Below are 288358 nucleotides of genomic sequence, written 5' to 3' on the forward strand. Positions count from 1 at the left end.
TTCTTTTTTAATGAATAATATTTTTTCCAAAATTACATGTAAAAAACAAATTTTAACATTCATTTTTTAAAAACTTTGAATTCTGGGGCAGAGCCAAGATGGCGGAGTAGAGAGACACACATCCGCTACCTCCGAACCCACTGCCTATAAAATACCTGTAAAAAAAAAAGAACCACCGGCAAATTCTGGAGCAACAGAAGCCACAGAACGGAGCAGACAAGCTTTCTGCTCCAGAGAGCCTGAAAGCCTCTCCCAAAAGGTCCCTCGTGCCCCGGACCTGGAGCAGAGCCCAACCCTGCCTCAGCGGCGCAGCGCCAAAAGGAGCAGATCTGAGCAGGCTTCAGGGACGGAATCTCCAGAAGCCGCGCGGGTCCCTCCACCCACAGGTGACAAGGGTCAGTGAGAGGGTCTCTTTGGCGGGTCGAGAGGGGAGTGGGGTGCCCCCATAACTCAGCAGGAGCAGAGGCGGGAGCAGACCAGGGCTCCCCAAGCAGGCAGGAGCCTGGATCCATTGTTGAAGGTCTCTGCATAAATCCCCTGAGGGAACTGAGCCGTGAGGAGGCCCTGCCCTGACCTGAGCACCTAAACTTAATCTCACACTGAACAGCAGCCCTGCCCCCGCCCAAAGCCCTGAGGCTGGGAAGCAGCATTTGATTCTCAGACCCCAAGTGCTGGCTGGGCTGATCTGGAGGTGAGGTGGGGGTGGAAAGAAAACTGAGAAGTCAAGTCACTGGCTGGGAAAATGGCCAGAAAAGGGAAAAAAAATAAGACTATAGAAGGTTACTTTCTTGGTGAACAGGCATTTCCTCCCTTCCTTTCTGATGAGGAAGAACAATGCTTACCATCAGGGAAAAACGCAGAAGTCAAGGCTTCTGTATCCCAGCCCACTCAATGGGCTCAGGCCATGGAAGAGCTCAAAAAGGATTTTGAAAATCGTTAGAGAGGTGAAGGAAAAACTGGGAAGAGAATTGAGTGACATGCAAGCAAAGCATGAAAAACAAGTAAACACCCTGCTAAAGGAGACCCAAAAAAATGCTGAAGAAAATAACACCTTGAAAAACAGGCTAACTCAATTGGCAAAAGAGGTTCAAAAAGCCAATGAGGAGAAGAATGCTTTCAAAAGCAGAATTAGCCAAATGGAAAAGGAGATTCAAAAGCTCACTGAAGAAAATAGTTCTTTCAAAATTAGAATGGAACAGATGGAGGCTAATGACTTTATGAGAAACCAAGAAATCACAAAACAAAACCAAAAGAATGAAAAAATGGAAGATCATGTGAAATATCTCATTGGAAAAACAACTGACCTGGAAAATAGATCCAGGAGAGACAATTTAAAAATTATGGGCCTACCTGAAAGCCATGATCAAAAAGAGAGCCTAGACATCATCCTTCATGAAATTATCAAGGAAAACTGCCCTGAGATTCTAGAACCAGAGGGCAAAATAAGTATTCAAGGAATCCACAGATCACCGCCTGAAAGAGATCCAAAAAGAGAAACTCCTAGGAACATTGTGGCCAAATTCCAGAGTTCCCAGGTCAAGGAGAAAATATTGCAAGCAGCTAGAAAGAAACAATTCAAGTACTGTGGAAATACAATCAGGATAACACAAGATCTAGCAGCTTCTACATTAAGGGATCGAAGGGCATGGAATAGGATATTCCAGAAGTCAAAGGAACCAGGACTAAAACCAAGAATCACCTACTCAGCAAAACTGAGTATAATACTTCAAGGGAAAAATTGGTCTTTCAATGAAATAGAGGACTTTCAAGCATTCTTGATGAAAAGACCAGAGCTGAAAAGAAAATTTGACTTTCAAACACAAGAATGAAGAGAAGCATGAAAAAGTAAATAGCAAAGAGAAGTCATAAGGGACTTTACTAAAGTTGAACTGTTTACATTCCTACATGGAAAGACAATATTTGTAACCCTTGAAACTATTCAGTATCTGGGTACTGGGTGGGATTACATACACACACATGCACACGCACACACACACACACATAGAGACAGAGTGCACAGAGTGAATTGAAGAGGATGGGATCATATCTTTAAAAAATGAAATCAAGCAGTGAGAGAGAAATATATTGGGAGGAGAAAGGGAGAAATGGAATGGGACAAATTATCTCTCATAAAAGAGGCAAGCAGAAGACTTATTAGTGGAGGGATAAAGAGGGGAGGTGAGAGAAAAACATGAAATTTACTCTCATCACATTCCACTAAAGGAAGGAATAAAATGCACACTCATTTTGGTATGAAAACCTATCTTACAATACAGGAAAGTGGGGGATAAGGGGATAAGCAGGGTGGGGGGAATGATGGAAGGGAGAGCATGGGGAGGAGGGAGCAATTTGAGGTCAACTCTCATGGGGAGGGACAGGATCAAAAGAGAGAACAGAAGTAATGGGGGACAGGATAGGATGGAGGGAAATATAATTAGTTCTTATACAACACTACTATTATGGAAGTCATTTGCAAAACTACACAGATTTGGCCTATATTGAATTGCTTGCCTTCCAAAGGGAAGGGGTGGGGAGGGAGGGAGGTAAAGAAGGTGGAACTCAAAGTTTTAGAAACAACTGTCGAGTACTGTTCTTGCCACTAGGAAATAAGAAATACAGGTAAAGGGGTATGGGATGGACACAAGGGCAGAGAGGGATGATAGAAGAGAGGGAAGATTGGCAGACAGGGGCAATTAGAACGCTCGGTGTTTTGGGATGGGGGGATGGGACAAAAGGGGAGAAAATTTGGAACCCAAAATTTTGTGAGAATGAATGTTAAAAGTTGAATAAAGAAAAAAATAAATAAAAAAACTTTGAATTCTAAATTCTCTTCCTTCCTTCCTCTCCTTTCCCCTCCCTGAGATGGTAAGCAGCTTGATATATGTTATACATGTGCAATCATGCAAAACATTTCCATATTAGTCATTTTATGAAAGAAAATATAGACCAAAAAAGAAAAAACCATGAAAAAATAAAGTAAAAAGTAGTATGCTTTGATTTGTATTCAAACTCTATAATTTCTTTCTCTGAAGGTGGATATTATTTTTCATCACAGATTCTTCACAATTGTACTGGACCATTGTATTCCTGAGAAGGGCCAAATCATTCACAGTTGATCATTGTATAATATTGCTGTTACTGTATATATTCTTTTCCTGGTTTCTGAAATCATCATGCTTGTCATTTCTTAAAGCACAATACTATTCCACTACAATCATATACCACAACTTGTTCAGCTATTCCCCAACTAATAGGCATTCCTTCAATTTCCAGTTCTTTGACACCACAAAAAGAACTGCTATAAATATTTTTGTATAGATAGGTCTTCCCCCTTTAATAAATCTCTTTGGAATACAGATCTAGGTTGTTTTTAACTTTCAGTTTTATTAATCTCTTCTTTGATTTTCAAGATTTCTAATTTGGTATTTAATTCAAATTTTTAATTTGTTCTTTTTCTTTCTTTCTTTTTTTTTTTTTTTGCATTCCAGATTTATGGATCTACTCTTTCTCTTTTTATTGATATAAGCATTTAGAGATATACTTTTCTCATAAGTACTGCTTTGGCTACATCCCATAAATTTTGGTATGTTGTTTTACCATTATCATTATTTTTTTATGAGATTATTGATTCTTTTCTATGATTTGTTCTATAGTCCATTCATTCTTCAGGACTATATTACTTAGTTTCCAATTAGTTTTAAATCTATGTTTCAGATGCTGTTTACTGAATGCAAGATTTATTGCATTATCATCTGGGAAAGGTGCATTTAATATTCTACTTTTCTGCATTTGTTTGTGAGGTTTGTGTTTCCTAAAATGAGGTCAATTTTTGTGATGGTGTCATATACGAATGAGAAAAAAATATATTCTTTTCTATTACTATTCAATATTCTCTAGAAATCTATTATATCTAACTTTTCTAAAACTCTGTTCTTCTTCTTAACTTCTTTCTTGTTTATTTTATGGTTAGATTAATTTAGGTCTGAGAGGAGTAAATTGAAGTCGCCCATTAGTATAGTTTTACTCTCTATTTTCTCTTGTAACTAATATAACTTTTCCTTAAAGAATTTGGATGCTATTACATCTGGTGAATATATGTTCAGTACTCACATTACTCCATTTTCTATGTTACCTTTTTAGTAAAATATAGTTTCTTTGAACATCTCTTTTAATTAGGTCTATTTTTGCTCATGCTTGGTCTAAGATCATGATTGCTACCCCTGCCTTTTTTTCCTTACTTCAGCTGAAGCATAATAGATTCTTCTTCATTTCCTTATTTTAATACTGTATATGTGTTTTTCAGTTTCAAGTGTGTCTCATAACCAACATGTTGTTATATTCTGGCTTCTAATCCATTCTGCTATCTGCTTCCATTTTATGGTAAGTTAATTCTATTTACATTCACAGTTATGATTGTTAATTTTGTATATCCCTTCATCCCACTCTTTTCTATTTATCCTTCTCTTTTTAAAAACCTTTACCTTATCAAAAATTCATTTACCTTTTGATCATTGTCTTCCTTAATCTACTTTCTCTCTTACTGCTTATTCTCTCTTCCCCTCCTCCCCTGCTGCCCTTTCTCTTTGTCTCTTCCCCTCCAACTTCCCTGAAAAGAAAGATGAATTTCTGTACCCAATTGTGTGTGTGTGTGTGTATTTGTTCCCTCTTTGAACAAATTCAGATGAGAGTGAAATTCAAGTGATAACTTCTCCCTCCTCCAATTTTTTTCCTGCACTATAATAGCTCTTGCTTGAGCACCTCTTCTATGTGAGATAATTGCCCCATTCTTCCTTTTCTTTTATCCTTCTCCCAGTTCATTCCTTTTTCTCAGTCTTCTTCTACTCTTTTTTGAAAAATCATCCTAATGTAACAAACTTACATTCATGCTTTCTCTGTATTTAGACTCCTTGTAACTGTACTGATTTTAAAGTTCTTAGGAGTTATATGTATCATCTTCCCACATAGGAGTGTAAACAGTTTAACCTTATTAAATTCCTCATGATTTTTCTTTATACTTCTCTTGAGTCTTCTACTTGCATGTCCAATTTTCTATTCAGCTCTGATCTTTTCATCAGGAATACTTGAAAGTCCTCTATTCCATTAAACATTCATTTTTTTCTTCTGAAGGATTATACTCAGTTTTGTTGGATTGGTTATTCTTAGCTGTAATCTTAGCTCTTTTGCCTTAGAGAATAACATATTTCAAGTCCTCCACTTCTTTATAGTGGTAGATGGTAAATATTATGTGATCTTGACAGTGGCTATAAAAGGTTTTAATTGTTTTTTTTGTGGGGATGTTGGTACTATTTTCTCCTTGACCTGGGTGCTCTGGAATTCCTAGGAGCTTTCATCTTGGGCTCTCTTTCAGAAAGTTATCAATAATTTTTTTTCAATTTCAGTTTGTCTTCTGGTTCTATGATATCTGGGAAGTTTTCCTTTATTATTTCTTGAAAAACATTGTCTAGGGTCTTTTTTTATTATTATGGGTTTCAGGTAGTCCAATAGTTCTTAAATTATCTCCCTTTGATGTATTTTCCAGATCAGTTGTTTTTCTGATGAGATATTTCACATTTTATTCAATTTTTTTCAGACTTTTGACTTTATTTTATTGTTTCTTGATGTATTGTGGAGTCATTAACTTCCACTTGACTAATTCACATTTTTAAAAAGTTATTTTCTTGGGCAGAGCCAAGATGGCAGAGTAAAAAGATGCACATACACTAGCTCTTACCCCACAGTCCATAAAATACCTGTAAAGAATTATTCTCAACAAATTCTAAAGCAGCAGAAGCCACAGAACAATGGAGTGGAGGAGATTTCTAGCCCAGAGTGACCTGAAAGACTGACAGGAAAGGTCTGTCACACTGGATGTGGAGCAGAGCCCAGCCGAGCCTTGGCCATGCAGCATAGAGCAGAACCGAGCAGGCTTCAGGGACAGAATCTCCAGTGGCAGCACAGATCCCTCAACCCATAGGCTCTAAAGGTCAGTGAGAGAGTTTTTTCAGCTGCCTGAGAAGGGAGCAGGGTGTCATCATAACTCAGGCCTCCTCAGGTGGCAGCAGTAGAGGCAGCTGCAGACAGGAGGCTCCCAAAGCAGGCAGTAGCCTACATCCATTATTGAAGGTCTCATTGTAAAGTCCCTGAGGGAACTGAGCCCTGTGTGGCAGCCCTGCCCTCACCTGAGCATCTCATCTTAATCTCACGCTGAACAGCAGCCCGGCCCCTCCTTAAAGCTCTTGAGGCTTTGGAGCAGCTCATCTGAATCTCAGCCCCCAGTGCTGGCTTATTGGAACTGGAGGAGAGGTGGTTGTGGAGAGGAAACTCAGAAATCAAGTAACTGGCTGGGAAAATGCCCAAAAAAGGGGAAAAAAATAAGGTTACTTTCTTGGGGAACAGATGTCTCCCCCCATTCTTTTGGATGAGGAGGAATAAGGCATACTGTCAGAGGAAGTCAAGGCCTTTGCCTCCAGGGCCTCCAAACGAAACTTAAACTGGGCTCAGTCAATAGAAGAGCTTGAAAAACGAGTTAGCAGCTTACTAAAGGAGAACCAAAAAAATGCTGAGGAAAATAACAGCTTTACAAAGAGGCTAACTCAATTGGAAAAAGAGGTCCAAAAAGCCAATGAGGAGAAGGAGGCTTTAAAAAACAGAATTAGCCAAATGGAGGAGAAGGTTCAAAAGCTCACTGAACAAAATAATTCATTGAAAGAGAGAATTGAGTTCAGGGAAATGAATGACTATGAGATAAATCAAGCAGTTAGTAAACAAAACCAAAAGTTTGAAAAAATAGAAGCTAATGTGAAACATCTCATTGGAAAAACAACTGACCTGAAAAATAAATCCAGGAGACACAATTTAAAAATTATGGGACTACCTGAAAGCCATGATCAAAAAAAGAGCCTAGACATCATCTTCCATGAAATTATCAAGGAAAACTGCCCTGATATTCTAGAACCAGAGGGCAAATTAAATATTGAAAAAATCCACCAAGCACCTCCTGAAAGAGACTCAAAAGAGAAACTCCTAGGAATATTGTGACCAAATTTCAAAGTTCTCAGATCAGGGAGAAAATACTGCAAGCAGCTAGAAAGAAACCATTTGAGTATTGTGGAAATACAATCAGGATAACACAGGATCTGGCAGCTTCAACATTAAGGGAAGGCTTAGAATGGGATATTCCAGAGGTCAAAGGAACTGGGATTGAAACCAAGAATCACCTACCCAGCAAATCTCAGTATAATACGTCAAGGGAATAAATGGTCATTGACTGATATAGAGGACTTTCAATCATTCATAATGAGGAAAAGACCAGATCTGTATAGAAAATTTGACTTTACAATACAAGAATCAAGAGAAGCATGAAAAGGTAAACAGGAAAGAAAACTCATAAAAGACTTTCTAAAGCTGAACTGTTTACATTACTACATGGAAAGAAAATATTTATAACTCTTGAATCTTTTCTTAGGATTTGGGTAGATGGAGAGATTGTACATACATACACACATATACATATATATGGACAGACAGTACAGGGTGAGTTGAAACAGAAGAGATGATATCCACACAAAAAATAAAATAAAATAAAAATTAAGGGATAAGGAAGGAAAATACTGAGAGGAAAAGGGGAGAATTGGAACAGGGCAGACTATAACTCATAACAGAGATAAGAAAAATCTTGTTCAATGGAGGAGAAAAGGGAGAAGGGGAGGGGGGGAAATGAAGCTACTCTCTCCATATATGGCTGAAGAAGGGAATAACATGCTCACTAAATTTGATATGAAAACCTGTCTTACACTACAGGAAAGTAGGGGAGGAGGCGACAAGTGGGGTGAGGTGAATGATAGAAGGGAGGGCAAATGGGGGAAGGGAGCTACTAGAAATTAACACTTTCAAGAAGGGACAAGGTCAAGTGAGGGGGAAAAATAAGGAGGGACAGAGTAGGACAGAGGGCAATATAATTAGTATTACACAACATGATTATTATGGAAGTCTTTTGCAAAATGACACATATTTAGTCTGTATTGAATTGCTTGCCTTCTCAGTGGGGTTGGGGAGATGGGAGAGGAGAGAAGTTGGAATTCAAAGTATTAGCAATGAATGTTGAGAATTTTTATTGCATATAATCAGGAAATAAGAAATACAGGGAATGGGGTATAGAAATTTATCTTACCCTACAAGAAAAGAGAGAAGATGGGGATAAGGGAAGGGCGGGGTATAATAGAAGGGAGGGTACATTGAGGGAAGGAGTAATCAGAATGCAAAGTATTAGGAAGCAGGGGGAGGGAAGTGATGGGGAGAAAAATTGGACATGTTACAAAGTGAGGTAAAAGCAACTAGTGTTAAAACAATTGACTGAATTAATTATTGAGAATAAATCAATGATATCTTTAGTTTGGGGGAAAGAATTTTAGTCTAAATTTCCTAGAGGAAGGTAACCTCGGGTAAAATTTGGCATTGATGGAAAAGTTAAGGTTTTAATGGTAAATTTGATTTTATGATTGCTATTTAATCAGGAACTACAGCATGTATAGAAAGGCATGAAAGCCACTTAAGACTTGCCTCAAAAGATGTTCCTTAGCCAAAGTGAAATTATAATCATATTTGAAACCTGGTTATTGGAACTTGCCATTTTTAGATGTTATGGGACTATTAAGTGACTGTTCTTCTGAGTCTAACTCCAGATATGGATAGCAAGAAAGGCAGTCTGAGCCTCCAATCCATGATGTCAGTAAGCCTGTGAGATGCTGGTATGAACTGAAATAGGTGATCTCATGGGAAGGGTGGAAGAGCGGCTGTTCAGTCTGGGCTGAGGTAAAATTCTCCTGACTCAATTTCCCCACTGACACCTGGCAGACTTTAAGCCTGACTGAATGCAAGTTGACAGTCTATTCCTGCCTGAAATTGACATGAAGTTGGGGAGATATTGTTTCCCTGCAATGTCCCTACTCTTAGTGGCAATTTCCTATAGTCAAAAGGTTTGTAAGCTTATTACCAGATCTATTCAATTATAGATTATTGGTAGGGGAACATCAGAGGTTGTCTAAAATTAAGCTATTAGGCATAGGACTTTAGACAAACAACAACAAGTTAAGGTCCTTTAATTCTTAGTAATACTGTGGAGACAATTAGGTCAAGAGCTTGTGAAGCTAGCAAACATAAATATTATTTGTGTCTCGGTTAATATTTTTTAAAAAATTATTTTGTGGTCCATATTATAAATGCTTTAAAAAGAAGTATCACCTGACCAAAAGTTTGAACTGTTTCATCTATTATAAACTATGTTAAAAATGAAAAATAAAAATTTAATTAAAAAAAGTTATTTTCTTCAGTAAAATTTTGTACCTTTTTGGGAAGTAGCTAGGTGGTGCAGTGGATAGAGCACCAGTGCAGGCGTCAAGAGGACCTGAGTTCAAATCTCACCTCAGACACTGGACACGCACTAGCTGTGTGACCTTGGGCAAGTCACTTAACCCCAATTGCCTCATCCTGGGTCATCTCCAGTCATCCTGATGAATATCTGGTCACTGGATTCAGATGGCTCTGTAGGAGAAGTGAGGCTGGTGACCTTGTACAGCCCTGCCTCACTCAAAACAAAGTCAAGTGCAAGTCATATCATTATTTCTCTGATGGCATGGTCTTCTTCAGCAATGAAGGATGAACACATACACCTTTTTTAAAAATCATGCTAGTAATTGTCTTTTTATGATCTTACATTGCTCTCATTTCTTTCCCCAAATTTTCCTCTACTTCTCTTATTTTATTTTAAATTTTTTTTTGCCTTTTTAAAAAAAACAAGCAAACATCTCTTTAGTTCTTCTAGGAATTCCTGTTGTGTTTTCATCTAACCTGCATTTTTCTTTAAGGCTTTGTTTATAGATATTTTCAAGTCATTGTTTTCTAAGTGTGTATCTTGAGCTTCTCTATCAGGTTCTTTTTATGTTTTATGGTCAGGTTGTTTTGTTGTTGTTGTTTGCTCATTTTTTTTCAGTTTATTTCTTGACTTTGGACTTTATGTTGGAGTTGGTCTCTGCTTATCTCTATCCTGAGCCTTTGTGGCTAGATATGGGGGCCAGTAGATTTTCAGTGTTTCAAATGTGATGTGGACCTTGGAGAATTCTGGTCCCTATCTTCCTGGGTCTGTGCTCTGGTCATTACCCAGGTAGGGTCTCTTTTCCCTCAGGACCACAGAACACTACTGTTCTTCTTTAGCCTGGAACCATGACCCAGAATTGAGTAATGATCAAAAGAGTTGCTGCCCACCATTACTTCTCGTGCTTTCCATCATGAGTCTTTTGGAATTGTTTTAGGCCATTGCATTGTGGAGAAGAGTTAAGTCTATCAGAGTTAGGTATCGCAAAATGTTGCTGTTACTGTGTACATTGTTCTCCTGGTTCTGCTCATTTCACTTGGCGGTAGTTCAGGTTTTTCTGAAATCCATTTGATTGTCATGTCTTATAGCACAATAGTATTCCATTATATTCATATGCCTCTTTTTCAGCCATTCCCCAATTTATGGGTATCCCTTAATTTCCAATTCTTTGCTACCATAAAAAGAGTGACTATAAATATTTTTGTACCAATAGGACCTTTCTCCCTTTTTATGATCTCTTTGGGATACAGACTTAGTAGTGGTATTGCTGGATCAAAGTCTGATTGCCCTTTGAACATAATTCCAAATTGTTTTCCAGAACGGTTGGATCCGTTCATAACTCCACCATTAATGTCCCAATTTTTCCATGTCTTCTGCAACATTTATCATTTTCCTTTTCTGTCAAATTAGCCAATCTGATAGATGTTAGATGATACCTCAGAGTTGTTGTAATTTGTATTTCTCTAATCAATAATGATTTGGAACTTTTTTTCATATGACTATAGATATTTTTGATTTCTTCATCTGAAAACTGCCTGTTAATATTTTTTGACTATTTGTCAACTGCTTTCATTTCTTATCCTGGCCCTCTTCAAAACTCTCCTTTGTTTATTCTCCCACTGTCCTTAATTCACTCTCCTTTTTATCATCCCCCTCCTCATGTCTCTTATTCTCTTCCTCTCTTATTTCCCTATTGCTTAAAATAGATTTCTATACCCAACTGAGTGTGTATATTTATTCTTCTCTTTTTGAACCAATTCTGATGAGAGCATTGTCTGTCCCCACCATTTCCTCCTCCACTATAAAAGCTTTTCCTCGTGTACTTCTTTTATGTGAAATAATTTCACCCATTTTACTTCTCTCTTCCCTTTTTCCCTCATGCATTCTTCTTTCTCACCCCTTCATTTTTTGAAGGTCATCCCAACATAATCAACTCACATTCATGCCCTCTTTCTATGTAGACTCCTTCTGATGTTGTTTAGAGGTGAAGGGAACCCAAAATACTGAGATTCAGGGTGGAGTTGTCAGGAAAGAATTTGAAGACTCAAGCTACCTTCCAGTCAAGAGGTAAAAAGTTTACTGTAACACCATATAGTGGGCAGAGCTCTTTTAGAGAACTCACAACCTAAGAGGAGTGACACCAAAGGTTATATAGGAACCACTCAGTGAGTGGTGTGCCAAGTGTGCTAATTAAGTGATAATGTACAGTTTCTGTACATTGGGCACAAGTGTCATTCACTACTGGCATGAAATCATTAGCTTCTACTTGCCCAATTCTAATTTTTAAGGAATTATCTTCTTCATTGAGCTTTTATATCTCTTTTTCCATTTGGTCAATTCTTTTTTTTAAGGACTTCTTTTCTTCAATGAATTTTTTGTCCTTCTTTTACTACCAGACAAATTCTTTTTTAAGGTGCTATTTCTTCAGTATTTTTGTGCCTCTTTTATTAAGGCAATGTCCCAAGTTTCAGGCTTTTTCATGCTGCTCTTTTCAGAAGTAGTTCTGGATGTCTGCTAGTCTTTGGTTTTTCTAAGATGGTGTGATCTGAAGAGAGGTCCAATCATTGCTCTCCCCATCTGTGCTCTTATCTTTACTTAGAGGTGCTCTGTTCCTCTGCAGCTGCAAGTGCTAACACTCCTCTTGGCCCTGAAACAACAGGGTCCCTGTTTCCTTGAGATTGACTACAAGTACCCCTCTCCATCTTGGAACTGAGTCCCAGAACTGCTTATGGGCAATAGAGTTGCCAATGAATACCTGCTGCACCTGCTGCACCCAGTGCCAGGAAAGATCCCTCATAATCCTTTATGACCAGTTATCTGACCCCCTTGGGTCTGAGAGCTCCTGAAGCTGGGCTAGTGCCACCATTATCACAGCACCTCCAAGGTCTAATGATACTGCTTCTATTGTGTTCCAGGCCTGCTCCCACCCTAGGGTCACAGATTTCTCATGTTGACCTCCTAAATTGTCTTTGGCTAGGGAAATGTTTCACTCTGATCTCTTGGTGGCTCCATCAGCTCCAAAATTGCATTTGATGAGTTATTTAGAAGTTGTTTGGAGGGGAATGTTGCAAGCATTCATCTGGGTTGCTGTTTGTTCCCTCTGTGTTTTCTTTTGCAACATGGCAGTCATGCAAAAAAAAAATTGTACTAGACATTAGGAATAAAAATCCAAGCAAAAAATAAAGATAATCTCTGACCTCAAGAAGCTTATATTCCAATGAAGGTGCACAGCATATAGAAGGAAGCTGAGAAAGGTATGGAGAGAAAAAATATGCCGATGAAAGAGCATTGTGGAGAAAAAAGTGCGGAAAGTCAACAACTGAGCCAGGAGAGGAATGATGGAGTAAACAGGGAGCTGAAACAGTGCAGGACTTCCAAATGCAATCCAAATTAGACATAGTGAAGGAAAAGCTGAGGCAATTCCACTCAATTCAATGAACATGTATTAAGTGCCTACTATGTGCCAAACACTGTGCTAAATGCTGGGGATGCATACAAGAAAAAGAATGACAATCTCTGCTTCCGAAGAGCTTACCCAAAAGGGAGGGAGGGAAGATACCACTGGGTACTGGTGTTTGTTCCAAGCAGATAGAATGCAGAGTAAGCTAGAAAGTTCTTTAATCACAAGGGAAAGAACTACAATGGTAAAGTTTGAAACCTATAGCAGCACAGAAACAGGAGTATAGGACAAGACCCTCTGATGGAGACCAGATCGGAATGAGACTGAACAATACTAATTGTTGCTATTGAACCCCAGGAAGTGGTGAGACTGGGATGGAGAAAAATGAAAACCTCTGTTTTCTTCATCTGTTTTCAGTCTATCTCTGTGAGTTCCAAACATTCAATTCCTTCTGTCATCTCTTCCCCCATCCACCAGCTTTGTTGAAGATTAGTGGTAAAGCTACTTCTTTACAGTTTTGTTATAGAACTGTTCTTTTAGAGTTATTCACTGTGTAATTTGTAAAGGTGTAAAACATACTCTGGTGCTTTAGTGTCACCACTAAAAGTCAATCATTTGGGTCCAAGATCATAGCATTATGTCTGATACATACTAGGCACTTAATAAATTCTTATTGACTTTATTTGACTTATAAAACAGGCTAGTTGATGAGAACGAATTTCCCAAAAGTGGATTCAGAGTGGAGTGAGAATTCTTTCTCTTATCTCTGGATCAATATTGAACTAGGGCCAGTGACCAGGCATCACAAATCTGGCAAGTTCAGGGTAGTTGGTGGGGGGATGGAGGATGGGTAGTAAGGTAGTCTAAAAGTTTTTAATGAGTAACCTCTGGTGGGCTGAGGGGCTAATTTAGCTTTGGGGGAAAACCAGCACATGTGCAATAAATATGAAGAAACTAAGAGGACGGCAGCTTAAGAGTAGTGCCACCTTGTGGCCAAATACATTCACTACATTTTCTAGCTGGTTGGTTAACCAATTAACAGACTGTTTTTCTAAAGGTGGAAGAAACCAGTGCAATTGTCAAGTATGGGCAATATTTCTATTCTAGTAGCATCAAGTATACAACCAGTCCATTCCACTGTCACAAGAGCAAGGCTTGTATATGGGAGTGTGCTGGTTGGATGAACAAATTGTGAGATATGATTCTGATGGAGTACTATTGTACTTTGAGAAATGACAAGCCGGCTGGTTTCAGAAAAACCTGGGAAGACTCACATGAACTGATCCAAAGTGAAATGGGCAGAACCAAGGGAACATTGTACATGGCAACAGCTATCAACTGTTCTTAGCTATTCTTAGCAATATAATGATTCAAGACAATTCCAAAGGACTTGTGAAAAAGGCTATCTACCTCCAGACAAACAACTGATGGAGTCTGAATGCAGACTGAAGCATACTTTTTAAAAAATAATTTAATTTATTTTGAGTTTACAACATTCAGTTCCACAAACTTTTGAGTTCCAAATTTTCTCTCCCTTCCTCCCCTCCCCCTCATTCCTCTCCCCAAGATGGTGTGCAATCTGATATAGGCTCTACATATACATTAACGTTAAACATATTTTCACATTAGTCATGTTGCGAAGAAGAATTAGAAACAATGGGATGAACTACAAGATAGAAGAAAGAAAACAAAAAAGAGAGCAAATAATATGAAGCATATTTTTTAAACTTTATTATTTGTATATTTGGTATGTGTTTTCTTTTGGAACATGGTTAATATGGAAATTTTTTGCATGACTTCACATGTATAATCCATACTAAATTGCTTGCCTTAAAAAGGAAGAGAAAGGGGAGGGGAGGAGAGAGAAAAATTGAAACTCAAAGCTTAAAAAAAAAGAATGTTAAAAATGTTTAACATGTTTATATGAATTGAGGAAAAAATTAAATGTGAAAATAGATTTCATGTCAGTTCTTATTAGCTTTAGTTCTAATAATAATAATATTATAATTAATTAGTTTTAGAGGATCAGTCAGTCAAATAGCCTTTATCAACTTTTTTGCTGGGTACTGTACACTAAGCACTGGGTATACAAAGAAAAGCAAAAAACAGTACTGCTCATAAGGAGCTCACAGTTTGATGAGGAAGGCAACAAGTGAAACAATTATGTTCAAACCAGATATATACAGCATAAATATACGATAATCGCAGAGGGAAGGCTTTAAGATTAACGAAAGACTTCTTGCAGAAGGAGGCTTGAGACTTGAAGGAAGCTGGGAAAGTCAAGAAAGTAGAGGAAAGGAGGAGAGACTTCTAGACATGTGGAACAACCAGTGGAAAAGCTTGATGTGGGGAGATGTCTTGTGTGAAGAAAATTGAGAAAGCCAGTATCATAAGATTATAGAGTACATGAGAGAGAAGGGCATAAGGTATAAGAAGTCTGGAAAAGTAGGAAAAATTCAGGATATTAAGGGTTTCAAAAGCCAAGCAGAGGATTTTCTATTTGATCCTGGAGGTAATAAGGAGCCATGGGAGTTTATTGAATGGAACTGTGTGTAATTTGGTCAGACCTGAACTTTGGAAGATCAGTTTCACAGCTGAGAGGAAGATGGATTGGAACGGAAAGAAACTTTAGGCAAAGAAATCAATCAGCTCGCTATTGCAAGTCCAGGCGTAAGGTGATGCACCAGAGGGGTTTCAGTGCCAAAGAAAAGAAGGGGGCACATACAGGAGATGTTAGAAAGTATAAATGACAGGACTTGATGACTGGCCAGATGGGGGAAGAGGTATAAGATAGAATGAGGAGTCGTGGATAAGACCTAAGCTGTGAGCCTCAGTGACTAAAATGACAGTACTCTCAAAAGTAATACGGAAGTTCAGAAGAGAAGGCTGGGCATGGGGTTAGATAAAGAATTCATTTTTGGACATGTCCAGTTTAAGATTTTAAGTTTAAGAGTCTGCAGGACTATTCCATTTGAGATGTCTAAGATGCATTTGAAGATTGGGAGAGGGATTAGGGCTGGACAAGTAGATCTGAAAGTCATCTTCATAGTGATGATAATGGAAATCATGGAAGCTGATGAGATCACCAAATAGTATGGAGAGAGAAGATTGCACAAGGAAGAGCCTTAGGGGACCCTTAGGGGTCATGACCTAGACTCAGAAGTTCCCAACTTATTTGGCCTACAGCCCCCTTTTCTTTTATGACTTCTCTTTGCTGTTTACCTTTTCATGCTTCTCTTCATTCTTGTGTTTGAAAGTCAAATTTTCTTTTCAGCTCTGGTCTTTTCAACAAGAATGCTTGAAAGTCCTCTATTTCATTGAAAGACCATTTCTTCCCCTGAAGTATTATACTCAGTTTTGCTGAGTAGGTGATTCTTGGTTTTAGTCCTAGTTCCTTTGACTTCTGGAATATCCTATTCCATGCCCTTCGATCCCTTAATGTAGAAGCTGCTAGATCTTGTGTTATCCTGATTGTATTTCCACAATACTTGAATTGTTTCTTTCTAGCTGCTTGCAATATTTTCTCCTTGACCAGAATTCTGGAATTTGTCCACAATGTTCTTAGGAGTTTCTCTTTTTGGATCTCTTTCAGGCGGTGATCTGTGGATTCCTTGAATACTTATTTTGCCCTCTGGTTCTAGAATCTCAGGGCAGTTTTCCTTGATAATTTCATGAAGGATGATGTCTAGGCTCTTTTTTTATCATGGCCTTCAGGTAGTCCCATAATTTTTAAATTGTCTCTCCTGGATCTATTTTCCAGGTCAGTTGTTTTTCCAATGAGATATTTCACATTATCTTCCATTTTTTCATTCTTTTGGTTTTGTTTTGTGATTTCTTGGTTTCTCATAAAGTCATTAGCCTCCATCTGTTCCATTCTAATTTTGAAAGAACTATTTCCTTCAGTGAGCTTTTGAACCTCCTTTTCCATTTGGCTAATTCTGCTTTTGAAAGCATTCTTCTCCTCATTGGCTTTTTGAACCTCTTTTGTCAATTGAGTTAGCCTATTTTTCAAGGTGTTATTTTCTTCAGCATTTTTTTGGGTCTCCTTTGGCAAGGTGTTGACCTGCTTTTCATGCTTTTCTTGCATCTCTCTCATTTCTCTTCCCAGTTTTTCCTCCACCTCTCTAACTTGATTTTCAAAATCCTTTTTGAGCTCTTCCATGGCCTGAGCCCATGGAATATTTCTTTTGGATGTTTGGGATACAGAAGCTTTGATTTCTATGTCTTTCCCTGATGGTAAGCATTGTTCTTCCTCATCAGAAAGGAAGGGAGGAGATATCTGTTCACCAAGAATGTAACCTTCTATGGTCTTATTTTTTTTCCCTTTTCTGGGCATTTTCCCAGCCAGTCACTTGACTTCTGAGTGTCCTCTCCACACCCACCTTGCCTCCAGATCTGCCCAGCCAGTGCTTGGGGTCTGAGATTCAAATGCTGCTTCCCAGCCTCAGGGCTTTGGGTTGGGGCAGGGCTGCTATTCAGTGTGGGATTAAGTTCAGCTGCTCAGGTGGGGGCAAGGCCACCTCACGGGGCTCAGTTCCCTCAGGGGGTTTATGTGGAGGCCTTCAACAATGGATCTGAGCTCCTGCCTGCCTTGGGAGCCCTTGTCCTCTGCTGCCTCTGCTGCTGCCTCCCAAGGGGGCCTGAGCTATGGGGGACACCCTGCTCAGTGAGCTGGAAAGACCCCCTTCACCGACCTTTGGCACCTGTGAATAGAGGGACCTGGGTGGCCACTGGAGATGCCATCCCTGAAACCTGCTCAGATCTACTCCTCTTGGTGCCCCGCGGCCAAGGCAGGGCTGGGCTCTGCTCCGGGTATGGTGTGCGAGGGACCCTTTGTGTCAGTTCTCCAGGTCTCTCTGGAACAGAAACCTCCTCTGCTCCATTGTTCTGTGGCTTCTGCTGCTCCTAAATCTGTTGGGAGTTCTTCTTTACAGGTATTTTATGGGCTGTGGGTTCAGAGCTAGCATATGTGTTATCTTTCTACTCCGCCATCTTGGCTCCTCTCCCTACAGTCCCCTTTTAAAAAAAAAATTAGTCAGTTCCCCCTAGGAAATCTACTTTTTCTAACCCAACTTTTTTTTTTTTTTTTGATTTTCATCATTTCAAACTACTAATGGATTGTTCCAGCTCGCTACAGGGGGAGATATCACCCATTTTGGGAACCTAGGAGATAGATGAGTAGGCAGATAGGAAAAAAGGAAATTAAGAGAGAGTAGTGTCATGAAAATCTAGAGAAAAGAGTATCAAGGAGAAGAGGGTGATGGATGGTGTCAAAGACTGTAGAAATGTCAAGAAAAATGAAGTTTGAGAAAAAAAACACATTATTTGGCAATTAAGAGATCATTTGGAAGTTTGGAGAAAGCTCCAGTTTCTATGGAATGATCAGGTTAGAAGTCAAATTTACAGAGTTAAGAAATGGGAGAAAAGTGGAGGCACTATTGCAGATGGCCTCCTCAAGGAGTTTTAGCCACAGAACAAAGGAGAGACATAGGCAGATAGTTAGCAGGGATGAAGGAATCAAGTGAGGGGTGTTTTTGAGGAAGGGGGAGATATAGACATGTTTCTGGCCATAGGGAAATAATCAGTAGATAGGAAACATCTGAAGATTAGTGAGAAGGTAGGGATGATAGAAAAGGGGGGATGGAATGGAATCCCTTGTGCGTGTAGAGGTATTTGCCCTGACAAGTAGAAAAGACACTTTTTATGTGAAATGGGTGAAGGAGACAGCTGAGTGATGTGAGATGACTGTAAAAGGAACGAACTCAGAGAGTGGCTTCAATTTTTTCAGTGAAATGTGAGGCAAAGTTCTCAGTTAAGATGTTGGGGGTAGCAGGAGTTGTCAGAGGCTGGAAAAGGGATGAAAAGTTTTGGGAAAGCTGCAATGGTGAATGGCATAGTGAATCAATTAGGGAGATATAATAGGATGACCTTGCCCTAGTACAGTTGAAATCATGTTAAATAAATTTGCAGTTGACCTAGTCAGTAGAGTTTCATAATTTTTTTCAGCTTAGTTCAACAACTCATAAGTAGGAGACTAAGCAACACAAAGTGGGAGTAAGTCAAGGCTGGTGCTTAGCAGGGCAAGATCTTTGGTAAGCTCAAGGGGCAAGGGACCCAAGAGAAGAAGATAGGACAGAGTTGAACTGATTGATTCACTAAGGGGTAAAAAGGAAGAAGGGAAAACAAGACTGTCAGGGAGGAATGATGGCCTGGGAAAGAACTGAGGGGTAGAGAAGAACTGGTTGTAAGGCAGAAACTAAGCTGGAATAACAACAGACTACAATCAGATAAAGGGATTTCAGAGTTCATGAACGTGAATGTAGAACACTTTTGGATGATGATCAGATAAAAGTCATCACCATTTCTGTGTGCTGCTGAGGTGGGGCAGAGTAAGTCTTGGGAAATAAGGAAGCTGATGAACTGGGAGGTTAGAGTGTTTAAAGTAGTATTAATGAGACAGTCATTGAATGGGTGTTGCCTCAGTCAAAATGAAACCTTAGCTTAAAAAAGTCAAGTTCTCCCAGTGCATCCAGGGCCATCTCCAGTTGTTCTACTCTATATCCTGCCACTGGACCCAGATGGCTCCAGCGTGGAAAGTGAGACTGGTAACTTTGCCTAGCCCTACCTCACTTAAATCCAATTCACTAGCATGTTATGGCATCACCTCTCAGATGGCATGGTCCTCTTCGAGAATGAAGTACAAACAACAACAGTAACAATATATATGTTGAAGTCCCCTATGATGGGGTACAAGCCCTGGAAACCTCCCTTGAACTTTCCCACATGGTCAAGTCTCTGACCTGAGGCATCAACTGGCCCATCATTGTGGCATCACCCTAGACAAATAGGCACTCCTTAATTCCATCTAGACCCCTTCCAAGTGACCCAGATTCCCTGAGTTCACCTGGGGCACCCAGATCTTCCCAGTTCTTTTCTTTTGCTTTCCAGTCACCCCAGACTACTTGGCCACTTCTAGATCATATCCAGATCTTCTCTGCTCTGTATTAATGTCCATCATGCCTCCATTAAAATGCTCAGATTCCTTAGGAATCTGGCCAAGACTCAAATTCAGTCTGGCCCACTTGTCAATACAATTGTCACAGTACTGAGGATTCTTAAAATCTTGCCAACCCCAGCTGGTGTTTCAATAAATCTTGTCTTTGGCTGAAAGAAGGCTTGGGTCAAATTCATTTGAGGCAAGAATTTTGTCACTTGCCCTTGGATTTCAAGGTTCCTTAACACCCTTAGACCCCAATACCCTACTATGAGGGCAGGAGTTAGGGAAAAAGAAAAGACTGTAAGCCAGGTGCTAAATTCATTGAAAAAGGAAGGAATGTGCACTAGATACATGTAGACAATAGTTAGCAGAATCTTGATTTGATTAGGTGATATATCCTGATTGATTTAACCTTGAAGGAGGAGAGATTAGTGAGAGATGATGTTATAGAGAGAGAGCCTGGAAGTATCAATGGGGAGCAAGGAGTAATTCAACTCCATCACTGTAATCAGTGAATCAGGGGTGTATGTGAAAATATCAACAGCACTAAAAAGGTTAGCCAGAGAAGTTGTATCAATGAGTAGCCTCAATTCAGGGAATACAAGAAGATGAAGGGAGAGAGAAAAGTTTAAAATGAAAGCTAGTTGATTACCTATGCATTCGAGAGAATACAATGGAGAGGTTGGATAGCTTTAGGTGGAAAGTTGAGGGGAGGAATGGGAATAAAGGAGCTGACAGTGCAGTGTGGAGAATAGGATTTGAATGATGGTAACTGGGGCTTCAGAATCACTGGGATGGCGTGGGTATGACAGTGAAAATATGTTAATCATTAAGGAATGAGTTCATGTAGGTGAAAGAAATGATTACTAATAATTAATGACTTGGGGAGATTCAGTTCCCCCTTTTTCTATCCTCATTTCAAGACCTCTCTCTGACTCCACCCAACCTTACAAGGAATCTCTAGTCTTAAGTGAATTCCATTCAATCAGGCTTAGGTAGGGACAGGCCCTTTTGTCTAAATTGGTTGGAGACAGACCCTTTTTTCTAAATTGCCCAAAGCTGGGAGTGGTCTGTTGTCCTTGTTTGTCCTGTGTTTTTAAAGAGGACCATGACATCAGGAAGGGGATGCCATTACATGTAAGTGAATTGGATTTAAGTGAGGGAGGGCTGTGCAAAGTCACCAGTCTCAATTTCTCCTCTCCAGCCTTCTGGGTCTAGTGACAAGATATAGATCAGGACAACTGGAGATGGCCCCCAGGTACAAAGATAGTCTCTACACAAGGGTGACATAATACTCCTCTTAGCCCATTATTGTAATATTCATTCTCTCATTAATTGTTAACTAATCAGGATTGATTCCCACTCTGGGGAACACCTATTCTTTGAAGGGTATATAAACTGTGAGTCCTGTCCCCTACTCCCACCCCAGTCATGATTGTCTTTGGTCTAAGAGAGATGGCCAAATGAACATCCTTTTATTAAAATGCTGGCATTGCATTATTGGTGGAGTTGTGAATTTATCCAGTCGTTCTGGAGAGCAAAATTGTTCATACCCTTTGATCCAGCAGTACCACTGCTAGGTCTGTGTCCCAAAGACAGCATAAGAAATGGAAAAGAATCCACATGTACAAAAATATGTATAGTAGCTCTTTTTGTGGTGGCAAAGAATTGGAAATTGAGGAGATGCCCATCAATTAGGGAATGACTGAACAAGTTATGGTATATGAATGTAATGGAATACTATTATGCTGTATGAAATGATGAGCAGGTGGATTTCCAAAAAAAAAAAAAAACTTGGAAAGAATTGCATGAGCTGCTTCTGAGAGAGGGGAGCAGAACCAGTAGAACACTGTACACAGTGACACTGTACAATGTTCAGCTATGATTGACTTAGCTCTTCTCAGCAACACAATGATCCAAGATAATTCCAAAAGACTCATGGTTGGAAATGATATTCACATCCAGAAAAAGAACTATGGAATCTGAATGCAAACTATTATTTTCACTTTTTCGGTTTTTTGTGGCTTTTCCCTTTTGTTCTGTTTCTTCTTTCACAACATGACTCATGTGGAAACATGTTTCCATGACTGCACATGTATAACCTATATTAGATTGCTTGCTGTCTCAGGGAGGGGAGAGAGAAAGGAGGGAGAAAAAACTGGAACTCAAAATCTTATAAAAATGGATGTTGACAACTATCTTTACATATAATTGGAAAAAATAAAATACTATTTACAAAAATAAGATTTATTAAAGTAAAGCTTTAGCTGATAAAAAAAAATACTGGTGCTATTAACAAAATAATTAAATTACCCAGAAATTATGTCTCTTGAATCTTTTTAAATGCCACATGGGTTATCATTGTTCACAGGGGTTTAGGCCTAGGTGAAGTTGATGGAGGGCATCAGGCAACTAGTTATGTATAGCTGAAAATTGGAATGAGGGGAGTAGGAGCATGGAGTATATCTGGGCAGGGGCAAACCAAGCCCTGTGAAGCTACAGGTGACCAGAATGGATGCCTAAGCTCAATGAAATGTGACCCCTAGAGGGTAATCTTATGATCCAATGCCCTAAAAGACCTCCAGATAAACCTAAGAATAGTGTGTGTATAGCTCACATTTCTATACTTGCTACCTACCATTTTCTGGTGATAATCAAGCAGAAGCATACTGTTGGTAAGTCATTGAGGGTGCCCAAGATGCTTCTGTATTAATTCCCTGGCTATAAAATAAATGGAGCATGCCTAGCAATTGACAGATATATTACAGCTAAGGTATAGTAAACCATTATAGTTATATTATATTATATTATATGATAAGGTATAGTAAACTATTAAGTGCTGCAAATGTCAGATATTATTGTTATTATTATTTCTTTCAGGGGGTGCCTGACATGAGTGGTGTTTCCTGATGATGTCATAGCTACTAGGTCTGGGTATCTTCTAGACCAGAGGAGGGAACCCTATAGCCTCAAGGCCACATGTGGCCCTCTAGGTCCTCAAGTGTGGCCCTTTGACTGAATCAAACTTCACAGAACAAATGTCCTTTTATGGAATTCAGTCAAAGGGCCACACTTGAGGACCTACATGTAGCCACAAGACCACAAGTTCCCTACCCCTGTTGTAGACAAGTATGTCAAAGTGGAGTCTTCTTGAAGTGACTTGCCCAAAAGGCACCCATGATACAAGTGATAAGGAAGGATCTCAATAAAAAGTGTCTTGGAACAAAAACTGTTGGAAAACTGGAAAAGACTGGCATAAGTTAAGTTGTAGACCAACATCTTATATCATGAATCATAATGTATCCATTAGACATAATCATCATAATAAGTAATTGTCATAAACCCATCATCATAATCCAATAGTCATAAGGAATACATTGTGGGAAGGGAGTGTTTGTCTTATTTGTATCCTTAGCATTTAGCACCATAGTAGGCACTTAGTAAGTGTTTATTGACTATTGACTAATAAGTTCCAAATTATAAAAGGTCATATCATTTGAAAATAAGAGGACAATGAGAGACCTCTCAGAACTATGTTGAGGGAAAAAATTCTGAATAAAATAAGGGATAAAGGTGATCATAGAAGACACAAATATTTTGATTACATGAAATTGAAAAACTTTTGTACAACCCAACAAAGCTGTTAGAGCTAAAAAATAGTTAGGGAGAAAATCTCTGCTGCAAATATCTCTGAAAAAGGTTTGACAGACAAAATATGTAGAGAATTGATACTACTAATAGGTTATCCCAAAAACTTTAGTTTAATTTTAAGTTAGAAAAGCTAATTTTGCACCAGCAAAGCTTAGAACTGCAAGACCCCTTCCCAAGACGGCATGCAATCTGATGTAGGCCCTACACATACATTCACATTAAACATATTTTCATACTAGTCATGTTGTGAAGAATTATAACCAAAGGAATGAACCATGCAAAAGAAGAAACAAAACAAAAAGAGAGAGCAAATAGTATGCTTTGATCTGCATTCAGACTCTAATTCTTTCTCTGGATATGGATAACATTTTCCATCATGAGCCTTTTGGAGTTGTCTTAGAACCTTGCATTTCTGAGAAGAGCCAAGTCGATCAAAGTTAATCATCTTACGATGTGTCTGGAAATGTTACAATGTTCTCCTGGTTCTGCTCCCCTCATTCAGCATCAGTTCATATAAGTCTTTCCAGGTTTTTCTGAAATCAGCCTGCTCATCATTTCTTACAGCACAAGAGTATTCCATTACATTCCTATACCACAACTTGTTCAATCATTCCCCAATTGATGGGCATCCCCTCAATTTCCAGTTCTTTGCCACCACAAAAAGAGCTGCTATAAATATTTTTGTACATCTGGGTTCTTTTCCCATTTGTATAATCTCTTTGGGTTACAGCCCTAAAAGTGGTATTGCAGAGTCAAAGGGTATGCACATATTTTTTTAATATATAATTTATTTATTTTCAGTTCTTAACATATACTTCCACAAGAATTTGAATTCAAAATTTTTTCCCCATCTCTCCCCAAGTCCCACCCCAGGACAGCATGCACCCCCTCCACCCCTTCCTCCAGTCTGTCCTCCCTTCTATTACCCACCCCTCTTCAATTCCCCTTCCCCTCTATTTTCTGTAGGACAAAATAGATTTCTGCATTCCACTGCCTGTATATCTTAATTTTCAGTTGCATGCTAAAACAATTTTTAACATTCATTCTTAAAGCTTTGAGTTCCATATTCTCTCCCTCCCTCTCCACCCACCCTCATTGAGAAAACAAGCAATTCAATATAAGTCATACATGTGTAACAATGCAAAGCACTTCCATAGTAGTTATGTCGTAAAAGACTAACCACATTTCCCTCTGTCCTATCCTGCCCTCCATTTATTCCATTCTCTCTCTTGAGGTGTCCTCCTACAATAGTGTTTGTTTCTGATTATCCCTTTCCCCAATTTGCTGTCCCTTCTATTATTTTCCCTCTCCTATTCCCTTCCCCCTTGCCTTCCTGCAGGGTAAAATAGATTTCCATATCCAATAGAGTGTGTGCTATTCCCTCCTTAAGTCAAATCCCCCATGAGAGTAAGGTTCCATTATTTTCTTTTATCTCCCCCCCTTCCCCTTCATTGTAAAATCTCTCTCTTTCTTTTATGTGAAATGATTTGCTATATTCTACCTTTTCCTTTCTCTTACTCCTAGTACCTTCCATTCCACAGTCAATTTTATTTGTTTTATTAGGTATTTTCCTTTCATATTCAGACAGAGTCTGTGTATATATACATAGACACATACACCCTTGTACACATACATACCTACACATATATAATTTAAACATACATATGTACCCCTATTTACCTACATATATATATATATATTCCCTCTAACTACCCTAATATTGAAAAAGGTTTCATGAGTTTTAAATAATATCTTTCCATGTAGGAATGTAAACAGTTCAACTTTAATGAGATCTTTAAGGCTTCTCCTTCCTGTTTACCTTTTCATGTTTCTCTTGATTCTTGTATCTGAAAGTCAAAATTTTATTCAACTCGGGCCTTTTCAACAAGAATGCTTGGAAGTCCTCTATTTCATTGAAATTCCATTTTTTCCCTGACGTATCATACTCAGTTTTGCTGGGTAGGTGATTCTTGGTTTTAATCCTATCGTATTTGACCTCTGGAATATCATATTCCAAGTCCTTCAGTCCCTTAGTGTAGAAACTGCTAAATCCTGTGTTATCCTGATTGTATTTTCACAATACTTGAATTGTTTCTTTCTAGCTGCTTGCCATATTTTCTCTTTGACCTGGGAACTCTGGAATTTGGTTACAATATTCCTAGGAGTTTTCCTTTGGGAATCCCTTTCAGGAGGTGATTGGTGGATTTTTTCCATTTCTATTTTGCCCTCTGGTTCTAGAATATTAGGGCAGTTTTCCTTGGTAATTTCTTGGAAGATGAAATCTAGGCTCTTTTTTAAATCATAGTTTTCAGGTAGACCTATAATTTTAAAATTATCTCTCCTGGATCTATTTTCCAGGTCAGTTGTTTTTTCCAATGAGATATTTCACATTGTCTTCAATTTTTTCCATCTTTTGGTTTTGTTTTATAATTTCTTGGTTTCTCATAAAGTCTTTGGCTTCTATCTGCTCTATTCTGATTTTTAAAGAAGTGTTTTCTTCAGTGAGCTTTTGAAAGTCCTTTTCCATTTGGTCAATTCTACTTTTTAAAGCAGTCTTCTCCTCATTGGCTTTTTAGACCTCTTTTGCCATTTGAGTTAGTCTGTTTTTAAAGGTGTTATCTTCTTCAGCATTTTTTTGGATCTCCTTTAGCAAGCTGTTGACTTGCTTTTCATGATTTCCTTGCATCGCTCTCATTTCTCTTCTCAATTTTTCCTCCACCTCTCTTGCTTGATTTTCAAAATCCTTTTTGAGCTCTTCCATGGTCTGAGATCAATTCATATTTTTTTTGGAGGTCCTGGATGTAGAAGTCTTGACTTTGATGTCTTCCTCTGATGGTATGCTTTGCTCTTCCTCATCTGAAAGGATGGAAGAAAATACCTTTTCACCAAGAAAGTAACCTTCTATAGTCTTATTTTTTCCCCTTTTTTGGGTATTTTCCCAGCCAGTTACTTGACTTTTGAGTCCTTTGTCAAGTATACTCTAGGGACCTGTAAGTTCTCAGTTCCTCCAAGGTGGCACAATCAAGGGAGAGGAGTTTACTCCTCTCTTGGCCTATGCTCTTATCTGTGATCAACCACAAACACTCTTTTATGCCCAGAATCTGAGAGTAGAGTTCCCTCTCCATCGTCACCACCAGCTCTACCACGCTAGCACTCCTCCTCACCACAGAACCTCCACTCAGGGCTGAGATCCAGATCAGCTGCTCAGTTCCTCCAGGGTCTTTAGGTCAAGGGCTCCAAAAGTGGATGCTGCTGTTGCAGTGGTGGCTGCTGCCCTGGGACCAGAGCTAGGGCCAGACTGCGTTCCCCTCTCACCTAGGTGAAAGAGCTTTCTTACTGACCTTTGAAGCTGTTTTTGGCATTTGTGGGTTGAGAAATCTGGGAACCACAGCTGCTACCCATGATTCCATGCCCTGAAGCTTGCTCCAGTCCTGTCCATGCTGCCTGACCCAGACTGGGCTGCACTTCGCTCTGAGGCCTGTGAGATAGACCTTTCCTGTTGGCCTTTCAGACTGTCTTGGGCTGGAAATTTCTTTCAATCTGTTGTTTTGTGGCTTATGCTGCTCTAGAATTTGTTTAGAGTCATTTTTACAGGTATATTATGGGCTATGTGGGAAGAGCTAGAGGAGGTCCCTCTACTACTGAGTATGCGCATTTTTATAGCCCTTTGGGCATAGTTCTAAATTAGTAGGGTGTTTTTGGTATAACCAAGAACTTGAAACAAAGTGAGTGTTCATTAATTAGAGAACTGATGAATAAATTATTGTATAAGGGTATAATGGAATATTATTTCACTGTAAGAAATTAAGAATATGAAGAAATTATAAAAACTGGGGAAAAAGTGAATAAACTGAAGGAGACCGAAATGAGCAAAGCCAGAAGAACAATTTATACTATGACCACAATACAACAAAGAAAAAATTGAAAGACTTCAGAACTCTGATCAACATTGTGACCAATCATAAGTAAATAAGTAAATGAAGAATCATGTTTCTTACTTTGCAGAAGAGAAGTGATAAAGATACAGAATGAGACACAGGTCTTCAGTCAAGGCCAATGTGTTTGTTTTATATGACTAGACATATTTATTTTAAGGGAGGACTTTTCATTGGGGCAGGTGAATTCAATCTGTCTGTCAAATAACATTTATTATGACTTTAGCATATGCCAAGCCTCTGTAGATAGAAAAAAAGCAGAAACAGTCCCTACCCTCAAGGAATATCTATTCTTTTGGTCTGACAACTTGTAAATACTTCAGTACATTCAAGGTTGATACAGAGGAGATGGAATACAACCTGAGTGGGAAAGGTATTGGTAGCTGAAGGGGTCCAGAAAAGTTTCCTCCAGAAGGTGGGATTTGAGTTGAATCTTGAAGGAAGCCAGTGAAACTATGTGGTGGAAGTAAAAAGAGAGGGTGTTTTAGGCACAGCAGACACCAGAGTTCCCTCTGGAGAATTGAGAATGGAGTGTTGTGGTTGAGCAACAGCAGGTAGACCAGTATGTAGTTGGAATGTGGACTGTGTGGTGAGAGAATGAAGCATAAGACTAGAAAAGTAGAAGGAAGGGGCACGTTATAAAGAGCTTTAAATGTCAACAGAAGGCTTTATATTTGATCCCTTTATAAAGAGTCATTGGATTTTGAGTACAGGAGTAAGATAGGCAGACTTGTCTTTAGGAAAATCCCTAATCAGGCAGTTGAGATAGGGAAACCAATTAGAAAGCTATTGCAATTGTCTAGGTGAGAAATGATGAGAATGTGAAACAGGGTGGTAACCATATGAACAGAGAAGTGACATATAGGTAGAAATGATCAAATTTGGCAATAATTGAATATGGAGGGGGGGACCTGACTTTCAAGCCTGGGTGCCTGGGAAGATGAAAGTGTCTTTACCAGTAATGTAGAAATTAGGAAGAAGAGGCTTTGGAGGGGGAAGACACATTTTCTTTTGACATGTGGAGTTTTAGATGCATACAAGATATACCATTTGAAATGCCCAAAAGACATTTGGTGTCATGGTTTTGTAGCTCAGGAGAGATTAGAACTCAATACATACACCTAAGAGTCATCTTCATAGAGATGATAATTGAACTAATGAGAGCTGTTGAGCTCACCAAGAGATAATATAGAGGGAAAAAAATAGGAGGGTCCAAAACAGATTCTTGGGGGGGTACCCACTAATCATGGTTGCAAAAATAGCAAAAGAGACTAAGAAGGAATGGTTAAACAGATAGGAAGACAGCAAATCAGGTCAGGTTAATAAGCACTTAAGTGCCTACCATGCCCCCTGTATCAAACAGTAGGAATACAAAGAAAGGCAAAAACATTTTTTCCCTCAAGGAATTCACATTCTAATGGGGGAAACGTCACTCAAACAACTACGTACATATGAGATATGTAGTATACAAGGCCAATGGGAGGAAATCTTAGAGGAAAGGGGCTAGCAGGGGTGGGGCCTGAGAAAGAGCTGTTACAGTAGATTGGATTTAAGGTGAGTATTCAGGGAAACCAGAAGGCAAAGAGGAGGAGAAAGAGCACTCCAGGAGTGGGGACAGTTGGTGAAAAGGAATGGAGTTCAGGGATGGAGGTCCATGTGCAAAGAACATCCAAAAAGTCAGTTTGTTTGATTGGAGAGTGGAGAGGAACACAATGCAAGAAGACTGGAAAGATAAAATGGAAAAGGTTGAAAATGGCTTTAAAAGCCAAATGGAAAATTTTCTGTTTGATTCTGGAGATAATAGGGAGCCACTAGAGTTTTTTGAGTTGGGAGGTGACATGGTCAAAAATCACTTTGAAGACCTGGAATGGATCCATACTTGAGGCAGGAAGGAGGCTGTTCTAATATTCCAGGCTTGAGGTAATGAGGGCCTGCGTGACGCTGATGGCAATATCAGAAGAAAGAAGCTGAAAGGGTAAAAATGAATCAGATTTGGCAACAGATTAGCTATGAGGTGGTGTAAGAAGTAAAGAATTGCACCTGGGCTTCAACCAAATGATTAGTCATCTGGGTGACTGGAAAGAGGGTGGCACTCTTTACAGTAAAAGGCAATTTAGGAAGAGGGAAGGATTTTGGGTAAAAGATAATGAGTTCTGTTTTTGATACGCTGAACTTAAATTATCTATATGACATACAGCTTCAAGGATAGTTGGTGGTATGAGATTGGAGGTCAGGAGGAACTTCAGTAATAGACTAATAGATCTGAGAATCATCATAGAGTTTATACTTGAAACCATGGCAGCTGACAAAATCACCAAGTAAAATAGTATTGAGGTAAATGAAAAGTGAGCCAAAGAGCCTTGGGGACCCCCACAATTAGTGGGCATAGAACAGATCCATAGGAGATACTCATGTTTGGTGGGCATGACCTGGATGAAAGTCTAGCAAAGGTAAATGAGAAAGATTGATGAAATATGTAGGAGAACCAGGAAAAGTCAGTTTCATAAAAACCTAGAGAGTCTAGCATATTTAGGGGGAGAAGGTGGTTAGTAGTGCCAAATGTTGCAGAGAGGTCAAGAAGGGTGAGAACTGAGAAAAGGTCATCAGATTTAGCAATTAAGAGCTCTTCATAACTTTGGAAAAAGCAATTTTAATTGAATGATGAGACTGAGAGTCAGATTGCCAAGTTTAAAAGAAATGGAGAAATGTTGGCTACCTTCTCAACTTGCTTAATAGAGAATAAATGAATGAATGAAACAGTATTTATTAAGCAAAGCACTCTAAATTCTGGGAATACAAGTAAAAAACGAACAGTTTCAACTCTCAAGAAGATCTATTCTACATTTTAATGAGGAAGACAACATGTATAGGAGGTTTCAACTACAAGTGAGATGGAAAGATTCTGTGGACCTCATGCAGCACCTTTGTCATAACAATAAGTTCATTTTAAACCTAGGGTCCATGAGGTTCCCTCTTCTGCACTTTAGAAATTTTATTTTAGAAGAAAAATTATGAGTTTAATCATAACCTTTCCAATCCTGTTAGGCTACCTTGCTAACATTTAGGCAAAAGTTGGGCTCTTTGCCTAACTCTACATTTATACTTGTCTCCAGTTATCCCTAGCCTCTTCGTGGTTGAGGTAAAAATCAGGTTACTGGAAACTTTCGCATAATGCAAAAGGAGAAGCTGCCATGAGCAGAGCTGGCAGTCTCCATCATGTCCCTATTCCCAGAGTCTTTTCTTCCTTCAACAACCTGAAGTGGGGTTGGCATCATTCACCTTCTCTCTCAAAGCTGGAGGCCAGAAGCACCTGAAGTGCCTGAAAATTGTAAAGACTGAAAAAAAGACTGCCCTTACCAACTCCTCGGCTGTAGGGGCATTGATATCCACCAAGAAGGAAAGTCCCATACCAATGGGTTTGGGGACTTGGGTTCCAATAATAATTATTATAATAGCTCAACTTTCTGTAGCACTTTAAGATTTGCATAACCCTTTAGTTGCATATATGCATAGCCTCATTTGGTAGATATACAGTGGTGGGTTTTCCAGCTTGGATTTTCCACTTCTAGGTGCCAGTAGAGCTCATGGCCCTCCTCTATATCTCTTTTCTCCATCAAAGCTCAATTCTACTTTTTCTTTCTCCTTTGCTAGTTCTCCCTGTGTGGTGCACTCCACCTCCACTCCTTTTTTTTTTGATTCAGCTCGGTACAACCCCTTCCTATTTGCTTCTAGACCTAGGATTCTCTATCTGGTGCAGAGATAATTATGTTCTTTTAAACAAATTCTTTTAGGTTATAACCAAGTCTTTCTATCAATGGCTTTGTATGTGGGGGAAAGAGCGAACCCCCCTTACTCAAATTGACTGCTCAGAGGCGTCTCAAGGTAAAAACAGAAAATCTCCTTTATTCAGTTCTCACAAGAAAATGGGCGGTCCCTTCACCAGTAAAGCTGGAGTAGGGAGGCACCTTACAGAAGCAGAATGCTAATTTATATAGACCCTGATGCAGAAAATCTCCGTCCCACCACTGACCATTATTCTCATTAGCTGAGAAGCAAGGTCTTACATTCTAGGCGGGAAATCTAACCAATTCCTTTTGAAACCTGGTTCAAATTTTCCACTCCCCCCCCCCATACAGCCTGTGAAAATACACATCATTATATGCAAATTAGGCATTGAAAATACATGCAAATGAAGCATTGATGACTCATGCAAATTGGGCATTGAGAACTTATGCAATTCAGGTGGACCTGTGTGAGGACTGCAGACTGCGTGCGCATATGCAAATTAGGTATTGAGGAGTTAGTGAGTCATATCCAATCATTGATCCTAAAGCAATACATATCCTTATATGGAAATCACCCGACTCTGGAGGAATGGAAACCTGGGCCTAAGGTCTCTTCCACTCCAGAGAGAAGACTCCATATTTCTTCACTAAAACTGTTCCCATTCAGCTTTGATTAATTGAAGATAGTAATAGGTCTGGTTGGTAGTTTGTCCTTTGTACAGGAAGAGGACCAATGACGTCATAAGGGTGGTGTTTTGATTAGCTTGAGAATTAGGCAGAGCTGTAAAAAGTCTTCTGCTTCACTCTCTTCTTCAGAGTTATTGCAGTCCAGTGGCAAGGTAAAGCTCAAAATAACTGGAGATAGCCCAGGATGCAGCAGTCAGTGGAAAGACTAGGGTCTTTCTAAATTAAGGTCTTTCCCAAGTCAGTTTCTCTGAGGCCACGCCCATTGAATGACTATAGTCTAGGTAATAGTTGAGACAAAAGACAGCTCAATTTGCTGTAGGAAAGATAGCATTCTGGGAGGGGAAGACTGGGAGGAGAAAACAATTGCTATTTACACTCCTCAAATCTAAACAATAAGCCACCCTAGGCTTGGTTTGGGGCTATTATTGTTCATTCAGTGAAAGTCATGATGATTTGGGTGTAAAGGTGTAGTCAAGTAGCTCCACTTAAAACACAATGGGTTTTTTAAAAGTCTGTCTTTTCCAAGCTATCTATCGAAATCAAAAATGAAAACTGGGCACAACAAAAAATAAATTGTTCCAGCTTCTTGAAAAAAATAGATGAAGAAAGGAAGAAGGAAAGGAAGTCTTGTTCACACTCTAATTGACTAATTCAGTGAAATCTTGGTGGTCCAATCTTACACTTGTTTTAAATGGGGATATATCTTCTTTAATGTCATTTCCATTGATAAAATCATATTCCTCTTTGATGTTGAACTATTTGACAATGCCAAGGATTTTAATGGTAAGAATGACCTTTTCTGATTCTTCAATAGCTGTGGCTAAAAACAGCATGTGAAAAAGCCTGGGAGCAAGCATACAACCTTGTTTTGCTCCACTGGGGACTAGGAAAGTGAAAGAGCATCTTGCATTATTCCGAACCTGGGCAAGCATGTTGTCATGAAATTGATGTACAATACTGATGAACTTCTCCAGGCAACCAAATTTTGACATAATTTCCCATAAGCCCTCAAGACTGATAGTATCAAAGGCTTTGGTTAGATCTACAAATGTTGTGTAGAAATCTCTATTTGACTCCTGCCATTTCTCCTGGAGTTGTTGGGCAGCAAACACCATATGGACCATTCCCCAGTCCTTTCTGAAGCCACACTGGCTCTCAGATAGATGACCATCTTCCAGGCAAAGGATCAGCAATGACTAAGAGAGACAACCCCAGTGATTGTCACAGGACTATTTATTACCTTTTCCCTTTTAGAGATGGACAATGAAGTCATATTTGAATTCCTGGGGGATAGCCTCCTCTTTCTGTATAACCTGGGAAGTTTCAGTCAGCTTTTGTATGAGCAATGGAGCCCCCCCCCCCACCTTGTAAATCTCAGCTGGAATAGAATCAGCACCAGGTCCTTTGCCACATGAAAGGAGCGTAATGGCATTCAAAACCTCTTCTTCAGTTGGATGTTCATCTGGAGAGGGATTAACTTCAACCTGAGGTCAATAGTCAATGGCTTCAGCATTGATTGATGACAGTCTGTTTAGAACACTATGGACATGTTCAGCCCATCTCTCTGGGAGGATCATTTATACCATATAACAGACATTGAGGTCCTTTCTTGAACTAAACTGCCAAGCATTCAAACTCTTCTGCAGAGAGAACAACTCTGATGGGCTGGCCATGTTGTTAGAATGCCAAACTTATGCTTGCCAAAAAGACTATTTTATGGAGAATTCACACAGGGCAAGTACTCACCTGGTGGTCAGAAAAAGAGATACAAGGACACTCTCAAGGTCTCTCTTAAGAATTTTGGAATAGATTGTATGACATGGGAGACCCAGGACTGCTCAGCATAGAAGGGGCTGTGCTCTATGAGTACAGCAGAATTGAAGTCACTGAAAAGAAATTCTAGATGTGTGAGTTTAGAGAATCCACCCCACATGTTCACGTGGACTATTTGTGCTTGACCTGTGCAAACAGGCTAAGTGCAATATAAGCACTTAGCTTATATTGGTCTGATCAGCCACAGTCAGACACACACCTTGACTCTAACACAGTGATATCATTTTGGTCCTCTTTGATAACAAAGGACAATAACTAATCAACTATGGCTACAGAGGAGTCCCAGACTATAGCACCTGTATAAACAGAAACCTAGTTGCATCTCCACAAGGGAGATAAAGGATGTTAGGTAGCAGAAATGGTAGGATCAAGTGATGGGTTGGTTTTTTGTTTTGTTTTTAAGAATGGGAGAGATAAGGGCATATTTGTAGGCAGCTAGGAAGGAGACAGTAAATAGGGTGAGATTGAAGATAAGAGAAAGAAGGAGGGGATGATAGTGGGGCCATCTGTTCAAGATGGAAGGGACTGGAATCAAGGTTGTCCATAGAGAAGTTTGCCTAGTCAAGTTTGGCTACCTCTTTACCTGAGACCACAGTTAGGGAGGAGATTGTGGAGGAAGATGTCTTTATGAGGACATCTTCTGAGAACGAGAGAAGAAAAAGGGGTTTCTGGAAGAACTTTGTAGGAACTTGGAACAAAGACATGAGAGGATTAGAAAGATTGCTTTAATGCAGCGAGGTCCCAGTTTAGAACCCTGGTTTTGCATTTTGCTCACTAGATGAAAACACCAATTCCTTGAAGAAGAAATAAGAATGTCTTGGAGAGATCTGTAAAAAAAAAAATAGCCACCAGGATTTCAATTGGGTGGTAAAAATTGACTGAATGAAGCACAATGGAGAAGAGGTTCCTGACTGATAGTGGTCTGTAAATAGCAATGGGGAAAAGGAGCATTCTTACTCCCCTGCCTCAGCTACAGTGTGTGTGTGGAGGGGAGTTGGGAGGGAGGAGGTGGTGAATTCTCCTGGTGGCTAGAAGGGACTTATTACCAGGATAGTAAAGGGAGCATTCCTCTAGACCCACAGAAAATGACTCAATTCATTTACACTGAATTTTTTAGAAATTTACATTTCCATAAAATGTGAATATTGACTCCATTTAAGGGAGAAGGAGTTTGCTCTGAGTTTAGAGGACTTCAAATGTTCATACATGTAGCAAATGTCAGAGCTAGGATGTGGCACTGACACTTTGGGAAAAAAACTTCAACTCAACTGGTCATAAAATCAGATGAGGGACCTGGATTTGGAAGGGTTTCAGAAAGAAAGTTGGGGCGCTTGTAGGCAAATATTCTATTACGGTTTTTGTTTGTTTGCTTTTTTGCTACACATTTCTTGTATAGGACTCCTTTATTCAGACAACTACCTGGGGCAAGATCTCATCACTTCATGCCTGTATGGACTTTTGCAATAGGTTTTTTTGTTTTGTTTTGTTTTATTTCCTTGCCTTAAGTTTGTCCATTGCAGTCCATTCCCTATTCAGCTGTCAAAGTGATCTTCCTAAAGCTCTGATCTGACTATCTTTCTCCCCCCCACCCTTTATAAACTTCAAAGTCTCCCTATTACCTCCAGGATCAAATATACAATCCTCTGTTTGGTTTTTAAAGTCTTTCATAACCTAGTCTGTCTACTTTGCCAGTGTTTTTATATTTTATTTTTTTCCATGTGCTCAATGATCTAGTGACACTAGCCACACAAGGCACTTCTTCTTACCTCCATGTCTTTTACCCCTGGGCTTCACTCGGAATGCTCTCTTTCTTCACTTCCACCTTCTGGCTTCCTTTGGGATTCAGCTTATATTCCACATTCTGTTAGAGAGGACTTTCCCTGTCCCTTTCTCCAGTTGGAGTGCTTTTTGTCTGCAATTACTTTTTATCTCTCTGTAGATATTTTACGTGTATGTAGTTGTTTGCAAGTCATTCCTTCAGAGTAGAGACCATGTTTCTGTGTTTTTGTCTTTCTTGGTTTTTCCAGCATTTAGCACAACGCCTGGCACATACTAAGCAACTGATAAATGCTCACTGATTGATTCATTAGCATTTACTGAGTGCTTTGCTCACTACAACCTGTCATCATCTTCCAGTGGGACTGTTTTGATATGGAAGATCCAAACCAAAGGAATAAAAAGAATCAAATATTTGCTGACTACCACTCCTATCCCCTATTCTCACTAGACATAGACTAGCTATCCTATGAATTCTCTGGAATCACCTGGCTTCATTAAAAAAAAAAGAGAAACAAAGCAGGGATAGATTGTATGGGGGTGGTGACAATGGATGATAGAGAGAAGGTAGAACTACTCAATCCTTACTTTTTCCCAAAGAGAAGTGGTGGATAGGAAAATAAAACCTAAGATATACAAGAACATGGTGAGACAGCATCATGGATGCCATGGATGAGTTCAAGTCACTAGAGCTCACTGTACTGAAGGACTGATAGTAGGATTTCTGAGCCACTGTCAATGGTCTTTGAAAAACAACAGTGAATAAGACAAGTGCTAAAGGACTGGAGGAAGGCAAGTGTTCAACATGCAAATTATAGGCTGGTGAGCTTTACTTTAATTCCTGACAGAATGCTAGAATGTATTGTTAAAGAGATGGTTGGTGAACATTTCGAAGGGGAAGTGGTTTGTCAAGAACAGGTCATACTAGACAAACTTCATTTCCTTTTTTTGACAGGATACTCAACTGGTAGATCAGGGAATGCTGTAGTCATAATTAGATTTCAGGAAACATCTGACAAAAAACTCTCATGCTATGTTTGTGGAAGACAAAGAGATATAGTCTAGAGAATGGTATCTTTGGGAGGATTCAGGGTAAGTTGAGTGACCAGTTACAAAGCATAGGCATTAATGGGTTGACAACTACTGGGAGGGAGGTAGCTCTCTAATGATACACTCCAGGGATCTGTTCTTGGCTCCATACTGTTTAAAAGTTTTATCAAGCACAAAAGAACTGCTGGAATGCTCCTCAAATATGTAGACAACCCAAAGCTGGACAGTTTTGCTACCAGGTCAGGCGAGAATGTTAAGCTCCACAAAGGTTTTGGTAGCTTAGAATGATGGGCAGAATTTTAAAAAAGGACAAAATTTAATAGATAAATGTCAAGTCCCATGCTTGGGTTCAAAGAGTCAATTGCTCAAGTACAAGGTGGAAATCTGTCACTATTTACATGAAAAAAAAAAGATCAGGGAGTTTTTGTGCACTGTGAACTCAATGGGACAAAACGTGGCAGCCAAAAAAGCTAAAGCTGCCTTAAGAGGTGGTGGGCAGGGATACGCATTTTACGTGGTTTGGGGCCATTTTCAGCGGGACACCCGTCCGGAGGGTGGAGGTCCGATGCTCCGGAGCCTGGAGATCAGGTCCCCTAAGAGTAGGAAGGCTGGGCGGGTCTTCGCTCTCCGGGGCTCCCTCCAGGGCAGGCACGCCGGGTGTTAGTCCGGTTCCGGACTTCTCCCTCCCAGCCCGAAGGCGCATGAGGAGTGGCGGGTCCTGGAGCCAGGTGTCACCTGGGCTTAAGGGACAGACTCGCTCCGCCCTTCTGATGACTCGGTGCTCTCGGGCTGGAGGACCACTCGTGGCGGCTGCCATGACCGATTCTGCAAAGTGTCAAGCCGGCCCTTCTGGCCCAGACGTCGTATCTTCCCTTGCGGGCTGTGGGGGTGTATTTTAAGCCCCCACATTTTGCACTCCACCCTCCAAACATCGGGCTCTGGCCCCAGACCGGGGGCTGGGGGAGGGCGGACCCCTGCGGGGTCAGGGTCGCTCCCAAGGGTCTGCGGGCCGCAGGGCTGGGAAGGCAGCAGGCGGTCCCGCCCCCAGAGATAGACTCCACGCCCAGCCAGGTGACCCAGCCACCTCTCGCCCCGAGGCCCGGGACTTCCTGGGCCGCGCCGGCGCCGTCGCCCCCGCCCCCGCCCCCGCCCCCTCCCTCGCGGCAGCCCCTCCTAGGTTCGCTCCGCTCCGTCGTCGCCCCCGCGTGCTAAGGGGCGGGGGGAGCCCGGGTGCCGGGCCGACGCAGTGCGCATGCTCGGAGCGCGGCGCCCCCGACTCCTCGCTCGGCTGGGCTCGGGCATTTCCGCCTCTTTGTTTTAAACTCCGGACGGATTTTTTTTCCTCCTTTTCGGGGGGACCCGGAGGGAGCGGCGCCCCCTCCCCCTCCCCCCCTCCCCGCGCGGCCCCCGCGCGCGGCCCCGCGGATCGGCTACTCGCAGGTCAGTCAGTGCGCCGGCCCCTCGGGCCCTCCAGCCGCGGCCCCCTCGGGCCCCCACCGCCCCCGGCCCGACTCCCTCCTCGGGGCCACGCTCCCTCAGACCCCGGGCTCGGCCGGCCGCCCCTGCCGGGCCTCCTCCGCCTGGGCAGGCGGGGGGCCCGGTGCCGCGGGACCCGGGCGGGGAGGGCCCCCCTGCGCCCGGCCCCCCAGCCCCGGCGGGCCCCGCTCCCGGGCCTGGCCCTCGTCCCTTTAAATCCTCCGTCGGCGGGCCTCGCCGGCCTGGCCGGGCCTGCTCGGCCTCCGCCTCCCCCACCGCCGCGGCCCCCGCGAGGCCCCCGGGGCCGCCCCGGCCGGCGAGGCCCTGGGGGCCCGAGGGGCCGGCCTGACCCGGCCCTGCCCGCGCGGCTCAACTTTGTTGGGGCTGCAGCTGCGGCTTCCCAAGGGCGCCCTGGGGTGGGAGTGCGTGCGTGTGTGTGTATGTGGGGGGCACCCCCGCCCCCGCCACTCGGCCGGCGTCTTGTCTTTTCCGTGGCACTGAACCCTACCGAGGCGTAGCGGCAGCCCCGGCCCTGGGGCGGGGGAGGGGCTGGGGGGGTGAAGGACCCGGTAGGTTAGGGAGCCCTTCGGCCCCTTTCCCCCAGGTAGGGGAATGGTCACAGTGCCCAGACCCGAGGGGGTGGGGTGCCGTAGATTCATTTTGGAGTCAAAATTAGCCCGATGGGGGAAAGATGGAGCTCTCCAGGGTATGGGGGTGGATGGGGGGGGCTTTCTTTCTCCTGCCCCCCCCAGGGTGGGGGCCGGGGTGCTTGTTTTTTCCTTGAACCCCTCTCTGCCCCCCAAAATCAGAATTTAGCCAGACCTTTACTCTTTTGTTGAGGATGCTTAGGGATCAGGTCGTGAAATCCTGGGGGGCGGGGGATGACCCTTATTGGGGGTAATCTTGGTCTTTCATTTGTGGAAAAATTAAGCCCCCTAAGGCTGATGGTGTCTGTCCCTTGGCTTACCGATGCGGCTCTCAGGTGTTGGAAGACTGGGTTAAACAGGTGACAGAATGACTGATGGTGAGGACCCCCAACTGAGAGAAAAGTTGGGGGTTGCTGCTTGGAGCCAGAAAGATCTGTCTGCCAAAAAGTCTACACATTTTCTTGTGGAAAAATAATTATTTCAGATTTCTTCAGTTATCTTTTCACAGGAACAGAACTCATCTGAACCATGTGCCCTGTGGGTATTTAAATCGTTTAGGAAAATTGATTCTTGTAGCTTGACTTCATAAGATCTAGAACTTTTTGGACGTGTTTATTTATGTTTCAGCATCTTTTTAAATTTTATCTTTGTTTCATGTTTGTTCAATTGCAATCTGTTAAAAATGACCCAGGGTTAGGGAAATAGGTCTTCTAATGGGATTTTTGACAGTGATTCCACCGTTTAATTAAATTAACCATCCTGCCTCCGTTTTTTTTCTTTCCCCTTCTGATTTAAGTGTCAGGGGATTAGGGTTAAGAGTATACTTTAAAAATTTCCAGCTAGTACAATACCTTTTATCCAGTTTATTTTTGAATTGACATTCATGTGTCAGCACCTATTAAATTTGCCTACAGAATCCCTTTTGTTCTTTTACTGGAAGGTTTGACACACTGCTTTTGATGGTAAAACCTTTCCCCCCAGTTTGAAGTTAGCATAGGATCATAGACATGATTTTAAATGTGGAAAGGATCCTTGATATCACCTAGCCTAGCCCCCTCATTTTATAGTTGAGGCATCTGAGACCCAGGGAATGAAGTGGCTTGCTACTAAAAGTCAGCTGGTACGATATCCAGCTCTGGTGGTCTTGACCCGTTCTTTATTTGAGGTGCCACACTGCCTCTAATAACGTATGGCTTTATTTTGTAATCTTTAATGTGTTAGTTTTAGTAAATGTACAGTAAAATGTAAATTGATTAGGTAATTAATTAGCATCCTGTCAGTTTGGTACTCTGTACATGACATTGTCACTTTTTAAGTTTTGAAACTAGTTGTCACTTTTCCCCTGTTCCCTATGAAGAGAAAAGGATCAGAACTATATAATTTATTACCATCTGATGATTTTGTTTTGGTCATGTTAAACTAAAATCTAATTCCAATTCAGCCAGAGATCTCTTCGGATTTAGTTTGATCAGGTTGCAAACTCTGGCAGGTCCTGTTAGTATCCCACAGGCACCTCAAACATAACATGTTGGAAAAAAACCAAGCTCGTTATTTTTCTTCTTAAAACTGTTTCTCCTTCTGACTTCATTGTTTCTGTTTGAGGCACATCCTTTCACCTACTTTCCCACATTGCCAACCTTGGTCTTGTCTTTGACTCTTCTTTCTTCCTCACTTTTCTTAATCCAATCATTTCTCAAGTCCAGTGGATTCTGCCTTTGGAACCTCATTGGCTGCCCTTCCCTCTTCTGCTTATGTAATCACACTGCTGCAGTAGCCTTTTTGCTAGTCTTCTGGCTCTACTCTCCTGGCTTGACCCTTCTTCCCCCAACCCCAAAATCATTTTCACCCACTCCTCTGCTTAGAAATCTTCAGTTACTTAGTATTGCCCACCTAGTACAGTCTGGGCTCCTTCCTCTATGTGGCTGTGAAAGCCATCTAAAATCTAGTGCTTAACTTTATTTCATATTTTATTTATCCACCAACTTTTAATTTCAAGCCAAATTAGACAACTCTGTACTCTTATGACTCTTTGCCTGTGCTCAGTGTTTTCTGTTTCTTCAGTGTTATTCCTTTTCACCTCTAGACTTCCTGACAGTCAATTAAAGCCTAAGTCAAACGTTATCTCTTCTAGGAAGCCTTTCCTCATTTGTATTTATATTTCTAACACCTAGCATAGTTCTAGGAATATAGTGGGTGCTTAATAAATGCTTGTCGATTAATTATCCATGTGAAGATCAATACCAAGGAAATCATGGCTTAAATCATTATTATCCATGGTCCAAAGACTGGCTTCGTAAAGTTGGGAAAGGCTGCTTACCAGCAGACTGGACATCAGCACTTAGAAAGGCAAGTGTACTGAAGTGTGTGGGGGGGTGGGGTGGCTGAAATCTGTTGGTAGAAGATTGTTTGAAGTCTTGAAATGTAATATTAATGATCTTTACAAACATGTTTGCCTCTAAAATATATGAGAGGAAAGTTGCCTGGCATTTGAGATATTCTCTAAAAGAACTTTGAAGACTCAGGATTAGACCTATGATTTCATTAGTATAGGGAACTCCTAGACTTTTTACCAGTGCAGGCTGATACTTTTCTGCAATTTATAATCTTAAGAGAGTTGCCTAAAACACCCAAGAGCTGTCCATAATGACTTGTTCAGGGTTATGCAGCCATTATCTGTTAGAGGTGGGACTTGAATCCAAGGTTTCCTGGCTTCTGGGTTGACTTGCTACGGCCCTGCTACCATACTACCTATCAGAGCTTACACAGAATTTAAATGAGGATTCTTTAGACTTTGAAGAAATGTGTTATACATAAAAAAAAAGTAAGTCTTTGCTTGAGTGATTTTGTGACTTCATGACATGCAGTGTTGCCTTCCCTATTGAGTTGCCCCATATGCATGAGGAATCATAGTGACTGATTAGTCTGATCCTACCCTGTATAGGCTCCTTCCAGTTTTGATTTGAGGGAGAAATTGCCATAGATTTTAGGTTTTCCCCTCTTCCTGCTGGAACTCTTCTGTCTGACAACTGCAGCCATACTTTTGGAATTTTTGGGGACACTTGATTTCCAGGGGGAGAGTATGTATACTAGATGCTGTGTTTCCCTGTGGTTATCATACATGCAGGCTTTTGTATAGTGTTCAGAAGGCCATCTTAACATAACTTTGTAACTCTGACAATAACTCTCATGCAGTCTTAATGGTCTGGGGAGGCAATTCCCTTGTGTTTCAGGATTGTGATAAAGAGACTCCTAATGTTCTCCAAAGGGACACGCATTTCCTTTTGGTCTCATTTTCCTTAAAGAACTGACCAAAACCCCTACTCCATTTTAGGTACTTGAGTTGGGATTCTCTGACCTGGTTGACTGTCAATTTTAACTTAGGGAACCTTTGTTGTTTCCCACCTAATTTCAAGAATTGAAATTTACTCAGTCATTTTCTTTAATTTGGGTTCTCTTATAAAACTTGTGTTTCTTAAATATGAGTAGTGTTATAACTGGCATGGTTCGTATTTTATTTGAATCCCTACATTTTTTATTGTTATTTAATTAACTGAACATTAGAACTGAGTTTAAGGTTAAAATTTAAATATTCTTTTAGTACTGAAATATTTGGAAACTATAGGTTAATCTATATTTTAAAACCTAGTAGTCGTAAAAGGCAAACTTTTTGATGAGCATTTTTGTTTCTTGAGGTTGAATAATAAGAAAGACAAAGCAATGACTAAACATGTAGTTTACAACAAGTAGTTGATGGTGTTTTGATAAATTCTGGCTAAACTGGAGATTAAGACCTTATAGATCCTTGGGTGATGTACATTCATTTCAGGTTTGTCCATTATTTCGCTAGTGATGCATTTAAAGATGTTTTAAGAACACTAACTGTTTTGGGAAGGATATGCTGATACAGAATTTTTATTTGTAAACACCCTGAAAACTCTTCTGTACAAATACGCAAAAAAAAAAAAAAAAGATAATTGAAAACTGTCTGTAGTTCCTTTCATGAACTTTTAGGTTTGTATCCTAGGCATTAAAAGGTATAGAATCAAAAAACGGTTAGTTCAGAGAAGTTGTAAAATATAGATGTGTGTGTTTGTGTGTATCTTTATGTATGTGAGATACACACACATACACATGCATACACACATACACTATCTCCACAGTTAACTCTTGATTTTTCTTTTTGGGGGATGTGGAGAGGAAGAGGAACAGTGTTAAACTTGTAACCATTTTACAACTTTTTCTTTTCTGAGTCAGGGAAGACCAATGAAACTCCCTAGTCAGTCTTGATACTCATAGCAGAACTGGTAAAGGGGTTTACTGTGGTAGGAGGAAGTTAATGCCCTCAATCACAATTATGTTTTTGCTCCTTAGTAGACATTCTGACTATTTGTTTATTCAACTTTCTGTGAATTTAAGTTGCTACTTAATAAATAGCTCCCTCTACCGTAGATATTCAGCAGTTATATATTTATTAGCTTCATGTTTATGTTGCATGTGTACCTTGTGCCTCCCATTGGAATGTCAACTTATGGTGAATAGGGATTATTTCATCCTTGGTACTTATTTCATACTTGGTTCTAGCTAGGTGGCACAGTGAATAGAGCAAGGGCCCAGAATCAGAAAGACCTGAGTTCAAATGCAGCCTTAGACACTTACTAGCTGTGTGCCTGGGCAAGTCACTTACTTAATCTTTCTGCCTCAATTCCTCATCTGTAAAATGAGCTGGAGAAGGAAATGATAAATCATTCCAGTATCTTTGCCAGGAAAAAAAAAAACCAAATGGGGTCATGGAGAGTGGGCTACAACTGAAACAACTGAACAGTGATGGCACAATACCTTGAATATAGTGGGCCTTAATAAACACTAATTCATTGGCTTTGGGCTAATTATTTTTCCCCATCTGTAAAATGTGGAAAATCATACCTCTTCTGTCTGTGTTGTAGGATCCATATGAAGATACATTGAAAGAACTTGAGTGAAGTACTTTGCTTTATACAAATATACCATAAGCTAGTAAGCAAGCCAGTCAAAAATATTTATTCAGTGCCTGCTGTGTACCAAGCACTGTGCTAAGTGCTGGAGATTCAAAGAAAGTAAAACGAAGTCTTTGCCCTCAAGGAGTTCACAGTCTAATGGGGAGGGGGAGGACAACATGCAAGCAACTATATATAAATAAATTCTATATAGGATAACTTGGAGATCATTTCAGAGGGACAGCACATTAAGGAGTACTGGGAAAGGTTTCTTGTGGAATTGTAGCTGAAACTTGAGGAAGGTCAGGAAGCAGGGGTTCGGGCAAAAATCTCAGGTATGGGTGGAAAAGCCAGTGAAAATGTACTGTCAGGAAATAAAGTGTCTTCTTTGGGGAATATCAAGGTAGACAGAGACACTAGATGAAAGTATATGGTATAAGATTACTAGAAAAGTAGGAACAGGTCAGATTATGAATTTCCTGTTTGATCCCATAAATAAAAATGAGCCACCAAAGTTTATTGAGTAGGGAGGTCAACTTAGTATAGTCACTTCTGTGGAAGACTGACTAGAATGGGGAGAGACTTAAGGAAGGGAGACTAACCAGCAGGCTATTATAATAGTCTAGGCATGAGGTGATTAGGGTCTGCACCAGAGTAGTGGTAGTGGGAGAGGGGAGAGGAGGACATAGAGACAAATATTGACAAGATAGAATCAACAAGATTTGGCAATTGATTATATGTGGGGGGTAAGTGTGAGTGAGGTAATGAGGATGACAGATTCTGAGCCTGAATGACTGGATGGATAATGGTACCCTTGACAGTAATAGAAAAGTTAAGAAGGAGAGGGTGTGGGGGGATGGTAATGAGTTGTTTAAAATATCTATCAGACATCCATTTGGAGATGTCCAGAAGACAGTTGGAGCTGGGAGACTGAAGGTCAGGAAAGAGATCTAAGAATCATCTGTATAAAGATGATAATTAAATTGATGGGAGCTGATGAGGTCACCAAATGAAATTGTACAGAAGAAGATGAGAAGAGCCCAGCACAGAGTCTTGTGGAAAATCCATATTTAATGAATATGGCCTGGATGAAGAGCTAGCAAAGGAGCCTGAGAAGGAATGGTCAGACCAGTAGGAGAACCAGAAGAGAATAGTGTCATGAAAACCCAGAGAGAAGAGAGAATTAAGAGGAGGATGGACAGTATCAAAGATTGCAGAGGTCAAGAAGGGTGAAAAGAGGTTAGATTTAGATTAGATTTGACAAGTAAGAGCTTATTAATAACTTTGGAGAGAGCAGTTTCAGCCTGATTATGAAGCCTGCAAAGGAAGTAGAGGAATCCATTTTAAATAGCCTTTTCAAGGAAGGGATGAACTGATCAAGTGAGGGCTTTTTGAAGATGGTGAAAACAGGCATGTTTCATAGGCATCAGGGAAACAGCCAGCAGACAAGGAGAGACTGAAAATAAGTGAGAGTGTGATTGATAGAGAGGGCATTCTGCTGAGAAGATGGGATGGAATGGGATCATGTAGATCCTATTATGTAGAGGGCTTTGCCTGAGCATGGAGGAGGGCTACCTCTTCATCTGAGACAGAGGTGAAGGAGGAGATATTGGGAGAAGGCATCTGAGTGATATGAGGTGATTTGAGGAGGGAGCTCTGGGAGAATGGCTTAGTTTTTTCAGTGAGATACGAGTCAACGCTCTCATCTAAGATTGTAGAAGGAGGGGAGCTATTGGAAAAGCCACTGTGGTGAATGGGACGAGTCTTAGAATAGTGAGATTATAGTGGCTTAGGTCAACATGGTTTCAGTGATTTTTCTTCAGCTTATTCTGTAAGCATGAGAATAAGATCAAAGACAGATGGTGGTGGAAATAACTCAAGACTAGGCTTGATATGAGGCAGGATTTACAATAGAACAAAGGGGCAAAGGACTTAATAAGACTATAGTGTAGAGTTAAAATGGTTCACCAAGGGATCAGGATGGGAAAGAGAAGAGAGTTTAGCTAGTGAAGGGTGATGGCCTGGGAAAAAACTGAGTGATGGAGGTATTGGGGATCATAGTGAGATAGAAGCACAGGGTTGGGAGTGTAAGGCAGAGGGAGAGTTGGATTGAGAAAAGATTATGACTAAGTTTTAAAAGGTAAAAGTGATGCTAAGTAGTGAGGTAGATTTCTCTTTTTAGATTTACAGAATCATATTAAGCCATCATGGCTTGTGGTTTGCTTCATTCAAGTTATGGTCTATTTGAAAACCTGATTGCAGTTTTCCTATGGTGACAAAATTGATCTCTAAATTTTCTTTCGGTTTTTATTGTTAATCTTAGCTACTGTCTTAAGACTTCTCATAGAGTTTTGCTTTTAATCTAGTTATAAAGAAATAGCTATTCTTAGTACATTATAACAATGAAACTAACATACTGGACAATGTACCAGTACTTCATATATTTTAAGAAATATCTTTTGAGGAGGTAGAGCAAAAATGGGAGAGTTCTAGAAAGGAGTAAAGCCAAACTCCTTTCCATAAAACTCTAAACAGATCTAGGAAACACAACAGACTGATTCCTAATGGCAAAACTGAGAAAAAAATCACAATAAGTCATTTGTCAAGTGTAGCTTGGCATAAGAAGACAAACAGAGAAGTCTTTGGGCCTGGTGGATGGCTTAGACCAGGAGCAGAAGGAGCACTCCAGGGTTTTGGGAAGGTTGTTAAACTAGGTCAAGAGAACATCTCAGACCCACACTGAGAAACTACCAGATCCATACTGGTGCATCACGATGGGGATAGGTACCAAGTGGCAGCTTTGTTGCCTACCACCTAGTTCTAGGTCACAGATTCAGGATAAACTGAAAAAGTGTTTTTGGTTTGTTTTTTTTTGGTATCCCTTGCATAGTACCAGGCACATATCAGATATACACAATATGCTGAACTGTATATTGACTGACTGAATCACGAATAAGTCAGATGAAGTCCTCTCTTGGTGTAGTTTTTATTTGTCAGTTTGAATGGCTATGAACCTTTGTAGGCATTGTAGGGGGTGGGGAGGGTTTAAAACAATCATTTTTGTTGTGGTGTAGATAGGTGACTGAATAGAGTGCTGGGTCCAGAGCAGAAGACTGGAGTTCAAATCCAGCTTCAGACATTTACTAGCCATGTGACCCAGAGCAGGTCCTTTAACCCTTGTTTGCCTTAGTTTCCTTATCTATAATATGAGCTAGAGAAAGAAATGACAAATCACTCTATTATCTTTGCCAAGAAAACCCCAAATGGGATCCCAAAGAGTTGGAAGCAACTGAAATGACTGAACAACACATTGAGAAGGAGACCTGCACACTGTACCAAAAAGGAGGAAGTTTGGAAGGAAGCAGCAGTGGTGTGGCTCAGACCTCAGGAACAGAGCTGGGTCTCAGTTCTAGGACCTAGTCCAGCCTGAAGAGGAATAACTAGGGTAGGAATCCCAGACCAAAGTCAGTTCTGTCACTTTGAACCAATAGAGTTTTTTAGCTGACTGATGGAGGATGAGTCCAGCAATAGCGTACTGTTGCTCAGTTCCAAACCCAGAACTTAGACTTAGATGGATAGCAGATCCTTTGCTTTAGATTAGACCACTTTGGGAGCACTGAAAACTTGTCCTTGAGACTCTGGAATAACATAGCATTTGGTACTCCAGGAAAGCAGCAATGTAACCAATCTAGACCTCTGCTCCTGAAGTCCTACAGAGCCATGCCCTAATATCAAGGCTAAAGTTAAGAAGTAATCTGGAAAAATGAGCAAACAAAACAAATCCTACCAAAAGGAGCAGGGAAGCCCAAGATACAAAATCGCAAGAAGAGAATGGCTACAAAAACATTTATGAGCAGAGCCTCAGGGAAAAACATAACTTGGGCAAAAACTCAGCTAGAATGCCTAGAAGAGATGAAGCAAGAGTAAAAAAAAAAAAAGGTATAAGTGGAATGAGAATTATTGAGGAAAAACTGGAAAAGAAATGAGAACTGTGGAAGAAAAAATTAGAAAAGAAATTAACAGCTTGTCGCAAGGGGTACAAAACCTTGCTGAAAGTATGAATGGACCAAATGGAAGACAGTGACTCTGAGACAACAAGAAATATTGAAATGAAGTCAAAAGACTGAAAATTAAAAGAAAATGTAAGATACCTCATAATCAAAACAACTGACCTGAAAAACAGATCAAGGAGAAGAAAATTAAGGAATCATTGGACTATGTGAATGCCACCATCAGATAAAGCCTAGATTTTCTGTTTCAAGAAAATTTGAAAGAAAATTGCCCAAATTTCTCAGATCCAGGGTGCAAGTGGAAATAGAAAAAATCTACCTCCTAACAGAAACCTCAAAATGGAAACTCCCAGGACATCATAGCCAAGATCCAGAACTTTCAGTTCAAAGAAAAGACACTGAAAGCAGCTAGAAAGAAAGAATTCAAGAACTGAGGAGCCACAGTCCAGAATCACATGATTTAGCAGCTACTTGGAGTTGTCTCCAAGGAGACAACTTGGAATACAGTATTCCACAAGGCAAAGGATATAGGTTTATATCTGTGAATAACTTACCCAGAAAAACTGTATGTTGGGGCACGTAGAGGGAGGAGTGGGAAAGAAAGGAAGGTTAGAGAAAATTTTAATCTGGGTGTTCAGGCTGACAAATGGGGATGTAGGGGATGGAAGGGAAACATTGGACACTTCAACCTCACTCTCATCTGAACTGGTCAAAAGAAGGAAGAATAGGCAGACAGTTCAATACAGAAATACATTTTATTCATTGGGGAAAAGGGAAAAAGGGAGAAGGGAAAAGTAGAGGGAGGCTTGGGTAAGGGAGGGATTAGTTCTGAGCAAAATAAATGTGGATGCACAAAAGTATTTGTAAGCTCTAATTGAGGTGGCAAAGAATGGGAGTCTTAGGGGATACCTATCAACTGAGGAATGAATGAACAGGTTGTAGAATAGATGTGATAGAATACTATTGTGCTTACGAAATGATGGAGATGTTTGAAGAGAAAACTGGGAAGAATTGTATGAACTGATGCAAAGTGAACAGAACCAGAACAGTTTATACATTGACAGCAATATGGTTAAGGCCAACAACTTTGAAAGAATTAGGAACTCTCATTAGCATAATGACCAACTGTGAATCTGTAGGACTAATGGTGAAACATGCCCACTTCCTCCTGATAGAGTTGTGAAGTGCTCAAGTATTTTCTAGGACATGGCCAATGTGGGGATTTGTTTTGATTAACTATACATGTTTGTAATGGGTTTTGTTTTTCTTTTGTTCACAGAGAAAGGGAGTCATAAGGATGGTTTTTGTTCATTGAAACAAATACAACCAAAAAAAAAAGGAAATATTTCTTGAACTTAAACTATTACAGTTCCCCTTTATAGGATATTTCACTTTTGGTTTCCATGCCTTGGTGCAGATTGTCTCGCCCTCACTAGAATGCTCTTTTTCCTCATCACTGCCCTTTAAGAGGTGTTTCTTGATTCCCCAGTTATTAGTGCTCTCCTCTCCCCCGCAACAAACACAATATGTATTAATTTTGCACATATTTATCTGTGAATATGTTTTCTCCTTCAAGTAGAATGTATGTTCCTTGATTATAAGGACCTCCTCCCTTCCCCCATTCCCTTCCCCCTTTTGTAGTTGTGTCTCCAGCGATTGCCTTGGTTTCTGGAGCATGTAGTTATTGTTTATTAAATTTGGGAATACTGGATGCCAGGGAGTGATGCTTCAGTTCAATTCAGCAAACATTTATTAAGTATCTACTGTGTGCGCTGGCCATATAGAGATGAAAACAAAAGTCTCTGCCCCCATAAAGTTTACCTTCTCCTGGGGGTGAAAAATGCTACCTCTGCACAGGTAGGTTAAAAAGTGGGACAAGCCTTGTAGCTTAGGCCATGAGGGATGCTTCATGGAAGAGACGGAATCTGAGCAGAGCCATGAAGAAAGACAGGTTCTAAGAGGCATTGAAGAGAGGAAAGCAACAATTCCAGAGATGAAGTAGTAAAGTCCAAGAACAGCTAATGACTCTGGATAGAACATAGAGTTCATGAAGGTGGGTAATGTGAACTATGCCCAGAAGGATAGGTGAGAGCCAGATTGTGGAAAGCCTTAAAGGCCAGGGTGTGTAGTATTTTATCCTGAAGGCAGTGGAGTACCACTGAAGGCTTTTGAGCTAGGAAGTAAGATGGTCAGACCTATACTTTAGGATTATCTTGGCTGCTCTAGTTGGGATGCGTTGGAGAGTGGAGACGGTAGAATTAGATAGACTAATTAGGAGGCTATTCTAATAGGGCCAGAGGTGATAAGGATCTGAATTGTGTGAATGGCAGCTATGTGAAATGAAAGGTACAAATAGGAGTGATGTTAAAATTTCCTTGATCCTACCCCTTTCTTTCTTTCATCTTTTCCTTTAGGCCTCATATTTTTTCCATTTACTTCTAGAGAATCTCCAGTGTAGAAGCTTCCTTTTCTTCTCTAGTTAGTTCAATCAGTCTACAACCGTTAATTAGCTGATGACTTAAACCTGGATTTTCCTGGTGCTAAGATGGGATTTTCTGTTCCCAGTGCAGTTTGTGTGGTATTTTTGACCTTTTCTATGTCAACTGATGAGTTGGTTTACGTGTTGAATTGATCATTTATGAAACGGGAGCAGGCATACCCTTTTCTTTAGGTTGTCACTGGGAAAGCCCACAATGGCAGTGGGGAGCTGAAATGGGGCTGCAGTCATACTATATAATAAGGCACAGAGGGTATAGGTGAAAGGAGTACAGAGGCAGAGAGAATGAATGATATAGAGATGTAGATAAGTGGGGAGGAGGAGAGGGAGGGGGAGTGGCAGAGGATAACCATGGATTAGAGTTGGGAGAGCATGGACCCTTTGGAAATAGAAGAATACTTGGAGCCAGGAGTTTGAATTCTCATTTTTATAGGATTTTTCATAAATGTGCCACCTTAGGGTTAGTTTATTAATTTATCCAAATCATTTCAGAGTTATCAGTAAAACTTTAAAATTAACAAGTCCACATCATCTCAAAATTATCAACACCCTATACATATCACAGGACCCAAAAGCCTTAACAGCAGTGCCTGGATACCTTCTACAAGTTCAGCACATACTGTCAGGATGTAAATTTTGGTTAACATATAATACAATTATAAATTATGTTTCTTTGATCTTTGGGATGGTTTGCTTGTGACTTGTGTTTTCCCCTTTGCAATCTTATTTCCTGCTATTGCCTGCTTATACTGGTTACTTAAAAACTTACATACTATACTATAGAAGGGAGGGGGATGGTCAAGGGGTCTAGAACAAGATACACTTTCAACACATGTATCTGAAAAACCTCCAACTTGAAGTCCCTGAGTTCACCTCATTTGTTCCCTAAAATCTCTATATTTTTACTTATTTTTCTCCTTTGCTTCTAACTCGGAGAAAGAGATGACCTTCTTTTATTGTCTTCTGCTTCTTGCTTGATCATGCTGCATTAATCATCTTGGTCTCGTTCTGCATCTCTCCCATGTACTTCCACCATGGCGTTGCGCTATTCTCATTACTCTCTCTGTTGCATTTGCTACTCAATCACCTTCATCCTTCATTATGTTCTTTACTTCTTTGGCTCCCATGATGATGTATTCTTTTCATTTTTCTCCTATGGCTCTGCTCCCCTGTTGCCTTTGATAGAATCTCTTTGCTTCCTCCTCCCGCCAAACGTTATTATTCTGCAAAATTCCCTCCTCCCTGACTGGTCGTTATGAGGCGAATGTTACAGAGTGCTGTATAAATATGAGCTATTATTCAGTTCTTGGTCCTCTTCTAGTCTCTATATTTTACCCTTTACTGAGTATATTGGTCAGCTATTGCTTTTGCCTTTCTCTATCCTGCAGTACTTACCATAGAGTTTGGCAAGTAGTAAACATAAATGCTTGTTAACTAACTCCCAAGACTTCATGTCTCCTCTTTATATGAACATCTTCTAAAGAACACCTAGTTTCACATCCCACCTCTGACTCTTAAGATCATAGGATCATAAATGAAGAGCTGGTAAAGGGGACCTTAACAGGCTGTCTAGATAAGAAACTCTTTCCAAAGTCGTTAAAGGATTTGGCTAGGAAACATCAAGAGCAGAATGTGAGGTTCTCCTAAGTCCAATCCATTATACTGATGTAATCTCAGACAGTCACTTAAACTCCCAGAGTCTCACCTTTCTCATCTCTAAAATTGTGTTGTACTAGATGACATCTGAGGTCCCATCTACAACTGTGAATTTGTCATATACATCCTGGACTCCAGCCCTGTTAGTTCTGCTGGACATTCCCACCTCTCTGTGCTGCCCAAACTTTGAACCCAGCATGTCAGTGCCATTGCTGTTCTTCAGCTTTAAGATCTTAAAGTCATCACCGTTTATTCAGTTGAATTTCTTTTCTTCCACATCATACAATTCAACAAATGAATATTGAGTCGTTGAACCTAGAGTATTCTTTTTTTAATTTAATTTTATTATTATTTTTTTAATGTTTTACAATCACTGCCATAAAATTAAGATTTTATCCCCCCTACACCTACCTCCCACTACCCCCCTCCCTCCCCACGACAGCATACAATTCTGTATAGGTTCTACATATACTTTCCTATTGAGTGCATTTTCACTATAGTCATGCTATGTAGTCGAACTAAAATAAATGGAAGAAATCGTATAACAAATCAAAACATGATACACAAAAACACATACACACACAAACATGATCTGCTACATTCTTCAAATGACTTCCATATTTCTTTCTCTGAGTGTGGAAGGCGTTTTGCCTTAGAAAACCACCATTGGAATTTTTTTTTAAAATACATTCTTGCATTATTATGAGATTCCAAGTCTGCCAGAAAAAACTAACACACTGTGGTTGTTGCTATGCACAAAGTTCTCCTGGTTCTGCTCCTTTCACTCAGCATCAGATCATATAAGTCCTTCCAGGCCTCTCTGAAGTCTTCTTGTTCATCATTTCTTAGGGCACAATAGTACTCCATTCATATACCATAATTTATTCAGCCATTCCTCAATTGATGGGCATCCCCTTGACTTCCAGTTTTTGGCAACTACAAAGAGTGCTGCTATAAATATTTTTGTACATGTGGGACCCTTTCCCATTTTTATGATCTCTTGGGGATACAGTCCTAGTAGTGATATTGCTGGGTCTAGAGTATTCTTCTAATGAAAATTGTCTCTGAATCTGACTTTTCCTTTCCATTTCCACTGCCACTGCCTAGTTCAGCTTTTCATCTTTTACTAAATAAAGACTGTGGTTTTCATCCTGGTACCAGACCCTCTAAGACTAATCCCAAACTATCCTTCTCAGCCCTGCCTCCTATTATTTGTACATACTCAGTGTTCTTACTAAATTGATTCCCTGTTAAAGATACTTGCCCTTTCTTGCCTTTTCTTCTTTGGTGATATTGTTCCCTCTGCCTATATTGACTTCTCTTATGCTTTTCTAGTATTGACTATTTCTGTTTTTTATTATCTTTGCCTGTTTGTTGGGTGCAATATGGAAACCTCAGGGTTGCATTAATTGTCATTTCTCTTACTAGTGATTTAGAACAATCATGTTTCACATTTTGTTAATCCTGCTTTTCTTCTGAAAATTGTTCAAACCCTTTGACCACTTAATTGGTATTAAATGATTTTTGTTATGTCTCCTACATATAAGACAATTCCCTAAATATCTTGCTTCCATTTTCTATTAGAGATAATAGCATTATGTATGCCTGGAAGCAGCTGTCTCTCAAATTCCTGATCTCCATCCTAGTTACTTAGTTTTTAATGACTATTCTTTCTTGATTCCCCTTCATTTCCTTGAAGTATATGGCTTGATTTTCTGCTAAGGAGAGAGAGGATACAATGAGGAAGGGAGATTGTGGGTAGCTTGAGAAAAGAAAGTTTGCAACAGATGTTGAGGAAGAGAGACATGGTTAATCTTGGAAAGGTGAGTAAATGGATTGCCATGCAGTAGTGAGGACCTAGTTGTTGAATTGAAATTCCTAATGGGTCTACACGTATTTTGTTAAGGCTAATATTCTCTGCTAAGCAAATTACAGAGGGATTTTGTGCAGTCAGGTTATTTTTTTTTGGTCCTTATTCAAAAAAGTTAAGCAATTATTACCCAACTATGTATGTTTTATCTTCAAGGTTTTGTCACTTCACCAGCGTGAGTATTCTCCCCACTTATGTAGTGTGAATCTTCTTCATAACTTTGTAAATGGTTTTGAGAATGATGACTGAAAAAAATCATCACCATGTTCACTCCATTTATCATCAGTCTGATAATGAGCTTCCTTGAACTTCTCAGAAAAGAGATACCTGTCTGTTATAATACTTAAATAAATCCTTTCTAGGACCTACTTGGGTTTTCAGTCCACTAGTATAGCCTTCAAGAATAAAAAGCACCATAATACAGTAAGGTATGACCTTAGTGGGGGTGTGTGTGTGTGCATATATACACATATGAGACATATACATATATGATGTATGCATGCCTCCCATAGTTTTTAAACAGTGTGAACTTGTTCACGTTTAGTGGTCTGCCTGAAAACATCTGTAGCAACACTCCAATGAAAGCAATGACTAGGGCAGTGCAGCTTTAAATCAGTTGTTGAGACAAAGTTGCAGTTCACTTTTGATGCAAGGTGAGGCTTTGTTGTATCAACTCATCCTCCCTTTTAGGATTTTCTTGGCTATACTAGAATGTTCTGCCATTTCTTTCTCCACCTCATTTTATAGAATAAGAGACTGAGGCAAAACAAGGTTAAGTTTCTTGCCCAGGGTCCCACAGCTGGTAAGTGTCTGAACCTGGATTTGAACTCTGATCTTTCCAAGTTCAGTATTCTATTCACTGTCACCTAGCTGTCCAAAGTGAGGTCAGGAAAACCAGCCTGTCAAGCTTCAGAATTACAAGAAATGGGCACTATTTCAATTTCCCCCTTATATTCTTATCTGGATTTTTATAGTGGAATTAGTCTATGTCCAGTTTCTTCCATTCCTCTTTCAGTCCCTTTTGACTGTAAAAATAATCTTGCTAATGTGCAGGTCTGACCATGCCGCTTATCTTCAGTGACACCCCCACACCACCATGACCACCACCTTTAAAGCAGAATTATTATTCTGTAGGTGCAGGAAACTTTCCATAGGACTCTTTCTTATACATGCCAGGGATTCATAACTTTTATTGGTGTCATGGACCCCTTTGGGAATCTGGTAAAACTTAATGCTTCTAATGTATATTGCTTATACTCATGATCAAAGGAAATGCTAAAATTTAGTTAGTGAAAAATAAAGATGTCATTTTTTCCCACAATCCAGTTTCATAGAAATCTATCTATGGACCTCTGACCTGTCCAGATCTACATCTGCTCTGTAAATGATAGTTGTAGACAGTTGTTTTCCTCTGTGTGGGCCAAGTGACATGCCCAGGATCATATAGCCAGTTTGTTTTAGATCCAGGGACGCTGACCTCTGGCTGTAAGACAGTAAGACACTCCATCTCTTGGCTCTGGGCATTTTCACCTGTTATCAGATGTGCCAGGGATACTCTCCCTCCTTGTCTCTGCCTTCTGATTTCCTTCAAGTTCCACCTAAAATTCCATCTTCTGCGGGAAGCCTTTCCCGATCCCCCTTAATCTTGGTGCTTTCTCACTACTGATGATTTCATTTTTAGCTTGTTGTGTATAGTTGTTTATGTGTTGTCTTCCTCATGAGTTCACCGAGGGCAGGATCTGGTTTTTGTCTTTCTTTGTGTCTTTGAAGAGTACTAGTTACATAGTGAGGGCTTAATAAATGCTCACCATTTCATTGACTAAGATAGGGCTTTCTGATTCAGGGCCCTTGTTGGTTCTGTATCCACTATATTGGTGGTCAGCAGACTGCAGCTGAGGACCAGATCTGGCCAGCAGCCTGTTTTGGTATGAGTGGCAAGTTAAGAATGGCTTTTACATTTTTTTAATACAAAAAAACCTTTTATTTAAAAATGTGAAAACTGCTACTCCAGGGGTGGAGCCAAGAGTGAAAGCAGGGATTCACATGAACTCTTCCATAAATGCCTTCAGATACCTCTAAAAAGTGAATCTGAACAAATTTTAGAGTGGCAGAAACCACTAGAAGACAGTGGCAGATTTCCAGCCCAAGACAGCCTGAAAGGTCGATGGGAATGATCTGTTATACTGAGTTGGGGGAATACAGAGTGTGGGCTCCAGCAGCACAGACTTGGCCATAGTGGTGGGAATGGTCCCAGGTGGTCCAAGGCACCATCTGTGTTCCCCAAACCTCTCAGCACAGGAAGGGAGTCAGGCAGAGCTGAGTGAGGGAAGCATGGGGCCACAACAGTAACAGAGGCTGCTCCTGGGGCTGAATATCTAAAAGTCACCTACTTGAACTTCAGGAGCCAAGATGGCAGAGTAAACTGTAAGTGCTCTCACTCTCCCTTATTGACCTTGAAAAACCCAGAGAATGTTTTCCCAGGAAAAATCCAGGAATAGTGGGGCCAGCAGAAGGGTATAGCAGTCTTTCAGCTCAGGAGGCTAGTGAGATTCAAGGGAAGGGTCCCTCTTGCTGTGGCTGAAGGGGACCAGTGCAGGACTGGAGGCATCTCAGCAAGCCCCATCTCAGGGGACCAGCAGGAGATCCTGAGCCCCAGGCGGGTAGAACGCATAAGTACCAGGACCCCAGGCATGCCATAATACAGCCAAGGGAATTGGGCAGACAGTAGTGCATACAGGGGTCCACCAGCTGCTAAGCCTGCCTGTGCTCTAGCTCAGCCCTAGGGGAGGAGGAGACCTCCAGTGGTCCACCATCCACCATACCTCACACAATGAGCTTCATTATAACCCCAGGGAAACTCAGACTTCACCTGGCCTTGGTCTTGGCACATACCAACCAGCTCAGCACCAGGTAAGCTGCAGCTTTATATAGCTTCTAGCTAAAAGATCCAAAGGCCACAGCACAAAAAGCCATTAACCAGGCCCCTAGCTTCCAGTACAAGAAATGTGGGACAGAGTTCCCTGTGCCCCAGAAGCCAAGATCTATTCCACATTGCCTGGAAAAAGGCAATCACCATGAGCAAGAACCAAATTAGAAAAACAAAGACCTTAGAATTTTATTATGGGGACAGGGATGATCAAAATATGAATTCAGAATATGACAGGATTGACACTATACCCACATTTGAAGCCTCAGAAGGGAATATGAACTGGTCTCAAGTCCAAAAAGCATTCTTGGAAGAGCTCAAGAAGGATTTTAAAAGTCAAATTAGAGAGGTAGAAGAAATACTGACCAGTAGTTTAAAAAATAAAATTGACAATGAATAAAGAATTCACTATAAAGAGGACCGCTCCTTAAAAGGTAAAATTGGCCAAATGGAAAAGGAGGTACAAAAGCTAACTGAAGAAAACAATTTGTTAAAAATTTATAACTGAGCAAATTGAAGCTAATGACTCTGAGGCATTAAGAATCAGTCAGACAAAATCTAAAGAAGAAAACATAGAATATCTCATTGGAAGAATAACCAACCTGGAAATTAGATCCGGGAGAGGAAAAATCTAAGAATTATTGGTCTATCCAGAAAGCTATGAAGAAAAAAATACAAAAACCATTCGTAAGTTAGACAGCAAAAAAATAGGCAGCAGAAGGACTTGGCCTGCTGGTCATAGTTTTCTGACCCTTGCATTATACTTAATTGCTTATTATATTTGCTTATAATATGATCAGAGTAGATTTGAATTAATGTTAATTGATTTATATCTCGATTTGGTTCATAATTTAAATCACTAGTTAGTAAGCTTTGATTTAATAATTTCTATTACATTAAACAATAAAATAAAGTGAATTTCTGCTGTCAGATTTAGCTTTAATAGTGTTTTTGTAATTTATAACTAGTTTTAGGTTTGATCTCTATTAATGAACCACCTGGGAATGATACTGCATTATACTTTTTGGGTAGAGCTACTGACCCTTAAAAAATGGAGAGAAAACTGTGTAAGTAAAAAGCAACTTATTTTAATTAGGTTTTTTCTCTTTTTAGAGAAGATAGTCACATACAAGGTTAAAACTCACTTGCTTTAAAAAATAAGTACTGGGAATAGAAAACAATTTAATAAATGCAACAAGTTAAAAAAATACACCTTAGACATTAAAGGGAACTAAGGTGAAAGAAGAAAGGGTACAGTAAGGATATTCAGGCGGTGAGAGAAGGAAAGAAATCCAGAGGGACATTAAAGGAGAAAGAGTCTCAGTAAATCCCATGACCCCTCATTTCTTTCTCAAGCCATCACCCCATGCTCTAGCTGCTCTTTTTTCTATTGCCCATCTTGGCCCCTTGATGAACCATTTCAGTTTTTCATGCTCTCTCTTTTCTTGAGTTCCTTGCCACATTATTGTTTCATAGAACTTTTCCTGCTGAGTCTCAGCCCTGCGTCACTCTAAGCATTCCCTTCTGTGTCTGCTCTAAATTTATGTTACTCAGCTAGGCTCTTACTGCTGCAAGGCAATATTTTTATATCTCTAATTAATTCACTATTCCACTTGTCACACAGGTTCTTTCAAAACTTTTCATTCCTTCTCAAACGTCTCATGTTTCCTCCTCCCCTCATTCTCTCAGTTTGCTATTTATTTTATTGAAAAAACCCAAGGCCATTTGACCAAGAGTTCCCTGTTCTCCCTTCCTCCTCATTTCATACCACCTTTGCTTCTGCTCCTATCTCCTCCTTCACTTCTGTTTCACAGGTGGGACCTTTTTGACAAGACAAACCTTTTCATGTGTGATATCATTTCATTTTGTCTTCTCCACCAGCTGTTCTCTTTCTTGCTTATCTTCAGTCTTTCCTGGTGTACTGATTGCTTCCCTACTGACAATAAACATGCTTATGTCTCAACATTCATCAAAAAACCCTAACTTGATCCATCCATTCCTAGTAACCATCATCCTCTACCTCTCCTCTCTTTTGTGGCTAAACTTAAGAAGGTTCTCTCCATTCCTTTCTTTTCAATCTTCTTAACTCATTGCAGTCTGGCTTCCCACCACATCATTCAACCCAACTTGTTGTCTCCAGCATTACTAACAATTTCATTGCCAAGTCTATGGCCTTTTTTTAGTCCTCATCCTTCTTGACCTTTCTTGGCCTTAGACACCCTGGCTCAGTCTTCTTGATACACTCTGGGTTTTCATGACTCTGCTGTGTCTTGATTTACCTCCTACTTACCCAATCAGTCCTTCTCTGTTTTCTTTGCCGAATCTTCATCCAGGTCACACCTGCTAATCATAGGCATTCATCAGAGCTCTCTCCTTGGCCTTTTTTTCTCTCTCTCTATATTGTTTGACTTGGTGATCTCATCACAGACATTCATTTATCATCTTTATACAGATGAATCTCAAATCTGCTTTTCTAGTCGTAACTTCTTTGCTGACTTCAGTCTCACATCTCCAGCCACCAGGACATCTCAAACTGGATGTCTTGTAGGCATCTTAGACTCAACATGTCCAAAACTGAATTCAGTATCTTTTCCCTCAACCCTTTTCATGTTATTGAGGGTATCTCAAAACCTAGGTGTCATCCTTGATTCCACACTCTTTTACCTCTCACAACCAATCTGGTATGAAGGACTATTGATTTTACCATCCTAACATCATAGACTCTCCTCTCATTGACCTTTCTCACCCTTCTCTTCTGACACTGTCCTGGTACAGGCCCTTATCACCTCATACTTGGATTATTGCAGTAACCTGCTGGCTGATATGTCTGCCAAAAGTCTCTCCCTGCTCCAGACCATCCTTTACTCAGCTGACAAGGTAATCTTCCTAAAGCACACTCTGAACATATCACTCCTTCTACTCAGCAAACTCCAGTGACTCCCTATTACCACCACCTGGATCAAATTGAAATCCTCTGTTTGGTCTTTAAAGCCTTTATTACCCATCTTTTCCCTCCTCCTTCCCCTTTTTAGTCTTCTAAGTTCACCCCACCCCTTTTTTTCATTCCATTGACATTGTCCTCCTTGCTGTTCTTTGAACAAGAAGCTCCACCATTTTCACGGACTCCTCCATGCTTGGAATGCTTTCTCTTCTCATCTATGCCTGTTGACTTTGCTGGCTTTCTTCAAAGCCCTGCTAAAATCCTACCTTCTTATAGGAAGCCTTTTTATACCCCTCCCCCCTCAATTCTAGTACGTCTCCTCTGTTGTTTATCTCCAATTTATGCTGTCTCTTCCCTGGGCTTCATGAGTTCAAATAGGATCTCAGAGACTGTGTGATCTTGTTAGCCTCAGTTTCCTTATCTCTAAAATGAGCTTAAGAAGGAAATGGCAAACTACTCCACTATCTTTACCAAGAAAGCCCCAAATGGGGTCACACAGAGTTGGATATGACTAAAATTCCCATTATACTGAGAGTTTCTTGAGAACTGGGACTTTGCTTTATCTTTCTTTGTATCCTCAGAGCTTAGCACAGTCCCTGTCACTGTAGGCCTTAATAAATGTTTATTGACTGTAAATAGTGGTCTCTAGTTGAATTTTTCTAGTTCTTAATGTATATTCAGGTAGGTAGACTTCCAGGTATTTTATCCATTCTGGACTTAATTTAGATGGAATTTCTCTTTCTAGCTCTTCCTGCTGCATTTTATTGATTTTACACAGGGTGAACCAAATGTTTTAGTGCAGTTTTAAGCTGTTAAGTGTTAAGGACTTTTTAAAAAAAGGTGTTTAGTTATGACATTTTAGCTATTAAAGCTTTAAAAAACTGCAGTAAGACTTTTGGGACACCTTGTGTAGAACATTATGTAGAAATGCTCATAATTTGCGTTTGCTGAGTTATTGTTTCAGTTAACTTTTAATTGATTCAGTAGGTAAAGTACTCTATCATCATCTCCAAAAATTTTTGCTTTTTTTTACCTAATGCTTATTCCCTTTTCTTTTTGTCTTATTGCTGTAGTCAACTTTTCTAGTATTATGTCCAATGGAAATTGTGACAGTCTTCACTTGTTTCCCATTTGATTTTATTGGAAAGGATTCTAGTTTATTACATATTTTTTGTTGTTCAGTTGTTTCATCCATGTCCAACTCTTCATATACCCATTTGGGTTTTCTTGGCAGAGATTCTGGAGTGGTGGTTTGCTATGTCCTTCTTCATCTCATTTTAGAGATGAGGAAACAAGCAAACAGGGTTAAGTGACTTATTCAGGATCACACAGCTAGTAAGTGTCAGAGGCCAGATCTGAACTCAGGAAGTTGAGTTTTCCTGACTCCAGACCCAGTACTCTATTCATTGTATACCTAGCTGCCACATTATTACATGTGTGTCCCTATCTTAAATAGTTTTAAACTGCACTAAGACTTTTGGAACACCCTATGTAATGGTAACTTTTGGTTTTAGATATGTGTGTACTCTTTACGATTTAAAGGAAAAGACCCTTTATTCCTGTGCTTTCCAGTGCTTCTAACATAACTGGATGTTGTATTTTGTCAAAAACTTTTTTCTCTTATCGATTGATCATAGAATTTTTGTTTATTTTGTTATTAATATTACCAACCCTGCATTCCAGGTAGAAATTCAAACTATTATCATTTTTGTGATGTTGTTTTAGACTCTTTGGTAATATTTCATTTAAAATTTTTACATCAGTGTTCATTATGGATATTAGTTTAGAACAGCAATTCTCAACGTTTTGGTCTTAAGAGCCCTTTACACCCTTAAAGATTATTAGAGACTGTTTTATACTCTTAAACATTATTGAGAACCTAGCTTTTGTTTATATGGGTTCTATCTATTGATATTTGCCATATTAAAAATTCAAACTGATAAATTTGTGAATATTCAATTTATTTAAAAATAGCACTAAAATCCACTACATGTTAACAAATGATATTTTTAATGAAAAATAGTTATTTCCAAAAATGAACAAAAATCCTATGATCAATGGACTCATTCTCAAAGGTCTAAAGCTATATATATATATATTCTCAACAAATACAAATAATCAAGTAGAATTTGCAAACTCCAAATAAAACCTCAAAATCCAAATTTTTCCACTTTTATTTTTAAAAAATAATGTAATAACTTAAAATCAGCATTTATGAAGAGCCTACTATGTGTACCAGCACTGATAAGCTCCCTATCTGTACCCAACATAAATTTATAATTTTTATTTTCTTCCACTGAAGTCTTCTCCAGTACCTGATTATCCAGGATTTTGGGAAGACTTTTGCCTTATATTGGACCACCTGCATATCAAGAGATGATCAGCCTATGCAAGTTGAGGAGAGGCTTATCGCCAAGTTAGTTGCAGAGTAACAAATTTTTTTTTTTTACACATTGATTTTTAATTAAGGAATAGTTAGTTCCAGAGAGGTTTCCCATCCATTTCAGTCCTCAGCCTTGGAACATCCAGGGCAAAATGCCAAAATATACTGTAAGACAACTCAAGACTCAGCTTCTGGATATCTGAGGCAGCAAAGAACCTTCTCTGAAGAAGACTCTAAATCCCAGTATGCTTAAGGGAAAGTGCTTTTGTAGGGGGCATTGCTTCTAGGGGTTCAGGACTCTAAGACATCTCTTTTCAATCATCGTAGGACCTGGTGGGTGGGTACCCCTTTATCTACTGTTTCTCTTTCTACCACTTACAAAACACTAAGGTCTGGCACTCCTCATTCCTATGCTTACCAAGTCAGTGTCTGCTAAGGCAAAAATCCTCTCCTTTGGCACATAGAGAAGTCCACAGGTAGGAATGAGGGATGCTCCTACTGCTCTCCTTGGCACAGTTTGAGGAACATAAGAAGATCAGCAGTGGAGAAGGTGAGGAGGGATTCAGTATTGCTTGAGCAGAGCCAGGCTTTCTATACCCCAAGAAGACGGAATTATAAAGGGAAGAGAGCGAGGATTTCAGGCAGTGCAATGGGAACAGGAGCTAATCAGATACTAAATTTGTGGAATATATATATAGGAGGTAGACAGCATTTTTCATGATAGGTTCTTCAGAATTGTCCTGGATCAGAGTAGCTGTCTTTCATAGTCAGTTGTCGTTACAGTATTGCTGTTACTGGGTACGTACAATGTTCTCCTGGTTCTTCTCCCAGAGCATAGGTCTGACCACGTCACTCCCCCTGCTCGATAAATTCTGTTGGCTCCAAAATCAAATAGAAATGCCTTTGTTTGGCATTTAAACTATTTCTCAATCTAGCTCCTTCATACTTCTTGAAACTTCTTACACTTGAATCTCCCCTTGCACACACTCTTAGGATCTAGCCACACTGACCATCTTGCTGGACTTCATACTTGTTCTTCCATCTCCCATCACATGCCCTTGCACTGACTTGTTGCTTATATCTGGAATGCTCCCATCCCATCCTCTAATTCTTAGAACACCTGACTTACTGGTGATTAGTACTGAAGTACAGTGTCCTCCAGGAGACCTTTCCTGGTCCTTCTAGATCAGAGGTGGGGAACTTGCAGTCTTGAGGCCACATGTAGCCCTCTAGGGAATCCAAACAGCCACACTTGGGGACCTAGAGGGCTACATGTGGCCTCGAGGCCGCAGGTTCCCTCGCCCCTGCTCTAGATGCTAGTCCACCCCGTCTAAGATTGCTTACTGTCATCTCCTTGTATGTTTTACTTTTTGCGTTCTAATTAAGCTGTGTTGTCTCCCCCATTAGAACGTAAGCTCCTGGAGCCCTGGACCTGTTTTTGCTTGTATCCTCAGCACTTAGCTGAATGCCTGGCACATATGTAATTAATAAATGGTTGTTGATTGATCTGATTGACAAAATTTAGTGCTGGAACGGACCTTAAAAGTCATCTAATTTAATTCCCCCATTCTGTAAGTGAGGAAACTGAGGCCCAAAGAGGTTGCCTGATTTGTCCAATGTTGGCCATACAGTAGATGTCAGAAGTGGGAACTCAGGTCATAAGGATTATAGCAGAGCTAGAAGGGGCCAGAGTGGCTATTTATCCTCATTTTACAGATGAAGAAATTGGGGCTTAAGGAGGTTGAGACTTGCCAGTTGTTTGAATTGAGATTTAATTGGAAATAGAGAGGTCAAATAACCTGACCTGAACTGGCAGAGGAAGGATTGGAACCCAGGTTTTCCTGACACTACCGTTACAAAGAAATTGTGGAATTTGAGAACTGAAAGGGAACTCAGCAGCCAAACCACACAAATGGAATGGTATATATAGCCTCTGTTTGAAGTCCTCTTACCTGGGGTAAAACTCCACTTCTCAAGGCAGGCTATTTTGTTTGTAAATACTTTGAATTGTTGAGAATTATTTCTTCATCAAATTTAACTTTGCCTCCTTGCAATTTCCACCCACTGATCCTCTGGGGTGTGGCCCTCTGAGGTCAAACAAATTAATCTCCACATAACAACCTTTCAGTATATTTGGAGACAGCTATCATGTCCTTTGAATCTTTTTTTCCAGGATAAACATGCCTAGTTCCTTTGTCAGTTCTCCTGTTATGTCAAGAGCCTTCATCATTCTAGTTGGCTTTCTTTTGACACTCTGGCTTTAACTGTGGTGTCCAGAACTGAACACAAATGTTCCATATGAGGTCTCTTGAGGGCAGAATATAGTGGAGCTATCACCTTTCTATTCCTAAAGCTCTTAAGGCAGCCCAAGGATGAATTAGCTTTTTTGTCTGCCTCGTCATACTGCTGAATCATTAATCGTACAGTTCTAAACATCTCAGATCTTTTTTTAGAAATGCTGTCTACTCATGCTTCTTCTACATTATACTTAGGCAAGACTTCACATTTATCCCTACTGAATTTTATCTTATTAGATTCAACTGAATGCTCCAGTCTTTGAAGATCCTTTTGGTTCCCAACTGTCATCCACTGTATAACCTATCCCTCCAAGGTTTGTGTCATAGGCACAATTGAAGAGTATATTGTTTATGCTTTTATCTAAGTCACAACGCACTTCCACTCAGGTCCGCTGACTCCAGTGTCAGTGATGTTTTCCCTGTACCATGTTGCCTCTGAAGATAGGATAGGATTTTTAGCACTCCATCACCACTTGGCTATGCACAGCAGTAAATAATAGCAGCCATAGAAATAGGTGAGATTGTCCAGGGAAAAATGGAGAGAAAAAAGGAGAGGGCCGAGAAACAGTTTAAATTCAGGGGATATCTAGACTTAGAGATGGGCCCTTTCCCCTTATTATCCTCCTTTACTTCTCTGTAGTTTCCAGCTCTGTCAGTCACTCCCTATTCTTGGACATTGTCTCCTTTCTTGTCTTCTTAGATGCTATTGACTTCATGTTAAAAGGCAGTTGCCAGATTACAGGATTTGGAATCATAGGTCCTGGATTTAGATTCTTGCTTTTTGTGTGACTTCAGGTAAGTTACAGTCTCTGGGCCTGTTTCCTCATCTGTAAAGTGAGAGAGTTAGAAGTGGGGCTAGTTCCCTTCAGTTCTGAAATCTGTGACCTGATAATACTTTTATCTCTCTCATCCCTTATTTCTAAGACTTCTTTTTTTGTACCATGAATGTTCCACAGATTCAGTCTTGAGTTGGTCTACTCTTGGTGATTTCATTTGTTTTCATGTATCTAAATATTAGCATGTATGCAGATGGCTCCCAGATCTATATCTGGCCCTAGTTTCTCCTCAGCATCAAAAGACTGATGAATATCCCCACTTAACTGTTCCACTGGCATTTCAAAGAGGCCAAAGCACAACTATCCAACTTTTGACCTAAATCTCTTCCAAACTTTACTTGTTTGAGAGCATCTCCACTTTCTAAGTCACTCTGATTCATAAACTTAGCATCATTCCATATCCAAGTAGTTAAAAAGTCTTGTTCAGTCTATCTCCACCTTTTTTCATACTTAATCCCCAGTCTCATTCAGTTCCTACTCATTTCTTGCCTAGATTATTACTTTATTCAGTACCTAGCAATTTAATAAATGTTAGTATTGCGTTTACTTGAATGTCACTTTCTTATTCAAAAGCCTTCAGTGGCTCCCTATAGTCCAAAATATTGTACACTCAACCTGGCATTTAAGGATCTTCAAAATTGACCTCCAGCCTATCTTTTTCTAGCCTTATTTCAAGTTACATTCCTTCATAGCCACTATATTCTGGCAGATTGAACTCCTAGCTATTCTCCTAACTCAACAAATCTTCTCTTTCTGCATTTACACAAGTCAGACTTCATCCCTAAAATTTCTTCCTCATTCTGCTTGTAGGAGAACGCTTCCTCATTCTGCTTATACCTTATCTCAGATATACTCAGTGAATCCTCCCTTCCTTGATCCCCTCTTCCCCTTTCCCTACTTCTTAGGCTCTTTTCATCTCAAATTATGTTGCATTTATCTCTGTATATGTTATATGTTATACTTCCTTTTAGAATGTAAGCTCCTTGAGAAGAGAAAAAGTTTCTTGGCTTTTTTCCAGTGCTTAACGCAGTGCCTTGGACTTATCCAATTTTTAATAAATATTTATAAAATTGACCTAAATGGAATCGTGGTGGAGGTGATCAAGAAAGTATGAGGTAGAGGGAAGTGGTAAGCATGAGGTGAGGTTTGTACTCTAAATCCTATGAACCCTGTAAGTGGGAGGAGAGTTAGGAAGAGGATGTCGCAGTTAGTCAATAAGTGTTTACTTAGCAACTTCCATACAAAGAAAGGCTAAAGAAATCCCTGCCTATGTGGAGTTCACAATCCAATGAGGAAGTCATCAGGTAAACAAATAATCTACAAAGAAGTTATGCACAGGATAAATAGGAGAAAATTAATGGAGAAAAGGCTTGGTTCTTTTCGAGTGTTCTTGAAAAGGACCAAAGTGACATCACTATGTTGGAGAGAATGCACTAGAATTAAGATAGATTGGGAAAGTCTTCCTTGTAGAAGATGGGATATTAGTTGGGACTTGAAGGAAGACAGGACAGAGGATTGCTGCCATGAAGGACAGTTGGAGAAAATGCCAGGAGGCAAGAGATGAGTGGCTTGTTTGTGGAACAGAAAGGAATCCAGTATCACTAGATTGAAGAGTATGTTGGGGGCATAAGATATAAGAAGACTAGAAAGGTGGGTTGTAACAGACTTTAAATGCCAAACAGAGGATTTTGTATTTGATCTGGAGGCAATAGGAAACCACTGGAGTTTACTAATTAAGGGTGATATGATCAGACCTATGTTTTAGGAAAATCACTCTGGTGGCAAAATGGAGGATAGCCTGGAGTCAGGCAGACTTACCAGCAGGCTACTGCAGTAGTACAGGATGAGAACTTGACCCAGGGTGGTAGCAGTGTCAGAAGAGAGAAAGGGGGATGACAAGAGTAAAACTTGACCAAACGTTGTTAGCTTGGATCATGGGAATTAAGGGAGCAGGAAATCTGGGCTTAAGCTAAAGGGGCACCTTTATTATGTGGGAATCTTTACTGCCAGGCAGCATGGCATTATAGATAAGTATGCTGGACTGGGGAGTCTGGACAGCCTAGGTTTCAGTATAAATTGGGATACATTTATTTTGGTGGAATTGTGAACTGATCCAACCATTTTGGAGAGCAATCTGGAATTATGGCCAAAGTGTTATTAAAGTACCTATGCCCTTTTGCCCCAGCAATACCACTAATAGTTCTATTTCTGAAGATAAATGGGGGAAAAGGAAAAGAACCTCTATGTTCTAAAATGTTTATGGCATTTCTCTTTGTGGTGGTGAAGAATTAAAAATTGCACGGATGCCCATTAATTGGAGAATGGCTGAACAAGTGATATATGATTGTGACGGAACTCTATAAGAAATGGTGAACTCAATGATTTTAGAAAAATATGGAAAAACTTGCATGAAATAATGAAGAGTGAAATGAGCAGAATCAAGAGAACATTGTATACAGTAACAGCAGTATTGTTTTAAGAAATACTTTGAACAGATAAGTTATTTTGACTATTATAAATACCCAGATTAACTATAAAGGATAGGAAGAAAGGTGCTATCTGCACTCAGAGAAAGAACTGATAAATAGAAGTGTGTATGGAATAATTTTACATATCTATTTATCTATTTGTGTCTAATGGTAGTCATCTCTACACCCACACCCACCCCACCTCCCCCCTTTGCACACTTATCACAAGAAGTCATAGTCTGTTTCTTTTTCTTATTTTGAAGGCTCTGGGAGCTCTCCTTCATCTTTCCAGGGAGAGGAAGAGAAGACCTCCACCTCTTGACTCTGGGTACTTTCTGTGGCTGTCCCTTGTGCCTGGAATGCTCTCCCTCAGTTCCAACTGCCGACTTCCCTGGCTTCCTTTAAGTCCCAACTAAAATCCCATCTTCCACAGAAAGCCTTTCCCAGCTCCTCTTAATTTTAGTGCCTTCCCTCTCTTACATACTTCCTATTTATCCTGTCTATAGCTTGATTGTATATATTTGTTTGCTTATTGTCTTCCCCCATTAGATTGTGAGTGACTTGAAGACAAAAATCTTCTTTTTCCTCTTTTGTATCCCTGAAGCTTAGCACAGTATCCAACACCATAGAAGGTGCCTGCCTGCCTAGGCGAGCCTGAAAGTGGATATCAGATTCATGACTATCTCATGCAGATGATTCCTGCACCTCTGAAGGGTGTACCTTCCTGGAGGGGAAGATGATGACTAGCCGGACAATATGGTCCTTGAGTGAGTTTCTGCCTGATCAGGTTAGATTTAGGTGAATCTGTTCAACATTTCCCGAAGTCCTCTTCACCTTCCAGGAGAGTTATCATAGGGCTAATGGGCTTTCTGTGAGTCTTTGGAGTGTTTTCTGTATCTGTTTATAGGCTACTGGGAGTCCTTTGTTATGGATTACTGTTGTTGTGTTTTAAATATTCATCAGTGTGTGCATGAATGTTTTTTGGATTTTAAGCATTTTTTTGTGTGTTGGAGGGAAAATAGCTATTCTATATTATATCTATTTGTGTACTGAGTAATTTTTCAAGAAGAGACCTCGTTGATTCCTTTAGGTAGATGATAGTGAGCCCTGTTTCAGATCTATTTTAAGGGATTCTTCTTGGGACTCCATTGGGAAAAAGATTCTCTTCTGGGGTGTGGGTGACATAGACAACATCGTTCTTGAGTTTAAGAAGTCTCAAGGAAGGGACAATTCCAGTGATGATGATGGGAAGAGTTGTAGTTAAATTTTTAAATGGCTTAGTTTCTACATCCTTGCCTTGCCCTGGTGTAGTATCCATCCTTTAATCTGCCTGGTTTTACTCCCCTGGACTTCCTTGGGATGAACAACAGACCGGGGCTCTAAGTTTGAATATTGCTGCAAGATATGAAGGTAGAAGGGGATAAATGAAATATCCTGGAACCTGAAGTCAGCAGACTGAAGTAGAAGTCTGGACTCTATTTTTAATAGTTGGCAGCTCGGTGGCACAATGGATGGAACACTGGGCCTGGAGTCAGGACTTCAAATCTGGCCTCATACATTTACTAGCTGTGTGACTCTGGGCAAGTCACTCAATCTGTCTACCTCAGTTTCCTCAACTATAAAATGGGAATAATAGTAGTTCCTACCTCCTAGGGTTGTTGTGAGGATCAAATGAGGTAATGTCTATAAAGTGTTCCGCATTGTGTCTGACACACTATTTTTAGCTATTATTGTTGTGAGATCTTGAGGAAATCTGCTATCTGCATCCAGAGAAAGAATTGGGGGGTAGGGAGAAGGAAGAAAAAAAAGAAATTCACATGAGAATTTTGTTGTATATTTATTTGGAAGAAATAGCAAGCTGTATGTAGTAGATATGCAGTTTCGTATGCAATAATCTTTTTTTGTTGTACTGTGTTATAGAAATGCTTGTTTTATTCCATAAATTAAAACAAAATTTAAAAAATGACTGCCCTTGAGTTTATTAACTGTGAGATCATAATCAAGTCCTTCTGAACCACATTTTCCTCCTTTGTAAATGGTGGGAAGTGACACCTACCTCATCAGTAAGCACTTACATTATTTACATAAGACTCTCTAATAGGCACTGGAGAATCAAAGGCAAAAGAAAAACATTCCCTTTCCTCAAAAAGCTTCTGAATTCTATTTGGTAGAAGAAAAGATACATGTACAGATAAGTAAAAGTAAATTCAAAGTAATTTGATAGGAAAAAGAACACTAACTTTTGGGTGATGGAACTGAGGAAGGATTGGGGAAAGTGTCCCTGAAGGAGGTACCACCTGAACTGAACCTTGAAGAGACTAGGGGTTCCCAAATGTAGGAGGAAGAACCTTCCAGGAAGTAAAGAACATGCCAATGTTCAATGCTGTAAGAGAGAATATTGTGAAATTAGCTAGGAAAGGTTGGTTGGAACCAGATTGTTAAAGGCTTTAAATGTCAAATAGAAAAATGTAATTTTCCTACAGAGCCAATAGGAAGCCCCTGAAGCTTCTTGAGTAGGGGGAGGATATGTTTGTTTGTTTTTAACGTTTTATTATACTTTGTTTTATTTCATTTTATTTATTTATTTGGAGGGAGGAGAGAAAAGCTATGATATTTCATTGTTTTAGGAAATTTCCAGTGTGGAGATTCCCTCTAGTGCACAGAGAGGGTACTTATCCATTGTTACAGAGCTCATGTGTCAGAATTTGAACCTAGATCTTCCTGACTGCAAATATGTCTTCTCATAAATTCATCAGAGCCCACCCAATATGTCAGAAGCCTTCCTCAAATTCTTCTGACATATATAGGAACAGGAGTTATAAGCAGAGAGAGATGGAAAGGCACAGAGTGGAATGAACCTGAAGCTAAAGAAAGATCCTGTGGAGTACTGGTATTTGCAATATGAGGAAAAAGAAAGATCCCAAGTAATTTCAATGCTTTCAGTGGATCCCCTGTGGTATATTTGTTTGAGATCATGGGAAAAGATCCCACACAATAAGTGGCATAGATCAGTAGGTCAGCAAACATTTCTCACAAGCTTAACTATGTGAGAGGCACTGTGCAAAAACATGGACTCTGTCCCCAAGGATTCTAGTGGAAAAGAACATGCAAGCAACTATGCATATTTGATATATACAGTGTAAATTAGGAGATAATCTCAGAGAGTGAACACTAGCAGTGGAAGAAGCTGGGAAAGACCCCTTTCAGAAGGGAGGATTTGATTTGAGTATGAAAGGGAGCCAAGGGAAGGAGGGAGGGAGAAGGAAATGTTCCAGGCATGGGGGACAGTTAGTGAAAAGGCATAGAATCCAGAGATGGAGTATCTTCTTTAAGGAACAAAAAGAAGGCAAAAATATATAAGGAATTGATTCAAATTTATAAGAAAAAGCACCATTCCCTAGCTAATAAATGGCTGAGGAAGTTTTTATGTGTATTCTAGTTCCAGAATATCAGGACAGTTTTCCTTGATGATTTCATGAAAGATGATGTCTAGGCTCCTTTTTTGATCATGGCTTTCAGGTAGTCCCATAATTTTTAAATTGTCCTGGATCTCTTTTCCAGGTCAGTTGTTTTGCCAGTGAGGTATTTCAGTCTTCCATTTTGTTCATTCTTTTGGTTTTGTTTTGTAATTTCTTGGTTTCTCATAAAGTCACTAGCATCCATATGGTCCATTCTAATTTTGAAAGAACTATTTTCTTCAGTGAGCTTTTGAACCTCCTTTTCCATGTGGCCAATTCTGCTTTTTAAAGCATTCTTCTCGTCATTGACTTTTTGGATCTCTTTTGTCATTTGAGTTAGTCTGTTTTTAAAGATGTTATTTTCTTCAGCATTATTTTGGGGGGGGTCTCCTTTAGCAAGTTGTTGACTCGCTTTTCGTGATTTTCTTGCATCGCTTTCATTTCTTTTCCTAATTTTTCCTCCACCTCTCTTGCTTGATTTTCAAAATCCTTTTTGAGCTCTTCTATGACCTGAGATCATTGCATATTTATTTTGGAGGTTTTGGATGCAGAAGCCTTGACTTTTATGTCTTCCTCTGATGGTATGCATTGTTCTTTCTCATCTGAAAGGATGGAAGAAAATACCTTTTCACCAAGAAAGTAACCTTCTTTAGTCTTATTTTTTTCCCCTTTTTGAGGCATTTTCCCAGCCAGTTACTTGACTTTTGAGTCCTTTGTTAAGAGGAGTGTATACTCTAGGGATCGGTAAGTTCTCAGTTCCTCCATGGTGGCACAGTCAAGGGAGAGGAATTTACTCTTCTCCTGGCCTGCACCGTGGTCTGGAAGCAACCACAAACTTTTCTGCCCAGGATCTACAAGTAGAATTCCCTCTTCAGAGCCTCTACCAGCTCCACCAGGCCAACACTCCTCCTCACCCCAGGGCTGCCACTCAGGGCTGAGATCCAGATCAGTGACTCAGTTCCCCCAGAGTCTTTAGGCCGAGGGCTCCAAAAATGGTTGCTGCTGCTGCTTGGAGCTGCCTGGGGCCGGGGCTATGTCAGGGCCCTGCTCCCTTCTCACCTAGGTGAAAGAGCTTTCTTACTGACCTTTGATGCTGTCCTTGTCATTTGTGGGATGAGAGATCTGAGAACAGAAGCTGCTACCTGGGATTCTTCTCCCTGAAGCCTGTTCCAGTCCTGTCTCTGCTGTGCCACTCTGAGCTTGGTGCGATAGACCTTTCCTGTCGGCCTTCCAGGCTGTCTTGGACTAGAAATCTCTTTTACTCTGTCGTTTTGTGGCTTCTGCTGCTCTAGAATTTGTTTAGAGTGATTTTTTACAGGTATTATATGGGTTGTGGGGGGAGAGCTTAAACAGGTCTGTCCTTCTACTCCGCCATCTTGGCTCCACCTCAGATACAGGTAATTTCAAAGAGACATGGAAAGACTTTTATGAAATGATGAAGTAAGTGAAGTGAGCAGAAGCAGGAGAACGACTTACACTAGTACTATTAATAATATCTGACATTTACATAGTTCCTACTATATGTTCTAGGCACTGTGCTAAGCACTTTACAAATATTATCTTATTTGATATATAACATCAACATTATAAAAATAATTTTGAAGACTTTTATAAACAAGAATAACAAGAAGAACTAGGAGAACAGTTTATATGATAACAATACTGTAAAGACAATTTTGAAAGCTCTAAAAACTCTGACCTACGTAGAGGGAGCATTCATGTTTCCAGAGGACCAGTGATGAAAGATGCTATCCACCTCCTCACAAAGAGGTGAAATATTTAAGAATGTAGAATCTCTCTCTCACTGTTTCACACACATACACACTCTCTCACTTACACATACACAGTCAGTGGGGGAGCTTGTTCTGCTTGACTGCATATTTGTTAAAAGACATTTATCTTTTTCTTCCCTATTTTTTAATGACACGGGAAGGAGTGAAAATGGATTTCTGTTAAATAATACTGGAGAGATAGAGGGTGCTAGATGTGGAATATTTTATATACTTTCAGATGAAGCCACTTTATTGTTAATTTTACTTAATTGCTTTACTTTGTTACAAAAAGACCTTATTAAGTGGGGGTAATCTGTAAATGTTTCTAATGTTAAAAAAAGTACATTAATTCAAAAAACAATTAACCTGCAAGACATGCCAAGAAGAGATAGCATGCTTTTTCAGATTTGCAGGGATCATAAACCTAAGAATAGGTAATATATTGGATCACGGTTTCATGGACCAAAAACATCTCAATAGACTTAAAACACTGGGTCAAAGTAAAATTTTGTTGAAGTCTTTTTTAAGTTGGAATGAAAACGAAACTATCACTAAAATAAAGTCAAACTCTTAAATAACTAAAAAAAAACATTTTATCTGGAGAACAGATAATGACAGCAGTGCCCCTCAGGACAGAGAGGTGGAAGAATAACAGAATATAGTATGAGGCACATTTTTTCATACTTTTGCTTAGTTAATAAACACTTAGGTATAAGAAAGTTAACTTTTAGTTGTAGGATGGCAGAAGTGACTGGACAAATAATGAGGAAAAGAAGTGAATATTTTAATGGACCCCAAATTTAGTGAGTCGTTGTTGTGATATACCATCCACTGGCCAATGACCATTGATGGACAGATAAGCCCCAAGAACCCTGGGAACCACAGTTCCTTCTAGACCAATGGCATTTCCTCCAGTTTCAACCTTTTAGCCACTATTGAGGAGAGCAACCTTTGTGGGGAAGGAACCCATCATCCCTATGAATACCAGCTAATAACCACCTGCTACTAAAAGGCAGGTAAACCCAAGAGCTTTGAGAATAGCAGCACCACCCAAACCACCAGTGCTGCTTAAGACTTGGTCTCTTTAGTCCAATGAAACCATTGTCCTTTAGAGATGTGACTTCACAACTTCCTCTGCAGATACTATGGTTCTTGTCTACTTAGCACCCACAGATACTGAAGACCCAGAAAATGCAAGTTCTTGACACCAAAGTCCTTGGCACTGTCATACGTTCAACATCAGAAATGGAGAGGATTTTATTAATTATTAATTAATTAAATTTAATTTTAGAAAATTAAATTAAAGAAGATTCATTACCATCTGTTTTATTGTGGCCCCCCTCAAGACCCACGGAGTTCATTCCATCTGAGTTCATGCTAAAATCTCCTGCATGTGTTATTTTGCTATATATGTGAGCTTCTTGAATGCAGAAACTGTCATGGTTTTCTTTTTGTGTTTCTAGTACTTAATAAAATTCTTTCCACAGAGTAAGCATGCCTTGCACATAGTAGCCACTGAATGTTGGTCGAATCGAATTGAATTGACTTCCTGTGGGTATTCCTTCTAGTGGTAGAGATTCAAACTTGGCAATTCTGAAAGTGATCTAGATGAGAGAGAATTCAGAGATGTGAGCAGATTTTTTTTTGATACCTAGTGGTGTCAAACTCAAGTAGAACATCACAGTTTAACAAATAAATACAATTTATCATTAAAACAATTAACAAGCACCACAACATTGGCATCTGTGGTGTATTTTTACTTACTTTGCTAAACATTTCTCAATTACATTGTAATCTGGTTAGACAATACTCTGGCCATGAGTTTGACCTCTCTGGCTTAGGCTGTAAACATTTTTCCTCTACTTGGCCTTTCATGAATGCTTAGGCCAAACTCGAGCAATTATGGATTATTATTTAGGAGTCTCTTCCTATGTTCTGAGACTAGATGGAGAAAACACAGTGCTATCTACAAATAGGGCAGCAACTCTCTACTGGGACTTCCACTTCATTTGACTATATGGACCATCCTCTATGGCAAATACTTCTGGTAGTGTACATCTCCCAGTTTAAGGTCTCAAGATTGTATCTTTGGAAGAATTTGAGGTGATTTTGACAAATGCACAGAAGATACCTTGAGAGCCAGCCTTTAAAAGGTGCACCACCAAATCAGATACTTAAAAAAAAATAACCACCAATAAACACTTGTATCTTATATTCTTGATGGCTTTCTGACACTGTGCAGCCATAAATAGATGAACTCCTGTATAATATTGTTTGTAAAAATCTTCCTTCATTGAGATCTTTAACCTTCATGAAGGATGTCTTCAGATTTTGTAGAGATGGGAAAGTAGACATGATTTACTAGTCGTTGATAGTTTTTCATTTGCTTCTTGTATAATAAGGTCTATGATTTTTTCCCCCCAAGCATTGGATGTTTTCCATTAGTGTGCTTAAATTTGTTTCCCTTTCAGCATGTACCTCATCTATGTATATTTGGTGCAGTATAAGAATTGGTTCTTCTGAGCTTTGTTTCTTTAGGGATATTTCTGGTACTTTAGAACACTTAGGAGAAAGTAAGAGTACAAATTCCCAGTCTTCAGGTTTGAGATCTGTTATGTGGAAAAGGAACCAGACTTGTTCTGCTTGTCCTCAGTGGGCAGAATTAGGAGTAATGGAATTAGGCTTGAGGTAAAGATGGTGTTATCCCAAAGTAAAGTGGGTAGACTTCTTTGGTTGATAGTTTATCCATTCTCCCTCACAATGGGCCTTTATACAAATTTATGATCATTTCTTGTAGACATGTGGTAGAGAGGGTATAGTTCTTCAGGCATAGATTGGGCTAGATGACCTCTTATAACCCTTCTAATTTTGAGATTCTTGGCCTTGGAGTATGGTAGATTCAAGCAGAAATGTTTGTTGACTGATTTATAGATGTGTGAAATCAAATATATGTGACAATTGCTATCCTGTTTTAACATGGAAAATTATTCATAACTTGAAATCACATACAAGGATTTGAGAACATTTTTGTAGTTTGTGATTTACTGTCATTTATGTTATACTATCATTTCTAATCTTAAATTAATCTCTTTCAGCTTCTGAAGCTGCACAAGATTATCACGGCTGAGTGAAGTGGTACATTGTCATCAGTATTTTTACAAGTAAAATGAAGATTAGTTTTTAAAGTAAGTTTATTTTCCTTTTTTGAAACATTAAACTTCTGCAGAGTAGAAGTATGTGATGTAGTATGTCCTTGGCAAAGAACCTAGAATCTAGTTCAACACATTTGTAGTAATGGAAGTATTGCTACCAACCATGCAGTCTTTCCCTAAACCGTGCTACAGTCAGAAGGAGGTAAGTGTCTAATCAGGCAACATGCTTTTTATTGAACACTTTCTGTGTGACAGGCCTTCATGCAGTGGGGAAACAAAGGCACAACCAGTGAGACAGGACTTTAATTCATATGAGGGAGACAACATGTGCACGTTTCAGCGTAGAGAAAGTAATGACCCAATGAATACAAAGTAGTTGAGGGTGGGGAGGGAAAGAAGACCAAGAAAGAAGGAAGTGGCAGTTGAGCTGAGTCTTGAAGGGAAACCAGGAATTCCAAGAGGTAGAAGGGAACCATGGGGTACAGTCAGAGCAAAAGCATGGAGATGGAAAGGTCATGTGTGTAGTTCAGTGAATAGACATGTATGACTGGACTGAAGAGTTTGGAAAAGAGAATCAAATGTAAAAAAAATAGTGGGCCAGGCAATGAAGAGATTTAAAGTGGTAAACAGTTTCTGTTTGGTCCATGAGATAATATGGAGTTGTTGAATAGGGAATCTTAAGAAATCCCTTTGGTGGCTACATGGAGGATGGATTGGAGTGGGGAGAGACTTGAGGCAGGGACAGTACTCCAGGCAAAAGATAATGAGGGCTTGAACTGGCTGGTGGTTGTGTGAGTGGGGTAAGTGTATGAATTTTAGAGATGGAAAGAACATGATTCCATACTTGATTGGATATAGAGTGAATGGGAATGAAGAGGGAAGATGAAAGTGAGGTTGGAGCCTTGGTTGGAAGGGTGCTGTGGTTTTTGGCACTCATAGAGAAGTTTGGAAGGAGGGTGGGTTTAGGGAGACAAGAGTTCTTTTGGGAACATGTTGATCTTGAGATGACTGTGGAACATAGTTTGAATTGTGGTTAGTCATGAGTTCAGAAGAGAAACAAGGACTGAATTTGGGAGTTATCAACAAAGCTGGTGATTGAATCCATGAGTGCTTAAGAGATCTCTAGAGAGCGTAAAGAGAAAGAGGATGGGGCCATGGACTGAACCTTGGAGTAGAATCACAGTTAATGTGCATAACATGGATGACAAATCGGTAAAGGAGGCGGAGAAGAAATGGTTAGGCAGAGGGGAGAACCAGGAGAGAGTAGAGGACAGAGCTGAACTGGTTCACTTAAGTAGTCAAGATTGGGAAGGGAAGAAGTTCACTGTGGAAAGGGGGATGACCTGGAAAAATAATGACAAGTGGAAAGATAGGATCACTGAGGACAAAGAATAAGTTTGGGAATAGAGAAGCTCAAGGAGAAATAGAGGGATGGAAGATCCGTAATTATACAAACAACTTTCAGATTTCTTGATCAGGGAAGTGGAACACCTGTGGATGATGGCAAGTTGAAAGCTTCTTTATGAAGCTGAGGCAGAGTGGAAGTTAAGCAGATTGAGGAGCTGCAAAATTAGGATATTTGAGGGAACATATAATGGAGAAGTTGAGGTTCCCCTGTAGGAGTTGGGATGGAGATGAAAACTCCATCAGCCAAGTACTGAATTTGTTGAGAAAATAAGAAAAGTGTACCTGAGTCAGTAAATAGAATCTGTAAGACACCTTCCCCATCTGAAACAGTAATTCAAAGGATGTGAGCAAAAGTCCCACCAGTACTAGCCTCATCCAAGAGGTACCTCATCTCACAGAAGAGCTTTAAAGTGAGGGGAAGTTTCTTAAATCTAGACTGGGAGTTTCAGACAGCACAGTGGAAGGAGTAGGCAGATATTAAATGAGCACAATATGGCAACATTGACATTGGCGGGATTGAGAGGGTGGACAACGGGGCTGTAGAGTGTAAACTTTGTCTTCAGAAATCTGGGATTTAATATCACAAGAGTTAGAGGAAGAGGTGAAAGCGAGTGCTAGACAGTTTGCCACCTGGTATTGAGGCCTGAGAGTGGCATGTGTCCCTACTAGTGGGAAGGAAAAGTGGCAGACTGGTAATGTATGACTAACAATATTTAGTCACTCATCAAAACATTTTCTCAACTCCTGTTGTGTGGAAACATCTTGAATGATAATACACTGGCCTCTGGGAACAGATTTTAAAAAAACAAATATAGTATCTGATCTCAGATTTTATTCTCCAGCTTAGGTATTGATTGAATGACTGCTATTTTCCAGTACTATGATAGGCCCTGAGGAGGATATCATAAAGAAAAAAGACATTTCTGTCATCAAGAAGATGTCACCATGGCCTATTGGCCCACCCAAATCTTTTATTCTTTGGAGATTGTGGTGTTCCATGATTCCCAGCCATGTAGCATCACTTCTTTGGATTTGATTTTAAAAAAATAGACATACACACACTTTAAAAAAAAACTGTAACAAATAATCCTAGTCAAATAAATATGATTCCCACATTGGTTGTGTCTTACAATGTGTATGTTATTCTGCATTTTGAGTCCAGTATGTATCGGGAGGTGGGTAGCATGTTTCGCCATTAGTTCCCTAGACGAGTATTTGGTTATTACATGTTGTCATTTTGTAAATAGTTCTCCTAGTTCTGCTCAGTTCAGATAAGTTTTCTCAGATTCCATCTGTCCTTTTTGTCATTTCTTTCAGTGCAATAATATTCCCTTACATTTATATGCCATGATCTCTTCAGCCATTCCTCAGTTGATGGCTACCCACTTCATGTTTACCTCCTTGCTAGAACAAAAAGTGGTGCTCTAAGTAATTTTGTCCATGTGAATTCTTTCCCTCGTCCGTCTCTTTGGGGTATATGCTTAATCATGCTTATTCTTGAATAAAGTACTCGTGATATGCAGGCATGACACTTCTTAGTAATAAACATGGCTTGGGCCTCTTTCAGGCTCCATCCTATTTTCCCACCTTTTTTTTTTTTTTTTTTTTTTGCTATTCTCAATTCCTGCCTTTGCATTGAAGTCACTGAATATTAAGGTATGTGTTAGTTTACAGATGCTTATTGAGTTATTTATAGAAGTTTTCTATTTCTTCGTTCTCTAAAGCCAGTGTTACTGCAGAAGCTACAGTTATCTTCAAGGATGTTTGTTGGGTTATGCACATACAAAATGGTGAGTGACCAAATGGCCTCTGAAAAGATGGTTGTTAAAACTTACTCAAGCAGCTTGTTTATTTGTCTCGCTGAAGAGAACCTGTGAGCCTTCTTTCTATTTATTGAGCTGCACCTTATTCTTCCTGTTTCACTTCTAGCAAGATTATCATGTAATAAGACTCCGCTTCATATACTCTGCCGTCCTTTATACAGTCTCCTTTCTTTACACAAGTTCCATGGATTACTCAGTCCCAGCTCACTTTTGCTTCCTAGAATCCCTAGTTTCCTTCAGAGTTCATTTTAAACATCACATGCTAAATGAACCTTTCTTCACATACACACACACACAGCCTCCATTAGTGCCTTAAATCTAAAATTACCTTCTTTTTATTCTGTATATAGTTTGAATATCTGTATTGTATATGTTTAAGGTCAATGAGGGCAGTATCTGTTTGATTTTTGTCTCCAGCACTGTGCTTTAGTAAGTAACTGTTGATTGAGTGGCCAGACATCTCACATTTAGTGTGAAAAGTTAGATTAAGTTCATCAGTAATATAGCTCTGTGCTCCATTTTGTGCTTTCTTGTTTGTTTTATGCTTTTTGTGACCAAAAAAGTGGTTAATCTAGTGGTCAACTTGCTGATGAGTATCTTTTTGCTCATGTGTATTGGTCCTAAAATAGAAGCATAGTCTTTATTCTGGTCTATTTAAATTAAAACCTTTGCTGGTAGAGCTTTGGAGAATCCAGGGTTAACTTCCACACTGTGAAGAGACATTGGCATTTTTTTGTTTGGAAAAGACTACACTAATAGAATTGTGGAATTAGAAACTACTGTCTAGAACAGTCTTAACCTGGACTCCATGGACTTGGTTTTAAAAAGCATTTGAATAATTATTTCAGTATAACTGGTTTCCTTTATATTCCTATTTGTTTTGTTTTATGCAGTTAAAAACAGTATTTTGACAAAGGAGGTTGGCTTCACTAGATTGCCTAAGGGGTCTGTAACATAAAAGAGGTTAAGGATCTGTAATCTAGACCAATTCCATAACTGATAAATGAATCTTCTCTGAAACATCCCTGACAAGTTGTCATCTCTCCTGTATGTGAACAGTGTTGAGGAATTCTCTGAGGAAGCCCAGTTTATATAAACAGCATTATAGGAAAAAACAATTTTGAATGACTTGAGAATTTTAATGAACACATTGATCAGCTATGTTTCCACAGGCCATGTGATGAAACATGTTGCCCATCTCCTGACAGAGAGGTGATGGATTCAGGATGCAGAAAAAAAAAAAACAGGTTTTTCATCTTTCTTTGTCTTTGGGAAGGAGGAAGAAGGCTGTACCAAACGAGGGCCTTTCGGACATTTCAAAACAGTGCATGGAGGGGACAGAGGAAAGTTCAGATTAAAATGCAGATGGGCACTACATGCTTAGCTATTAAAACAGAGGCACCTGGGTCAGAGTCCAAGGTTATTGTATGAGGAACATGATGGTAATGGCCCTGATGTAGACTAGGCAGCATGATGTGACAGTGGCCAGGCAGCAAGATGTCAAGAGCCTTGAGGATTGAGAAAAGGCCATTTGTTTTGGCAATTGAGATCACTGGTAACTTTGACAAGCAATTATGAAGTTTGGAAACCAGACTGCAGAGGATTTAGAAAATAGGAAAGAGGATTAGAGGTAGGTGCACTAAGTGAAGACTACTTTTCCACATGCTTAGCAGAAAAGGGGACCATAAAAGATGAGAGCAGGAATTGTGGAATGAAGTTTTTCTTTTTTTATTTGTTTGTTTTTAAGATGAAGGAGACCTGGTCAAGTTTGGGGCAACAAGGGCGAACTAGTAGGTTGTGAGAGATAGATAAGAGATGAGAGTGTAAGGATGTTAGTGGGGCCATCTGCTAGAAAAAACTGACTGGAGAAATGGAATCAAGGGTCCATATGGAGGTGCTGCTCTGGTTAAGGACAAGGGCCACCTCTTTATTCATCTAAACTAGATTAAAAGAAGAGTTAATTGGGAAAGATAATTGAGTGATATGACATAGTGACAAGGAACTCACTAGGAATGGCCTTAATTTTTACCAAGAAGTATAAGGTGAGCTGCTTAGCCAGGTTTAAGGATACCATTATGGGAGGCTTGAGGAAGGATGCAAATGTTTGAAATAGCTGTAGTCTATCTAAATTGATGAGAGAGAAATAAAGTGAGAGACCAGATGAGATCAGATAACAAAAATTGATAGTTGACCCTGTTGACACAGTTTTATGATTTACTCTGGCACCATTCAGCTGCACTTGAATAGGCCCAAAGGAGGTATATTGGTGGGAATTACCTAGGGTTGTGTTGGTAGTAGGTGATAGGATAAGGGGGAGAAGGATTTGAGAGGAGAGGATAGTGTAGGGATGTAGTTTACCAAGGAGTAGAGATATAGGGAGGGGAGGAGAGACTAACCAGTTTTTTCTGACCCTCTTCAGATTTCTTTGCCTCCTTTTTTAAATGTAGTGGCATGAACTGGACACCGAACTCTATTAAATATCTTTGAAACAGAGTGTAACATTGTATCGTTATCACTGTACTTGTCCATCAAAATTGTTTTTAATGTCTCAGTATCAAGTTGGCTTTTTTCAACATTGCTGACTCATACTCAGATTATGGTTGACTATGACCTTTCAGACTGATTTTAAAAAATACGCACGTGCACACACACACACACACACATACATAGAGTCTATCTTGGTCTTGGCAGTACTTTGTGGTGAGAAGAGCCTAGGATTTGTAGTCAGAAGACATGGAATAAATTCCTGGCTCTGCCAGTTAGTAGTTGTAAAGGCTGGATAAATCATTTATCTCCTTGGATCTTTGATTTCCTTATCTGTAAAGTGGGAAAAATAATACTTACACTACCAGACTCAAATGATGTAAATTAAATTACTTCCTAACTAAAATGTACGTGTGAGTTGTTACCTTATGTCTATTTTAAAGACTTTCTGTCTCTAAGTGGCACTTTTATGTGTTTAATTTCATGATGATTTGATCCTGTGAGTGTTGGGTTTTGGTAGGGTAATTTTATTCTTTTATTGGCAGTGTTAATAATAACCTAATTCAGTATAATTTGAAGTTCATTGAGTCTGGTCTCAGTTGCTTTTTTCAGCTCTTAAATTTAGATATTAGGTAGAGTGGTTCTCAGGCCTGATGCTTTGCTTTCCGTATTTGTTGTTTATCATTTCAGCCATGTCCCGCTCTTTGTGACCCCATTTGGGGTTTTCTTGGCAGAGTGGTTTGCTATTTCCTCCTCCAATTCATTTTACAGATGAGGAAACTGAGGCAAATAGGATTAAGTAACTTGCCCAGAGTCACACAGCTAGTAAGTGTCTGAGGCCAGGTTTGAATTCAAGTCTTGATTGTAGGCCCAGCACTCTATCTACTGCACCACCTAGTTGCCTATTTACTTTCTCCTGGGTCCTGCGAGTTAAGAAAGCCATTTTGCCTTCTGGAACTCTATTCTCTTGGTAGTCTGTTGTCTTCTTCTTTCAGGATCATAGTTTTTAAACTTGTGGAGACTGTCCAAACAGATAGAGTTAACAACTTTGAAGTCACGATTTCATCTGTTGCTTCTCACTTGTTTTTAAATTAAAGTCTCACATAATTTGTTCTTCACATAGCCAGCTTGATCATACCTTATGGCTTTTTACTTATTTGAGCACTTGAAGGATTTTTGTTTTTTTTTTAACTGTGGGCACTCTCTCTCGATGACATGGATCACCGTCTTCACTGTCTCTCTATAACTTAGGTAAATGAACTTTGAGAATTACTGTGGCTAAAAAATTAATTACCTTATAGCTCTCTGGTGTAGTCTCTTAGTAGAGCTGCTGGGAACACAGGAGCCCTGCCTTCCTGGCGAGGACTTTTGTGTAGGTGTGCCCTTTGAGGAGCTTGCAGAAAGATTTATTGTTTGTGTTTAGTTTGTTCCTAGGTATTGATGTTAAGCTTTTGCCTTTACTTATGTTCTTCCCACCTTTTGTTATTCAGTAGGTCTTACCTTCTTCAATGACATATTAATTTCTTAACTACTTTGGTATGTGCTTCTGGTCTTGCTAATGTGAGCATAATCAGATTTTTATGAAACATATTCTTTATTTCATAATATCTAGAATAGGTGAGAGCTGGCTCTCAAGTAGGCAAAGAATGTATGTTGAGTAGGATTTAGAGTTAGAGAATCTGGATTCAAATTTCTGTTCTGTCACTGGACATTTTTGATCATCTGTAAAATGAACAATTTGAAGTAGACCAGTGGTTCTCAAAAGTGTGACTCAAGACTTTTGGAGGTCCTTGAGGCCTTTATAGGGGATCCACTAGGTCAAAACTACTTTTTGTAAGAATAAGACATCTGGTAAGACATATAGTAAATATCAATAAATATAACCCACATAAATAGAAACTTTTTGGGGGCAGTGGTCCTCAGTTTTTAAGAGTCTCAGGGGTCCTGAGACAAAAAAATTTGAGGACTGCTAAACTAGATGATTCCTAGGGTCCCTTATAGCCCTAAATCTATATCCCAGTTATGGTTCAACTTGATTTAATCTTTCTATTTTATTCTTTTTAATAATTTTGTTATTTCATGTATTCATCTTTAATGGTCTGGCTTAATTACCACATCTATTGTCTCACTTATCTTTTCGTTTTGGAGTTTGGGGTTTGGTCAAATTGTGACCACTAATTTGTTAATTTTTAATCTCTTATATACAGACAGAGATTGTTCCTGAGACTAGAATTATGTTCTTTAACTCATTTGCTTCCTGCTCTTGCCTTTAAGACTTTTCTTTATTTTTGAATTAATGTCTTGAGCTTGTGAAAATTTATCTTCCTAAAGATCATTTTCCTTATTGCAAGGACATAGATTTAGAGCTAGAAAAGTCTTTAGAGATCATGTAGTCCAACTGCTTCATTTTACAGATAAGGAAACTGAGGCCCAGAGAAGTTAAGTAGCATCTGGCAGATAGGTGGTTGCAGTAGAGAGCTGGGCCTGAAATTAAGAATACCAGAGTTCAGATCTGGCCTTCATCACTTACAGTGTGACCCTGAGCGAGTTCCTTAGCTTCTGCCTGTGTGTAAAATGGGGAGAACAGCAGGACCTTTTTATGTGAGGGTAAAGTGCTATATTAATGCTATTATAATTTTGGATATCATTATCATCACCATTGCTCTCATTCCTTTGATTGCACAGGTAACAAGTGACAGGTAGGATTTGAATCCAACTCCCAGGTCTATTCTCTTTTCTATCTACCAGTCTTGTTAACTTTTTTCCTTCTTGCATTCTTAGGATCTTAAATTTTGATTGTTTCTGCCTAGGCTTTCATTAGCTTTTAGTTCTTCAAATAAATCTTCCTTTTTAGAAGAGCATCTGTCAGACTGATTGTTCTATTTTCTGCTTAGAATTTTTTCCCAGGGCAGTACAAACTTGTCTGTTAATCTGAGTACAGAATTGCTTTTCTGGCATATACTTAGTGCATTTAAGTCCCCCAGTATGACTATATATTTTTTCTTTTTCTTTTCTGTCCCTTTGCGAGTTTCAAGTAAAATGAACATGTCCATCTACAGCACAGAAGAAAAAAAAGATTGCACATGAAACTGTGAATCTCTGTTTTCTAAGTTTATAATAAATTTAACATGTCACTTTCAAAACTGTCCTATTTATAGTACTATATCTTAATATAAAGCATTAAGTCAACCAGGGAAGGCCTTTTTCCTGAAACAAATATACATCTTTTCAAAAATACTATTTTTCCACTGATGGTGTATGGCTTCAAGTCATGTTATAATACAGTCTTCAAAGAGTTGAAGTTAAGGATCACAGAAAGGTGTGGTGAGTGTAAGATGACTGTAACAAATTATGCATGAGGAATTAATTATGTGGAAGTTATGGAAAAGGAGTTGTGAAAGAATGTTTGCAAGACCAGCTAGGAGCTGGTTCACAACCAGAGTTGAGGAATCACTGATGACCAGTCTCTTTCCTCCAGTGGTATCCATGTTGTGGCAAACATGCTGGGTGGACCTCTGAGGTGAATTGTATTAATGAGGATGTCATGGGGAAGAGTTATTCGTGATGGGTAGACATGAATGAGTTGTATTTGTATCACTGGAAGAAATACACATTGATGAAATCTCAGATCTCATGCTGTTTTGTGTAACAGGTAGTTGAGACCATTTGACTTTTCCATTTTCTTACTCAGTGAAAATTCTGAAACTAAATTTTCAGTTATATTTTGCTTATTTGTATTTGTTATATCCAGGGCTTAACACAGTTTTGGGCACTTAGGAAGCACTTAATAAATGCTTTGTCCCCACCTTTCCTACTCCTTTTTCCATACTTAACTCCAAGACCTGCTTTTTATTTTTTTAAATATATTCATTTTATTTATTTATTTTTAATGTTCTACAATCACTACCATAAAACTTAGATTTTTTTTTTCCCGTTTACCTACCCCCCACCATTCCCCTCCCTCCCCAAGTTGGCATGCAATTCTATATAGGATCTACACATATGTTCCTATTGAATACATTTTCATTAGAGTCATGCTGTGTAGAACTAAAATAAATGGGAGAAATCATATAACAAACCAAAACATAACACACACACACACACACACACACACACACACACACACACACAATGAACTGCTACATTCTGCGATTGAATTCCATTGTTCTTTCTCTGAATGTGGAAGGCATTTTGCCTTAGAAGACCGTTGGGAATTTTTTTTTTTTTTAATGTCCTTGCATTGCTATGAAGATCCAAGTCTATCAGAAAAAACTTTCGCACACTGTGGTCGTTGCTGTGCACAAAGTTCTCCTGGTTCTGCTCCTTTCACTCAACATCAGATCATATAAGTCCTTCCAGGCCTCTCTGAAGTCTTCTTGTTCATCATTTCTTATAGCACAGTAGTATTCCATTAGACTCATATACCATAATTTATTCAGCCATTCCCCAATTGATGGACATCACCTTGATTTCCAGTTTTGGACTACCACAAAGAGTGCTGCTGTAAATATTTTTGTACATGTGGGACCCTTTCCCATTTTTATGATCTCTTGGGAATACAGTCCTAGAAGCGATATGTCTGGGTCAGAGAGTATGCACATTTTTGTAGCCCTTTGGGCATAGTTCCAAACTGCTCTCCAGAATAGCTGGATCAACTCACAGCTCCACCAACAGTGAATTAGTGTTCCAACTCTCCCACATCCTCTCCAGCATTTATCATTTTCCTGTTCTGTCATGTTTGCCAATCTAATTGGTGTGATGTGGTACCTCAGAGTTGTTTTGATTTGCATCTCTCTAATCAATAGTGATTTAGAGCATTTTTTCATATGATTATAGATATCTTTAATTTCTTCCTCTGAAAATTGCCTGTTCATATTTGACCATTTATCAATTGGGGAATGACTTGTATTGTTGTACATTTGACTCAGTTCTCTGTATATTCCAAGACCTGCTTTTTAGCCACTCTTGTACACTGCTTCAGTTGGTGAAATTTTGGAAGGAATATCTGAAACTGGTTACTGTAAGTGTGCCGATAAATTAGATGAGGGAGAAGAAAAGAGTTGTAACTTGACCAAAGTCCTTGTTTCTGGGGTAATGTAAGTAGCAGAGTTAAAAATGAATATAAACTTACTTTCACTAATAGACCCTAGTAAAACTTTTTGACTGAAGTCATTCTGAGAGTCTTGGCCTTACTACCTAAGTCTACTTTTACTTTTGGTGACATCTTCCTCATTTGAAATTTCGTTCTTTGCTGGTAGGAAATTGTCCAAAGTCAGTATTTGGGGGCCCTGCAATCAGTATCTTTCAAATGTTACACTTTTCTGAGGAAACTCATTGGCCCTAGTTTGAGAAAAACATTTTAAACTTAAAATTTTGCTTTATGTGACAACATACTTCAGTCACAACCGAAAATCAGTACAAAAAGATAATTTTGAAAATTCTAAAACAACTTTCATAGCAGACCTGTGTTAAGTGTTATATATGATGCCAGTATCTGCCTGTTAGTAATGAGCAAGTCAGCTTTTGATTACCCCCTCTAGTGAATGGAAGGAAAGAAGGGAGGAAGTAATTCCAAATGATAAATACTTATAAATTATAAAGACAGTGTGGCATAATGCATAAAACCCTGGCCTCAGAAGCAGGAGACCTTGGTTTGAATCCTGCTTCATATACTTTCTAGTAGGGACTAAAGCCAAGTTACTTGCAATGAAAGCCTCAGTTTTAATGGCTTTATAATAGGGATGAAAAAACGTATACTGCTTTCCTCAGAGAATGGTTGAAAGGAAAATGCTTTTCACCCTTTAAAAAGACATGCAAATTTGAGTTATTTTAAAATTTCTTCTCTATTTGATTTTGCAATGCTTTGTGCCCACATTTAAGCGAGTGAGTGTGAGTGTGTGTGTGTATTTTCTTTAAGTTCAGAGAATTTACTTGAAAGAGATATATGGAACCTTGTGATGAAATCCTGATTCAGGAGGATCTAGAAAATTTTATTCATTCTTAGCTCATGTCACTGTGTTCACCTACTCAGCTCATTTTTAACACTACCTTAAGCAGTATGGTATGGTATATGGCATATCCACTATACTATGGTAGATAGAGAACTATCTTAGAAGCAAGGAAGACCCGATTTAAATCCCTTCCCTTGACATAATGCCGGCGGTGTAACTCTAGGCAGATCACTTAATCAACTTCTCTAAATGGCAGAGAATGTACCTACTGCATTGATTGTTCCCTATATCATTGAAATTAGATTCATTCCTTATCCATAAATGAAAGAAAATAGGCACTTGTGATTTCAAAGGTTTGACCAACCATACAAAGATATTAAATATTTCAATGCTCTAATTTATCAGTAGTGAGGAGGGAGGTTGGAAAAGAGGGTTAGAATATTCCTTGCTTCCCATTGCAGTTTCCAGACTTTTGCTCTACAGCCAGCACTGAGAAATCTGTCCTCCTTTGAAGTTTATTCAATCCATGTTTATCTCCCAGTCAAGATTCTGGTTTCTGTTGTCTACCAACCTCTAGGGGTACTCTTCTTCTTCAAAGAATTCAGTACCTGGCTTTTGGGACAGCTAGGTGATGAAGTGGATAGAGCACCAGTGCAGGAGTCAGGAGGACCTGAGTTCAAATCTCACCTCAGACATTGGACATTAACCAGCTGTGTGACCTTGGGCAAGTCATTTAACCGCAATTGCCTCATCCTGGGTCACCTCCAGTCATCCTGATGAGTATTTGGTCACTGGATTCAGGTGGCTCTGGAGGAGAAGTGAGGCTGGTGATCTGCACAGCCCTCCCTCATTCAGAACAGTCATGTGCAGGTCACGTCATCATTACTCCAATGGCATAGTCTTCTTCGGCAACGAAGGACGAACACACCTGTCTTTCAGGCTTTCTTTTCTCCTCAACTACTACTGCCCTAACATATGGGACCTAACCTCTCAATCATTATTTTCCACAACCTAGTCCACTCTACCTCAGCTGCACAAATGCATCTTTGATTTTGCCATCGCTGACAAGTATTTTACATCCATGTTCATGAACCCTGAAATTTCTTTATTGATCATAACCTATTATCACGTCTCTTTGCCTTAGAACCCAAACCCTGTTTTTCATCCTCACTGTGACCTTCATTTACTCTGCCCCTCATTTCTTTCCTAGGCCATCCTCCCTGCGCTGCCTACACTTTCTTTCCTTCCCATTTTGATACCTTGATAAAATCTCTATACTGTTTATCTCTTACACTGCCCTCAGCCTTGCATTATTCCCACTATCTTTTGCCTTTGCTTCTGTTCACATTCTGCTTGAACAAACATGGAGAAAATTATGAAACTCTTCCCATATAAATTTATGTAATGTTAAAAAAATTGTATCCACTTTCGATAAATTTATGTAACATAATATCAACTGGGGCCTCTCTGGGCAAGGCAGTCCTTTTAGTCTCTAAGTCCCTAAGAATTAGAATCCCTAATTTCACATACTCTCCCATTCCTCAGTGTGCCTTCTCCATACCTTTTCATCTCACCTTAAGCCAATGAGTTTTTTTTTCCTTCATCTTCTTAGCAGAGAAGCTTATCTCATTTCACTGGAAAATCTGAGGCCATTTGCCTCTGAAGGCAAAAAAGAAGACAGAACTCTTGTCTTCTCATTTCACATCATTCAGATGCATTCTACCACTTTCTCTTTCACCTCATCTCACAAGCTATTACCCTTCTTGCCAAGACTAACCTTTCTATATCTATAAGTGGTCCCATTCCATCTCCTCTTTTCCAGCAGGTTGCCCGTTATCATCTCTGCTCTCACTAATCTTCAATTTTCCCTATTCGTTGGCTGCTTCCTTGCTGCCTGCAAACATACGTTTCTTCCATCCTCAAAAAAAAAAAAATCACTTGATCTCTTCATTCATGTTGGCTCCCATTCAGCTATCATGATAATCAAATCGAACAGCGTAACATGTAATCTTATTTCTGCAACTGCCTTTTAGACACCTTGAATTGGATGTCCTGTAGACATTTTAAAGATGTCAAAAACTGAACTCAACCCCCGCCCCCCAAACCCTCCTCTTTTCCTAAAATTCCTATTACTGTCAAGTATACCATCCCCCCAGTCACTCAGGCTCCCAACCTAGGTGTCATCTCACCACCCATATCTAGTGGTTGCCAAGTGCTGTAGTTTCTGCCGTCTGAAAATTTCTTGTACCCCCTTCCCTTGTGACACCTCTAACACTTTGATGCAAATTCTCATTACTTCATGCCTCAACTATTGTAATAGCTTGCTGGTCTCCCTGTTTCAATCTCTCCCTGCTCTAATCCATTACCCTCTCATCTGTCAAACTGATTTTCCAAAATCACCTCTGCCCATGTCACCACCACTACTCCCTCAACCCCTCCCTATTCAAGCAGCTCCAGTGGCTCTCCATCCCCTCTGGAATCAAATATAAAATCCTCTGATTGGCTGTTTACAACCTGGCCCCTTCCTTCCTTTCCAGTGTTCCCTGCCATGTATTTTCAGATCCATTGGCACTAATTTTCTCGGTGTTCCTCTCACACTATGCTCCATCTTCTGACTCTAGGGTATTTTTCTTTGTTCCCACCCCCATCTTCATCATCTCTATCTCCTAGCATTCCTGACTTCTTTCCAGTCTCAGCTCAGGTTCTACTCATAAGAAGCCTTTTCCACTCCTTATTTGGTAGCTCTTTTTCTTTGAATTTATCTACAACTTAATCTGGATTTATCTTGTTTCTATGTAGTTGTTGGCACAATGTTTTTCCTGTTAGATTTGAGCTCCCTGAGAGTGGGTCTGCTTTTTGGCCCTTCTTTGAGTAATCTCTCTATGCCTGGCAAGTAAGAGGAGCTTAATGAATGCTTGTTGAATGACCAAACAAGATCCTGAGATTTTAGAGATAATTCAGTGTCAGTATTTAGGTAAATGACAGAAATTATGAAGGGAAGCTGATCTTTCTATTTAAATTCAATACAGTATGCATTTATTACTTGCCTATTGCATACCAGGCATGGGGCTTTTGTGTCAGTCCCTGTCCTCTAGGAACTTTAGTATCCCAAGAGACTACATGTATGTATTTTAGCAGATTGTGATAGTGATAAGGAAAAGTTTTTCACTTGTATGAAAAATGTGTTGGACTTAGGTTATGTGATTTTTCCCTCTCACTCCCCTTCTGCATATTTTTCCCCTTCAAACACATAGATGTTATGGGATGGACAACTCTATTGATAAATCCATTGGTAGTCACATCCTGAATCTCAAAAGAACTTGAGGAGAGGTTTCCCAGCACAATGAGTAAATCCCCATGTGGTGTATTTGTGAGAAAGTAGCAAGCAGAACCACAGAGGATAGGCAATATGTGTTTGATGTAACTTGCATTGTTGAAAAAAAATAACCATATTGATGACACCACAGAACAGTGAAGAGTATTATATTATTGAACTGGAGAAGTGCATTTCTTTGTTGTAAGTGGTTCATTATGCAAACAAAAGAACCTGATTTTTTTTCTTTTAATAAAGGATTGTTTTTAGCCCTGTTCAGGCTCTACATTGGCTATTTTGTCTGGGTTTTTAAAAAATAAAAATATGACACCTTTAAATCAGATTTAAATTTCATTTGTTGCTGGAAGCACATAAAATAATCACTTTCATTCTTCTTCCCTAATGGCTTTTACATTAAATTTTGGGGTATTTTAATCATAATTTTATCATAACAGTTGCCATGTATTCTCCTAAAAGTGCTATATAGTATGTGAAGTCTAAAACATATTTTTGTATTGTGCTTCTCTACAGGTTTCCAAAATGTAGCATGAGATTCCAGTCTGTCTGCTAGGTAAATATAGATAATTAAATAAACTTTGAACATTTCAAGGTTTATTCTTTTAATTGAATGCATATGAATGGATTAAACATACTTTTGGGGGAGGAGGTAAGACAAAGGAAGGGCCTACCTCTGATTAAAGTGTAATTAGAGAAAATATGTACTTCTGGTTCTATGTATTTAAGGACTTGAACTGTGATCATATATTCCCCAGTTTTAGATTAAAGGAAAGTCATGTTGCTTGTCCTTTGGATTCTACTCTAAATAAATATTTACCAAACTGTGCTCTCCGAGGTGTGGATAAAAGTTCTGCAGGGAAAAAGCATCAAGTGAAAATACTGTTTCCCCCTCAATATTAAATGTGGCATCATGCATGTACCAAAAATGCCAGGTGTTTTTGCATGAAAATAGGTCTAATTTCCTGTTTTATTTCAAAAATTTCTTTTTCTCTTGGGATATTTCATGACTTCTGTTGGTTGGGACCCTCTTCCCTAGCATTCACAGTATATCCTTTGTTCAAGTTCGTTTAAGGCATGTTACTGCAGCTTGGTTTTTTCTGAATATTGGCAATAGAGTACACTAATCCTAGAGAGCTAAAGTAATGGTTGTGATAAATGCTTTTGTACTGTAGGAAGTTAAAACTTTAGAATCGTGGTGATAATATGTAAAGCTTAAATGATCAGAGATCAAATAATGGGTAAATGTTTTTGTTAGAAAATGGAAAATAAACAAGGGACAGAGGAGAGGAGCAAGGGTGAAGAGCCAGAGTACAAACTGAGACAGACTACCCGGGATAACCGAGTAAAGCCAGTAGCATAAAAACCCACGAGAAGACAAACTGAAGACAAAGAAAACATCTAGAAGAGGTAAAAAACAAACCACACGCACGCACGCACGTATACTCTCAGGATGATGGGGAAAACACGAAAGCAGAAATGTTCCTCTTGTTCCTCCTGTTGGGGGTCAGGGGGTGGTTGTTCTATGCTTTGGAGGGAGGTGAGAAGGGTCACACAATATTTTCATGGTTTTTTGCTTTTCTTCCTTCCTATTAGTTTTGCACTCCTTTTCCACTCTCCCTCTCTCCTCTTTTTCTTTCTCATTTTCTTCTGAGTGTGTGACATAGTGAGAATTAGGCAGCTAGATGGTACCATAGTACACAGTGCTAGATTAGGAAGGCCTGAGTTCAAATCTAGCCTCAGACATTTCATAGCTATTGTAGCCCGGGGCTAGTCACTGAACCTCTATCTACTTTAGCTCTTATTTTCAGCATTTGTGAAATGGGGATAACAACAGTCCCTACCTCCCAGAGTTGTGAGTTTAAAATGAGGTGATATTTGTAAATTACTTTGCAAACTTTTTTTTTTACTTTACAAACTTGGAAGCAGTTTGTTTAACTCAGGTGCCACCCTTTTTATGAATATTTCTTGATCTTCCCGACTGAAAATAACCTCAAATTTCTTACAAATGTACAACTCGTCACATTCTACCTTCTCTTATATTTATTTGTGTATTTGTTTTATCCCATTATTGAAATGTAATGCCCTGCATCTAGGAATTGTGTTTCATTTTATTGGGGGGGAGACAGTGTTGTAGTGGAAGAAGTATTTTACTTGGGAAACAAATCCCAGAATGAGCATGTGATCTTAGTTAAGTCTGTCCACCTCATTAAGACTCAGTTTTCCAGTTTGTAAAAATGGACACATTCAAACTTGCACTACCTGATTTTCAGAGTTCATAAACTGTAAAGTGCTTTATACATCATCGTTGTTCTCATCTTTTATGGCATTAACTGAAGTGGTTCTGGGACAGGCAAATCATCACTCTATGATTTTTAGTATTTAACATTCTTCAAACTATTGCATAAGTAGATAACTCAACTGAATTTTGTAATCGAATAAAAATATTGGGATTCAGGGTTGTTTTCTATAAGCTCATCAAAGACATCTTTGGCACAATTGCAATAGTTGACATAATGTATGTACCTTGTTCTTATTCCTTCTGCTGGAGAAAAGTTTATGAACATTTGGTATAATAACATTTGTTAAAAACATTGTTCATAAATTTTAATGAATCAGTATTATATCAAGGAAACTGTAGACAATAGTTCGGTCACAATGGTCTAATTTCAGTACAGTTTACTTGCTGAATCATCAAGAATGTTTTGAGGTTTCTTTTTTATGAATATTTTAGTACTGTTACTTTCTGAAAGATAGTGAACTTCTGATGCTTTCTCCTAGCTGTTGGGTCATTTCTTGCTGACCATTCTATAGGTGTTGGTGAACTTCTGATGCTTTCTCCTAGCTGTTGGGTCATTTCTTGCTGACCATTCTGTAGGTGTTAAATTTTTGCAGCCTGTGGTGATACTGGTAGTTTCTGCTGTTTCTTTGTATAATCTGTAGTTTAGTTCTTTAAGCTTAAGCCATTCATAAATTCTTGTGGTCATGACTTGATCCTCAGTGACCGTTATAAACCCTTTGGTTTTATATGCAAATCCACATGACAGTAATTTGTTGGCTGCTTTTTGCCAACATAGTGTTGGTTGAGTTCATATGGATATCACTTTCTCTGAGTTTCACATGTTCAATAAATCCAGTAGTGTGTATCTGTTAGTATTCTTATTGTTTCATTGAAAAGTGATTATCTCCCTATTATTATTTTTATAAGAAGTTTTTCTCTTAGTTTTAAAGTGTTTATCCTGTGCTGTGGTAATGCCTACTAATTTTCCTCCTCTTTTTTTGGTTAGTTAGCATTAATCTTTTCATAGCTTCTTTAGGGTGATAGGACACATTTCATTAATATTTCATGACCTTTATTTGACTGCTTTCCAAATCTGTTATGGACCAGTTTATAGTTCCAAAATTGATATGTCAAGACTAGTATTACATAGATAAATAAGTTATGTTAAATATGATCTTCCCACACTTTAATTTCAGGGTGCCAATAGGTCTTAACATACACAGGCAGAGCTTTCTACTTGATAGCTTTATGATGGATATGCCTTGACTGGAAGAGCCCAAGGTTGTAAGTTTGCCTTTGTCGGTTGTTACAATTTGATCTGGATTCGAGCTTACGCCTTCAGTATTGCCTCATTCTTTTTCAACAATATTGAGGTTATTCTCTCAAACTCAGTCTTCTCCCTCATCCTCCTCTTATAGGTCCTCAACTCACAACTCTCACCACCTCCCCACTATTACTCTTTTACTGTGTGACCAGCCCTTCTTTGTGTTGCCTCGTTTCCAGCCCATCCTATCTTTCACACTGATTTCTTCTGACTGTCACCCTCTATCTCAATCTACTGGTTGCTTCCCTGCTGCTTACATGGATACTCATTTGTTTATAAAAAACAAAATCTTCAAAGGATACTATCAATAGATGTGCCTCAATAGATAATCCATCCGTAGATGCTAATATTCTCTCTGCTTGTTATTCTTTAGCTCTCCTCCCTTACCAAATTCCTTGAAAAGCCATCCACACTTGATACTTGCTCTACTTCACTCTGTCCTAAACCTTCTGCGTTCTCACTTTAGATTTTATCATTCAGTTAAAATTCTTTTCTCACCAAAGTTACCAGTGTGGTCTTAATTAGCCTCTTCTCTATCCTCATCCTTCTCGACAGTTCTGCAGCAGTTGACACCATTGTTCAACGCCTTCTGGTCGCTCTTTCACTTCTGGGTTTTCATAATACTGTTTTGTCACCTGTTTCTCTTTCTCCTTTCTGACTGCTTCATTTCAGTCTGCTTTGCTGATCATTATTACTATCACTCCCACTAACTGGGTATATGTACCCTAAAGCTCTGTCCTGGATCATCTCCCTTTTATCCCCTCCTCATCTGTATTTACTGAGTAAGAAGTACAGAAATACAGAAACACCAGGGGCATGTTTCCCCCCTCTGCCACTTCATTCTCTGGGGATAGTGGGCTCATAATTGAAGCAATCCCTACAAAACATTTCCTTCAACTAGCTCACTTCCTAGTGCAACTTTCCTAGTGCACTGGTTGAACTACTCAGTTCATTCGCTGCTATGTTGGGTCAAGCAGGTCACTCCTTTGGGATACACTGGCCCACTCTGCTATGGATTCCACTTCCTGGAACCCTGGTGGCTCTTTTGATATTTCAAAGCTCAGAAGGCCATGATTCAGGAAAGAATAGACAGTGAGGATTGCAGCAACAGCAGCACAGCTTTGCCATCACAGCTGGGCTGCGCAGATAAAAGCCTCTCTCCCCACACAGAAGTGGATACATTTTATTTTCCTTACATTGAGTCAGTAGAAGACTGCCCTCTTTTTCTTTCTTTACGATCTCATTTTATGATCTAATCAATACCCATAGAGTCAATGATCATTTCTCCACAGATGATACCCAGATGTCTCTCTTCAGCCTTAATCTCTTTTGAATGACAGTTCCACATCACCATCTGCCTATTGGACGTTCTGTCTTGGACATGTATGACAGACATCTTAACTCAGCATGTTCAAAACTGAATTTGTTTCTTTCTCTCCAACATTAGCCTTCTTCCTAACTTTCCTGTTACTGTTAGGGCACCACCATCCTTCCAGCCACACAAATTCACATCCTCAGCTTCTTCCTTTCACTTGGGCAGCTGTTGGTACAGTAGATAAGGCTGCTCTTGGAGTCAGGAAGAACTGAGTTCAAATCCTACTTCAGATTCTTACTAGTTGTGTGACCCTGTCTCTGCCTCAGTTTCCTCAACTCTGAAATGGGGACAGTAGCACTTATGTTATATATCCTATATAATATATATTATATTACATTATATATTATAAAATATATGTGATATATGTGTATATATAATATATGTATATAATATACAATATACATTATATAATACATTATTATATAATATTAAATATATAATCTATATATATCCTCACAATAGTGAGAGGATTGAATGAGTATTGGTAAAGCGCTTAGTTACAGTGTGCCTGGCACACAGTAGGCACTCACATAAACACTTACTGCTTTCCCATCATTCTTGTTCACTGCACATTTCTCCTCTTTGGCAAAATGCTGTCTCTCCTTTCCCCGCATTTCTCCTGGACATCCCCTTTCCCTCACTCACATGACTGATTTCTTTTTCAGACCCTTATCACCTCTCATCTGGACTTTTTCATACCTTTTCTGACCCATCTCCATATTTCAGGTTTCTCCTCTACTCAGTTGCCAAGGTGATTTTTCTTTTTTTTCTTTGTAATTTTATGTATTTTTTATTTTAAGCTTTTGTTTTTCAGTTTTCAATATTCACTTCCATAAGTTTTTAATTTTCTCTGTCCCCAAGACTGCATGCAATCTGATATAGGCTCTACATATATATTCCTATTAAACATATTTTCACATTAATCATGTTGTATAGAAGAATTAGAATGAATGGGAGGAACCATGAGAAAGAACAAAGCAAAACAAAACAAAAGTTTTTTTGTTCTGCATTCAGACTCTATAGTTCTTTCTCTGGATGTGGATGGCATTTTCCATCATGAGTCCTTTGGAATTGTTTTGCATCCTTGCATTGCTGAGAAGAGCTAAGTCTTATCAAAATCAGTCATCACACACTGTGGCTGTTAACTGTTTATAGCATGTTCTCCTGGTTCTGCTCCCTTCACTCAGCATCAGTTCATATAAGTCTTTCCAGGTTTTTCTGAAGTCAGGCTTTTCTTCATCATTTCTCATAGCACAATAGTATTATTGCATTCCACTCATAATACCACAACTTGTTCAGCCATTTCCCAGTTGATAGGCATCCCCTCAATTTCCAGTTCTTGGCCACCCCAAAAAAGCTGCTATAAATACTTTTGTATGATCTCTTTGGGATACAGCCCTAGAAGTGATATTGCTGGGTCAAAGGGTATGCACATTTTTGTAGCCCTTTGGGCGTAGTTCCAAATTGCTCTCCAGAATGGTTGGATCAACTCACAGCTCCACCAACAATGAATTTAGTGTTCCAATTTTCCCACATCTTCTCCAACATTTATTATCTTCCTGTTTTGTCATGTTATCCTATCTGGTAGGTGTGATGTGGTACTTCAGAGTTGTTTTGATTTGCATCTCTCTTATCAATAGTGATTTAGAGCATTTTTTCATATGACTTTAGATAGCTTTAATCCTCTGAAAACTGCCTGTTCATATCACCAAGGTGATTTTTCAAAGGTGTAAGTCTGACCATGCTGTCACCCTGTTCGGTGAGCTGTAGTGGCTCCCTCTTACCTTTCAGGGCAAATATAAAGTCCTCTTGTATTTAAAACCCTTCCCAACCTGAATCCCACTTACCTTCCCAGCCTTATTACTCATTTTTCTCCTTCATACATTCTACAGTCCATTCAAACTTATCCTTATCTTGCCATTTCTTTGTTTTTTTACTGGCTGTCCACCATGCCTGGAATTCACTCCCTCCTTATTTCTGCCTTTTAGAATTGTTGTATTTTGGGGGTTTTCTTCTCCAAAACTCAGTTCAGATGCCACCTTCTGCATGGAGTCTTTTCTTTCCAGGTTTTTCTGAGAGCATCCTGCTCATCATTTTTTATAGTATAATCATAATCACATACCATAACTTGTTCAGTCAATCCCCAATTGATGGGCATCCCCTTAACTTCTAATTCTTTACCCCCAGAAAAGAGCTGCTATAAATGTTTTTGTACATATAGATCCTTTTCCTTTTTTTTTTTTTAAATCTCTTTTGGGACACAGTAGTAGTATTGCTAGGTCAAAGGGTACACATGGTTTCATGGACTCTTTCCTTAGCACTACTCTTCCCCCAGCTGCCTTTGATTTTCCTCCCTAAGCTACCTTGCATTTATTTGTATATTTTCTGTATATCCAATGGAGACCACAGAGGAGGAGGATAGATAGTATCATGGAAAAAAAACGAACATGAACTTGGACAGACTTTGAAAGGTAGTGGCCTGGTGTGCTGTGGTACATGGGGTCACAAAGAGTCAGACACAGCTGAACATGCATTCATACATGCATATTTTTATATTTATGGCACAGAAAGCCCAGATGACATTTTGATATCATCAAAAAAAGATTCCACAAGATGCAGAAGCCATTTAATGTATTTTTCAATATAATTTGATGTCATCTTTGTACATCAAGTGATGAATAAAATGTTTTAGAACTTGGAAGTTTAACTTGGAAGTCGTACCCTGTTCTGCCGAGAAGGGATGATAATGTATTTAAGACTAGGCAAAACCAAGGAACTTAACCTACCTTCCTGAAAGATTCCATATTTTCCAACATTTGTTTCCGACATTGTCTTGTTGGCACCGAAAACCAAAAGGCAGATGTTGACTGTTTGGAGGACTACATTATATCAGTGCTCTGTGCTGCAACTGAACACAGCTAGAAGGCCATGGGACTGGATTCTAGTGAGTGGGGCACTCAAGCTGAGAGAAAAACCTGAGGGAAAGGGCCCAGTATCCTACTAGGCCTTGGTCTATCCGCCATCAAGCAATAGAGAAATGTGAGGGAGAAAAGACTGAAATTCCTGAAGATCTCAGGTGGATGAAAACTCAGGTAAAAACCTTGAAGAGAAGTAGATAAACCAGTAGGGAAGGTGTTAATAATAGAAGGGGAGATGGCTGGATCCTCCAGATCCATTAAATAAGACCAGATATCTGTGAATAAATCTTGTAAAACAAAGGAAAAAGAATCAACACCTGATGAGGGAGACAACCTTATAAATTTCCAAACGAGCATGAAAACAGAGTAGGATGTTCCTGAATGGTTTAAAATAGAAATTAGAATTGTGAAAGCACATCACTGTTGACTGACATTCTCCTACTTTTGCTGTTGTGTCCCCTCCCAAACCCCATCCTCAGGGACATGTCTATTGGGGGTTGGGCTTTGAGAGGGGTTATTATTTAGCAGCAGCAGTAGTAGTATCAGCACCTAGGTTAGTTATTTTACTATATTAGAGATTTACCAATTATTTGTTTTGGAATTGAACATAACTAAAGAATGTTTTGTATTGGTTTATAATAAGAAAGAGTGACAGATCTGTAAGAATAGTGCTAGAATGACTAAAACCCAGAATGATTTGAGTCTGAAGAAAAATGCTATGGATAACAAGAGGCCTTTTCAGCTTCTGATTAGAGCAACTAAAAATGAAAAAGAGAAAGACTTATTATTAAAGTGATGGGATAAAGTTAATAGATGAACAAAAGAAAGCCAAATGATTCAAGACAGAAAAAAGCATTGGTCTGGGAGTCAGGAGGCAGTGAATTCAATTCAAGAAGTCCTTAATGAATGTCTGTACTATAGAAGGCACAAGACCAGAAATATAGGGAGTGAAACAGATAGATTTGGTAGAAGAGATAAAGAAGAGACAAATACATGGAATACAAAGTAGAGTCTGCAAGTGCATAAGAAAGTTATAAACGAAGTACTGTGAAAGGTTGGAGGAAGAATATATTTTTAAAAAGGAATGGGGATCAAAATATAAATAAACATAGCCACTGGAGACATCAGTAGCTGAAGAACATGACCAGTACAGATCCGGGGACAAGAGCAGAAAGGCTTAATGGTGGCAGACAGTGGAAGGAGAACACTGGACTAGTAGTCTGGAGACCTGGGTTTCAGTCTTCTCGCTGCCATTAGCTATCTGTGTGACCTCTGTGGGCCTTAGTTTTCTCATTGGAGAGGGAGTTTCCTGGAAGCCTGGAGACCAGATTATGATGTTAGAATGGTACAGTCACAAACCTGAACTAAGTTGTTGGTGACTGTATAAGTAGACAGAAAGAAATAAATCATGTAAGACACTATGGAGGTTGAATTAACAACACTTGGTACCTGATTAATGGTCAGAGATGACCTGGAGGTTTTAAACTTGAAAAACTGAGAAGATCGTGGAAATCATCAATAAAAGTGTGGAAGTTAGGAGGAGAGGATGGGTTTAGGGGAGGGGGAGCGATCAGGAGTTTGAAGTGTTAGCAACTGCAGGACATCTAGTTGATGGTGAAGGTTTGGGATTGGAGTTCAAGAGAGAGACTCTACCTAGATTTATACACTGATAATCTTGTGGGTAGAAGTGATCGTTGAATACCGCAGATTTTTTTCCTCCCTTTCTGAGTACTCTTGGAGTGCTTTGCATCCTTTCTTTGCCTCATACTCATCTGTTGTGTTTTGTTTCCTTCATCTCTCCCCTTTTCTTCTTCGATGTATACAAAATAAACTCCTTTGGAACAGGGACTGTTTTGATTTTAAATTGAATTTATCCTAGATCCTATATTATGGGAAACTTCACTTCTGTAAAACAACACTTTATTGACAAACTAGAATTTGTTTAGAGGATTTCAAACATGAGAATGGATAGTTTGGAAGCCAGGTGTGGAATTTAATTCTGAGGAACCAGGAGATGAAGAGCTGAGATGTAAGAGCTATCCTAAAATATTTGAAAGGTGTTATGTGGAAGATTTGTGTATGTGTACAGAAGAGTTTTCTAAAAATTCAATATCGGAACCTTAGATAATCATCTATCTATAGTTTTAGAAGGGATTCCTGCTTTGGGTTGGAGGTTTGGATAGTCCTACCTGAAATCTAAGATTCCTTCCTAGTTCTCAGATTCCATGATTCGATCAACAGAATTTTTTGAGCAGATACTCAGAATTTTCTAAAGTCTGTGGATCAAAAGGCACATGGGCTATTATTGAGAGGAATTAAGTTATGATAGATAGTATTTACAATAGGTCGTGGTGTGGCATTCAACACTAAATGATTATCTGTCCAGAAAATGCATTTAAAAGGAGAAGAGTCAAATTGTTATTGATTATTATCAGCAGCAATTTCCAGTTCTGTGGTAGTGACTAATACATTTTCTCTAGTGTTCAAGTGTCAGCTTCTGCATAACATAGATAGATACAGTTTTAGTGCTCTACGTTTAGTAAGCCTTCAGCCATCCTTTTGTCCCTTCTATGCAGACAGGGTTATAGTGCCATCTTCTGGCTACATCTTTTGGCTGGCTTTTGAAAGGTGCTTAGCCTTCCAGGTGTCTTGTTACAGTATATTCCTAAATCCTAGAATAATTGCCCTTCTTTCTCTGGAGACAGGTTAAGTTTCTTTTTTCTTCACAGTCCCCACATGTCAGAGATGCATCTCCAGTTCTGAAATAGGTGAGACATTCTCTAAGTCCCAACACCAAAATGTCTTTATACTTGTCTGAATTCACTAGCTATTTTTTCATTCCCCGTTTTCCATTCCACTTTTGGGTACTTATGTTTTTTAAACACAATTTTCCATTAAGCTCTTTGAGTCTCCCTTATTCCTTACGTCTTTTTTTGCATGTTAAGTTAGAATCCACTTCAGAATCATAGAATTTAAAAAAAAAACTGGTCATCTAGTCCCACTGATACCTCATTCTCTATACTTCTGAAAAAAAAAAAGGTCATTCAGCCTTTGTTTGAAGACTTTCATTGACAGAGTTTTCTCTGCCTCGTGAGTATTATACTTTTGGACAGCTCATAATTATTAGTAAGCTTTTCCTTAAATTCAGCTGAAATTGATCTCATTATAACTTCTCCAGTGTTCTTATTTGTGCCCTCAGGAAGCAAGCAAAGGAATCTTAATTGTTCTAACATACATTACTGGAAGCCATGTCACTCTCTCCTCTAACTCTGTTCTTTTCCATATGAAACATTCCTAGTTCCTTTATCCAGTTTTTATAGGATATGGTTTAAATGTTCTTCTTCATTCTAGTCTCTGTCCAACTTTTCAGTGTCTTTCTCAAAATGTAGAATTGAATGTAGCATTCCAGATGTGTCCAGGTCAGAACGGAGCGCATGTGGTGGCTGTAATCTCTCTCATTCTGGATGCTAGGTATCCTTTAATGCAACTTTCTTCACAGAAGTACTGTTTCACTGCTTCCATCGTGGTGTGAACATGACCTTCGATCTATGGGTGTATGAGAGGAACGTAGGCCTTTCCAAGTAGGAAAGCACCTGAGTATAAACCTTGTGATGGATTGTCTGTTGTCCAAACACCAGCTAGAGAAGCTTATCACCAGATGGTTGCTCCCTGAATGATAAACTTTCTAAGAAGCCACTGCACGTCGCTTAGATGAAAGAAATAACCCTGTAAATGACATTGCTGATCCTTGAGGTATTCAGGTGAGATCTGGTTAGCTTGGGGGCTGCCACATGAAACCATTGATTTCTATTGAACTGATAGTTTACTAAAATTCTCAGGCCCTTTTCATATTAACTACAGTCTGATCAGATAATTTCTCCTTCTGTATTGATAAACAGTTGATATTTTGAACCCAGGAACAGGACTTACCCATATTAAATTTCATCTTTTCTGACTCAGCCCATCATTCCACCTTGTTGAGCTGTTTTGGGATTCTGATTCTGTGATCCAACACGTGTCCTATTTCTCCAGCTTGTTATTGTCCACAGGTATGATAAGTATTCCACCTTTGCCTCCATGTAAATCTTTAAAATAGATGTTGAACCAATCAGAGAACACTATGACCCTCCACTAAAGATAGCCCTCCAGTTTGACATTGCTGTATTGACCATTCCTCTTTGGGTCTAGTTGTACAAAATGAACCATCATTCAGTGTATTCCATCTTACCTGGAGTGATAGTGTGTGAAATTCTTGCCCAAAATCATAATGAAATTCTAGAGTTATCTTCAGCTTTCCTCTGAACTTACCAGTGTGCTAACCCTGTCAGATAAGGAAATGAGATTATCCTGATATTACCTCTTTTTGATGAACCTAGCACAGTGCCTGGCACGGAGTAGGTACTCAGTGGATACTTCTTGACTGACTGATCACCACTTCACTTTCTAAATGCTAATAAACTAACCCTTTCATAGTATATTCTTGAATTTTTCACAAATCAAACTCAAGCTTATTGACCGATCATCTGAAAAAGGACATCTTTAATTCAGTTTTACGTTCATCATATCTGCAGGTTCTTGTAGGACTGGAATGTAGTTCATCTGACCTCGTGCTTGGTGGTGGTATTGTTTGTATTTAAACCGTCTCTTTAGTATATCTCTTATGAACTCTTTTGGTTTTGTTCTTCCCAGGTCAAAATTCCTTCTTCTTGGTACAGGGGAGGAGAAAAGGCAGAATCGGAGTTGACTCATTCTGCCTCTTTAGACACCCTTCATCATCCTCCCCCAAACAAGAGTGTCTTTTCTGATCTTTTGTCTCTCAAACGTAGCCACGAAACAGGAGGCCCTTTTTGGTTGTCCTTAACGTTGTTGGATGCTTTATCTTTTTCTGAGTTTGGGATTCCTGATATTCTTACTGGACATTCTTCATCCTTAGTTACCTTTTCTTACTTCCATCTTCCATGGGTATCTTTTAAAAATCTTTTAAAAAGTTGGTTTAGGACTTGCCTCTGTAACTGCATTAGTCCCTTTCAGATACTTTCCTTTTTATCTCCTTTTCAGGATCATTTTTAGACTACGATTAGCTTTTAGATTGCCTATAAGCTTGAATTATAATACTTTAAATGATACCCTTGTCCAGTGATAGAGTGGACATTCTTACTGAAACAAAATGATAGTTCATTGGTACTCTGAAAGGCATTGACAAAGTAGATTTTATCATACACTTAAAAGTAACAAGAAACATTATTTCATGGGATATTTGGTCATTATCATTATATATTGTAGTGTTGACAATAGAGACTGGATGGAGATCATGTGTTTTTATTAGTACAGGAGATTCTCAGGTGAGGAAACTCCCTATTGCAAGTTGGCACTTTCTCCACAATTTCATAGTTTTGCTTAGAGAACTTAGTCACTCAGCCACAGTTTGTCAGATGCATGCTTCAAGCCAGGCCTTCCTGGGTTTGAGTCCTGCTCAGATCTCTACTTGTTAAACATGTTATCTCATTCACATAATATTTTCGAAAAGATCATGTTGAAAATAATTGTAGCTTACGTACTGAGATTTGTTGTTGAAGATGTAAAATTACAGAAATTCTGAAAAGAACTTGATAATACTTTTCCAAATTAAATCAATATGAACTTTGACACTTTAAGATAGGAAAAGTGAGGGTGGAGAAAAATATGTGGGGAAAAGCATGCCTCATGAAGAAGAAATGAGAAAGGCCAAAGATGTGTAGATTACATAGAAGTCTTATGTAGTCTTAAACATCACGGATGTTTTACCTGTAGTCTACAGACTTTCATGGGGGTCTATGGATTGGTTTCAGGGAGACCATGAATCTGAATGGGGAAAAAAATTACAGTTTCATTTTCACAGACCTCTTTTAAAAAAAATTATAAATAGTATTTTATTTTTTCTAATCATATAAAGATAGTTTTCTTTAGTCGAATGTGATGAGAGTAAACTTCATGTTTTTCTCTCACCTCCCCTCTTTTTCCCTCCACTAAAAAGTCTTTTGCTTGCCTCTTTTATGAGAGATAATTTGCCCCATTCCATTTCTCCCTTTCTCCTCCCAATATATTTTTCTCTCACCACTTAATTTCATTTTTTTAAGATATGATCCCATCCTATTCAATTCACTCTGTGCTGTGTGTGTGTGTAATCCCACCCACTACCCAGATACTGAAAAGTTTCAAGAGTTACAAATATTGTTTTTCCATGTAGGAATGTAAACAGTTCAACTTTAGTAAGTCCCTTATGACTTCTCTTTGCTGTTTGCCTTTTCATGCTTCTCTTCATTCTTGTGTTTGAAAGTCAAATTTTCTTTTCAGCTCTGGTCTTTTTATCAAGAATGCTTGAAAGTCCTCTATTTCATTGAAAGACCATTTTTTCCCCTGAAGTATTATACTCAGTTTTGCTGGGTAGGTGATTCTTGGTTTTAGTCCTAGTTCCTTTGACTTCTGGAATATCCTATTCCATGCCCTTCGATCCCTTAATGTAGAAGCTGCTAGATCTTGTGTTATCTTGATTGTATTCCCACAGTACTTGAATTGTTTCTTTCTAGCTGCTTGCAATATTTTCTCCTTGACCAGGGAACTCTGGAATTTGGCTACAATGTTCCTAGGAGTTTCTTTTTTTGGGTCTCTTACAGGTGGTGATCTGTGGATTCCTTGAATACTTATTTTGCCCTCTGGTTCTAGAATCTCAGGGCAGTTTTCCTTGATAATTTCATGAAGGATGATGTCTAGGCTCTTTTTTTGATCATGGCTTTCAGGTAGGCCCATAATTTTTAAATTGTCTCTCCTGAATCTATTTTCCAGGTCAGTTGTTTTTCCAATGAGATATTTCACATGATCTTCCATTTTTTCATTCTTTTGGTTTTGTTTTGTGATTTCTTGGTTTCTCATAAAGTCATTAGCCTCCATCTGTTCCGTTCTAATTTTGAAAGAACTATTTTCTTCAGTGAGCTTTTGAACCTCCTTTTCCATTTAGCTAATTCTGCTTTTGAAAGCTCCTCATTGGCTTTTGGAACCTCTTTTGCCAGTTGAGTTAGCCTATTTTTCAAGGTGTTATTTTCTTCAGCATTTTTTGGGGTCTTCTTTAGCAAGGTGTTGACCTGCTTTTTATGCTTTTCTTGCATCTCTCTCATTTCTCTTTCCAGTTTTTCCTCCACCTCTCTAACTTGATTTTCAAAATCCTTTTTGAGCTCTTCTGTGGCCTGAGCCCATTGGGTGTGCTGGGATACAGAAGCCTTGACCTCTGTGTCTTTTCCTGATGGTAAGCATTGTTCTTCCTCATCAGAAAGGAAGGGAGGAAATGCCTGTTCACCAAGAAAGTAACCTTCTATGGTCTTATTTTTTTTTCCCTTTTCTGGCTATTTTCCCAGCCAGTGACTTGACTTCTCAGTTTTCTTTCCACCCCCACCTCACCTCCAGATCCGCCAGCCAGCACTTGGGGTCTGAGATTCAAATGCTGCTTCCCAGCCTCAGGGCTTTGGGTGGGGGCAGGGCTGCTATTCAGTGTGAGATTAAGTTCAGCTGCTCAGGTGGGGGCAGGGCCACCTCATGGGGCTCAGTTCCCTCAGGGGATTTATGCAGAGACCTTCAGCAATGAATCTGGGCTCCTGCCTTCTTGGGGAGCCCCGGTCTGCTGCCGCCTCCGCTGCTGCCTCCCAAGGGGGCCTGAGTTATGGAGACACCCTGCTCTCCTCTTGGCAAGCTGAGAAGACCCTCTCACCAACCTTTGGGGCCCGTGGGTGGAGGGACCTGCGCGGCCTCTGGAGTTTCTGTCCCTGAAGCCTGCTCGGATCTGCTCCTCTTGGTGCCGCGCAGCCAAGGCAGGGCTGGGCTGGACTCCAGATCCAGGGCACGACGGACCTTTTGCGAGAGGTTTTCAGGGCTCTCTGGAAAAGAAATCTGCTCCATTGTTCTGTGGCTTCTGGTGCTCCAGAATTTGTTGGGAGTTCTTCTTTACAGATATTTTATGGGCTGTGGGTTCGGAGCTAGCGTATGCGTGTCTTTCTACTCCGCCATCTTGGCTCCTCTTCTTCATTTCTTGTAGAACAATAGTTTCCTTTACATTAATACACTGCAGCTTGTTCGTCTCTTCCACAGTTGATGGGCATCCTCTCAATTTCTAGTTCTTTGTTGATAGAAAAGAGCTCTATAAATGTTTTTGTATATGTGAGTCCTTTCCATCTTTTATGGTCTCTTTGGGATATAGACCTGGTAGTATTTTCACTAACCTCTAACCAAAAGTTAGCATTTACTTTGATTACGAATGCATGCAACAAGAGGTCCATAGTCTTCACCAAGACTACCAGGTTCCAAAATAGCTTAAGAACACTTACATTTTACAATAACACTGCTTTCACCAAAAAAAAAAAAAAAATTGGTAGACGCTGTACGTGATACAAATAATATTATAAAAAAATGGAGTAGACTCATTATAGGAGAAAAGAAAAAAAATTGCTGTTGATGTGGGAGTTATCCCTTAAGCAGTTTTCTCTACAGTCAGACCATCTATTTGTCATCGCTAAGATCAGAATTAATAAAAATAAAAAGAATAATCATTAAAGACATGGCATATAATCAAAATAACTCAATCCTGAGCTAAGTAATACACAGTCAGAAACAGGTAATGAACAATAACCATGACATTGATACCAATTACAACTTTCAGGGAAGTTTAATCGGTATAATTTCCAATAACCCAAAAAACATCCCAGACAAAGAGAGATAGCTGCCAAAAACCACAAGGAAGAAATTTGCTGCCAAAGTATAATTTATGAGAACCTTAGAGAGGAAGTGGCCATGCTGTATATCTGTTAAAAACAAAGACAGAGAAGCTACAATCTGACACGCACTGGATTTTAGTGGAGAAAACTTGAAAGAAAGTGAAGCAACCATAGAGGGATCCTATAGCCTGAAATTCTATAGGCTCCCAGGTTTAGAATTTAAACTTGTTTGTAAAATCTTATGAAGAAGGATGATGGACAGTTATGAGTAGTATCATCTCACAAAGTAGTGGAGAGGAAAACTATGTTAAAGACAGCTTGGCAAGACATTCTCTCCATGCACAATAAGGACAGAAATGTAAGGGCAACAAGCATGAAAAATGCAAAAGTTTTATAAAAATTTTTATAGTGAACCTTTTCCTATAAAAGCTAGTGGAACCCACTGTACTTGGAATCTTTAACATCACAGTTCCAGATGTTCTTAGAGGAACGGTAGAAATGGTGTTAAGAAGGAGCAAAGCAGCTGGAAGAACTAAATGGAAATAGAGGAGATCTGTACTGGGAACAGCATAGTTGTGAGGGCATCGAGAGGTCAGCATACAAAGCATTTGAAGCAAAGGAAGGTTCCAAAGGTGTTGGAAAATGTCAATACCAGAAGTAGCAACTGAGAGAGCATTGATAGCCACTTACTGTGTGTCTACTTTCTCTATCTACAGTCTTTAAAAATTATCTATACACAAATTGAGAGAACAAAGCTTTTTTAAGTGATAGTCAACAGTAGACCATGTTGTTCATTTATTTCAGTCGTGTGTGTCCCCATTTGGCGTTTTCTTTGCCACAATACTGGAGTGGTTTGCCTTGTCTTCTCCAGCTCATTTTACAGATGAGGAAACTTAGTCAGACAGGGTTAAGTGACTTGCCCAGGGTCACACAGCTAGTTTCTCAGGCTAGATTTGAACTCAGGAAATTGCCAGAGCTCCTTTAATGACTCTCAGCTTCCCATGCAAGCAAGGACCATCTTCATACCAACATTCCCCTGTTGTTGCTATTACAACAAAGCTTGGAATACTACGGTCTTTGAAAAATAAAGAATGATTATCACGCAGATGGTGATGGAAATGTAGTTAGGCAGGTGTGGGCAGGCTGTAGCATAGAACAAGAAACTCTGAAGAAGAGGAGTACAACATGTCATTGAGCATGGACTGGGTAAAGAGGACAGGGGAGGACAGTCACATTGCTCACTGGTACCCGGCGATGCCAGGAGAAATCAAGAAAGCTTCCGGCTGGTTGCCTTTGCTCCCTTCACTGCCCTTGAGACCATTGACGTGAGTCAGGCAGGACAGCCTTCTGTGTGGTCCTCTGCATCATTCACGGGGAATTGGAGATTAACGAGACCCTCGGTCCATTTAAGGGCGTGAACACTGGGGAGATGCATTGGGTTTGTTTCTGTGATTTCATCCCCCAGTACACCCTGTCCCCTCCTCAGACTGTCTCGGGCTGTAGGACTTTAGGCCACAGAGTGTTCTCTCTTGTCTTTTGGTTTCTTTGAAACACTCTGTCCTAAAATCTAGTATTTGTGTCAGGTTATTGCTAATGTTTTTCTTCTTCTTTTATACAAACACTAATTTCTTTGTTGCAGTATCCTTCCCCAATTTTTGCCTCATGGAAATGAACGTCTTCTTATATAAATGTTGGCAGCTAGGTAGTGCAGTGGATAGAGTGCAGGTGACTGAGCCTATGTACAAATTGAACATGTGAAACAACCGAATGAGAAAAGAAGCCTAAACTTAGAACTGAATGAAATGAACATCCTTCAAAAGAGTTTTCTTGATGGCAAGGACAGTCAGCTTAATGCCAACCGCCCTCTTGTGGTCAGAAATTATTACTGTTGTAAGAATTGAAATCTTTTTAGTGTTTCAGGATGAGGAATCTTTGGGACAGCCTCTAGAATTTCTATGCTAGGCATGATCTTAGGAAATTTAGACTATCTTCCTGTTTAAACAAACCTAGAAAACTGTGGATTTATTTTATGAAGACTTTTAAAAGATTCACAGTTTTCCTCAATGAGCTATTCTAGTATTTAACAGTGATGTTATGGAACTTCTCCATAAGTCCATTAAGCTGTTGATTTCTATTCCCTTTGACAGTAGTTAAACTTCTGCAGTAATGTATTTTTGTCCCACTTAAATGGCATGAAGTCCAAAATTGAAATTGAGGTTGTTGTGTACTTTCAGACATGATAGTTTGAAAGGGAGCTCACTTCTCAGCCCCACTTCTTATCCAGATTGTGTATAACATCGTTGGCAAGTAGTTCACCTGCTTGAAAACCTCCCATGACAGGGACCTTGTCCTCACATAAGGCAGCTTGTACTACTTTTAGATAGCTCTAATTGTTGGGGCATTTTTTTCTCTATATTGAGCCGTTACCTATTTCCATAGGCCTCATTCTTCTGTCTTAGAGCCAAGTGGAAGAAGCCTGATTCAGATAGGGATGACATGTTGTCAGTGTTGGAGAACAGTTCACGAGGCTGGAGTTCAGGAGGGAAGTCATAACTGGAGATGAACATTGGGAAGTATCTGTAAAGAGGTGGAGTTGAAGCCTTCAAAAACTCTCCAGGTCCCTTGACTCCCAGGCTATGCTCGGCTTTGCCACTATATCACATTTTTATAGGGAAAAAATATTCTCTTAGTGCAAAGTTTTTAGACGTTATATAAGATGAATTTAGGGAAGAAAAGTCAGAAACTCTGCTTTAAAAACTGGCTCCATGGAAAGAACAGTGAATTTGATGTAAGAAGCTCGCTGAGAAGACTTGATTCTCTCTCATAGTGTGAGCATGGCTTAAAATAAAAACAACTTACTTTTTCTGAGCCTTGGGTTTTTTGTTACATTTTTTACAAAGTGGTGCAGTGGAGAGAGATTTGGCCTCAAAACATGGGCTCAGTTAGTTGTGTGACCCTGAGCAAGTCATACTCAGTGCCCTAAACTAGTGGTGTCAAACTCAAAATAGAAATGGTTACTCCATAAATTAACATTATCTGTCTTCTATTTTTGTTTATTTTGTTAAATATTTCCCAGTTTCATTGTGGTCTGGTTTGACCCTGGTGGGGAATTTTGCTGGCTTTGACACCTGCTCTAGGCAACTCACTCAGACTAAGTAGTGGAGAAGCTTCCAAGCTGCGTTTTTAGTAGAGAAGATTTATTCATCGGGTAACTCTCCGTAGTAGTCACAAGACATCTTCCTGTACCTATCACTAATCGAGGGAGAATAATAATATTGTACTACTTGCTCTTTAGGGTTCTTGTGAGGATAATTCTGCTGCAGATCCTCCTTACCTCCTGTCTGGATAATTACAGCAGCCTACTGGTTGGCCTCCCTGCTTCAGATCTCTTTTCCTCTCCAGACCATCTTTTCTAATCAGCTTCCTAAGTGATATTATTAAAGCATACATCTGATCATGTCTCCCCCCATTCAGTAAATTCTTGTGACTCCCCATTGCTCCTAGGCCCTATGTTTTTAAAGGCCATTACAACCTGACCCCTTCTTTCATTTCCAGTCTTCTTATACTTTATTCCCTGCCCAAGTACTCCATGGTCTTGTGTCACTGACTTCCTTGTCCAAGATATTCCATCCCCTGAGTTATCTGTACCTTTTCACTGGCTGTCATCCAGGCCTAGAATACCCTTTCTCCTGCCCTCTTCCTCTTGGCTTTCATTAAGAGTCAGCTCAGATCCCACCTTCTGTAAGAGACCTTCCTTTGAGATTACTTCTGACTTACCCTGGATATCCTTTATCTCTACATCATCGTTTGCACATTGTCTCCCTCATAATGAGGGCAGAGACCACAATTTTTGCCTTTCTTTCTATCTCCAGCTCTTACATAGTATTTGGCACAGAGTAAACACTTAAAAGTTTGGTGATGATGATGGTGGTAGTGAGGATGATAGTGGTAGCATTTTTCTTACACTTCCAGGCAGCTCGGTACAAAATGAACTAATTTGAGTCATGCAGTTCTAAAAATGGAGAACTTGTAGGAAGCCTGAGTCAGAAATGATTTTAGAATGGGCGGTACTCAGCAGGATATGAAGAATTTACAGTATAACGGCCTTCTGAAACTGGATGGCCATTGTCTCTCCATGGATCTATCTGCTGGGATAAAATTTTGCTAGTTTTGTTCTTTCTGAAGGCAGGGTTTCCTAGTGTCACATGAAATAGTTGAAAGAGCATTGGATTTGGAGCCTGAGTTTCTTTCCTAACATTGTCATTTACTCTCTGGGTGACCTTGGACAATGCATTTCATTTCCCCTGCACCTCATTTTCTTAATCTCTAAAAATTAGGGGGTTGGACTAGGTGATAGCTAAGGACTCTTCCTGCTGTAAAGTTCTGTGACCCCTCCGACTGCCTGGATATATATTAAGTTTATCCTCAGTATCCAGTGATTTAATTTTTGATTAACACTGAAAGATGGTGCTTTACCCCAAGGTACTATTGGAATGTTGTATTGCAGGGGACCTCATACATAGAACACTTGATAAATTATTTGTTGCATTGAATTGTCTTTTACTTAGATCTCATTAGTCATACAATGTATTCATACTTAAGAGATTATCTCAAATGCCTTGGCATTTTATAGAATGGGAATGGATCCCCTCCTAGCACTCCCTTTCCATCCTTCTGCCTCTTCTCTCTGGCATTCTTCTCTCCCTCTCCTCTCTGGCGTTCTTCTCTCCCTCCCCTCTCTTGTCTCATATTCTTCTCCCTGCTTTGTGTTTCTTTCTTCTCTAGTTTTTTGGGGTTTTGGTTTTTGTTTTTGTGGAGGTGGCATGTCTTACTGAAGATCACACAGGTATCAAGGAACTGAACCAAAATTTAAACCTTCCTTCATAGTCTAATACTAATTAGAAAAATAATTGCAAAAATAACTTCTGTGTTTTCAAATTTAATCCCCACCTATGTTATAATATAAGCCTTTCTATTTCTGATCTTAAATTTCTAGAAAAGTAGCAAATCTTTTAGTTGAAAAACAATCAAGAGGACGATTCTGGGAAGATGGTGGAGTAGGCCAGAAAATTCCAAGCTCTTCAGATTTCCACCACAAACAAGACAAAATAGTGCCTCAGGTTGAATGTAGAGTGGCAAAAATAGACACGAGTTGGGGCAGAACAGTAGTCCTCCTGGGAGGACAGGAGGACATCTAAAGAAAGATCCTAGGACAAAGGTTTGGCCCAGCTAGCTCTCCTGAAATGGCCAATGGTGAGTCCTGGGGACAGCTGGTTTGGGAGGTAGCTTCCACCTCAGCCACAGGAATTTTCACATCCTGGACAGTGTGGGGAGTCAGGCATCTGAGTGGGAGAAGATTCAGGGAGCCTTTGCTGACAAGAGATACCCAGTCTAGTTGTGCTGCTGAGACACGATCTTGGGAGAGAAGGAACCAGTACACACCCAGTGAGTGCAGAAGCCTGTGACAGGGACACTGCTGCTTCTGGCTGAGGCTACTTACAGGAGGTCATTACCACTGGAGAGTTCTCAGGAAGCAAGACCATTTCCAGCATAGAGTGCCAGAGGGTCCTAGCTGTGGCTTAGAGGGGGAAAGGAGTGCAAAGGTTGGGCCCATGACAAAGCTGACACAATAACAGTAAGAAGGACCTGAGGCCAGAGGCACCATCCCCACACCCTAAGATTGGAGGTGATTATAATAACAAGCTGCTAAAAATTAAAAAAAAAAAAATAAATGAGCAGCCAAAGGAGAAAGACCCCAACGATAGACAGTTACTATGGGAATTGAGAAGACTGGGGTCCATCTTCAGAGGATAATGAAACAAAAAAAGCCTCTCCTACACCAAAGAATAACATCAGATTGTCACCTGCCCAAAAAGAGCTCAGATACTTCAAAAATCAAAGAAGAGAGATTGAGGGAAAAAAAATTTTTTTTTTTAAAGTAAGAACAAGAAGAATATGAAAGAAAGTTAACCAATTAGAAAATGAGATCCAGGATCTTAAGGAAGAAAATGATTCCTTGAAAAATTAGAATTGGACAAGGGGAAGCCAGTAAAATTATAAGAAGCCAAGAAATAACAAAATAAAATATAGAGAATGAAAAAAATAGAAGAGAATATGAAACATGAGAAAAAAACTACTGATCTGGAGAACAGATCAAGAAGAGAAAACATAAGAATGATCTGAGTACCTGAAAGCTATGATCAGAAAAGAATCTTGATGTGTTAATACAAGAAATAAAATTGTCCTTAAGTGTTAGGACAAGAGGGGAAAGTAGAAATAGAAAAAAATCCACCAATCACCACCTGAAAAGGATCCTATAAGGAAAACCTACAGGATTATCACAGCCAAATTCCAAATCCTGTAGGTTAAGGAGAAAATGTTATGAGTAACAAGAAAAAAATTTCAAATATGGCAGTGCCACAATTAGAATTATACAAGACCCAGCAGTAGCTACACTAAAAGACTGCAGGTCTTGGAACACTATGTATCAAAGAGCAAAATAACTAGGATTATTGCCAAAAATACCCAGCAAAGTTAAGTATAATCCTGAATGGAAAAAAAAGAGGACATTCAGTGAATTGACAGACTTTCAGGAATTTATTGCAAAAAGACTAGAACTTAATGGAAAATTAATAGATTCAAGAGAAATATAAGGTAAACATCAAAGACAAATTACAAGGGACTCAATAAGGACACATTGTTTACTTTTTACATGGAAATGTAAACCGTATGTCTAAAATTGTCATTAATAATTGGGTAGTACTAAAGAAAGATTGGGATAAAGCTGAGTATGATGTGATTTTATTTTTTTTTTACTTTTTATTATTATTTTATTTGTTTTCAGTGTTCTACAATCCGTTCCATATAACTTAGATTTTTTCTTCCCTCCTCCCGCCCCAGGTCAGCATACAATTTTATGTAGGTTCTGCACATATATTCCTATTAAATACATTTTCACCTTAGTCATGTTGCATAGAAGAGTTAAAATGAATGGGAGAAATCATAAAACAGACCAAAACATAATATAAAAGAAAATGGTCTGCTACATTCTGTGATCGAATTCCATAGTTCTTTCTCTGGATGTGGAAAGCATTTTGCCTTAAGAGACCACTGGGAATTTTTTAAGTCCTTGCATTGTAATGAAGTTCTAAGTCTACCAGAAAAAATCCTCTTATACTGTGGTTATTGCTGTGTATAAAGTTCTCCTGGTTCTCCTTTTCACTCAGCATCAGTTCATATAAGTCTTTCCAGGCCTCTCTAAAATCTTCCTGTTCATCATTTCTAACAGCACAATGGTATTCCATTACATTCATATACCACAATTTATTCAGTCATTCCCCAATTGATGGGCATTCCCTTGATTTCCAGTTTTTGGCTACCACAAAGAGAGCTGCTATAAACATTTTTGTACATGTGGAACCCTTTCCCATTTTTATAATCTCTTGGGGATGCAATCCTAGAAGCAATATTGCTGGGTCAAAGGGTATGCACATTTTTGTAGCCCTTTGGGCATGGTTCCAAATGGTTCTCCAGAATGGTTGGATGAGCTCACAGCTCCAGTGAATGAATTAGTGTTCCAACTCTCCCACATCCTCTCTAACATTTATCATTTTCCTGTTCTGTCATGTTTGCCAATCTAATCAGTGTGATGTAGTCCCTCAGAGTTGTTTGATTTGCATCTCTCTAATCAAAAGTGATTTAGAGCATTTTTTCATATGATTATAGATATCTTTAATTTCTTCTTCTGAAAATTGCCTGTTCATATCCTTTGACCATTTATCAATTGGGGAATGACTTGTATTGTTGTACATTTGACTCAGTTCTCTGTATATTCTTGAAATGAGGCCTTTATCCCCGAGATTAACTGTAAAAATTCTTTCCCAATTTACTACATCCCTCTGAATTTTAGTTGCATTGGGTTTGGTTGTACAAAAACTTTTATTGTATCAAAATTATCCATCTTGTATTTCATAATGCTTTCTATCTCTTTAGTCAAAAAATTCTTCCCTTCTCCATAAATCTGATAAATGCGCTATTCCTTGCTCCTCCAATTTGTCCATGGTATCAGTCTTTACACCTAGATCATGTACCAATTTGAACTTTATTCTTGTGTACAGTGTCAGGCATGAGTCTATGCCTAATTTCTGCCACACTGTTATCCATTTTTCCCAGCAATTTTTGCTGAACAGTGAGTTCTTATTCCAGAAGCAGGGGTCCTTGGGTTTATCAAACAGGAGGTTGCTATATTCCTTGCCTACTGTGTCTTGAGTGCCAAATCTATTCCACTTGTCTACCTGTCTGTTTCTTAGCCAGTACCAAGTGGTTTTGATAATTGTTGCTTTGTAATACAATTTGAGATCTGGTAGTTCTAGACCACCTTCCCTAGCATTTCTTTTCATTAGTCCCTTTGATATTCTGGACCTCTTGTTCTTCCAGATGAATTTTTATATTATTTTATCCAGCTCTAGAAAATAATTACCTGATAGTTTAATTGGTATGGCTCTGATGTGATTTTAAAAAGCAAAATTATTTAGGAAAAGGTAGAAAGAGTATCTCATCCAGATGACGTGTAAGAGGAGGAACCAGTACAGAGGAATTAGATGGGGAGAAGGGCAGGGAGTTGTGGAACCCTGCTCTTGTGGTTATTGGGTTCAAGATGGAGCAATGCATATGTATCTAGAAGGGTATAAAAGTCTTCTCAATTCAGAAAGAAATTAAGAGGGTGAAAGATAGGGTGAAGGCAGAGGTTACAGGAGGGATTCTTGGGAGCAGTAGGGTTAAGAAATAAGGCAAGGTAGTGAGTAAAAGTAAACTAGAGGAGTGAGAAGGGATAGAAATAGGATGAGAATAGTGAAGAAAATAGGAAGGAAGAAAATACACAAGTAATTATAGTTTACAATATGAATGGGATGAATTTGCCTATAAAAGGAAAACTGATACCAGATTAAATTTTTGAATTTAACACAATGTTGCTTTCAGGAAATGCTATAAATATGAGAGATACACACAAACATGAAATAAAGGGCAGGAGTAGAATTTATTATGTGAAAAAGCAGGGATAGTAATGATCTTAGACAAAGTTAAAGCTAAAATCGCATTAATCAGAAAAGAAAAATATTAACTACACTAAGCATCAGCCATATTAATCAATAATTTTAGACTATAAAAAATAATTAGATGGTATAAAAAAAAAAAAAGTGCATACCTGCCAAAACAGATCCAGGAACTCTATGACTATAAATACAAAATACCTTTTATACAAAGTTAGATCAAAATAATTGAAGTAGTATTTATTGTGCATGGGTAGGTAAAGCTCATATAAGTTTTAAAATGACAGTTTTACCTAACTAATCTATTTATGTAATGCCACCCCAATTAAATTACTAAAAAATTATCTTATTGAGAGAGTCAGAAACTTCAAGGAAACCAGGGAGAAAAGATGTGAAAGAACTAGATTCAGTAGTATCAGGCCTTAAACCATATTATGAGAGCAGTGTTGAAGTATAAAATTAATAATTTTGATTATTTTATATTAAAATTTTCCTATATAAGTAAAACCTATGTAGCCAAAAATAGAAAGAATGTAAAAAAACTGGGGGGAAAACTTTCCTAGACAGTCTCTAAGACAGAATGTGATTGGGTCGGAATCTTGTAGTGTAGGAAATGATGAGTTAAATTTAAAAAATATGGAAAGACTTGGACTCGAGAAGGAACATGCTATCCACCCTCAGAAACAGATAACAGGTAGAAATAAACATATTGTTTTATGTACGTGTTTGAGTGTATATGTGCATGTAAGTCTGTGAATATCTGCTAATATCTGCATACATACCTATGTGCATATACATATACATCTCTGCATTTAATTGTAGCCTCATGGAGGGTAGGAAGAGGGAAAAACAAAAGGAAAAGTGCACAGCAGAGGACAGGAAGCAAAGAAAAGATGGGCAGCTTTGAAAATAATGTGCAGTATTCATTATATAGGTTTTCTTGAAATGGGAGTTTATTGTTTTATATTGACTTATATGATTTGTAAATCCCAAAGCATTGGACAGAGATGGGCAATTGCCTAGTCTAGCCCGATCAAGCCTAATATCACACAGAGAGCAAGTAATCAAGCTGAGATTTCAGCCTTCCCTTTTCAGCATGACTGGGGCAGACCCTTCTGTTGTGCTTATAAACAGATTTTCTGTACATCCTCAAACTTCTCTTCTTGTAGCCTCCTTAAATTAAATTGGTTTATTTTCCTCTGTGACATTGTATCCTTAAAGCCTTCCTCAAAGAGCCTGTTCTTTTCTTCACTTTCCTCATTCAAGTCAAGAGAAGGGGCTGGTAGACCTTCTGAGTCAAGAGCAGCCCTGTAACTCCAGGCAGCAAAGGGCAAAGGGCAGAGGGCAGGCCCTGGGCGAAGTGCAGTGCTGCCAGAGCAAGCATGTTGCCCAGTGTAGCCAGACTTAGCTTCAGTTTTCTCATCTCTGAAATCGGGATAAGAAGGAATGATTCCCCTGCCTACTTAGGTTGAGTCTTCATCTCTGATTCTGTATGCAGAATTGCAGTTGTGTGTGTGTGTGTGTGTGTGTGTGTGTGTGTGTGTGTGTGTGTAAGTAATTTGAGGAAACATGGTTCTTGTGACTAAAAGTTTCACGTGGAGACTGAGAGGGAGTTAACTTCTTCAGGCTGTCATACATGGACCTTCTACTAGTTATGCTTAGGATTAGCTACTTTTGAGGTTTCTTTCAGCTCTAAGATTCTATAATTATTATACCACACTGAGGTGTCATCTTCCAGCACTCCTCTGTCTTTATCAAATAATTTAGCATGTAGTTCAGTCAGTCGTTTCCACCCTGGCCCCTTTCTTCTTTCCCCCAATTTACCATTCAGGTTGGTGACTACCACGTTACAGGGGATAATTTTCTGTGGAGGAGAGAGGAAAGGGGGTTTATTTGGAGATGGAAGCAATGTAAAAACAAAATATTATTTTTTGAGAAAGAAAAAAAATGAAGGGCAAATGACCAGGAAGACTTGTAGATGATTGTGATGGCTCTGGGCTTGTTTGATTCAAGGGAACTCTAAAGGAAAAGTTTTTAAGTGATCATAGATGGGCATTATGAAAGGAAGGAGAGGGAGCACATAGAGGAGGCCTATTTTTCCTCCTGGACCAGTGTTTGAATTTGCAAGAGGGCCACATATCTTCCAACTAAGGGGAAAAATTAATTTCTTTATTGTATGTCAGCTTTATCTTTATTAAATGCAGTTGGTTACAAGAAGACCAGGGAAGAGGATGTCACTGGTTAAGCAGCTGGCTCAGCTTCAAAGCCATCTTCACTCCTAGAGAAATCGTTCTGTGCATACATTTTTCTGATGAGCTGCAGTCATTTTTGTATATTAAAGAAAGCACACAAGCAGATTCCTAGCATACCATTTAAATTATTCAATAGCTATAAGTTAAAATTAAGCAAAATTTAGATTAGTGACTCCAAATTATAGACAGTGTTTTTCAAAATATTGTGATAACATGAATCTTTTCCAAGGTTTGTGGAAAAACACAAATCTTTTCCTAAATTAATGGGATAAAAAGCCAATATTTTTCCATATAAGACAATTGTAATCAATAAAAAGAACAAATCAGCATTCCTTTCTCAGTGTGCCTCAGATGAGATACCTGCCTCTTTCAGTCCTGCTAAAAGAGGTTTGTTCATTCTGTCTGTACCTGACTAAAGTCTGTCTCTGGTTCTTGGTGGCAGAGGACTCTTCTAGCATACCAATGTAATAGTGTTGAAATGAGATCAAGTAAAGAATCATTTGAGTCATGTTTATTAAACTGATTCACATACACAAAAGGTGGACTTTTAATAATGCTCACTATTTTTTCAGATCTTAATTAATGTTTTTTTTTCTTTTCCTTCTTACAGACACCAAAGATGTTGACCAGAAAGATTAAGCTTTGGGACATAAATGCCCATATCACATGCCGTCTGTGCAATGGATACCTAATTGATGCTACCACTGTAACGGAGTGTTTGCATACCTGTATGTATAGAAGTTATTTTAGAATGTTAAAAATTTTTAAAACTCAAGCGATACAGGTCCCTAATTTCTAGCAGAAGATCTTTCTCCTCTGGAGATAATGGAGCCAAGAATGAAAACAAAAAATACCATTTTAATTCCAAAGTGTACAAGAGCCCAAGGAAAGAGGACCAAAGTTGGTTTTACAGAATTTTAGTAGTAGTAATTTGTAGTAGAAGCAGAAAATGGGAAAATAAAAAATAATTGAAGCAGTATATTTAAGAAAGTTGAATTATGTAATGACAAGGTTTTTCTTTATAATCATTATAGAAATTTAGAAATTTGAAAAATTTAGTTGCTTGTATATAAAATGCAAACCCTATAATGCATTAAATTTCTTAAAAATTAGTTAATCTGTGGTGTGTAAATAATTTCCAAGTAAATTACTTAAAGAAAAAAGCTAGCCACAGGCATTTGGACCATTTAGTTATCTTAGTACAGAAGGTATATTCAGAGCTGATGCATGGGAGATAACAGATAGATCTAATTCTTATAGAACTGGTTAATAGACATAGTCCTTTATTATAAAACACATTAAGGAAGAATCCTATATCTAATTTTAAAAATTGATAAATTTGATATATTAGAGAAATATATGTAGAGTATTTTTGAATTGATATACCCACCATCAGTTTTGATGGCTCTAGAGTAAAAATTAAGGGCTTGTTGACCCAAGTGTTGTGACAAGTGACCAGTGGGCTAAAGGATTTTTGTTCAGGAGAAAAGTTCCAAAGAAGACTCGGCGAGGTTTCCTTCAATGATAGTCAAAGTGAAAACTGTGGTACTACTAGAAGGACCCAGGGATGTGCTGTTAAGTGTTTAATAGCTGGCTCTCTGGGATGTTAAAAAAAACAAAGATACAGCACACATTGCATTATTAACATTTTCCCCATCACTTTTTAAATGTAGACGGTAAATCAAGTCCTGGTTGGTAGAATTTGCCAGTTTCCAGTGTTTCAATGTATAAATGCTCCCACTGAGAATTAACACTTGTTGCCAGCTCCAGCACATGCCTGTTAGGAACACTAAAACATGTTCTCTACCTTAGAAAGGCAAAATTACAGAACTTGATCTGTTACTTTCCTGGAGGTGTTTGTGTCATGTGAACAAGAGGAATTAATAGTCCCAGGTAGATCCAAGGTCAGCAGATTTGCTTTGGATGACGATGATAGCACTGCACATATTGGTGTGGTACTTTAGCGTTCCTCACAACAACCCTATCAAACAAGCAGTGTCGTAGATTACACTTTATAGATTAAACTGAACCCTGGTTTCCTCAGTGTCTTGAAGGAAATGACTTGCCTAATATTGAACAGTCAATAATGTGTCTTTGACTCCAAGTCCAGTGCTCCTCCCACTATATCATGCTACCCCAAAATTCAGGAGCTGGATAAATTTATTAATATATTAAAAAGTGTTTTTTAAATGTAAAAAAAAACCAAAAACCTACTAACTACTTAAAAAAAAATTTACAGACTGAGAGATTAGGAGGAGAAATTCAGGATTACTTTATTTGTGATCTAAATGAACTCACAGAAGACTGGGGATTTTCTCTCATTGAGGTAGATTTTCTGCTTTCCTAAACATGCATGAGGAGTAATAGGTATGTGTTAAGGCAAGAAGGAAGAATCCTGTGCTGGGGACTTTAGCCCTCCTCCTTTACATTCCTGAGCAAGCAGATGAGAAGGACTTGGGAAGAAGGGTGTAAAGACCCCTTATTAAGTACAAAAATATGGTGCTAGAAGGCTAGGACAACTAGAAATTGTTTGAAGTTAGTGATTACTGGGGCAAGGGCCTTGAGTTGAAGACGTGTAAGGTACAGTATAGTGATGGGCTTCAGCAAGCCATGACATCATGGGGAAACACAGTATCATAAGATTTAGAGATGGAAAGGACCTTCAAACTTTGACTCTAAATTGAATGCTATTTGTCACTATAATAATTTGCTACTTCCTCTTTTTTGGCACATTAACTGGTGACAGGAGAGGGAGGTAGAAGCTGATCTGGGTTCCCCTCTCCCCCCAACATACTTTTCTTGCATTAGATTGAATCCAGAGTCAATATGACACCTTTTTTGCTTAATAAGAATTCTGATATGTGCTATGTAATACATAAAGCCATGTATTTGCATTTACATCTGTTTTACTATTGAAAATATTAGACACTGATAAAATTTCTAAATGTTACATAGTAATTGATCCTGAGATTGATAAACTCTGATTCAGACTTTTTGAAAAGACTGACAAGATGAGAGGCCAAATGAAGAAACCATGAAAAATGTAGGGGAAGAGGCCACCTGATGTGAGCCCTAGACTCCAACTTGTGATCCCCCAGTTCTAATCCTGACTCATCTGCATGTCAGTTCACTTCTCTGGCACTCAGAATGTTCATCTGGATGAGAATGGAGGTGAACCAGATGACTTCAAAGTTCTGCTTTAACTGTGATGTCAGTGGTAGGAGAAGTAGGCATATAGTGCCATTGGACTTGTTTTTATAAGTGGTCTACAGGGGGAAATTGAGGGACTTTTTAAGTTTGCAAATGGCACAGAGCCTAGTGAAATGTCACATGGGTTCATGCAAAACTGGCTAAACTTCATACCTTAGATTAGAGTTGTTGTTCATCTTCCCACACCACTCCCAGTGCAGCCTGAAGCAGTTTGAAAAGGGACTGGGAAATATTTAACAAACTAAATAACGCAATGAAGCATAGATAATGTTAGCATATGGTTTTCTAAGTCAGTATGTGCCCGGAGGAGCCTGTATCCAGGGTTTACTGGCTTCTGCTTCTATTTGATTTTGACACCATCACTTTGTACCAGCTCCCTGAATTATTCCTCCCACCCCAATTATCTTGATCATCACTGTGGGTCAAAAACTAACTAGAAATCATGTGCCCTGCCTTCTCTAGGATTACAGAAAAATAAAAAACTTAGGGTATGGAAAAGATAGGAGACAGGAAATTCTGTTAGACAGCATCTAAGGCCATTACAACTTTTGTTATGTAGGGACAATGCTGGAGAGCCTTGAACTTGCAAACTGCTACTAAGCTGACCTTTTGCCTTGGCTTTTCTGAATAGCAGCTGTATCATGTGACTCAGCTGCTTATATCTCTTTTATTGGCCTCTCTTAACTTGAGTGTGTAGTAAAGAACTACATGTCATGTTTTTTAATCAGCAGGAATTGATGTCAAGGTGACCCTGACAATTTCTCATGAACAGAAAACAGGATATCAATACACTTTAATGTCATGTTCAAATAATTAGTATTATGTTACTGTATGCATGATAATGCTTAATAAACCCATTTGTTTAAATGATTTAAAATTTTAGTTTGTACTGCAATTGAATTTATTTTTTGCATTATCTTAACTGAAAGATAGATGTCACTGTTTAACTTTAGAATGTGGTTCTATAATCTTTAGCATTGTAAGTGTGGTGTATGTACTAAGAATTGTTAATATGCCAGTGGGTGATAAATCTGAGGATTCTGGGGAACATTGATTTTTAAAATATGATGAAAGCCTACCTCCTGCCCCTTCCCTGCAGAGAGTGAAAATGGAAAAAGCAAATTAGAAATGTTTTCGTGCTAATTATGATAGGGAAAATGAAAACTCATTCAGATATACCTTTTGATTAGTTATATTTTTAGATGCTGGGAGGTAGCTTGTTCAAAATTATTTCAGTTGACTTATATTCAGCTTTAACCAGTCCAGAATATTCTGATGCCTGATTCTTGAAGGTGAAGCCAGTTTCATACACACCCTAACCAGAGCTACTCGGTCTGGCTATACAAGACCACCAAGGACCAGCTGAGATACAGGATACCCAGCAGCCCCTGCACCCACTCAGCTCAAGTGTTCAAGGGTTGCAATCTTTATCAGTTGAGGAAGTACCCACAACAACGAAAGAATCGTTTCAGTCTTATGTTAGTTCAAACCTAAAGTTATGACCTTTTAGTCTCAATTTAAGTGAAGATGCTTTTTAAAAACAATCGTACAATGAAAATGTTCAGATTCTGAAACCAGTTCCATGACCTCACAGCCCTTGACAGTCCTCCCCCACCTCTGAATCAGTTTGCCCCTCTCTTCCATTTTTCACCTTTTATCCCCAAAACACAAAGAGCAGGCAAAGTAGAATGAGTAAAGTAGAATTGAATGAAGGGGGCAGGAGGAGGGCTTTGTGATTGCTGTTGACCCAGACTTTTGGCCACTGTCAGCTTAGGGGTGATAGAAGGTCAAATCATTTCCTGACTGACTGAAGCCAGGAACAAGGTGTGCATGTGAAAATTTGAAGAAGGAACTTTTCAAATCTTTAGAAATACACGATAACTCATTTTTAGGCACTTAAAATATTCATAATAGTTTATATGAGCACTTTCTAATTTGGAAATTTAGCTTTTCTAACTTTAAATATACTTTTGAAAACAGTCTGTAGAAGTTGCCTGGTAAAGTACTTGGAAGAAAATAACACTTGTCCTACGTGTAGAATTGTTATTCATCAGAGTCATCCGCTGCAATACATTGGGTAAGTATGCGTTATAAGAGAGGAAGAAGTTATGAAAGTAACAGTGCATGAAAATAACTTGCATATTGGCATGGTAAAATTATTCATCATGTTGCTTTGGTTTTTTTAATTTAAATTTTATATATGTACATATATATATATATATATATATATATATATATATATATCCTTTGTGCTTGGTTATGCTAATTAATGGCATTTTATCTTGGTGTGGATTAAAATTCCTCATGTATATACCAAGTGCCCCTTTTCTGTTATTCTACTTTTAGGGCATGCCACTGTGGATTGTGATGACTCTTGGTATAAAGAACTACACAGTTTCTTCCTTTAAAAGGAAATAATCTCTGTTCACACTCCACAAATATTTGTCCAATATAAATTGGAAGGTTGAATTTCCAAGGGTGATTTAAAATTTCATATTTTAAAAAAAAATTTTAATTTTCAGAAATTAAATTTGACTAAATTTTTATCTTTTTTTGGTTCATAATAATTTTTTTATTTGCACAATATTTAAAACTTAATGTAAAAGGTGCAGTAGGTTCTGACCTTCTAAAAGGACTTTGCTAAGAAAAGAGTTCCTTAGCTCTACTGGCCAGAAAGTTGTTCAGACAACTAGACTCTTGTCTGCAGTTAAGCATGGCTTGTTTTCTTATACTCCAGGAAGTGGACAATTCTTAAAAACCTGTCTTGTATTCCTGGTTCTCCCTTCATATGCGGAATGACCAAGACAGTGTCTCACATCTACATTGAGTCAGTCAGTCAACATTAACCTGTCGAGCATAGAATAGTTCATGTGGTACTAGGACAAGACACGAGACTCCTGCCTTCAATTTCACAACCATTTACTAAGTTCAAGGCCCCAGGGATGCAAAAACCTTCAAGTAAATTATATTCTTCTATGGGATACAGCATTGAGCCAGATAAGAGAGCACTAATAAATGGGAATCTGGGAAGATTGCAGAGGAGATGGTAGCCCCTGAGCTAGACCTTAAGGAAGAGATTCTCTTTGGAGCTCAGAGTGGGCCTGAGGTGGAATTTGTGTAAGTGCCTGAAGGGAGAAGACGGGATGGGGAATTTGAGGTGTAATCCATTTTGGATGAGAATATCTTAAGGAGGAAGAGTTAAGAAATAAAGCTAGAAGGTAGGTAGGAAGCAGATGGACCAGACACTTGACTCTCAGGCTGAATTTGGATTTTGTCCTAGAGGAACAGGGAGCCACTAAAGCTGTTTTGAACGATGGAGCTTAAGCTGCAGTGGTGAATCCTGGCTGTGAAGGGCTGTGCAGCTTGACGGGGAAGGAAGCTGAGTCTCTCCATGGAGACAAGGAGGGGTGGGGGAAGAGGGGACCGAGCCTGCTCAGACACAAATGAAGTCCTTGATGAAAGGTGTTCTCAGTGTCTAGAGCGGCACTTGTGGAACTAGCTGCTCTTTAGTTATTTGAAGCCCATCCACATTGACATCTCTGCAACCGTTCCTGAGTTTACTTCGTTCATTTGCCCAGCCATTAATTACCTGGAGCTGCTGATACTTCTGTCCCAATACAGTCTGCACTCAGTGACCTGGATTGCCCAACTTCACTACAAGTCCCAAGTGAATCTACTATATGACTTAGATTATTGACTTTTAAGCTTCCCAACTGGAAGACTGCAATAATAATAGTAATGTCATTGGTGGTAACAGAAAAGGAAAAGAAAATTTGCTTTGTTTTTGACTTGTTAAGTTTTAAGTGGCTGTGAGTTCTTCAAATGGAGATTTTTAGTAAAAGATAAAGAATTGGAAAGAAGATAATGTGTCCAAACTAAAGATGATAGTAGATTTGTAAATTTATAATTCTCCATACAGATTCAGTAAAATATATTTTGCAATCTAAATGTTCTCTCTTTAGATACAATAGCTTCTTGGAAACTAACTGCATCTTAGAATGAAGTGTTATAAGAGAAGATCTTGACTATGTTTACCCTCGTAACCCTACACATATATTTGGCCAGTGCTTATATAAGGGCTGAGAAATGAAATATTTCTCAAGTCTTAAGAAATCATTAAATGAGTAGGACAGTACAGGGTGAGGCAATGAAAAGTCAGGCTTGCCTATATTTAAAGGGGACAGAAGTTTGTATGGACTATAATTCTGTCAGAGAATTAAACTTTGCCTTAATTAAGGCAACAGAAATGAACTGCCACTTTTCCAAGTTCTGTTCTATGACTAGGATTGAGTAGTGATGTTGTACAGTGGCTTTAAGATAAATCTCTTATTTGAGAAAGAGACTACTATGAACTCTACTCATAATGGTCCTTCAACACTTTTTCTTTAGCCTAAACATCCACTTCTTTGTGTGGCATCCTGGTTACCCTGCTCTTAACACCTTTTACCTTATCAGTGTTTTTCCTAAGATGTTGCTACCAGGACTAAATACAGTACTTCCAGTATAGTCCGACTGGGACAGAGTGACATGGATGTCATTTTCCTCATTCGGGATATTATGCCTTGCTTAATGCTATCTGAGAAGTGTTAGCTGCTCCGGTTGTTGTGTTATACTGTTGAGCTTTCCATTAACCTCCCTCTTCCCCCCATCTTTGTCAAACAAACTGTTATCTAGCCATCTCCTTCCCATTATTTGCTTGTGAAGTTAGTTCTTCCCACCCAAGAGAGCAGAAATAGGGATTACGGCAACAGCATATGGACTTTGGCAGAGCCCACAGATTTGGAAGATCTTTGAGTGTGAACCCAGCAGTTGCTTATTTATTTGGCATTAGAGGGCTGGGCCATCAGTCATCCTAATGAATATCTGGTCACTGGATCCAGATGGCTCAGGAGAAAGTGAGGCTGGCAACCTTGCACAGCTCTTTCTCACTCCAAACAAAGTCAAGTGCAAGTCATGTCATCATTTCTCTGATGTCATCATCTTCTTCGAAAACAAAGGACGAACACAACAACAACAACTTGTGAGACGTTAGAGGACTAATGTAGTTTGCAAAGGTTCATCTTTAAAATATTGGTGGCAGATTTTTTTTGACCACATCAACTCAGAGAAGACAATCTATTTAGTAGCAGAGGAGTTATAAAGTTACATTATTGGAGAGATTATGCACACTGATCCATTCACAAATCTTTGGATGAATTAAGCTTTAAAGAAGAGTTTTTAAGTAGAACCCAGCGGGGCAGAAACTATATAACATAATCTTAGGAAGTCAGCAGAAATTTTTCTGTTTCTTTAAAAAGATTGGGGATTACTCCAAGGAAAATCACTGTTGATTCAGATTGTTAGATCCCATTAACCATCAGAGATTTGTATCCCTGTACTATACAGTTTAATAAGCTTGTTCATAGCAAGATGCGGAGATGAAAGATAAGACTTCATCAGTTCTTTTGTCTTTGCATGTTTTCATACATAAACTTAAACCTTTACCTCTCTGAAAGTACAAATTGTGAGAGAAAAAAGTCAACTAAATGCAGACTTTTATTTAAGTTAAATCTTCTCTTCTTTATTCAACTAAAAGTTGACCCCATGCTACTCTTCTTGTGGCTTTTCCTATACCCATTGGAGTACGGCTAAGACTTTTGGTTCCAATGACAGCTGTTATTTTTTAAATAATTATCAGGTTTTCCATTTGGGCATTTTCTGAAGGTTTTTTTTTGCAGTACTGGCAAGGAGAGTAGGATTACATTATTGGTCAGTACTTTATGTGTGCCTGAATATTAATAGCAGTAGCTTATTGATAAGTGTTTTAAATAGCTTTTTGACATATAACAGGACTTGAATTCATGTTGCTCAAATCACAATGTTTTACTTCGTCTCATTAAAATTACTATATTTCGCAAAATTGTCTAGTAAGAAGTTCTTTGGCAACTGGCTCTTATATAGCACTTGAAGCTAGATGATGCAGTGGACAGAGCACCAAGCCTGGAGTCAGAAAGACTTGAATTCAAATGTGGCCTCAGATACTCATGATCAGTATGACCCTGGACAAGTCACTTAACATCTTTTGTTTGCCTCAGTTTTCTTAACTGCAAAATGGAAATAATAATAGTACTTACCTCATGGAATTGTCATGAGGATAAAATTAGATGTTAATTGTAAAGCACTTAGCACACTGCCTGACACACAGTAGGCTCTATATAAAAATGCTTGTTTCCTTTCCCTTCTTCTCCCTTTCCTCATGACAATCACATTTGAAAGTTATACCTGAAATTTCACAGATCATAATGGTACCCCTCCATTGCTTTTTGTTGTTTTTAAAATGAATTTTTGTTGATACTGTGCAGTTTTTTTTCAACATCACTAAAATTTCACCCAATATTTCTCCTGCCCTCCCAGAGAACCATTTGGTATAACAAAGAATATTTGTAAAGGAAAAAAAGTAAAAGAAAAAGAGAAAAAACATCAGCAAAACTTACCAATACTTCAAAAAAGTGCGGGCATGTGTTCATTGTCCTTTGCCGAAGAGTGGCCCCCTTCGTTACTGAAATTAGTTAAATGCTAATTACTATCTTTCGCCATAGATAAGTGATGGTCATTGGAATAGTAGTCATCTGATGACCATCAGAAAACATTGAGGGCCTCGTGATGCCTTGTTGCTGCTATTACAAAACTATGTCAACTCAGGGCATGCATACTGGAGCTTACACTTTAATATCAGAAATTGTGGTAGGACTTTCTAACTCTGGGTCTGTGGTATTATTATTCTGTATACATATTTTAAGACAATTCTGTTTTTCACTTTCAGAACCCAGGAGAATTTAGAAATACAGATGATTAAAATGCTCTTTCGTATTTTTATACTTTTCTTCAACTTAATAAAATTTTCATGTATATATGATCCCTAACTTAGAATATGTTCATTTAATAAAAGTGTATTCTAAAAAAATTATAATTTTTAAAAACATAGATGTTTATGGCTTTTAGCTTTTTAAAAATGAGAAACATAATGCATACTTCCAAACTTTTGTGATTTTGCTCAGTGCAAGATAGAAAAGGAAATTTAGAAGGAATATTTCAAGTGGCATAATTTCAGATGTTTTTAAATTGTAATTTTGTTTTTGCTTTTTTTGCCAGTCATGACAGGACAATGCAAGATATTGTTTACAAATTGGTACCAGGCCTCCAAGAAGGTAAGTCTTAATATGTCAAAATTTAGTTACAAAATGTATGTATCACTGATAGCAGGAATGCCATAGAATTTCTTTTCTCACCTATTTTTCCTCTTGCAGTACTACAGTTTTGTGTGTCCCTCAGATCTCTGATATTAAATGAATTTTTTTTATCCTATGATCATTTGATATTTGACTGGAACTTGCCATTTTTCCACCATGATCTGTCTTGTATTCATAATCTCTTTTCCATTTCTACAGAAAGACCTTATCTATGATCATTTGTGTGTGCCAAAAGTGTTCCTCTTTTTTGGGTTTCCTTTGGTCAATCTGACTTCCACCTATCCTATAGTATCCTGGCATTGTAATGCACTTACCCTAGTAAATCGGCCTAGTTCTCTCAGTTCAACCAACAAGCATTCCTTAGGTGCTTACTGTCTGCAAGGTGTGATGGAAGGTGAAGTAAGAAAAAGAGTCCCTGTCCTCAGGAAGCTCATAGTTTATTAGGAAGGCAGAACATGTAAATAGACACGTGTACAAGGGGTGCGTGCTGCGTGTGTGTGTGTGTGTGTGTGTGTGTGTGTATGTAAATAGATTTTCTTGATGCCTTTTGTATATCATAGTCATTTGTAGAAGAGCACTTTCTCTGGTAAATAAGCCCTTCCTCCTAACAAAGGAAAATAGTTAAGGATAAACAGGTCTGAGATAATCTGTGTAACATTAGGACCCTGAGGTCACCAACCTCTCAACCAAGGGAAGGAGTATGTTTCCTTATCTGTTCCTAGGGATTTTTATTATAATAAATAGGTTTTAGCTCCCTCTAAGAATTCTTTTCATTTATATCAATGTAGCTGTTTTGTATGTTCTTTTGGTCTGCTTATTCTACTCTGTGTTTGTTTATGCCAGTCTATCCATATTTCTTTTAATTTCTCATATTCCATCACATCCATTTATGGTTTTTTCAGACCTCCCCTGGTCAGCTGGCACCCACTTTTATCCAGTTCTTGACTCCCACAGAAAATGCTGTTATGTACATAACAGCTTGAGAAAGGAGAGAATACTAACAGGGATGGAGGTAGAGATCAAGGACATCTTCCTGTTGGAAGAAACAGTTCAGCTGAATCTTGAAGGAAGCTAGAAATTTTAGGAGGCAGAGGTGAGGAAGGAATATGTTCTAGACTTGAGGAACAATTTGTATAAAGGCATGGAGATGGGTGGCAGGATGCCAAGTTTGAAGAATATTAAGTAAGCCAGTATGGCTGGAATTATAGGGTTCGTGGAGAAGATTAATAGAAAATAAGCCTAGAAAGAAAGGCTGCAGCCAGATTCTAAAGAGCTTTAAATGCCAGATAATAGTAGTTTGTCCTTTATCTACAGGCAAAAGGAAGTCATGAAGCTTCTTTAGTAGATTAATGATGTGGTTAGACATAGTCACATTTTATTAAAAAAATTATTTTAGCAGGTAGCTGGAAGCTATGTGGTATAGCTGTGGAGCAGTAAACTCCTTAAGAGCATACATATAGCATGTCTTACCTAAGGCCTAGCACAGTGCTCTGCATAGTGTAGATACTTAAGAAATGCATGCCTTTCCAACGACACCACAATCTATTGAGAATAGAAATATGGTCCATAGAGTCTTATGTTACAGATTGGTCTGATCATGTCACTATCCCACTCAGTAAACGTCAGTGACTTCCTGCTGCCTCCAGAAGCAAACACAGAATGTTCTGCTGGGTGTTCAGACCCCCTCCTAACCTAGCCCTCTCCTGCCTTTTTAGTCTTCTTACTTTATTCCTTCACACGTGCTCTTCAGTCCGTTGACACTGGCTTCTTAGATGTTCCACGAACAAAACACTCCATCTCTCGGCCCTGTGCATTTCCTCTGGCTGTTCTTCATGCCTGGAACGCTCTCCCTCCTTTACTTTGACTACTGACCTCCTGGCCTTCCTTTAAGTCCCAGTTAAAATACTGCTTTCTGCAAGAAGCCTTCCCTAATCATTCTTAATTTCAGTGCTTTCCCTCTTTCAGTTACTTCCTATTTATCCTGTACATAACTTACTTTATATACATTTACTTCCATGTTGTCTCCTCCTCTTCTGCTTCTTTTTATATCCCCGGTTCTTAGCATGGTGCCTGGCACATAATAGGTGTTTAATGAGTATTAATCAAATTGAAGATAGGACAAGAAAGATAAGGACTAAGAAAAAAAGTCATTAGATTTGGCTAGAAGGAGGTCATTAGTGACTTTTGTAAGATTACTTTCAGCAGATAGGGACAGAATCCAGTTTGCAAGGGTTAAGTACTAAGAAACTGGAAGTATTAGGAGAAGGCTATTTTTTCAGGAGATTTTTCGGTGAAACTTACACATACCAGGTTTGAGGACACTATAATGGGACTGGGGCACTTTAGCAGTTTCCTACGTGGATAGTAAGAAGTTATTAAAAAGGGAAAGACTGAATGAGAATGAGAACTTGCAGAAAAACAATATGAATGAATGATGCAGCAAGTTTCTGAATTTCTGGAGAAGGTAGGCTGATGGGAGTAAAATTTAGCCTTGGCAAAACTCAAGGAATAGAGGCAGTCTGATGTAGTGGATAGAATTCTGGACCTGGAGTTAGAAATATCTAGGTTCAGATTCTAATTTTTGTATTTACTAGTTGTGTGAACCTCAGCACTTCACACTACTCCCTAAGCACTTAGTTAGCTACTAAGTCATGACCAGCTTATGATCTGCAGGCATGTAGTGGAAGGAGTTCCCACATCAGAACTTCCCAGTACTGACAAAAATCACCACTGCCTCTCATTTAGGAGAGAGATAGAGACAGAGAAAGAGAGAAGATATCTAGAGGCTGACCGTTTGGAAGGGAAATTGTTGTTTTGTTTTTTTTTTTATTTTGTAATGTTTAACAATCACTGCCATACAATTGTGATTTTATCCCCCCCACCTACCCCCCACTCCCCCCCTCCCTCCCCACGACTGCATACAATTCTGTATAGATTCTACATATACTTTCCTATTGAGTATATTTTCACTATAGTCATGCTATGTAGTCAGACTAAGATAAATGAAAGAAATCGTATAACAAATCAGAACATGATACACAAACACATACACATACACAAACATGATCTGCTACAATATGTGAGTGACTTCCATATTTCTCTCTCTGAGTGTGGCAGGCATTTTGCCTTGAGATCCTCCATTGGGATTTTTTTTTTTTTTTTGGTAAGAAGTTCTTGTGTTATTACAAAAATCTAAGTCTACCAGAAAAAACTCTCACACACTGTGGGTGTTGCTGTGCATAAAGTTCTCCTGGTTCTGCTCCTTTCACTCAGCATCAGGTCATATAAGTCCTTCCAGGCCTCTCTGAAGTCTTCTTGTTCATCATTTCTTATGGCACAATAGTACTCCATTACATTCATATACCATAATTTATTCAGCCATTCCCCAATTGATGGACATCCCCTTGACTTCCAGTTTTTGGTAACTACATAGAGTGCTGCTATAAATATTTTTGTACATGTGGGACCCTTTCCCATTTTTATGATCTCTTGGGGATATAGTCCTAGTAGCGATATTGCTGGGTCAAAGGGTATGCACATTTTTGTAGCCCTTTGGGCATAGTTCCAAATTGCTCTCCAGAATGGTTGGATGTGCTCGCAGCTCCACCAACAATGAATTAGTGTTCCAACTTTCCCACATCCTCTCCAGCATTTATCATTTTCTTGTTCTGTCATGTTTGCCAATCTTATAGGTGTGATGTGGTACCTCAGAGTTGTTTTGATTTGCATCTCTCTAACCAATAGTGATTTAGAGCATTTTTTCATATGATTATAGATAGCCTTAACCTCTTCCTCTGAAAATTGCCTGTTCATATCCTTTGACCATTTATCAATTGGGGAATGACTTGTATGATTATACATTTGGATCAGTTCTCTATATATTCTAGAAATGAGGCCTTTATCCCCGAGCTTAGCTGTAAAAATTCTTTCCCAATTTACTACATCCCTCCGGATTTTGGTTGCATTGGGTTTGGTTGTGCAAAAACTTCTCAGTTTAATGTAATCAAAGTTATCCATTTTGCATTTCATAATGCATTCTATCTCTCCTTTAGTAAAGAATTCTTCTGGAAGGGAAATTGTTAAGGAACCTTACCTCAGTTGGCCTTACTTTTCTCAGGGGAGTAGAAAACAGTCATTTGTATTTAAAGGGAGAGAAGCTGTGGAGTTGGAAGACTAATCAGGGGAAAAGGTTTGGATACTCTTGGAGATTGGGGGGAAGTGAGATAGGGAAGCATAATTATTGCATAAAATGATTGCTAAGTAGCAGTGAAGATTTTTGTGAGCCCTGCTATTTTATGAAAACAAGGAGGTTATGGAAATTTTTTTATTCCTATATTCCTTTGATGGGTTCTGCATACTTAAATCTGGATCCTATCCCAGAATGTAAGTTCATTCTAAACTCATACTCTAGATTTCAACACCTTGCTTTGGCTACCTTCTCCCTTTCCCTCTGTGGCTGCCTTCTTCATTCATCCCTGTGGTCCTCTTCTCCCATTGGTGAGCTCTTCCCAGAACCTTTTTTTTTTTTTTTTTGTGGAAGGTGCCCCCCCACCCCATCCCTCATTCTCTGTCCTTCACCACCTTCTTGCAGTACCTCCTTCCTACCCCACCCCAGTTTCTTTTTATATATTGTCTTCTCCTGAGGTTAAGGGGAACCTGGGGCTATTGTGTTCGTCCTTCATTTTTGAAGAAGACCATGACATCAGAGAGATGATGACATGACTTGCACTTGACTTTCTTTTGAGGGAGGGAGGGCTGTGCAAGGTTGCCAGCCTCACTTTCTCCCCCTGAGCCATTTGGGTCCAGTGACCAGATATTCATCAGGATGACTGGAGGTGGCACTTGGGATTATAATGTCTGGGTATAAGAGCCTTCACATTATCTATTCTTTTGGCAATCCAGACCTTTTGGCAATCCAGACGTACACATTTCATAGCCTCTCTCCTCTCAAGTTGGAAAGTCTCCCTCACTAGCATAGGAGAGACTTCTTAGATGGGTGAATCGTATTCAGAGGAGAAAGAAAAGATATTTTAAAACAGATATTTAGAATTTGGGGAGAGAAGTGATCACCTTGGGCTTGACTGACTCAAACACTTGGTACTAATGGCCTGATACAAAAGTATTTTCACTCCCCCAACTTTTGTCTGCTGCCCTTTAGAACAGCTATGAAGTTTTTACCCTAATCATTTCGAATCAAAGAAGTGTTTTTTGCCTCATCTTTGAAAGCTTTATACAGGATGTGGTAGTCATCAACAAAAGTACTCACGTTTTTGATGTCTACGTCATTCATTTGTGTCTTTTAGGTCATCTTCAGTGTGATCCAAAGTATAAATTTCCTTATTTATATTGCACAGCTTCAGTACTTTTTTGTGGTCCTTTCTCAGTTTAGTGAAATCAGAATATTGGATGATGTGTATGTTCCAATAGGCCATTCATTACATTTTAAAATGCTTCATGGGGCACATGAATACTAATACTTCATTAGGCTTGAATTGTGTTTAAATGGAAACTGCTTTAGAGGAGGTATTGTTTCTTTCTTTGTTTTTGGCCACCTCCCATTTCTTACTTCCGTCTCTCCTCCTACCTTCTTGGCTCTGCTAACTACCAGTCCTGTACCCCAGAATACAAATGTAAGAAAATTCAACCAGATTCACAACATTTCTGTTAAATAGATTGACTACTTTATGAACTAGGATTTGCAAAGATATCTATTTCACAGCATCTTTCATTTTATCAAATTCCTTTGAGCCAGATCAGCGAAGCTTTGAACCATCTGCTAGGACAGGAAAATAATTCTGCTTGGTAGAATGCATTTTTAAATTAGTGTTCATTATATAGATTTTACCTGTGTTATTCAAGCAGTTAAGGCTAGTGACAAAAGACTCAATTCTTATACCTATTGAAGCAGACTTAGTACTAGTACACTTTGTGTCCCTGCACAGGACTGTTCATCTGAAGCTAACACTCTTACAATGGTAGCAGGCACCATTTTGGAAGTTTCCTCAGGAATAGACAAAGTGTTTTATTGCTGTTCAGACAACATTTCCATGAACTACGTGTTATTCGTAGGGCACAGATTTAGCAGCTCCACAGTTGTGGTCAGTTGTGAGGCCAAAAAGACAGGGTGGGACACAGGAGGAAGAGGCAGTGAGAGAGTAAAGATCTTAAGGGCTAGGCAGAAGTGGAGTTTTAAGGGTTACCTAAAAGAAGTCACTGTGCAACAAGAATTGACCAGGGTATAATCTGAACCCATGCAAACCACAGCAGAGAATGTAAATGGACATGGGTTCTAACAAAACCAGAGAGCCATCAGTTACAGAGGTGGTGATTCCAGGGTCAGGAGCTAAACTTCTCAAGGAAAGTAAGTTGTTTTGAAATCGTCTTCTGGGTACTGTCTCCATTTAACAGTTAGTCTTACATTGGGCCTGGCCTTGGCATTGCTTCCCAATAGGGCTTCCAGGTCTCCTAAGGCCTTGACTTAGGAGGTAGAGAAAGGGACCTTATGGAGGGAGGGAGGGAGGGAGGTGTGTGACACTATGAATTCTTACCCCCAAAGACCAGGACTGATGGTTTATGGCTATTAAATTATAACTGACATCCATTCGTCTTTCTCGCTGGTGGAGAAGGGAGATTAGGTAGTTAGTTTCACCATGATTTCTCCATATATATTTTAAGATATTGCCATCTTTTGTTTTATGTCACTTATCTTATTTCCTTCTTCAGCTCGTCTGGATGCTGTCTTTAATTTCTTAATGGTACAGCCTTTAATTTTCAAGTTTCATTCACTTGGAGCTTGTTGCAATTTTAAAAAAACAACAAAAAATAGTTCAGAAAAATAGATCAACTTATCAGCCAAATCTGTCTGATGTTGTATGTAGTTATCCACATCTGTAGTCCTCTGCAAAGAAGGGAAATGCATTCTTCTATCTTTACTTTGTAGACAAATTTGGTCAATATAATTTCACAGGATTCAGTTTTTATCTGCTGTTAAAATTTTCTCTCTTTACATTGATGTTTATTGTACATTGTGGATATTTTTTCTGGTTCTGCTGACTTCCCTTTGTAGCAGTTCTTAGGAGTTTCCATACTTCTGTATTTATCATATTCGTTATTTCTTATAGCATAGTAATATTCTGTTATTCATGTACCACTATTTTTTTTTCACTTGACCCCATTGAGTAGGCATCTACTTTGTCTCCAGTCCTTTGCAATTACAAGGTGTTGCTATAAATATGTGATGTGCGTTTCTTTTTATCATTGCGGATATATGACTAGCAGAGGCATCTCTGGAGTCAAAGAGTATGGATATTTTAATCAGTTTCTTTGCATTGTTCCAGATTTCTTTCCAGAATGTTTTTCAGAATGGCCAATTCATAACTCCAGTAATAGTATGTTAGTGTGCCTGTCTTTCCACAACTTTCTAATATTACCTATCAGTCTTGTGTTATCTTTGCCAATTTGATGGGGATGAGGTAAATCTGCAAAACTGTTTTGATTGCGTATTTCTTTAATGATTTGGAGCATTCTTCAATGTGCTTGTTAATCGTTTGCAATTCTTCTTTGGAGAACTGTTTGTTCATATCCTTATACCATATATCAGTGACTTTTGTTGTTATAGCTCTGTCTTATTTTCCTGTATATCTTAGATATCAGAGTATTGTCAAAAATATTTGATAATGAAGATTTTTTTCCCCTGGTTGAATGCTTCCCTTTTCATCTTAGTTCTGTTAATTTTGTTCATACAGAATCTTTTCAATTTCATATAATCAAAGTGATCTGTTTTCTTTTGTGATGTAGACTGTATCCCTTGTTTGGTTAAGAATTCTCCACAAGCAATTTGGAACTATGCCCAAAGGGCTATAAAAATGTGCATGCCCTTTGACTCAACAATATCACTTCTAGGGCTGTATCCCAAAGAGATCATAAAAATGGGAAAAGGACCCATGTGTACAAAAATATTTATAGCAGTTCTTTTTGTTGTGGCCAAAACTGGAAAGCAGGGGAATGGCTGAACAAGCTGTGGTATGTAAATGTAATGGAATACTATTGAGCTATAAGAAATGATGAACAGGTGGACTTTAGAAAAACCTGGAAAGACTTATATGAAGTGATACTAAGTGAAATGAACAGAACCAGAAGAACATCGTACACAGTAACAGCCACAGTGTGCAAGGACTGTTTCTGATAGACTTAGCCTTTCATAGCAATGGACCTAAAACATTTCCAAAGAACTCTTATTGCAAAATGCCATCCACATCCAGAGAAAGAACTATAGAATCAGAATGCAGAATTAAGCAGACTGTTTTCTCTTTTGTTATGTTTTGTTTTGTTTTTTATCATGGTTCCTCCCACTCATTTTAATTCTTCTATGCAACATGTCTAATGTGAAAATGTGTTTAATAAGAATGTATGCCATCTGGGGGAGGGAGAGGGAGAAAATTTAAAACATATGGAAGTGATTGTTGAAAACTGAAAACAAATAAATTAATAAAAATAAAGAAAAATTTCTGTTCCACAGCCACCATTTCTGTGAAAGGTTCTTTAATTTCTTAATGGTATGACCTTTAATTTTCAAGGCTCATTCACTTGGAGCTTATTGTAATAATTTTATTTTTATTTGGGGAGGCTTGCAGGTTATTTATTTGCCTAATCAGCCATTGTTTTTCTTTAGCACCCTCTATTTGGGTTTAAAAGTCTTAGAATTTTAAAATTGAACCCATTTCTAAATGAGTCATTTATTATATGGGTCAGTTGACAGCTCTTTTTATTATTTGGTTTCTGAGCTTTACTTTGGCAGACAGACACCTATTCGATGAGCGTTAGGAAACACTTTGGGGCATATCTTTTTTGTTTTTCAGTAAATTTTTATACATTTTAAACTTTAATATAGTAATACCAAAAAAAAGTAATTTTTCCATGTTCACAGCATAACACATAAAGAAGATTCTCTATAAAACCATGAATTTCCATTTCACACTGTTTGCTTTTTATTTTGAAAATTATGTAATAAATACTATACCTAATTTTCAAAACTGCCCTGCTTTTCTGTGTGTCTATCTAAATTTTCTTTTGTTTTCTGCTGTACTCTTTTTTTTCTTCTCTTCCTCCCCACCCTACCCTAGACAAAGCTACCATTAGACACAAATATGTGTATAACCATACTGTACCTACTTCTGCTCATTAGTTCTTTGGGTGTGGATAGCATCTTCCCTCATAACTGATTTGAGTATTTATAATACTCATGACTTATTCATTCAGAGTTGTTCTTAGAACAATATTGCTGTTACCATATAGGATGTTTTCTCGGTTCTGCTCATTTTACTTTTCATTATCTCATGCAAGTCTTCCCGTGATTTTCTAAAATCAACCAGTTCATCATTTCTTATAGCGCAGCAGTATTCTATCAGAGTCCTATGCCACAGCTTGTTTAGCCATTCCCCAACTGATGCATCTCTTGAGCAGACCTGCAACCGGGTCCTATTCTTCCCTCTCCACCCCCTTTTTTTTTTTAAAGTTCTCACTACTAGATTCAGCATCTAGATGAATGTTTCAATTTGACTTCCCATTATCAAAAGGATTTGTACAAGTCTACTTTCTACCAGTATACCACCAGTACACCAGCTGGTGTGCCATACACGTCCGTAAAGAGTTATTAACTAGCTACTTATTTTTGCTAACTCTTATTTTTTCCTGACGGTGTATTTAGTGTTTATGTACATACATATATGTGTATGTGTATTCTTTTTCACTGTTAACGAATGTTAAAGACCCATGTTACAGTAATAGTTTGTGAAAAAGGTTAGAAAGACCAAATAATCCCTGATTAGTTGGCAAATTACTACGTACAAAGTAGGTGCTTAGTAATCCTGGTTGAATGGGGTAGCACAGAAGGAAGTTGTTAATAGGCATATTTAACAAACAGCTGCTTACCACTTGTATCTCCAATGAACACTATTTGAACACTTTCAATTATCTGAACTGCTGGTCATGCTATATAGAAAGGGCAAGAGGTAGCATTTGTGGACATTAGATTGGAAGCATTTAATTTCAGAACTGGAAGATAGATGGATCACCAGGCCATTCCCCTCATTTTACAGATGAGAAAATAGAGGCCAAGAGAGGGGAAAGGGTTTGTAGTAGTTGCACAATGACTTGGATAGCTGCACATAATTTTATTTTTATCTAAGGAGCTTACAGGTTATTCATTTGCATAATCATCCATTGGTTCAGTACCTCCTGTTTGCATTTAACAAACCCAAAGCCACTCAGGAGTGACTGAATCAAGGCAGGAACTCTTGACTCCTGACTCTTTCCATTACATCTCTATCTGTAGAGCAGTTTACTGTCTAAATGATGGATTTTCTTCAGCTGTGAGTTCTGTTTTGGTATGAGATCTTACTGTTGATGGGGCAGAGTTTTAATATGATAAAACCATTCTATTGGCCTTGTTAAAATAAAAGATAAATATTGTTTTTAATAGCGGAAATGAGGAAACAGAGGGAATTCTATCACAAATTAGGCATGGAAGTGCCAGGAGACATCAAAGGGGAGACTTGCTCTGCAAAGCAGCACTTAGACTCACATCGGAATGGTAAGTCGTCTTTCTAACCAGTTCTTGTAGTGATCAACAACACTAAGAATCTCTTTAAACTGTTAAAATTTAGAAGCTTTACTTGGCACTCAGATTCTACATTTAGTAGTCTGTATTCTAACATAACTCATATTGTTTTGAACATTTATGGGCACCCATGAATCTTGGTATGGATAATGACATGTGAAGATAATACACAGATAAGGAGAGTGAAGAAACATTTTCTCACGAAGGCCAGGAAAATGTAGAGGTTGTGGATAAGAAGATTGTTTACCCTAGAACACATTTTCCACGTAGAAAATGAGAGGGAAACTATTATAACATCTGGGGAAACTATTATAACATCTGGCATTTTATCAGAGCATGGATCACAAGAAGAGGAAATACATAAAATTGGGTGAAAAAGGGGCAGTACGGAAGAGTGTTCCAGAACAGGGATTCTCAGAGAAGATTAATGAGGCTTGTCTTCTTTATCTGTTGTACCTGAAGTTCCTGTACCCTTTGTGCCTGAAGCAACATAAATCAACAGTCCCAGTCTGGCTGGGAATAAAATATCTGAGCTAGATCAGGTGATTTTACCCATCAGCATTCACATTTCACTAATCTCATTGACTTCTGAATTCCAGCTTGAGTCATTAAAGCCCCTTGGACTTTCTTGCTCCCTGAGCTGATTTGACTTCCTGGTTTCAGATATCTGTTGTACTTGAACTCTATGTTCCATGTCACTCCCCCCACATACTTTTTGCCATAGTCATCATCTCTAGGTGCATTGGTTATTAACCCACTTGCCTCTCTCCTACAACCTATCTACACACGCGCGCGCGCACACACACACACACACATACACACACACCACACCACACCACACCACACCACACCACACCACACCCTCACACTCTCTCAGTTGGACAGGCCTTTGGAGGTCACCTGGTCAGACCCAAACCCAAATAAAAATAACTATACCCAACAAGTAGAAATCTAGCCCTTGCTTGAAGACCACAAGTGCTCCACCTCCCAAGGTAACCCAATCCACTTTGAGATTTTACTTAATTATTAAGAATCTTTTTCTTGCTTCAAGACTAAAATTTACCTCTTTGCAAATTCTACTCATTTTTCATAGTTCTGCATTCTGAGAACAAAACTAGTCTAATCCTCCCGTGTGATAGCACAATTATCTCTTCTTTCACTCCGAGTTGTACTTTCTGTAGGCCAAACATCCTCAGTTTTTATAGCTTGTGGGAGACCAACTTGAGACCTTTAAACATCCTGATGACTCTCTTCTGGATACTCTAAGCTTATAAATGCCCTCCCTAAAATATGATGCTCAAAATTGTACACACAACACTCTAAATAAGAACTTACTGTCACCTCCCTGGTCGTAGAAACCCCTGGTCCCTGGGTCCTCTCTCAAAATTCTTATTATTAAGTATTACTCTGGGGTTTATTTACAGGAACAAGAGAAAAGACACAGTCATGAGACATACGTGAAAAAACGTGTCCTGTTTCAGATAAAGTTCTCTGAGTCTAGGCACAGCTCTTCCTTCAGCTCTGTGGCCCCAAATGAGAAGGGTTGCTTCTCTTTAGAACAAAATTCCCAATAAAAAGATTTGCCCAGCTGGGCTCTTTGAATCAAGTTCATGGGTTCGTTTTCATAGCCCCAGTTCAGTCTTGGCCAGTTAGGATACCAAAAGCTCTGAGAGACTTGTGGTGTTTCACTTTGTCATTTTCAGTAGTTAATTAATATCTCCCTACTCCTCCAAAAGAAAAGTCAGGTCAATACACCTCAAAACTATAGATGATCAAGTAATTCTGTGATGCCATCATTGTGGGTACAGGTAACAGGCGTTTTTACCACTTCATCCTGTACTGTTCTTATACCTCTTTTCCCATAAATCCTCTGTAAAGGATTCACTCCATATCCAGAGTCCTTCCTGATGTTCAAGAATGGCAGTATAGACATAGTTCAGTTCTTTCAGTTGTGTATATTGACTTGCTGATCATAGATAATGATTTCACATTAAGAATACTAACTGTGAAATTAACCTATGACTCAGGTGTTCTCAGCACTCTATGCCCTTCCCTTTTTTGCCATTGCCTTCCTTGCAGAAGTTGAAGGGACCACACACAACAAAAGGCTCGCTTTTATTTTTACCCATTTCATGGACTGCTTTGGCCATCAGAATCATTGCTGGATATGTCACCTTCTGGTACTTAGCAAGACAGAAGCGTTCAGTGTCTTTCCTGCTTGGTAGAATTTTCAGGAGATGGTTCCTGTTGGCACAGCAGCCTTCGAGAACCAAAAGTCCCTTCCATATATCAGGAGACCTTGGAGTAGGACTTTTTAACAGAGGTTCACCTCAAAAAAGTTAGGCATTCAGCCTAATGGACAAAATATGCTAATTCCTTTTTAAAAAAAGTTTTATTGACATTTTTTTTATTTCACAAAAATTTCTCCCTGTAGCCCTACCTTTCCCCCTCCAAGAGAGCCATCCCATATGACAAATAATTTTTGTTTGCTTTTTATATAAAAAGATAAAGAAGATGAAAAAAATCAACAAAAGTGTTTAAGAATTTTCTGGACAACAGAGTGAAGCATGTAAGAATATGAGGATAAAGGGAAAGGGTTAGACTTCCAGAGATGAGAAATATCCTCTGTGATTTCGCTATGGTAAGAAGGGGGAGAACTCTTTAGCCTCCACCATCACGTCAGCATAGAAAGATGACATCTGGGCCACTTAAGGAAATCTGCCCTTCTTCCATAATCTGTGTGGGGTCACAACCCACAATTTAAGAAGCACTGAAAAGGTCATGAGTAGAAAAAGTTTAAGAAGCCCTGGTCTAAAATTTAATTTGACTTGGCTTTCAGTGAGGGATTATTATCACATGTATTCTCCCCAGTTAGTATAGTATTAAATGCATTAATACTCTTCACTGACACATGAAATGAGTTCAATTACTTAATATCTTTTTTATTAGTATAGCATTTTTTTTTCCCCTTTTCTTAACCTTTCTGCTAAATGTAAGCTTGTGGAACATTTTGTTCTTAAAGTTAATAGAACTTTGGGGATTTTTTGTTTGTTTGTTTGTTTTTTGCAGTAAAGATTCTATTTTTTAAAATCAACAGTAGTAAAAGTTTCCTAGCAACTGTTAGATAATATGGGAATACATATGGATTTTTCCTTTAGGACTTAGGATAAAAAAAAAATCAATAATTTCCTCTTAAACATTAACATCATGTTAGATTCTCTAAGAGCTGACAATATTGAAAACAAGGTAGATATCAGTGTACCTTGTGATAATTTATCAGATATTATAGGGTGATACACCTATTCAGGCGACTTCTTATCTGATATTAGTAACTGGGGCCTGGTAAATGATCTAGCTTTAAAGAAGACCATGTTCTTTTAGAATCCATTGCACCTAGTTCTCTGCCTCTGCCTCTGCCTTTGCATGCATTCTATATTCAAAAACTGTGCTTACTGTTTTATTTAGACATTAGTGTTTTGATATCACTTTGACTTGAGTGTTGAGCAGGACATTTTGAATGTCATCAGTAAAATATTTGACTTTGTATTACAAGGTGAAACAAAAGCCGATGACAATTCCAATAAAGAAACGTCAGAAGAAAAGCAAGAAGAGGACAATGACTACCACAGAAGCGATGAACAGGTAGCTTATCTTTCCATCACTCTCCGTGTCTTCAAGCGCCCTTATGCTGGTGTTTACGTTTCTGGGCATGTGACATTTAGCGCATTTTAAAAGTTCATCAGCACATTGGAAGCCTGTGGCTTTGCCCTGATGTGATTTGTAAAGTCCTCTGCACATGGACTTCACAAAATCAGCTTCTCCTGTCACCAGACACCTAGACGCAGGTAGATTTTAAAGAGAAATGGCTGCTCAACGAACATCCTGAGAATTTTAGGATTTCTCTAACACGATGTGCCAAGTTTAGGTGTTCTTATAGAACTTACTCTATAGTAAAGGAATAAGTAGATACAGATAGCTATAATATTGAGTATTATGTGATTATCACATTAGGTTGCTATGTTAGGTCAGAAGAGGATTACCTCCTTGAGGGATTAGAAAAGGCTTCCTGGAAGAGAGGATATTTACGTTAACCTCTAAACAATGAGTGGAAAGAGATAAGGAAGGGCATTCTAGCTGTGCACAACAGGAGAGCAAAAGCACAGGAGTGAGTTGGTGGGTCCATATGGTTTAGATCAGATTCTTAACCTTGTTTGTCTTCTAGACCCCTTTGGCAGTCTGTTGAAACCTACAGACTCCCTTCTCAGAACAACATTTTTAAATGAATGAAATAAAATACATAGGGTAACAAGAGAAGCCACTGTATTTAAATGAAGTTTTTGAAGCATTTAAAAATTCATAGTCCCCCAGGTCAAGAATCCTTGGTCTAGAGTATTAGGAGCTAAGACTGGAAAGGTGGGTTATAGAGGACCTAGAGTGCCTGGAAACAACTGAAGCTTTTTGAACAGAGGATCAGTATAACTGCACAATTTAAAAAACAAGATTATCCATATAGCAGTTTAAAGGATGATTTGGAGGGAGAGGAGGCCATGCACATAGTGGGCACTTAGCAAACACTTGTTGGATCAAACTCAGGAAAACATGTTGGAAAGTTGTTGCCATTTTCTGGGTGGGTAGTAAATGGGAATCTGTAGCAGGGCAGCTGGAGTGGGAATAGAAGAGAAGGACTTTAATGCCAAAGAGGCAGCGATGTGCTAGAGCTAATTCTTAAATTTTCAGTATGAGTATTTACACTTTGGAAATGGACAAATGCTACAAATTAGGATTTGATTTAACGTTCTGTTGATTGTCTGGATCTAAGAAGGTGATGGAAAAAATTTTAGTAATACAGATTAAACTCAAAGGTGTGTCATGCATACAGTTTTGGTTATTTTTTTTTTTTTGAGAGCTGCTTATTAAACATTTACCAGCACACCTCTGAGGATATATTACAGAAATTCAATGAACAGGACCCTGGAATTAATGGGATATGAGAGGGAAATTCGGAAAGATAACCCCAGAATTACAGATATAGGAAACTGGATGGTCAAGACATTAGAAGGAGGTATAGGTTTAAAGAGAAAGAAAATAAATTCATTTTGGTATATGCAGAGTTCCAGTAGCCAATAGAACATTTAGGGAACCATAGATGCTTTGAGATGTAAATCTAATTTCTGAAGAGAATGGGATGGGAGATATACATGAGTTATCTGACTAGAGGTCACAGTTAAAAATAAGATTGCCAAGGGAGAAAGTATAGTGACAAACAAGAAGAGCACTGAAGGCAGACCCTTGAGGAATTACATCAAGGAGCCATGAAGCAAATGAGGAGTGGATGAAGGATACCAAGAGGAGAGATTAGAAAGACAGAGAGTCTCTGAAGCGGAGGGAGGAGCGAAGCCCCCAAACACTGACTGATCAGCAGTGTTACAGCTACAGAGACAGCCATGAGGATTGTGATTAAAGAAAGGCCTTTGGATTTGGTATTGAGACCTCATTGCTGACCTTTTAGGATTGTGGAAATGAGAGCATGAGGGCAGACATTTGGAAAGATAGAGTGTAGTAAGAGAGGAAAGGAATTAGATGTAAATGTGTTTTTCATGGAGTCCAGCATTAAGGAAAGGCCAGTTCAGTAGCTGAGAGGATCAAGGAAGACTTGGCTAGGTTTGGAGGGGCCTGAGCATGTTCTTGCTGTCAGGTGTAGAGGACATGTTATCAGGAGAGGAAGGGAATCAGTGGTGTAGTTGGAGTCTTAGGAATACTTTCTATGTCATGCTGCTTTTTTGAAGGATGGAGTAAGGAAATTGGGAATCAATGTTGATATATCATGTTGATCCTAAACATAATCTTGCCCTATAATAATCCTTTCCCCAGGAAAGCTTCGGTTCTAAACCAGTCTGAGATATTACTAATGGGGTGATCTTGGGGAAGTCATTTCATTCCTCTGAGCTTCAGGTTCCTCATCTGTACAATGGAGATAATAATAGCACCTACCTCACAGGGCTCTGTTGTGAGGGTGCAGTGAGGTAATACATGTAAAATGCTTTGCAAACCTTGAAGTCCTGCATAAATGGGAGCTCTGCCTTCTAGCGTTCTGTTTCCCAGTTTATTCTGTGGGCCCTGTTGTTTTGTACAATATGAAAAGGATTTTGTGAGAAAATTTGATATTAGTGGTACTTTTTCCTCAAATGTTAAATATGAAATACTCATTTGATTTTTTTTTGTTACAGAAATAGAATTTGTTTTTCTCCAAGAGTTCCTTAATTTTTCGTTTATCCTGGAGGTATTCCTTAATACAAATCCCCCTGTATTTATGGACTCCATCAATATATTTTATTTCAAGCCCTAAAATGTTCAATGACCAAATAAGGGAAATGCTGCTTTGGGAAATAGGGGAATAATTTGTGTGATTATGAGTATAATCAGAGTATATAGAAATCCATATATTTCCAAACATGCTGATGGCACATGCATACAGAAAAATAATGGTTTCTTTTGTGAAATAAACATAGCCCTTTGGATTAATGATTAGCTTAAAGACAGCTAAAGTCATATCAGTCTTTGTTAAGGAAAAAAATTTATAAAATATTTATGTGAGAGTTTATTTTCAGGACCAAAAGCATTTGTGTCTTTTTATCTGATCATCACATTACCTAGTGATACAAAGAGAAATAAAGATCCAAATCATGAAAGATTGTGATTTTGGGTGAGTCATAAAGCACATTATGTCACTCCAAATCTGAGTCTCTCTAAAGCATAATGCCCAACTTTCTCTATGATTATGAATCTTAGATCCATCTTCTTGAATAGCTTCTTCACCTTCTTCTTGAGTCTGATTTCAGTACTTTGATGGATCCAGTCCACATGTTGAGAGCCTTCCTGACATTTTGTGATAGTGCATGGGCTGCCTCTATATCATTTATCTCTTGTTCTTACTGTGTAACCAACCCATCTTGTTTTCCCTGGTGACTTCTTTTTCCCTGCTTCCCTTACATAATTCCTCATTGGGAATGTGTTGAAGCCTGTTCATCCCAGCAGTGTGCCCCTCTCCATTGGTCTGTGGGTATCCCTCAACTTCAGTTTTTGAAGACTGTAGTATTCCATAACTTGTGGCCATGTACTATCACTGAAAAGAAATTTGTGGTTAACAAGATGGACCTTTAGTCACCTTCCTTTTGTGAGAGAGTTGGGGTACTGTGGTTATGGAATGTTACGTATGTTGTTAGACACAATATGTCAGTGGTTTTGCTGGTTGTTACAAAGGAAGGCCGTCTAAGTGGGGATGAGGGGAGGTGGGTATATTGGGAAATGAATGTAGTGTAAAAACAAAACCTTCAATAAATTAAAAAAAAGATTGATTTTTATTTCAGAGAGAAGCTTGTGGTCATTACAAGAACTGTGTAGTTTCCCAAAGACTACTCTTTTCCTCTTATTCATTCTCTGGACCCCGCACATTCTCAATGCCTGTATTAGAAGTATTCCTCAGATAGGCCAAATCAATGGGTTGTCCTTTCAACTGCATGTAAAATCTAGACAGTAAACATCCTTCATCTGTTTCATTTATCCTATGTACATAATGAGGCCAAATTCTCTCGAATGATTATGGATCTAATTGAAGAGACTGTGCAGTATCTCTGGGCTTGATGCAATCAGCAGGATGTCATTTGGAAGACCTGAATCATCGATAGGGAGCCCTGCTTTCCTTTGTACTGTGCACAACACATCGTTTATGATGGGGGCAAAGCACCTTTGATGAACTGAACGTGTTTCCCCATTTTGTGCTATACTTGATATGAATGACTCGATGTCATGAGTGAAGTTGTATCTTATTAACTGTTTTCAAGGAATATTTTATAATTCTGGGCACCTTTTTGAAGTAAAGCCCTTAATTTCAGGCAGTACTTGATTAAATCATACTGCTTTAAAAAAAAGTCAACAGACGATAAACACAGTGAGATCTTTTATTGCTTTTGACATTCAGTTAAGTGTTAGATTGTAAGGACACATTCTACTATAGAATGTAATTAGCAGAATCTTACCTGTTTCCTCATTTTGTCATCAAGGTGACCTCAATGCTTATGTTATTTTCATAAAAAATTGGTAGGAATGGAAAAGAAGGCACATAGGTCAGTAGATGTTACTATTTTCTCATTCACCCTTTTCACATAACAATAAGATCTGAAATTTTTGTCAAGCTTTTGTTCTCTCCTTTTTGAGATCTTGAAATTGGTACCTTAGCACCCTCAGAAGTGTGGCCCTCCCAGCTTTGACCTCTGTGTGTGCCTGATAATCCAGCTGCTCTTTCTTTATTTTCTTTTTTAATATTACTACATTTTTATATAGTAACGCATCTAAATATTGTGGCTTTTCTGTCACTTTGTAGTGAAAATAATTTGTTTTAAAAAAGCTTTATCTATTTTTCATCTACTTTTTTAGCTTCTTTTCAGTTTTATCCTTAAATGGTCAAGATGACTATATTTAGTTGGGTTTCTTACTGAACTTTTTCTCTATAACTGTGTTTGCCACTCCACTGATTCTTGGTGTTTTATGAGGCAATGCTTTTCATAAGTTCATGTCTCTGTGCCAATTTATTGACATTAATTAAAATTTTTGTAGGGAATGGTAACTGTCTAGGTCAGTGTCTGTTTTTCATCCAGTTCCCATTTTCAGGCATCAGTAATTTGTTTAAATGAGTTATGAGTTGTCTCAGTGAAATGGCCTGATTCTATACAGGCAAATGATTTCAAAATAACTCACATCAGTAACTAATATTAAAATACCTTTGCTTCATGTGTTTTTTTGAGTCATGTTTGACAGTAAATAGCATGGCAGTATCAATAACAGTGAAATACCAAAAGCAAGGTCGCTAGTGTGTTAGTGATAATTTCTCCAGCACACCTTTACTGGGCAGAAAATAGACTGATATAAACTGATCTGAAATGAAAACTGTAAGTTAGGAAGTAAAACAAGCTCTAAGTCCCATGGATGCACAGTTGTGAATGGTACAGCATACCTACACTTTCAGGAAAATCTGCAGTAGAGGGACCAGTGCAGTTTAACACTCAGAAATGGACTTGTTCCTTGTAAAAAGTACAAATTCAGCAGCCCTTGGTACCGAGATTTGATGCTGTTTGTAGCTTTAACCACTGCTTCAGGGCATTCACATGCAAACAGCAGAGGTGATTACCTCACAAAACACTTCATCCTGCTCCCTCCCTGAATACCACCAGCACAATATAAATCTACACAATGTAGAGTTCAGACTGAATTTTTCTGCCATTGTCACTGCAGCTCTCCTTGCAGATCTCCCCATTCCTGCTCTTGCCCATGACTGAAAGCACAGGGTTTTATTTGAAAAGAGAGCTAAGAACAGTGGAATAATTGATGATTCCAAAAAGGTAACAGAGTGAGAATTAGAAGGGATCCTTACAGATCATTTATCAGGTGACCAACTTAGAGAGTCTCATTTTACAAATAATGAAATGAATCCACGGGGATTCAGTAGAACCAGAAGCCAATGAAAATATCACCCTATTTCGACTTGTTTGTTTTTGCCTCCCCATATTTATGCCCTCTGATGAAACCTAACTAAACCAGGGCTGCTTCACTCAGTCTGGCATCTCTGTCTGGCAAACAACGATCAGAGCAAATTCCAAGTTGGTATTTCTACATAGTAATAAGCCAGAAAATTGAAGATCTCTTAAATTTTCAGAAATGAATTCCTAAATCCCAGAGCTCATTCTTTTTAATGTGTAGTACTAAACTTCATTTCATGGAAGATATAACTCAATTTTTAAAAATATCTTAGAGTTGTTTAAAAATTTAAAAATCTGATGCTAAAGTGGTGGGGGAAAAAAGACTTCTACATTTTGAAATCAGTTCCTGAAGAGCCCATCAGTTTGTGAAAGGATTGTTATTACCCTTTCCAACTATAGAGGTATATGACAGAGGTCAGAGCAGCTTAAGGACACTATTCACGAAAGAGATTACATAGCCATAACTTGAACCTTCTAGTGTTGCATACCCCAGTGGTGCTAGAATGGATTCATCGATGATTATGGAAGGGAAATGGAGTACAGTGGGAAAAGCATCAGATTCAGAATTATAGGTCCAGGATTCACCTCCCAGCTCAACCACGAACTTGTAGGAGGTTATTTTTCTTAATTGTAAACCAGAGGGTCAGACTCTGGGCTCCCTTTCAGTTCTAAGTCTGTGATCCTAGGATCCTGTCCCATCCAGTAGCACTAGAGGAACCTGATAGAAAGTCTCTAGATAGTACAAGTAGGTAAACCTTGTCAGACTCCATTAAAAGTTAAGCCACAAAGTTGGTGGCTTAACTCCTCCATGCCTGCCTGAATGGAGAAGCTCTGCTGCCAGTATGTCCAGACTGTCAGCCTCCATTTTGGAAAATATATGTATTTTTAAAATCTTACAAGATTAATTCATGTTATGCATGAGGAGAGGGCAATTATATACAACATAGGCTTGAATACAGCATAATGCAACTGTATCACAGAATTTTCTGCACAAGTCAACATTAGAATGTTTTTAGTTTTGTCCCATTCAAGTAACATTTAGTGATCTTTTAGCAAAGTATGAAAGGCTAGCAATTATTTGATATATCCTTCAGTTCCTTATTAAAATTCAAAGCAGTCTCCAACTCACCTATACATTTTCTTTGGGTATACCTTCCGTCCCATTCTAATAGAAGGAATTCTTTTAGAATGAGAAGAAATAAAAATACCTCCTAATTGTGGTGCCTCTTTACCGCTGCTCCTCAGATTTCATCCTGACTCTTATTATTATACGTAGAGATTAGATTCTGACCTCCTCTTACCTATAAAATCCCATCAGGTGTTAATTTATCAGTATCACATCTCACGTAATTTATTCATTCAGCTCTCATTAGGGCACTGCTTTTTCAAGTCTATACAAGATATGGGGGAGACAAAATGGACTTGTTTTTTTTCTGACATCCTGAAGAGCTTTCTTTCCTTCTGAAGGGAAGAGGGTGGGGATAATCACATTAATGTATCCTTTCGTATTTTTTTTAACAGCTCTAGAAGCCATTCTTCTCTCACCTGTTGATTGGTTCCCTCTTGTTGCCCTGTGCCGGGAAATTATTTCTTTCATCCTGACACAGTTGATTAATTCTGATTCCTGAGTCATTTGTCTTATTTTTTGCCCCTTTGTTGATTAACGTTGTTGTTCTAAGAGAGTATAAAGAAAGAGTATAGGTTTGTTGAATATAATTTAATTTAGCACTGTATAGAGGAAATTAAAGCAACCTTTAATTTAAGTCTGAGGAATGCCATAATTATTTGTGCCAGTGAAGGGACATATTGAAACACATAAAAAATTTTTTGTAGTTCATCACCCCAGAGTATTTGTCTATGACACACTCAGAAAGTTTCCTGGGTGCTGCTGTAGCTGGCCAACATGCATACTAGATAATACATTTAGAATCTAAATTCTATGATTATTTTCATTTTTCAATGTTTTTACTGAAATTCAAAGTACAAACTTGGACTGAGACAACAGGAAACAGATTTAACTTGTATTTTCCCGTGGCTCTTTATTTTCTTTGATTCCTTTGGTGTAGTGATAGTGACCCAGAGAAGAGTTGTGCTTTAGTATGAAATGGTAAAATACAGGCCAACAGGAAAGTGTTGGATTTTGTTTTTCTGGTTGACAGCGAGATCTCAAGTGCACTAAATGAATAGACATAAAATCGCCACAGATGGAGTTACTTTGCTTCAGTAATAAGGTAAAGGGAAGCTGTAGTGTTGATGGATATCAGAGTTCTTTGGTGTAATTCATTTGTAGATAGCTCAGAAAGCATTTCCAGGAAGAGCCCAGTGGAATTCCTTTTAATGAGCTCTGCCAACATGTGTGCACTTTCTCTTGAAGGTAAGCATCTGCCTGGAATGCAATAGCAGCAAATTACGTGGATTGAAACGAAAATGGATCCGCTGCTCAGCACAGGCAACAGTCTTGCATCTAAAGAAGTTCATTGCCAAAAAACTTAATCTTTCATCTTTCAATGAGGTAAAATGGGAAATTAAGTAAATGACAACACTTGTAAATGCCGATACGTTTTAGAAACCGCTTTTTCTTATTTTGCTACGTTTCAATTAGAAAATTTTAAAACAATGTAAAATAGTTTTGCATACACCTTGTCATTATAACAGGGCATATACACTCTGGCATCATCACTGCCCCCAACATTGTAATTATTGGCATGGGACTGGCTTCAGTAGATGCGTGCAAGGACTTTTCAGTAGGAAGCATCTCCAAATAAGGCAACAAATAAGAAGGAAATACTAATTCTTAGAACTGCATGTTTCTAAGGAAGCTCAATCTTAAATCCACTGAAGGAGGATTTGAATATATTTTATAACTAAATATTATAGAGCAATTGGCTTCAAACTATTCCTCCCTTCCCTCTTCTCCAATTCTTTAAACTCTTACGACATAGATAGCATAACTTACTCTGGACAAGAGCTACTCGGGACAAAGGGGATAGAGCAGGGAGAAAGGGCAAGGAGGTACTTGGGTGTTGTGGGGAGGTGTTTAATATAGATCCTTGCAAGGTTCAACAAAACTGAATTGGGCTTGGAACCCACCAGCCCCCTTTCTCAGTGAACTACGCAGTGAGTAACAAATAAAACTGTACTAAATACTTATATCCTAAAGCACTGATGTTATTTTATCTCAGGAGCTATGACTACAGGGCAGTGACCACTATGGCGATAGGTCTGGGAAGCACGTGCTATCCATATTGAATGGGTGTGGAAAACCTTGGGTGTTTAGCCTAGAAACAATCAGACTAAAGGTAGAAGTGTGGAGGGAAAGTATAATCACTAACCTAAGACATTGGAAAAGCTACTTACTATGTGGAAGGATTAGACTGGTCACAGGAGGGTTGAAGTAAGGTCATTGGGTGATTACAGGAAGCATATTTTAGTTCACTTTTCAGAAGACCATTCTAACAACTGCAGCTAGAGGGAGCTTCCTGAACAAGTAGTAAATTCTGCATCATTGGAAGAGTGTGAGGAATGCAGTAAGAGATGCCAGTTGGACTACGTGACCTTTAAGGTCCCTTCCAGTTCTAGAAGCCTGTCAGTCTAGAACTGAAATAACTTACTCATTTGGAAGGTAATGCTGAGGCTCTCTGCTCAGTATCACAATGCATAAACTGAGATGCTGAGATTTTTCCACCCCAAATCTCAGAGATAATTGGCATCTCTTCATTCTATCATTAAATGATAATTCATGCCTCTTTAAAAAGAATCAAATGCTTACATACATGTTAAAAATTCAGTTCTTCTGCTCTTATGTGCATCATCAAAAATCATGATTAATTAGCTTTTTCAAAAGTATTTGGGGAGATTCCCAAGGGAACTTTGCAGTCAATACCCCAAATTTCTCAGTTTGCTATTTCCTACCTAGGTAAAAAAATTAGTAAATTTTTTATTCTTTACTATTTGCTTAACCTACCTCACAGGGTTGTTGTGAGGAAAGCACTTTGCAGACCTTAAAGTGTCATATAAATATGAGTTACTATTAATATTGTTATTTGCTTAACATAGAGTGTTACAGCATAGTGTAGTGAAAAGAATATTCATTGAACATTAGGAAACCTAGATTCTAGTCCTAGTTCTTCCAGTAACTTACTAAAGTGACTTTGGATAGATCAATTCCTTTTTCAAGGTCTGTGTTTTCATTTACAAGATGAGGTATTTGGACCAGATAAACTATCCAACATCCCTTTCAACCCTAAATATCCATGACTGTGACTGATTTTATCAGAGGAATGGTTAATTGCAAGTCTGTTCCAAAAGTTTATTTGGTTTATATGCAAAGCCTTCTTTGTATGCAAAGGCCATGTCTGAAAGGAAGTCAAAAGTATGTTGAGTTGATGAAAAGAAAGCAGAGACCAAAGGAATGTAAGGGAGAGTGGTGAGCCAAGCTCGAATATGGTGCCCTCCCAGAAAGCATGTCCTGTAAGAGAGGAAGCTATCAGCGATGTTGAATATCCACCACATACTGAACACTCCATGAGGCATAGGGAGAAGACAGTATGGGAAAAACGGAAAACAAAGTCTTTACTGTGAAAGAGATTTGGGTCTACTTACACCAGTTTAAATGTATTCTTTATATCTTTCTGCCTTTTTCTTCCCCTCTAAGTAATACAAAGAGACATTTATGTGTAGCTCAGTTTTCCCTTACATCTGTAAGGTAGCCACATCTGGTGCTTTTGAGGGGAGATTGCAAGAGAAATTCATGAAATGTTTTATCATTCCCATATATATTACTAGTGAGCCCTCTTGAGTTTTAAGGAAATCATGGGGATAGACATCCTCTTCACTATAAAGGAATGACTAAATCTTCTCTGTGGTGCCCCATGGAGTGCATCAAGAGAGCTGGCCTGTCAGGATGACTGGAGGTCAAGTCCTGCCTCAGATGTAGACTTCCTCTGTGACTCTCAGTGCCCCCCACCCATGTTCCCAGCTCCAGTGAACAGTAGTCACTGGCCTGCATTGGGAGAGAGTTTTCCTCCCTGGAGTGCCTTCTGCACCTAAGTCACAAGTCTAAACTGTGGGTGGCCAGATTGTCTGAACCTGTGTCTGGGCATCAGGGCATAGGCCACACTTGCTTTAATCGACCCTTTAAAAAGAAGGTTACAGTCATCCTGGTAACAGTGACCTCAAGTCATAATGTCTTACAAATTATATTATATGATGGAGAAGCCTCAGTACCTCAGTCATTTGAAGACTGTTCTTTAGAGTCCACTAAGAGAAAGAATTTTAGTCATTGATAGTTTTAGTCTAACCTAATTACAACAGGTAGTAATGTGTGTTCGTTGACTGGTGTGTTTTGTCATTTACTCCACCCTAAATTAAAGTATTTCTTCCTCTTCTATTAGCTGGATATATTATGCAATGAAGAAATTCTTGGCAAGGACCACACACTCAAGTTTGTAGTTGTTACTAGATGGAGATTTAAGGTATGACCCAGTTGTTTTGTAACAAGGTGTTTTATAGTCTCTTCTATGAATAATAGTCATGTGTGTTTATGTAGTCCATTCCTCTCAGGGGTTAAGACTTTCTGCAAGTATTAGAATGATGATTTGAACACATATAAAGGGTTCCTTTAGAATAGGAGATTTCACAGCAACATTTTAGGTGTTTTTCAGAAAGCATTGTCTGTCAGAATACTGCTGAACCCCTGCAGTTTGCTTGAGCCCCCCACATTAGTGTTGTTAGATTGTGGGGACTTGATAGAGCGTTAATCAGGAGGCTAATTGCAAGGCTAAATTTATAACAGATCCCACCATTAGCCCCTTCCCATTCCTTTCATACTGGTTGGCAGAATAAACATCAGGAATATTCAGAGAAAGGACAAATTGAGGGAATTACTTGTAGAAGCATGGGATTCACACTGTGAAGGAATGAAGGCTTTTGTAACATGGTGCCTTATCACTTTTGAAAACAGAATTTTCCAAGAAGGGAACTGACAGATTCAGATAATTTCTATCTTTGTAGTATTGCAAGTTGTAACTGGCAAGGGTTGGTTACCCCAAAAGAAAAGTACCTGTAGGGTGTGTTATCCCATGAACATCAAAGGTCAAGATTACTTTGTTCATTACAGAGATTTAGAACCAAGGAAAGGGGTCCCTGTGTGCTGTGGTCCAGAAGTATTCTGGGGGTGCTACTATGACCACTGTGGCAAGGTCTGCAGAGGGGACAGTTAGGAAATAGCCACAGAGCACATTGGTGGTCAGACTATTATAGCTACTTTCCCTGGGGCTATTTGTTTTCAGGATTCTTAGACCCACAGCAAAACATTTCCCAGTAAATATTCCTGATGGAGTAGCCAGGCCTTCTGTGCCTCTGTCTACCTCTCTAGGAGCTAAGAGCATTTGATGGGCACCAGTAGAACCCTTTTCCTTTTTCTTTGTCCATTCCTCACCTTTTACATGAGAACCCCACCCAACTGTTCCAAGATTCAAGCCAGGAGACAAGTTTGCATCTCATTGACACACCGCTCACCTATACTAAAAAGAGTTTCTCACAGAAGATTAAGTACAGAGAGAGGCACACAGATGTCACACAAACACACACACACATAGCCATTCACTTCTCTCCTTCCAACATTTCCTTTCTCTTACCTCCCTTAGACAACTAATGTCACTGTTTCCTAGAATAAATTTTATCACTACAGTCTCCTTGAGGAATCGGGGGAAAGTATAGGAAGCTGCCAGGAGGGGCATGGGAGGGGAGGGGCCAAGAAGGAGCTCCTGAGGTAGGTGGTGTCAGGAAGCCTAACACTGGGCAGAGGGAAGGATGGGCTCCATTGCTTCAAGCAGAGATGATAGCTCAGGTGATAGAATAAGCTTAGGAAGAAGAGACTCTGAACAGTTGAGTGAAGAATGCAGCGTCTGCAGCAGCAGTGGATGGGCCAGGGTTAGAATCCTGGCCTTGCCACTTACCTCCCCTGTGACCGTGGGCAAGGTGTTCCACCTTGAGCCTTAGCTTCTTTATTTGTAAAATGGGGATGTTAGACTAAATGGCCTTTCAGGGCACTTCCTCCTGCCAGACTGGGATCCTCTGGTTATCGCAGCTTGGATCTCCAGGGGTTTGATTATGAAGGCACAAAGGAGGTGATCTCTTCTCATCCCAGACTTCTGGGCTTCATCACTACAGAGCATCAAAAATGTCCATGTTTGATTAGCGCCAGATTTGATTCTGTATAGTAAAAGCATTTTTAAACAGAACCCTTTAGTTTGTTCTTTCATTATATATCAAAAAATATTTTTATTTTGTGTTTTTGTTCTGTTATCTTCTCCATTAATAACCTAGCTATTTGGGGGGGTTTGTTTTTACAGAAAGCACCTCTACTGCTACATTACAGACCCAAAATGGACTTGCTGTAAGAGAACTTTAGTGTCCTTTGGGACAGAGTTTTTTGCAGAGACTATCACCAGGCACCTTCTCAGTGCATCACTTAACTCACATCACATGACCCAGTAGAATTGTTCTGGAGGACCAGTGATCTCACAGCACACCATACTTCAGAATCTTTCTTCTGGGTGACGTGGGAACCAGATTTCTGAAAGAGAATATTTATACCTTTTTGTACGAAAAAAGAATTCACAACTCAACAAGACACTACCAGCACTAAGTTTACAGATTATGGAAACACTTCACAGTTTCATGTAGCTGAATAGCATTCGTCTCTTTGCTGCGATTTCACAAGACAGATTAATAAATGTACTAGTGATATAAATGTCACTTTCCTGACACCAAACTACTTTTGCTTGCTTTCCATGTCTTGAAAAGTGGAATTAATTTCAGTATATTTTATGAATTTGATTTCATTGTTTGCCTCAATATTTGGCTTTCATCCAGTCCTTCCAAAGCCACTGCAGATCCCTTTTGGTGGTGATTGACTGTATTTATGTTGCCTTTAACTTCCTGAAGACTTAGAAGATTTTTATTAAAATTTTATTTAATAGCATATCAATAGGGAATTCCATTAATTTTATAAATTAATCATGGCATTAAAGTTTCCATATTAAATAAAAGGAAGATCATAGTTCCCCCAGTTTGCCTCTATATTTTACTATATAGCATAAAATATCAGATCACTTAACGAATACTCACAAGTGCTTACTGTGTTACTTGAACTTATTTTAAGGTAGACGCGTCATACCGAGTTAGAGCTTGCAGAAATCCGTTCTTCTTTGGGAGGTAACTTTTGTTTTAAAAATATATCACTAGTCATGAAGACAGTGCAATAGAAAATTTTTTCATTCTTAGAGCTGTTATATATTGTTTTTGGTTGTTTTAACAGCGGCTTACAGAACAATTCTAGTTTTCTTTTAATCTTTTTTATGAAAAAATTATATAACGTGTTGATACCATAATTTGTTCACTTGTCCTTCCCCTTCATTTCACATGTTTTAGCAATCTGGAAATATAATGGCATTCTGTTTGTTATTTAGGGGCCTGATTTAATTGATAGTGTTTTGAGTAGTAACTACCAAATTGAGTAGTTGAAAGCTTCATTGAGGTCTTGGCTTAAACTAGTAGCTATTAAGTTGGGGGAACAAAAGGCCCTTCTAAAGGCTGTACCCAGCTACACAAAGGTAAAGTAGAGAAATGAGGCAATTTCTGTCCATTTTAGACCAAACAAGGCCAAAATTTTTACCTGATTTATCCACATAATTGCCTTGGTTCTTAGCTTTGCCTTGTATGTATGTGTACCCAGCCTGCATTCTTTATGGCAAATGTTAATCTAGAATGATTTCTGCAAGCTACACATTATGACTGCTGACTGGTATAGAAAGAGGTTAAAAAGGACTCAGAATGAATTCTAGTCATTCTTGACCAATAGAAGTTGCTTTTTACTTGATAAGCTGAAAATGCCAGTTAGTATATGGTTTTGTTAAACCCTTTCTTCTCCAAAATGTGGGTATCTCTGGCTTTTTGCAGAATAGTATCCCCTATTTGCCAACACACAAACATTTATTACAATAATGATTTGGAGTCTTGACTAAGTAAGAGTGAGAATGGAGTCATTTACTGAAGTAATCCAAGTCACCACGTGAGCCCCCACAAGTCTGGTGCACTTTTGGATACGTCCCTCCCTCTTTGCTTCCCACTTTTGTTGTGTTGTGAGCTGGAGAAATCCAAGTTTAAAACATAGCATTAATGCCATCATCCGCAGAGAACCTGTAGATCTTGTGTAGTCCACTCTTCTCCCTCACCGGTAACAGAGACTGAGGTGGGATTGAGGAAGAGCCTATGATTCTAGGATGTTTGGTAAGGTGCTGGCCTTTAGGAAACTGGATCTTTCTCTGCATGTCTTTTTTTGATGGCTGAGTTCATGAATTCATTTTTGAAGGTATAATTGGGCTCTTTTATACACCTCCTTTATTTTTTTCTTCCCATTTCACATTTCATATGCATGAAATGGAAGGAATTAATAAGTTAATGCAACTTCATTCTTAGCTACAAAAGAGCAAATTAAATTAATTCAGTCCATCCAACCATAACTTAGGCAATTAAAACCTGAACACAAAACTATTAATTCAGACTATTTAAAATCAACTTCTTTTATAAACTAGTTAAGTTCACTTCCAGTACAGTTTGAAGTATTGACTTATCCAAGCTCATAGCCTGATACCCCATCCAAATCAGATTTACCACATGAGGGTTTAAGGATTAGATATATGTATATATAATAAATGTTACCTGTCTACCTCAGAATACATAATCTGCTGAAGCATTCTGCAAGATCAGAAATTACTGCAGTGCAATTTTAAGTAAAACATTTAAAACTTGGGTAGTTTCCTGTGTGATGAAACTGAGAAAGGATTAATAGTATCAACATGCAAATTCAGATTTAAAGTAATTCACAGTCAGTTGTAACTTGGCCTCATAACAATCTGCATTATACGTATTTGTAAGTTTGTAGCTATCTTTAAAATCACTTGAATTTGCTATGGTGCTATGTCAATATGTTTAAATATAGGTAATCTATGTATAGATATGTAGGTAATATATGGAAGCCAGTATTAACATCTCTAACTGGTTATTGATTATTAATTATTGTGTTTAACTCTGCTTTTGTAAGTGTGTTAACCCGATAAAACCTCAGTGGCAAAAGTACCTATTTTTCTAAAATTACATCATGTCAAAATCTCTTCACAACAGGACTATTTTCCCTGGGGAGTTTTCTGCTCCATTTGGCTTAGCTTATTGTAACTTTCTCTGGTAGGAGGGGCTGCACTTAAGTAAATATCACCGGCAGAGGGAAGCCTCAAAGTCAGATTCTGCTCCCTTTCCTTCTGTAGAGCTTCAACAAACATTTCATTCAAGGAGGAATTGGTTAATGTGCATTCTTTCCCCCAAAATGAAAGCCAGGCTCACTTTGTGTTTGTATAATCAATCATTCAGATTTGTTCAATACTTTCATGCAGGTGGAGTTACTGTGAAGTAGTTTTCACCACTATTTAGCTGGTCAAACAGTTGCAGCTCAATTATCTTGTTGAATTATCTTCAGCAGCAGTGAGACGGATTCCCCAGGCATTAGTCTCACTAGATAGAGTTTTCATTGAAAATAGAGAATTCAGATAGAATATATAATATTGAATTTAAGATTTGGGGGGTTTAAAAAAAAGAAGAAAACTTAACTTTATAAAATTATTTATTCTATTTTAAGCCTTCTATCATAATTTACCATCCAAATATTTTGTTTTCCATTGTCCAGCTTTATTTACGGGCATATAAAATGAAATTGTGAGATGTTTTACAAGCTTCTTTTTATCTTGAGTAGCTTTTGATTTGTATGTTTTTGTTTATATGGATGAAGAGCATGACTTCTGCTTTTGTGCAATAGGTTCAAATGTGCATTTATTAGACCTATGTTGAAATGGCAATGTAGCATCTACTCACTGCTGAACTGAAAGGTAATTAATTGTAGGTGGGATTTTAAAGTGTGTACATCCAGCTACTTGGGGTTTTTTCCCACATTTTCTTTTTCTAATTGTAAGAATGACAATTTGAGATTAAAATAGTGTGTGTGTGTGTGTGTGTGTGTGTGTGTGTGTACGTGTGTGTGCACATGCACGTGTGAAAGAACTACTTGTCAGCAATATTTAAAAATAAATGATTGGGCAAGAAACCTTAATGTGAAGTGTGGACGCATTCTGCAAGACTGGCCACCTGACCTTGCTTTGTGCCATTGTTATATCTGATATCTTTGTGTACCATCTAACCTGGAAATATTTGTCTTATTGGTTGTGCCATCATGTACTCAATGCTACAACCTCTGGGGATATGGGACCATGTAAAATATCAGACTGTAGGATGATGGTGCTATTTTTTCCAGTAGGCAATGAGCCTTTGAAAGCTTACCTGGCTCTTGTCTTTGTAACAACATAATTAGTCTTTGGAGATTCATTGGACTTTTTCTAATGGAAGATAAATATAATTGTATTTTACAATAATTTGAAATTTACCATTGAACTAAATGCTGTATAGGAGCAAGCCAACCAGTTTATACATCAACATCTATGAGTATTTGATAAATTTATACTTAAAAGTATTTTAAAAGAAACTTAATGCAGACAGCTCAACTGTATATTTTACAGAAAAAGAAATCCACATTTCTGTATTTCCTCAGGTAACTACATAGTTCCACCACCTCATAGGTGTGACCTTAACATAACTAATGTGTTTCTTTGCTTTGATTTAAAGGAAATTGGGAGTCAGGATTTATAAATCTTCATTCAAACTATGCTTAGGTCTTAATATTTAATTTATTTATTAAACATGAAGTTTAAAGAGAGACCACTAAACTAATTGGACATCATATTGGCTTGGAATTTTAGTTCGTTTTGGTAAATTCTCATCTCTGAAAAGATTAAGGTTAAAAAAAGTTGTGTGGAATTACATTTTGTTTGTGTTATCATTACATTTAATTCCTTCATATACAAGCTTATGTTTGAAAAATGGGCTAAAGTTTGAATTTAGATTAAAATATATGTAAAGCATTGGTGTAAATGAGTATCCCAGTAACTTTTAATTGGGCATAAGAAAAGCAGTTTCTCAGATGAGACAGATTTAGAAGTAGAGGTCAATAGACATTGCAACCACTAAGCCTTTAACATCATCATGTGGCAAAAGAAAGACCTGAAGTGATCGCAGTCTAGAGAAACGAGACCACAGATATTTTTGACTGTTTCATTTGAAAGTTTACATTTTTTATGCTTTGTGTTGCTGTGTAATTTTTGTACTCTTGGTGGCTAGTTTTTTGTCTAAAAATCTTTTTGAAATATTGCTTAATGTTTTGATTTTATGATAGTGAAGCTTGTATTCAGTGTTTTGCCAATTAATATTATATGCTTGTAATAAAAGCAAAAAAAAGCTCACTAAATTTCTGTCAGGCTGGAAGTTTATTATCCAAAATTTGTATAAGAGTATTACAAAAAATAATTTGCTAGTATAACACATTGGTAATATGGAAACCCTTCCTAGAGACTTGTTATTTAGTTCAGCCAGTATTTAATAATTAATCTTCCACACCTCAGTGATCACACACCTCAGCCCTCTTGTCAGCCTGAGTACCTTTGCTGCTCACTCTTACTGCTGACATTTGTAAAATGTCATATTACATCTGAAACATCGTTTAACTTAGCCAAATGTTTGTGCCAAATGCTTGGCAGGAAACTGCACATAAAGCAACAAATGTTATTCATCTGTTACATGGAAAGAAAAATAGAATGTGGATGCTTTGGTCTTCAGTTTATGTAAACCACTGAAAATATTCTCAAAAACAGTGGAAGCATTTCTGATTGTTCTTGTCGATGATTAGAATGATTAGAATGGAATACTCTGTCACCTGCCCTGAACAAAAGAGAAAAACAATACTCGGACCAGATCCTTAATTTCAAAGGTTAATAATGATTAGTATAACAATTTTGTTTGCTTTGGCAGAAAATTTAGTTAGTGGGAAGAGAGAATGTAATGGCTAATTACGCCTTCTGAAAAGGTTAGGGCTATTACCCAGGGTTAAAAGTAAACTTAGCCTCAAACAGTTGGCTTCAAATGTGGCCATCATTTGGCTGACTTGGTAAGTTCTTTGACAGTTCTTAAGGTTATCAAGATTTATGTCTGGAATTCTGTGTAAAAGACTTGGGTGCCCCAGGGTATCTTAGTAAACTACAAAGCAGATGTTACGTTCATTGGGTGTGTTTCTTTGCAGAACCTGCATACAGCAATGTAAATTTTCAAAATTATCTCACTTTTGCTGCTTTTCTTCATATTGGGAGATTCAAGAACTTATTTTCTGCTGCTGAGTTGCTGTTGTAAAATAAAATGGTCACCGCTGTGGTCTTAAGCCTTTAGACATTCTGTTTCCCTTCTTCAACACATATACCTACATAACATCTACTAAACATTAGTGCTGATTATGTGCGAAGAGTGAATGGGTCTGGTGTTGGACATTGGCCTTTAATTACTCAAGTAGATAATGGTGGAAACAAAGAGATGGCCCTAAAAAGATTTTTTTTTCATTTTGTTGTAAAGAGCGGAAAAAGATACAACTTCCATACTTAGCCTCCTTCTACAATAGTGCATTCTATCTCTCATATTTTTGTCTTGCAGCCATTAAATTATTATTCTTCCCTGTAGACCAGTGTGTGTTTGTAGGAAGTTTTTGTTGATCTAGCGTAATTCTGTGTGGGTATAAGATATCTAGTTGTCCATGTGAACTAGAACCTTATAAAAGTACATGCCCACAAAATGCAACGCCTACCTATGGTAAAAGCCTAGTAGAGCAGCCTAGTATTGGTACCTCTTCTGAACCTGTACATACCAACACTGCGAGGGCTTCATCTCTCTGTCTTGGTCTGTCCCTATCTCTCTGACTCTCTCACTCCATACTCTGCAGCTAAGATCCATCATGACTTTCGTTACATCTTATACAAGGTGATTTATTTTTTCCTGCTGATTCTTCAGGGAAATTATTTTAGTATCCTAAGACTCTCAAGGAGAACATCTGTCAGCAGTTCATTGTACTCTTGGACTGTTTACGTGGGGCTGAGAATAGACACATCAGTGTAGAAATTGGCCAATCTAATGGATAGATATGACCTATACCCTCCCCACACAGTACACAAACCCCACATTATGCACGTCATGTACTGAAGTGCAACTATGCCATATACATCACATCATAAATCCTCCTGCCTATGACCTACAAGCCATTTCCTCAGCAAAAAATAAAATAAATGTACCTTTAATAATACATATTTGTTGGCAGTTTTTTCCCATGTCTATATGGCACAAAATCTGCTCAGGTTTATAGTAGAAATGATATATACCTCATTTCAGAAAGGGAAAAAGTCATCACCCTCAGCAATTGTGATTGTGACCTTCGAAATACCCCAATGAGAAAAACAAAATTATGTTTTATTATGAGTTTCATGTTTTGTATTGCTTTGTGTATAATATATAATGTAGCAATTTAATTGTTTCAGGCTTTAATTTGGACGTAAAATAAATTCTTTGATCATTGCATTTTATTTCTATGATTTTTATGATGGTTATAAGTGGGAAAAGTCTGAATTTGATTTTGGTGTCAAACCATAGAATCCTATTAAAAATTTGTGAATGAATAGTAGTTTCTTTAGGAAGAACTGGTTTTCTTTGTAAGTCTTTAATAAGACAGAAAAGAGTTCACCTAATATTAGGAGAGACCTGCAGACTTTGGAAAACTTGGATAGATTTTAATGGGAAGAGATCTTTTAAGAGATCTTGGGTAGCACAAAATTCTAATAACTGAATTCAACTATTATTAAGCATCTTCTCTGTGTGAAGCCCTATGCGGAGCACAGGGATTTGATTTAATTCCAAAGGCATTTATTAGGTGCTAGGCACTGGAGGATAGAAAGACTTATTATCTTTCATCAAGGTAGAACTGTATAGCTGTGGAGAATTTGATTATCTGGGAATGGACACAAAGGTGAATGAAAAAGCCTCTTGCTCCAAAGGCCTTACCATCTAGTGAGGGAGGTGACTGAGCCACCAAGTGGGCTAGAATTATGATGTAAATCAAAGTGTAAGATATGCCAAGGAGAGAAGCAAGGGAATTCTTTTCTATTTTTGTTTTGTGTTTTTTTTTTTTTTTTTTTAAGAGGAAAAGATCCATTCTTGTTGGGAAGATGACTGTCATGAGGTCTGAGGAGCTCTAAAGAGTGCAGGTGGAGATGGGGTAGGAGCTGAGGAGGGCGAAAACAGACACTGAGGGAGAGACAAACCTAGGGAATAAGGAAAAAAGGAATGAATACTACAGGTACCTCTAGTGTGGATTGTTTGTTGGAAAGGGTAATTATGCAGAGCTTGGAATGGCTTTTATCAGGTAGGCAGCTGGGGAAAGTGTCTTCAGAAGAAAGATTATTTTGGCAGTATTTTAAATGTCCCTTTTGTGTCTACCATTGTACCAATAAACAGATGGAAAGTCTGGCAGGGATACAGAAATAATTGCACATAATAGGTGCTTAGTAAATGTTTCTTTGAATTTAACTAAATCGTAATAACTCACATTACTACGTAGCACATTGCAGTTTTCAGAGTGCATTTAATTTTCTTCTGAATATTCCAGTGAGGTAGGTGAAGAAACCAATTGGTAATGATTTAATATTACTTGGCAAGTTTAATTTTGTTAAAATTTTCCTTCATTATAAAGGTGTTATTTTCTCATAACTTTTATAACTTTATCCAGATAGTTTATGATTTATAGCCAAGAGAAGTGGTATTGATGTGGCTCTAACTATTTTAATAACTATTTGGATCTTAATATTTAACCTAACTATAAACCTTAAGAGCCACAGCCATTCAACATGCATTAAGCACCTGCTGTGTGCTAGGCTACTAAAAATAAAGCCATTTCTGTTCTCAAAAAAACTTACAGTCTGCCAGGGGAGAAACATGCATATAGAGGTGTGTTTTGAAAAAGTATATAATAATCAATATGGAAGGGGTATACAAGTTGGAGAGGAATAAGGGAAGGCTTTGTGGAAAAGGCAGTGCTTGAACTGCATCTTGAAGGAAGTAGATTTCAGTGAGGCCAAGGTAAGGAGGGAGTGCATTCCAGACATGGGGGAAACTCACTTAAAGAGAGATGGGAGTTGGAGAGCCTTGTAGGAGAAACAGATACAGGAGTTTACATTTGATCCTAGTGACAATATAGAGCCACTAGAATTTATTGAGTAGGAGGAGTGTGAGGTGGTAAGCCAGGCATTTAAGGAAAATCACCTTACAGATGTTTAGTGGACCAATGCACGTCTAGGCAAGAGATAATTAGGGCCTAAACTAAGGTGGTGGTTATGTGAGTAGAAAAGATGCAAGAAATTGTATAAGAATAGAAGCAGCAAGATTTGGCAATCAGTTGGCTATGTGCAGGAAGGGAGAAGCAAGAGTTTTAAAGAGGAGCTTAGAAACCTATGAGACTGGCATAATGGTGGTACCCTCTACAGAAGTAGGGAAATTTGAGAGCGGGAGAGGATATCGGGAAACATGAGTTCTATCTTGGACGTGTTTGGGATGTCACCAGGGCATCTAGTTTGAAATATCTAGTAGGCAATTAGTGATTCAGGATGGAAGTCCATGAGGGACACTGGGGCTAGTTATATAGTTCTGTGTTATCTGCATAAACCCATGGGAGCTGATGGATGTCATCAAGAGTGTAGAGAGAGATGGCCCAGGACCAGAGGCATAATATGGATATCATTTGAGTATCTCTTCCAGCATCATCTGGTGTCTTCACGCTTGAGATTCTGAAATCTGTCAGAGCAGTTTCAAAATTGAGTGAATCTTCTAGTTTAGTAATCTTCTAGTGGTTTCTTTCATCTCAGTTTAGGATAGTTGGTCATCTTGGCATTCATTGTTGTTTTGGAAGTATGGTGGCTGATGGAAACATTTTTATATATGCTGAAGCCTAAAGGAGACAGTGTGATATAGCTGAGTTCTAGACCATTAGCTTGTAGTAAACAAGTTAGATTACATTTGGGGACCTCAGGTTCTTTATATGTCAAGTGAGGTTTCAACTACATCGTTTCAAGTTCCCTTCTTGCTCAAAAAAATTCTATAATTCTGTGTAGCACCTAATATTTGGATACAGATTTTCTTGATTTTTTTTCAATGCATTCACTTACTACATATTCTATTCAAGGCAGTATTCTAGACTGAGGAGACTGTAATAGTCTGTGCCCTCAGAGATCTTACGTTCTAACATAAGCACTTTTCTCAGAACCTAGAATAAAACACAGTCTAGACTCTGTGAAAATTGTTGGGTTCCGGAGCCAAGCTGAGTTCACAGCTGAGCTGACTGCATGAAGATCTCAGAGGGGTGGGCCAGAAAAGTCAGGATCCAGACAGTCTGGGAATTCATACCAGGGTAACACAAAACCAGATCCAGAGCAGGGAGGTCTCAGTACAGGGGTCAAATGACCACGCAAGAGATGGAATTGCTTTTTGCCAGTGGCCTGTGCCCTTGTCAAAGCCTTGCTCTAATGTTTTTGCACAGAACACCCAAGAGATGGAGGACAGTGAGGGGCACAGCGATGGGCCAGCAAATAGGTGGAACTTGCCTCTGCTATGTCCAGTGCTTCACATTGTGCCTGACTCATAGTAGACACTTAATGGTTAACTCCATTTGACTCACCCCTGGCATGATTTCTTCAGTCTGGACCTGGATTTGTAAAATCACTGATTATTAACTCTCCAGGCTCACCTTATGAGAGTTTCCAAGTTCTTCAACAGCCTTCCATGAAAAAAAAAATCTGTCTTTTCATAATCATAAGAAATTCAAAGGTTTGCAAAGTATATTACATACATGATCTCACTGGATCCTCACAGCAGCTCTATAGGAAGGTAATATAGGTACTGTCAGTATTTACAGATGAGGAGACATGTTGGGGGGGTGCAGCACTAGCAAACAAGGAAGATCAGAGTTGGCTTCTGGTAGGGGTGAGCAAACTAGGGATTCTGCAAAGCGGTGCTGAAGAAGGAGTCCATTCTGGGCAGAGGGCACAGCTTGTACAAAGACGAGGAGAGAAGAGCTCCAGTGTCATAGATGAAGAATATCAAATAGGAGAACTTGGCTAGACCATGGATTGCATGAACTTCCCAGGACAAGAGCTATAGAATTGCCTCGCTCAATCCTTTAGCTTGTGAGCATCTCAGATTTGGTAAGGCTAACTCTTCAGAATCATTGGGCAGCCGGTTGTTTTGTAAGCTTTAGGGTGTACAATGTGCTTTCCACCATTTGTAAACAGCAGGTCAACCAGATGACCAGGTAGGTCATCCTACACGGCTCTGCTGAGGACCCCAGATAACACAGATGACTCCTGGCACTTAGAACAGTGATTTATCTTAACAACATAGGCAAAAAGAAATACATTGTGTAGTTCCAGAATTGGTCTCACAGGGAGGAAAGCTTTCTTCGTTGTCACTCCTCATTCTTGATTTTCCAAATATCTCCTCCATAGAGTGCTCATTCTGAATGCTTCCTACAGCTGTTTTCCTTCAACAAATTCAAGAAATAGTTAGCATTTGGAAATGAGGGCTTCTTTGGAAAGAACTTCAGTTTACTTTCAAAAATTGTACTCTAGGCATATTTGCATGTGTTTTCATTTGTTTTTCCTGGCCTACAGCTAGGGCTTCCAAGGACATCTGACAAATATATTGGGGTCACAGGCTACCCCTGCTGTGACACAGGCCTTTATCCCATGACTTCTAACTGCTAGAGGCCTAAGAGGGTACGGAAGCATTCAAAAAAGATGCATTTACCATTGAAATAATAACAAGGCATTATCACCTCTCCTCCCCCGCCCCACCCTTGCTCAGTCCTTTGATGTATTTATTCTGTGCCCAAGATTTAAGATAGATTATGGTTCATCTTGCTGCATAAGACCTTTTATCCTAGGACACACAAAAAGATGGCCAAGCATACGCAGGAAGCCACTGTATACAACTTAGCTGTCTCATTTGGGAAGTAACCCCCCAAAAATGATTGGAATTAAGATTGGGTTGTTTAGGTGCCCAAACAACTTTCCATAAACATAAACAGACTTCCGGGAACTGCAGGATTCTGTCAAAAGGAATATAAAACAAGCTCCCTGGGGACAGGTGCCCTGTCCTATTTTTCTTTGTATCCCCAGCATCTGCAAAGTGCATTTTCACTTGCTTAGCACTTAATAAATGCATATTAATTTAACTGATAAGGTCTTACCAACTCTCCTTTTCTGTCAACCCATTTAGTTCTGCAATCATAAAACGAGGCCTTGTTGGGGAGCACTAGCTCGGTGGCTGAACTTTTCTTGCTTTTATGAGTGGGGAAGGCCAATGCAGCAGCTGCTTACTCCGGCCTCTCCAAACAGCTCCCATGCCTTCCTCACTGGGACAGCAGCATAGATTTTGCATGCATTTCACGGTTATCTCAGCTGATGCTGCAGAGAAGGGGATGGATTAAGCTGTTTTCTCTAGGAGCGTATTGCCCTTCATTTTAATACTCAGAATCAAAGGCTCTGAGCAGCAAATCACCTATACAGGAATTGGTTTGGATATAACCTAAGCCAAGGAAAAGAACTCAGTTATCAAGTTATCATGGCACATTCTAGTTCCATGTGGCCTGGGCTTATTAGAATACACTGGGTTTATCATCTATCTTCCAGTCAGACCCTCAGATGCTGCCCTCATCTGTGAGGAATTAGGAAGAGGTGGGATCAGAGTAGAAATGGAAAACCAGTAACTTGTTTGGTACAGCGTGTCCTCATGCTGCTGAGCTGCCCTGGTCTTTCCCTGGCCCCTTGCCCTTCCTCTTGCCCTCGATGAGGGGAAGATGCTTTGAACATATGTCTGTTCCACCCGCAGGGTGCTCCTGCCTTGACCTTGCTGCTGAATTTGGGATTGGCCACCATGAACTCTGAGGATGCTGAAACCCAAAGAGCTCCTGCTATCACAGTGCTGACAGGCCACAAGGAACAGAGCGGAATCAAGCACCAGGGACGGGCACAAGCTAAGGCCAACACCAAGAGCCAAAAGCATTCTCATCCAGTGATGGAGCAGAAGTTGGGAACCCAGGCATGGGCAGGATCCCAGACTGTGTAGGGAACAGGGCCAGCAACTTGTTATGGCGGGAACTCACTGTCCACCACCTCCTCAAGGACTCTTGCTACTTGTGGGCCCAAGAGTATTGTATCTCAGGCAGAAACCCAGGAATTGGGTGGCCTGCCAGACAACTTTGGTCCATGGCCACCAACCCATGAGTTAATGAACAAACCTTAGGCCTAGTCCAATGTTCTCCATCCTCTCACCAGTACACACAGGCCAAGGGGCCTGCAAAGAGACCCTGCTCTCCAGGGCATGCAGAAGACACAACACTCCTCCCCTGGACCAGAGCCAGGATACATGAGACAGGGAATGAGGGCCCAGACCACCAGACACTAGGGGTGGGCTTCCTCTGACAACCAAATCCCATAAATACTTCTCTGCTGTCACAGAGGCCCAATTCAGTTCCATCCAACAGACTTATTAGATGCCTGCTGTGTCCAATGCACTATAGTAGCTCCTGGGGATAGAGATGCAGAAAACCAAGACAGACCCTGTTGTTGAGGAGATTCTCATCCCCGGGCCTCTAAGCTCTGATGAAACAAACCTTCACCATGAGAAGGGGCTAGAGTTAGACCAGCACTGGGCTGTCTTGCTGACTCTTCTGGGCAGTCACCTTTCAGCATCCCTACTAGGTTAGATGGAGTTACTGTAAACAGCCCTCCTGTGGTACATACATACACACACACAGACACACACACACACACACACCCTCCCCCCTAAAACCCATTCTCCAGCCTTTCCCCAACTCTGTCATGCCTTCTAGGGGAAGCAGCCATGCTATTTGACCTTCAAACCCTGTCTGCACACAGTAGGGCAAAAAGGAGGAGATTGACCCCCAACCCCTACATACAAAGTGATACAGAGAAAGACCCATATAAAAAGAGTTCTTGGAACTCTCTAGACCCAAGGGAACCCCCTTACTGACTGCTTTTTTTAAGCTTCCTTTAAGACAGCAGTAGAGCAGGGTGGAGATGCATAGTTTAGATAAATTAGATGGAACAACCAGGGTCAGATGAGATAGACCAGTCTCCTTTCACATCCTCCCTGGTCTCCCCATCCAGTACTGGAATTCTCAATTCTATCTCAATGCCTCTGAGGTTGAAGCTTGGCCCACTGGGGCTTTTGGATAATTCACTTCAATTCTTAGTGAAGATCCACCCCCTTTTCCCCTTAGGATGGGGGACTGCCTTCGTTCTCCATTGATAGCTCTCACCAGCCCTTCTTACCCCAGAGGAGAGGGCAGTTTTGCCTAAGGCACTGCCTGGTTGGAGAATAAGGACAAGGGGACAGTTGCCCTCAGGGTATACAAAGTTCAGTAACTTGTATTCTCAAATGTTATGCATTCATGGTGGGTATTGTGTATGTTGGTTGGGACTCTCCCTCTACCACTTCCCCCCATGCATTCCCTCTGCTAGTGGGCCTTGAGAATGAGTTGCCTGCCAGACAACCTTAGCCCAAGGCCACTGACCCATGAGTTGATGAATTAAACCTAGACTAAGTTCAAATTCCTCCATCCCACCAAAGGTGATGCTTGTCATTATAACAGCCTCTTCTGACCAGCCCCACAACACCAACTCTGCCTCTTCAGCTAGGAAACTCTTCATGGCCACAAGGCACAGAGAAGATATTATGGGCTAATGGTCTTCTTGGGTTCAAGTACCAGTTCTAATATTGGCCATGTGACCATTGGTAAGTCACTTAACACCTCCAGGTCTTGGTTTCTACATCTGTAAAATGGGAAGGGCAATAATTACATGTCCTCCTTGCCTCCCATCCCTTCAGGGTGATCTTGGGGAACGTGCTTTGTAAGCCATAAAGCACAAGGCAAATATATGCTCTTGGGGTTTGCAGGCAGTAACAGCTTGACAGAAGTGGAATGGTGATGGTTGGGGTTTTGTAGACTCCTTGGATGGTGAAGGCAGAGATGAGCAGCAAGTGCCTGTCACTACCTATGTGGCCTTAGGCCGCTTAACTTTCTGGGCCTCAGTCTCCTCATTTGTAAGATGAGAGGGCTGTATTCAGTGGCTTCTGAGGGCCCTCCCACCAGGCAGAGTAAATGCTCTGGGTCACATTGTCCTTTAGCTGTGACATGGTTAGAACTTTCCTGATAACATTGAACAGTTCCTAAATTCCATTTTAGATTCTCATTCACAGCGAGCCACGGTTGAGTTAAAGGTACCAATGAGTCTGATGAGGATGTCATTCTTAGACCAGTGGCTTGCGGAGGGACCCTGAGGCCTGAGGAGAAAGCAGCAGAGGCTGCACACCAGTGATGTACACTGATATGGGCTTAGTATACACACACACACACACACACACACACACACACACTGATACACACACATTGATATGGGCTTAGTACACACACACACACACACACACATGCCCAGGGCACACCTATCACTGAAGTCTAAACGGGGGAGTCCAGGTTTACAGTGATGATACAGGATGGATGGAAGCCCAATGTACCAACAACACTGGGGCCTGGGTCACATAGCAGGGATATTTGACAGTGACATACAGATACAGAGACCCAGCGTCTAGACACCAGCAATGTACACAGAATGCCAGGGGGTCCATGATCTTACTTAAAAAAAACAGCCAAACCAATCTGTTCCATCTCACTCATTTTACAGATGAAAAAACTGAGGCCCAGAGAAACAAGATGAATTGCCTGGGGTCCCTCAGCGGGTTAGAGACAGAGCTGGGGCGGGAGCCTAGTTATCCTAAATCCCAAGTCCAGGGCTCTCTCCCCTGTGCCAAGATATTTGATTCAATGAGATCAAATGACAAAGTGGATGACCATTGTCCAGACTGTGGGTGTGATGACGCTTAGGGATGGTCACTTAATTGCCAGTCCCAGGAGCTCCTTGGCCCTACCATTGAGGGGCAGTCACTTCTTGGACCTCACCTCAGTTTCCTCTTTTGTGGAATAAGGTTAATCCCTGACTTTCCTGTCTTTCAGGATTTGAGGCAGCCAGCTCTGTCTGAGCAGTGTTTGCCATTGTGCCAAGAACACTCCTCAGCAAACATTTGCAGGATGTTTTTGGAACTGGGCTAATCCATAGCTTAAGCACATCTGAGCAGATGCCAGGCTTCATTTACCTGGGGAGATTTTTCTTCAAAAAATAAACATTTTATCCTCTGTGTTTCTAATTAATGAGACATGGATTCCCAACCCTCAGCCTCCTTCAGAGACAGGTTATGGAGAAGGGATTTATCAGTGCCAACAAGTACTTCTTTGCTGAGTTCTGACCCAACATTTACCCCAGGATCATCCTGTGCACTGCTACCTCCCCCGAACATACAGGGTCCATGCTTCATTATTCTTTTTCAGGAGATCATGCATTTCTCTTCTGTCTCCTCATGGTTCCCTAATACCAAATATACACAAACAAGGGTAACTTATAGATGGAAAAATGGGAAGAAACCCAGACTGTTCCCCCCACCAGGGAACTCATGGTCTGAGGAGGAGACAATTACATGACAGGACAGGAAAACCTGTGGTGATGGTCTGCAAGAAACAGGACTGGAATATGGTCCAGTGCCACCTTAGTTACTGACTTTTCATCATTAGAGCTTCATTCCTTTGGCTTTAATATTGCCCATTGCCACCTCCTTCCTTAAAATGTGACCCCATCCCACCCCCTTGTGGAAAACAGGCCGAGTTCTCTATAATAATACAGGAGGAATGAGTTTAGGAGAGGATTTCCTTTAATGCAGGAAGGGACTCAGAACTAAGGAAGGGTTGGTGAATTGAGAGAGAGAGATTGGAAAAGTACCAGAAAGAGGCTGTTGAGAGATAAAGGTGGGGAGGGCTAGAAATAAGTACTCAGGGCCAAGTCTGATGGACATATCCTTGGGCAGACCTGGGTGTTTAAACAACATGAGTTTAGAATCATTCCCTACAGGAGGAGTCACACCTGGTAGAACTGAACACAAATAATCCTAATCTCTTCCAATTATCAAATCTGAATTTGAGACCTAACAGAGGCTCCCCGGGAGCACTTTGAAGGATTTCTTTTCCTACCTCATTGATATTCCAACTATGCATCCATCTCTGTGTCCCACAAAATGTCAGCATTAACCCCAGGTCACAGTGGACTCAGTGTAAACAGGTTCGAGCGGTAGCTCGGACACCTTCAAAAGGTCAAGTTAATGTCATGTTTATGACTGTGAATGCCTGTGAACATTTTACCTTTTGATATTTTTTTTTTTTACATTATGATCCTTTAAAAGTTACTTCTAAGTACAGAAATTCATCTGACAGATCTAGGGATTTTAGTAAGCTCTAAATTCCACAATGTGATGGGAGCCAAGAAAAGAAATGAATGAATGAAATGAATGAGCGAATGAATGAATCAAAAAGCATTTAATAAGCATTCACTATGTTCTAGGTGCTGTGTTAAGTGTTGGGGAAACATTTATTAAATCAAGATAGCACCTGCCCTCAGGGAGTTTCCATTTTAACAGGGGAAGACAATACAAATAGAGTAAGTATTTTAGTCTGGAAAGTTACAGGGGTGGCGTGTGGAACAATTAGGCAGTCAGCAAACGGGCCCTTTACTGAAGCGATGCCAAGTCTTGATACTACAGTTCCTGAGCAAGACAGATGTGCACCTATGTCAGGATGGATGCAGTGGAACCAGACCTGTGATCTCATTGGCATAGGGAACGCCTCCACCAAATACAGGTCGGCCCCTTCTCTGTGACTTCAGAATCGTCTGAGGCCATGGAGAGATTATTTAAATAGCTAGCGTGTGTGACAAGAGGGGCTAGAAAGCCAGGTTCTGGACTCTATGGCCAGCTTTTTCTATGCATTATCCTACGCAGCCTCTCATATGTAAGTATATAAAGGATAAATACAAGACAAATACAGGATAGTTGAGGGAGGGAGGGCTCTGGGAAGGCTTCATGTACAACATCATTCAATAAATGGAGTGAGAGGGGAGGAAGGGGTGTGTTCCAGACGCTGGGAGACTTTATAGTAGTAAGGACGTCAGTTTGGCTAGATCCAGAAGTGAACAATGGGAAGTCTACATTATGTAATTACAACGTTGATGGCCACAAAAGGTTTCCAAATTCTGAGATTCAAGAATTCCATGATTCTAAAGACACGCGTGTCCTCTGGGCCATGTCCTGAGTGACTCGAGTCTTCCTTGAACTCATCATTTTGATCTATCACTCATCCACTTATCGACACTTGAACAGTACCTTTCATGGCCAGGAAATTAGTAACACGCTCCACTCTAATTCCACTCCCTTAACTCCCAACATGGCCTGTAAGCCAGATGCCCAGGCAGGGTCAGATTTTACCTAGGCGATGCTGCACAGGCCCCCTGTCCTTGCCTGGTGACCAGCACTTTCTTTTCCTGGGAACCAGGGCGGCAGCAGGGGTGGGAGGTGTTTGTAAAGGTCACTTGTGCATCTCTGTGCCAAGTGCTTGTGGGAGGGAGGCAGGGGAAGATGGAGGGTGGACAGGAATCGATCCTAGCTGAGTCACAGGGAATTCTCAGCAATGTGCTAAGTGTATTTCTCAGCTCCTGGGGAAGCAATTCTGGGGCAGGTTTGTCTCCAAGTGATGGATCAGCATGGACAGAATGTGAATCATCAGACCTTTCAGTTCCTGTTAGAATTCTTGGAGATTTAGTTATTTTAATGATTAAAACAACATTTTTAACCACCCCTTCTATTGAAATGCACTTAGTACAGGAATTAGGGTGGAAACCACAACTGCTCCCACAGTGGACAAAGAAAGAGCTCAATATTCAGTCATCCATGTGGGCCTTCCAGCTATCTGTCCCCCCAGGGAGAGACAGATGATGGATATGAGAAAGGTCTGATCAGTCCGAGGTTATTGTTCGAACTCTAGCCCTCTTATTTCTTGAGTTAGTGAAGGGGAGTATTCCTAGAGTTAAGACCCAAGAAGCAGTGGACTGTAGCGGATAGACAGCCAGTTTTTTAGTCTGGAAGACCTAGGTTTAAGTTTTTCACTGACACATACCCTGGACAAGTCACAGCCACTCTAGGCTTCAAGCAAACTCTAAGTTACGGAGCAGATGCTGACTTTCATTGTTATTCAGTCATGTCTGACTCTTCGTGACCCCATGGACCATAGCACTTCAGTGTTGTCCAGGGGGTTTTCTTGGCAAAGCTACTGCAGGGGTTTGCCATTGTCTTCTCCAGTGGATTAAGGCAAACAGGGTTGAATGATTTGCCCAGCGTCACATAGTCTGAGGCTGGATTTGAACTCAGGTCTTTCTGTCTCCAGGCTCAGTGCTCTTTCCACTGAGCCACCCTTCATTGTTAGGACAGGGTGGTGGGGGCGGGGGAAGGGGAGGAGGTTATTGTAACATCAAATTCCCTATACCAATCAAGTCATGGTTCTGGTCTTAAAATTTTTTTTCCCCAAATCCAGATAATTATGCCTCACAATCACTTCCTCCTCTATCCCAGAGATAAGGAGACCAAGTAGGGATGGGAGGGAGGAGACAGAGGTATAACTGGTTACCAGGACGTGTGTCTGACAACCATGGGACTGAATTATGGAATTCAGACACACCCTCTACCTCTTGGGCACTCAACTTCCTAGTTTGAACTAATGAATGCACCTATAGAAAGCCACAGTATGAGTCTAAAACCATGCTGGTTTGATTCAATATGCAATTAAAATGTTCAGAACAGAGAAACAAATAACTCCTTTAAGAAAAGTCTCCAGGAGGAAGAACTTGTAGCTAGTTCCTTTCCCCCTAAATACACCCTTCCTTCCAACTTCCATATTTCTGCTGATGGTACCACCATTTTTTCTGTTATCCAGGCTCAAAATTAGGGGACCCTCTTAGATTCTAAACTCTAATCCATCATCCTGCCTAACACCCGATCAGTTGCCAAATCCCACTGACTCTTTCCATAACGTTTCTCCCCTATGTTCCCTAGTTCCCATTCGTGTGGCCTCCACAACCCTAGCTCAGGCTACATCTTCAGAACCTCCACCCTCTATCCTCACGTCATCAGTAAGGTAAGGACCAACAACACTCACGACTTGAAAGAGAAGCCAATAGGACATGGTCCTCTCATTTAAAGGGGCCTTAGTTACTGCCATTACCAGCTTCAGAAATTCCCCTCTTTATCTGCCCTTTCTTTTTATGTGATCATGACTCTAAGTGTCCTTGAGGACCCAATCACCAAGTGATTACTGGTCCAGACATTCCACTTTTCCCTGTTCATCTGTCCCCACTCCCAGATTGCCTGTGTTTGTAGAGACAATATTGTTGGATCAAGATGCCCTAACCCATCTCCTAACTTCTCCCTCTGTGATCACAGGACTTAACAGAGTGGGGTCCCTGGATTAATAACTCCTACATTCTCATCTCCTACTCTTCTGAACTCTGTGATTAAATATCCTTCTGCTGAAGTCAAAAAGCCCAGAGCTCTCATCTCCATCTACCTTGACTCCATGTCCTTCCATGTTCTCTGGAACTCCACAACAAAGGCTCCTTCATCTAGATGTCCTCCTCTTATATTCTTTCCATCTTCTTGTGCTCAGGGAAACCTGGTTATACCGCATCCCTGACTGCCTTCCCTCCCCAATATACACCACACACACACACACACACACACACACACACACACACACACACACACACACACACACACACACACGGTTATCTTAACATCAAATTCCCTATTCCAATCAAGTCATGGTTCTGATCTAAAATTTTTTTTTCCCAAATGCAGATAATTCCAGAAGGAATCCTAGATTTAGAGCTGGTAGGGACCTCAGAAGTCATTACATCCAATGCATTCATTTTACAGATAATGAAACTGAGGTCCAAAGGGGTTAGGTGGCTTGTCCACGGTCACAAAATAACCCTGTAGTAGAGCCAAGACTTGGACCCAGGTCCTCTGGCCCCCAATCCATTGCTCTTTCCACTGCGTCATACTGGAATCATTCTTCCTCACTTCCCACTGCCAGTTCCAGACTCTCTTGGCCACCCATCATATAGCATAAATTTAGAGCCAGTCCACTAAGCATTTATTAAGCACCTACTATGTGCCAGGCACTGTGCCCAAGTACTAGGAAGGGAGCTCATAGACCCTCTAGAGCTAGAAGGAAAGTTATAGGAACTCCTACAAAGGTGAAGTAACCTGTCCATGGTTACAAGGTAGTAAAATAATTGCAACCTCTCCTCTTTTGAAACCCACTTCATCTGTCTACACTACCAAGGTCCACATTCTTGCTGCTATAACCTACCAGCTTTCAATCCACTCTCTATCCTTTCTCAAGGAAGTCAAGACCTAACACAATTTTCCTCTCCACTCTCTGTCCTTCCTCTCATATTTGGGGATTCAGTATAGACATTGGTGTCCCATCAAATGCTCTGGCCTTCCAACCTCCTCAGCCTCTCTGATCTACACCTTTACTCCACCTCCACCAGAGGGGTCACCCTTCAAACTGACCATCACCCAAAACTGTGTCACCTCCATGATTTTGAACTCTGAAATTCCCCTCTCTGAACATAAATTCCCATATTCAATCTCTCCCTCTGTTTCACTCCTAATTTATTATTCACCTTCTGTTCTTTATTTTCACATCAATCTCCTGGCTTTCACTCCCTCTTTGTCTTCCTAATGCAACCCCTCTGCTCAGGTTTCTCTTTTTTCCCTTTATAATCTTGACTTCAGAATTAACCAGTTCAAATATGTGCCATTTTCTGCCTTTGAATCTCTTGTCCTCTACCATTTCACCATTTATGTCTTGCCAATACTTAATAATTGATCGCCTCTGTCATTCACCTTCTGCATTGCCACAATCATGCTACTGGACTGCACTGGAGCGAATTGCTCAACTGTGCTGAGTGGATCTGTTACAAATTCGGTTAGCCAATGTCAACAGCACTCTTGTGACTACAAGACAATCTTAATTCGTCCTTGATGGAATTTCTGTCCTCCCTTTGTGCTTTCTTCTTTCATCCTCAATTTCCCCCTCCTATGGAGACACAACAGGGATTGGCAGAGGGTAAGGTGGGAGGGAGTGTTTGTTTTTTGTTTTATTTTCTCGGAAGTTATTGAAACTTTCCTCAAGATTTAGTTGACTCAGGGACCTAAGGCTCTGGCCTTTATTGTAGTTTCCTGGTCACCCAACTACAAAAACAACCAGGACAAGGGAGATTGGATCTGTTCATTCAGGCTTCAGCCTACAGCTGCATGACCAACAGTGATGTGGGAAAGCGGCTGTAACCCGAGCAAACATCATTTCTCCCCCATGAGTGTCCCTTCTCTTTCTCTGAATGACCTTGCCCTGCTGTGGCTAAGTTCACCTCCTTTTGTTAACTGTGTGATGGATCACAAGCGTCTCATTTGATTACAGTCTCAGCCCTGAACCACCAGATAGACCCGATCAACTCTGACCTATCACACCCCTCTAAGTCCCTATCTCAGCAGATGACCTTGCCTCCTATTTACTGAGAAAATTAAGGTCATCTGTTGCAAGTTTTCTCTCCTCTACTCCACACCTCAAAGTCCTTCTGCATCTTTACCAAGGTGTTTCTGCTTTATTCTCAGTTCTGAGGAAGAGGTCGACCTTCATCTTAGCAAGCCAACCCTTCATCCTCACCCGTCTCCTGCAGCAGCTTATGTCATCAAACATCAATATTTCATTATCTGATGGTTCTTTCCCCATTGTACACAAACAAACCTGATCTCCTTCATCCTTACAGCCATTAGTTGATGTTGCCACCCCTTTAAGCTACCGTCCCATACCTCCCATATCTTTCACTGCCAAACTCCTAGAAAAGGTTATCTATCTATCCTTACTACTCCCAATCTCACCTATTTACTTCATAAATCCTTGCAGCCTGGTTGCTGACCCCATCAATCTACACAAACTCCTTCTGTTTTTGGACATTTTCTATTCTCTTTTTCTGGATACTTTTCTTCTTCCACACTTTCATAATTCTGCTTTCTCCTGTTTCTCCTTCTACCCATCTGTTCTTTATTTCATCATTACCCATATCCTACCTCAAAAGCACAGGTGTCTTCAAGTTCTGTTTGGGGCCTGTTTTTCTCTGAACTCCATTCCTTAGTGATCTTCTTGGCTCATATAGGTTCAATTATCTATACTCAAATGACCCAAATTTTCATATCTTTATCTTTAGCCCAAATTTCTTTTCTTAGCCTCTACTTTTACATTGCCAACTAACTGCTGGATGTCTTTAGCTGTATATCCCATTGAAATCTCAAGTTTAACACATCCAAAGCAGAATTCATCATGTTCTCCCCCAAACTGGTACAAACTTTTCACCTCTCATTTGAGTTATAGCAAGAACCTCCTAATAAGTCTCCCTGCTTCTACTCCTTCCTGTCTCCAATCTGTCCTCCAGATAGCTGCCAAAATAATCTACCAAAGGCATGGATCTGACCACATCACTTCCCTGCTCATAAACCTTCAATGTCTCATCTCTAAGATAAACTATAAGCTCTTTTCTCTGTTAAGGAAATCTGGATCCAGCCTACTTTCCCAGACTTATTTCATATTGTTTCCTTTCATGTACCTTACATTCTAGCCAGACTGTAATGCTAAATGTTCCCTAAAAGTTCATTTCCATATCTAACCAGAAGCTGTCCTCCCTGGCCAGGATGTATGCCTTCCTCATCTTCACGTTTCAGAATCCTCATCCTTCCAAGAGCGAGTCAGGGGCTGCTTTCTTCTCGGAGCTTTCCCTAATCTCCACAATTGTTAGTTATTTCTCTTTCTTCTCAAATTACTTTGTATTTATTCATCTGTGTATGTGTTGTATCTCCCAGTAGAATGTGAGCTCCTTGAGAGCAGGGATGGGTTTATTTTTTATCTTTTTTCCCCCATGCCTAGCACAGTGCCTTGCTTATTTTAGGTGCTTAAATAAACATTTGTTGGGTTGAATTGTTGAATTGCCTCTTGCCTATTATAAAATCCTTCTAACTAGATTGTGCGGGTGATTCAGTGGTTAGAGCACTGGGCTTGGAATGAGGAAGACCCATCTTCCTGAGTTCAAATCCTGCTTCACACTCACTAGCTGTGCGACACTGGACAAGTCACTTAACCCTATTTGCCTTGGTTCCTCATCTGTAAAATGAGCTGGAGAAGGAAGTGGCAAATCACACCAGTATCTTTGCCAAGAAAAGCCCAAATGGGGTCACAGAGAGTCAGACAACATTAACAACAACTTCACTATATTCCGTCCAAACCAGATCTTGTCCTACCCTTTCCCACCTCTGCATAGGATAGGTCATTCCTCCTGCTGGAATGTGCTTTCTTCTCATTTCTGCCTGCAGAGATCATCTCTTCTTTCAAGATTCAGCTTTTCTATAAAGCCCCAGCTGAAAGCACTCCCTCCCTCAAAGTTTTCTAGAGCATTTTATCTGAATTAGGAAGTTTGACCCAGTGGGAGACATGAACAAGCTCATGGGGGAAAATATTCTCCACTTTACTAAATAGTAGCCATGTTTAATAAACTAGGGAGGGAGTCAGAACTAACTGATTAAGGAGAGGTGCTATAATTCTACTAATTAATAAGGAAATATCAAAACCTACACCATGATTACCTAAGAACCTGGAAAAAGAGTGAATACAGGAAATGAGCCTGTAGCAGATGAAAGTGATCACCCCACCTAGACTGTATGTGAGGCTAGTCAATTCCTCAATTCCCTACCATGTTTGTGTCAAACTTATTTGTATCCATGTTATATCCCCCTGTAGACTATAAGCTTCATGAGGCTCTTATCCAATAGTTTCTGCCTCCACAGTCTCTCATCTTCCCCCATCTCCCTGCTCACACAACCACCCCCCTACTTCAGTACCTTTTTCACACACTATTAAAAACATCTCTGAATGGATTTCCCTGCTTCAAGATTCCCCTCTCCATTCAGTCTTTCTCACTGCTAATGAAGTGGTTTTCCCAAATCACTCTACTGCTGAATAATCTCCAGTGACTCCATATTACCTCCAGGATCAACTACAAATTCCTCTGTGTGGCATTAAAATCCTTCCACAACCTATCTGACTAGCCTTATTACCCTCCTTCATTCACCCTCTGGTCCAACTTTCCAGCCTTGTTAGAAATTACTCCCTTCATGTTCCCTACTTTCAAATCAAATTGATTTTGTGTCTCACAGAGAGATATTATTCTGAAAAATTCTCACACTATTCTGAAAAAACAAATTTAAGCTATGCTAGAAAAAGCACTAAACTTTCACAGCCTTTAACTCATCAGCATCACTAACTGAGCACATACCCAAATGAGGTCAGAGATGGAGAGAAAGGTCCCTTACATACCAAAATAGTAACAGCAGTGCCTTTTTGTGTGTGGTAGCAGAACACTGGAAACAAAGTTGGCATCATTGATTGGGGAATGGCTGAATAAATTATGGTATGTGGATGTATCAGACTTCTTATTATACAATAAGAAACAACAAATACAAGGGAACCTGGGAAGGGTTTGTTTCAGCTGATGAAGAACAAAAAAAAGGTAGAACCAAGAAAGCAAAATGTACAATGACCCTGATAATATAAAGGAAAACAACATCCAAAGAATTCAGGTCGATATGATAACCAGTCTTGACTCCAGAGGACTAAGGATGAAACATGTCTTTCTCATCTTAGGAGAGAGGTGGTGGACTATGGGTGTGGAATGTGGTTAATGTGCTAGTTTGTCTTTACTTATCCCTATATCTTTATAACAAAGAGAGGGTTTTCTTGGACAGCCAGGTTTACTGGGACACAATAGCATTTAAAAAAAAAAACTATCACTAAAGCATTTGTTTAAAAAAATGTTTTATAAACCCCAGAAAAAAAAGAAAGAGTGACTTGATTATAGGTCAGAGAACTACAAAAGGAGGATGGAAAACTCCCAAAGTGCTCTTCAACTGATTCACGTGTGAGTGATGCCAGAGAGGAAAAAGAGGGAAAGAAAGAAACTACAGAGAGCTTCGTGGCTGGGAAGAGCTCTCCGCGGAGCCCCAAAAGGACTCTGCACAAGGTAAGTACAATTCAGTTCACTTCAGCAATCATTTAAGTGCTCTCAAAGGGTTAGCTTTCTACTGGACAGATACAGCATGAAAGCTGATCAAATTAAAGCAATGCCATTTGAGGAGGGATAGAATACTAAAGATAGAATACTTCATTAAGGTTGAAGGAGTGCACTCCCAGGAAAGGGGAAAGCCTGGACAATGTCAGGAATAACCAATAAGACAGTTTGGCTGGAATGGAGAATGCTAGCATCGCGATTCCATTCAACAAACCTGGGACATGCTAGATCCTTTCCTGAGCCCTAGAGATCAGAGATAAAAATTCAATAGTCTCTACCCTCCACAAGCTTCCATTTTCCTGGGGATACCACACATGCACAGACTGGTACAGTTTCAATTCCCACCCAAGCATTTTCTGTGTTCTCTCAGAATAGGAAACCATCGAAGATTTTTGAATGGGGGAGGGTGACAATTTCAAATCTGTCTTTTAGGAATATCAGTTTGGCAAACATGTGGAGACTGGATTGGTGAGGGGGGGAGAGAATTGGAGTCAGGGACTCTGATTGGGAGGCTAGTACCATAGTCCAGTGAGAGGTGATGAGGGTCTAAGTACTAAGCATAGAACATTTGTGGGTGCATGAAAGAAAGGGATGGGCCAGATGGTGGGAAGGTTACAGGCAGACTGCGTGTTCATATTTCTGTAGAAAATGTGGCAGGTTCTTTTCTTTCTGACCCATACTGGTGTAGCACTTTGAGGAGCTCTGGCTGTGGTTCTGAGGGGGAGCTATGTAATGTGAGTGGAAGGGCCGGTAGGAAATACAAGTCCATGACCAGACTTTGAGGAAAAACCATAGAGACAGGGGAAGACACGTACTAATGAATGCTACTATGAATTAAGTAACTCTTTCAAATGAACTAATCATATTCTGCGCTATTAACCCCAACAGACAAAATATACATTTGAAAAATAGGGACACCTGTATGTGTGTGTGTGTGTGTGTGTGTGTGTGTGTGTGTGTGTGAGTGTGAAACACACTATTATTCAGTCTGCCAAAGGGATACGTGTCTTTTTAATGGATTAATCTATGAATCACAGACCCCTTGTAATAACTCTGCTACCCTCTTCCCCTACCCCCGCCCCCTCCCTCTAACCCATCTATGACTCACAGAACGGAAACCACAGGTCAGAAGTACCAGGTTAATGATTGGGTGTTTTTTTGTTTGTTTTTTTAGTTTTGATCAGGCTTTGCAATCACATAAGTGCCAGGGAACTTCCCTTGTGGAAACTCCCTCTTCCAATGCAGATGAGAATCTCCTAAGTGACTTATAGACTCAGTGAGTTACCTGTATTAACTGAGAAGTGAAGTGACTTTGTGGTCACATAGACAGTACATGAGGTGATCAGAACACAGCTGCCTACGGATTTGAACACAGGTCTTTGTGACACCAAAGCAATCTGTCAGACCAAGCTGCTTCTCATCTGTCTTGTAACCCTGCCAAAAAAGTGTATTTGGTAGAGCAGTGTGTCTGTTTTTGAGTAAAAACTTCCCTGGGGCAATCAATGTGTACTCTAGGCCTCTGTTCTTGTCAAATTTACACTCCTATTTTCAAGAAGAAATCTGTGGGTGGGTGACTCCTTAGATGCCATCTGCCACAGTAGCGCCAGCTTCTGAAAGACCCAGGGATTTGCAATCTGCTGGAGATTTTGGTAAGAAATATTGCTGCACTTCTGATGGAGAATTCAGGCAGTCTTGGTAACAGCCACTGTGCCAAGAGGAGTGGGCTAAAAGGCCCTGGGATGAAATGACCCTTCCTTTGCTGTGAGGGGGTACCATCTGTTGGCGTTATTCTCCATCCTTAGATCTCTTATCACACTTTGCCTACATCTCTCTATTTCACTTATCTTTCTTCTGTGTACCTTAGTTATTTGTATATATGTCTTTCCATCCATTAGAGTGAGGGCAGGGAAGATGCCTTATTTTATCCTTGTATCTCCAATGTTTCCAGTTTTTTACTATCACAAAAAATGCTGCTATAAATATTTAGGTATATCCAAGGCCTTTCTTCCTGTCTTTGACTTACTGGCAACTTCTTAAAGATGTAGGAAAATCCCTAGGAGTGGGATGAGGGGAAGGAGGGAGGAACAGGTCTCACTCAGTTCCATTTTAGGAAACGCTTATTTTCAGTCACCTCTGGCAATCACTGTTGTGTGCCCCAAAGGATTGATAAATAAATAGATGAAGCCTTTATTAATGCTTATGCTAAATTCTGAGGCTACAAATACAAGCAGGCTAGATAGATAGTCCCTTTCCTCAAGAAGTTTACATTTTAGAAGGAGAAGATGACACCTGATGAGAAACTGAAAATGTCAGTGGAGGAGACATAGCATGGGGTGGCTGGTTCTCATCAAGACAAGGCAAAAACTCATCTGTCAGAGCCCGGTGTTCCAGGTTGCAGTGTGGAGGAGATAGGAATGATGAGCAGACTGTAGCCACCTTGGGGTAGAGATGAGTAGAAGTGACCCTAACGGGATTTCTAGTCAGAGAGGAAGTTTGAAGGGGCCATCCCACTTGATGAAGGCAATGTCCCTCAGAAACCTACTTCTATGCATGTAGCTACCGGGCTTGGAGCTCCTTCCCAGGTCAATGAAGATACAGGCCTCCTCTAGGGAAAGAGAGCGATTCTTTTGAAATGTCTAGCTCCCCAAGGAACTAGGCAAGAAGATACAAGAAGAGAAGGATTGATTTCTAATACAATTTTTCAGTGGTTTTTGTTAATCATTATTCAAGCTGATGTTTCTCTGCCTCTACTGGAAATTCAGATGATTTATTAATTTTAAAAAAAAATTTTTTGAGATTTGGTCTTCCTGGCTGGAAGTGCAGATGTCTGTCACAGTCTTGATCCCACTATTGATCCACAAGGTAGCTTTGATCGGCTCCATTTTCTACCTAGGCCAATTTGCCCCTTCTTAGACTGCCTGACAGCTCCCTGGAAGCTCATCCTGTTGGTACTGGACTTAGTGCAGATACCCAATCAGCTTTAGACCACTGCAGCTCAGAACTCCTAAGCTCAAGCAATCCACCATCCCCAGCCTCCCCCAGGAGTAGGGGTTAGAGGCATATGCCATCATGCCAAGAGGACTTAAATATATTTAAAGCTAAGCACAAGAAGTTCAATTGGTGGTGGAAGCTATTCTGACCTGCTCTGAACCAACACATTGAGATTTACAGCCCTTCATCATCCAACATAAATTCAACAAGGACATCTGGGCCCAAGGCAGAGATTTTAAGATATAAAACTTGGACCAAGGCAGCCTTGGAGAAGTCTAGCCTAAAGTCTGTAGAGTCACCTCCTAAAAGGAAGGCAAGATGCATGGGACAAGAAATAAGGACTCAATCGGAGCCCAGTTTTGATCCAGAAGAACCTTGGATCAATGCAGATCAGAGGGGTCCCTCTGAATCTTAATTCGTCCTCACCCAAATGATCTTTCCCCAGAGCCTAGATTTCTTCACCACTTTGTCTTCTAAATATACAGTGTTATTCCATCAACCTTTTCCTATTCTTTTTCTTTAATAAGGTATACTCTTCCATAGGTATTTTAGTCATGAGTTCAATCCCATGAAGTCTCAACAATATCTATAAAGTCGAATTTGCTTTCTTGTATTAGATTCTCTGCTTCAACTTGTTTAGCACCCACATGTTGTGCATTTGTATGTAAACATCTGTTCTGCATGACCAGGAGCTTATCTGACTTATTGTGATCCACCTGCCTTCACAGTTCAAGGAGCTATTGTAGGAATTCCTGCTTGAAAAAGTACAGCTTAGTAATAGACCAGTCTCGATCTGGGAACTGGATTCATTTATCACTTACAAAATACTGGGAGTCCAAATGGGCTCCATTTGGGGGAGACTCCTTTCCGAAGGAGGAGAAACATTTCTGCTGAGTATCGTTTATCATAATCATTTTTTACTTTCATTTTTAAAGCTAATAGTTTTCTTTAAAGTATAGCTGTTTGTAACCTCATAGCTTGCATGCTGTAAGTTCAACGGTTTTTTTTCTCCATTTGTATCTGCAAGAGGTCTGCCTTGGCTTTGTCCCAATTCCCAATGCTCTAAACTATGGTATCTCAGAATACTGAGTTTAGGATATTCTCAGGATAATTATTAGTACCTGAACTGGCTCAGCTGCCCAGCCTGACCTAACAGCTGCTTCCAAAGGTCACTCACTTTGGCTAATTATGACAAATTGCTTGTTATAGGTGTTCCTCCTGATAAGACGCAACTATTTTCTAGGCCCCTGAGAGTTTTGAATTAAAGGCTGAATTGTCCTCAAGGGTCAGTCTGAAATCAGAAAAGTCCATCTGTGGTTCAGTCTTGTGTGCCCATACCAATTAGCTCTCCCAAAACATCAATGCTGATCAAAAAACTAGATTTAAAAAAAAAATTAATTAAAAAAATTTTTTTAAGTTGCATTGGACCTCAGGCAAGTGGCTTAAACTCTCAGTGCCAGCTCATAATTACCTCGAAGTTACAGAATAGTTATCCATCTGTATTCATAGAGGGAGTTTTCTCATGAGAATTTCCATACACTGATGAAACAGATTTCTGTTAACTCTCTATCATCTGTCTAATTGCCTATTGTCACAAAGAATCCAACCTCAAACTGCTTTGCTACTGAAGAATCATTTGGTGGCCTTCATATAAATATTGGTAACTTATCTCAGTGGGTTGACTTCTGGTATAAGACAAGGAGCTCTCTAGGGCAGAAGGAGACTGATCCACAGTTGGAAAAGCCCAAGGTAGCCTGGGCAGAATCACTGTCCATCTAAGAGACAGCCAGCTTCCGTATCCTACAATAGGCCCCAAAGCTGGAGTATAGGTGAGTTTTGTATTGGGTTAACTTTTCCCTTTTAGCTGGTACAACAATGTTTACTATTTATTTAACTGCCCTTTAAGAGAGCATTTGCTGCTTAACATTGGGAAATGGAAGAGAGAGGCTGATCACCTCTTCCACCCTTAGAATTAGTCCCTTGAATCTAAGACTGTATCTGAGGCCAAGGGTCTTATCGCTGCCTCCTTCCTAAGGTATCACCTTTTGGGCATTATTGGCCTCTATTGCTTCTGTTTTGCCTGCTTTCACTTGTTATATTTACCTGTTATACCTCTCCAGTATTTTCCCTGGCAGACTTTTGTAGCTAGTTTCCTCCCTCCCCCGCCCTTTTTAGTTTAAAGTCCTTTTAATCAGATTCTAGGGATTCCAGACAAATATATTTTCACTCATTAGGTGTACCCTATCGTTAGCCAAGTCATCAGAAGAGGTCTTTACCACTTGTTGGAAATGTTGTAGTGGCATTCCTACTGCCCAAGGTTAGACTAGATGCCCTCTGAGGTCTTTTTCAACTCTGGGGTTTGGAGATTCCACGATCCTGTGGCTCTTTTAGCATAGCCACCCCATATCCTCCCTCTCTCCTTAGCCCTCCTTTCTCTCACTTCTACAGGAGGGGCTAAGTTCTTCCCACTGATCACATGCCATCCTGTTTCCTTCTCTCTTTCCCATGGGTGAGTCCTGTCTCCTACCCTTGACTTCAGGATTCTGAGGACCCCATCTTCTGGACTTCTGATTCAGGAAACCCTCTCCTCCTTCTAACTCTCTGTCTCAGTTTTCTGGTCTGTAAAATGAAGGAGTTGGATTAGAGGATACCTAAAATCCCTGGCCCCAGGCTACCATTCTCTGGTCCTCCATAGCATAGCCAGGACAGTCTGGACTAGGCATATAGCTGGTTGACTGCCTTTCTATCTCCCCCAGTCCTATCTCTGAGAAAATAAGAAAAGTTACAGGGAGTGAGATCATATAATTCTTTATTGGCCGCGATTCCATTGGAGTAGAACATCACATTAATCACCACGTCATGCAGGAAGGGAAGCAGGCAAAGCACCATGGGGTGGACATCCACATGTCTCCACCATGCACGGGTGGTCCTTGGCCCCCCACCGTGCACGGGAGGGGCTCCATGCATCTGGAAACTGGGAGGACGAGCTCATTGCTACTGGGAAATGCCCCATCTGCTCAAAGTTTGCATTTGTGAAAACAAGCATTTTGGAAAGACATTCCCCTCCTACCCCCCATGATTTACCGACTGACAACATGGTGCCTTTCATCTAGGAGACAAGATAAAACGCACAGAGACATGGAGTAGGGACACACAGGATAACATGTCACAGTCACGACCACGGCCAGTCACAATAGCAGGTTCCTAAAAACATCACACGCACACAAAGGAGCGGCACAGGGGTCAGCAGCATTCTTATTTCTCTCTCCCCCTACAGCTAGAAAGAGGGAGGGGGTGGGGGAGGTACTTGGCTAAGACACAGAGCTAGAAACACGGACAGAGAAACTCCGAAGTTGAGTTAGCACATGGTCTATTCTCCTGTAATGTAGAGTGGCATTCGTAATTAATATTGCAGTCTGATTTATATGGCTTTCTCTAAGGATCGATGTAAGGTCATGAAGGTCAGTGCCAAACGAAACGATTTGCCCTCCGAGAAGTGGAGATTTGGATAGCGCCTTTATCAGGACAGAGAGGTTGCTTTTGCCAGATGTCTGGTGGATCATCCCTAGTGGCTGGACCCTGACTGTCTGAATAAAGACTCACCAAAAACAGGAGACCTCTCTTACCTGAGATTCAACATAGTATATGAAAACCAGATGAAAGTGGAGGACCAAATTAACGTTAGAATCCAGCCTGGGAATCCTACACCTGTCTCTGGTTCATTGCTGAGGGCAAATCCCAGGGTACAGGGTACAGGGATGGGTTTAGCCAAAGGTCTCTGCAATTCTAGAAAGAATATAGGGGCATGAGTCAAATTAGTCTTGTTTCCAAGAGCCAAAGGGCTATTTTAGCATGGATGGCCCCTTGTTGGATCTGGTGGTGAATCTGGTCAACCCTATGACTAAAATAAGACAAAATCCCCCTCATCTTCTTTCTACTCTTCAGGGGTAGGGACCGACAGGTCAGAAATCAGACTCCAGATTTGCTTTCTCTGGACCCCGGGAGAGAAGAGCTTACAGAGAAACACCCAAGTAAGTTAGCACATAGTCAATTCTTCTGTTGAGAATGTTGAGTAACATTCTACTAAACTCTAGCAGAAGGATGTGTGTGTGTGCGCGTGCACATGAATGCGACAGACACGCAGAGAGAAACAGAGATAGAGACGGAGAGAGTTTGGGAAGAGAATGAAGCTAGAACAATGTGAAATCTAGATGCCCTTGAGGGATACTAATAGATTTTGTGATTTATTTTCTGCACAAATGATCCTCTCCCAGCTCCAGGTTGTCCCAGAAGGGACAGTGATCATTCAAGCCCTAGGAGGCCTGTAGTGTGATTCTAGGGCTCAGTATTGTTTGGAGAAAAGATTTCCAATACATACCCAGGCCTTTCACTTCAACCTTCTTATTCTTGACCTCAGCAATCCAGAACTAAGAGTTTGAATAGAAACAGTCCCTCCAAATGCCAGCCTCTGCCCTTCCTTCATTCTCACCTCTTTAATCCACATGGTCTGATAGGGGTCTCCTGGGGAGTACAACCCACCCCTCAATAACTATGAGGAGGAATATGGATAGGAAAAATAGTCTAGAGGAGTAACTTTGGGGCTGGAGCTTGGGTAGAGACCTTGGAGACAGATTATCAAACAGGCCTCCCAGAAGAGCATTCCCTTCCCCACCCTTTCTCAAACCCAGGACACAACTCTCTCCCTCCCCAATCATGAGTACTGTTCTTAGAAAAAAATTTGAAAAGATCCAAGGTGTGACCTGTTACAGGTATAATTGAGATAGTTTCTTTCCCTTTCCACCTCCCCATCTTACTCCCTAAAATACTTATTTTTCCTGCCTAGGATAGAAGAGATTTGTCATAGTAATCTTCCAGGCTTAAATATCCTAGGACATAAATGGAAAGAACCCTGTAGGAGAGAGAAGATAGACAGAGAGGTGTGGATGGGAGAAAGACAGAAAGAGAGTGATGGAGAGTCAGAGATGAATGGTGGATGGATGGATAGATGATGTAATAGAATGGGTAAATAGAAAGGCGGATGATGGAAACATAGAGTTTTAGATCATTTGTTAAAATTGAAAAGTCCATTAAAAAAGCAAACTGAGAAAGAAGTGGTCGATTCTAGAACGTGAGATGGAGGATAGGGACATGACACCCACCATGTCCTAAACCTGTCTTGGAGGGTATTCCCTGCTCAGGAAGAGGATCCTGAGTCCTGAATGTACCCTGGAGGGGCAGGACAGGCGATACAGGCTTCCTCTATGAATAGAGTTTTCTCTAGGGACAATTTCATCCTTACTTTCCTGAGTTTGGTTTCCAAGACAGTAAGATCTCAGAACAATGAGCTCTAAGTTCCTGCTTCTAATGACAGCTCCATCTTTCATGCAGGGGCTGTGGTAACCCAGGAAGAAAGATATGGCATTGGAACTTTGGCCTTTCATACTTGTTCTGAGATCCTAATAGCTAATACCAGTTCCCCCGAGACCTCTGTGCCTCCATGTCCCTATAGGAGAGTGTGAGAAAACAAGTCCATCCTTGTTCCAAGCACTGGGGCAATAGGAGAAGGTCCCACAACATGCTGATGTGGATGATCAGATAATATCATATGGTCCACAGTGGGAGAGGACAGTTCTACAGTGTATGTGTGTGTGTGTGTGTGTGTGTGTGAATCATAATATGGAGGCAGAAAGGGTAGCCTGACCCTTTTCTAGGAGGCTCTAAGAAGCTTTGTACACAAAGCCTGCAAACTACTGGGAACACCCCAGAACTCCTTTTCTCCCTCCTCCCTGGTCATTCCCTTGCATATTATCCTCTCCTCTTAATTATGTGGAACAAGACCCTAGGCTGGATTCTGAGACCTGGGGGGCAGTGGTATTAACACAAGAAAAACTTGGGAAGGCTTGGTCCTCCTGTGGGAAATTTGCATTTCAAATGATTGCCTTTCCAAAGAGTCCCTGCACAGAGAGACAAACTCCCCTTTCCCTGGGAGAGGGCAGCTATGGTGAAGACACCAACAGGAGTGGGAAAGCCCCATGTGACCAAAGCCGGTAGGTTGGCCCACTGGTAGTCATGGCAAATATCCCATGGATAATTAAAAGCAGCCTCTGCTTGCTCACCAGGAGTTGGTGCTGCCAATTTTGGGGCCAGAAGCCACTGGGAGGTTTCCCCTTTTCTCTGTCGAGTGTAGAGGTGCCTGATTAGCTGAGTTTCCTAACACACCTAGTACTATGGCTTATAATTAAAGTTGAGTAGACTGCGGCACTCTGCTCCTGACATCTGATGGATGGGAGGCATCTACTGGAGAGAGTGGGGAGGAGGGGCTATGTACAAATAGGCCTGGCCAAGGGGCCTGGGGCAGCCAGGGGAGGGAGGAGGCAGGGAGATGGAGTGAGCAGAGGGGTGCATGGTGGGTGGCGAGATTGAGAGCTCCCACCAAGTGGCGGGAACGGCATTGCTTTGCTGTTCATAGTAGAAACAGTCTGAGAGTTCATGGGGAATTACTTCTTGAACATATCCTGGAGAGGCCCAGGGAGGTATTTGATGACCGTGTCCAGGATGCTCTCTTCCTCCTCCTCCTCTTCATCTCCACAGCCTGGTGGGATGGCCTTCTTAGGACGCGTTAGACTGCCTTCAGCGTTGGCCTCCATCGCGGCCTGGGCCTCTGCCTCCCGTTCCTCCTTCTTCTTGATTCCGTACTGTGGGATGAGGACAGAAGGAACAGGGTTAGCAGCATGTCATCAACCTATCCCCCACCTTGAGCTTCTGGATCATCCATAGTGGCAAGAGGAGCAAGGTGCCCTAAAATGTGCTCTGTTATTTGAAGATAAGCCGGAGATATTGCTCCCTCTGGCAGGGGTGAGTCCCTTGTGGTCCTGGGGTCAGATCCAACCCTGACATTGATGCTGCTCTAGCCTTTGTCCTTATGGTTTGGAGAAGAACTTCCCACCCTTGGCATGCTATGGCTCTAGAACTGCAATAAGGAAAGGCTTCCCATAGAAGATGGGGTTGTAGCTGAGACTTGAAGGAAGCTGGGAAAACCAGTAGGCATAGATGCAGAGAGTGAGAATTCTAGGCAGGGAGAACAGCCCGAGAAAATACCTGGAGTCAAGATGGAGCATCATGTTTGAAAAACAGAAGGGAGCTCATTATCACTGGATTGAAGAGTAAGTAAGGGAACATAAGGTGTAAGAAGACTGGAAATATGGGAGGGAGGGCAGATTAGGAAGGGTTTTGAACACCAAACAGAGGATTTTTATATTTGATCCTAGAGGGGATAGGGAGCCACTTGGGTTTATTGAGTGAGGTGTTGGAGGGGAGACCTACACTAGAGGAAGATCACTTTGACATCTGAGGGAGGGTTGACTAGAATGTGGGGAGAGGTTTGAAGCAGGCAGATTCACCAGCAGGCTATTGCAATAGTCCAGGGGGGAGATGAAGAAGGCCTGCACCAATATGGTGACAGTGCCAGTGGAGAGAAGTGGGCATACGGAAGAGATGTTATGAAGATAAAATTGACAGGCCTTGGCAACAGATTGGGACCTCCCCTTTCCTCCTTCTCCTTCCCTTCTCTTCTTCCTTTTTTCTTTTTCCATCTCTTCTTGCCTTTTCTCCCTCCATTTCATGCTCTCTCTCTCTCTGTCTGTCTCTATCTCTGTTTCTCCTTCTCTTTCTCCCCTTCCCCTCCCCCTTTCTTTTCTCTACTTTCCCCCACAATATCATGTCCCTTCCTCATGCCTTCTCCTTCCCCCATTCCCTTTCTCTCATCTCCTTCCCTACCTCAAACAAGCTTCAGTTGTCCATAATACAGCCCTTCTAGAAAAGGGACCAAGGGTCCAGAATGAAAAGGTGAACTCCCCATAAAGGGTTAACTGTGGGAGAGTTCCCCCTGCCCAAGCCAGATGAGGGCTAGTGATTTTAGAACACTGAAAACATTAAGATGAAAATGAGTGAAAGCCACTAACTGAGTGACCGCTGAGCAAGTCATTTAACCTGTTTGCCTCAGTATCCTCAAGTGTAAAATTGGGATAATATTAGCATATATCTCCCAGGCTTTTTACAAGGATCAAATGAGATAATACTTGTAAACCACTGAGCTCCTAGGAACTTATAGAAATGCTAGCTATTATTATTATAAAGGAATCATGGATTTAAACTGGAAGGAACTTTGGAGTCCCTGAAACCTAACCCATACACTGTCCAGATGAAGAAACTGAGGCACAGAGGTGTTTAAGGGACTAGTTAGTCCATGAGGGGGAATCTGAATCCAGGTCTTCCTGATTTCAAGTCCAGTGGTCTACCCACCATGCCATACTACTTCTCACTTGGTAAACTGCAAAATACCATAAAAATGGAATCCACTAGTGACAATATTAATGGCAGATTAATTAAAGCATTAAGAGTATAATGACCGTGCTAATGTGAACGTTAAGGAGAGTATTAATGTGAAGGCTAATGAAACCATTATAGAGTATGCTAATGAAGCAATAATGTGGGCATTGACAAGAGTATTGAGGAGAACACTAATGAGGGCATTATGGAGACAATAATGAGAACAGGAATGAAAGCATTGATGGAAAGTGCCAGGAGGGTATTAATGGGGGTATTAATGAGAGCATTAAGGAGAATACTGCTGTGTAAATGGACAGGAAGGGCTATTTGTCCTTGGGACAGGTGGCAGCCACAGGGCCAGGGGCTCCCTGAGGAATCACCGTCCCTCCTTCCCATTGTTTTGTTGGGGGAGGAATCAGACCCATTGGCAGAACATTTGGCTGAGCTGTCTCTAAGGCTGGAGCTGTGTGTGGGCGGTGGAGGGGGGGCACCTTGAGGAAACTAGGTCAGTCAAGAGTGAGAGAATTTCTTTCTAACTGGGTAGTGTGTGGGGATATGAGTTGGTGAGATCATGTATGGCCTGGTGGGATCACATACAGGCTAATGGAATCATGTATGGGCTGGTGAAATCATATGAGTTGATAAGGAAAGAAACAGATTGGTGGGGTCTTGAATGGGCTGGTAGGATCATATATGAACTGGCTCTGATAACACATATGGGAAAATAGAAACACAGAAAGATGGTGGAATCATAGAGGAGTTGGTGAGATCACATGTGGGATGATGGTCACACATAGGTTGGTGGAACCTGTACATGCTGGCAGGAGAGTGAACTATTCCTAGTGCCTAGCATTGTGCCTGGAACATGACAGACAACTTTAGCCTAGAGGGAGTGTGTAGAAGAGGATGAGCTCATTTATAGGCAGGATAATGTTTTAACGAATGACAGGAACACCACCAGACACCTCCCAGTTACCAATACTGGTACTGCAGAAGAACGAAGCCCATGTTACCATCAGGATCATCCAATGTTAACACTCACAATATTGGTCTTATGGAGCTCACTGACCCCACAAATGTTCTTTTCCTGAATATGTGGTTTTAATGGAACCAAATAGTGATGCTTGATAAGGTCTGTGTCTTTCTAGGATCAAGCTGGTGGAAACATGCATGTGTTCACAGAATTGTATATAGACTGGTAGAATTCTGTGTGCTATATTAACAAATCTCACATATAGGGATGTGGATAACCAATGCAAGAAAGAGCAGCTTTCCCTTTGACTTCAGGCCTCTCGTCTCCCACTGTACCTGTCCTTTGAGGGTACAGGAGTGGTGCCTTCCACTTGGTGATGAGCATTCTCATACCTGGTCATAACCTTCACAGCCCAGGGACTCTGAACTCCTGATCCTCATGCAATGCCCCCTATTCACTCCCTGCAACCCCATTCCTCATTCCCATCCCCCTCAATTTTGCATCATTTCATGTAAGCTTTTCCAGGTTTTTCTGAATTCTTCCTGTTTACCATTTCTTATAGCACAATAGTATTCCAAAACACTCATAAGCGATGGTAACTAAATGGTAACTTGTTTCTCTTTTAGCCAGGAACCCTGAGGGTCTTCTCTTTCCAGTTTGATTTTGTTGTTGTTTTCTTTCTTTTCTTTTCTTAAAAGGTGACCTCCCTTGAGTAGCTACTTAAAGAGACCTATTCATTGAATGGGTATGTCTCACTCAAAGGGAGAGTCTGGTAGGACCTCAACCTAAATTGACCAAGGTCCCACATTGCATCCTGGGCCATCTCTGGTTGTTCTGATGAATTATCAGGCTGCTGGATCCAGAGGACTCTGGAAGAGAAAGTGAGGCTGGTGACCTTGCACAGCTCTCCTTCACTCAAAGTCAACTGCAAGTCATGTCATCATCTTGACATCATGGTCCTCTTCGAGAATGAAGGACAAACACAACTGCAACTTGCTCAGCCATTCCCCAGTTGATGGGCATCCCCTCAATTTCTAATTCTTTGCTACCAGAAAAGAACTACTATGAATATTTTTGTACATATAGGTCCTTTTCCTTTTTGTTTTTTTATCTCTTTTGGGTTCAGACATAAGTATTGCTGGGTCAAAGGGTACGCATGGTTTTATAGCCCTTTGGACACAGTTCCAAGTTATTCTACATAATGGTTGAATCAGTTCACAACTCCACCAACAGTGCATTAGTATCTCAATTTTCCCACATCCCCTCCAACATTTGTCTTTTTCTTTTTCTGTCCTACTGTAAGGTAGTACCCCAGAACTGTTTCAATTTACATTTCTCCAATCAATAGTAATTAAAAGCATTTTTCATATGGCTATAGAGAGCTTTGATTACCTCATCTGAAAACTGACTGCTCCTATCTTTTGACCATTTATCAATTGGGGAATGGCTCTTATTTTTAGAAATGTGACTTAGTTCTCTATATATTTGAAAAATGAAACCTTTATCAGAGAAACTTGCTTCAAAAATGTTTTCAGTTATGACTGCTAACTGTATTTTTCTTCATCCTATTTCCCCCATTTGTTCTATTCTCCTCTTTTCATCCTGTTCCTTCTCAAAAGTATTTTGCTTCTGACTACCTCTATCACTTACTTTCCATCTCTCCCTGGTCTCGTGGCTCATTTCCTATTGCCTACAGACACGTCAAGCTGTGGCTAAAGCCTGTCAGTTTCACCATTGCAACATTTCCTAAATATGCCCCCTTCCCTCCTCTGACACTGATTAGCCTCCTGACTGTCCCATGAACAAGACCCTCCATCTCAGCTGCAGGCATTCTCTTTGACTGTTCCCTATCCATGGAATGCTTTTTCTTCCTCATCTCACTGACCTTCCTGGCTTCCTTTAAGTCCCAACTAAATTCCCACTTTCTCTAAGAAACTTTGCCTAACCCCTCTTAATTCCAGTTCCTTCCCTCTATTAATTATTTCCTGCTTACCCTATAAATAGCTTGTTTTGAATTTATTTGTTTTCCTATTGTCTCCCTGATTAAAGTGTAAGTTCCTTGAAGGCTCTTTTTGTATCCATTGTGCTTAGCACAGTGTACATAGTACATGGTGTACATAGTACAGTAGGTACCAAGTACATAATGGGGTACTTAATGTTTATTGATTGATGAATGTGTGTTAACAGAACGGTTTGGTGGTATCATGTTTGTTGTATTACCTTGCCTGAGAGGAACATGTATGGTTTGATGGGAGTATGTATTGTGTTAGTACCATACAGGTTAGCCCAAAGTCCATGAACTTTTTTTTGGCACATATTTTGATAATTGTGTTTTACTATAATTGGCGTCCTTTATGCATTTAAAGACAATTTGGAGAAGGAGTCCAGAGCTTTCACCAGACTGACGTAGAGGATCATGACACTAACAGAGGATTTTGGTTCAGCTACTTGATAGTTGTTGGACTTCAGAAGAATCAATTAACCTCTCCAGCCCTTCAATTTGCTCATCTCTAGAAGGAGGGGGTTGGAATAGGTGACCTCCAAATCAAAGATCTTCTGATTCAAAGATGAGTACAGATTCCCCTGTCCCCTGGAGTGGGCAGAGTAATGGCTTCTCTGGCCATGAGGGAAGGCAGGTGAAAATTCCCTTGTGCCCTGGAGGCTGTCAGAAAAACACTCCCTTGTACCTTGGGTAAATGATCCAAAAAGGCTCCCTGTGCTTGGGAAGGTCAGTGTGGAGGCACTCCTCGATGGTGCCAAGAGACAAGCCGAAGACCACTCTCCCATGCCTGGATTGAGCAGAGGAAAGCCTCTGGGCACAAGCAAAAGGAGTCAGTTGCTGTCTGCCCACCTCCTTCATTAGTCCCTGCTCAGGTGCCCCTCCCCCAGAGCGGAGGTGGGTTGGCCCAGAAATCAGCCTGGAAAGAACCCAGAGTCACCAGCATGCCTTCATGGCCAAAGGCCTTTTCCCCAATTACAGGCATGCATGAACAGAGGTACATGGTTCCCACTGACTCTGCCTCATGGCGTGTGAAATCTGGCCAGGCACACTGTATGAACCCTGCAGGAGAAGGGGGCCTGGCCATAGAGTGTGGGGCCCTAAAGAAAATAGGTTTCTACGGAAGCTTTGGGTATAACTCCGAGCTGGGTAGAATTATTCTGATATTTAAGGTGATGGGACTGTCTTAACTTTTTTCTGAGGAGGGGAAATTAGTAATGCTAACAGCAATAACTCACATTTAAATAACACTTTAGGGTTTATAAAATGCCAGAGACTGGGTGGGAATATGTATATGATGAAGGAGTCCTCTTGATTCGTGATTAGCACAGTGCTTTGCACATAGTAGCCCTTAAGAAATGCTTCTTGATTAGTTGATTAGCTGAGAGAGAGCCTGTGACTGTAGAATCCAGATGAGCTATATCCAAAATGCCCTGATGAATGGAGAGGCATTGTTGTTTGGGAGTGGACAGTGGCCTTGAAAGAATCATGACGGAACAAGTTAGAATAGTTTAGGATTTATCTGGAATTAAGAAGTTTTACTCTCCCCCTTCTCCCATACCTAATTACCCTACCTTGGTATATTATTTCTGAATTTGTATATTCTCTTTTCCCTTGTAAGTTAACCCTAGAAAACAGATTTTGTGGTCTGGAATGTGTAAAGATGGAAGAGAAAAAGGAAAGAGTGAGCAGAAGCCAGACTTGAGCCCCCCAGTGAGGGTAGCAGCAACATGAGAAGGAGAGGGAAAATTAGGTAGTTGGGACAGATCTCTGAGCTCAAGGGCTCTTGCTGGCTCATGGGCCCTGGATGATCTAGGAAGGTTGAGGCCTTAACTGGGCTTTGGGTCAGGCTCTAAGATTGGTGTGATAACACAGTATTTGTAATTGTAATAAAAAGAGATATATATAAAAAAGTGCTTAGCGTAGTGCCTGACACATAGTAGGTATTTCATAAATACATGTTCATTTTCCCATTTTAGAATGTAATGAAGGAGAAAGCCTTAGGCTGAAAGCACAGGTCTCTTGGGTTGATGCTGAAAAACTGGTCCCCGGAGAGGCTGACCCAGATTAGCAGAAGCATAAAGCCCAAGGCTGCAACCTTAACAGGGGGACAGACAAATGTTTCTGGCTATGTGCTATGCCTGAGCCTTCTCTGCCAGGGATCGGTTGGTGGCCCAAGAAATGCATTTCTTCTCTGGCTTAGCCCCAGAAATTCAGGTCTGAAATTTGTTAAGCCAGAAGTGAATGTTGGCCCAAGCCATCTGCCTGCCCATTTGCAAACATGGATGTCTTGGAGACCACATGGAGTTTGTTACAATGGCTCGGATACCCTAGGCCCTGAACTCAGATGATATCCCAGAGTCCTGGCTCTTATTACAGCTTCTGTCCCCTTCCTTGTCCTCTTCCACTCCACATCCGTTGCTTTGTTTTCATATTCTGCCTTTTATATCTGGAACTCTGAAAACTCTAAATGTGGGGTTGAGGCGGGGAGGTTGGCTTCTTACCATATTGCAAACTGATAAATGTACAGGAATCCCTGTCTGAGATGAGAAGCTATACTGGATAGCCACCATGGTGGCTTCCCATTCTAATATTCCATGATTCCATGACTTTAACTCATCCATAGTCTTTACCACCAATTTTGGACTCAGTCCAGGACATAGAGATAATGGAAATTCATTAGGATTTAAATCCACAGGACTAACTGTGACTTGCTGGTCACCTTTTACCTAAACCATAGACTAGTTATTTTCAAGGAGATACAGATGAGGCCCAAGAGAAAGACAGGCAGAAATGTTCAGGGCCAGGAGACAATCAGGCAGGGGTGTTTGGTGTCTGAAGAGAGAGAGTAAGGGATATTCAGAGGGGAGACAGAGAGAAAGAGAAAGAAACAAAGACAGAGAGAGAAATGGACAGGGTTGTGGAGCCTTACAGGCCAGGAGACTGATGGGACAGGAGAGAAGCAGAAAGTCAAGTCAGAATGGATGGAAAGATGCACATATAGTCTTTAGTAAACTGAGTCACGGCTTTACCAATATCCCTTCCTGGCCCAGGTTTCCCAGATCAGGCTGACATCCTTTCTCCACTGTGCCTAGCACCTGGGGCTGCCAGTCCCACATCTGCATGGGCTGGTGGTTCTCCTCCTCACCGACCTACTTTAGTGGAAAGCAGGGAGATCTATTTAAAGCTCTCCGGATGTCTCCCTCGGGCGAGAGGGAGAGTGGTAGGCAGGGCTTTCTTTGTGCCAGGAGAGGAAGGGGCAGCAGCTGTAGGGCTGAGACAACATAGCCTCCTCCCCACCCCACCCCCCAGCCCCATATGCAGAGTTCTCAGGGCTCTAGAAAGCAAGGCAGGAACAGCAGACTGGCCCAGGAAGCAGCAACCATACCCAGGCCCCAGGGCTAGTTTGTTCTCTAAGAGACCTGTTGGTAGGGAATTTTATTTATCCCAGTTATAAAACCACCCCTTTCTGTGGATCACTAAATAGGTGCAAATTTAGGGAGTCTTTAGGTTTCTTGGTTCAAATGTCTCAGAGATTCAGCTGGTTTTGTCAGAAGGTTTTGGTCCTCATAGTGGCCACTTTACCCTCATCTTCAGCTGTCAAAATGGGCTGTGGTGTGGGCCTTGGGGGCATCGATCAGCGTTCTTGGAGAGAGCCACTGGATAAGGTCAGAGCAGGATTTCTTAGTATCTGATTCCCCCAAACAAGCAGCCCTTCAGGTGGTATGGGAATGTAGAGAAAGAGAAATGTCAGAAACTCATGGTCCAGAATTCCTGAATCACTCTTGGACCACAAAAGAAACTGTGGAAACGTAAATGTTTTCCCTAAATCAGGGAAATATGCTCACTGATGATCAGCATGCCTCCTCCACCCACTGAGTTTTGTCTCCCAAGAGCCTAAGCTGGTCACCCTACCCTGCCCCAGGTTTTGACTCTAACCTAATTGTGTGGAGGGAGCCAGAGAAGTGGTTACATTTTGCACTGTCAGCACTTCACTTCAACTTAGCTCACTCTACTCCACTGCCATTTAATTACTCCCCTCCTTTCACTCTGCTCAGTTCAATTCAATCCCTGTGCTAGTCCTTCACAAGAGCTTGGCCTCTCTTCCAAGCTCCAGGATCATAGAGCCTTATTTCCGAGGTCAGTTAGTCCAAACCTTAGGTGAAATATGAATATCCTCTACAATACCCTCATCAAGTGATCATCTACCCTTTGTCTGAATACCTCCAGTTTCCAGGTACTCATCACCTCCCAAGGCAGTATTTTCTACTGGAGGAGATCTCTGCCTCCCTTTAAGATCTATTTAATGCTCCTAGTTCTGTCTTCTGGCGACAGAAGCAGAGAAAGTCTATTTCTAGTCTCACAGGTAAGCTCTTCAGTTGCTCCAGGAATAGCAAACATGCATTCCCTGAGTCCAGACCAAACACCTCCAGTTCCTTCAAATAGTTCTGAATTAGCATGGTCTTCAGTCCCCTCACTGTCTTGTGGTCAATCTCTGTCAATGTCCTTCCTAAAATGTGGTCCTGTGCTGAACACAATATTCCAGGTGTGAGCTGACCTGGGCAGAGGAGAGCAGAATGAGCGCCAGGCATGCTTAGGACACTGCCTCTCTTAAAGGAGCCTAAGAGACCTAAGCTTCATTGACTGCACTGGAAGGTCACTGAAACCACATGAACTGTGTGTTCCAACCAAGTCTCCCCCCACCTCCCCACCATGTGACTTTTAAAAAATTTAACCTAGTTTTTACATTCATTCCTATTTAATATCATCATTTTCTATTTGTTCTCTTGATGAGATCTTTTTGGATCCTGACTGTCATTCAACTATCCCTCCTAGTTTCTTGTCACCCACAATTTTAGTAAGTTTGTCAGCTCCGCCTTCATTCAATTTATTAATAAAAAAAATGTCAGAACAAATCAGGACTAAGGACAGATCCCTGGGGCGATCCCCCCAGAGAGGAGCTCTCTCTCCAAACCAACATTGGCCCATTGATTGCTATTGTTTGAGTCAAACCATTAAGCCAGTTCCTAATCCGTCTAACCATATGATCATCAAATCCACATCTTTCCTTTTGTCCATAAGAGTATTAGTAGAGACTCTGTTAGATGCCTTGGTGAAATTCAGAAATACTTGTCTTTTATTTCCCTTATCCACCATTCTAGTACATATTCCAATACTTCAAGGCACTGTCATTTCATTAGTGTAGGAATTGCCTCTTCTAATACAAATCACATCTCCATCTATATCTTTGTAGGAAGTCTTTACAAGTTGCTATGACTGAAAAAAATTCATCATCAGGTGGCTAGGCTATTGGTGATGTCTCTCTGAACCCAGCAAGGCCAGTCCTTAGATCATAGACACAGAATTAGCTAGAGGGACCCTTCTTGAAGTCTTTCCAGCTTGTTAAGACATGTCAGAGTTCTGGCTTAAACACTGTAACTTTTGAGAATGTGAACTTCAAGTAGGATTTTGATAAAATACCAGTCTAGTAAATCTGTCCCAAAAAGGGAATGTGATTATTCTGGACTTAAAGAAAAATAATTCCAATGAAGATGAAAATGAGATTTGTCTGAAGAGACTAGTATGGATGGTCAACATACTCATGAGCAAATAGATTTTTTTTTAACGTACAGAAGGTAGAAGCAAGGTCAGGTAACAGAAGAGGAATGTGATGGAATGACATAATCCTATAAAAATAGTGTCAAGAATGCTAAAGCTCAGGATGTACTGAGACTGATGGCAGAAGCTAAGAACAACAAAAAAGGGTTTTTTGCTTGTTAAAGCTGTATTGGGGGAATTTCTCCCTCCAAGAAGAATGACCTTTACACCTGAAAAGACAGAACATTAAAAATGACTAACAGGGAGTTGATACTCAAGGGAAGTAATGAGATAGTAAAAGAGTATTTAGTTGTTCTTGAGAAATTTAAGACACTTGGCTCAGATGGATTATATCCTCCAGTCTTGAAAAAAAAATGGCAGCTATGATTCGCTGAATCACTGTTAGTAATAATTGAAAGATCATGTAAAAAGGAGAGATGTCCCTAGATTGGAGAAGGGCAAATGATTCAATTTTCCAAAAAGGGAAGAAGAATTTATGCAAACTATAGGTCTAGGAGCTTGACCTCAATTCCTGAAAAAATTCTAGAATGGATCATTAAAGATATGTCTAGTGAGCATCTAGAAAAAGAAGGCAGCTAGGTGGCACAATGGATACAGTGCCAGACCTAGAGTCAGGAAGATGAGTCTTTCTGAGTTCAAATCTGACCTCAGATGCTTACTAGCTGTGTAACCCAGGGCAAGTCACTTAGCCCTTTTTGCCTCAGTTTCTTCATCTGTAAAATGAGCAGAAGAAGAAAATAGCAAACCATTCCAGTATCTTTGCTAAGAAAAACCCCAAATGGGGTCAGAAATGACTAAACAACCATTAAAAAGAAAAGAGATATCGTTTACAAACAGGCAATGTAGCATCAACAAGAACAAGTCAAATCAGACTCACTTTATTTCCTTTTTGGACAGAGTCACTAAATGAGCTGATCTATTCCTTTCGGATAGCCATATTCCAATTATGAGCTCCCTTCCACATCATCTCAGTGATACCTTATTTTTAGATTATCATTAATAGAACCCTCACTTCATATTTTCCCCTTTGTATTCAGATTTCCAGCTTCCCTCATTTATTATCCATACGTATAGACATTTGAGACCATAAATATAATTTCTATTTCTCCAGTCATTGCCTCCTTGCAAAGTACTAGGTACCCGCACTATTTCTGTTTTTTTTCTTATGTAATACTTGTCTATGGTATCTAGAATATTTTCTCCCTTCCTTTTTCAATTGAAAGCCATCTGTATTAGCACAGTTTGTCTCTGAGGAGTTCCGTTCTTAGACATACTTGTGAGACATACTCCATCCCTGGCCAAGAGCCTGTCATTCCTGTATTTAAAAGCCCTGAATCAGAAAGCCAACCCCATTCTCAGACATCATTTTCTTAACTAGTGCTCTGCTTAGCATCACAGATGTTAGAGCTGAACTAGACTTAGAGACAGCTAATCCACCCCTTCATTTTACAGAGCAGGTAACTGAGGGCACTTGCTCCAGGTTACTTAGTTGTAGAACCAATGCTTGAACCCAGGTTTTTTGATTCTAAATCTACCACTCTTTCAATCCTTCCATGTTACCTTTCTCGTTTTTAAAGGCAAACATATTATAGACTTGGACTCAGAAGGTTTGGTTTTGATTACTTCCTTCCTCAGACACTTAGGAGTCATGTGAGGGGGCAGCTAGGTGGTGCAGTGGATAGAGTACCAGTGCAGGAGTCAGGAGGACTTGAGTTCAAATCTCACCTCAGACACTTAACACTCACTAGCTGTGTGACCTTGGGCAAGTCACTTAACCCCAATAGCCTCCTCCTGGGTCATCTCCAGTCATCCTGATGAATATGTGGTCACTTGATCCATATGGCCCAGGAGGGGAAGTGAGGCTGGTGACCTGCACAGCCCTCCCTCACTCAAAACAAAATCGAGTGCAAGTCATGTCATTATTTCTCTGATGGCATGGTCCTCTTTGGCAACAAAGGATGAACACGCAGGAGTCATTTGACCCAAGCAAGTCACTTGAAGTCTTGAGCCTCAGTTTCCTTCTATAAAATGGGCAATCTGATATTTACACCCCTTAACTTCATAGGCTTATTGTAAGGATAGAATTTTGCAAACATTGAAGATTAGTGTGAGATATTAGGATCATGCACCAACCCTTATCTTCAATAAATCCTTCAAACAATTGCTGACCAGACAAGGATTTGTGAAGTGTCTACCCTGAATCATCAGCAATGATGAAAAGACCACCCATGTCCTTCATTCCGCCTAAGTTCCACAAACATTTATTAAACATCTGCTGTGTGCCAGGCAGGTCCTGTGCTGGACACAGTACCTTGTACAAACAAACAGATGTTTTTTTGAATTGTATTGGTTTGGAGATGCACAGATAGATAAAATACAGACCCTACTCAACCAGGAATTTCTCATTCAGGAGTAGAAAGACAAGCGCCACTTCACTATGGAAGTGAAATGTGTGTAAGGAAGAAGACAAGGCAAAGAAATGAGGAATGGAGGGAGAAAACACTTCACTTTCAGGGTTTGTTTGTTTGTTTGTTTGTTTGTTTTTTGCCCAGGGAATCCTCATCACTGTCCTGAAGACATGTCTGTCTCAAACTCAACATGTCCAAAACCGAACTCATCACCTTCCCCCCCAGTGCTGTTTCTGGCCTTAATTTCCAAGTTTCTTTTGATGGTGGCACCATAAGGTTCATCTTTGACTCAGCCCTCTCCTTCAACTCCCACATCCAATCAGATGCAAAGTTCTGTTAATCCAACCTTGGCTTGGGTAATGTCTCTTGTGGGTTTTTTTCCTTTTCTCCATCCAGCTAATATAATGTGCTTACCACAATAGTTGAGGGCAACATCTCCTTTTTCTGATATATTGATACAGCCTCTTAATTGGTCTCCCTGACTCTGGTCTCTCCCCTTCCAAATTGTACTACAAATTGCCAGATTAATCTTTCTAAAACACTGATTTGTGTGTGTTACTCCCATGCAAATAAAAACAAAAATGGTCATCCATGCCTAATAGGATAAAATCCAAACTCCTTTCTGTCTGGCATTTGAGACCCTTCACAATTTGTCCTAATTTAAATACATGCGCCATTTGTTGCTCATTAGAGTTCTCTCTACATGGGTTTTTGGTTTCTTGGAGGCCCCCACAAAAATTCAAATAGCCCTAGAGACAGGAGAGGAAAACACTTTCAGTTATTTTCAGCCATTAACACCTTAGCAAGAATTATCTGGGAGGTAGCCAAAAGTCAGACCCTTTGAGAATAAGGGAGAAGGTGGATCCTGAGGTATTCTGACAGCTAGAGAAAGAAAAAGGCACACGTATTATAGACTTGGAGTCAGAAGGTTTGGTTTTGAATACTTCCTTCCTCAGACACTTAGGAGTCACGTGACCTGAGCAAGTCACTTGACTCTGAGCCTCAATTTCCTTTTTCTCCATAAAATGGGCAATGTGATATTTATACCACTTACTTCATAGGCTTGTTGTAAGGATAGAAACCCGTAGCACGACAAGCAGACTTGGCAAAATTCATCATTTTGTAACTGATACTGTTAGCTATATTAAGGCACATACTTCCTAGGACTTAAAAAGTGGCATCTTTCTATACTTGACACATGGGTCTCTCTGGATTGCTCTGTCCCTTGTCAGGGCTTTCTCTCCAAGGCTGTGATCATTGCTTTTAGCAAGAAGTCGTTGTGTAGGTCAATTGCCAGGCTACCCTGGCTCAGTCGTCCCTTGAGAGTCACTAATAGACAAACAGCAAGAGAACTTTCCCAAGCACCCCTGGGAGTGGGACTGATCACTCAGTACCCTCAGAGATAACTCTCAAGGAGTCCAACAGACCAGCCCTCAGGCTAGGAAATGAAAAGTGAGCAGTGGGGGTATAGGACCAAGAATCATAGATTTAGAAACAGAAGGAAACTTGAAAGTCAAAGAGTCTAACCCCTTTATTTTATGGATGAAGAAATTGAGACAAACAGAGGTTAAATGACTTGCCCAGGGTCACGTAGCCAGTAAATATCTGAGTCAAGATTTGGGTCTTATTGACTTCAAGTCCAGCATTCAGAAAGTGATTTCACTGTTCTGAGAAATTTATTCATTTAATTCCCCCGGTCCCACAATTAAAAACTGATTCTTAAACAAAACAATAAACCTTTGAAAGAATCCAGCAGCCCCAGGGGGACTTTTCCTGTTTGTCTGTCTATGAGTGAATATTTCCTCCCCAGGATGAACCAGTCCAGGTTGGATGCTGCTAACAAGGGCCTTCAGACCTGAGCCTCCGTCCTTTGTCATTTTTACTCCTCATTAAACCTAGTGTTTCAGTATTTCTCCAGCTGCATCGACTCTCTGAGCTCAGGAATACACTCGAATAGCATTAAATAAAATTGGAAATAGAATTTCCTAAAAGTGTGATGGGCTTTGTGCCCAGGCATGCATTAGTCGGCCTGTCTGGGATCTCAGAGCCATGACCTCTTGTACAGGCGTTTGGGGATGGAGGTAGCAGCTGGTAAAGCTGGGAGCCGGCAGGAGGAGACAATGTGCTAAACTGCCGAAGTCGAAGCCGCACCACTAAACAAAGGCTGGGGATGGGGCTTTGTTTCTCCCAAAGTGCTTCATCTCCCAGAATGCTTTTGCACAAGGCCCTGCTAGCTGCTGATAACGCCAGCTAGGCAAGATAGCAATCATTATAATCTGTATACAGAATGGTGTGTAGGGAAAGGAGAATCGGACCAGGACACACAAATTCACATCTCGGCTCTGTTAACTGAATGATCCTTTCTGAACTTCAGAGTTGTTTTTTTTGCCTTCTATAAAATAGGCATAATACCCACAATACACCCTCCTACAAGGTTAGAGTGGGACTCCAATGAGATAGTAAATACAAAGAACTTTGAAAACTGCAAATCATTATATACATGTGTATCCAAATAAGGATCTGTCAACAGCCCTAGTCTGTCCCGAAATTTTGATCCATACCTTGAATAAAGGCAGAGCTTATTATAAACTTAATTATATGTGAATTATTATTTTACATATTACTTATAAGCTTAGAGTTAAGACAAACTTATTAAAACTGTAGATGGCAAGAAACTGGGAGGGACAGCCATAGTGCACATGTGCACAAAGACACACTCATGTACATCTCCATTAGCTATTGCTGTTTCACTTTTTTCTTCCTCCCATTTTACAAAGAAGGAACCTGAGGCCACAAGAGGGAAAGGGACTCAGGGAATTAGTAACAGAACTGAGACTAGATCTTGGTCTCCTGACTCCCAACCCAGGGCTCTTTCCTTATACCAAAAAACCCTTGTGTATGGGCAGAGGTGTGCTCTGGGGTTCAGGGAAGGTTTAACTCAGGGCAACTGTTACCACTGGTTTTTCCATTCAATTCAGTTCAACCAACACTTCTTAAGCACCAGAGAGGGAGCCAGTAGTGGACAGAGAGGTGATACTGGAGTCCAGATGGGCTGGGCCCAAGCCAAGGATAATGGCGGTGTGACCCTGGACAAGGCATGGGACCTCTTGGTGTTGCTGACAATTTTCAAACACTATAATTTGCACCCATGGATTATGAAATCATAGGTCTGGGCCCACTATCCTCCCCCCAACCCCCCAAAAAGCTGTGCAAGACTGTTCTAGGCCCAGTGGCAAAAATATGTCTCCCTATTCAAAGAACAGACATTTCTACTGGGGGTGGGGGAATTGACAGGAAATACATGTTCAAAGACTGACCAGGGAGGGAGCCTTAACAAGGAGGGAGTTGTAAAAGGCTTTCAGTAGAAGGAGGGACCTGAGCTAACCCTTGAAGAAAGTTAAAGACTACGTGACAGGGGTGAGGAGAGAAGGCAGACCAGGCTTAGGGCATAGCCTATGCAAATTCACAGTGGTGGGAGATCAGTTTGCCTGAAACATAAAAATATGGGAAGGGGAATAATGTAGAATAAATCTGGAGTCAAATTGTGTAGGACTTTCAGCATCGAGCTGAAAAGTTTGTAATTAATTCTGGAGGCTAACCTGAAGGTTTTGGAACAAGAGAGCAGCATCGTGGGAAGATTTGTGCCTTAGGAGGATTATTTTGGCAGTTGTGTGGAGGATGGATTGGGAAAGGGAGAGCCCTGGCACAGTGAGGCCAGTTAGGGGGCCATTACAGTAGCACAGGCAAGAGATGATAAGGTCCTGAATTAGGACTGTGGCAATAGGAGTGGAAAAAACGGGAAATGGATGTGAAATCGATTGTGAAGGAAACGGGAAATGACTTTGCAGCTGAATGAATTTGGAGAAGGGGAGGATAACCCCAAGATCATGAGTCTGGATGACTGAGAAGAAGATGACATTCTGGCTGAATCATACTCCAATCCATGAAGACATTCCTCCTTCTCTCCTATTACCCTAAAAACCAACAATATTAAAAAAAACTTCTACCTTAGATTGAACATTGCACTGTGCTATCTTTTCCCTGTAAATGAGTCCAGTGCCTCCCCTGACTTTTCCTCCTCTCTTACCCTCCCACTCCAATTTCCCAGACTGTAGGATCCCTGAGGGCAGGGTACACCTACCCCTTCTCTGTCTCAAAATTGGGAACTTCCCAGAGGAGGGCAGAGAGCCTTCCTGCTCTGTCTCCTCATACAGACTGACACAAGCCTGGACATATGGGCAGGCAGTGGACTTATCGAACTGAATTGAATTGAGTTCAAAGTTAGAGACTTTGAGGGCCCTGCAGAAGGGTTGTGTGAATACAATCACTGGGAGACCAAAGGGTCGATGACCTACTTTTGCCTTTCAACACATTCTGCTCAGGAGGATCACAGACTCCTTTTTTGTTGAGATGCTCCAGAGTTTAAGTATCTTAAACTTTCAATGACTTCACCTCCTACTTTGCTAAGAAGATTGAGGCCACGGGTCATGTGCTCCCCCCCATCTCCTCCACACTTCTAAAACTCCATGTTTTTCTGCCACCTTTTCTCCTTCCTCCCTCCAGTGTCAGAGGATGAAATGACTCTGCTCCTTTCTAAGAATGGCACTTCTCTTGCCCTTAATCCCATTTGCTTCTCTCTCCTTCTCAAACTGGCTAATCCATCCTCTGATATTCTTCTGCTTTCTCCTTTTCAATATTTCCTTTCTACTGATTCCTTACCCCATTGCCTCACCCAAAGTGAGAACTCAGAAGACCTTAGCTTAAAAAGGCCAAGGTCTCCCACTGCATCTCCAGTCATCCTGATCCCTTCCTGGCCACTGGACCTAGATGGCTCTGGAGGAGAAAGTGAGGCTTGTGACTTTGCACAGCCCTCCTTCACTTAAATCCAATTCCATTGCAAGCCATGACGTCATCTTCCTGATGTCATGGTCCTCTTCAAGAACAAATGACAAACCACAACCACACAAATAGAATCACATCTCTCCTGTCCCAAAGCAATTTTTTAAAAAAGTCCCTTAACCCTATCATGTTTCTCTTTTCTTCTTACCTCAGCAGTTAATTCCTAGAAAAAATAGTCTACACTCCTTTTCTCTGCTTTTACTCCTCAATCCTCTGCAAACTGTCTTCTAACCCCATTCTACTACTAAAACATCTCTTTCCCAAGGCCCCTTAATCACTAAATCCACCAAGTTTTTCTCAGTCCTCATTCACTTTGACTTCTCTGTGACATTTAACACTGTTGACTACCTGCTCCCTGTGAATGCTTTTTTCTTCCTTGGCTTTCATGATGTGGCTTTCTACAAAGCTTTCCTCCTTCCTATTTAATTATTCTTTCTTGTTCTCCTTTTCTGGGTCATCCTCTGCCTTTTGTCTCCAGAGTTTGGAGTGTTCCCTATGGTCCTGTCCCTCACCACTCCTCACTCTATATACTGACTGTCTCCCTTGTAGATCTCATTTACTCGCAGAATCAGAAAATTGCTGGATCTCAGAACCAGAAAGGTACTTTGGAGGTCACTGAGTCCAGCCCACATGTAGCCAAGAATCCCTTGTACAACATTCCTTTAAATCTTTTTCATTTCTCCTTCATCAACTGCTTCCTCTTTTGTTGGCAAGAATTGCAGAATGTCAGTTCCCTTGTGGCTCCCTTTGCCTTCTGAAGTATGAAATAATTATTGAGGCAAGTGGAGAATTTATCAGAGTGCTCCATTTTTGGCAGAGAAAACATCAGTAGTTGTCGAGATAGCTGAAGTTTCCCCAATCACTTACAATATCATGATTCCAGGGAAAATTTCCCACACTCTTTATCTAATTCCTCCTCCTCCCTAGGTGGTATAGAGTAAGTATCCTCCTACAACAACTTTTCTCTGTTTCTGCCTGTTAATTCTCATGCTAATCCTCACTATTGTGTCTCTACCCTGAGGTTTCTGGATCTCTTCACACAGGCATATCTTTTTAATATATCATGCTCCCCACTCTCTACCCCCACTACCTAGGTTCTTTTTGAGATAGATATATAGCCTTACCAAGATAAATTCCACTCATGAGTCCCCATCCCACCAAGTGATACCTTGGTGATACACGCAAGGTCAAATTTGCCTAGCTGCATTGGGATCTCTAGTCCATCCTATATATTATCCATAATTTGTACATTTGTATAGAGAAACCTATAGCCATGGATTTTACTATTGGCTCTCTTATCACCCTTGAATCACTGCCTGTTTTCTTCCTATGTTGAACCTGCTACTCTTTGTGGTGCCAGACTTGTCAGATCAACATGGGCAGCTTTTCCCTCTCCCTTTTCTTTTCAGTTTAAAGCCCTTTTGATGGAATCCACAAGACTCCAGGTAAATATGGTTTTGACTAGTATTTGGTAGGTATACTATAACCTGCCCATCATTTTCATATTTTAAGCCACAATGGATAATTCTGAAACCCATTCTCTGCTACCATCTTAACCAGCTATTCACTTCTCAGAGTTGCGTGCCCCTTTGGACATATTTGCCTTTAATCAGAAGTAGCAGAAACAAGGAAAATATCCACCCTTTGGGTCTGTCATAATATAAATACCCAAAAGGTCTCCCATTTCTTGCCAGGGCCTCCATAACCCTTAGCAGTACTTTTTCCATTCTTCTTGGCATTTTTACCTGCACTCAAGTGAACTGCTAGGAATAGGTAGCATTCATCAGGTTTGCCAGGCCCTGGTAGATTGTCTGTTACGTCCTGGAGAAACATCCGGTGAAGACAGTGGTCTTTGCTGTTGTTAATGCCAAGCCAAACATAGTTGTTTGGGAGTTGCCATCCACTACAACTCATCTCTTTTTCCTCTGCTCCTTATTGGATAATAGCGCCTGTGGATCCACATCATCACTCCTTGATGGACAAGCAGTTCCTTTCTCTTCAGAGGATCCAGTTTGCTCCTCTTCAGGAAGCATCAGCTTCATCTTCAGCAGTCTTTCTTCTTCTCCTTCTCCTATGTACCTCATTCATTTGTCCTCCAACCTCTGGATGTGGGACAAGGATTTCCCTCTGATGTTTCAGATCCTTTTTACTCCTTCTTTGTTTTTATATCAAAACTCCTTGTCTCTTTTTAAGGGACTGGATGACTTTGCTCTAACAACCTAGAGAGTGGAGATGTGTTCCTCAAGCCCCTATAGCTTCCCTTCTAGGAAGGAAACCAACTAGGAACTCAGAGCACAGATAATAGTGACCTGGCTAGAGTGGGAAGACATTCAGCACCTATTCTATACAATTCACTGCAAAGTTCTCCATGCTCTCCATAGTTTCTGGAGGCAAGATCATTCCTTGGTGTTTTGCTAGACAGATGGGTAGCTCTTGGGGCCAATTTCCCCTTTAGAACTCCTACAGCAGATTCCTTGTGGTGAGTCTTAAACTTGCCTTTTCCTCCCTAGCATCCTGTGACCTCAAGGGTAAGTATATCCCATTTCATTTCCCTTGTTCTTCAATTTCCTTCTTCTTTTCCTTGGATCCTCCTTCTTAAGCACAGCTCTGACCATTAGACTCCTTTATTTAATCAGCTCCTGCCTGACCATGTGTCTCTTTTACTCATCAGCTCTTCCTGTCTCAGAAGCAATAGGAAGCCTTCTCTTTTTATTTCCTGATTGAAGCCTTTCCCCATATTCCCTAACTGCCAGTGTTCTCCCTCCTAAGCTATCTTATATTTAATTACTTTGAATATATTTGCATGTATTTACTTTATATTTCTGCTGGGTATATTTATTTATCTCCTTGCTGGCTCCCCTATTTGAATGTGAGCTCTTTGTAAGCAGAGATGGCTTCATTCTTTGTCCTTGTATCCCCAGTGTCTAGATCCTCTAGTAGCTTTTTATTAAATACTTGCTGATTGACTTTGATCCAACTCAATTCCTTGTCCTTCATCTTAAGCTTGATCTCTGTCCTCTTTCCTTTCAGGAACTCAAGGGAGAGGTCATTTGCCTGATGCCCAGCTATTCCCTTTCTATAAGGCTACAGGAAGAGTATGTGGTAGGAATGTGGTGCAGTATAGTGAAGGAACACTGGACTAAGAGTTATGAAATATCCTGGGCTCCATCACTAAATATCCTTGTGCCTATTCTAACTCACTCCCCACTCCCAGCTTCAATTTCTTCATTGATAAAATAATTCTTATGCTATCTACTTCACAGAATTGGTGTGAGGCTCAAACAAAGTAACAGATACTACCAAGAGGCAACTAGGTGGCACAGTAACCACCTTACAATTGTAGCATCTGGGGGTACCTTACCTGTAGGCTCCCAGAAAGGTGCCAGGTACTTTATAGATCAGAATCTGTTCTAAATCATGGCTCACTAGCCCCTACCAATGTGTTTACTTTGACTGCTCAGTCAGGGGACACACAGTTTAAAGTGAAGGATGAATGAAATAGCATAGTACTAAAATAAAAGTTCTTCCCTATCTCCAATCCCCTCCCCCCCCCAAAAAAACTTGGTCCTTTTTCCCCAACACATTTATACATCCTCAGTGGGAACAGAAGCATGTGTAAAAATGTAGGGCATACAGAAATGGGGAACATGTATGGCTAGAGTGTCCAAGTGAACAAGCTTGTGTGCAGAGAATATATGTGTGGTTAGCACACAGGTAATGATGAGTATCGGGAGCCTGGAACCCTAAAAAGCTGCCAATGTCTCCTGGGGCTCTTCCTTGCTGGGTGTTGCTCTCTGTGGCCACCAACTAGGTACTGTATCTGCATTGCTCCCCAAGGGCATCACTCAACTCTAGCTGGTCTTCAGCAATCCAGCTATCCTCAGAGCTATCCAATATCACCAGTGATGTTGTGGTTAGTAAGCCTCTACAGTCCTATTCAGACAACTCTTTCAACCTCCTACTAAATTTTAGCTTTGGTCTTTGATGGTGTTATCTTCAGGGCCATCTGCTACTGTATCTACCATCTAATGGGAAGGGGCATGAAGTAAGTCTGTCTCCATCTGGGGAGTATTTCGGTCCTTTTTGTCAATGGCTATAAACTATTTACCCTCAGTTGGAAGGTAATAGATGCCCAGGGTAAGATCATGTCTCCTCTTTAAACTTCTCTTTCCTATATTGTCTTATCTGATTCTTCTAGCTCCACTCTCTTCTGACTTATGATCAAAAGCCCATATCTGACTTATGGTTAAAAGCCCATTTTACTGCTTATCATATTTCCCAGCCTTGGTAAGTATTCCCACGGTGCTACTTTCTCAACTGCAAAAGATTCTGAGTAAAACTGTGGTGAGGAAATGGTTTCTACTCACCCCCTCCGTGCTCTTTGCTTCTATGAAAATCACAAGGACTGGAACGGCTAGAGAATACTAAAAAGCCTGGGGAGTTTTTCACTTAAAAACCTCCAACTTAACCCTCCTCCCCCAAATCAAAACTTGGTTTCTTTCTAGTCTCTCTATTTTAGTAGAGGTCTGAAGTGGACATACCATGCATGTCCAAAGCAATCTGAATTTTGACACCAACAATTACTCACAACAGCCTGAATTGTCATTAGAATCAGCTGTTTATTCAAGTTGGAATTAAATGTCTATCTCTATATATTCAGTTGAGTCCAGTTATTTTTATTGGGTTGCCATGTGCCCTGGCCTCATGCCCAGCTATGTTTTGAAGGGTAGGAGAGGGAAGCTTTGTCAGTGGACAATCCTTTGGTCAGCCAGACCTGATCCCTTTAGGTCCCAGAAAGAACAACTGTCAGAGCAAAAGGACTTGTACCCTTTGGCTTTCTCCATCCACCACACCTCCTTTATGTAGGAGACAATCACTACTTGAGAGGAGGGACTAGGGTTTGTTTGATTTTTAGTTTGGGTTTTTTTGCCTTTCTTTGTACCTCCACTGCTTAGTATAGTGCCTGGCACATAGTCGGTACTTAATAAATGTTTAGTAATTGACTGACTGCCAACTACCCCCACTGGTTATGAAGCCAACTACATGATTGAATCCCCCCTCAGGTGATATCACTTCTACTACTTTGGGATATATAGAATTACAGAAAATCAAAAGGTGAAGGGCCCTCAGGAACCACCTAGTTCAACTCCCTCTTTTTGCAAAGGGAGCAGGTTCACATGGCAAAGTTTACTTGTTTAAGATGTCACAAATGGGTTAACCCCATTAAGCCTCATCCTGGCCAGGAGGACTCCAACCTCCTGACTTGAGGTTTGTCCCTCATATCACCATTTCAATTACTCAGCTCTTTGATGCTGTATAGAAAAAAAATCTGAGGAGCACAAGGGACCATGAAACACTCCTTGTTTGGGAGCATGTCTCAAGCCAGCCCTCACCTGGCACAAATGAGAGAAGCCCCTTAAGGTTTACAGAATCCTTTCCATATGTGAACTCATTTGATCTTCACAATTCCGAGGGAGATTGTGTTATTATCTTCATTTCACAGATAAGGAAACTGAGGCTCAGAGAGGATTATGTGGCTTCCAGGGTCATCCTAGAGCTAGTAATTATGTGAGGCAAGATTTGAACTGAACAGTTCTTGACTCTAGGTCTTGCGCTGTCTCTCAAAGCAGGTGCATTAGGGGAGATGCATTTAATTATACCACCTAGCTTCCATTTTCTCTATTTGATGGCCAGAACTCCTGAAATCAGGCTAGTTGATGGATCCCATAGTCCAAGCTTGGGATTAAAGGAAAGTAGGAAAGAGAAAAAAAGTTTAAAGGAATGAAGGGAGGGGTGTCTGGGAATGTGAGATGCTAAGGTCAAGAACGTAGGAAAGGCTTTTGTCATTGGCAAGGAGGCTTTCCTTTACACTGATGGTTGGTCCCCTATGCCAGGAATGCTTCCTCTTTTCTCCTTCAGCTGTTGGAATCCTTGCTTCTCTTCAAAATTCAGCTCAAGCTCCCCACGAAGGCTTCACTGATCCCCTCCACTGCTAGTGCCTTCCCTTCCTCCCCAGACATTCTGGACATGCTTATATATGTGTGCATATATATATGGACTGTACATATAACTATGTGTATATACATGTATGTACATATTGTCTCTCTAATAAACTCCCTGGGGGCTGGGACTATCAGTCAATACTTAACAAGTATCTATTAAACATTTATTATATGCTGGGCATCATGCTAAGTGCCGGGGATACAAAGAAAGGTAAAAGCAGTCCCTACTCTGGAAGAGCTTATATTCTAATTGAAGAGATAACATGTAGACAACTAGGGAGATGGAAGATAAATATGGAGCTGACGATGGGAAGGCGCTAGCGGCTGGGGCCACCAGGAAAGGTCTTCTGAAGAAGGAATCTGAGCTGAGTCTTGAAGGAGACTGGAAAACCAAGAGTGAGTGAGGAGGGAGAGCATTCCAAACATGAGGATAGCCAGAAAGAGGCATGGAGATGAAAGAGTTGGAGTATTATGTGCAGGGGATAACAAGTAAGTCACTATGGTTGGATTGTAGCTTTCATGGAGGGGAATAAGTTGTAAGAAGACTGGAAAGGTAGGAAGGAACTAAAGTGGTGAAGGTTTTTAATGCCAAATGGGAGACTTTACATTTGATCCTGGAGGTGACAGGGAGCCATTGGGGTTATTGAGTGAGGGTGACCTGGTCAGACCTTCAATTTGGGAAACTCATTTTGGTGGCTGAGCAGTAGATGGAATGGAATTGGGGAAAGGCTTAGGGGAGGGAGCCCGACTAGGAGGCTAATGCAATGATCCAGGCAAGAAGTGATGAATGAGGTCCTGCACAGCAATGGGAGCCACGCTAGTGGAGAGAAACAGATCCGTAGGAGAGATGTTGTGAAAGTAGAAATGACGAGGCTTGACAACAAACTAGATCTATGGGGTGCATGAGAGTGGAGAGAGGAAAATAACGCTGAGGTTTGGAGCCTTTGTCTTTGTATCGCCAGCACCTGCCGCAGTGCCTGGCTCATAGTACGCATTTAATAAATACTAAGGTTAGCTCATTAATTTGACTGAGAAGAGAACAGCTGAGCAGGATAAGGACAGACAATGGCCACTCTACCATGGCTCTACCATGATGGGCTTCCTGGTGCCTAAATCAGTGAGCCACCTGGGGGAATGAGGCTCCAGGAGGCCCCCCTTTTCACTGCTGGTAGCTTGGGAGAGATTCCTTTCATTACCCTGGTCCTCAGCAAGGTGTTTGTGTGGGCAAAGGTGTACACCAAGGCACACACATGCATCTGTGCCCTCATGCACAGCACACACATACATATGTGTGCACACACAAAGCTTTCTTCTCTAGGGCTCTCTGTTCCACTTCTCTGCATTGGGGCTGTTTTGACCTCAACCTTCCCCAAAGCGGGGGCTGCTTCCTCCAGCACTCTCTGCTGCATGCTGGTGGCTGGTGGGTGTTTCCCTACTTATTTACTGAATGGCTTAAAAAATAAAACAGGACTTCTGGTGTTGCTCCCAGCAGTGAGATGTGATCCTTGTGGGAGTCAGCCCCGATGCGAACTCAGGCCTGTGTTGGTGAGGGATGGCCTAGGTCAGAGAAATCAGTGTGAGGCTGTGAGGAAAACATCTGCAGATTACACTTGCCAGCTTGGGATAAGAAGGCGAGGCAGGGGACAGAAAAGGGAGGGGAAAAGGAAGGGAAATTGCTCAATGTCCAGGAGCCCTTCAAGGAACAGTAATGCCAAGTAGTGCAGGCTTTCCCAAGGTCACTGCAACGCCATGGGCCGGCTCCTTCCCCTCACTTCCTCTGCCAACAATCTCTAATCCTGTTCTATCAGTAGGCAGCCTGCAGGGTTAATGATCCTAATCAGGCAAAGTCTGTGCCTGGCTGAAGGCATAAATTAACTCCCAATTTCTCTGACTCTTTCCCCTCCAGTCCAGCCTACAATGGTTACCAGAATAATCTTCCTAATATATGTCTCCTATCACATCCCTCCCTTGCTCAGAAACATTCAGAGCTCCCCACTGTTCGTGGGATGAAGTCCATAACCTCACATTCAAAGGCCTGCACAAACTTGCCCCAAATCTACCTTTCCTGCCCATTCTTTGGTAAGGTCAAATGAATCGGTCATTTAATCACCCCCTACTCTGATGAAAGTAATTAAGATGCCCCACTGCCCCATCCTTTCAAAAGAGATACCATCTTTAGTGATTCAATCAATCTATGAAAGGCACTGGACGGATGTCAAAAGTCCTTAGTCATTTGGGAAGGAGGGGTGGCCATTGGATCAGATGATATGACGCTACACAGGAAATGTATGGGGATTGGGGTGGAGAGGCTCAGTCTGTGAAGGCTGACCTGAGAAGACTCCGATAAAATAACAAGCCAGTTCAGCACGCAATATTTCAATACAGAGTCAGTGCCGTGATGGAAGCAGCTTCAGTCATGCCCTTGGAAGAGAAGTACTTAGAGATAAAGAGCCTTTGTCTAATCCTGTCTCTCTCCATATGTGTATATACACATATATATGTCTACAGAGACACATGCATACAAACATACACATATACTTTATACACACATGCATACTGTATGCATATAAATATATTTATATGATATATTAAAATCTGTGTGTATATATAAATATATATATGTGTGTTTATAAAATTGGTTCAGTGGTTTGATGGATGGTCAGGAAGACCTACTCTGACCTGTCTCTCACGGTCTCCACTAGATGGGAGAAACAAGGGCAAAGGGAGGGTAGAAAAAGGGTAGGGGAAAAAAAGAAGAGAAAAGAAAAGAGGGCCAATGAGGCATTTTTTTTTTAAAGCACAGAGCAGAAGGAAAGCCAGAAAGAAGCCTAGACAAGCAGGATAACTTTGAAAACTACAGGTTGGCCTTATTATATACTTAATAATATTTGTAGGCTTTACATCATAGTTTTATTCACAATCCTCTTTTTTCTACTCAACTCTGTATATGAAAATTCCCATCTTTTTGGTGTTTAAAAATAAAAATGGATTTTAGAAATAAACAAAGCCATTCCTGGATCTCTTAATGCAGACAGCCTGGCATTCATCTCCCCACCCAACCTCCCTTCCCCTGTCTCCTGGGAACCGACAGCAAGGAGCACAGACATCAGCCCAGGAGGTGGGTAAGTGATGGCTCTCAAGGGGGCTTTCGCTTTTGGTGGTGACACTTTTTCTGGCTAAGCTCTATCTTGGGACTGGTCTTCAAGACCCTCTTTTCCTGAGCACATGTACGCAAAGGGTTAGGTCACTGAGCCAGATGAGACCAAGGTAGCTGAACCCATACCATTAGACCATCTCCTCCTTGCTGCCCCCCAAGATCTTGCAGGCTAGAGAGGGCAGGGCTGGGCCCTGGCCATCTGGGGCAGGAGAGGTTTATCCCCTCTCACCTTATCACGGATCCCTTGTCTCATGACCTCCCGCTCAGCCTCCATCTTGGCGTATTTGGCTTTCCTCTCTTCTTCTTCCTGCCGAAGGGCTTCCTGGCGTTCCTCCTCTTTCTTGGCTGCATCGGGGTCTTTCTCTTCGTCTCCACCAAGCATCTTTCCCATGTCTTTGGTGGCCCCTGAGGACAAGTAGCGGAGTCATTAGCAAGAGTTAGTGGGGGCTCAGGGTATAAGTGAGCACAAATGTTAGTTTACGTTCATGGTGAGTGTGAGCATACCTCAGTGCAGAAGGCTACCTCCCTCCCACTGGTGACCAACAGATCTCGGACAGGTCCTGGCACCTACTGCCAAACTAGGTTTCTAATGACAATCCCATCCTGGCTCCCCCTGCTAAGCCTGGTCAAGAATCTGGAATAATCGATTCGAGTCAGAAGGATTTTAAAGGTCCCCTAGTCCAGGGATTCTTAACCTTTTTTGGGCCATGGATTCCTTTGGCAGTCTGGTAAAACCTACAGACCACTTCTCAGAATCATGTTTATAAGTGCATAAAATAAAATACATCAGACTGATTACAAAGGAGGCCAATATAATGAAATAAAAATGTAATTTTGTTCCCCATCCAGGTGTATGAATCTCCCTGAAATCTATCCCTGGGCCCTAGGTTAAGAACCCCTGTTAAGATCCAATTCTCTCATTTTTTACAGATAAGGTAACTGGGGCCCAAAGAATGTATAATCTTGATAGTAATTTGCAAGCCCCAAGTCCCCAGACTTCAAATCATTGTTCTCTCTATTGCACTCCACTGCTCCATAATGGATTGTTTCCTGTCCCCTCTTCCTCCATCATCCTTGCCCAAACTACTTGCTCACTCTACCCTTCTTGTCTCTGCCTGCCCTCATGCCAAGCTGAGAATATACTCTGCAGCTTCTAGCCCTGTGGCTTAGTGAGCACAGGGTAGACTGGGCCATGCCTAAGCTCTAGCCTCAGGACTCTGGGAGCTGTGCCTAGTAGGGGTGGAGGTTGGGGTTGCAGGGGCTGGTGCCAGAGTCCTCACTCCTGCCCCGACTTTGTCAGCCACCACTTTTCCAATGAGCAGCTGATTCACAGGCCCCTTGCAAGCCTCCCTTAACGCCCTCCTTGTAGTCGGGTAATTACACCTCTCTCTGAGGCTCAGCCAAGACCCAGCCCAGCCTCTTGGCTCAGGAAATCCCCTGTCTGGGAACAGAGGTCTGAAGGAATCTACCCCCAGCAACCAAAGCTGGGAGATATGGAAAATCCTCCCTCCATTGGAGCTACAAAGGCAGAGCAGGATTCCTAGGGCCAGGAATAAACCAGTCAGATTCCCAGAGCTATACAAGTATCTATAGATACCCCAGGAAGAGGGATCATGGTGAGAGAAAAAGTCATTGATGAGCTTCGTTGTCCAGAGCTTACCACAGTATCTGGTACACAGTAAGTGCTTAAGAGATGCTTATTGACTTGTACTGTAGATAAAACCTATATGATATCTCTTTAATTCTCAGAAACCTTCCATGGTTCCCCATTACCCATAGGACAAAGTCCACACTCCTCAGCTTGGCACTGAAGGCTGTCCGATCATCTGTTAACATCCTCTCCTCCTACTCCCCTTCCCACTCTCTATACTTCAATTAAACTGGATGATTTTCTATTCCCCAATTATACTCTGTGATCTTTTGATCTTATGCCTTTGTTTGTGCTAATACCCATTTCCCATTTGTTGAAATCCTGCTATGGTTGTTCAGTCATTTCAGTCCTGTCTGACTCTTCATGATCTCATTTGGGGTCTTTTTAGCAGAGATACTGGAGTGGCCATTTCCTTCTCTTGTTCATTTTACAGATGAGGAAACTGAGGCAAACAGGGTGAAGTGACTTGCCCAGAGTCACACAGTTAATAAGTATCTGAACTCAGATACTAGTTAGTATTGAACTCAGGTCTTCCCGACTCCAGGTCTGGCGCTCTATGAGCTCTGCCACCTGGATGCCCATACTATACCACCATGCTCTTAAAGGTTAGGATCAAAAGCCACTTCCATGAAGCCTGCTCAAACCCCACCATAGGAAGCCAACTGCCTTGACTCTGGACCCCAAAAGCACCCTGTCTGAGCCTCCCTCGAGATCCGTGTCCCATTCCATCCTGATAAGAAGAGCTGGCATGCAGAGCAATGTGGATAGGGTCAGGATGACCTGGTTCTAATCTCTTCTCTAACGCCTACCAGGTTTATCAGCAAGTCGCAATCTTTATGAGACTCAGTTTCCGCATCTGTAAAACGGGACTAAAATACTTAGAGCACTGACTTCACAAGTTTAAGTGATTCCGATGGGAATACACATAAAGGGTTGTGCAGACTTTCAAGATCTAGTCAATTGTTATTATTGCATGGCTAGATTATAAACTCTTCAAGGGCACTTTTGTCCTTGTAACCCAAGCTCTTAGCCCAGTGCCTGGCACACAGTAGGAACTTAATAGATGCTTTTTGATTATCTCATTTGATCCTCATAACAATCCTTTGGGGGTACGGACACATACATGCATGGGATCCTAGGGCTAGAGCTTGGAAGGAACCTCAGAGGTCATCTGGTTCAGTCCTTTCATTTTACAGATGAGGAAACTGGAGTTCAGGAAGCTTATGACTTGCCCAGGGTCACAAAACCAGTAAACAGTGGGAGTAGGATTTGAACCTACGTCTTCCATGCGTTAGAGTGTGAGCAGCGAGGTGGCACTGGGGCTGGAGTCAGGAAGACCCTAGTTCAAATTTGACCTCTGTCGCTTGTTAGCTGTGTGACCTTAGACAAGTCACTTAACCTCTGCCTCAGTTTCCTCACCTATAAAATGGGGATAATAATAATGCCTGCCTCCTAGCATTGTTGTGAGGATCAAATGACATCAAGTACTTAATGCAGTACATAGCATGCTATTACCATTGTTACTTGTGAAAATGTAGTTAGTAAGTGGCACAGCTGTGTCTCTTTTCACTGTATAACACTGCCTCTATTTCCACACCTATCTTCTTTCCCCTGCTACACTGGCAGCTTTCTGAGGGCAAGAGCCAGTTCTGGTTTATTCTAGCTCCCCTTGGTCTAATAAAGGATTGGACCCTATGCACATGCTTATGTGAGAATGAATGGCTATGAAGAGGGAGGCCCAGGTCAGATCAGTTCTTGATTATCTGAACTAATTCAATTCCATAAACATTTATTAAGTGCTTATGTGCCAGGCATCATGCCAAACCCTGGGGATACAAAAAGAGGTGAAAAACAGTCCCTGCCATCAAGGAGCTTATAATCTAATGCAGAGGAGAAAGGAGGAAGGCTCAATTCCAGTCTCAAACAGTCATTCAGCAACATCTTTACTGAGGTCCCCCCCCCACTATAGGTCAAACAAACTCTGAGTTTGGCCCCACATGGGGAGAGGTGAGAGACAGTAAAGAATTCAGGTCCCCATAGTCAAGGGATTCTCAGATTAGGGGAGTCAGAGGAAGAATAGATCCATGCCCCACCTAAGAAGTTTCATGAAGCTGGCAGTCTGAGGAAGTAGACAGAGAAAGAGCCAGTGTGGGTCCTGGGTGAATAAAGGATTTTATATATATATATATATATATATATGCCCCACAGCAGCACATTTGGGCAGAGTGAAAGAAATCAGAAAATTATAGGATTTAGAGTTCAAAGGGGCCTTGGAAAATATCTAATCCAATCCTCTTATTTTATAGATGAGGACGCTGAGGCTTACAGAGTTAGTATTCATAGCCTGAATTTATACATTGCTTTAAGTTTTGCAAAATATTAAATATTCATTTTTTTCGTTCGATCTTCACAATAGCATTCATTGTAGGGTCGTGTGCTATTGTTAGCCACATTTTTCAGAGAAAACATTCTCAGAGAGGTTAATGACATGCCTACTTATGATGAATATGCGACTCACCTCCAAATAGAGAGGTAGGTGGTGATGGATTCATAATCCAGATGGAGACAATTAAATTTGGGGGGATGCAGCCAATGCTGGAATTAGGTTTGCTTAACTACTGATTATAATAGGTTTTGCTTTTCTTGTTTTCTCAATGGGAGGGGGAGGAGGAAGAAAGAGAATACAGTCCTGAAAATAAAATACAATTTAATTTTTAAAAAAACTACTAAGGGTCATGGGGCTAGTAAGTACCTAAAGCAAGATTTGAATGCATTCTTTCTGGCTCCAAGGCCTGGTACTATGTCTATCATATCACACAGCTTCATCTTGTCCACCATCCCATAGGCAATAAGTGTATAAGTTGGAATTAATTGGAACTCAAGTCCCCGGATCCCAAATTCAGCCCCATGTCTAGTATGGGATGTTGTGCAGCTGACATCCCCAGGCACAAATCCCATTAATTCCACAAGAGCTACCTCCCACTTTAAAGTTGTTGCTTGTACCAGACTGGGTTTGTTTATTCACCTGGGATCCGCCTACCTACTTCACCTCCTCTGGTTTCTGATCCTGCATTAACACAGATTTCTGTCCCTGATACATCTTCCAAATTCTGTTTTAAGTCCCAGACTTGCTGATACCCCCCTTTCTGAATGACTAAGACACTGTGATCCTGGCTCAAAGTCCCATAGGCTTTAGTTCTTACCAGATGTGGTACTTAAAAGAGGGCCTGACAAACTGATCTGGTGGTTCACAGGAAGAACTCACTTCCAATTTGGGATGTATCAGGGAAGATGTTGAAGAAATGATGCCATTTGATCTAGGCTTTCTGAGCTAGGATTTCAATAAGGGCAGATGAGGGAGATGGAATGACAGGTAGAGGTAACTGTTGTGGTCAAGGACTCAGGAGCTGGAAAATACAGTGTGGGGTTAGGCTAGAATGGATAAACTAATCTGGCTGGATGTAGAGTACGCACATGGAAGGGGATGAGGGAGGTGTTAGCGTGAAATAAAACTAAAGAGTAGATTTGAGCCAGCTTATAAAAAGCTTTGAATGCCAGAGTAAAGAATTTCTATTTTATTTAGTAGGCAATGAGGAATGATAGGGACCCACTGAAAATTTTTCAGTAGGAGAGCAATAAGGTGCTCTATTCCTAAGACTATTTATTAACAGTATGTGTAAGATGAATTGGAAGGGAAGAGACTGGAGGCAAGGAGATTGGTTAGGAGTTTGTTTCCACTAAGAACTCTATATCTCTTTCACGTTGTTTTAAAGACATGCATGGAGATGGGAGAGACTACTTGGAACCACGTCAGATGAGGCTGATGGGATACAGGACAAGATAACAGTCTATAGATGAGAGATGCTGTACTTACTGCTTCTTTTCAGGCCTAGCCGAACCCATTTATACGTCTACCTTTATACTAAAAAGAGCTAAAAGAATTCATCAGGATTAGGGGCTCTCAGCCAGAGGCAGCTGGGTGGTGCAATGGCCAGAGCAGTGCACTTGGAGTCAGGAACACCTGAGTTCAAATCCCACTTCACACAATTACTGTATGACCCTGGGCAAGTCTCTTAACCTCTACTTGCCTCAGTTTATACATCTGTTAAAATAGAAAAAATAATAGCAACTTCCTTCCTAGGGCTGTTGTTAGAAACAGATGAGTATAAAGTGTTGCATAATCCCAGTTATTAAGATTAATAAACCATGAACTCATTTCGAAAAAAAATTTTGATTACTGTATTTCAGTGTAATTGGTTTCCTTTGTATTTGGTGATTTTGAAAACATTATTCTGAGGATGGGTCATAGACTTCACCAGACTACCCAAAGGGTCCATCACACAAACGAGGTGAAGAACCACAGCATTCTAGGGCAAAGTCCTCATTTTATAGTTGAAGAAACAGGGGCTCAGAGAAGAAAAGAGAGTTTCCCAAGGTATTATCACAAGCTGTTGACTGAGTGGAGAACCCAGGTTTTCTACACTCCAGCTTGGGGCTCTTTTCTCCCCCTAATACATTGCCTGCTGAGTTCCTACTCTGTCTCCTACATCTTGGCTGTTTCTCAGCAGAGTTTTGTTGGCACCAGACACAGTCTTGTCTCTGAATTTGTGAGATGCTGCTTGAGTTCTACTTGGCCCCTGGGACACTTGGAATCCTGCCCAAGAGGTTTGCAGATTGGGCCTGGAGCCCGGGAACCATTGATCCCTGTGTTACTGTGGAGACCCAGGGTTTCCCAGATCCTGCAGTCAATAAATACTGGCTCTCTAGGTGACCTTGGATACTTCACTTCTCTCTGGGCTTCAACTTCCTTATTTGTAAAATGAAAAGCTCTCTAAAGTCCCTTTTGTTTTGAAATTCTATGATCCCATCTCCCTTCAAGGAGATAGCTTTTACTAGACTGTTACAAAGATTCTTTCTTCAATTTTCTTGTGTTTTCAACACAAAAACCATCACTACCCATCTATCTTTCCTGAGTTCTCATTGAGCCACATGGTACTGGAAAAGTCACCGGGGAGCTAGAATCAGTGAACACAGAAAATAACAGAAACCCTAACGTCTTGAAAACATTTTCTTGGCATCCAAATCTTAATGTTCTATTTGGTCTCCAGGCAGCAGGGCTTGGGGTGATGCCAACTCGAGCCCCCCAGCACAGAGAGGTCTTTCAAATGCTAATGCTGTGTGGCAGAGACTCAAAAAGGCAGCACCCAGCCAGGTTTGCTTGGAATACTTTGCCGACAGCCTTTTTTATCTCCCCAATTACTCACGTGTCCTTTGAAAGTAATTGGCCTACCCAATGCTTGGTGCCTGGCAGATGGAAGGGATGGAACTTTGCTACCACAGGCTGCCAGAATCCCAGTGGAAGGGTTATTGAATGTCTCCTAAACACCTGTTAAGAGAAATTCCCTCCTCGCTCTACCCCACCCTATCCCCATCTTGGAAACACATATTCTGAAGTTCGGGGATAGAAACATATCCCAGTTATATGGGCATCCATGCATCACCGCCACAGAGGCGAGCTCAGCCCAGGAGGCTCTGACTCTGCAGAGACTTCCCAATTCTGGCCTGGTGATATTGCCCATGAGTTCAGTGGTGACATCTGGCCCATGTGTAAGTAATCAATAGAAATGACTACACACGTCTATGTTGGGCTTTTGGTTTCTTGAAACACTCTCACACCTAGCAAAAGTCTCAGTAGATCCTGAACCAAGCAGCACAGGGATGATCACCCCCATTTTGTAGATGGGGAAACTGTGGTACAGAAAAGGCTAATTAATGGAGGCAGGGCTGGAACTAGAACTGAGTTCTCCTGACTCCCAATGTACTGCATTAGAGAATATTCTAGAAAGAACTACCCTCTAGGAAATGGTTCCCAGGAGAAAAGGCTGCAGAAACAAAGAAGAAGCACTGAGACCCAAATCTTAAACTCCATGAAAAAAATCGACATTGATCACTAGTCCACTATAGAAATCTCTTCAGGATGATTTGACTCAATTCAAGCACAAACATTTAAGCTAAACCACCTACAGTCTCCAGGCAGTTGAATTCTTGACTGGTTCTGGGGTCTATGGGATCTGACTCTCTCATTGGAAGAGCTGTGACCTTCCCTGAGGAAGGAGAAGCAGATGGCAGCAATCGAGGCCTCAGATGCTGGGTGGAAAAGCAAAGAGTTCCCAAAGCAAAATAATGAGCTCCTGGAGCCAGCTGGGGGTATCAGAAGTTGGAACCTGGGAACAATGAGGCCCAGAGCCATGCTGGGAAGGCTGAGCTTGAGCCTTGTCCCATATTAAATTAAATGAGATAATGATTGCGAAGCTCTTAGCATAGTGCCTGGCACTTAGTCGATGATGTATAAATGTTAGCTATTGTTGTTTTTATTGTTAGCAGCTATTATTTTGGTACTGTGAGTCATATGGACTGTACAGGTCCACAGGCGGAGGAGGACCGATTCTCTAGCAGCCTTGAGTTTTTTCTCCGCGTGGCAAGGGTTGAGTAGGGTGGGGAAAGATTGTCTCAAGTCTAGGGTGGTACTAGCCTAGAATAATTTTTGGATATGGGGAAGAGGGGAGGAATAGAAGGTAGTAATGACCTTGAAAGAATGATTCTGGATGGAGCAAGAGATGGAGCAGACCTGTGCCCTGACTGTGGAGAAGACAGGGGTCAGAGACCAAAGCCCTATGCAAAGGGAGCTCACAGTCTGGATCAGACTCACAGAGGTGTCTATGTGTTCATTTCATCAGTATTTCTTGAGTGCCTAGTTCAAGAGTTCTTTAAGAACTAGTTCATGAACTTTATTCTGTATCCAATATTATTGCCCCATAAAAAGTGAGGAAAGGGATCATTTCAGAGAAACCTGAAAAGACTTGTATGCACTGATGCAGAGTGAAGTAAATAGAACCAAGGGAGTAATTTATGCTATAACCACCATCCTGCAAAGATGAACGACTTAGAAAGCCTTAAGAATTCTGGTAAACCCAATGACTAACCATGACTCTGGAGCAGCAATGAGAAAGCAAGGTCTTCACTTCCTGATGGAGAAAGGATGAACTCGGGGTACAGGATGAGAAATATACATTTTGGCCATGATCAACCGGGAAAGTGTTTTGACTATGCAAGCTTGCTACAAGGGGTGTTCCCCTTCCCCCTACCCCCTCCTCCCCATCCCACTAGAAGAGAGGGAAGGAAGAAAAGAAATGCTTGTTGAAAAAAAATAAAATGCAATTTAAAAACCAAATGATCCGTATTAGTTGATGTTCTCCCTGGGACTGCTTCTTCCTCCAGGAAGACTCTATTAGGGACAGGTAACAATGAATCGCAGGTGGGGGGGTATCTTTGGGGATGATGTCCTATGGTTGTTATGCACCTTTAACTAGCAGCATCTGTGGTACATCTCAGCATGAAAGACACTGAGGCTTGCGGCAGACTTTGCTGAGTGGGAGTAGATCCATCAGGGCTTGGTGGAATAGACCACAGGGCTGTTCTGTGCCTCCATAACATTCCATAAACATCTCTAGGTTTGTAAGCCTCTGTGTGAGTCACTCCCTCCCAGTGTGGTGGAATTTAAATCAAAGCACTGATGCCTAACCTACCTGATTATTTCCCCTGCTAGACTGGGAGCTCCCTGAGGGTAGGGTTCTGTCTTAATTATCTTTGAATCTCCCTGGGCTCTGCCTAATGAAAGTTTGCACACACACAGACACACACAAAAAGACTTCCCTCCCAGACATCTGGTGTCCCAACAAAGCTTTGCCTTCTGGGCTCAGCTTCCTTCCCGTACCTTTCTCCAACACTCAGATAAACTCTGTCAACTAAAAACCTTCTCATCGTAAATTTCATTACACTGGTCATGATTTTCTGCAGCAGAAACATTTTTTCTTTCTTCATTGAAAAATAAAACTACTGTAAACTCTCTGACTGTGAAACATGTGCCTAGAAGAAACCCTGAGGCCATAGGAGGAAAAATAACTTGTCCAAGGTCACACGGTGAGGTTGTTGGCAGACCTGGTCATAGAATCCAGAGTTTCTGACTCCAAAGCTCTTTCCATGAAGGAGATAGAGAAGGTTATCTCTCAGAGGCAAGAGAAGAACACAGGATCACTTAAGCTGAGATTGGAAAGTATTTTGGAAAGATCCAGTGGTCAACAAAATCAAATTTAGTAGCTAGGAGAGTAAGCGTGAGGCCTAAAAAATACCATTGAATTTGGCCAGGAACCAGTAGGGACCCCTTCCCTGAGCTTTCCTCAACACTTAAAAATCTAATGATGTCTCTTTGGCTGTGTTGCAAGAACCGTATTGATGATCTAGGACACCTCTACATTTTAAGAAGTCATTTCCTTATTTTGTAGGATACCCTTTTTAGCACCCTTTATAGCCTAATAGTAGTGACCTCACTTCTGGTTGGAGCCTTTCAAGGATGGGGAACTCATTAACCAGTAGGCAGTCCATTTCACTTGAGGATAGCTCTGATTGTCAGGAATCTTTTCCTTGTGTCAGGTCAAACTGGGCCTTTTTGAAACTTCCACAAATTGTACCCAGTTGTATCCTCTGAGACCAAAGGAAAACAATTAAATCCCTTTTTCCCATAACAGTCCTTCAGATAATTTAACAAAGAGTCATTCATGTCTAGAGGCCTTTGAAGGTAGTAATTCTGCCTCCTCTTCTTCTTCCTAAATATAACTAACTTCTTTGGCTGCTCACAGGGCATGATGTCCAGTTCCCACATCAGACTGGACACCCTCCTTTGGTCATTTTCAGCAGGCCAGTATCCTTCCTTCAGTGTGGCATTCTGCAATGGGCACAATTCTCCAGAAGACTGGAATTCTTATTTCTTCCCTCTGAAGTTATCCCTTGGTCTAGAGGGGCTTCAACTCTGCTGATCTCTTCCTGTAGGACTGTAGTCCTTGTCCTAGTCTCTGTTTCCCAAGAAATGACCTTTTCAAGGCTGTACTCCACTGAGTCATGTCTGACTCTCATCCAAACTTCAACAAGCTTCAAGTAACTGGTGAAAACCTTTTGCATAGTGAATGAAATTCCAGCACTTACCATGTGGTCTGAGTATCTCCTCCCTCACCGTCACCACTGATTAGGCTAGAAGGGTCAATCAGGCTTACTCCCATGCTGACCTTCCTCTACCTAACTGTGGTCAGCATGCTTCCTAAAGGACTGCATCTGGATACATGCAAATAGAAGGTCCTATATCAAGAGGATGAGGGCTTGTGGGAAGCTGCTAGATTGCTTCTCATTAGGAAGACATCTCTCCACAGGGTCAAACACAGATGGGTCAGGTTGGGAGGTTCAGACAGGATGAGAAGACACACCCACACTCCAGGTTCTCCCACCTCCTCCAGGAAGCTAGCCCTGCCTACCCTAGATACATATCTCTCCTTAGGTTCCCACTGACCCTGCCAGTTTCTTGGCAGCTTCAGCTGTATATCTAGCAGGGGTGGGGAATCTGCAGCCTTGAGGCCATATGTGGCCCTCTAGGTCCTCAAGTGCTGCCCTTATTCAGTCAAGGGGCCACATTTGAGGACCTAGAGGACCATAAGTGACCATGAGACTGCAGGCTCCCCACCCCTGGTGGTGTTTTGTCTACCTGGGTATTTGGTGTCTTTCAGAATTCCTTGGTGGTAGGGTCTGCCCTATTTGACTCACAGAACTGATGAAAGAGGTAAAAGGGGAAAGAAAAGAAAAAGGAATAAGTATTCATTAAGCACCTATTATGTGCACCATGTCACACACTTTATAAATATGATCTTGTTTGATAAAGACAAAGGCAAAAAAGGTGGAAGACAGTTTGCGGGATGCCCAACTGGGAGCTCAAAAATTAAGAAACCTCACTGGGAAACATGCATTCATTCGTTAAACACTTATTAAGAACCTACTGTGTGCAGAGGCAGATAGGAATTTTAGCAAAGAAGAATGGATAGTCAAGATGGGGGAAAACCTAGTGTGGGCATTCAGGCTCTGCCTACACCCAGAGGACCCTCCCATCCCAAACTCCCCTGGCTTGGGCAGCAGGCGTGCTCTGAACACCACCCACCCCACGTGCCCCAGTCAGGCAGAAAAATGCTGAAGGTGCTGAGCCAGACCCTGGCCTTCCATCCTTCCATTTATCGAACGTGATTAACGTTCCCTCTGGACTTCCTGATGGAGATCTGCAAGTCTGACCTGACTGCTTTATCAATAAAGCTGTTTCCAAGTGCCCTTGTAAAGAATAATGTGATGGAGGAAATGCAAAGCTTTGTTTCCAATGAGAGAAAAACCTGCTGACCCAGAACGATCCCGACAGTGTCAGACTCAGACAAAAGTAAACATTAGGAATGACATTCTGCTTTCAAAAGCAATCAGCTATGAGGCAGCACGGGGCAAAGAAAGGAGTCCTAGGACTGAAAGTCAGGGCACACAGGCTCTGATGCTGCCTTGCTGCTGAATCCCTGAGTGACTGCAAAGCAGTGGAGAGAGCACTAGGGGAGAATCCTGAGTGCAAATCCTGCCACAGACACTAGCTGTGTGACCGGGGGCAAGTCGGGGCCTCAGTTTCTTCATATGTAAAATGAGGTTTGACTAAATATACTCTAAGGTTCTTCATATCTATTATCCTTTAAATCACTTCTTTTTTTCTGAGTTTCCCTTTTCTCCTCTGAAAATCCGAGGAGTGGGGGAGCCTATTAGATTGTTTCTAAGATTCATGCAAGCTTAGGCAATCTGAAGCCAAGTCACTAGGCATTTGGCAGCAGTGGATAGACTGTCCAGAAGACCTGAGTTCAAACTTGACCTCAGACATTTACTGGCTATGTGACCCTGAGCAAGCCACTTAATCCCGTTTGCCTCAGTTTTCTCATCTGTAAAATGAGTTGGAGAAGGAAATGGCAAACCATGCCAGTATCTTTGCCAAGAAAACCCCAGATGGGGTCACACAGAATCAAATATGGCCAGAGGAGAAGATCTCTTCCTCCTAGTGACCTCATCCCAATCAAACCCAGTGCTCATTTCTCATACTCCACCTACGCTTGACCTTTGCAGCAGTTGACATTCTTGACCATCCCTCCTCCAGGCTACTCTCCTCTCTTGATAACCATGCAATAGAATATAAGTTCCCTGAGGGCCTGGACAGTTTCCCTGGCATTTAGCTCAGAGTAGGTGCTAACAAATGCTTAGCAAATGAATGAATGAAGACCCTTCAGCATCCAGCAAAGGGTTAAGTATAAGTATAGGAGGGATGGACGATGGATGAGCAGCCACCCTCTTGGGGAAGTGAATGATGTTGTAATTAATGCCTTTAAAAGGAACTCAAGTATTTCGTATTGAAAGTTAATGGACCAGAACATTTGATGTCTACAAAAATGCTTTATGACATCTGGGATTGGCCCTGAAGGGACAAGTCTTTTAGGCAGAGCCTATGGGGTTCTCTGCTCCCTCCCACCCCCTATGCAAATCTGTCTAGGATAAGGGGGGTATTTCCTTGGTTAAATTATTCTATTTCCCCCACACTGTGAGGTCCCTGAGGTAAGGATTCCTGCTCTGTCTCCTCTTGGCTGACTCCTCCTCAAAGGAAGGACCTGGCACAGATACTCCTCTGACCCCATCCACAATGCTTAGCACATAGCAGGCACTTAATAAGCGCTTCTAGAACTGAATTAGGAGGGCCAAGGCAGTGTTCTCTTTCTTCCCATTCTCTAGCACCCTCTAACTCCACAGAGAGAATTAAACCCATCAAACCTCCTGACAGCTTTAGCACCCTGCTCTCCCAGCCTCCAAGCAACTTTTTGCATTATTGATCATCTGTCGTATTTGGTCCCCAAAACATAACTTTAAAAATAGCAACGCTCATTAAAGTTGCTCACAAAGCCTTCCAAGTCAGCACATCTGCTGGGACCATCACTGTATGTAGGGCATTTCTGTGGCAGGTCTGGTGAGGCCTCCCTTGCTGGACCTGCCTTGGGTTAAGAAGCTCGGCAAGGGGAAAGTAGCTGGGGAGCTATTTATGGACAACAGAAGAACATTTATTATCCTAACCCTTCAGTAGTCCCTGTGTAACACTGACCCCAAATCTCTGACTGCTAACAAGAGGACCAGGTTAAGTCAGCCTTCAGGGTCATACCTGCTTGTAGGAGTCGGGGCATTGGGGAGGTAAGACTGAGGGAGGTTAGACTATGGGACTAGGTAGTGAGGATGGGGATTGGGGTTTGTACATCACCTGGGGATTCAGAATCACTCGAATGGGTAGAGGATGATGGGGTAGGAGGAGGCTAATCCCCGAGGCATGAGTGCAGGGAGATAGATGATCAGTATCTGGAAAGAGTTGGATAAAGAGGAAGATGAGTAGATGATACAAGGTCTTTCCTTGAGATTCCACCTAAGGTAGGGCGAGACCATCTCCAGTCCTCCTGATCTGTATCTTGCCCAGATGGCTGTGGAGGAGAAAGTGAGGCTGATAACTTTGCACAGCCTTGCCTCACTTAAATCCAATTCACTCACAAGTCATGGCATCATCTTCTTGATGTCACAGTCCTCTTCAAGAATGAAGGACAAACGGTAGCAAAGGAGTAGGAGGTAAGGAGAGAGGGATAGATATACAGATCGGCCTTGGGTTGGAAAAAGGGCTGGTGGGTCCCATTTCCATATCTTTTGTGGATCCTCAGGGTGAGCCTAAGGCCTCCTCACTTCCCTGGGCTATGAGGTAGCACAGAGAATAATGTACTGAAGTCAGGTTCACTAATGCCCTGAGTTCAAATTCAGCCTCAGATCTGCTGTGCAACACTGGGCAAATCACTTACCCTCTGTCTGTTCCAGTTTCCTTATCTGTGAGATGGGAATAATGATAACACCTACCTCACAGAGTTGTTATGAGGATCAAATGAGAGAATATATGTAAGGCACTTAGCCTAGTACTTGGCATATTTTAGGTGCTTAATAAATGCTTATTTCCTCCCTTGCTTCCTTCTCTGGAAGTACAAGGGGAAAAGCAGGTCACCTGCCAGGCTTCTTATCATTCAGAAACAAGCCTGAAGTTATATACTGAACACCTCAGTCACTGAACCTCCCTGGGCCTCAGTTTCCTCACCAGAAAATTGAAGGAGTTCAACTAGATGGCATTTAAGGTCCCTACAATTCTAGTTCTGTGACTGTGTGATACATACTGCCACCTCTGTCCTTCTGGCTAAAAAGCTAGGACTCCCAGAACTGTCTTTAAAACTTTGTAATGGGGAGACAGCCCCGTATGTGACTGACTGAATGTGTGAAGGGTTTTGCTGAGAGCTCCTCTCCATGGGAGACTGCCTGCCTTCTTCTCCCTCCCCTTCCCAATGAGAAGCTCATTTTTCAATCAGGACTCCCCAGGATAGCTCTTACTCGGACAGAGCCAACTCCCTGATGGAAGCTGCAGGCTTGACCTGTATATGCACCCCCGGGGGGGGCAGTACAAGCCCGGAAAGGAGGAGCAGGACTGGGGACAGATACAGCAGAGGAGGCCCTAGCTGATGCCCCATCCCTGCGTGGTCTATGCACTATGGCCCTACCTAGCTGTCTCAGAAATAACAATCATTGCCCCCAAACAATTCAGGAGCACACAACAAGGTTACTGATCAGGCGGTCAAGGGAGTCACTATATATTTTTAAAAGTATGGTGAGATGGAACCAGGCCTGAATTTGGAGTAAAAAGATCAGATCACAGAGCTAGAGTTAGAAAGGACCTTAAGAGGTCACCTAGTTCAGCCTTTTCATTTTCCAGATAAGGAAACTGAGGCCCAGGGAAGTCATATGACTTGCCCAAAATGACACATAAGGTAAATGTCAGAGGCTGGATTTGAGCCCAGATTCTCTGCCTTAAAATCCAATGTTCTTCCTTCTGGGTACCCAGACATTGGACCTGAGTCCCAAACCTACTACTATTTTATTGTGAGACCTTCGGCAGTTCAATTCACTTTTCTGGGCTCTGGTTTCCTTAACTGGAAAATGAGGAAAGGTGGTCTAGATGATCTCTCAGGTTCCTTCCAGTTTTAAAGGTCTCTGAAGGCAGAATAATAGGGTTAAGACTGGTTGACATGTAGTTAGAGCTTTAAAGTTTACAAAACACATAGGTCATTTATCTCAGATGGACTACGTCCTAGGATTCTTAGAGAAGGGAAAGGAAGTGTGGAGAGTGGAAGTTGGGAAATGTAGGCGATGGGAAAAAAAACAAAGGAATTTGAATAAAAATAGCTTTTTTAAGCAAAGAGTATCCTACCCCTAACTATCTGGATTTATTTTTACTGGTAGATCATGAACAATGCCATAAGCAGAGCTTCTCTATATTATAAGCAGAACATTTGTCAGATACTCTCATGCTATTCTTGTGGAAAATATGGGGAAATGGTGGCTACGCAATAGGATGGTCTTTGGAACACATTGAATGGCTGGACCCAAGAGCAACCATTACTAAGTTCATTACTGGAGGGTATGTTCGTCCTTCGTTGCCAAAGAAGACCATGCCATCAGAGCAAGAATGACATGACTTGCACTTGACTTTGTTTTGAATGAGGGAGGGCTGTGTAGGTCACTAGCCTTACTTCTCCTCCAGAGACATCTGAATCCAGTGACCAGATAATTCATCAGGATGACTGGAGATGACCCAGGAGGAGGCACTTAGAGTTAAGTGACTTGCCCAAAGTCACACAGCTAGTGAGTGTCCAGTGTCTGAGGTGAGATTTGAACTCAAGTACTCCTGGCTTCTGCACTGGTGCTCTATCCACTGTACCACCTGAAGGAAGTAGGACTTTAGTTTGAAGAAAAGAAGAACTAGGGAAGGGGGACATAATAATTGGCTGCATTTGAAGGCTGCATACAGATAAGGGTTTCAGCTTCATCTGCTTAGACTCTCAAGGCAGGACTAACAGTAACTCGTGGAAGTCAAAGACTTAATTTCAATGTAAGAAAAATAAAACTTCCCAAATGAGTTAGTTCCTTCGTTTGACCATGCATAAATGTGGCAAAGGTTTTGTTTTTCTTCTTTTTTTTTTTCCATCATAGGGGAATCGGTTTAGAGGGAGTAAAAATAAATGTTTGTTCATTAAAAAAAAACAAACAAACAAAAAGCTCAAAAAAGAAGAAAAAGACTCCCCAACGATGATAGACAATCTGGGATATGTAGGGTTTCCTCTTATTATCAAGGACAATAACCCTGATGGACCCCACTGGCAGTCCAGTGAAACCTATGGACCCTTTTTCAGAATAATATTTAAAGATAATGAATGTATTATAAGTATGTATATGTATTACAAGTATATATTATTTATAAATAATGCAAATTTTAAAACGCATAAAGCACATAACGGTTACAAAGGAAACCAACAACATCGCAAAACAGTTCATAAAATATACAAGTTAAAAAACAAGCTTGTGAACACTAGGCTAAGAACTCCTGCCAGATATCCCCAAACAAAGGCTAGATCTCCACTTTGGAGGGGTGTGATAGAGACACAATTCTTGTTCCAGCACAAGTTAAACTCAGTTCCCTTCCACCTCTCACATTCTATGATTCCTGGTGTCCATGATGACTCTGAGACATTGGGCACCCAATCCCTAAGAGGAAAATGTTATCCAGACACATTGTGGGAGTCTGGGCCCCCACAGGCTGATGCAGACTGGTCAAAGTCCCCCCAGGGATGACCACTCTCTGAATCTGGGGGGCCTTGAGGTTGAGCTGAGCTTCTCTGATTAAGGCAGCTGGAAGGCAAGTGAGGAATTTGTATCAGGAAGCCTTAGGCAGCTTCCAGCTGGGGATGAGCTTGTCCTTAGTCAAAGGTCTCATTGCTTCAGGTACCCGTGTCTGTTGTCTGGACTCCAATCCTGGGGTTCTCATCTCTGCCTGCCAACTCTGCTAGCCTTGGGGAGGAGGGGAGGAAATGGCTTCACTCTCAACCTCTTCTTCATCTTGCTGGCTCCTGATTACCTTCCTGATGTGCCAGCTTCACCAGCTGGGCTGGCTTTCTCATTGCCTGGTCTTGCCCACTGCTTGGCTCACATTCTGCCTCTGATGCCCTCTAACCTCTGCCTGCTGGCTCACTTTCAACTCCTCACCTTGCTCCGATCTCCATGACTCAAATGCCCCTGGCTCCAGACGGCCCAGCTGGCTGTTGACCTTGGCTCTCACCCAGGGTCCAGCTGCTTCTCTGTCTAACTTCTCTACTCTGTGCTTATAATCAATCTAGTTAGATCTGGCTCCTTGCCTCACCTGCTGTCACCTGCAGTGCCATTGTGAGCGTTGGCATTTCACCTAAGCACAGAATTTCAGGGTGAGAAGGTACCTCAGGGGTCACCATACCTTAGAGCACCATGTACATATCAGCTATTATTATATTTAAGTCAATAAACCCTTATTAAGAACTTACTAAAATGCAGCTCTGAAAATAAAATAAATTTCATTTTTTTAAGAAAAGGGGTTTAGGAGGGGCGGAGCCAAGATGGCGGAGTAGAAAGACGCACGTACACATAGCTCCAAACCCACAACCCATAGAACATCTGTATAAAGTAACTCACGGCAAATTCTGGAGCAGTGAAGTCACAGAACAGTGGAGAGAAGGACATTTCTGTTCCAGAGGGTCCTACAAACCTCTCGCAAAAGGTCCGTCACGCTACGGACGCGGAGCCCAGCCCAGCCCTGCCGTGGCCGCGGCACCAAGAGGAACAGATCTGAGCAGGCTTCAGGGATGAGATCTCCAGCAGCAGCCTGGGTCCCTCCACCCACAGGTGACGGGGGTCGGTGAGAGGGTCTCTTTGGCGGGTCGAGAGGGGAGTGGGGTGCCCCCATAACTCAGGCCCCTTCGGGAGGCAGAAGCTGAGGCAGCGGCAGACCAGGGCTCCCCAAGCAGGCAGGAGCCTGGATCCATTGTTGAAGGTCTGTGCATAAACCCCCTGAGGGAACTGAGCCTGAGAGGCAGCCCTGCCCCCACCTGAGCACCTGAACTTAATCTCACACTAAATACCAGCCCTGCCCCTGCCGAAGCCCTGAGGCTGGGGAGCAGCATTTGAATCTCAGACCCCAAGCACTGGCTGGGAGGATCAGGAGGCGAGGTGGGTGTGAGGAGAATATTCAGAGGTCAAGTCACTGGCTGGAAAATGCCCAGAAAAGGGAAAAGAAATAAGACTATAGAAGGTTACTTTCTTGGTGAACAGGCATTTCCTCCCTTCCTTTCTGAAGAGGAGGAACAATGCTTACCATCAGGCAAAGACACAGAAGTCAAGGCTTCTGTGTCCCAGCCCACCCAATGGGCTCAGGCCATGGAAGAGCTCAAAAAGAATTTTGAAAATCAAGTTAGAGAGGTGGAGGAAAAGCTGGGAAGAGAAATGAGAGCCATGAAGTCAAAGCATGAACAGCAGGTCAGCACCCTGCTAAAGGAGACCCAAAAAAATGCTGAAGAAAATAATACCTTGAAAAATAGGCTAACTCAATTGGCAAAAGAGGTCAAAAAGCCAATGAGGAGAAGAATGCTTTCAAAAACAGAATTAGCCAAATGGAAAAGGAGATTCAAAAGCTCACTGAAAAAAATAGTTCTTTCAAAATTAGACTGGAACAGATGGAGGCTAATGACTTTATGAGAAACCAAGAAATCACAAAACAAAACCAAAAGAATGAAAAATGGAAGATAATGTGAAATATCTCATTGGAAAAAAAGGGGTTTACTATGTGTCAGGTACTATATGCTAAGCTTGATGATGCAAAGAAAGGCAAAAAAAGCAAACCAATCCTTGCCCCCAGGGGCAAGCAACTATGTACAAACAAGATGGAGACAGAATAAATTGGGGGAGTGTTCTCAGAGGGAAGGCACTAACATTAAGAGGAATCAGGAAAGAGTTCTTGAATAAGATGGGATTTTAAAGGAAATCAGAGAAGCCAGGAGGGAGATATGAGGAGGGAGAAAATTGCAGGTATGGGAGACAGCCAATGATAACGCCAGGAGCTCAGACATGGAGTTAACAGAAAGGAAGGGACAGAAAGAAATTCAATATCATTGGAAGGAAGAGTAGATGGAGAGGAATGAAGTATAAAAAAGCTGGAAAAGTAGGAAAGGGGCAGATTATGAAGGACCTTAAAAGCCAAATAGAGGATTTTATATTTGATCCTGGAGGTAATTGGAAGCTACCAGAGTTTATTAAGTGAGGGGAGGGGGAAAGAAAGAATAGTGAGCCCTGGACTTTAGGAAAATTAGTTTGACAGCTGAGTGGATGCGGGACTGAAACGAGGAGATACTTGAGGTAGGAGAACTGAGCTCCAGGTTATTTCGATAATCCAGGTATGAGGTTGATGAAAATCTACACCAGGGTGGTGGCAGTGTCAGAGGAGAGAAGAGGGAGTATACAAGAGATGTTATAAAGGTAGGATTGACTTAAATGGATAAGCCTTTGCAACTGGGGAGAGGAGATTGGGGGGCAGGGGAGATGAGACAGAGACAGTAGTCAAGGATACCACCTAGGTTGCACGCCTGCATGAGTGGAAAAATAGTGAAGCCAGTAATGGGACCCAGAAATAATCATATAGCCATTAAATGAAGATTTTCAGGGAGAGGGAACCCACTACCCCCTGAAACAGCCCCTTCTACTCTAGGAGAACTCAAACTGTTAAGAAGTTCTTACATGGAAAATGCTATCCACAGTCAGAGAAAGAACTGATGGAGTCTGAATGCAGATCAAAGCATACTATTTTCACCTTGTTTGTTTGTTTGTTTTCTTGTTTTTTCCCCCTTTTGCTCTGTTTCTTCTTTCCTAACATGACTAATGTGGAAGTATGTTTTACATAATTGTACGTGTATAACCTATATCAGATTGCTTGCCATCTTGGAGAGAGGGGAGGGAAGGGAGGGAGAAAAATTTGGAACTCAAAATCTTTCAAAAGATGAATGCTAAAAATTGTCTTTACATGTAATTGGAAAATTTAAAAAAAATTATTTTATAATGTAATTACATCTATTTTATAATATATTTATTTATAGTTATACGTCTATGTAATATTTGTAATAAGAAATGTTAAATAAGAAAAAATAAAATCTTATAAAGAGGAAGAAGAAGGAGAAGTAGAAAAAGAAGAAGAAGCAATTTTCCCAGCAGGGATCCAGGGCTATTTGTTTTTGGTTTTATTGTCAACACTTTCATTTATTGACACCTATAATAGAGGCACAGAGTTCTGAAGGTGACAAATCATGACCCTTCAAAATAGAAATAAAGAAGCAGGACCATGGAATGTTCCCTTTCTAATTATTTTTCTTTGCTTTTTAAAATCAGCCTAAGTTGAAACATCTATAAACGTCAAGAAGCCCATCTGAACGGCAGAGAGATGATGGACACTATCACAGAATTGTGGGATCTCAAGGTTAGAAGGGACAACAAGGATCTTCTAGTCCAACCCATATCTTAATAAGAATTCCCTCTAGGACATGCCTGACAAGTGGTCATCCATCCCACCTCTGCTTGGATACCCAAAATGATGGGAAACTTACCACTTCCCAGGGCAAATTACTACACACAGCTAGGAAATGAAGCATAAACTGTGAAATAGGGAAACTCAACCAAGAAATGAAGGGGAGACCGGTGCATAGGAAGAACTGGAAACTAGGACCATGGTACTAAATCCCAAGGAGATGGGAGAACAAACAGTCCCCATATCTAACTATAACTCCCTTAGGATTGTCACTGACAGCCTTAACTGCTGTTGACACCCTCTTATTAAAACTGAAATCCATTCCCACCTCCCAGTTCTCTGCCTGGCAGAGGGCGGATAGGATTCTGCACTGTCGTCAGAGTGACTTGAATCAGATGAAGTCCCAATGCAGAGCTCTCTGCTGTGGGCACTGGGAAGTAAATTGAGAGTCGTCTCTCATCTGACAGCCCATGGCCAATGCATCCTCCAGTTTCTGCTATTGCAGATTCTCTGTGATCTCTGTGGATGAGCCAGAGACATCTATGGAGTGAAAGCAGCGCCTCGAATCCTAAATTTACATCTGCTCCCCCTCCCAAGCTCTAGACCTACATTTCCAGCTCCTTGTAGAGCATCTTCCCCAATGTTTCACCAGCTACTGTAACTCACCTGGCCGAACCCAAACTTATTATATCTTTCCTTCGCCAATTTTCCCAGTCATTGTGGTGAGATATCTGGGAGTCCCAGAACTATAAAAACTCAGAGTTGGAAGAGTAGACCTCAGAATCACAGGATGTCAGCATGGAAAGTGACCTCAGAAGGCATCTGATCAAACGTATAGCTGATTAAGAATTGTTTCTAGTCAGTCAATCACTCAGTAAGCATTAATTAAACACCTACTTTGTGCCAGGCACTGAGGATACCAAAAAAAGTTTTAAAAGTCAGTCCCTGCCCTCAATGAGTTCACAATCCGATGAGGTAGATACCAAGCAATCAAATGTGTACACACAATCTTTCTACAGGATGAATGGGAAATAACAGGGGGAAGGCACTAGAATTAAGAAAGATTGGGGAAGTTTTCCTGTAGAAAGCGGGATTTTAGCTAGGGCTTGAAGGAAGCCAGGGAAGCTAGTAGTCAGAGATAAGGAGGGAGAGCGTTGAGTAATGTTCAGATCTAAGACATGAAGGGTCTTGTGAGAGGAAAGCCAGGAGGCCAGTGGCACTGGATCAAAGAATTAAGTAGGGGCTAAAATGTAAGAAAATTGGAAAGGTGAGTTGGGGAAGGAGGAGGGAGGGAGGTTGGGAAGGGCTTTGAATGCCAAACATCTCCAACAAAGTGTTCACCCAGACTCTATTCATAGTTCATTTTACAGATAGGAAATGTACATCTAGAGAGGGCACATAATTGAGTCAGTTATCAAAGCTGGGACTGGACCCTAGACCCTCTGATGTCTGGTCTAGGAACCCATTTCTCATGTTAAATATCAAAAGTATCCTATCCCATATCCTGGGAGACCTGCTATAGGGCAAACTCTGGCCTTTCTGGACCAGAGTTGGGAAATCGAGTTGGACCTCTTGTCTATGTATGCATAATCCTGAATGTGAGGGTGAGGAGGTGAGGACAGAGCCAGGACTGGGTGAGGAGACTTCTTGCTGTCTTGGGGGGCAGCATGTACAGTAGAAAGCACTCTGGATTTGGAGTCAGAGGACTTGGGTTCTAATACCAGCTCTACCAACTGGGCAAAGCACAATTTCTCTGAGACTCAGTTTCCTTAACTGCAAAATGAGGGAGTTGGACTAGCTGGTCTGTAAGGTCATTTCCAGCTCTAAAATCTAAGATTCCATGATCCTAGGATTTTCTCCTTTCCTGTATTCTCCACAGTAGTACAACGTGGCCTATGGCTGGTTAAGAAGCTTGGTACTTAAATACAGACTGAACAGAATTAAGTGAAATTGATTCAGACAATCTTGTCCCTCGAAAACACACCCCATAAAGGTAAAGACAGGTCTTTTTTTTCTTTTTAAATGACACCTTTAGCTGATACTGATATTGTTTCAGTCAAATGGTCACTGTTCTTTAGGTATATAGGAGGTTCTCAACTACCCCTAGAATATATACTCCCTGAGGGCAGGATCTGTGTTTTCTTCTGCCCACCCTGGACTGTAAGCTAACTCCCTGATATCAGAGTCTGAGTGTGCTTCTTCTGTCTCTCCCCACATTGTGAGTTCCCTCAGGCAGGCATAGGCTTACTTTCCATACCTGGCTCGTTTCTCCATATTTAAATGTCATCATTGAACTACTAGGTGACCTCTAAGGTTCCTTTGAGCTTTGTCATTCTAATATTCTAAATATTTTAGGCTGACTAGAGTTTGATGTTTCAGATCTATAGAAAGAATAATAAATGTTGACATCAAGTCATACAAGCTGCTTCATTCTGAGTCTGGGCTTTCTGGGTTTGAAGCAGCTCCCCACTCCCATTGTCCTGAGAACTGTGCTGGGCTCGGGGATAATAGAAGCCTTGACACCCTAAGCTGTCTTTGTACTGGGTACAGGATGCCCTGACACACTTAGACATCCTTGGGCTGGCCACAGCAGACAAGTCCCAATGCTTCTGGGTCAGGGACTCAGGTAGGGTCTGATGGACTCAAAGCCTATCCTATTTTTTAGATAGTTCTTTTTCTTTGAATTCAGAATAGAAGATCTCAGAAACAAGTACTAATCAAAGCAAATTATCATTGGCAACCCAATAATGGCTCTATGTGAGTTGTATGTGTGGGGGTGTATATTTGTGTGTGAGAACATTCATGTGAGAAGAGATGTATTCATAAGTATATGAGCATATACATACCATAGTGTGTGCATGCTATTTGGAAGGGATTGTATGTAGAGGTATGTGCATAGCTAGATGTGAGATTATAGGAAAATAGATTTAAGGCTGAAAGGATTGTCTGTGTTGCATATGAGGAACCTGGGGCTCAGGATGGTGAATGTATGCTTCATTTCCATAATGCCCAAATCTGAGATTCATAAAATGACAGAATCTCAGCAAGGGAAGGCACCTCAGAGGTTTCTAGTCCAAACAGTACCTGAGTAGAAATCTTTCTACTGAGAAGACCCCCAGGGTTGGAAAACTTATTACCTAACAAGACAATCTATTCTATTTGGGAGCATTTTGACTAGTTAGGAAGATTTTCCTTGAATTGAACTAAAATCGACATCTCTGCAATTCAGGCTTATTCAACCTCAGGGGAGAATCAGTCACTAATGGGAGGGGGAAAGAGGAGGAAAATAAGGTTCATTAATTGCAGGAGGGAAGAAGGGGCAGGGAAATGAGGCTCATTAATCCTGGGGGAGAATTAGGATCATTAATCCTGAGGGAGAATCAGCTCATTCATCCCTAGGGAGAAATCAGGCTGATCCATTACTCAGATTTAATGATGGTTGCATGATGGGAAAGGACAAAGAGCCTCAGAAGAGACAGGTTTCTATAAAATTAAAAAGGGATGGTCTCCTACTCAAGCTGGTTTGTGATACTGCTGTTGTATCATGGTCCTGGGTAGACTTCATCTGCGGCAGAAAGGAACAGACTCAGCATAGCCCAGCCAAGCCTACTTCACCTTCCTTGGCTCAGAGCCCTCTGCAATTTGCCTTCAGTCCTGGCCCTGGCTGGATGACAATCTAATTAGCCATGGGCTCTCTGAGATACTGTTGTCCTTTCCCTGAAACCACAGTATCACTGATGCTGTCATCCACAGAAACATTTCCATTTGGTATCTTGACAGAATTAATTCTCCTCTCGACAAGGTCATGTACATTATCCTTATCCTACATTCTAAAATATGCACTTTCATCACCAATATATGTGAGGTCTGTCCCTACACCAGGTAGATAGGTCCTCTGAGCAAGTCCTCTAAGCCTCAATTTCTCCATCTGTAAAATGAGGACATTGCATTAGATGGTCTTTGAGACCCTTTCTAGTTTTAATATTGTATCCTATTCATTTAAGGTCTTCAAGCTGAAGATAAGTGACTACCAGAGCTATCGTGGAAGATATCCTATTTAGATATAGGATAGAGTAGACAGTTTCATAGGTCCTTTCAAGTTCTGAGATTCAGCAATTCCACCCCATTATTCCCCCCGTTATCAGCATTGGAACTAGCAGTGGGCACTTGTTTCAGACCCAGAGCTACTACTTCTGTGCTCTCGGGATTGAGAAGAGAAGTCCCAAGAGGGTCTGTCTGATCCTGCCTGATGCCCAGTTTCTTCTATTGTCCACTCGCACTCCCATGCTCCTGATATGGCAGAAGTCAATTTTTATCAATGATTTAATCCATCACACCAGTCCACACATAGTGAGCAACTCTGTTCTAGTAGATCTTACAAACCTTGTTGCTGAGAAGTCCAGTGGTATCTAGGGCCAGATTATGCCTGGTCTGAAGTTATTCATAGGATCAAAAACTCTTAGAGGTGGAAGGGTCCTAGAGGTCACCTAGTTCAATCTCCTTCTAAGTGGAAAAAAATATTTTCTATAATATCTCTGATCTTTGCTGTTGAGCCTTCTCTTTTTCAGAATGAGCATCCCTAGTTCTTCATGTGATCCCCACATGAGCTGGTCTCCAGTTTCTCATCATCCCAATCACACGCTTTTGGATGATTCCTAGCTTGATAACTTGGAGACTGTGGAGGGCAGGAGGTGGACATCTCTTACCTGTTAGTCACTAGAGTGGACATCTCCCTGGTGAGGAAACTCCCTCAGCCAATGCAGATCAGCAATTGCTTGGCAACTTAGGTCTTAGAGAGTCGCCTAGGGCACTGAGAGGTTAAATGATTGCTTAAGGTTAAACAACCAGTATGTATCAAAGGTTGGACTTGAACTCAGGTCTTCTCAACATCCATGTCAGCCCTTTGTATGTTACAAACGCTGCCTCTTGGCTTATCAATATATATCCTGTTGATTTGCTGATTGATTCTGAAACTCTTTTGCCCAGAACTGTACCCAATGAATACTGCCTGTCAGGTTAGGGAGGAGGACAGAAAGATTATGTGTGATCTCCCTGGTCTTTGTTGATAATCATGTCATGCTGTTGACTCATATTGACACTGCATTCCCCTAAAACACCCAGATTTTTTTTTACATGAACTCTACACCCCTCTCATCTTACACTTGTACCGTTTATTTTTTGAACCTAAGTGCTGGTGCATTAATCTTTATCCAATTTAATCACATTAACTTTACCTATCTATTCCAACCTATTACTAAGAGTCCGTGAGAACATATAGCCTGATGCTTGGCATCCATCAGGAAAAAGAAGGATAGAAAATGAGTAGAGTAATATACTCTGTGCCCTGCTCAGGCCATTTACCTAGTTGAATCACCCCAATGCCTTCTCTCACATATCCAAGTCAAGTCCAACTCCATGAAACGCTCTTCCAACCTCCTATTCCTTCAACCCACACTCATCATCAAGGCATACAGTCCATACTACTTATTTTGGTGTTTACTAATACAAATTTCCAGGTCAGAATGTCATTATTCCTGGTCAAAGACTGTTGTGAGGCATACTTGAGTAAAAGGCATCATACGATCTTGAGAAAGAATTACAAAGACCAGAATGTAGGTAGAAGTGACACTAACTGGCAGAGAGAATCCTAGACTGGGAGTTAGGAGAGGCCAGTTCAAATCCAAGTTCTGATGCTTACTAGCTAAGTGACCTGGAGCAAGTCAGCTGTACCTCTTGGAGTCTTCATTTCCTCATCTATAAAATGGGAATACAAATATTTGCATAACACAAATCTGTGAAGACAGAACTTTGAAAATCTTAAAGTACAGCAGAAATATGGTTTATTGTTAGAGTAAGCTTCTTAACATAAGTAACACTTCAGATTTTTAATTTTAATTAATTTTAAATTAATCTTAACTAATTAATTCTGATTTATTATTTAATTTATTATTATTTTAATAAATTTTATTTTTAATTTATTTTATTTAATTAATTTAATTTTAGTTGTAATTATTATTTTTAAATTTTAATTTATTATTAATTTTAATCAATTAATTTTAATTTTTAAACAGGAATTTTTTTATTTTTCAACAGGAATCATCAAGTCAGTAAGGAAATCAGCATGTGCTGGCTAACAGAATTTTAGATTTAGTTTTTAATGTGGAACTGGAGGAAAAAGTTGGTGATTGGAAGACCCAGGTGTGCTGGGAGAGAGGGCAGTCTTTTCTCCCAGAGATTCCTAGCCCCTGTATTGTAGCCATTGGTCCTTGACTGCATCCTCTTTCCTGGGAGGGTGCATGTGGGGAAAAATGCCAGAAAGAGGACCCAGAAGGAGTAATGCCACTACAGACTGATGCCTCCAGGGCTAGGAGGAGGGCTGGTAGAGATGCAAAGTGTGATCACCACAAAAAAGAAGTAAACCTCTCCCTTTCCTGATGTTGGTGCAGATGGAACAAAGCCCTGGTCACACCCCACCTATCTAATGTTGCAATTATGTACATATCCATGTTAGATAGCTAGCAGCTTCCCTTTCCTAGGGTCATTTTAGAGTTCAAACTAGTCAAAATTATTCCAGTAAACATCTGGCCTAGTTTTGTGTACTCTACCTTTGGAGATCCTTGGGCTCCGCAGAGAGCAGGCTCATTGGCCTGGGGAGGTGGATCCTGATGGTATCTGCTACTGACATGTCATATGGGCAGGTTTTGTTTCACAAACACAACAGGGAGCTTTTTGAGGGTATGGATTGTGTTCTTTCCTTCTTTTCTTTCCCCACAATATGGCTAAACACAAGGCTAGACACTTGATAGAGATATATTGAATAGAATCCAATGGGAACAGACAATTTTGTACTATGTAGAACCAGTGACAGTTGTTCAGACATCTGGATCCACACCCACTTGGACTGCTGGAGTGCCCAGAGGCTAGAGAGGTGATAATCAGTTTTGTGCCAGAGATGGCTCCTCTGCTGGACCCTGATGGGACAAGAGCTTAAGGGAACAGCACAGCTACTATGATTACTGACACGTGCAAAGAGGATTCAGCTCCATGTTTGAAAGACAGCGCTGGAGCAGAGCGTATTAAACAAGAGAGTTAATTAAGGAGGTAGAAGCTACAGTGTCAGAGGGCCTCAAAGCCAGTGATTTTCAAGGTTTCCGCTTGCATTGAGAGGCTGTGAGGAAGCTTGGTGACACAAAACATTTCTTGCTTCAGATGGTTTGAAATGTTTGGAAAGGAAAATGGGAAGAAGACTAGCCCCTTTAAAAGGAGACCAGGTAAGAGATTGTGCTGTCATCCTCACTGGGGAAACTGCAGAGCTGTCAGAGAGGCTTCAGTGTTAATGAACAATTGATAAGGAAATAGAGAGAGAAAGAAAACATCCCAGAAACACTCTGCACAGGAAGCTCATGTGGGTTTGGGTGGGGATGAGGAGCACAGGTCTTTCCTCTCCAACCAGTGAGACCACCGTTCCCCAAGGAGGGAACGTGGTTAGAGAAACTAGGCCCATAAGATGGAAGGCTAAACAAAGGTCCCTGAGTAGGTCAGGTTACCCAACGGGTCATTAGACAGCATTAGGGACCACTTCTACAAAGAGCCTCAGTCACAACCACCCTGTGAGGTCCTTGTGAGATCTGAATGGCAAGTGCGATTATCTCCATTTTACAGGTTGAAGAAATTGAGGCTTGGAGAATGCCTTGCCCATATTTATCATACACACATATGTATATATATATATGTATATTGTGTGTACGTATATATGTATGTGTGTATAAATATAGAACATATATAAATACATATAGATAGATATCTTGCTTTGTATGTGTTTGTAAGCTCCTTGAGGACAGGAGCTGTCTTTTGCCTCTTTTTGTATCTCCAGCACTTAGCACAGCATCTGGCACATAGTAAGAACTTAATAAATACTTGCTGACTAAAAGAAAGTGTATTGTAACTTTAGTGAAAAGAGACCTGAATTTGGCAGCAGAGGAACTGAGTTCAAATCCCAACTCTGCCACTTAGCACCTGTGTAAACCTGGACAATTTACTTAAACTTTGGACCTCAATTTCCCCATGACTAAAAGCAGGGGATTGGACTATATGACCTCTAAGGTCATTCCCCTCATCCCCGTCCTCTGCTCAGTCCTAAATCGATTCTCGTAATGGAGAAATTAGAAGAAAGTTAGGCAGAGATGGAAACCATCTGAGTTAGCAGGGTCCTATTTCTTTCAAATAACAATAGGACTTTAAATACTGTTCTTCTATCTTTCTCTTATAGAAAACAGTCTGATAATCACAGTATCACAAATTCTCAGATTTAGAAGGGCCTTGCAGGGATCATGGTGAGTAGGAAATAGCAGGATTACTGATTTAGGGCTAATATCAATTTTAAGAGAATATTAAATCCAACCCCTCCAACACTCTTGCCACTGTATTACAGCACCTCCACTTACTTGGAATCCAAAGAGCTGAGTTCAGATCCTAGCCCTGCCACTATGTGATTTTGGACAAGTTATTTCAACTCCAGTACTGGCATTCTTATCAGTAAAATGATGGAGTTGGACCAGATGACCTCTAAGACCCTGGTCACTCTAAAGAAGAGTTTAGGAGCATAAATTTGAAGCTGCAAGAGACCTCAGGGTCTACAAAAGGAAATGGAGCCAGCATCACAGGAAGTGATGTGGCTCTGAATGGAAGGAGACTGGTGCAAGAACCAAGGTATGAATGTTCTTCTCCTCCCTTGACCTCTCTCACCATAGGATTTGTAGTGCCATGCAGTTGGAGGTCTAGTTGGGAAGGAAGAAGACTATAATCACCAGTTGCTACCTAACTATGCCTTTTAGCTCAATGGCTAACTGAGCAAAAGACACTTTAATTATATAGGAAATTTTGTATGTATTTCCCATTAGTGGAATGTGTACCTTGTATCCCAAGGCAGAGTATAAAATACTTGAGGTCAGGGTTCCCTGTCTACCTCTCACCCAGGATTAGACTAACAGTAATGACAATGATGGTGGTGGTGGTGGTGATAACTCAGTGCTTTTCAAATCAGAAAGCTTTTTTTTAACAATATCCCCACGAGGCAAGATCATATAGCTAATAAGTAACAGGGCAGAACCCAAACCCAAGTTTCCTCACTTCTGGCTTGGAGCTCTTTCTGGGGTACCACACCATAAGAAGATATGCAGCCCTCCTTTCCTCCCTGAATGAAGCTATGGCCTACCCTGCCTATCCCCACAGCTAAAGACTGCTCCCCCTCCCCAAACATCTCTCATTCGGGTGGGGATCCATGCCTTCCCTTGTCCTTGCTAGGTTCATCTTCCCTACACAGGCAGACAATTCTAGGAAAGAAATAGCTCCATTCTCTGTATTTTTTTTTTGCTTTTAAAAACAGTCAAAGGCACAAAAACATTTTTTCAGCCCTTTTTACTGACTCTTCTCAGGCTTTCTGAAAATCCCTTGTTAGTTTGTCTGGAAATTTCTTTTCCATTTTGAATAAATCCCACTTCTATAGCCTCCATTCACAATGACAGGCTTCAGTCCCTGGCTGTACCCTCTTCGAAGTGTCTGTCTTCCCTGTGGTACAATGACCAAGCTCATTTTCCCTGGACTGCATGAAGGGTGTCAAGGAGTCACAGTATCATTGGACCCTAATGGGGCTTGGAAGATAAATCTGTCTGGTTCTTGGTTTGTGGGGAAAGAGCAAAGAGGGAATTTACGGAAGCTTAGAGATAAGAAGAGGAACTGGGGACATTCATATGGCCTTTCTCTGCTCGGCTCCCCCCTCCCCATCTTGCCTTATTGCCTCTCCTCTGTACCTTTCTCTGTCCTCCTCTCTTCCCTTGACCTCTCTCTCTCTCTCTAATCCTTTCTCTTGGCCCTCTGCCCTTCCCTCCTCCCTCCTTTCCCTCTCATCTTCCTATCTCTCTCCCATTTCCTCTTTCCTTCTCCCCCTTTCCTCTGCCCCAAGTCTCTTTCTCATCTCTTCCCTCTTCTGATCTCTCTCAACGCTTTCTCCTAATTCTATCTATTACCTTTTCCTTCTCCCTCTCTGTTCTTTCTCCCCTCACTCCCTCCTCTACTCTTAGTCTGTTTCTCCTCTTTTCTCTCTTTTACCTCAATCTCTTCCAACCTTTCCCTGTTCCTTGTCCTCCTACCTCCTCTCCCCCTTATCCTTCCCTTCCATTCTCTCCCCTCCCCTCCCCTCTGCTCGCAGTCCCTTTCTCACCTCACCCTTGATATCTCTCTTCTCTCTCTTTCTCTCTCTCTCCCTCTGTCTTTTCTCCCCTTTCCTTCTTTCTTCCTCCTCCCTTCCTCCTTTACTCTGTCTGTCTCTCTTTTCCCTCCTTGACTCTCTCTCTAACCCTTTCCCCTGCCCTGTGTCTCCCCTCTCCCCCTATCTCCACTATCACTTCCCTTGTCTTTCCCTTCTCTTCTCTCTCATCTCCCTCTCCTTTGCTCCCAGTTCCTGCCTTATCTGTTCACTTTGACTTTCATCTCTCCCTCCTTCCCTTTCCCACTCCTTCTCCATCCCCTTAGCATCTCCACTCTCTCCACCCTCTAGCCTTTCCTCAGTCCCTTTCATCTCCTCCTGGATCTCTTTTCTCCCTCCAAGCCTCTTCTCTTGCCCCATTGGTCATATATCCCTTTTCCTTTAGTTCCCCTCTCTTGCTCACCCCACCTCTCCCCTCAATCCTTCTTTCTTCCCTACAAAAAAGAGTAAGAGGGGAAGGAAGGGGAAGTCAGAGGAGAAGAGAGAAAAAGGGGGTAGGAAAGGGGGATTAAGGAGAGAAAGATTTCAAGACAAAATCTTTGGGGACTCTAATATTTCAGGAATAAGTGGGAGAAAGATGCATAGCTAGCAAAAGAGAAAGGAGCATTTATAGACCTAGGAAGAGAACCCTAAGAACACAGTGGGATGGAAGCCAAAGGACAGGGTGGGGAACTGGTGACCTTGAGGCCACATGTAGCCTCTAGGTCCCCAAGTACGGCACTTTGACTGAATCAAATTTTGAGAGAATAGATCTCCTTAATAAAAAGGATTTGTTATCTAAAACATGGGCTCAGTTAAAAGGCTGCATCTAAGGACCTAAAAACCAGATACTCACCTCCCCCCCTCCCCCCCCTTTCCCCCCCCCCCCGGCTGATCTAGGGTGCGGCTGCAGTCAGTGGCAGGAATTACAGAAAAGTCAAAGAGAACCAAAGCAGAAAAAAAAGATGACAGAACAAGAGAAAGAGGGGAAGAAACTAAGTCATAGGAAATGGAAGAGAGAGTGAAGACAGCGTCCAAAGAAAGAATCCACCGAGATCTTCTCAAAAGAAAGGATGTCTTTTACCCAGGGCAGAAGACCGGAGCCAATGTTATATCAAGGTGGCTCCCACCTGAGCTCTGAGGTTCAGGGATTCTGCCAACCAGAATGGATCCATTCCACGTCCATCTTGGTTGGACTCAATTGAAATAATTTTATTTCTCCTCTTCCTCTCCCCCCCTCTCTTTTCCCCCTTCTCTCTCCCTCCTTTCTGTCTCTGTCTCTGTCGCTCTCCCCACCCCTTCCCCCACCTTTCTCCTTCTCTCTCCCTCCCTCTCCTCCTCCCCCCTACTCTCCTCTCTCTCTGCAATGCTCAGCACTAATTAGCACACACACTATTGACAAATAATGTGTCTGCTCTGGAAAATCACGAATCAGTCTTCCTCATGGTCTTTCCCATACATTCTATTATTTTTAAGCCACTATATTATCCTGTTAAATACAGAGCACTGACAGGTAACAAACCATCCAATTAGTAAATAAATATATGGATTTTTACTCAGATGGGTAGAAATAAAGGAGAGACCATGAAAGGCCCAGAATATTTTACAAATCCTTCAAGTTTTTACTTGAACACTTCCGGGGGAGGGGGAGGGGGGACTCATTACCTTACATGTCCAACAGTTGAATGAATACAATCAATGAATAACATTGAATAACTGAGCTTCCAGAAAGCTTTCAAGGACTAGTGATAGAGGAATGGAAAGCTAAATCTAGCCTGAGCTCCCACATTCATTATGGTCCAGACTGCAGAATTCAGCACTTAGTTCCAATCTGTCATACGCTGATTCAAAGTTGTGGGAGTCTTTTCTCCTCAGACTGTGAAGTCTCTGAGAAGGTCAGCTTCTCCCCAAATTTTTCCTCAGGACAGTCTAGCACAGGGCTGGACCACTTATCCTCTTTCCATTCCCTTCATGTGCCTACACACACACATGTATATGCACGTGCGCATATACACATATATGCACTAACACATGCATGTGCACACACATACATGCACACAGTCGTCTGCTCTTGTCTCTTATTCATGGCCATGACTTCAGCTCTCCCTTCTCAGCAGATATTCCCAAATATTATCTCTAGCCTTAATCTCTCTCATGAACTGCCAGTTCCACATCCTCAGTTCTTTCCTGGACATCTCCACCTGAAGATGTTCAGCTCCTCAAAATCCACATGTTCCAGACCTAGATCTTTATCTTTCCCCCAAGATTTTCAGATTTGATATTTGGGAGGCAGGGTATTGCCATCCTTCCAGTCAACCAGGCTGAGAGTCTAAGAGTTTGGTGTTGCCCTCTCACTCTTTCATCTGGCATCCAATCAATTACCAAAGTTTGTTGATTCTGCCTCTCCAGTATCTCATATCGTCGCTCTCCTCCTTTCCATTCCCACTCCTTCAGTAGCCCAGCCCTTGCCTCCTCTCCCCTGTGCTATTGTAAAAGCCTCCTAACTAGTCTTCTTGCCTCCAGTCTCCCCTCGCTCCAATTCCCCTTTCACACTGGGTCAAATGAGTCTTTCTAAAGTATTCCTTTGGCCATATCCTGAGGCAGCTAAGTGGCACAGCAGATAGAACTCTGGGCCAGAGTCAAAAAGAGCTGAATTCAAATACAGCTTTAGACATTGACTTGCTATGTGTCCTTCAGCAAGTCACCTTCTGTTTGTCTCAGTTTCCTCAACTGTAAAATGGGATAATAATTGCACCTATTCTGCAGGTTGTTGTGAAGTTCAAATGAGATAGTATCTGTAAAGCACACAGGAGTTATATGAATGTAAGTTTGTTTTTATTATATGCTTCCTTGCTCAGAAATCACCAAGGGCTCTTTATTGCTTACCATAGAAAGCCTAAAGGCTTTAGCCAGACATTCAAGGTTCTCCACAATTTGGATCTAACCTGTCTTCAAAACCCTGCTCCCATTTACACGTACTCCCATATACATACTACAGTCAAATAAAACTACAAGTCACACTCTCCTACCTCCAGGCTTTTGCTCATGCTATATCTTATGCCTAGAACACTCTGTCAATTATCCAATAAACATTTGTTAAATCTTTACTATGTGCTAGGCATGGTACTCAGTGCTGGAGACACAAAGTCAGGGGACAGTTACTTCTCTCAAGGTGCTCACAGTTTTCATAAGAGACCACATGCAGTCTCCTCAGCATAGCCACCTGTTTTAATCCTACCTTTTCTTCACTGTCCAGATCAAATTTCACTTAATCCATGAAGCCTGTCTTATCTTCAGAACTTTCTAATACTTTACATATCCCTCTGCCCAATCCCCTCCTCCAAATATGGCATTTATCACATCTTTACAAGTACTATAGTTCCTTGTCCCTGTGTCTTATTTACCCCTTCCCTCCCTAGACTGGGAGCTCGTTAAGGGAAGAGCCCACCAAAGGTCTAAATAGGCACTCGATTAATGTTTATCTAATGAGTGGCTATGAAATGTCAATGCCATGAATAAATTAAAGATGGTTGTGCAGATGGATGAATGGATGGGTGGATGGGTGGATGGGTAGATGGAGTCACAGTAACCAAGGGCTCAAACTGGCTATATTGGAAATACTCTACTTCTGTGTGGTGTGTTTCTGACCTCCTCGGGCAAGAAGGTGAGTGAGAAAGATATAGAGAAGAACCAGCTTGGATTCCAATAAGTTTGCCAGTGATCATATCAAATGACTGGATGGACAGACTGATTTGACCGAATGGGACAGCAGCTCTGTCCACCAAAGACCACTGGTTAAAATCAAAGGTGTCACTCCTAGACAATGTTGTTAGGGCCTAAGGCCTGCTGGAAGAGGGAGTTAACAATCCATCATCAATGCTCCCTTTTTCCGAAGGCTTGCCTTCAAAGGAAAATGAGATATGAGCTAATCAAAGCTCCCCACAAGGTCTGCATGAAAGACCTTGCCATGATTAGTAGGGGGAGCTGCTTGACAGATGAAATCCCTGGTCCCTGCAGCTCCAGAGATGCCAGAGAGGACTTTGTTCTGATATTCTGTTTCTTCGCAATGTGAATCTGCACTCCTAAGGCAAAGCTGTCACAGTTCCCTCTGCCACTCATGCTCACAGAATGATCCCTTTTGTTGCTTCCAGAAAGCAGATGCTGCCACTCCAGTTCCCCTCTGAAGGATCTGTTGTCCTGTGCACAAAATAGGGATTAACTCTTTTTGCTCCCTGGAAAGATTAATTCAATTCCAGTGTTCTGATGGTTCATCAGTGTATCTGGTAGGTCTCTAGACCTGTAGTGTATATCAGATTCCTCTGGTTAGCCACTGGTCTCTCCAGTCCAGGATACCTCTTACCTCTTTCGAGGGCACTTAGAGGTGTACTACAGAAGGCCAAGATCACACTTATTTCAAATCACTCTTGAAGCTCTAAGCTGAAGAAAGGATAACTTGCCCTGTCACCTCTCTCCTCAGGAAGTTTTCATTTCGAACTACAGACTCTCTGAGCTGGAAAAGAGCTAGTCCTAGCCTTGCCTGCATACAGAATTTCCTCCTTGAAAAGCAGTCATCGATGTTTAAGTGATTGCATATATATAACCTATATCTAATTGTTACCATCTCAGGGAGGGAGGAGGGAATAGAATTTGGAATTCAGAACTTTTTTTTTAAATGTTAAAAATTATTTTAACATGTAATTGAGGGAAAATAAAATATATAAAAAGAAAAAAAGGAGTCTCCAACCTTTGCTGGAAGACCTCTAGTAATCGAGGACTCGGTACCTCTTCATGCCACCATTCCACTCTTGGGCAGCTATTAATTGTTTTTCTTCACATGGAGTCAAAATCTGCCTCTTTGCAACTTCCACCCAATCTCCTAGTTCTACCCTCTGAGACCAAGCAGAACAAGTCCTACAATGAGAACCCTTCACATACAGGAAGATGCCTGCCAGGAGAATGTAAGTTTCTTGAGGGCAGGCATTTTTGTGATTGTAGCTCCAGGATCTAAAACAAGTTGAAATAAATGTCTCCTCCACACCTTCTCTTTTCTAGGCTAAGCATCCCTTGTCCCTTCAAGTCTTTCCTCATGTTTCCCAGTCCTTGCCATCCTGGCCACCAGACTTTGGTCTATCAATGTCCTTCGTAAAATGTGGCACCTGAAACCAACCCCAGTGCTTCAGATGTGCACTAGCCAGGGCAGAAGAGAGCACTTTGCTCTGGACATTTTTGCATCTTTAATGCTACCCTTAAATCTACTTTTGGCTTCTGAGCCATGCTGCTTCTGAATCATCTTAAGAGTGTGGTATCCCAAAGTCTTCATTTTTCTTTTTTCACATGCACTGGTATCTAGACGTACCTCCTCTATCCTGAACTTGTGCAGTTGAGTTTTTGAACCCTGATGTAAACATTTACATTGATCTCTTTTGAATTTTATCTTATTAATGTAAGTATTTCAGCTTCATAACCCTTATAGCAAGGGCTATACAGACATGCTGGTGAGAGGGCAGAATTGGAGATGTGAGATTATTTATGAGTCCACAGTGGTAAGAAGTAGTGGGCTTCCCATGAGAAGTGATATAGTCAGGGAAAAGCAGAGGGCTGAGAACTGGACCTTGGGGAATGTCCACATTAGAGGAGAAGTAGAAAGAAGAAGAGAAGCTGTTGAGGGAAATGAAGAGACAACAGGACTATCAGAAGGGGGAATGTGTCATCAGAATATTTGGCCCACTTTGCAGAATATATAAAGTTCCTCTTATGATGAGACAACACAAAAGAGGTTCAAAGGAAGTACGAGCATCCTCCTCGTTAGAGCTGTCCCAAAATAGAATGAGCTGATTCAATAGGCAGCAAATTCCCGTCACTGGAGATATTCAAAGGGAGACAGTATGAACCTCCTCTCAGGGATATTGCAGAGGGGATTACTGTTCAGATATACATTGAAATAGAGATCTCTGGGGTCCCTCCCAACTCTGAAATTCTGTGGAATTCTAGTTCAGGACTAAATGACCTCTGGGAATCTTTCTGGCTTGGACTTGGACTTGTAGAAAACAGCAGAGTTGAAAACTGTGGACAAAATAAATGAGTGTTGTTTTAGATAGAGGAGCTGTATGAGGATGGGGGGAGGGGGAGAGGGTGACGCTGCTGTTAATACATATTTTATGAGCCATTTTCACATCTCCTTTCATCTGAAATCATGAAGATTCAGCTGAGGCAAAGGAGAAGATGAAACAAGATGAACTGAGCTGTGATACATAATTCCTCTCTGATTCCACCACCCTACTTTCCTTCCTGCACATCCCTGCTTTCAGGCTTAATGCAACACATCTGACAGACTATATTCCATCAGTCAGTAAACACATCCTGTTGCTTCTACTACAATAGTTCCCATATCTGTGCCCTCCTCTGCACTTCCATTGTACCTCCTTTGCTTATGTCCTCTTCACCTCTTACTCATCCTATTGTAACAGCTTCTGACTTTCTTTTTCTACCTTAGGTCTCTCTCCTCTCCTGCCTATCCTTCATCAGGCTGCCAGGATTAATTTTCTTTAAGTACTTCTCTGATTACATTACCCTTTTGCTCAAAAATGTTCAGTTTTCTCCACTTAGTAAAATCCAGACTCCTTAGCTTGATATTCATTCAAAGTCCTCCATGTTTTGGCCCCAACTCATTTACTAACCTTATTTCACACTACATCTCTTGCTTCAAGATAACTGGATATTTCCTAATCATAGTTAGTGACTTCTGCTTCCCTGCTTTTTCTCACACCATTCTCTTTACCAAGAATTCCATCCACCAATTCTAGCCTCCCAGTAGAGGAATCTGGAGCACTGGCCATGTCTGCACCAGACTGGAAACTAGACATCTCATCTGTGTTATAATGCCTAGGGTGTTTGCCTGATGTCAGTGGCTCCCCCATCAGGAACCATTGCATAAAGGGCAATTACCAAAACTTGGGAATGTCATTCTACTGGTGGGAGAAATCCAGACATCTAGAAATGTTGTGTCATAGAGAGTCTGAACAGGAAAAGACCTGAGAGACCATTGAGGAAAAGTCACCCATTTTACAGCTGGAGAATCTATGGCTCAGAGTATCTTTCTCCAACTAGTCACTGGCAGAACGTCAGCTACAAATTCAGGTTCCCTGATATCCAGCTTGGGGTTCTTCCTAGTACTGTAAGCAAGGTCTAGACATTAGTGGAAAGGGCATTTTAAAAATGGAACTGTATTTTCCTTCTGCATTTACCTGCATTCCACTCTGATCTCTCTCCCTCCCCTCCCAAACCAACAAGAGGCCTCTAGCAAGAACTTTAACTTAGATGAGGCTGATTTCCAAATGCTCTAATAATGTCATTCAAATAAAAAGTCAGGCAAGTTCAGGTTGCTAGAAATGCAGATTTCAGACCACTCTCCATGGGCATCTAGCCATGAGTGGGTCTTTCAGCATCCCTCGGCAGGATCATGTAGTGGAAAGAAAACTGGATCTGGAGCCAGAGGGCCTGAGTTCAAGTCCTGCCTCAGTACTGCATGGCAATGAGTCCCTTTCTGAACTTCAACTTCCCTTTTTACAAAATTTCCATTTTTATAAAATGAGGATGATTTTTAAGGTCCCTTCCAGCACCAAGGCCTGAAATATCCAACCAAGGGGTCAAGAGGAGATGCCATCTCACACTGAAAGATATTTTAAAATGGCATCAGGCACACATCCTGCAGCAGCAAATCTGTTTAGGATGTATCTGGAGGATGGGGACACAGCTCTGAGGACAGATTCTGCAGAATGCTCTGTCTGGTGCTCTGACCTCCCAGGCTCTGAATCAACACTCTTCTTTCTGGCTCAGTTACTTTTCAAAGCTTCCACTGGCATGTGGTGGGTTTGTCTCATTACCCTGTGAGGTTTCCAACAGAGTTTTCCCCAGCTGTCCCGATGGCTCCAGTTACAGTGAGCCAGCCCAGTGCTTTCCTGCAGATGACAGTATTTCTGAGCTGGAAGGGACCAGACGTCAGAGGACTTTGGGTCCAATCTGTATCTGCATAAGATGCCCTTCTACCGTATTCATTCAGCCTTTATTTGAAGACTTCAGAGGGAGAGGGGGAGGGAGAGGGGATGGCTCCAGCAACCTGAGGTAGGCCATCCACTGGGCAGGAAGTTTTTTCTCAAACTGAGCTTGAATCAACCATTTGCCACTTCCATCCATTGCCCTCTAAATGTGAAGGAATAAGTCTAATCCCTTTCCTACAGAGGAGCCCTTTAGATACTTGGAGACAGCTATCATGTCCCACCCAAATCCTCTCCAAGAGCAATTTGGAACTCTGCCCAAAGGGCTATAAAAATGTGCATACCGTTTGATCCAGCAATACTAGGTCTGTATCCCAAAGAGGTCACAAAAAAGGAGAAAGGAGCGACAAGTACAAAAATATTTGTGGTGCAAAGAATTAGAAATGGAGGGGATGCCTATCAATTGGGGAATGGCTAAACAAGTTGTGGTATATGAATGCAATGGAATACTATTGTGCTATAAGAAATGATGAACAGGTGGACTTCAGAAAAACCTAGAAAGACCCACATGAACTGATGCTAAGCAAAGTGAGCAGTACCAGGAGAACATTGTACACAGTAACAGCAACATTGTAACAGTAACAGCAACATTGTGTGATGATCAACCACGATAGACTTAGCTTTTCTCAGCAATACAATGATCCAAGACAATTCCAAAAGACTCATGATGGAAAATGCTATCCACACCCAGAGAAAGAACTATGGAGCCTGAAGGCAGACAGAAGAGTGCTGTTTTCTCTTTTTTTTCTTTCTCGTGGTTTTTTCCTCTTGTTCTGATTCTTCTTTCATGACATGACTAATATGAAAATATGTTTAATATGACTGTATATATATCGCCTATATCAGATTGCTTGCTGTCTTAAGGATGGAAGAGAGGAGGGAGGGAGATAAAAATTTGGAACTCAAAATCTTATATAAGTGAATGTTGAAAATTATCTTTACATGTAATTGGAAAGAATAAAATAAAATAGTAAAAACAAATTAAATCCTCTTCAAGCTGAGCATCCTCAGTTTCTTCAAAAGATCCTCATGTAGCATGAGCTTGAGGCTCATCACCATCCTAACTAAACTCCTCTGGAAGCTTTCCAGATTCTTAATACCCTTCTGAAACTGAGGTGTCCAGAAGTGAACAAAGCACTGCCTGTGTGGTCTGACCAGGTCAGAGCACAATGGGACTGTACCGTCCTTAGACCTGAACACCATGCTTCTTCATGTAGACTGGGTGTTAGGATTTAGAGATTCACCATATTGCTCACCCATGGAGCTTGTGATCCACTCAGCTCCTCAGATCTTAGTCATATGAGCATGTTTCACTCATACTGGATTTAGGAAGGCATTTTTTTTATTGAAAATACCATTTAATGCACACTCATTTTGATAGGAAAACCTATCTCACAATACAGGAGAGTGGGGGACAAGGGCACAAGCAGGGGGAGGGGGAGGATAGAGGGGAGGGCATGGGGAGGAGAATGCAATCCGAGGTCGACACTCATGGGGAGGGAAAGGATCATAAGAGAATAGAAGTAATGGGGGACAGGATAGGATGGAGGGAAATATAGTTAGTTCTATACAACACAACTAGTATGGAAATCATTTGCAAAACTACACAGATTTGGCCTATATTGAATTGCTTGTCTTCCAAAGAGAAGGGGTGGAGAGGGAGGGAGGTCAAGAAGTTGGAACTCAAAGTGTTAGGATCAACTGTAATGTTCTTGCCACTAGGAAATAAGAAATACAGGTAAACGGGTAAAGAAAGCCATCTGGCCCTACAGGACAAAAGAGAAGACGGAGACAAGGGCAGAGAGGGAGGATAGAAGAGAGAGCAGATTGGTCACAGGGGCAATTAGAATGCTTGGCTTTGGGGGGGAGGGGATAAAAGGGAGAAAATTTGTAACCCAAAATTTTGTGAAAATAAATGTTAAAAGTTAAATAAAAAATAAATAAAATAAAAAATAAAAATAAAAAAAATGAAAATACCATTTAAATATCATCGTATTAGATTCAACCCTATTTTAGCAAGGACAGATTGTTTTAGGATATTTATTTCTCTTATCTGTTACTTGCCCTCCTCACTTTGTGACATTTGCTAATTTGATGCTCAACTTTATCTAAGAGCTTATTGGAGGGAGGTCAAGAGATGCCTCTGATCCCACCAAATCACAGAAAGATTTTCATGTGTTAAGTGAAGGACACATAGGTATCCTAACCCCCTTTTTTAAAGTTGTAAAGTTTTTTCCTGAATGAAGTTGGAGAGCAGTTTGCCATAGCTGGCTATAGACTGACCATACCTCTCTCTAGTGGCCCTTAACAACAACAAAAAGTTAGTTGGGGAATGATAGATAGAGACAGAGAATTGAAGTCAGTGAAGATAAGTCTGGGCACCTAGATGGCTCCGTGGACAGAGTCCCAGGCCTGGAGTCAGAAAGACCTGAGTTCAAATCTGATCTCATACACTTACTAGCTGTATGACCCTGGACAAGTCACTTAATGCTGTTTGCCTCAGTCTTATCTGTAAAGTGAGCTAGACAAGGAAATGACAAACCACTCCAGTATCTTTGCCAAAAGGACTAAAGCACCAGATGGGGTCATGAAATGTTGGACACAACTAGAATGACTGAACAACTGAAGAAGATGAATCCAAGGAGTGTGATCCCTGGAGGCAGAGAAGAAAGCCAGCTACAGATTCAAGAGAGAATTCGTTCTGGCATTTCGGAGTCGAGCTGTGGAGAAAAGCACATTCTTGGAAGCCAGCTGAGCGACTTGCCCCTTCATCCTAGAAGAAGCAGTATGAAGACACTACTAGAAGGGAACACACAGGATGGTGCTGTGAGCATGAGTTACCTTGGCCTTTAGCACTCACTACATACACGCCTCATTACTAGTGCACTCTGAGTTTACAGCCACTCTTCCCACTGATATGTGCATTTGTGGGAGAATAGACCCCAACTTTATCAAGGGAATGTATTTTTAACTACCATTCCTTTTTTGACATCTTGTTAAATATTTTTACTTTGAGATAATTCTATCTACTGGATGATCATTAAAGGAAAGGGAACCAGTGGGGGCTTCAGGAGCTAAAGCTTCAGGAGTATCTCTAAACATACAGGAGCAGCTGCTCTCCTGGGAACCCACCCTGCATCATGAGAATACCAACTTAGAGCTCCAGAGTGGGTGCTATGTCATTTTTTAAAAATGTTAAACAGCAGAAGTCCAAACATAGATTCGTCTATGAGCAACCTTTTATGAGTTGACATCAATCCATTAACTACGGTTCTTTGAATCCAGTCATTCAACCAGTCCTGAAAACACCTAACTGCACTATTATCTAGCTTATCTCTTCATCTTGCCTACAAAAATAACATGGCATACTATCAAATATTTTGCCAAAATAAAGGCAAATTATACTTATAGTATTTCCCTGATCTATCAATCTAGTTACTAGGTAGAATTTCGTCCATAGGATTCACTATGGTGACTTATAGACCATAGGATTGACTATCCTTTCTCTAAACTCATTAATATATCTCTTCTCCCAGGGTCTAGGGCTCATGCCAGACCAGCCTTGGCACTGTTCTCTATCTCAAATTCTAAGATGGAGTGTTCCTCCTACATACCCCTTCCAACATTCCTATCACTTCTATCTTAGCAACCAATTCCCCTTTGTCAGTGGGTATCAGTCAGGGGTGTGCTGGCAAATGCTTAACAACTGGGATTTCCAGAAAAAAGTAAGCATGGCATTTTAAAGTATAATATATATTATTAACACTTTCTTAAGTCTAGACAATCAACAAAACAATAAATCAGATCCTGATTTGTAGCATTTGCCAGTTCTGGAGATATAAATGCTCACATTGAAAATTTAGCAAATGGCTCTTACAAGAGCCCTGTCAGCTGGCTCCTTCGTACCCTTGGTATCAGATCCAGAAGAGTCATCCCACTTGATGATTCCTCCATATTTTGAAGGATTAAAGAAAAATATTCCTTGTTTCACTCTGGAGAGAGTCAGAAACTCAAACTCCAAGTCATGCATTCTTTGTGCTGCGCAAATGTTCAAATTAAAAGATTTTACTCTGCCTTTCTCCCTTTTATCTGTCCTGCTTCTTTCAAATAAGGTGCACACTTCCAAGGCCATATTCCAGTCATAAGTCCTTATCTTACCAAGGCTTAATCATCTCCATGAAGTCACACTGACCCCTTTGCGTTAGTATATTTACTTTACGCTACATTAAGCCACTGTTTTATGCATTTGAGTACAGATATCTAAGACTATGGTTTATGTTGCTGCTTCTCTCTGAATTCATAGATATTTCTCCTAATATTCTTCTTCCTTCATTGTCACTAAGCTCTGGAAATTAGCCAGTGAATGTGTGTAGGCGGTTTTAATCCCCCTCCTTCCTATTCATTAGATGTCCCTTTTAATTAGACTTGCAAGATTCTAGGCCAAATACATTCTTGCCATTAATTGTTGGAAGCGCTCCATCCCTGGCTTGAAGACTGTCATTCTTACATTTTAAATAGAGCAGAAATTTCCATCCTGATTTTAAATTCATCATCTTCTTAACTAGTTATTCACTTTCCAAATCTCCCACTTATCTGAAGTTCTTGCCTTCAGGGGATGATAAGAATGAATGTTCCTTTACTTTCCTCCTGGCCTAAAACTTAGCAATGGTTTCTAGATCTCTTTTGGCAGCGTCATCCACACCCAAGTGAATCCCCTAGAAGTGAATAGTGGCCATCAGGTTTGACAAGATATGGTTAGTTTCTGTCAAGTCCTGGGCATTTTCCTCAGAAACAGCAGATTATTCTTTAGTTAATATGTGATTAACAAATAGCTGCTTCAGTATGTCCAGCAGCAGGGAGTCACTAGACTCCGCTACTGGTGTCTTCTGCTGACCATTACTGCATGATCTCCACTCTCAACACCCGGAGATCTGGGTCACCATCTTTTGCTTCCTCCTCTTTGGGAAGAACCTGCCATATGTTAACAAAATATAATAGCATATCCTCCCTTCTTTCTCCTCTGCATCACATTTTTCAATACTCCCGATACAAATCATTTTTTCCTTTTGCTTTGGTAGGTTGTTTTTCTCTTGTTTTCACACTGAAAATGAACTTGGCAATGCCAAAGGTCCCTGAGAATGCTACTACTGTACCCCTAAAGGAAGTCTGGTCCAACAGCATACCTATGGAGACCTGCTCTTGGGGTTTTTATTGAAGCAAATAATCTAGATTATGTCCCTACCTCACTGTGTAAACTTAGGGAAATTATATCAGATTTCTGGTCCTCAGTTACTTCTCTGTTCTGCACATCCCCAGAGTCGTGCAGTTTTAAATTTTAATGACTTCAGAAATATAAATTCTACAAACTTATGAAAAAACCCAACATTTGAAAGGTTCATTATTTAAAATATTGATGTGTTTCTTGTTAAAATTCAACATCTTGTGCTATACATTGCTCTAGGTGATTTTTTAACTTTGTAAAAATTTCAGCAGTTGCTCATTGAAGAAAAGGATTGCATTTGTAATTCTAGCCTTAAGATGATCCAATACATGAGGTTTTAATTCATGCACAACAGTTTTGATGTGACCCCCACAAGAAGCTGGACACCAAGGAAGTCAAACAAAAGGGCCTCCCTTCCCAGTCTGTGGGTCTGATAAAATGTCATGCAAAAATTCTTGCATACACAGTGTATATTGACAGGGTACTCCATGCTGTTCAAATTAAAATTAAATTTATTATTTAAAATTCACAAAACCCAACAGATGTAAAAGAATATTTAAATTAAATATTAATATTAAATTATTAAATATTAATTAATAATTAAATAAATTAAATATTCAGCTTCCAAAGAATGTTTTTTTAAGTTTGTACTTCTGAAATTTTATTAGCATTTAAAATAGCACTAAGACTTTTGGGACACCTTATATAAAGCAGCGTATGATGAAACCAATGTTTTCCTCAGTGAAGGGGCTCACTGGCTGCTCTGGGATGTAGAACACATGTTCTTAAGGCCAGGAACCCTAATAAGTCTCAGCTGCCCTCAATTTGAAATCCAGGTGACCTTAAGAGTGGCCCTTGGTGGTAAGTCCAACCTTGGAGGTAGAGAAGACAATCTCTAAGTCAGCCAAATGTCAAACCTCAGCACTGTAGTTAACTTCCATAAGGAAACAAACTGGAATCCTCTTGAAAAACCTTGATTTCTCCAAGGTATAGGATAATCCAGCATTCATCTCAATGGGGAAAAAAGGGGATTTTCAGTCCTGAAGAAGGTGCCTCCTTTCTGGGTTGACCCCTTCATTACTGTCCTAAACCCTGAGTTTAGTGACACAATTTTGAGCCTTAATGTCTGCTGCCCCATCACTACCATCTTTTCTAGGTGACTCAAAATCAGCATCTGCCTTCGCTATTTCCCTATTAGACCAAAATCATTTCAAGGTACGATGGTAGAGCAGAATGAGCTCTGAAATCTAGGAGTCAGAGAATTGGAAGGAATCTCAGAGGTATCTAGTCCAACCATGTCTGTCCTTTTCATAACACCCACTCCTGAAAATGGTCTTCTGGATTCTGATTGAACAGCTCCAGTAATGGGTTCTCCCTTCCACATGGGTCACCACCCTTCACTTGGGTAAATGATCTAATTGTTAGGAATTTACACTGAGCTGAAATCTGCCCTTCACATACCACCCACAACTATTTTCCCTGGTTCTGCCTTCTGGAGTCAAAAAGAAATAATCTTATGCTTCATCCACTTGACAATTATTCATTACAATACGGAAGATAGTTTGAAGGTATCTCCCCTAAATCTTTTGTTCAAGTTAAATGCCTCCATTCCTTCAGTCAGTCTCTGTATATCATAATTTCCCCACTCCTATCATCCTGATCATCCTTCTCTGGGTATACTCCAGTTTGTCAGTGACTTCTCTAAATTGCAGAGTCTAGAACTAAACACAATACTCAAGATGCGGTCCAGGGCAGAGGACAATGGAAGTATCATGTCTCTTATTCCAGAAACTATGTTTCTTTTAATGTTACCAAGAAATTATTAAGAATTGTTTAAATTAAGAAATTAATGTTATTAAAAAATTATCATTACCGGTTTGGAGGTTTGGTTGTTGGTTTGTTGAGGGTTTGGGGGGTTGGGTTGGTTTGTTGGGTTTTTTGGATGCTCTACCTTACCACTGACTCCTATTAACCTTGCAATCTGCTAAAACTCTCAGGTCTTTTTAAGCAAACTTTTATCTCACCATGCTTCCCTCTGGTTATATCGTTTTGGAACACAATTATAGAACTTTGTATTTATCTCTATTACATTTCATCTTTTTAGATTCCTCTCATCATTCTAGTTTGCCTGGGTCTTTTTGACTTCCCGGTATGTTTTCCAGCCTGCTAATTATATCCCTCCAACCTTCATGTCATCCATGTGTTTAGTTTTTAAGAATCCTTCTATGTTTTCATTCAAGTCAAATGTTAGGAGCTCTTAGAAAAGCAAGAGATGCAGGAGAAAAGAAGATGGCACGGATGAGCACAACTAGAGAGAACTAATGTGTTTTTGATACCGACTATGTAGGGACCAATCAGGTTTGGCTGAAGGAGCCTGGGAACAAGGCAGGGATTTAAGCTGGGTCATGAAAAACAGGTACATGTATAGTAGTAGAGAAGAGGGGAAATCTTTCTAACTTGGGGAAGTTGGCAGGAGACAAAGTTTGGAGAAGGGAATTGAGCCCAGTATACTCAGGAATGGTAAAGATACTGGTCAGACTGGAGAATAATCTGTAAGAAGAGGAAAGGTATTAGATAAGTTGGAAAAGAAGGTTAAAGTCAAATTCTGGAAGGCCTTGAGTGTCAGGATAAGGAGTTATGGTGTCAATGGGAGCCATCAAAGTCTTTTGAGCAGGAGAATGACATGATGACTGTTAGAATGTAATGGGCTGGAAAAGACTAGAGAGAGAGAGAGAGAGAGAGAGAGAGAGAGAGAGAGCATTTAAGAAAGTCAAAATAATGTAGATGAAAATTAAGAGAAAAGCCTAAATTAGGGTAGGAACTACAGAAGTGTGAAAAAGGAAAGGATGGGCTGGTGAAGCATCCTTGAGATGTCATTGATAAGATGTTGTCTTCCTCTGTAGAATGGAAACTCTTTGAGGACAAGGACTGTCTTATTTTTGTCTTGTATACCCAGCATCTAGCATGGTACTCCTGGAACACATAAGCACTGAACAATTGTTTAATGATTAATTGATTGATTGATTTCTTATCGATTGGTTGGTGACCAGTAGGACATTGGTAATTTTATTAACTCAGTTACCAAATCTACCTATATGACATCTCTTATATCCCTGATTCCTTCTCTCTACACACATGCTACTTCCTTAATTTAGGCCTTCATCACCTCTCACCAAGTTGATTGCATTAGCCTCTTAATTGGTTTTCCTGATTCAAGTCTCTTCCCACTTCAGCTCTCCCTACATCATGCTACCAAAAGAACTTTCCCGTAGTGCAGATTGGTCTCTGGCTGCATGACTCCTTTACTCAGTCAACTCTGTTGCTCCCTATTGCCTGTATGACCAAAATAGAAACCTTTCAGTCTCGCTTTTAAAGTCCTGTACAACTTGATCTCAACCTGTCATTGTAGCCTCACTAGACACTATTTGCTTTTCTGTACTCTGTGATCCAGACAAACTATCCTTCTCTTGTTTGCTTCACACATCATCTCTCATCACCCTAGTTTTCATTTTTCATGTCCTTCTTCCTCTCTCCTGACCTCCACCTCCTAGAATTCTTCTCCTCCTTTTAGATGGAGTCCAAGTACACCCTACCTGACAATCTTCCTGTTCCCCCCAATGCTGTTCCCTCTCTTTCAAACAACCTTGTATTTAACTACTCTGTATGTACTTGTATTTATTCACTTTCTGGTTAGGCTGTATATATGTGTAGACAGAGATAGATATAGATATGTACTTGTGGTCTTACCTGAAAGTAGAGGCTGCTTCATTTTTTGTACCTATATCCCTAGCACCTAGCATAATGTCTGGAACATAGTAGGAACATAGTGTTTGTTGACTTTGCAAATAAAAGCTTATTGATTGTTTGAGACACTCCCCTATCACTCCTTTTCATTTTTGAACTTGTATTAGCTGCTGGGGTTCAGGCCCTCCTGGTCAATGTTTAGGTAGATTGGAAAAGGACCACAGGGGAAGAGGCAAGAGTGAGGGAGTGAGGACTGGGGTGAGGAGCGGAGAGGAAAAGGATTCTCTCTCTTCTCAATGATGAAGCCAAGAGTAGTCTTAACACACCTGGGGACATGGGAGACCACATCAGGCAAGCCGTCTTACAAAGTCAGTATCAAACCGTTGGGAAGAAGGAAATACAAACATTTGATTTGGCACGTTCTGGCCTGAGGCCAACCACAAGTCACTCCCAAGTCACAGATGTATGGTGGCCTTGACTACTTGGGCTCATGGGAACATGGCCTGTGTCTGTCTAGGCAGGCCAGGAGCACTAGCAGTTGTCCAGATAATTAGATCACTGTAGACAGGAGGTATAAGACAATGTGGTCCAAAAATATTTTGCATTTCTCTCCCCTTTGCCCCTACCTCCATTGAAGATTGAGGATCTAGATTTTCTCTAATTGCTTCATTCCTGTTCATATTATGCAATTAGGAAATGAAAAGTCTCCCAGTCCACAAAACCTGGCATGCTTTTTCTCCTTGCCTAGCAGCACCATAGCTGGGGCATTTCTGATGGCCATGGGGCATCTGTCCAAGGGCATACTGGCTAGTGTGTTGTCCTAAAACCCTGGAACTATGTTGTCATGCACCTGCTTTTATAGATCAAGAAATTGGGGCCTAGAGACAGAAAATAATTTACCAAAGGTCACACACCAAGCCATAATTGGACTATTCCACCTCTGCATAAAATGATTTACTTCATGTGAATTTGTCCTTGGATGTGGGGAAGGGAGAAAAGGAAGGATGCAGGAAGGGAGTAACCCACCAGAAGAGGGAGGAGGTCAGCACTCAGTTCAAGGACATGGGGGTCAGAGACAGAAGTGTACACAGACAGAAGAGGACAGATAAGCAGTACCCCAGCAGATGGACAGAAGACAGACATTCAGGGGCAGAAACACTGATGGTTGGGGGCAGTAGGCAAAGATCCCCTCTCTCAGGATTGGAGGTCTCAAGCCAAGCCTGCTCTCCAGCAGTGTGTGGTCGTCTCTCTGTGCATCTGTTCTTTGACTTTCGCTTGGAGAGGTTTTTTTAGGGTTTTTGCTTGGGCAGGAGGAGGTCCAGGGAGCACCCCATTGAGGGAAAGGAACAGAGAAAGCAAAGCATTGTACAGAAAAGTTAACATAGGTTTATTTGGGAATACAGATTTCTTTACAAAAAGTCATAATGCGAATTAACCTGAAATGAGAACTGTCTGTAGAGCTTCCTGTTCATCACAGTATGACAGCATCTCATACCCTGAAGTGGGATTCTTTCCCCTTGCCTAGAACTCTATCTCTTTTTGGGCCCAAGAATTCAAGGGGTGGGAATTTCAAGGAACCAAACCTTCATTTCCCTGTAAAATGGGAAACAACCCTACAAGGACATGGATCTGCACTGGTTTGAAGGGAGGGTGCTCTGAGATCATCAGAGTCTGAGAGACAACGCCCATTAGAAGAAGGAATTAAGCATTCAGTGCTAAAGAGAAAGGGCTTCCTCCTGCAGGATAAGCATTGTCATGCCTGAGTGATGTGCCTGGATCCTACCCCATCGATTCAATTAATTGCCCACCTGGAGAGGTAGCAGTTGGGATGGACAATGGGAGTCCCCTTGACCATCATGAAAAACAGGAAGATATTATTCAAGTGCAATGCCTGGTTGTTCCAAAAAGCATCATGGAACTGCTCACCAAAGGCTTACCTTGAACAGGCTTTTTGCCCAGTTCATCTGGATCATCTGAGCCAACAATGAGCCTGGTATCGGGCTATCAAAGCAACTGCCAAGGTCTAGGCAGCCTTGCACCTGTTCTTCAAACACAACACTTCATGTCCAGACTGTGGACATTTTCATGGGCTATTCCTTTGTGCCTGGAATACTTGGGAATCCCTCCCATCTTGGCTCCCTGTCTTGCTCCACTTCTTTCAGGTCCTACTTTCTTGCAAGAAGCATTTTCTGATCCCCTTTAATGTTAATATCCTCCTTCTGAGAATATCTCATTATGTATATCTTGTTAGTAAATGGTTATTTATGTGTGGTCTCCCCTATTAGACTATGAATTTCTTGAAAGCAGGGGTTTTGATTTTATTCATATCCCCAGAGTTTAGCACAGTGCCTGGCACACAGTAACACAGTGCCAGACACATAATAGGTACTTTAAAAAAAAATAACTTGCTAATTCAACTTTGCAGAATTCAGCAGTTTTAAGGTCTGAAATCTAATCGATGAAACAGCAGAATCAGCACTACAGGGGATCTTAGAGATAAAGTCCATCGCTCTCCCCCATTTTACTGATGAGAAAAATTAAAACCTAGAGAGATTTTCTAGAGGTCACATGGGCAGTAGTAAGTGGATGTGGACAGTGGACACGGGCTCTGAACCTGGATTATCTGACTCCAAATCCAGCAATCACCATACTGTCCCAGGCTGTAATACTCTTGGTTTATTCCTTCAATCTTAATTGGACTGCAATGTGGATTCAGTGATACGGTTCAATGCTGGAATGAGCCTGAATCATCAGGATAGATAGATAGATAGTTGCTAAAGTCTTCCCTTTACAATGTAATTCAAGGACTGTCTACACAGCACTCAATACAATAATTCTTGCTTATTTCACCAACCTGGACAATCATCCTAAGTCATTCAAAGCAAAAAAATCCACTCCAGTATTTGACCATTGGTAACACTCGCCCATTTGCAACTAAGGGGAGTTAGTCAAAAGTGATTAAGAAAAATTAGTCACCTTAATATTGGGAGAATCCAAATTAGTTTTTCACAGAATACAAAAATTAGCATGGGGACAGCTAACAAAAGGTAGAGATGAAACAGACACTGGCCTGGATGAAAATGGATAAACAGTCACCCTTCTCTAGAGATTAGCCCAAAGATGAATTAAAGAGGCCATGTGGGGTGGAAAGAGCTCTAGTACTGAAGTTTAGAGACCTGAATTTGAAACCAGCCCAGTGTCACAGGATTTCAAAATTAGAAAGAGATCAAAGCTCGTTGAACCCAAATGATCCCTAAATATGAAGCCTTTCTACCACCCTCTTAAGGTGGTCAACCAGGCTGCCCACAAAGTGACACATAGTAGATGCTTAATAAATTTAGATTGACTGATTGACCTTCTAAGGCTATGGTTGGTGGGAACTCACACATTAGATCAATTATACAGAGAGGCTATATCTGACTACAATTTCTACCCACTGCTCCTCCCTCTATCCTCTGGGGTCAAATAGAGTAAACTCTAAACATCTCCTTGTAAGCTATTTGAGTCCTTGAAGATAGATATCCTATTTTCTCTAATGCTTTTTTCTCAGACTAAAACATAGCAAGTTATTCCAACTGATTCTTGCAGGGTTTGGTCTCCAGTCTTCTCAACCCATTTCCACACTGTGAGTTCCTTGAGGACAGGACCTAGTCATCCTTCTCTGGATTTGCTCCAGTCTGTCCAAGCCCTTTTTTAAAGTGTAGCACCTAAAACTGGACATAGTTCTCTTAATTCTTTCAATCAAAGATTCTCTTCTCTCGCAATTACTGAGATATAGTCCCAAAGGGACTTTAAGAAGACCTAGAACTTCAATTAAGGTTAGTTGATCTCACAACTGGAGGAAAAGCTCATATTTGTTGGAAGAGTTGGAGTATTTCAAGTTGTAATTGTTAGAAAAGAACAATGTATTGGTTGGTTGAGGAGCAATTTTCTCCATTTTTCTCCAAGATGCTTGGAGAGTTAAAGGATGATACACAATTTTGTTTGTTCCAGGGCCCAGTCAAAATAACTCTCCTTTGAGGGTAAACAAAGGCTGGTTCTGGAACTGTAGATTCTCATCTCATGCTCAAATAAGTGCTCCTTTTCCTTCCTAGAGCAAGTACGGAAGACCAGGAGAACTCCCTGAACTGAAAGGACCCTTTAAAAATATCTTGTGAGAAAAACATTCTAAAATTTCTCTGCATGAAATAAACAACATATATTTAGCCAATTAGGGACTGGTGTTCCAGAGCTCTTATCAACATTTTATGTTCCCCATTACTCAAGAACGAGGTGAAATCACCAAGGAAAGAGAAATGACAATGCCAAAAAACTATTTGGATAACTAACAGTCAGGAGTTCCTTTGATTGATTTTAATTATGACCTACTGGCTCCTGGGTCCTGAAGCATCCAAAAAAGGGTCAGGTCCATGCCCAAGTGTTCGTTAATATCCCTCTTTTGGTCACCTCTTCCTGAAAAAAAGTTTCACCTTGGCCCTTCCTTGCAGTTTTCCTAGGGAGCCTCATCCGTGTAACCAGGTTTTGTTGTTGTTCGGTCATTTTTAGTCATGTCTGACTCTCCAAGACCCAATTTAGGGTTTTCATGGTAAAGATACTGGAGTGGTTGGCTATTTCCCTCTCCAGCTCATTTTACAGATGAGGAAACTGAGGCAAACAGGGTGAAGTGACTTACCCAGGGTCACATAGCTAGTAAGTTTCTGAGGTCAGATTTGAACTCAGGAAGATGAGTCTTCCAGACTCCAGGCCTGGGGCTCTATCCATTATACACCTAGCTGCTCTCTCTGATTTTTTAGATATCCATTAGAAACCTTCATTGTGATGTTTTGCCTGATTTCCCATGCAGAATGGATAGCATATTGTTTGCCTTTGAGTGGATGGGGGAGGAGGGGGAGGGAAGGAGAGATGTTGGAACTCAAAATTTTAAAAAGAAAAGAATGTTACAGGTAAATAATAAACATTTAAAAATAAAATTTAAAAAGAAGTCTTTATTTCATGTACACTTTCTCTTTTCAATTAAGGAACTTGTTGAGAGGAAGGAAAGTCAGATTGCTCTTGCATCTCATTCCCTCACTATGGAAGAAAGAGAAATGTGTTTTTTGCAGTTTCTAAGTAACATTTATTAAATATTTACCATGTGTCAGGCACTGTGCTAAAAAAAAAAAAAAAAGTAAAAAAACTATTGAAGAATTACTGGTATTCACATCTGTACGAAACAGCATCAAGCACTATTGACTCCCTGGCCAATCACCTGGCTCCAGCCTGCTGAACCTGCAGCATCTTGGTTTTCCAAGAGTGTAGATCAGGCACGGACATTTGATTTTCCCCTACTTTCTATTGTCATAAATATAACAAAGGAGTAGCCTGGGTCAGAACTCCTTTTCTGAAAGAAATGTGAATCAAAGTGACTACATATTTCTTGGAATTTGCTCATAGTCCACCTCCCCACCTGACCCCAGTATATTAGGTGTACTTTGTATGGTGAGCTGATAGGATGGGCATCATTGAAGGGAATGGTCACATCCAGGAGACCGCAGGTCCATTGGATTCTATTTACTATTACCTGTTATTAGGTAAACATGTTGTTTCCTCCTAATAGACTGCAAATCCTTTTTGTTTCTATCTCTAGTGCCTGGCACTAGATTGGTTCATGGGATGTGATGATTCCTGATGAATGAAAAACAACAACAAAACAGAAACTAGAATTATGCCTTTAACACTATTGTGCCATGAAATGTGACCAATATGAAGAATTTAGAGAAATTTGGGAAATACAGGAAGACAGTACAAAAATTCTTGTGAGAGTATGTAGTGGACTCAGTGGTACTTAGAGGTCCTTTCTGGAGAGGGCACAAATTCTGTACCCCCTCCTGCCACTCAGTAACTACCTACCTTAGAAACAACCTTGGATCTATGGTTTCTGTAAGACTAAAGTTGACTCCTCAAGGCAGGAGCACCAGGTCTCTGAAGGTGATGCCATCCCTCAAAAGTACAGAGAAAGTGGTTTTTCAGCAGTCATCAAGGAGTCTGCAGTGGGACGTGCCTACAAGGGAGGCTGGTGCTAGCAGGACACAGGGAGATACTGAGAATAACACCCAGAGCCCGGTGCCGTTACCCCTCACTGACTGAGTCTACTTGGCTGAGTCTAAAGAGCTGTCCACGTGGTTCAGACTAGAGTAATTGATGCCTGTCAATAAGTGGGCCCTGGAACCAGGAGCACAGAATTGGTGAAGAGTGAAGTAAATAGAGACAGGAAAATGGTATGCACAATGAATGCAACAATATAAGTGAAAAGAATGAAACTCCACAAGCAAGCATGGCCCCAGAGAAGAGTTCTCTTATTTGGAGGAAGGGGGAGGGGTACGTAAAAGACATGGTTGGTGGATTGGTTGGTTTGCTAAACTGATTTTAACTCTTTTCATTCTTTTTTTTATTCCTCATTACAAACCATGCTAGCTAGACAATGGAAGGATGGGAATATATTAGGAAATGAAATTGGTACCAAAACAAAATATATTAATAATTTTTTAAATTGTGCCCTTGCCTTGTGAATGGTAGGGTAATAGTAGGTAATGAAGATAAATTCATTCAAGATTAAGCATGACTTAGAGAATAGACCCTACCTGAGGCCCTCTCCAATTTTAACATCCAGCATTTTCAAAATAGTTTCTCTTTTTTTACTGGGAAGGTGGTGGCAGAGAATTGGTCCAAAGTTCTTCCATCGGTAGGCTAATTGTTTTTAATTTTCCACCCTGAATAGGGCAGAAGGCACAGAGAACATAAGAGACATGATTTAGGTAAGTTCACTGGACAACTGCCTGCAGTGACTCAGATCCTGGCTGCTCCATCAGGACCCTAGGCTGGCAATCAGAATCCCTTTCTGGTTTCCCAGTGCAGTTCAGATAAAATGAGAATATCATACTGTCGATGTCGTTCACATTCAGCATCCTGAAGTAAAACTCTGGTTGACCAACCCTAGTTATGGCTCTACCCATGTACTTTTTCCCTCTGTCAGCTGGTTGATCAACAAGATGCTTTTATAAGACAGATGTCCTGAAAGGAGGGAAATCTTTCTACTACATTCTTCAATTCAATTAAGATTTATTAAGTGCAAGACACCGTACAAAGGGCTGAATAAGATATAGTTCTTGCCTTCAAGGAGCTTACTGTCCAGTAAGAGGAATAAGGCATGTATACAAATAACCATAGTACTTCTTCAAAAAATTACCTGTCAGACCCAGATGTAACTTCTAAAACACTACATCACACACACACACACACACTCACACACACACACACACATGCACATACACACACGAATAATAACTTAAGATGCTTTGGAAAGTCTGCATTTCTGTGGTGAAGTGAAGCAGATAAGAATTTAGCACCTACTAAGTGTCAGGTACTTTGCAAATATTATGCCATGTGATCCTCACAATCACCCTGCAAGGTGGGTTCTACTATTATCTTCATTTTAATAGCAGAGAAAACAGAGGTTAAAGTGACTTGCCCAGTGTCTGAGGTCAAAATTCAACTCAGGTCTTCTTGACTTCAGGCACCACCTAGCTCGTTCAAATGCCCTTTAAAAATGCTAGAGTTTAGCTCTGTGCCTCAGGTCCAAAAAGTCCTCGCTGATGAAATTCACCTGAGAATTCTCCCAACTGCCCTCTCCACCCAAGCCTTGACTGTAACCACATGTCATTTTCCCAGTGTTCTTAGGCAGCTCAGGGATGATTCGTTTTCTCATAAAACCTGCCAATTGAATTAAAATGAACTCACTTCCATGTAAGACTAAGAGAATTAATTAAAGATATATCTGAAGAATTCAGAACCATTCATTTTTCTTTTCATTCGATGTTTTAGTTAAATGTTGGTAATAATGAGTTAGCACATTTATTACAATCTAGCTTGAAGGCTAATCTTATAAATTTGCACTTAGTGCTTCTGATACTGAATCCCACAGGTGAAATTCTTAGGTGATCTTTTATATAACACTTTGAGATTTCCAAAGTGCTTTACAGATATCATCTCATTTAAACTTTACAACTCTGTGACATAAGAATCTTTGGTACTTTTATCACTCCTGTTTTACAAATGAGGAAACTGAGTCTCTGTAATGTAATACATCGCTACCACTCTGTATTTGTGCCTTTGACTTTTGGGTGTAAGTTCCTGACCTTACGTTTATCATTACTATAGTGTCTCCCAAAAATCTTAGTGTAGGCTTAAACTATTAAAGTTATAATAAGCTCTAAACTGCACTAAGACCTTTGGGATACCTTATTTATCTCATCATATTAAGTTAGTTTGCCATTCTAATCCATTGAGATATTTTGGGATTCTGTCCCTGACATCCAATATACATATTAGCTATTCCTCTCCATTTTGTTTCATTTACAAATTTGATAAACATGCCATCTATGACTTATTCTGAAGCAATGATAAAAATATTAAAAGCAACGCAGGACCAGGAACATATACCTGTGGCATTCTACTAGAGATGCTCCTTGTAGGATGAAATCAATCCATTTATGGCTGCTCTTTGAGTCAGTCATTCATCCAGATTTTACGCTACCTAACTGTTCTGTCATCTAGCCCACATTGTAATCTTGTCCCATCAGGATATTGTGAGACATTTTGTCACATCCTTTGCCAGGTGTATTGTGTTTATAGCATTGTCCTGATCCCTGGATCTTCTAACTTTGTCAAAAAAGGAAATGAAATGTGTAGCATAATCTGTTCTTGATGGGTCTTAGTAATTGACACTTCCCTTTCCAAAAACCCAGAAACATCCCTTTGATAACACGTTCTAGAATACGGCCAGGCATCCACCAGGGCACCCATCCCTTTCTGGTAGGGAAAATCCAGGCATTTATCTATCTTTAGTTCCCAGACTGAGCTCCCAGAGGCCAGGATCTGGGTTCACTCCTTCTGCCTTTCCTCTAAGGGTGGTCTGTCTGTTACAGAGAACAGATCTGGGTACACAAGAAACTCAGCAAAGATTTACAAGGCAATTCATTAAAACTTCATAGCTTTTAGAAAACTCTTCAAATTGGATTCTTTGACTTGGTTATATATGTTAGAGAACAAGCCAACACACCAGTCCATTGTGAAGGTAACTTTGTGAACAGAAATGAAAGGGAAAGAAGCTGAGCTCTTTTTTCCTATGAATCCCTCAATGTAGGAGGACACTTCAACAAACCCATCATTTCTTGTGAAGCCCTGAAGAATGGCACTTCTCCTGCAGAGATGGAGCATTAGTTGATTAAACTGCAACTCAATTATGAATGTTTTAGCTCCAACATGGGAATACTTCAACGGATAAAGTCATCTATTTTTTGCTTTGTTGGTTGGCAAAAAATTATAGTCAGGATTAAGCAAACAGCATTAGTTTTAATAGCTCCTGGATGACAGGCCTTTCACAATAATCTTTTACAAACATCAGGGAAGGGCTAGGCTGGTTTGAAGAAAATTGTGCACTTAATGCAAGGATATAAAAGGGAACAGGGAATTAAAAATAACAAAAAAAATTAAGATGAACATTAAGGTCCAAGTAAAACCAGACATGGAAAAGAATTTCAGATTTCTCATCAGCCTTAGACTCCAGCCTGATTTAAGATCAGAGCAATCACATGTATAATTCAAGGCAAAAAGATAGTTCTGCTTAAATTCCCTTAGTGTTGTGCCTGGTCCGTTCTCGCTGTGTCAAGGCCATGGCCAAAGGATTGTGTAGGAGATGACCTATTTCCTAGCTATCTAGTATCCTCAAGGAAATCGACTCCATGTTCTAAGTCCCCATTAATTTATGAGGAGCTCTAGAATAGACTGAAAGAAATAAGAATGGCTAAGAACAAAAGGTGGGTGAGAACAGGAAAGTATAGACAGGCAAACTGAAGCTTAATGTAAAAAGCAACTGCCTCACTCCTGGAGCTGTCCAAAAAATGGAAGACTATGCCTTGAAAGGTATTGAGTTCCCCAGCGCTGATGACTTTCAAGTAGCCACTTGTCAGGGATCTTGTGGCAGAGATTCCTATTCAGGTAGAACTTGGACTAGACAAGCTCTAAGGTCACTTCCAGTTCTGGGATTCTATGATCTTCTTTTCTTTTCTGGCCGGTGGAGCCCCAAAAGTCATCAGATCTCAGGAAAGGGAGGCCATTTTCAGTAATGTTTGGATGCAGACATCCTGGTTTATTTCTCTCCTATTATTCTTTGTTATTTGTCCCAATTTTTTGAGATCACTACCATTTTTCCCTTGGAAAATTAACCAGCTTTTGCTTATAGTTCAGAGAATTTTAATCATTTTTTAAAAAATATGGTAAAGTCATATCCTGACTAAGCTTCTGAAAGATGTGCTCTAAAGGTTGCTGAGAATCATCATTTGGGATCCTAGAGACAAGGCAGAGTCTGGCCAATGGGTTCATCTGACCAACTGTCTGGTGGCTTTGAGTTAGCCCATTCTCCTGAGGGAGGCATGGCTCAAGGGAAGCAGAGAAGTCTGAACACATGAATGGATGGACAGAGGGAAGGCCTCCCTGGGTAAAAAGGCAAAGTCCTGCAAAGAATAGGAGCCATTCAGGAAAAGACAGTAGCTGGAGAGGTAGGAGGAGCTGGTAGGAGCAAAGGGCTAGAAGAGACAAAAGTATTCCTGATACCACGTGCCAGAGGCACATGGTCTAGCAGATCATTTAGGCAGGCAGGAGACAATGAAGGGCTGACATTTATACAGTGAGCTGAGATTTACAAAATGTTTGATCCTTATAACAACCCTACAGAGTTGATAGTTATAGAATCTGTAACAGTGTCTTGTATATTATAGGCACTTAATCAATACTGAATGGAATCTTACAAATGAACAAAGGGAAGCTCAGAGAGGTTGAGTGACTTGTCTGAGTTCACACAACTAGTAAACATTAGAAGCAGAATTCAAACCCAGCTCAGACTCCAAGGCTCTTTCAACAGCACCATGCCTCCTGCCAGAGATTTCCTTTGTACTTGTGCCCATAAATCAAGAAGCAATTGCTAGTTTTTACCTTATATTGGGTGGTACTATAAAATATTTTATCTATGTTATTTATCTCATATTCATGTTATTATGCTTTACTATTACCAGGTATATATGTATCAGAAAATTCTGAAATGACTCATTATACAATAACAATTCCTGTAAGTCTATACATTTTAAATATTATTTGAATAAAAGTAAAATATTTGTTCCCTGTGCATAATTGCCAGTCACCCCCAGATCCTAAGTCCCTTTACTTTTGGCTCTACCATTCTGAAAGTTAGAAGCAAGACCCAGAATGGGAACAGTGAGGAGAAATCTCTCCCTACTGATCACCTTAGCTCCCATGGCTGGGGAGGTGAGCATAGAGCAGGAGGGGATACAAAGTCCCAGACATTAATACATTAGGGTAGAGCCTGTTAATTTTCTTAAAAGGAAACCCAGAGAATATAAGGTAGCTGGCAGAAGAAAAGTCAGGTTGACATGGGTAGATGCAGTAACTAGGTATCCAAGTCTCATTCTTGGTACCTATCTGATGAGCTTCAAGTCTGCCACTTTCCTAATCTACTTGGCAAATACCAGGCTGAAAATCCCTCCTGTCATAAAACCTGGAGACCGTCTCCCAGTGACAGCCCCCAGAGAAGATGGCTAGGGGTTCAACCTACAGTCCTGGAAATCACCACAGAATCTGATGTCTGCTGCAGGCCAGTCAGAGCAGCAGATGTCATTCTTCAATCCTTCCGTACATTTCTGGATGAATAGTTCCATTAAGGGTCATTGGTCCAGGCTGTGGGGGAATCATGAGAACTAGTATCTCTCCAAATCTCCAGAGGTTCTAGCAAGACTTAACCAGGAAGTGAAGCAAGAGAGAACACACAAGTAGGAAAGGGGAGGAGTTGTATATGAATCAGCTGTAATATCCTAGATTTCAAGCCCTCCCTTCTCCCAGCTGGTCCCCATGCAGCCATAACCAGCTGGATAGACAAGTAAATGGGACATCTGACCTTTCTGAGATGAGCTGACCACAAAAGACATAAATCAGCAGACTGGCCTATACAGGTCTGACCATCTTGACACCTGATTTGGAGAAACTGATCAGTATCTCAGGGACTGACTTGCCAGGTGACCTACTTGTTTGTGTCTGTCTGGCTTGTATTCATGGGTGTTCATGTTTATGGAAGGATGATACAGCACAAAGAAAAAAATCTCAAAGAATCTTTAACAGCTACAGGTGACTTTGGGCAAGCTCTCTAGGCCTCAGTTTCTTCAACTGTAAAATGAGGGGATTTGATTAGATGAGCTCTAAGGACCCTTCTAACTTTAAATCCTATGATCTTCAGATCTCTAGGAGAAGAACTCACTTTAGGCAGAAATTTTAAATCCAGGTTCCCTGAGATACTGGTTTGTTTTTGGAAAATATGAACTGCATGAGGGGCACATGAATTTGAGGAGAGGGTCATTCAAACCTGGTTCCTGTTGCTGATTCCATCTTGGGCCACTTTTCCTCCTTCCCACCCTCCTTCCTTCCCTCCCTTCCTTCCTTCCTTCCTTCCTTCCTTCCTTCCTTCCTTCCTTCCTTCCTTCCTTCCTTCCTTCCATCTTCCTTTACTTTCTTCCCTCTCTCTCCACCAATACTTCCATAGGATCTGACCCTTTGGTGCCCCCTCCCTACCTCTTCCCTCCATCTCCAGCTTCTACCCTCTCTCATCCTGTCTCTCTTGGTGGAACTCTTAGGATAGAAGCACACAATAGCCCATCCAGCTGGAGAATTCCGGCAGCAGGGCATAGGATGTTTGCAGTAGCTCTGCTGATGTAATCCAACAAGATCAGTGCAAGCCTCCCCTCAGAACAACAAATAGACTGAGTAAATAGCGCAGGAGCTGAGCTGCAGCAAAAGCAGGTTGCTTTGGTGCCCAGGGGCCTCAGCTTATTCCTTCATATAGCAATGCTGGCCTATGATAGAGGCCGCAGTGCCTGCACAAACAACGTGTAGAACTGAGACAATTATGCAGCTACTGACTTCCAAAAGGAACAGCCCGTGAATGAGTAGTTAAGAGCCTGTTAAGCACCAGGCACTTCTGTGCTAGTCACAGAAGATACCAAAAAAAAAAAAATGAAATGGGCCTGCCCTCAAGACACTTCTAAGTTTCTAATGAAGAAAAGGTTTCTTTGGCCTGGGTTGCCAGGATTTGCTTTCTGTGTGGGCCTGAGAACCCTTAATTCAATTCAGCATAACAGACATGGGCTCAGTAGTTTCAAGGCGCTAGGGGAGCTGTTCAGCAGGCTCCCTGCTGGAACATCACCCCTGGCACATGTATGAATTGGGAGGAAGACAATGGAGCTATGCAAAGCTCCATGGGAATCTTCTGCTGTAGCTGAAAACAACCCAAGAGCTTTATTCCATCTGCATTGCTAGGATGGGGAGCCTGGTCAGACACATCTTTCGCATCTTAACTGTTCAAAACGCTTGCACACAATTGTCCCCTTTTAAAAATGTTTTGTTTATGCTTTTTGTTTTCATATCACAGTGGTTTCTTACCATTCTCCCTGCCCCTGCCCCCATGAATCTTTCCTTGTAACATTCCACACCCATAGTCTCCACTTCTCTACTGGAAGGAGAAAGAACACCAGTCCTTTTATATGAACCTCACAGCAAGCAGTCAGTCATTTATTCAATAACCATGGGTGAAATGGTTACTACGCTTCTGGCACTCTGCTAGGTGGTGGAGATGCAAAGATAAAATCTAAATGATCCATATGCTCAAAGAAACCCCCAGGCATTCTTTTGGGGGGAAACAACGAATACTGGTTCATTCATTTCTGACTCTTTGTGACCCAATTTGGGGTTTTCTTGGCAAAGATATTGGAATGGCTTGCTATTTCCTTCTCCAGCTTATTTTACAGATGAGAAAACTGAGGCAAACAGGATGAAGTGACTTGCCCAGGATCACATAGCTAGTAAATATTTGAGGCTAAATTTGAATTTAGGTCCTCCAGACTCCAGGCCTGGTGCTCAATCTACTGTGCCACAAACAACAAGTACAAAGATAGGTCAATGAGAGAATGTGTTGTCTTGATTGGTAGAGGTTCAGAGATTTCCCTGTGCTAAAAAAAATCATGAATTCCCTATCCCTATACAGTAGATAAAAGCAAGCACTAGCAACAAATCCGAATAAAATAAATAGAGCCTATGTCTGTCTGAGGAGGTTCTCTGAAACAACAGAAAGAGCTCTGGCTCTGAAGTGGAAGGATCTGGGTTTAATACCTGCCTGACTTCCCTGGGCCTCCATTTCCCCATCTGTCAAATGAGGGTTCCCTTCTAGCTATAGCTCATATGACCTCAGTTGACAGACGGGAAATGGAGGCTCAGACTTGCCCAGGGTCACACAGCTGGAAGGAACCTCAGACATTTAACCTCCCCACCTGAAGCATGAATCCTCACATCAGCCTTTCCAACAAACAGACATTCACCCATAATTGAAGACCTCTTTGTGAGAGGAACTAGAATCTTGAGGCTCCATGGCCCATTGTACTATCCCCCTCCATCTCAGTCAATGTACAAGTTGGCACCTGTCTCAGATGCACCTTCTATCCTAACCTTCTTCCTTAGACCTCAAAGAGCATTTGGTTTACACCCCTCATATAATATTAGAGTTATGTTTGTGTCTTGCCCCTTTTTACTACTGTACTGCAAATTCCATAGAGTCAGAGACCATACACTCCCTCCCCAAGACTTTGCATATAAGAAGCACTTAAAACATGCTCGTTAAATGAAATACTTGTTTAACTCCTCTCAGCTGGCATAGCAGAGATGGCTGGCCCCTGGTAGGAGCAAAGACTGGGGCAGTGCACATACCAGAGACCAATTCACAGCTATGTTTTTTCTGAGATCTCTGGCTGTGCACTCAGATTTCCTCTGCAATAGTTCTCCTGAATGATTGATGAATTAATGGATCATTGACAGATGGAGGAACTGAGAAGAAGATGCTGGAAGGGACAGGTCCTCTGCTAGGGAACGTTCAGGTTTTGGTGGGATTTTTTGTTGTTTTTTTGTTTTTTGGTAATAGTTCTCCGTCCTGCTCTTTTAGTAGTATACACGGACCAGAAGGGCAGATGACTTTGTAAGGGTCACAGTGGAGACCCACATTCTCTTATAGCAAAGAATCGAGCTTTCCCAGTGTCTCCCTTTCCACAGGGTGTGAGTGTGCACCAAGGCAATACCAACATCAGCAATTATCCCAGTGCAGGGTATTGACCACAAAACATCAGAGCTGGAAGGACTTAGAGACAGACCAGCTGATCTCACCTCCCCATTTTACAGATGGAGAAACTGAAGACCAGAGGAGAAAAAAAAATGATTCATCCAAGATCACACAGCAATTCAAGGACAGACCAGGATTTGAATTCATGTTCCAGAAACAAGGCAGACAGTGCCTGGTGTCCCATAGCAGGACCAACGAATCAAAGCTTCCTGGGGAGGGATCCTGAAAGGTGTTATCCACACAACTCACTGGAATTTGCCTGCTGGCATCACGCATTGCGTTGTTGCATTTCTGCTCCCTCCCCACACAGAACCCTGCCCCCAAATAATTTTGCATTTACTTTGTATGTATGTGTGCGTATACATATATATGTGTGTCTATTTATATATACATACATACACATGTGTGTATTTATTTATCAGTGTATAAATTGTATCTTGATGGTACAAAATGAGTTTCTTGAGAGCAGCAACTGTTTCATTTTGGTCTTTTCATCCCCTACAATTCAAGGTATGTAGTAGAAGCTTAACAAATGTCTTTGACGATTGACTGGCACTAAAGCACGTACCTGGAACACATGTCAACATATACAGAATGTACACTGCCTTCTTGGAAATTCCAGGCAGAAGAATTCCTTGGTGGTAATTTGGAGAAACAGCCTTGATGCTGGGACACATGATGAAAAAAAACATTGGACAATTACCCTGTTCATCTCCACAATAAGGAAACCAAAGTTGGATGTTTCAAAATCGCCAAATGAAGCCTCAGTTATGTATCACTTGAATAACAAGTGTAGTGTCTGAGTTTCATTAGGACAGATGCCTGACCATACTAGATTTAAACCTGAAAAATGAAGTCTAACTTGATGTTTGTAAGTCATGCTTCCTCTCTGGACCTCAGTCTCCTCGTCTGTAAAATTAGGAAGTTGGATTAGATGCTCTCTAAAGTCCTTTTTAGTTCTGACATTCTAATTGATCCTAAGTCCTCATAATTAGCCTGAAATCTCCATGTTCTTTAGCCTGGGGAAATTTACAGAGGAGAGAAGTCCTGATATAAGGTTTGAAATCTTCTGATTTAATTGAAGTAGATGAGAAATGCCACTATTCACCATGAACCAAATTATCTCTGAAGACCATGGAGCTGCACTGGTGATGTCAATCTTGCATCAGGCCTTCCACCAAGAGAGAAAGTCTGCAGAGCCCCAGGGTAGGCAAAGAGAGGGAAGTGCTGGTAGGAAAACGCTGCGGATCAATGCCAATCACTGGGCAATCCCTGGGGCATGTGGAGCCTGGAACCCATCTGGAGCTGGCTCACAGTAAATGCTGAGCTATAGCATGGAATGATGATTCTAGCCCATTTCGGACACTGATATAGAGGTGTGCAATCTCTTGCCTCACTCTACTCAAATCATACCACAGATGCCCTCTGCAAGTAGGCTAAGTACCATTCTTTGAAGTCAACCCCAGCCCCTTAGGCCTGGAAGGTACCTACATCAGAACAGAAAAAGGCCTTAAGAGATAACAGCCCACGCTTAATATCATGCTAAGGTCTACAAAGCACATTATCTCCCATAACTCCCTATTGGACATTTTCCCTGACTCTAAAATGGGGATAATACCCTATCTACCTCCCATGGCTGTTGTGAGAATCTCTTAGCACACTGCCTGGCACATTGTGTGTGCCAGCTGCCATTACTGTTAGGGTAACTAGGTGGCAAGTGGATAGAGTCTTGGATCTGGCATCAGGAATACTCCTCTTCCTGTGTTCAAATCCAGCCTCAAATACTAACTGTGTGACCATCGGGGAGTCACTTAACTTTGTTTGCCTCCCTCCATTTCATCATCTATAAAATGACCTACAGAAGGAAATGACAAACCACTCCAGTTGTCTTTGCCAAGAAAACTTCAAATGGGTCATGTAGCGTCAGACACGGCTGAAAAATGACTCAACAACATTAAAGTTGTTATTATTGTCAAAGTGGTAGGTTCTGGAAGAGTTGTTATCCCCATTTTGCAGAGGATAGGCTGCTCAGTGACTTGTTCAAGATCACATAATGTGGTGAATTTGAAATTGGAACTCCAGTCTCTTTGCTCCAAGTTGACTTCTCTTAAGCCTAGTCCCCCCATTTTACAGATTTGGCTGGTGAGGGTGCCAGCAGCCCTCCCCCTCCCCACCAACATGTGGTACTTTCTAACATTCATAATCCGTATCTTCAGTCCTATCTATGCAAAATTCTAGGAGATAAGGACTTTTTTGGAGGTGAAGTGGGAGGAAGGAGGAGAAGAGAAGAGAGGAGAGAGGAGAGAGGGGAGATGGGGGCAGCTCTAAACATCCTTGAATATTCTGAATTCATAGAAGCTTGCTTGGGTTTGGGAGAAGGGAATAGGGAAGACTCATCAGGATCCTCCTAGAACAGAATTGTACCAAAGTCCAGGAGTCAAACCTAGGCCATCTCCCCTTTGTTCCCAAGAGTTCCCTACATCTGGAGTTGGCCCAGGTTTGGAGTAGGTACCTTGACTAGAATGGGTATCATGTTATTTCTACTCCAAACTCATAACTGGAATGGACTGGGAGAAGAGTCAGGGTTTGGGGGGAAGGAGCAGGGCCGAGTCAGTCTTGTTACAGATTCCTATCTCCTTAGTACCCCCTGTCCTCCCTCTGATTGAAGAAGGTGAGGACGGACAGAAGAGAACTCCTCCTAGATCCTCTATTTAAGGAAGGGGCCTGAGGCAGACAACTCATCATTTCCTACCTGGCTTCAGGATTGCATCATGCCCTGACACCTGGCAACCTTCCTCCCCTTCTCCTTCTCAGTTTCTTTTTACAAGGTACGGGCTTTTGTCTTTCTTTGTATCATCAGAGCTTAGTAATAGTGATTAATGTATGTAGGTGATTGTATAGTATATATAGGTGATATATATAGGTGATAATGTGTAGTAGGTGATTAATGGATGCTTAATGACTAGCTGACTGATTGCACTCCTGGTTTCTCTTACCCATGATACTTGGACTTCTCCATTGTCCAAGCTCAGACTGGAGCAGACTAGAAGAGGCCACTCAACCTTTAGCTACTTGTTACCAGAGTATCCTCAATAAGCTATCTGAAGGTCGAGGAATTTGAAGTCAAAGCACCTGACTTCAAATCCAGGCTTTGCACTTTACTCTTTATTCGACCTGCTACAAGGCAATTGCCCTCTCTGTGCATCTTTCCTTCCCTGTGAAACAAGGCAGTCATACTCAGTGGTCTCTACTATTTCTTCCAGTTCAAAATCCTAATCTACAGGAAAAAAGAAAACATTCCAGAAAGGGGAGCCAAAGCTTTGTCTCTCCCGTACTTCCCTGGGCCTCCTGACTAGACAATCTAGTGCTGCACTGAACATTTTAGGAATGGCTCAAAATCAAGGCATTCGCTAGGGGGGAGGTTGAACTATTCTGTTCTCTTATGACTGTGCATCATAGGCCCTGGCTGAGGGGTGGGGAGTCAGATGAGGTTGGGGGTTAGGAAAGAGAATAATCTGTAAGAGAGAACGGTCATGGTACATATATCGGGGACTCACTGAGATAATACATTCACAAGGGCTCCCCTTGTGAATTAATATAATAATATATAAGAAAATGTCAAAATAATAAACTTACCACCAAAATAAAGAAAAAGATTAAAATGAGACAATTCTTGTCTCCCATTATAAGGAAGGTGTTTTTTTCCTCTTTAAAGGCAAAAATGTAACTTTGAGGTACTGAGGCAGCTGGCCTTTTGTCATTATGTTAATCTGCTTGTGTGAGAAACTGGGAGGAGAGGCGGAGTTGTGTTTCCAGGGCCATTGTCTTGGCTTTTCCAGAGTCACTGAGCCCTGGGAAACAATTTGGCTCTCACTTTCATAAAATTCTTCAAGGGCTTTTGCTAGGAAAGGGGGAGAGGCGACCAAACACCATGGGAACCAGAGATGTCACTGGGTCATAGAGCCTGGGATACAATTCATCTTCAGAAAATCCTTCTGGGATTTGTAAGGTAAGGGTGGAATAGAGAGAGCAAACCCCATGGAAATTGGAGATGCTACCAGCCCACAACTGGTGACGACGCAAACCATTCTCTTTCTGGGAAGAACGTATGGTGCAGCAAACTGATCTTTCTAGAGGGCTGTAATAACCAGATCATAGCCTTGTCCTTCCCCAGATGTAGCCATAGCCTGAGGTCTGGGCCTTTATAGGCCCACTTCTCTCAGCTCTTTCTGTCTTAAACACTTCAAGCACCTTTCAGTGCTTAGCCTGGCAATTAGAGCTTTATCCAGACTTCCTCAGTCCCAGATCAACCCTTCCACCTTCACTCCCAAACCTGGGAAGGGGGTTGCTTTTTAGAATCCCATAGACTTGGCTATCATTCTCACCATCTCCCCCAATTCACACATGCATTCAAACACACACACACATACTCCCCAAACCTCCCTTTCCTACTGTTTTACTCCCACCCTGTCCCACTGCATAGATACTGATAAAGGGAAGCCAAGAGACCCAAAGACATGCTCCAGCTGCCTCTTCCTTATTGTAAATAGATCAGGGAGTGTCTGTCTTCCTGTCATCTCTGCACAGCACAGGCCAATGAAGGCTTTTGTGTCAATATTTATTCCAAACATGAGGCAGGCCCTACTGGATTGCAATGAGAGACTATATCAACAAGTAGAAACTTTCATAGGTAGGAGCCATTGGGTGTGCCTGTCAATGCAGTGTGACAAATAGCATGAAAAGGTTAGTAGGAGTGTGCCACTGCTCAGTAACAAAACAACATGGAAGTAATTCTGAGTGTGCTGTGTGGTGTACTCTAAAAAAAGATGGGAGGGCATGAATGTTTGTGCCAATACATCATAATCAAAAAGGTCTATGTTTGATATGAGTGCCCCAAAAGGAAAGGGGGGTGGAGAGAGAGAGATGTTTGTACCAGTTGTTCAGGAGAAAATAAACACATGGGTATTCAAACTGGTCCCCCTTACCTCCCAGAGCTTGCTTCATAACGAAGTCCATGGTGATGGCTTTGATCCCGTATGAGGCTGGTTCAGACTTTACATGCAAGTTTCACAGATCACTGGTCCTGGATTGTACCCTGTGAGGAAGAAGGGAAGAGGCAATCAAAAAAAGAAAGGAATAGGTGACACAGGAGAATGCACCAGCTTTTCTTTCTTTCATAGGATACTGGGTTCTACATTTGAGGTGATATTACAGGCCTACAATTCGGATGGCGGCTCTTTGTTTCCCTCTCCACTTCAGCAGGGAGGTGAGGCGTTCTAGTTAACCAGTGATTATACAGTAATATGAGTAAAGGACAAAATTTGTCATACCATTTCTGATTGACTCAGAAGTCCTCTAGCATTGTTGAATGGATCAATTTACAGTACTGGGGAAGAACCATAAAGGATTTGGGACCTCTGGACCTAAAAAGATTTATAGGAAGCCAAGCTAGACCTGGGAAACCTAAATTCAATGGAATAAATAGCTTGGGAATTTTAAGGGCTACCTAGTCTGGGATGGTGTGGATTTCCCTTTTTTGGGGGGGAAGCTATGATCTATGATTTTTAGAGAGTTTAGAGCCCAAGACACTAAGAGATTAAAGGATTTGCCCACGAAGACAGTCAGTATGAGCCAGACTAGAATTCACATTTTTTTCCACTGCCAAGTTAATAAACTATCCACTACACCATCTTGCCTTTATATGCCCGTCTAATGAGATTCTCTTGTTGTTACATCTGCTTATTCTCTTTTCCCCATGAATAAGCCTTTGAAAACCCAATACTCAATGTATGTATCACAAAGGGACAAAGAGAAAGAGGGAGCAGATATCAGGACTGG

General features: G+C 40.7%; 2 protein-coding genes across 9 annotated transcripts in view; one reads left to right on the forward strand and one right to left on the reverse strand.

Annotated features, from left to right (window-relative positions):
• The first annotated feature begins 37646 nt into the window (after window positions 1–37646).
• PCGF3 (polycomb group ring finger 3) lies at window positions 37647–169697 on the forward strand. 8 transcript variants are annotated; one of them, XM_072619734.1, is made up of 12 exons: window positions 37647–37924; window positions 75790–75879; window positions 91356–91395; window positions 92098–92249; window positions 119388–119505; window positions 123968–124064; window positions 129119–129174; window positions 139697–139807; window positions 143388–143476; window positions 151742–151879; window positions 154761–154841; window positions 156723–157441. In XM_072619734.1, the coding sequence occupies exons 5-12, from the start codon at window positions 119397–119399 to the stop codon at window positions 156768–156770; spliced, it is 729 nt and encodes a 242-aa protein (XP_072475835.1). In that variant the 5' UTR covers window positions 37647–37924; window positions 75790–75879; window positions 91356–91395; window positions 92098–92249; window positions 119388–119396; the 3' UTR covers window positions 156771–157441. The 8 variants fall into 8 exon arrangements, with proteins under 8 accessions (XP_072475835.1, XP_072475836.1, XP_072475838.1 ...); XM_072619735.1 differs by having other exon boundaries at window positions 37720–37924; window positions 75790–76048; XM_072619737.1 differs by lacking the exon at window positions 92098–92249 and having other exon boundaries at window positions 37720–37924.
• Window positions 169698–191845: 22148 nt separating this feature from the next.
• Window positions 191846–288358, reverse strand: part of CPLX1 (complexin 1) — a 99588-nt gene continuing 3075 nt past the window's right edge. Inside the window, exons 2-4 of the mRNA XM_072619741.1 lie at window positions 287506–287615; window positions 219188–219363; window positions 191846–192268 (exon numbers count right to left, since the gene is read on the reverse strand). Coding sequence (XP_072475842.1) covers window positions 192071–192268; window positions 219188–219363; window positions 287506–287536 — 405 coding nt within the window. The 5' untranslated portion in view covers window positions 287537–287615 and the 3' untranslated portion in view covers window positions 191846–192070. The remainder of the gene's footprint in view (window positions 192269–219187; window positions 219364–287505; window positions 287616–288358) is intronic.

Source organism: Notamacropus eugenii, chromosome 6 (genome assembly GCF_028372415.1).
Source record: "Notamacropus eugenii isolate mMacEug1 chromosome 6, mMacEug1.pri_v2, whole genome shotgun sequence".
Classification (NCBI taxonomy): Eukaryota; Metazoa; Chordata; class Mammalia; order Diprotodontia; family Macropodidae; genus Notamacropus; species Notamacropus eugenii.

Excerpts from the sequence above, each read along its gene's own strand:
- PCGF3 (XM_072619732.1), top strand. The coding sequence starts at position 75,989 with ATGGAAGTATTGCTACCAACCATGCAGTCTTTCCCTAAACCGTGCTAC. Across the intron at positions 76,049-119,387 it reads CGTGCTACAGTCAGAAGGAG|ACACCAAAGATGTTGACCAG; the intron begins GTAAGTGTCTAA and ends TCCTTCTTACAG. Across the intron at positions 129,175-139,696 it reads GGTACCAGGCCTCCAAGAAG|CGGAAATGAGGAAACAGAGG; the intron begins GTAAGTCTTAAT and ends TGTTTTTAATAG.